Genomic DNA, 288,358 nt, shown 5'->3' with positions numbered 1-288,358 from the left:
AATACATATTTATATTATATTTATTGTATATACATGAATATATATTTATAATACTATATGTATTTTATACATAATAAAGATATGTATTAATATATTTAATATATTTATTATAATAGTAAATATATTATATTTCATTTTTATATATTATATGTATATTATACATATATTTATAATATATTTATTTATATATATACATATATATTCTTAAATATTTATTTATATATTTGTAAATATATATAATATATATTTATGTATGTATATATATTTACAGATGATCATTTGATGATGTATTAATTCCAAACAAATTTTAATATTCCTGCATTTTTACTCCCTCCACCACAATTACTGTTCTCCCATTATATAACAATGTATATACATATATGCATATATATCATAGTGTATAATATGATACATATATAATTATTTATTTTATTATATATTATATATAATATATTTTATATTGTATGTCATAATATAATTGTATAGTATATTATAATAATATATGATTATTTTATAATATTATCATAGTATAAAATTATTATATATTATATATTATTATATTATTACATCATCTTATAATATATATTATTATATAAGTAATAATATTATATTAATACTAACAATATTGTATATAATATTATATATAGTTATATATAATTTTATATATTATACTATTTAATTTATAAATATATAATTATAAATATTAAAGTATTATATTTATAAATGTATGATTTATAAATATACCAATATAATATATTATATGTATATGATATGTGTTATAAGATATATAACAATATATATTGTAATATTATATAGTATATTATTTTATTAATAATTATATAATATGTTATAATAAATAGTAGAATATATTATATTAATATTCATAATATTATAGAATTACACTGTTATATAACATATCATATATTGTAAGTGATATATGGTACATAATTTTTATTTATTAAACTATCATTATTACTACATATTTATTATGTAATAATAAATTATATATTTTTATTATCATTAGTATATATGTATGATGTTATATTTATTACATTTTTATTCACATATATTTATTATATTATTATAAATATATATTATCTATATATTATCTATACATATATAATACATATCATTATATATTTGTTTATATGTTATACATATATATTTATATTTACATATGATATATATGATATACATATCATATGTATATGATAATTTGCTGATATCTTTATTTCAAACAATTTTTTAACAATCTTGCATTTGTACTTCTACCACCACCACAATTACTGTTTTTGATGTCATGTTTTACAGCTTTTTGTTTTGTGCATCCCTTAACTACTTATTCTGGAAATAAATGATTTTACTATTTTGTCATTTACTTTCCTACTGCTAGCTTTGTACATTGTTAATTTACTATGATTACTATGTATTTATCTTTACCAACGAGCCTTTTCCTTTTGTAATTTTATGTTTCTAGTTGTGGCCTTTTCTTTTTTGCTTAGAGATTTTCCTTTTACATTTCTGGTAAATCTGGTTTGTGTGCTAAACTCTTTAACTTTTGTCTGTCTGTTAAACGTTAGATTTTTCCATCAAATCTGTAAAAAGTCCTTACCCGGTGAAGTATTCTTGGTTGTTTTTCCCTATTATCACCTTAGATATATTATGTAACCTCCTCTGGTCTGGGGTTTCCACTGAAAAGTCAGCTGGTAGTCTTATGTGGGTGTCCTTGTATATAGCTTTTCCCTTGCTGCTTTTAATATTCTCTCTTTATCTTTAATTTTTGCTATGTAAACTACAATGTGTCTTGGGTTGGTCCTCTTTGATCAATCCTGTTTAGGACTCTCTGTGCTTCCTAGACCTAGATATCTTTTCCTTTCCCAAGAAACTTAGGGAAGTTTTCAGCTTTTATATCTTTAAATATGTGCCCCTTTCTCTCTTTTTTCTCCTTCTGGTATCCCTATAATGCAGATATTACTATGCTTGATGTTGTCACAGAGGTCTCTTAAACCGTCCTCATTTACTTTTATTTTTCTCATCAGCTTCAGTGATTTCCATTACTCTATTTTCCAACTCACCTTTCAGTTCTGCTGTATCTTCTAATCAACTGCTAATTCCTTCTACTGTATTTTTTATTTCAGTTATTATTTTCTTCAGCTCTGTTGGCTTCTCCTGACCCTTTCTTAAATTAGTCACTTTGTTCATTCTTCTCTGAGTTTTTAGATCATCTTTAAATTGTTATCTTGAACTCTTTCTCAGGTAGATTGCCTATCTCCTCTTCACTTAATTCTGGGGTCTTATCTTGTTCCTTCATTTGGACCATGTTTCTCTGTCACCAAAAATTTTCCTAATTTGCTTTTTTTTTTATTCCTGTGTGTCTGGTAAGTTGGTTATATTTCTCAACTTTGAAGAAGTGGCCTTTTGTAGGAGAAATTCTATGAGTCCTAGCAGTCCACTCCCCTCTGGTCACCAGAGCTATGTGCTCCAGGGGTACCCTCTGTGTGAACTGTGTGTGACCCTCTATTGTGGCAGGCTGACTACTGTAGGTGTGGTCGGCCACTGGACTTGTTGTTCGGCAGTCCTTGCCTTGTGCAGAGGCTGCTGGCCCTTGGTTGTGGGAGCTAGGTGACAAAGTGGCTGGCTGAGGAATCCTGGTCGGTTACAGGGCTAGTGCTGGCTCACTTATGGTCAGAGCAGGGTCCTGGGGTGGTTTTAGTACCGACGTTCTCAGATATCCTGTCAGCCTGCTTGTCAAGCGGTCGTTTCCTGACATGGATGGCTGCAGGTCCCAAGGTTTCCCAAAGCTGGTGCTGGCTTGCCGGTGGGGGGGCCTGGGGCCAGGGCTAAGGGGTTCTGGGGCTGATGTCAGCCTGCTGGTGGGCAAAGTTGTGCACTGGGGTCTCTGACTGCAGGGTTCTGGGGGTCCCAGGGCTAGTGCTCATACACTGGTGTGTGGGCTTGGGTCCCGGTTCCTCTGGTTTATACAGCCATGTCCCGGTGTGGCTGTGGGATCAGGATGTCTTACAGCAGCCTGCCTTCAGGTGGCTGACACTGTGTCCTCTCCTGGCTAGTTGCTTGAGCTAAAGTGTTCCAGTACTTGTGGCTAAAGGCCGGTGGGGCTGGGTCCCAGTGCTAGTAAACTAGAGGAAGGATTCCAAAATGACATTTGCCAGCACCAGCGTCCATGTGGTAGAATGAGCCCCCCAAAATGGCTGCCACCTGTGTCTTTGTCCCCAGCGTGAGCTCCAGTTGCCTCCTGATTCTCTGGGAGACTCTCCAAGTTCAGCAGGTGGGTCTGAACCTCCTTTCAAATTACTGCTTCTGCCCTGGGTCCTGGAGCATCTAAAACTTTGTGTGTGCCCTTTAAGAGGGAGTCTCTATTTTCCACAACCATCTGGATCTCCCAAAAGTAAGCCCCACTGGCCTTCAAAGCTAAATGTTCTGGGAGCTCATCTTCCTAGTACAGGACCCCTAGGCTGGGAAGCCAAAGTGGGGCTCAGACCCATTGCTCCTTGGGGAGAACCTTTGCAATTGTAATTAACCTCCTGTTTGTGGGTCACCCACCCAGGGTTATGGGTCTTAAATATACTGTGACTCTGCCCCTCCTACCCATCTCATTGTGGTTTCTTCTTCATATCTTTAGTTGTAGAAGATATTTTATGCTAGATTCCTGTCTTTTTCATCAATACTTGCTCCGTTAATGGTTGCAATTTTGGTGTGCCTGTGAGAGGAGGTGAGCTCAGGGTCTTCATACTCCACCATCTTGGCCTGAAATCTGAGGAGCTGGAAGAGTTTTGAGGTGCTTGCTACAAAAAGCGTACATTGCTTTGAGTGGGCCTTTAAAGGCAGTTCTGGTGAAAGCTCAGAAAGAAAAGAGAAGAGCCATAGAGAAAGCCTTAGTCTTTTTAAAGAATGCATAAGAAATCCTTAACAGAATGCGGTAGAAATATGGACGGTAAAAGTCACTTTAATGAGATCTCAGACATAAATGAGGAATGTATTATTGGAAACTGGAGGAAAGGTGAAGTGGCAAAGAACTTGGCTGGTTGTGTGTGTGTCCTAGTTTTTTGTGGAAAGAAGAGCTTGCAAGTGATAAAATTGGATATTAACCTGAAGAGATTTCTAAGCAAAGTGTTGAAGCAGCTTGGCTTCTGACTGCTTATAGTAAAATGCAAGAAGAGAGAAATGACTTAAAGATGGAATTTTTTAGCAAAGTGAAATAATAGCTAAAAGATTTGGAAACTTCTTAGTATCCATATCATGAAAAATGAGAAAGCATGTTCAGAAGAAAACAGTAAAGGTGTGGCCAGCATCTGGTTGACAAGATTAGTATGTATCTGAACCATAGACTCAATCTGCCAACCCAGCAGGAAACTGCCAGTTTGAACTGAAGAGGAAGGAGACAAGGAAGAGTGAAGGAAGGCTGTTGGACTTCTTGGATTTTATAGGACAGGATCATAGAGCTATTCAGCTCTGAACTTGCACTATTCTTCAGGACAGGGAAGAATGACCCTGAAGGTGATTCAGAGATCATCAGGCTGTGCCCTTTGTTTCAAAAAGGAGACTGACCATCATCTTGCTTTCAACAGGCCAGTTGGCCTCTGCCCAAAGCCCTGGGGGCTGGGCCACCTGTCTGAGTTCTGGTGCGTGCAGAACTACCATTGCAGGACTACCACCTCAGTGGGCCTGGAAAGCAGAGCATCAAGCCAAAGAGGTTTATCCTCAAGCCTTAAGGTCTAATGTATTTTGCTCTGCTAGGTTTTGAACTTGCTTGGGACCTGTCACCCATTCCTTCTTTCCTGTTTCTCCTTTTTGGAATGAGAATATCTATTCTATGTCTGTCTTACCATTGTATTTTGGAAGTATAACTTATTTGGTTTCACAGGTTCTCAGCTGGAGAGGAATTCTGTCTCAGGATGAATAGTGTCTCCAGTCTCACCTAACTCTGATGTAAATAATATTTATATGAAACTTTGGACTTTAGAGTTAATGTTAGAATGAGTTAAGAGTTTTGGGGTCATTGGGATAGAATGTATACTTACATGTGAGAAGGACATGAATTTTGAGGGGCCAGGGACAGAATGTTATGCACTAAATATTTGTGTCCCCCCAAAATTCATATGTTGAAATCCTACTCCTTAATGTGATGATATTATGAGGTGAGGCCTTTGGGAAGTAATTAACATTAGATTAGGCCATGAGGGTGTAACCCTCATGAGTCATATTAGTGCCCTTATAACATCATGAGAGTGCTTGCTTCCTCTCTCTGCTCTTGCTACGTAAGGATACAATGAAAAGTTGCAGTCTGCAACCATAGAGAGGGCTCCCACCAGAATGTGACCATGCAGGCACCATGATTATGGACTTCCATCTTCCAGAACTGTGAGAAATAAATTTCTGTTGTTTATAATCCTACCAGTCTATGACAGTTTGTCATAGGAGCCTGAACTAGGATGGGGTAACCATCATTTTGACACAGACCATGATATTTTGGTTTCTGATCTCTCTTCTTTTGCCCATACCCCACTAACTCTGAAATAATAGGTGAGAATAGTAAGACAATCCCCTTAATCTTATCTTTATCAGCAGTCTCATGAAGTTTTGTAGATACTAGTCTCTAAGGATGGCTTCAGTTTGGGTATAGATATTATTGGCTATTTCATGCACTAAGATTTCCAATTCCTGGATTCTCAGTAAATTTAGACTATAGGCCAGGGGCAGTATCTTCCTTAACAAAGCTTTATTTCCCTTTTTCTCTGCTTGCAGACTAGTTCACTCTAATGTGAACTCATTGTAGAAATTTTTTGATTAATTCGTTTACTGGAAGTATCAATTGGCAGTCATTACATAAGGCCATTCTGCTTTTTTCACTAGTTATTTACCTAATGCTACAGCCTTGACTGGCACTTGATCTGCCTTCCAAAGTACTGCAGATGATATTTTGAACAAATGCTTTGCCATTTCTTAACAAGAGTTACCATGTTTCCAACCTCCAATATCTATCTCCTCTCTGCCTTCACTAAGTTGATGCTAACTTTTAGGTTGGTTATTTCTTATATTCTACTCCTAGTTACCAAATGTTGCAGCTGATAAAACTAATAAACAAATATATGGAAAATTTTCAATTTTGTTAATTTTCAGATATCTTTTTTTAAAATAATGGAACACATCATCTTTCAAATTAGAAAAATAATTTTTAATTATGTTATAAGTGATAAAAACATGCAGCAAAACTGGTACTTTCATACATGCATATTGGGAAGACCATGCTTTAGTTTAATTAGGCAATATAAATTGACTATAATTTATATTTTAATAAAGTAGTAACATTTGTGAAAACCATCTTAAGAAACAATTAATAAAATGAAAATGATGTGCATGATTTGTTTCCTATTGCTGCCAAAATAGGAACAACTTGAATATTAAAATGAAGAAAAATGGATGAGAAAATTATGATACATCTATTAAATGGAATAGTATGTAACTGTTAAAATAATTAGGAAAACTATGTTGCTATATGACCAAGCAAGTGTAAATGCTACAGTGTAAAAATCAGGATATAAAATTACATGTGTGCAAGGATTGCAAGCAAATGAAGTAATATATGGAGAACTATTAGATTGGATTATAACAAAATTATTGTAGTTAGATGTTCTGTTGGGTGGTGAGATCATGTTGCTCTCCTACAATTTCCAATTTTCTCTCCGGGAAAAAAACCTAAAGATTTATGACCTATAAACTGACATGACTTACCTTTAAAACATAAAAAAGTGAACCTATATTATTAAATAATAATTTAATAAAATTAAAATTAAAGATTAAAAGAGGCACATCATTAAAATCTGGTGGGTAAAGTTAGATGCAACATACTATCGTTTGTGTTGGACATTTTGCTATTCACAGGACAGCTGTCTTCATAATTCTATCCTTTAATTAGTCTTTACAATGTATTTATTTAAATTCTTAAACAAACTGCCAGTAATTAATTATCTGAATTAATTCTTATCAGATCTCCTTTAAAAGTGTTCAGAATACAGTTAAAATTATGTTTATTTAAAGATACAAAAATTCCACAATATTTCTGTAACTTTTTATGAAATTACTTTCCATTTCCTATTCTTATTATTTATTTTTCTTACATTGGGCTGCTTCCATTTCCATAATTCTGCCAAACTATGTCTATGGTATTTAAAACACTTAACATGTTCACAAAATGATTTTTTATAGGTAATGGGAGAGAATGTTAATATAAATTTTATAATTAGAAGATTAAAAAAAGTCATGTTTGATGCACACATATTAGTAAATTCCCCCCATTCGGGATCCTGTTACCCAAGTTTAGTTAGGTCCTCATTCTTTTTGTTTTCTCCATGGACCTCTGGTATTCACTACATGAGTCTGTTCTCCATTTTAATGCTTTACTAAAAATAATTGTTGTAATGTTTTATGGTGAAGCTTGTGTGCCACACATATTTTCCCTTCCAACCATGTATCTCAAGATAATTTTTTTCCTTTGAACAAATTATATTATCTTCCTTGAAAGAAGATTGCTTTTAGAAATTTTGCAGGTTGGATATTGGATTATGTTCTAATAGTTGTGGTAGCTTCCTCAGGAATAGCTATAATACTTGAGTTAACTCACCATTATCTCTCCTTTACATTATATCTTACTACTTTTAATGGTCTTTTCCATCTCCAACATGGGGGAGTTTCTAAAGTCTGTCTTCAAGCTATTGATTTTCATTATTACTTCATTTTTTAGTTAATTAAAAAAATTTTTCCTCCACCCCATTTATGTCTATCATATCTATATTCTCTTATCTGTGAACTTTGAATCTATACCTGCTTTTATAATTCTTTCTGCTCCTGAGTCTGGGTCTTTTTTTCTTAATTTAGGATGTCAATTTCCTAAAATTTCCATCTGGTTTAGTAATCATTGGTATTCCTCTGAATCTTTATGCTGCTGGACCTTTTCACTTGTTCTGCAATAATTTTGCATGGTCATTATGTATGGCTTTTTAAAAACTCATCCTTGGCTTCACAGAGATCATTACAGAACATGACACAGGTAGAAAACTGAAGTTGGTGATTTGCTCTGTTCATTTGATTGATATGGACTCTTATCACTTAAGTGATGATCACAACTAGTCAGATATATTGCTTCTGGATGTCTACAGCTCCAAACCACGAAATCAATGTCTAATTTATATCTGAGAGGCAGATATGGAACATCTTAGAATTTCTTAGCCTGTTACTTTGACATAAAACAAAAATATATTAAAAAATTACCCCCTCACTGTTAATATTTCCACATTTTTCCAGTGTCTACTCTACCTATATAATTTTCTTGTGGGGACTCTGTTTCCAGAGTTGCAACATGACATCACTAATATCATTCCTTCCTACCTACCTATCTCCCTTCAATAACATTGCCTTTTTCCACCAAACTCTCAGTCCCCACCACACCACCTGCTTTATATCAAATACTCTTGGAATTTTAAGCCCCTGACTAGATATAGCAGGAAAAGAAAAAATGTTTAAGGAGAGAGAGAAATATGGCATTGAAGAATTAGTACCCAAGAAATTGAGGGTCAATGGTTCATTTTTTCTAGTTTATCACCCCATCAATTAAGCTTCTCTATATGCCAGGGACTGAGCTAGGTGGTAGAAATACAGCCCTAGCAAAGTAATAATAATAATAATAAACCAAAAAACTATGATCTCTGTGTTCGTGAACCTCACATTCTAGTAGGAAGTAAACATGAATAATTAAGATCTATTTTTCTATTTCTCAGGTTTCCTTTTATTTTTTACTATAAAGTGTGGTAAATATAACAAAGGGAAAGTATAGAATGCCATTAGAGAACAGAGTGTTAAATAGATTAGTGGTTCAGAGAATGATTCTCTGGGTAAATGGCATCTGAGCTGAGGACTAAAGTATGAAAAAGGGTTAGTCATGCGATGAGTACATATGTGCTTGTTAGGAGAGAGCTGGGATGGTGAGCAGGCAGAAGGAACACAGCCTGCTAAATGTCCTGAGGTAGAAGAGAACTTGGCACAAATCTCATGTCTGTGAAGCAGAAACCATGCAGTGAAGGGGATAAGAAGCATGACATTCCCTGAAAGTGAACCTGATACACATAGGCCACCATCCTTTCACTATTGCTTTATTTTGTTGCTTCTATTTCAACAGGTAAATTATAAATTCTGTTTTACTGATATCATGGATTTTCTATCTTTAACAGAAGAATATTTATAAGTATTTTTGTTGGCAGTTGGCAGAATTTGCAGCAAAACTTGCTAACCAGATGGCATTTTAAGAAGACTCTATCAAGTGGTCAAACATTCCAAAAGCAGCATCATGGTGGTAACAGGCCACAGGTTGCCTTGTTACCCTACCATCGATATGGCCAGTACAGAGTCAATGGCCCCAAATAGATTTAGACAGTTTATTACTTATGTCAAAGCAAAGTGAGATCAGCATGGTCTCAGCTCCCCAAATTCTCAGTTTCACATTATGAATCTAAACCAGAAACGTCAGATGACACACAACACAGGTGATTGGTCACTCTGCCATTGGGATCAGTTTCTAAACCACAGCAAGCAGTTTTGTAAATTTACACAGAAGCCTGCAGCTGTATTGCAGAGGATGAGGTGCAGTGGAAAGTCCTGTGCTCAACTGAAACTAGGGAGATGACCAGGAATTAGCTCTGCGTCTTTCACAAGATCAGCATGAAAAAATGCCTGTGGCAGTTTCTCACAAGGCTTACCTCTGGTTGCTCCAAAAGGAGTCACAGGACTCTGGATCAAAACTTGGGTTAGACTATGGTCACAGTTGGCCACATGGATTATGTGGAGGCAAAATCACTAGGGCACCATGGCAGAGCCATTTCCTTATAGAATCCCCAGTCTATTTTTAATGCTGCTTTGTGTCCTTGTGTCTTTATAATCATCATAAAAATTATATAGAAGTGACTTACAGAAAAATAGTGTAAACTAATATGATACCAGACTAAAATGCCAACTCTCTATCTCTAAATATCTGTTTGTGTATTTATCTATTTATATTTCTAAAGTATAAGAATTTGCCCTAAGTATTTGTTGTTCAAGATGATTATATTGGATCTCTGTCCTCTTATTAGGGAGATTTGAATAATGCCTAAATAATTTTAAGGCTACAGAGTAATATACAGGCAGTAAGCATAGAGGTTTGTACAATTATCTATAACCAAAGAAGAGAAAACTTAGCCTTGTTTGAGGCACTCAGGAAAGCCTTCTGGAAAAACATGACAACTAAGCTAATACCTAAAGGAAGAGGATGAATCTAGCATGTAGTTCCCAAGCTTTATTCTTGGCATATGTTGTGGCTGGAAATGAAGTAAAAAATAAGTCAGTATATGGTCTTGCATAATAGTCTAACAATCTAAGTATTATAGATTTTATCTAGAGGGAGTGTAACTTTAGGAATTAAAATTGAAAGGGTGCTATATTTGTGTGTCAGGTAGCCCTGGCATCAGGGACTATAGATTTAATACTGCACCCCTCCCTCCCCAAACTAAATCAAACCAAAATAGAACAAATAAAGCAAATAGATTCACAGTTTTTAAAAATGGAAATTGACAACCTTATTCTAAAATTTATTTAGAAATACAAAAAACCAAGAATAATTGAGATAATCTTGAAGGTGAAGAAAGGGTAGAAAGGCTTGCTTTAATGGATATCGATGTTTGTTATAAAGGTAATACAGAGAGTGTGACTGAAGAATAGACAAGTTAGCCAGCACAATGGATTAAATAACCCAGAAAGAAATCCACATTAGATATAGACATTTGATGTATGCAAAAGTTAGCACTTCCAAGAAATGGGAGAAAAATTGTTTATTTGATAAAGTGTTGAGTCAATTGGATAGCTATGTGGGGAGAAAAAATTACCTCTTCTTCATGCCTTACTGAAAAAATTATTTCCAGTTAGATTTTAGATTTTAAAGATGTGAAAGGAAAAACAAAGATAAAGATAACATAGGAAAAGGACTTCCCTTGCAGTCCAATGGTTAAGATATTGCACTTCCATTGCAGGGTCATGGGTTTGATCCCTGGTTGGGGCACTAAGATCCCACATGGCACATGGTGTGGCCAAAAATTAAAAATAAAACAAACAAAAAAATAGGAGAATATCTTCATGACTATTGGTAGGAAATCGTTTTTTAAAATAAAACAAAAAAGCATCATTCATGTGTTTCTTAAACTGACTACTTCAAAATTAAGTAAATCTTATCAAAATATATCTTTTGAGAGTGAAAAAGCAGATTATAGAGTGGGAGAAGTATTTACATCACCTATAACTGAACCCCAAAGTAACATAAAATATTCTTACCAGTCAATAAGAAAAAGACAACTCAGCATGGAAAAAAGGCAGGAGGCTTGAACAAGACCTTCACAAAAAACTCTCAAGGGCCAATACATATGAGAAAGGGTATTGATACCATCAGAGCTCTGGATAAGAAAACAAAAGCTACATTATGTATTTGGGGTATGAAGGGTTTTATTATCGCAAATTAGAAGCTTAAATAGATATTTAAAGGGTCTGAGGAGTAAAGCTCAGGGAAGCTCCCATGTCTCTTCCTCTGCATCAGTAATCTGAGCTGTGCTCAAGAGCTCATCAGAAGCTGCTGAGATCTCATGTCTGTCTGTCAGTCTGACTACAACCTTCTCTGGAAAATATGACCTTTCCTTCCCTTCTTAAAATTCTCTCAACGTCAGACTTTAATCCAGAATCAAACAGACAGGAAGTTCTTGGAAATGCAATCTCTGGCTTCTCCTCTGTAGCAAAGAGAACATCTTGGTAGTGATGCCAAGTTGAGAACAGATAAATCAGAACAATGTACAACCTCACTGGTAATTGGAGATATAGGAGTAAGCTTGCAAATAGGTTTACTACACACCCACCAGGTGGCTAGAAATAAAAAGACTGGCAATTGGAATTTTTGACAAATATGTGGAGTGAGAGCAATTCTCCTACATCATGGGTGAAAGCATAAATTCGTAAAACCACACTGAAAAACCATTTGGCATTGTCAATGAAGTTGAGCATAGACATATCATATGACTCATTCTATTCCTAAGTATGTATCCAACAAAAACATGTGAAATGTGTAGCAAGGACCATGTTCAATAGTGTCCACAGCTACCTGGCATATTTGAGGAAGCCAGTGTGGCTGGAGTGAGGTTGTAGGAGATGAAGTGAAATGAGGAACAGGGTGAGATTGTGCAGGGCCATGCTGGCCATTGTTAAGACTTTAAAGGATTTCCCTCAAAGGGTTGACATAACTGTATTGTTTTTATAAAAGGGTCATTCTGGCTCTGTGTTGAGAAGTGACTGAGGGGGCACAAGGGCAAAGCAGGGAAACCAGGTAGGAGGCTGTTGCAAAGACCCAGGTGAGATAGATGGTGTCTTGTACCTGGGTGGTGGGGGTGAAAGTGCTGAGAAGATGGGCAGATTTTGAATATACTTAGAAGGTAGAGCCAGGCAGGATTTATTTATGGTCTGGATGTGGGGTGAGATAGAAGGAGAGGCTCAAGAACGACCCCAGGTTTCATGTACTGAGCAACCAAAAGACTAGAGCTGCCGATAACCAAGATGGACAAGACTGTGGAAGAATAGGTTTTACGCTCCTGGTGAGCTGGGTGTTGAGCATAATAAAGTTTGAAAGGCTTATTAGGAGGCCGAATAGTCACAGAATAGGGTGTAAGTGATATAAAACCTTCACAATGTAATAAAAAACAAAATACTATCTAAACAAACAAGAAACATAGACAGTATAACAAATATTTAGCTATGTGGAAGAACAGGAGGTAGGTGGTAGCAGGATGAATTTGAATGTTCATTTCTTCACCTTCATAATAGGCAGTCAGTTACTACTCCCTGAACCTGAGATATTTAGTTCAAAAAATGATATAACATCTTTAGGTTTTCATGAACATTTAAAATTGAATTTTGAAAGATATTTTAGGATATGCTACCTTTTTTGGTGAAGAAACAATTACAAAATCTTCAATAATTCATTTAGTTTCAATTCAGCTTTTTTTAAAAATTAAAATAAAATGACATTAATAATTTTTAAAACAAAAGAAGCACATACACTTCCATTTTAATAGCATTATTTTGGTCTCTCAATCTAGATATCTGTATCTCTATGTTTATGTAGGAATAGACAAATGTCTGGATTAAGGTCACTTAAATTTAACAATGATTATATCTAGGTGATGGGATAGTTGGTTGTTTTTTTAAACTATTTTTTTTTTAAACACTGAATGGTTTGGATATTTTTTAAACATGCAAATTTTATCTTCAAATAAACATACAGGAGTTTCTATATTTAAGGGTAATAACAAAGTACAGATTATACAAGTGTTTTTTTTTTATTTCATATTTTTAAAATTTGCAAAATATTAAGCAAAATGTCTGACAGTACTTCTGGGAAACCCATCTCCAAGCCAGACTCATGCCTAGGTGTGTCTATATTTACCACGTTGATGGTGGTAAACTTATAAACAAACACCTCTGTTATCTAAGGTGATTAATGTATTATTTTGTTTGAGAAAGTAAGTGAATATAATCACTTTTGTGGACCAGTAGTTTATCACATTAAATAATGAGTCCTGATTATTCACTAGCAGAATGTTTGACACCAAACAACATCCAGAGGTAAGAGTAAAGCAATCAATTGGTTTATCCATTTTGGGATGACTTAATCCACTGTCTATCCTTTCCTACCCAGAGGAGCTGAATTGCTTCAATTAGTTTCACTGTTTCTCTTTTCTTATAATTAAAAATAATTATCATTCCTTTGGTTGGGTAGGTAGTCTACAGCCTATAGCTGCAATGTCCAACATAGTAGTCACTACTTATGAAGCTATTTAAATTTGTTAAAATTAAATAAAACCTAAAATTCAGTTTCTTCTTATATTGGCACATTCCAAGTGGTCAATGGCTAGTGGGTACCTTTTTGAACCTTGAAGATACAGAAAATTTTCATTATCTCAGAATGTTCTAAAGGACAGTGCTTTGTTCCATGAAGAAAGCTTTTTGAAATGCTTCTCTAAAATGTGTTATCTCTCTTTTATTTCTCTAGATCACTTCTTTTTAATTGCCTTTGCAAAAAAATCAAGGTATGTTATGCATTATCCAGTGATTTAACTACTGTAAGAATTTGGAACAAAATATGAAAAATAACTTCTTGTGAGTAGATGTTAAAGTTGACTTTCAAATGTCACTGTAGAAAGAGCTCTGATCCCAGAGCTAACAAGGATCTGAAAAAATCTTCAAATCTGGGGCTTCCCTGGTGGCGCAGTGGTTGAGAGTCTGCCTGCTGATGCAGGGGACACGGGTTTGTGCCCCGGTCCGGGAAGATCCCACATGCCGCAGAGCGGCTAGGCCCGTGAGCCATGGCCGCTGAGCCTGCACATCCCGAGCCTGTGCTCCACAACGGGAGAGTCAACAGCGGTGAGAGGCCCACGTACCGCAAAACAAAACAAAACAAAAAAAACTTCAAATCTGAATATAAAAATATTGGCCATAGAGTTGCATATAGGGTTAATCTAACAACAAATGATCATAAAAGTTATAATTCAGAATAAATGCAAAAAAATTTTCATTACTTCAGGTTTGTTTTTGAGGCATTTTATAAAGCTTATAAAAATATTTATTGAATACATCAAAAGTTCATTCTTAGATGTATTGGCATAATTTTTCTATTTCTGGGAATTTAAATAGTGCCTGCATCAAGTACATTACTTTGGAAGATGACTTTGTTCTTTAATAACTCAGGATCTGAGCTAATAATGGCAGTCAGCCACCCAATTTCATAGATTAGTTTAAAATATCTCTTGCTTACTAAGCAAAATGTCAAGGCCTTAGATATTAGCATTTACTTAATTTCCTCTGCCTAAGAGTAATCAACACCTCTCCCCATAACTTGGGAAAAGCATTTATATTAATGCGTTATTCTGTTGACACCCATTTAATACCAATAATTTATATTAATTGCTTTTCAAAAATAATAGTGTTTGTAGTTTCTAGTACTACACACATATCATTATTCATCAGCATTTAAAACACATTTTTCTGTGAACTTGGAATTGCTTTCTGTAAATGTTCCAAGAACTTGTTATGAGATTGATGTTGCAAACAGCTATGCTTTGTGCATTTTAGTACAGAATGATTCTCCCTTCTGCATTATTTCAGGTATTTGGTTTCACATTTTCCAAGTTTTAAAATATGTGCTGGCAAACAAATTCCCATCTTATTGCAAGAAAGTTGAAGACACAATTTAATTTATATGTTGTATAATTGAAAATATAGTCTTCTTAGTTATATTTCAGGAGTTAAGAATTTTCTTATCTCTCTTAGTATTTTTAATAGAGTAAAACAAACAAACCCATTATAAAACACAAAAAATAAAATCAAGGTGTATTAAAAAATCTACTCAAAATATTTGGTTGATTGATTATTGGTCTTATTTTCTAAACTGCAAAATTCTATATACACATTTTCCATCTTGAGCATTTTTGAGTACTCAATAAATACTATTTGGGGTAAATACTACATTTACATAATTATCACTTTACTGCTGAAGTAGAAGTTTAACCCAGACAGAAAAAAAGTCTTCATGTCTTAAAGGCTAAAGTTCCACATGCTTGTGATCTTCTCTATCCAAAGATGTCATGGGAATAGTGGAATAAAGTCAGTGTTGGACAAGGGTGTTTGGGAGTGCACATGGATTCTTTAACCTAATACAAGAGGCTTGGTAGGATTCACACATTCCTGGAAGCTGGGGATCCTCAAGGATCAAGACTGACCCAGTGAAAGATGTCTTCTGTGTATTGCTATTTACAACATGGCAGAAGGGAAGAAGGTGCTGAAGACCAGTGACTTATGTGGGGCCTACCTCTCTGTTGAAGCTCTGAGTGAAGTCCCTGACCCTTAGCTATTTTGGATTGCCCAGTTATTTATCTCCTCAGCATATTGGAGACTCTGCCTCCATTCTCTGGCTGCACTGAACCCAGTTATACTAACTGATTTCTGCTGAGCTTAACTGTCTTTGCTCTGTGAGTTAGGAGATCTATATGTCTGACAATATCAAAATAACAATTATCTGTATGAAAAAGCACCATGTAAACAAAGTTAAAAGTAAAATCATTGACTGAAAAAAGTATGCAACAACGTATAACAGAAATAAATAGCCAGAATATTGCATAATGTCTGTAAGAAAAGACAAAAACACAGGAGAAAAATAGGCAAAATTTTGAACAAACCATTTGCAAAAGAGGAAATACAAATGAGTAAATACATATAACAGATGTTTGCCTTAAATAGGAAGCAAGGAAATGCAAATTAACGTAACTGTGAAATATCTTATTCTCCCATCAGATTGAGAAAAAAAGTGGTAATATCAAGTGTTGATGAAGATTCTGGGATATTAATATTCTCGTATCTGTTGATTAATTTAAATTGCTTTAGTTTTTTTTTGTTTGTTTGTTTTTGTTTTTTTTTTTTGCTGTATGCGGGCCTCTCACTGTGGTGGCCTCTCCCGTTGCAGAACACAGGCTCCGAACGTGCAGGCTCAGCAGCCACGGCTCATGGGCCTAGCCACTCCATGGCATGTGGGATCCTCCCGGACCGGGGCATGAACCCATGTGCCCTGCATCGTCAGGTGGACTCTCAACCACTGCACCACCAGGGAAGCCCCTAAATTGCTTTAGTTTTTTTTAAATCCTAGGAATATCCTAGATATAGTAATAAAAATGGACATTTTTTTTACCCAATTGTCTTGATTATTAAATATCCATGCACATTTTTTTTTTGTAATAACATTCTGATATTCCTTTGGGAATCCAATTCATCTTCATTGGATTAAATCTTGTTGGAATTACCAATCACCCTTCCCAAGGACAAGGGATTATAATATGGTTTAAGTAAGGTTCCTCAGTGCCCTCTTTGGAATCTGGATCTCAATCAAAATTACAAGGACCTAAAAATATAGGATTGCTAAAGACATTTCAGATTTTCAGATTTCATCAGTTTAGGATGCCATACATGCGAGATGCACCATTATTGCATGTATCACCTAAACAGGAGCACCAGTTACACAGATAATGCTTTCCTTTACTTAGAATTTTTTATATTTAGTAAACAAGCTCCTTTAGATAGACTTACAAATTCATTTTTGTCATATTTCACTATTGAACATAAAAAATAAATGTATAAGTGAAATAAATTGACTAAGGAATACCTAAATCCTTTGTGAATCACTTTTTTTCTCAGACTTATCAGTATTCTTGATTCTCTGGGGTAACTGAGAGAGGGTAATTGATGGAGTATGTTTTAGTCTCAGATATACTTTTCCAAGCCACTGATACCCATTCATCACATTTTGGTGCCTGTAGTCATTTCTTCAGTGGTGAATATTAAATTCACTAATAGAACATTTATGCACTGCTGTTGCTTTTATGTGTTTTTGCATACACAATCATTTAAAAATAAATATGAATTAATAGTATAATCAAGATATTTTAAATGTAATTAAACCAAATGTGTAGGGTGTTAATCAAACTCATTAATTAACTGTAGTGAGAACAATATTGACAAAATGACCAAGTTCTCACATGCTCAGACAAGGTCATCTACTTTAAAGTGCCTCTGTCCAACCAGAATTGTGATACTTCATTTAAAATATATTAAATTATAAAAAATTACAAAGCTTGGAAATGATTAAATATGACGATTTATTCAGAGATATCTGTATGCTGCCTAAGAGAGACTTTAGATTTAAAGACTCACACAGACTGAAAGTAATAGGATGGAAAAAGTTATTCCATGCAATTGAAAATGAAAAGAAAGTGGGGGTTGCAGTACTTGTATCAGGCAATATATTCACCCAGCTTAGGAATACCTAAATACATAGAGCAAATATTAACAAATATAAAGGGAGAAATTGATAGTAACACAATAATAGTAGGTATTGTTAACACCCCGGTTACATCAATGGACAGACCATCCAGATTAAGAACAGAACAAAACAGAAACAAAACAAATAAAGAAAGAAACAAACAAAAAAACCATTAAGAAAACACTGGCCTTAAATAACACACAAGATCATTTGGACTAAACAGGTATATATAGAACATTTCATCCAAAAGAAACAGAATACACATTCTTTTCAAAAGCACATGGAACATTCTCCAGATTAGAACACATGCTAGACCACAAAACAAGTCTCAATAAATTTGAGAAGATTGAAATAACAGCACTATGAGACTAGAAATCAACTGCAAGACAAAAACTACAATAAAACTACAAACAAATGGAGGTTAAACAGTATGCTACTAAACAACAAATGGGTCATTGAGTAGCAAAGAGAAAAAAAAATACCTGGACACAAATGAAAATGAAAACAATGATCAAAAATCTATGGGGCTGACCTATTGACGCAGTGGTTGAGAGTCCGCCTGCCGATGCAGGGGACATGGGTTCGTGCCCTGGTCCGGGAGGATCCCACATATCGTGGAGTGGCAAGGCCTGTGAGGCATGGCTGCTGGGCCTGCACATCCGGAGCCTGTGATCTGCAATGGGAGAGGCCACAACAGAGAGATGCCCACGTAATGCAAAAAAAAAATCTAAGGGGGAGGAGAGGGGGAAGATGGCAGAAGAGTAAGACGCAGAGATCACCTTCCTCCCCACAGACACAGCAGAAATTCATCTACACGTGGAACAACTCCTACAGAACACCTACTGAATGCTGACAGAAGACCTCAGACCTCCCAAAAGGCAAGAAACTCCCCACGTACCTGGGTAGGGCAAAAGAAATAAGAATAAACAGAGACAAAAGAATAGGGATGGGACCTGCACCAGTGGGAGGGAGCCATGAAGGAGGAAAGGTTTCCACACACTAGGAAGTCCATTCGTGGGCGGAGACTGTGGGTGGCAGAGGGGGGAAGCTTCGGAGCCACGGAGGAGAGCACAGCAACAGGGGTGCGGAGGGCAAAGCAGAGAGATTCCTGCACAGAGGATCGATGCCGACCTGCACTCACCAGTCCGAGAGGCTTGTCTTCTCACCCGCTGGGGAGGGTGGGGCTGGGAGCTGAGGCTCCGGCTTCGGTCGGGGTCGGAGCGCAGGGAGAGGACTGGGATTGGTGGCGTGAACTCAGCCTGCAGGGGGTTAGTGAACCACGGCTAGCCGGGAGGGAGTCCGGGTAAAAGTCTGGACCTGCCGAAGAGGCAAGAGACTTTTTCTTCCCTCTTTGTTTCCTGGTGCGCAAGGAGAGGGGATTAAGGACGCTGCTTAAAGGAATTCCAGAGACAGGCATGAGCCGTGGCTAACAGAGCTGACCCCAGAGACGGGCATGAGACGCTAAGGCTGCTGCTGCAGCCAGGAAGAAGACTGTGTGTGATCACAGGTCACTATCCACACCTCCCTTCCGAGGAGACTGTGCAGCCTGCCACTGCTAGGGTCCCGGGATACAGAGACAACTTCCCCGGGAGAACACACGGTGCGCCTCAGGCTGATGCAATGTCCCGCTGGCCTCTGCCGCCGCAGGCTCACCCCGCATATGCACTTCTCCCTCCCCCCGGACAGAGTGAGCCAGAGCCCCTGAGTCAGCTGGTCCTTTAACCCCGTCCTGTCTGAGCAAAGAACAGACGACCTCCGGCGACCTACACGCCGATGCAGGGCCAAATCCAAAGCTGAGCCTCAGGAGCTGTGCGAACAAAGAAGAGAAAAGGAAATCTCTCCCAGCAGCCTCAGAGACAGCAGATTAAAAAGCTCCACAATCAACTTGATGTACCCTGCATCTGTGGAATACATGAATAGACAATGAATCATCCCAAATTGAGGAGGTGGACTTTGAGAGCAAGATTTATTATTTTTACCCCTTTTCCACTTTTTGTGAATGTGTATGCTTCTGTGTGAGATTTTGTCTGTATAGATTTGTTTTCACCATTTGTCCTAGGGTTCTACCGGTCCTTTTTTTTTTTTGGTTTTGTTTTGTTTTTCTTAAAAATTTTTTCTTAATAATTATTTTTTATTTTAATAACTTGGTTTATTTTATCTTACTTTATTTTATTTTATTTTATCCTCTTTCTTTCTCTCTTTCTTTCTTTCTACTTTTTCTCCCCTTTATTCTGAGCTGTGTGGATGAAAGTCTCTTGGTGCTGCAGCCAGGAGTCAGTACTGTGCCTCTGAGATGGGAGAGCCAACTTCAGGACACTGGTCCACAAGAGACCTGCCAGCTCCACATAATATCAAACAGTGAAAATCTCCCAGAGATCTCCATCTCAACAACAGCACCCAGCTTCACTCAACGACCAGCAAGCTACAGTGCTGGACACCCTATGCCAAACAACTAGCAAGAAAGGAACACAACCCCACCCATTAACACAGAGGCTGCCGAAAATCATAAGTCCACAGACACTCCAAAACACACCACCAGACGTGGACCTGCCCACCAGAAAAACAAAATCCAGCCTAAACCACCAGAACACAAGCACTAGTCCCCTCAAACAGGAAGCCTACACAACCCACTGAACCAACTTTAGGCACTGGGGACAGACAACAAAAACAACGGGAACTACGAACCTGCAGCCTGCAAAAAGGAGACCCCAAACACAGTAACATAAGCAAAATGAGAAGACAGAAAAACACACAGCAGATGAAGGAGCAAGATAAAAACCCACCAAACCTAACAAATGAAGAGGAAATAGGCAGTCTACCTGAAAAAGATTTCAAAATACTGATAGTAAAGATGATCCAAAATCTTGGAAAGAGAACAGAGAAAATGCAAGAAACATTTAACAAGGACCTAGAAGAACTAAAGCTGAAACAAGCAATGATGAACAACACAATAAATGCAATTAAAAATACTCTAGACAGGATCAAGAGTAGAATAACTGAGGCAGAAGAACGGATAAGTGACCTGGAAGATAAAATAGTGGAAATAACTACTGCAGAGCAGAATAAAGGAAAAGGAATGAAAAGAACTGAGGACAGTCTCAGAGACCTCTGGGACAACATTAAATGCACCAACATTTGAATTATAGGTGTTCCAGAAGAAGAAGAGAAAAAGAAAGGGACTGAGAAAATATTTGAAGAGATTATAGTTGAAAACTTCTCTAATATGGGAAAGGAAATAGTTAATCAAGTCCAGAGAGCACAGAGAGTCTCATACAGGATAAATCCAAGGAGAAACATGCCAAGACACATATTAATCAAGCTGTCAAAAATTAAATACAAAGAAAACATATTAAAAGCAGCAAGGGGGCTTCCCTGGTGGCGCAGTGGTTGGGAGTCTGCCTGCCAATGCAGGGTGCATGGGTTCGAGCCCTGGTTTGAGGGAATCCCATGTGCCGCAGAACAACTGGGCCAGTGAGCCACAGCTACTGAGCCTGCGTGTCTGAAGCCTGTGCTCTGCAACGAGAGGCTGTGACGGTGAAATGCCCATGCACCACGATGAAGAGTGACCCCCGCTTGCCGCAGCTAGAGAGGGCCCTCGCGCAGAGATGAAGAGCCAACACAGCCAAAAATAAATAAATAAATTTACAAAAAAAAAAAAAAAGCAGCAAGGGAAAATCAACAAATAACACACAAATGAATCCCCATAAGGTTAACAGCTGATCTTTCAGCAAAACATTGCAAGCCAGAAGGGACTGGCAGGACATAGTTAAAGTGATAATTACCAACATTAATCTAAGGAGCAAGGATCTAATTCAGATTTGATGGAGAAATTAAAACCTTTACAGGCAAGCAAAAGCTGAGAGAGTTCAGCACCACCAAATCAGCTTTACAACAAATGCTAAAGGAACTTCTCTAGGTAAGCAACACAAGAGAAGGAAAAGACCTAAAATAACGAACCCAAATCAATTAAGAGAAAGGGAATAGGAACATACATATGGATAATTACCCTAAATGTTAATGGATTAAATGCTCCCATCAAAAGATGCAGACTGGCTGAATGGATACAAAAACAAGACCCATATATATGCTGTCTACAAGAGACCCACTTCAGACCTAGAGATACATACAGACTGAAAGTAAGTGGATGGAAAAAGATATTCCATGAAAATTGAAACCAAAAGAAAGCTGGAGTAGCAATTATCATATCAGACAAAATAGACTTTAAAATAAAGACTACTAGAAGAGACAAAGAAGGACACTACATAATGATCAAGGTATCGATCCAAGAAGAAGATATAACAATTGTAAATATTTATGCACCCAACATAGGAGCACCTCAATACATAAGGCAAATACTAACTGCCATAAAAGGGGAAATCGACAGTAACACATTCATAGTAGGGGAATTTAACACCCCACTTTCACCAATGGACAGATCATTCAAAATGAAAATAAATAAGGAAACACAAGCTTTAAATGATATATTAAACAAGATGGACTTAATTGATATTTATAGGACATTCCATCCAAAAACAACAGAATACACATTTTTCTCAAGTGCTCATGGAACATTCTCCAGGATAGACCATATCTTGGGTCACAAATCAAGCCTTGGTAAATTTAAGAAAATTGAAATTGTATTAAGTATCTTTTCTGACCACAATGTTATGTGACTAGATATCAATTACAGGAAAAGAGCTGTAAAAAATACAAACACATGGAGGCTAAACAATACACTACTTAATAATGAAGTGATCACTGAAGAATTCAAAGAGGAAATCAAAAAATACCTAGAAACAAATGACAATGGAGACACGTAGACCCAAAACCTACGGGATGCAGCAAAAGCAGTTCTAAGAGGGAAGCTTATAGCAATACAATCTTACCTTAAGAAACAGGAAACTTCTTTAATAACCAACGTAAACTTGCACCTAAAGCAATTAGAGAGAGAAGAACAAAAAAAACCCCAAAGTTAGCAGAAGGAAAGAAATCATAAAGATCACATCAGAAATAAATGAAAAAGAAATGAAGGAAACAATAGCAAAGATGAATAAAACTAAAACCTGGTTCCTTGAGAAGATAAACAAAATTGATAAGCCATTAGCCAGACTCATCAAGAAAAAAAGGGAGAAGATACAAATCAATCAAATTAGAAATGAAAAAGGTGAAGTAACAACTAACACTGCAGAAATACAAAAGATCATGAGAGATTACTACAAGCAACTCTATGACAATAAAATGGACAACCTGGAAGAAATGGACAGTTTCTTAGAAATGCACAACCTGCCAAGACTGAACCAGGAAGAAATAGAAAATATGAGCAGAGCAATCACAAGCACTGAAATTGAAACTGATTAAAAATCTTCCAACAAACAAAGCCCAGGTGCAGATGGCTTCACAGGCGAATTCTATCAAATATTTAGAGAAGAGCTAACACCTATCCTTCTCAAACTCTTCCAAAACATAGCAGAGGAGGAACACTCCCAAACTCATTCTACGAGGCCACCATCACCTTGATACCAAAACCAGACAAGGATGTTACAAAGAAAGAAAACTACAGGCCAATATCACTGATGAACATAGATGCAAATATCCTCAACAAAATACTAGCAAACAGAATCCAACAGCACATTAAAAGGATCATACACCATGATCAAGTGGGGTTTATTCCAGGAATGCAAGGATTCTTCAATATACACAAATCAATCAGCATCATACACCATATTAACAAATTGAAGGAGAAAAACCATATGATCATCTCAATAGATGCAGAGAAAGCTTTCGACAAAATTCAACAGCGATTTATGATAAAAACCCTGGAGAAAGTAGACATAGAGGGAACTTTCCTCAACACAATAAAGGTCATATATGACAAACCCACAGCCAACATCATCCTCAATGTTGAAAAACTGAAAGCATTTTCACTAAGATCAGGAACAAGACAAGGTTGCCCACTCTCACCACTTTTATTTGACATAGTTTTGGAAGTTTTAGCCTCAGTAATCAGAGAAGAAAAGGAAATAAAAGGAATCCAAATCGGAAAAGAAGAAGTAAAGCTGCCACTGTTTGCAGATGACATGATAATACACATAGAGAATCCTAAAGGTGTTACCAGAAAAATACTGGAGCTAATCAATGAATTTGGTAAAGTAGCAGGATACAAAATTAATGCACAGAAATCTCTGGCATTCCTATACACTAATGATGAAAAATCTGAAAGTGAAATCAAGAGAACACTCCTATTTACCATTGCAAACAAAGAATAAAATATCTAGGAATAAACCTACCTAAGGAGACAAAAGACCTGTATTCAGAAAATTATAAGACACTGATGAAAGAAATTAAAGATGATACAAATAGATGGAGAGATGTACCATGTTCTTGGATTAGAAGAATCAACATTGTGAAAATGACTCTACTACCCAAAGCAATCTACACATTGAATGCAATCCCTATCAAACTACCACTGGCATTTTTCACAGAACTAGAACGAAAAATTACACAATTTTTGTTGAAACGCAAAAGACCCTGAATGGCCAAAGCAATCTTGAGAATGAAAAACGGAGCTAGAGGAATCAGGCTCCCTGACTTCAGACTATACTACAAAGCTACAGTAATCAAGACAGTATGGTACTGGCACAAAAACAGAAAGATAGATCAATGGAACAGGATAGAAAGCCCAGAGATAAACCCACGTATATATGGTCATCTTATCTTTGATGAAGGGGGCAGGAATATACTGTGGAGAAAGGACAGCCTCTTCAATAAGTGGTGCTGGGAAAACTGGACAGGTACCTGTAAAAGTATGAGATCAGAACACTCCCTAACACCATACACAAAAATAAGCTCAAATTGGATTAAAGACCTAAATGTAAGGCCAGACACTATCAAACTCTTAGAGGAAAACATAGGCAGAACACTGTATGACATAAACCACAGCAAGATCCTTTTTGACCCACCTCCTAGAGAAATGGAAATAAAAACAAAAATAAACAAATGGGACCCAATGAAACTTAAAAGCTTTTGCACAGCAAAGGAAACCATAAACAAGACCCAAAGACAACCCTCATAATGCGAGAAGATATTTGCAGATGAAGCAACTGACAGAGGATTAATCTCCAATATTTATAAGCAGCTCATGCAGCTCAATAACAGAAAAACAAAAAACCCAATCCAGAAATGGGTAGAAGACCTAAATAGACATTTCCCCAAAGAAGATATACAGATTACCATCAAACACATGAAAGAATGCTCAACATCATTAATCATTAGAGAAATGCAAATCAAAACTACAATGAGGTATCATCTCACACCAGTCAGAATGGCCATCAACAAAAAATCTAGAAACAATAAATGCTGAAGAGGGTGTGGAAAAAAGGGAACACTCTTGCACTGCTGGTGGGAATGTGAATTGGTACAGCCACTATGGAGAACAGTATGGAGTTTTGTTAAAAAACTACAAATAGAACTACCATATGACCCAGCAATCCCACTACTTGGCATATACCCTGAGAACACCATAATTCAAAAAGAGTCATGTACCAAAATGTTCATTGCAGCTCTTTTTACAATAGCCTGGAGATGGAAACAACCTAAGTGTCCATCATCGGATGAATGGATAAAGAAGATGTGACACATATATACAATGGAATATTACTCAGCAAGAAAGAGAAATGAAATTGAGTTATTTGTATTGAGGTGGATAGGCCTAGAGTCTGTCATGCAGAGTGAAGTAAGTCAGAAAGAGAAAGACAAATACCGTATGCTAACACATATATATGGAATCTAAGAAAAAAAAATGTCATGAAGAACCTAGGGGTAAGATGGGAATAAAGACACAGACCTACTAGAGAATGGACTTGAGGATACGGGGAGTCTCACTATGACAAAGTGAGAGAGTGGCATAGACATATATACACTACCAAATGTAAAATAGATAGCTAGTGGGAAGCAGCGGCATAGCACAGGGAGATCAGCTCGGTGCTTTGTGACCACCTGGATGGGTGGGATAGGGAGAGTGTGAGGGAAGGAGATGCAAGAGGGAGGAGATATGGCAACATATGTATATGTATAACTGTTTCACTTTGTTATAAAGCAGAAACTAACACACTATTTTAAATCAATTACACTCCAATAAAGATGTAGAAAAAAAAATCTATGGGACACAGCAAGACCAGTTCTAAGAGGGAAATTTATAGCAATACAAGCCTACCTCAGGAAACAAGAAAAATTTGAAATAAACAACTTAACCTTATACCCAAAGGAAATAGAATAAGAACAATCAAAACCCAAAGTTAGTAGAAGGAAATAAATCATGAATATCAGAGCAGACATTAATGAAATAGAGCCAAAAAAAAAAAAAAAAATAGAAAAGATTAACAAAGCTGAGAGCTGCTTCCTTGAGATGATAAACAAAATTAATAAACCTTTAGGGAGACTCTCAAGAAAAAAGAGAGAGGGTTAAATAAATAGAATCAGAAATGAAAAAGGAGAAATTACCACTAACACAAGAGAAATACAGTGAATCATAAGAAGTTACTATGAATAGTTATACACAAATAAAATGGACAACCTATAAAAAACTGGACAATTTCTATAGACATACAATCTCCCAAAACTGAATCAGGAAGAATATAAAATATGAAAAGACTGATTACCTGTAATGAAATTGAATCAGTAATGAAAAAAAAATCCCAGCAAACAAAAATCCAGGACCAGATGGCTTCAGAGGTGAATTTTACCAAACATCTATAGAACAGTTAATGGCTATTCTTCTCAAAGTGTTCTAAAATCCTGAAGTTGAAAGAACACTTTTGAAATCATGCTATAAGGCCAGCATCACCCTGGCCAAAACCAGATAAAGACACCACACAAAAAGAAAATTACATGTCAATATCACTGATGAATAGGAACGTAAAAATCCTCAACAAATATGAGAAAACCAAATGCAAGAATACGTTAAACTGATCATACACCATTATCAAGTGGGATGAATTCCAGGGATGCAAAGATGGTTTAATATCAGCAAATCAATCAATGTGTTATACCACATTAACAAACTGAAAAATAAAAATCATATGATCATCTCTATAGATGCTGAAAAATATTTTGACAAAATTCAACACCAATTTATGGACAAAAAACTCTCCAGAATGTGGATATAGAGGGAACATACCTCAACATAATAAAGGCCATATATGACAAACCCATAGGTAACCTCATACTCAGTGGTGAAAAGCTGAAAGCATTTCCTATAAGATCAGGAACAAGACAAGGTTGCCCACTTTCACCACTTTTATTTCACATAGTATCAGAAGTCCTAGCCATAGCAGTCAGACAAGAAAAAGAAATAAAAGGATTCCAAACTGGAGAGGAAGATGTAAAACTGTCACTGTTTGCAGATGACATGATACTATTGATATATATAGAAAATCCTAAAGATGACACCAAAAATGAGAACTAGAGTGAAATTAGTAAAATGGTGGAATACAAAAATAATATAAAGAAATCTGCTGCATTTCTATATACAATAATGAACTACTTGAAAGAGAAATTAAGGAAGAAATTCTACTAACCATTGCATTCAAAATAAACAAAAAATACCTAGGAATAAATCTAACCAAGATGGTAAAACATGTGCACTCAGAAACGTATAAGATTCTGTTGAAAAAAAGGGTAAGACTACACAAGCAGATGGAAAGAAGTACCATGCTCATGGACTGGAAGAATTAATATTGTTAAAATGACAATACTATCCAAGGCAATCTACAGATTCAATGCAATCCCTATCAAAAACACCAATGGAATTTTTCAGAGAACTAGAACAAATTGTTCTAAAATCTGTATGGAAACACAAAAGACCTCGAACGGCCAAAATTATACTGAGAAAAAAAGAGCAAATATGGAGCTATCTTGCTCTGATTTCAAACTATATTACAAAGTTACAGTAATCAAAGTGATATGATACTGGCACAAAAGCACACATGTAGAATAGAGAGCCCAGAAATGAACTCACATTTATATGGTCAATTAATCTATGACAAAGGAGGGAAGAGTATACAGTGGGAAAAAGACAGCCTCCTCAATAATTGGTGTTGGAAAAACTGGACATGCAAAAAAATCAAACTGGAACTCTTTGTCATACAATATGCAAAAATAAACTCAAAATGGATTAAAGACTTAAACATAAGACTTGAAATGATAAAACTGCTAGGAAAAATAAAACAAGGCAATATGCTCTTTGATGTTGGTCTTAGCAATATTTTTTCCTTTTCAGGCAAAGGAAACCAAAGCACAAATAAATAGTTGAGATCACATCAAACTAAAAAGCTTTTGCACAGCCAAGGAAACTTATCAACAAATGAAAAGACTGCCTACTGAATGGGAGAAGATATTTGTAAACAATGTATCTGAAAAAGGGTTAATTTCCAGAATTTACAAAGAACTCATACAACTCAATATCAAAAACCAAACAACTTGATTAAAAAATGGACAGAGGACCTGAAGAGACATTTTTCCAAAGAAGACATACAGATGGCCAACAGGCACATGAAAAGATGCTCAGCATTGCCAATCATCAGGGAAATGCAAATCAAAACCACAATGAGATATCACCTCACACTTATCAGAATGACTATTATCAAAACAAAAACAAATAACAAGTGTTGGAAAGGATATGGTGCAAAGAACATTTGTACATTGTTAGTGGGAATGTAAATAGGCAAAGCCACTATGGAAAACAGATGGAGATTCCTCAAAAAAGTAAAATAGAACTACCATACGATCCAGCTATTCCACTTCTGGTTATTTTCCAAAGAAAACAAAAACACTAGAAAAGATATATACATCGCTATGTTCATTGCAGCATTATTTGCAATAACCAATACATGGAAGCAACTAATGTGTCCATCAATAAATGAATTAATAAAGAAGATATATATATATATATATATATATATATATATATATATATATATACACACACACAATGGAAAATTAATCAGTTACAAAAAGAATGAAATTTTGTAATTTGCAAAAGGATGTATGGACCTCTAGGGTATTATTGTAAGTGAAATAAATCAGACAGAGGAAGACAAATACATACAATTTCATTTATATGTAGAATCTAAAGAATAAAACAAATGGATAAACAAAACAAAATAGAAACAGACTCAGATACAGAAAAGAAACAGATGGTTGCTACAGGTGCAGGGGGTGGGGGAATGAGTGAAATAGGTGAGGGAGATTAAGAGGTACAAACTTCCAGTTGCAAAATAAATGAGTTATGGGGATGAAATATACAGCATGGGGAATATTGTTAATAATATTGTCATAATTTTTATGGTGACACATGGTAACGAGACATTTTTATGATTATTTTGTAATGTATAGAAATTTTGAATCACTACGATTTGCAGCTGGAACTAACACAGTGTTCTAGGTCAGTTATACTTCAATTTTAAAAAAACAAAAACGTGTAATCACAGTGTTCTAATAGGTTCTGCAGTGGACAACATTTACATCATCATAATGATGCAAATGCTAATTATTGATGTAATTAAAAGTATGATAAAATGGTTAGAGAATGAAGAAGGACAGGTGGACATATTAAACCTTCATCTCATACATTTATAAATTTAAAAATAGCTTTTTTCTTTCTATTGTATCTATTTGCAATGATAGATGTTAACTAAACCTATTATGGTAATCATTTTACAATATGTGTTATCCAAACCATCATGCTGTACATTTTAAACTTATACAGTCACATATGTCAATTATTTCTCAATAAAAATGGACAAAATAGCAATATATAAAAATTATAATACATCACACCCAACTGGTATCATCCCAAGAATACAAGATTGGTTTAACTTTTACAAATCAATCAATATGATTTACAATATTAGTAGAATAAAGAAAAAACATGACAATTTACTAGTCAGCCCCTCTCATTTTATTGTACACAAGAGCCCTTATTTCTTCTTTCATTTCTCCTTCCTTCCTCCCCCATTCCTCTCTCCTTCCCTCCCTCCTTCCCTCCTTTCCCTTCTTCCTTCCTTCCTTCCTTCCTTCCTCTTTCCCTCCCTTCCCCCTTCCTCCTTTCCTCCCTTCCTTTGTCCCTTTCTTCCTCCCTTCCTTTGTCCCTTTCTTCCTCCCTTCCTTCTCTCCTTTACCACCCTCTCTCCTTCTCTCTCTCTCTCACTCTGTTCTCTCTCTCTCTCTCTCCTCATTATGGGCTCATGGATACACATTTTTTAAGGATTTGTAATTCATTTAACTGTTCTTAATTGTCTTGTTTTTCAAATTGTCCTGGATTTGACTACTAGTGTTGCCAAAAATCTTGGCTCCCTGTGCACTGATGTTGGATAGAAATATGGAGACAGAGATTTGGAGGATGAGAAATAGAGGCTTTTTATTTTCTTTGCCAGGCAAAGGGAAGACACAGCAGGCCAGCACCTCAAGAACTGTGTCCCCCCTCTCCTGGGGAATTACAGGGATTCTTATAGGGGGAGTTTGCAGTCCGAAGTGAGTGATAAGGATCAAAATGGCGAAGGTCTTGTATTCTTCTTCTTTATGCATTGTTTCAAAACAGTCACTGCTGGCGTCAGGCAAGTCAGTGATTGGGTCTGGCAGCCTGGTAAATGGGTCCTTTAGTTTCTGGACTATCTGCCAGTGACCTCCTTCCTGAAATGTAAAGAGCTACAAGGGGTGATTTGCTACAAGATATTATAGGGAGAGTAAATGCCAGGTGCAGGATGTAAATTACACAGAATTAGGGGTGACAGGTTAGCTTTGTGAAGGACTAATCTAGTTAGAGAAACTACAGATTAGTAACAGTTAAAATAAAACTAGGATTGATTAACCCTTTCAGGCCAGTTTATGTTTCTTCTCTAGCCTGTTCACTGTCCCCTTTACTTCCCTTGATTTCAGGAGAGAAAAAACTTCATTCCTATTTTTGTTGCAACAAATTCCACACTGCTAGTTCAGTTCCTCCATATCAATGGAGGAAGGGAAAGGCTCATCGTTCTTGTCTGGTTGAGGACAAAATTTCAGTAGTGTAAGCATCTGCATTATCTATAGTTTGGACTTGGTTCTTTAAATCATTCAGAAACAAAGATATATTTTCTGATCCATCTGGTATGAAAGTGTAACACTCAGTATATATGATAGCACATGTTCCCCCTTGGGCTGCAGTTAGGATATCTAAAGCCATCCGGTTTTGTAAGACAGCTTTTCACATTAATGTAACCTCAGTATTCAGTAAAGACAGACCTTTCTGAGTACCATTGAGGGCCTGCTTGGTAAATTTAGCTAATGTTTCTATATGCAATGGCACACTTTCTAGGCTGATATTTGGGACAAAGAAATTTAGGTGATCATACCATTTAAAAATGGATCTGGCCCATCTAGAGTGGATATACTGTAAATTAGCAATCTTGGTTTTTGGTAAGGACTCTTGTCGGCGTCCTTGGGCCCATGGAAATCCTAACGTACATTTGCCTATCCACCCTAGAGGGAGCCATGGCCACAGGTTGGCTTCACAAAGCCAGCAGGTCCCACTGGGGGCTCTCCAATAAATACCAGGTCTTAGACCCCAACGTGTGGCAAACCAGTTACTATTCCTTAATAGCATGATGTTTTGACAATGTTCTAGAGGCATCCAACCCAGATGTCTAGTGGAATTTATCCAGTGCTGGTATGAATGGTTTCTCTGTTCCCAGCACAACGGTGTCTGTCACTCAGGCAGCCATATTCAGGGGTTAGCCAAAATAGTCCATACCAAATTTGGGTGTGCCCTTCTATTATATGCTATAGGTTTTGTACTGACGCAGGCTTTTTTTTTTTTCTCTAGTGTTTCTGCGGTTGCCACATCTAAGTATATTGTGGCACCACGAGAGAAGGTGAAATTATGGCCTGGCTGATTGATTGTGTCTTTAATTGGCCATTCAGTGAGGAGGAAATTGGTGACTTCAGAAGTGACATCCCCAGCTTCCATTACTTCAAGAATGAATTCTGCCAAATGTTTCCAATCAGAGTCTTTAGGGGGAAAACCCACCAGGGCAATCTGGAGGATGCAGACACAGGTAGTTGGCAACATATCCAGCAATTAGAGTGCTTAAAAGAGTCAGCAAATGAATAAGCCCATTGCAAAAAGATATTTCTTAAACTAGGAGAGAACATAGTTACCAATATAATACAAAGCTCTAGCCATCATTTCTTTTGCTTAAAGTGACACTTAAGGTCTCCAGTGGGATGTAAAGTCCACTCTTGAGGCTTCCTGTCAGTGGTTGCGTCAGCTCTGAAGTCCTGGGGTGTGGGCCCATCTCTGGAGGTCTTTTCATCTGGGGTGTGGTGGATCCACGGCTTCACCCCTTCAAGCTTGAGAGACATATGAGTGGTTAGAAGAATGTCATATGGTCTCTTCCACTTTTCTTCAAGTTGATGATCAGTCCCTTGTTCTTTTCACACTTTTAATAGCACTGGATCTCCAGCCTTGAAGGGATGTAGAGGAATTTCCAGGCACAGAGGAGACCTGTAAAATATAAACTCATTCATAGAAGTTATAACATCATTGAGCTGTTGGACATAGTGTTTTACTTTGGATTCATGTAAGAGAGTAACATTTCCTAATTCTGTATGATGAGCAAAGAATGGTCTCCCATAAAGAATTTCATAGGGACTTAAACCTAGCCTGCTTCTAGGAGCCATCCGTATGCGGAGGAGAGCAAAAGGCAACACTTTGTCCCATTTTAGCTGAGTCTCTTGGCATAGCTTGGCAAGATTTTCTTTAATGTGTGGTTCATCTTTTTTGTTTTTCCTATTTATTGGGGTCTCCAGGCTGAGTGAAGCTTCCACTTTATTCCTAGAATTCTACTTATGGTTTCAGTTATTTCTGCTATAAAGGCCAATCCATTATCAGTTCGTATGGATGAAGGAAGGCCATACCTGGGTATAATTTCTTTAAGTAAGACTTTTGTCACTTCTTGAGATTTCTCAGTCCTGGTTGGGAAGGCCTCAACCCAACCTGAAAAGGTATCAATAAACACAAGTATTTTATGCAGCTCCTAGTCTTTGGCATTTGGGTGAAATCTACCTGACAGTCAGCACCTGGGTGTTCTCCAACACGTTGGGTTCCTTCAGGTAATCCTAGCTTACCTGGTTTAGGATTGCTTTTTATACAAATGGGGCGGCTTTCACTTACCCTTTGTATAGTTTGGTGTAAGTTTGGTCCACGTATATGAGGTATAATCCATTAGTGCCTCTTGGCTGTAGTGAGTGTTGTCATGTAGATGTTTTATTATTGGCCACGCTAGGGCAGCAGGCAGCAAGATAAGACCATGTGGGTTAATTTTTCATTGTCCACTCAGGTTTGTGGAATCAAAACCTCACTCTTCTGTTCTCTGATTATCTTCTACAGTATACTGGGGATGGTACTGTGACCAGTCTATTTGGGGAAGCAAGGGTCCCACCATTACCCGTTTTAATGCAGCTTGTTTTGCTGTGGCATCTGCATTTTGGTTCCCTCTGGCTATGAATGATGTAGGTTTTTGATGTCCTGGGCAGTGCGTTATAGCTATAGCCTTTAGCTCAGTCGCTGCTCTCAAGAGGGCTAGAATTTCTGGAGCATGTTTGATGTCCTTAGTGTTTGAATTCAGTAGCCCTCGTTCCTTCCATATGGCTCCGTGGGCATGCAAAACCATAAAGGCATATTTAGAGTTTGTATAGATGTTGGTCCTTTTCCCTTTTGTTAAGGTTAGGGCTCAGGTTAGAGCCATCAGCTCTGCTTTCTGTGCAGAGGTGTGGGGAGGACAGGGGCAGGGCTAACACCTCAATTACCTGTTGTTCGGTAGCCACCATATATCCTGCATATCTTTGTCCCTCCTTCACAAAACTACTGCCATCAGTAAACAGGTCCCAATCAGCCTTGCTCAGAGGTTTATCAGATAAATCCAGTGAGCTAGAATAAACAGTCTCTAGTACCTTCAAACAGTCATGGAGGATGTCCTTTTCAGGGAGTGAGGGAAGCAGGGTAGCAGGATTTAAAGAACTGCTCACTGGAACAGTGACATTGGGGTCATCAAGGAGAACTGCCTGATATTTTCACAGCCTCCCTGATGTCAACCAGGATCCACCCTTTTGTTCCAAGAGCGCTAAGACTTGATGTGGGACATATACTGCTGTTGGCTGACCCAAAGTGAAGTTTTCTGCCTATTTTAGCAGATCACAGGTGGTGGCTACTGAGCGTAAGCAAGGGCGTCAGGCGGCGACTGTGGTATCCAGTTGTTTTGAAAGATAAGCCACTGGTCTGGGGATGTCTCCCACCGGTTGTATGAGTGCACCCACGGCCAGCCCCTGTCTCTCATGTACATACAGTTTAAATTCTTTCTGAAGGTCGGGCAGGCCAAGGGCTGGTGCAGTCATGAATTTAAGTTTTAAAGTCTCGTAAGCCTTTTGGCAGTCTCCTGTCCAAACCAAGGGTTCAGAATCTGCGCCTTTCAAATCATGATATAAAGGCTTTGCAATTAACCCGAGGTTGGGTGTCCATGTGCGACAAAATCCAGCCATCCCTAGGAAACCCTGGAGTTGTCGGTGGCTTTTTGGAATGTCTGAGTTACAGATAGTCTGTTTTCTGTTGGCTATCAAGCTCCGAGTTCCTTCTTGTAATTGGAATCCTAAGTAAGTGACCTGTTGTTGACAGATTTGAGCTTTCTTTTGCAAGACTTTGCAGCCACACCAGGCCAAGTGATTTAATACTGTGACAGTGTTAGATAAGCAGTGCTCTCTATCTGAGCTTGCTATTAACAAATCATCCACATATTGTAGGAGGACTACTTGGTTTAAATGTAGTCCCTGTAAATCTTTGGCCAGAATTTCATTGAAAATAGTTCTTAAATCCTTGGGGCAGTATTGTCCAGCAGTACTGACTGATTGCTTTTGTTCTCTGGTCTTACCATTCAAATGCAAATAGCAACTGTGATTCCTCCTCTACTGGTATGCAAAAGAAGGCATCCTTCAAGTCAGGTACTGTAAGGTGGAGTACTCATAGTCTCCTAGAATGTTAGTGAAAAATGTATATGGGTTGGGGACCCTGGGATGAATATCCTGCAAGATCTCATTAATGGCTTAGGTCCTGAACAAACTGGTATTCATTTGTGTGGGGTTTCTTTACCGGCAATATTGGGATATTGCATGGGGATCTGCAGGGTCTGATGAGATCATGTTCCAAAAATCGTGTCAGCACCGGTTGGATTCCTTGAGTTGCTTCCCTTTTTAATGGATAATGTTTCTTTCTGGGGCATTTTACTCCATCCTGTAGGGTGATGGAAACTGGAGTGGCAAATCTGGCACACCCGGGCACCCCATTGGCCCAGACAGCTGTATTCACTTTTTCTTTGATTTGCTCCAGAATCGGTTCTGTTTTATCTTCTTCCTCTTCCAGTGACTGGTGAAATCTCAGGGCACTTTCCGGCGTTATCTCTAGGCACAAAAGCCACTTTTCCGGTGAGAAAGTTATTTGAGCATTCAGTTTGCACAGCATATCCCTCCCTAATAGAGGAATGGGACAATCAGGCATGTAGAGGCTTTTTGTCCCCAATCTGACATTCCAGTGGTTTCAGGAACAGATGGTTTCGCCCATTCCTGCCCTGAGACCCCTGCTACTGATATTGCATTTTTGCTCAGGGAAGTCAGCTTGCAATTGAGAACTGAGTGGGTGGCCCCAGCATCCACTAAAAAGTCCATGATTTTGCTCCCCACTGCTAGTTGTACCCAAGGCTCCTCTTTTGCTATGTTAATGGATCTGTTAACATAGCTAGGAAACTGAGCTCCTTCATTCACAGTCACCATACTCTTCCTCAGAGCTTTCTTTACTCCAGACCCCAATTGTTTTGTTTTCCCCAAGCTTCTGGGTTTCTCTGTATTGTCTATTCAGCTTCAGGCATTCCTTTTTCCAATACCCTTTTTCTTTACAATATGCACATTGACCTCGGTCTAATTTGTCCCTATCCTCTTTATTTTCTTGCCTAGGCTCCCGTTTTTGTTTTTCGCCAGGAGTCTTTTCCCTTGTATTTAGAATTGTTTGATTTGTAAGGGCTTACTTTTTTTTTAAGCCAATTAAATAGAGCTCATTTACAAATTAACCTCGACGATATTACCCAAAGACAAAGACACATACTGAGACATACACATATATCCAGACATAGACCTCATAGTTTCCACTTGAGATTTAAAATGTCTCTTTGCCTCTTTTTTTTTTTTTTCCTCTTGCCTTGAAGTTCTACTAATTAACCCAAGGCTGAAGTCTCAGACAAAGCGGGCTGTGTTTGTAGCTCAGGGACATGATAAGAATTAACTTCAAGCTTTGTCCTAGGCATATTTTTGTTTTCTCAGGGTCAGAATTTTGAACAGTATTTTAACAAGCTAGCTTTTACTAATCGCACATGCAAAAAGAACTGGTTTTGCAATTTTTAAAAAAAGTTTTATTTTAACCAATTTTCTCTGGAGTTTAAAGAATATTGTGGCCAAACTGTCAAAAATTACTTTTCTCTTTCTGTGGTCATGGTTTCATAGCTAAAATTTAAATCAGATAGTGCTCAAATTGACTCTGATAACAGGGGCAGACTGGCTGATAAAATGTTGTCCCAGCAGGAATTTTCCCTCTTGGGAGGTGGGGTGTTAGTTTGATCTGAAGGAGTAAGGGAACTTGCAGAAGTGGGGGAAGCTTCGTTCCCCGGCCCGGAAAGTTGGGAGAAGTTAGAAGGGGATCATTTAGAATGTGAGGAGAGTTTTTCTGATTGCTCAGGCTTTTGATTATAGGAGAAAGTCCTAGACATAAGGGAGCCTCAGTCCATTTTTCCAATCCTGTGGCAATAAAGATCTAATTGTAGGAGACCTATTTTCAGGCCATTTTTCTTTGTCGTTGGATCATAGCTATAGGACGACCAGTCATTTAAAATTTTCCCCAAGGGTTCCCAGGTAGCGGTGCAACCTTAGAGGAAGTGCTTCCCATTTTAGCTGGAGTTAGTACCAGATGTCTGCGCGCTGAAACCAAAGTAACCAAACCAAACCAAAATCTCGCCAGCAGGAAGTCACAAAGTAAAACAAACAGCAAAGAAAAGCCCAGAAATCAAAAGCCAAACGGCAGAAATGCCCCAAACGTGACTTCCAAGTCCTGCTAAACCTGTGACGTTTGTCCAAAGCGGTGTCTTGCAAATGGAATTTCCTTTCATAGGGAGAGTTCCCCAGATTGGAACCGAAGTTACCATAACGGACAAAGTCAAAAGATCTCGGGGTGCACCCCCGGGGACTTACCAAAATGCTGGCGGGTGAGTCGCGATGTACCAAATGCCCTCTTTCTGGTCCTCCAAGAGTTAATGCCTTCTTGGAGTAGAAGTCCGGGCCGATGTGGGGGAGGGGAAAAGAAGGTGTCCTCCAAGCAAAGAAAGCTTCAGCAGCTGATAGGGCAACCTCTCCACCGTTCCCCGCCGCAGACTCGGAGTTCCGCAGCCGAGTAGGCAGATTGGGTGTGATCGAGGCATGGTCCTGCCGCAGGGAGGCCCTGGCTATCTGGCTTCAGAGAAATCCCTCAACCCTCTGCTCTCCCAAAGGAGGCTGGTGTGGAGAGAAATCTCCAAGCATCTATTCAAGCTGAGGGGCCCTGCGGGGCCATCTGCCCGTGATCAGATCCCAGACGAGCCCCCAAATTTTGTTGCCAAAAATCTTGGCTCCCTGTGCACTGATGTTGGATAGAAATATGGAGACAGAGATTTGGGGGATGAGAAATAGAGAGGCTTTTTATTTTCTTTGCCAGGCAAAGGGAAGACACAGCAGGCCAGCACCTCAAGAACTGTGCCCCCTCTCCTGGAGAATTACAGGGATTCTTATAGGGGGAGTTCGCAGTCCGAAGTGACTGATAAGGATCAAAATGGTGAAGGCCTAACCTTCTTCTTCTTGCATTGTTTCAAAACAGTCACCGCTGGCATCAGGCAACCCAGTGATTGGGTCTGGCAGCCTGGTAATTGGGTCCCTTAGTTTCTGGATTATCTGCCTGTGACCTCTTTCCTGAAATGTAAAGAGCTATAAGGGGTGATTTGCTACAAGAGATTAAAGGGAGAGTAAATGCCAGGTGCAGGATGTAAATTACACAGAATTAGGGGTGACAGGTTAGCTTTGTGAAGGACTAATCTAGTTAGAGAAACTACAGATTAGTAACAGTTAAAATAAAACTAGGATTGATTAACCCTTTCAGGCCAGTTTATGTTTCTTCTCTAGCCTGTTCACATTCCCCTTTACTTTCTTTGTTTTCAGGAGAGGAAAAACTTCATTTCTATTTTTGTTGTAACACTGACAGTCTTAAAGCCAGTTCCTGTTTCATTGAGAAATACATCATATCATTTATTGGGTATCTTCTTACTTTCTGGCATAACAAGTGTTCCAGGTTCATCTTTATCTACCCTGCCTTAGCCCTGGAATTAGCCATCAGTCGGAAGAGCTCTGGCCACTTTTAAGCTTGAATGGTAGTAGAGACTAAAATCTGAGAGCTGAATATGCTGCTTGCAGTCATTGCTATTAAGATGTCTTTGTCCTTTCAGTAGAGAGGGCTAAAAATATGTGCATGCATATTCACATGCATACACACTCACATACATCATGTATATGTTCATGTAGATAATCATACATGTAAAGACATATTCATATACACACATACACAGGTAGATAAACACATATACACATTCATACATATGTATATATGTATTTATACACACACACATATATATACATTATACACGTATTTTGGAAATCATGAATTTACACTATTATCTGCAATTCCAATCCATCCCCATGGGGTTCTTTCTTGCCTTGCCCCATATCATATTTATATGTCCATTCTTCTAGGTGGGAGGGCATTTTTGTGTTTTGGTTTCATTTTTGGTTTCTAGCTGTATTCATTAAGATCAAAGAGTGTTTCTGAATAGTTCTAATTCATGGAATTTACTGTTTTTGAATGTGCGTGTCTCCTAATAACAGTCAACTTTTGTGACTATTCAAGTGTGGTTGAGAAAAAGATATATTATCTTTTATTGAGGTATAGTATTTGATATATATCCCAGAAATCTATAGTACTACGTTGTGTATAACTTTTATGTCTTTATTTATTTTTTGGCCACTTGATCTGTCTTGTACTGAGGAGAATATGTTAAAGTCTCCTATAATTAGTATGTTTCTATTTACTTCTCATTGCATCTCTTGTAGTTTCTGTTATATATAGGTAATTCCTGTGTTACTTCGTGCAAAACATTCATAACTCATATCTTCATTGTAGAATATCCATTGTTTTAATACTAAAATGGCTCCTTTTAGTCATTTGGCTAATGTTGCATCATTTGACTAATGTTTTTCCTTGAATTCTACATTTTATAATTTCAAGATCTCCACTCCTGGAGGACCTTCAAGATGGTGGAGGAGTAAGATGTGGAGATCACCTTCCTCCCCATAAATACATCAAAAATACATCTACATGTGGAACAACTCCTACAGAACACCTACTGAACACTGGCAGAAGACCTCAGGCTTCCAAAAAGCCATGTGGCTGACACAGTCTTGGTGCTCTGGCTGGGTGTCAGGCCTGGACCTCTGAGGTGGGAGATCCAAATTCAGGACATTGGACCACAGGAGACATCCTGGCCTCACATGTCAATCAGCAAGAGCTCTCCCAGAGATCTCCGTCTCAATGCTAAGACCCAGCTCCACTCAATGACCAGAAAGCTACAGTGCTGGACACCACATGCCAAACAACTAGCAAGACAGGAACACAACCCCACCCATTAGCAGAGAGGCTAAAATAATAATAAGTTCACAGACACCCCAAAACACACCACCGGAAGTGGCCTGCCCATCAGAAAGACAAGATCCAGCCTCATCCACCAGAACACAGGCACCAGTACCCTCCACCAGGAAGCCTACACAACCCACTGAACCAACCTTGCCCACTGGGGGCAAACACCAAAATCAATGAGAACTATGAACCAGCAGCCTGTGAAAAGGAGACCTCAAGCACACTAAGTTAAGCACAATGAGAAGACAGAGAAATGAAAGAACAAAGTAAAAACCCACCAGACCAAACAAATGAAGAGGAAATAGTCAGTCTACCTGAAAAAGAATTCAGAGTAATGGTGGTAAGATGATCCAAAATCTTGGAAATAGAGTGGAAAAAAATACAAGAAATGATTAACAAGGAACTAGAAGAACTAAAGAGCAAACAAACAATGATGAACAGCACAATAAATGAAAATAAAAATTCTCTAGAAGGAATCAATAGCAGAATAACTGAGGCAGAAGAACAGATAAGTGACCTGGAAGATAAAATAGTGGAAATAACTACTGCAGAGCAGAATAAAGAAAAAAGAATGAAAAGAACTGAGGACAGTCTCAGAGACTTCTGGGACAACATTAAATGCACCAACATTCAAATTATAGGGGTCCAAGAAGAAGAAGAGAAGAAGAAAGGGACTGAAAAAATATTTGAAGAGATTATAGTTGAAAACTTCTCTAATATGGGAAAGGAAATAGTCAAGTCCAGGAAGTGCAGAGAGTCCCATACAGGATAAATCCAAGGAGCAACATGCCAAGACACATGTTAATGAAACTATCAAAAATTAAATACAAAGAAAAAATATAAAGGCAATAAGGGAAAATCAACAAATAACATACAAGGGAATCCCCATAAGGTTAACAACTGACCTTTCAGCAGAAACTCTGCAAGCCAGAAGGGAGTGGCAGGATATATTTAAAGTGATGATGGAGAAAAACCTACAGCTAAGATTACTCTACCCAACAAGGATGTCATTCAGATTTGATGGAGAAATTAAAACCTTTACAGATGATCAAAAGATAAGAGAATTCAGCACCAACAAACCAGCTTTACAACAAATGCTAAAGGAACTTCCCTAGGCAGGAAACACAAGAGAAGGAAAAGACCTACAATAACAAACCCAAAACAATTAAGAAAATCGTAATAAAAACATACATATCGATAATTACCTTAAATATAAATGGATTAAATGCTCCAACCAAAAGACACAGACTGGCTGAATGGATGCAAAAACAAGACCTGTATATATGTTGTCTACAAGAGACCCACTTCAGACCTAGGAACACATACAGACTGAAAGTGAGGGGATGGAAAAAGATATTCCATGCAAATGGAAATCAGAAGAAAGCTGGGGTAGGAATACTCATATCAGACAAAATAGACTTTAAAGTAAAGACAATTACAAGAGACAAAGAAGGACACTACATAATGATAAAAGCCTCAGTCAAGGAAAAATATATAACAATTGTAAATATTTATGCACTCAACATAGGAGCACCTCAATACATAAGGAAAATGCTAGCAGCCATAAAGGAGTTAATTGGTAACATAATAATACTAGGGGACTTTAACACTTCACTTTCACCAATGGACAGATCATCCAAAATGAAAATAAATAAGGAAACATAAGTTTTAAATGATACACTGAACAAGATGGACTTAGTTGATATTTATAGGACATTCCATCCAAAAACAACAGAATAAACTTTCTTCTCAAGTGTTCATGGAACATTCTCCAGGATAGATCATGTCTTGGGTCAAAAATCAAGCCTTTGTAAATTTAAGAAAATTGAAACATATCAAGTATTTTTTCTAACCACAAGGCTATGAGACTAGATATCAATTACAGGAAAAAATCTGTAAAAATTACAAACACATGGAAGCTAAAGAATACACAGTTAATAACCAAGTGATCACAGAAGAAATCAAAGAGGAAATCAAAAAATACCAAGAAAAAAATGACAATGAAAGCATGATGACCCAAAACCTATGGGATGCAGCAAAAGCCGTTCTAAGAGGAAAGTTTATAGCAATAAAATCCTAAGTTAAGAAACATCTCAAATAAACCATCTAACCTTACTCCTAAAACAAGTAGAGAAAGAAGAACAAAAAACCCCAAAGTTAGCAAAAGGAAAGAAATCATAAAGATCAGGTCAGATATAAAAAAGAAATGAAGGAAATGATAGCAAAGATCAATAAAACTAAAAGCTGGTTCTTTGAGAAGATAAACAAAATTGATAAACCATTAGCCAGACTCATCAAGAAAAAAGAGAGAAGACTCAAATCAATAGAATTAGAAATGAAAAAGGAGAAGTAACAACTGACACTGCAGAAATACAAAGGATCATGAGAGATTATTATAAGCAAATATATGCCAATAAAATGGACAACCTGGAGGAAATGGACATATTCTTAGAAAAGCACAACCTTCTGTGACTGAACAAGGAAGAAATAGAAAATATAAACAGACCAGTCACAAGCACTGAAATTGAAACTGTGATTAACTTCTTCCAACAAACAAAAGCCCAGGATCAGATGGCTTCACCGGCAAATTCTATTGAACATTTAGGGAAGAGTTAACACCTATCCTTTGCAGACTCTTCTAAAATATAGCAGAGAGAGGAACACTCCTAAACTCATTCTACAAGGACACGATCACCCTGATACCAAAACAAGACAAAGATGTCACAAAGAAAGAAAACTACAGACCAATATCACTGATGAACATAGATGCAAAAATCCTCAACAAAATACTAGGAAACGGAATCCAACAGCACATTAAACGGATAATATACCATGATCAAGTGGGATTTATCCCAGGAAGGCAAGACTTCTTAAATATATGCAAATCAATCAATGTGATACACCAAATTAACAAACTGAAGGACAAAAACCATATGATAATCTCAATAGATGCAAAAAAGCTTTGGACAAAATTCAACACTCATTTATGATAAAAAACCTCCAGAAAGCAGGCAAAGAGGGAACTTACGTCAGCATAATAAAGGCCATATATGACAAATCCACAGCCAACATAGTTCTCAATGGTAAAAGACTGAAACCATTTCCACTAAGATCAGGAACAAAAAAAGGTTGCCCACTCTCACCACTATCATTTAATATAGTTTTGGAATTTTTAGTCAGAGCAATCAGAGAAGAAAAGGAAATAAAAGGAATCCAAATCAGAAAAGAAGTAAAAATGTCACTGTTTGCATATCACATGATACTATACGTAGAGAATCCTAAAGATGCAACCAGAAAGCTACTCAAGCTAATCAATGAATTTAGTAAACTAGCAGGATACAAAATTAATGCACAGAACTCTCTTGCATTCCTATACACTAATGATGAAAAATCTGAAAGAGAAGTTAAGGAAACACTCCGATTTACCATTGCAACAAAAGAATAAAATACCTAGGAATAAACCTACTTAAGGAGACAAAAGACCTGTATGTAGAAAACTATGACAATGATGAAAGAGATAAAAGATGATACAAACAGATGGAGTGATATACCATGTCCTTGGATTGGAAGAATCAACATTGTGAAAATTACTATACTACCCAAAGCAATCTACAGATTCAATGTAATCCCTATCAAATTACCAATGGCATTTTTCACAGAACTGGAACAAAAAATTGCACAATTTGTATGGAAACACAAAAGGCCCCAAATAGCCAAAGCAATCTTAAGAAAGAAAAACAGAGCTGGAGGAATCAGGCATCCAGACTTCAGACTATACTACAAAGCTACAGTAATCAAGACACTATGGTACTGGCACAAAAACAGGAATATAGACCAATGGAACAGGATAGAAAGCTCAGAGATAAACCCATGCACATATGGTCACCTTATCTTTGAGAAAGGAGGCAAGAATATAGAATGGAGAAAAGACAGCCTCTTCAATAAGTGACGCTGGGAAAACTGGTCAGCTAATGTAAAAGAATGAAATTAGAACATTCCCTAACACCATACACAAAAATAAACTCAAAATGGATTAAAGGCCAAAATGTAAGGCCAGACACTATCAAACTTTTAGAGGAAAACATAAGCAGAACACTCTATGGCATAAATCACAGCAAGATCCTTTTTGACCCACCTCCTAGAGAAGTGGAAATAAAAACAAAAGTAAACATATGGGACCTCATGAAACTTAAAAGCTTTTGCACAGCAAAGAAAACCATAAACAAGACCAAAAGACAACCCTCAGAATGGGAGAAAATATTTGCAAATGAAGCAACTGACAAAGGATTAATCTCCATAACATAAAAGCAGCTCATGCAGCTCAATATCAAAAAAACAAACAACCCAATCCAAAAATGGGCAGAAGACCTAAATAGACATTTCTCCAAAGAAGATACACAGATTGCCAACAAACACATGAAAGGGTGCTGAACATCACTAATCATTAGAGAAATGAAAATCAAAACTACAATGAGGGCTTCCCTGGTGGCGCAGTGGTTGCGAGTCCGCCTGCCGATGCAGGGGACGCGGGTTCGTGCCCTGGTCTGGGAAGATCCCACATGCCGCGGAGCGGCTAGGCCCGTGAGCCATGGCCGCTGAGCCTGCGCGTCCGGAGCCTGTGCTCCACAACGGGAGAGGCCACAGCAGTGAGAAGCCCGCGTACCGCAAAAAAAAAAAACAAAAACAAAAACAAAAAAACAAAAAACTACAATGAGGTATCACCTCATACCAGTCAGAATGGCCATCATCAAAAAACCTACAAACAATAAATGCTGGAGAGGGTTTGGAGAACATGAACTTTCTTGCATGTTAGTGGGAATGTAAATTGATATAGCCACTATGGAGAACAGTATGGAGGTTCCTTAAAAAACTAAAAATTGAACTACCATATGACCCAGCATTCCCACTACTTGGCATATACCCTGAGAAAACCATAATTCAAAAAGAGTCATGCACCACAATGTTCAATGCAGCTCTATTTATAATAGCCAGGACATGGAATCAACATAAGTGTCCATCAACAGTTGAATAGATAAAGAAGATGTGGCACATATGTACAATGGAATATTACTCAGCCATAAAAGGAAATGAAACTGAGTTATTTGTAGTGAGGTGGATGGACCTAGAGTCTGTCATACAGAGTGAAGTAAGTCAGAAAGAGAAAAACAAATACTGTATGCTGACACATATATATGGAATGTAAGAAAAAAAAAAGTGGTTCTGAAGAACCTAGGGCAGGAGAGGAATAAAGACATAGATGTAGAGAAAGGACATGAAGACACGGGGAAGGGGATGGATAAGATGGGACCATGTGAGAGAGTAGCATTGACATATAAACTACCAAATGTAGAACAGATAGCTAGTAGGAAGCAGTTGCTTTGCACAAGGTGATTAGCTCGGTGCTTTGTGACCACCTAGAGGGGTGGGATAGGGAGGGTGGGAGAGAGATGCAAGAGGGAGGGTATATGGAGATATATGTTTATATATAACTGATTCACTTTGTTATACATCAGAAACTAACACCCCATTGTAAAGCAGTTATACTCCAATAAAGATGTTTAAAAAATTAACATAAATCATTAACTGCATAACGTTCAAATTGCTTATGGGAATCTATATATTGAAATTGTCACTTTTAGAAAAGAAGTATAAATCGAAAGAACAGATGACTTTTCTTGTAGGCTGGATAATGGCCCCCAAAGATGTTAGATCCTTATCCCAGTAATCCAAATTTATACTTGTAAATGCTAATTTATACAGCAAAGACTTTGCAGATGTGATCAAGGATATTGAGATGGGAAGACTCTCCTGGATAATCAGAGTGGCCCTACATGCAATCCCTTACGAGAGGGAGGTAGAAGGGCATTTGACTACCTATAGAAGAGGACAATTTGATGTGACTTTGGAGGCGGAGATTGGAATGATGTAGCTACAGGCCAAGAAATGCCAACAGCTACCCAAAACTGGGTAAGGAACATACAGCAAGGAACGTACTCTCCGCTAGGGCCTCCAGAGGGAGTATAGCCCTGACAACACCTTGATTTTAGTTCAGTGATATTGATTTAGGACCACCGGCCTTGATAACTGTGAGAGAATAAATTTATATTATTTTAAACCACCAAGCTTGTGGTAATTTGTTATAGCAGCCACAAGAATCTAATACAGTTATCAAAGGAGATGGCAATTATTTTCTAAAGAAATATCAATTTTGCCACCTAAGAGATTATACATTGGAAGTTATCTAATGAGCTATTATTATATGTGATCTACAATTGTAAAATTCTTGGATGCCACTGGTTGTGGGAGAAAATAACAGAAATTCACTGTGAAAGTTTAAATAAGTCTATATTTACCTTTGCACACCTTTTGGATCAGCTTCCCAGAGATAATAACCAAAAATCTAACCAAATCCTAACAAATCTTGTAGACTCTTTAAATAAATAAGGAAAAAATATATTTAATTGCTTTAAAATAGTCTGCATTCAAGTGTGTCATGAGGTGCCCTTCAGCTCATGAGAAGCAAATGTTGTCTATTACTCACCTCTCCACCCTCCCTTGATTTTATGGGTCTGCTTCTTTAAAGCCAGAACAGCCCAACCTCCAATCTTTTAAAATTTCTTTTCCAAATAGCAATTGCCAGATTTTCTGTGGTTTAGTTTTTTTAAGTGGCTACATATTTAAATAAAATATTGACATCATATAAGCCCCATAAGAACTTTCTAGAACACTAGGTTCTTTAGAAGTATTATCAAATGACTCAGGTAAATGAAAGAATGAATGTTAAGATCTCCTTTTTGATAGCAGATTCTAAAGAATGCACAGAAAACAAAAGCTGCTCAGGCACCCAATCTTAAGGTGAGCCTGTTTCAGTAGGTAGAGGCAGAGGGGACAAGCTGGAGATCAAAGAGCTTCATGTGACTATTCCAGGACACTGAAATCTGAGGCAACTCTTTGATTTTGGTGTTGCCTACCCACGTGGCATTTTATACTTCTCTAGAATGGCTACACAAACTAAGCTTTTCTGAGTGCCAGACAACAGATTATGTCATGGAAAAAAAAACCGAGATCTAACCATCTTGGTTTTATTTGCCTTGAAGAGACTTCAATAGGAAAAACATTGTTACATTAATTAGAAGTTTAAAAAAAAGGAGTTAGGGGGGAGAAAAGAAAGAAAAAGAAACCAAAATAAAAAGCCAAAACAGATTCTTAGCAAAGAACTATTTTAGGGAGTTGGAAAGGTCACATTCTTTATTTGATCATTAATGAACGAAGATTTTGTATAGTTCTGTAGTGACCTTGAGGCAGCATTCCTCTGGTGAAAGAGAAATGATTATGCTAAATAAACAGGAAAATAAATTCATTGTAGAGTCCTTGGGATAGGTTCTATACCTGGGGGTGGCAATATAAAAGACCAAAATGATTTATTTTCAAAGATTGAGACAATAAAAACAGCATTATAAAAATATAGTGTATTTCTGCAATTGAAGCACAGAAGTAGCTTGTTTGTCAGTAGTTAGGATTTAGCACACAGGCTCTTAGGAGCAAGCACATTTTTAGGGTGTGATGGAAATACTCTTTATATAATACGTGTGAGATCCAATGGAATAATTATAGAGAGAAATAACTTATTTCTCTTTTTGTTTAATATTAATTTTGGAGAGGTTTACTATGCAGATTAAAGGAAATTTCTTTAGCTGTAGGTTTAATGATCAGAGGAGTTGAGCCCGTGATTATTTTTGCCAACTTCCTCCTGCTATAGGGAACAAAACTTAAACCCATAGGAATCGTGAAGCTAGCTCAATATCACTAGATCTGGGACTCAGATTTGTGGTTTAAGACTCCGGTAAATTATTTGTGTCAAAGAACTGTTGTATTTCCTAAGATTTTTCAAATAGTAAAATCCTTCCCAAACTGGACTGCTTGGAATATTCTATTTCATACAAAATTAACAATTTCTAAAGTATATAATCTGTCAGTTCTTAATAGAATTATTTAAAAAATAAACATTTCTGTTCAATCAAAGATAATCATGAACATGCAGGATCAATGGCGTTTCATATGCCAAAAATGCCAATCATTAAATCTTTTCTGAAAGCTTGTTTGCCTCAGTTAGCAACATAAGAAAATCTCTCTGAGGATTGAAACTGTTTATTTTAGAAGTCTACCTCTTTGCTTTTTTGAGTACTTTAATTCTATATCAGCATGGCTGAATTGAATAGAATAATATACTGCATCTATAATATTTACTAATGTCACAAATTTTTTTATGTATCCACATTACGCTTTACATTCTTCCTCAGATCCTTTTTAATCATCTTCTTCTCTCTCCTGTATTATGGTCACTTTGGTCCCTGTTACCTAGTGCCTTCTAGTATCTTCCAAAAGTTTCATATCATCATTATAAATGCTTTACTTACAAATACTTTATTCCCTAACCCCTTAACTCCAGCCAAAGAGGATTGTCTTTCCTTTTCTTGAAGGTCTTTCCCTTCTCTACTTTAACTGTTTAAGTTAGAGTGTGAAAAGATCTGGTGTGCTATTCTTTACAAATATTGAATAATATTTGCATTTTAGCTCTTGCCTATCAAGACTTAATCCAGTGTTCCTCAAGCTGGGTCTAGTCAGAGAAATTGCTTTCCACAAATTCTGAGAGTTCTCAAGGAGAATGTAAAAGTTTTGATCATCTTTGGATGATAGCTTTAAAAATAATGTAAGCATGTTCTGGATCCTCTGAATGACTGCTGGATAGCTTAATATTTCCTATAATTTTAGCCCTGGAATTTGTATTTACAAGTCCATTGGTGCCAAGTGGTACTATTTTATTGTCTCTGGATAATAAGAAATAAAGAGATATGCACTTAATGGTAATTGATGAGCTTGCACTAAGTGATGCCCAAATGTCAGCACTGATTGTCAGAAATCTTTATTGTAATTAGCATTGAGAAATGGCCGAAGAAGTCAGTCATCTGGTACAGGGCTGCAAGCAGCAAATTAACTTTGGCAAAACAACATCAATTATCATATTAAATTAATTATTAATTTCAATATTGCTTGCCTTGTATCTTTGTTTATTTATTTATTTATTTATTTATTTATGGCTGTGCTGGGTCTTCGTTGTTGCATGCAGGCTTTCTCTAGTTGCGGCGAGCTGGGGCTACTCTTCGTTGTGGTGCGTGGGTTTCTCACCACAGTGGCTTCTATTGTTGCAGAGCACTGGCTCTAGGTGCACATGCTTCAGTAGTTGTAGCATGCAGGCTCAGTAGCTGTGGCTCGCGGGCTCTAGAGCACAGGCTCAATAGTTGTGGCACACAGGCTTAGTTGCTTCACAGCATGTGGGATCTTCCCAGACCAGGGATTGAACCTATGTCCCCTGCATTGGCAGGCAGATTCTTAACCACTGTGCCACCAGGGCAGTCCATTGTATAATTTTTAAATGTACTTTGGGGTGAGTTATAAGTACAAGAAATTTATAACTAATTTTATGCTGTATATATTTAGGTAACATTTTAATAATCATAATTTTAGTTAACATGGATGGCTGTGGTTGTTTGATTTTAGCTGTGCTTTTCTCAAGTTTAAGGGCCACAAAGCCAAAAGAATAGATAATACAGAAGTCTAAAATTCATTAGACAGATGTCCTTCTGGCAATTCTCAAATCATACAGTACTAGAAGCTGCCTTCCAATATTTGGCTTTGGAAATGGCCAACATGTAAGCAGTCGATGAATATTTCTAAGGACAGCAGGTTAAATGAGGAAGGGAATGTTAACTTACTCTGTTTTAAAGTATTTGTATGACCATGTTCTCAAGAGAGATCGGAAAGCTCATCATTGATAAACCACAAAAAAATTAGAGAAACTTTGGAACAATCTGATTTATCTCTGCTCATGTAGGCAAGTCTTTTCAGTCTTATGAAGATTTTTCAGACTTTTACTTTACTTCACCAGATTATCATGCATTAAGCTGTCGTCCTCCAGATATTGTATTATTTTTTTCTAGTCATGGCCATGAACAGTATGAGCATAATATAAATGCTGTAATTATAAAGATTCAGTGCAAATATTTAAAAGTACTCAAAATCATTTCTGAAGTCATTTGAAAGCATTGGTTATTTTTTAGGAAAAATAGCTAAACCTGAAACAAGTAAATAATTCTCAACATTTTTCATTTCTTCTACTTACCATATCCAATCAAATGATGAGTTCTCTTAATTTGGCTTATTAGACATCTCTAAAGTCTGTCTACTTTCTTTATTTTCCTCCACGACAAAAGGATTTCAGGCCACCATCCTTTCTAGCTGGATTATTGCTACTACTGGCCTCTAACTGGTTTCCCTCACTCCAATACTGCTCATTTCCAAGCCACTGTCTACACTGTAGTCTGAACTAGGCTTAAAAGGCAAACATTATTATTTCCCCTCCAATGTGGTAAATTAAAGCACAGTTTCATTACCAGGACTCACAGGGCCCTCATGATTCACTAAGGTATCACTCCAGCCTTGATGCTCATACTCCAGCCATACAGTCCTTTCAACTTCTAAATCTCACTTAGCCACTCTCAACTTGGTCCCTTCACAGTGACTTTCCCTTGCCAGGCACATTCTTCTCATGTCGGTGTTAACACTCTCTCCCAGCCTCCCTTCGCCGCCACCCCACACACACCAGGTAGTACCTTAAACATTATCCTCTCTGAGAAGTTTTTCTTGATTCCTGGACTGCATTGCCAAGCTCACTCTACTCTGATAGTTTCTTGAATTCTCCCTATCATAGGACTTATCATACTTGATTATAATTTCTTCTTCAGTCATCTTTCTTGTTGATTAAGAATAATGTTTTATGGGCTTCCCTGGTGGCACAGTGGTTGAGAGTCCACCTGCCGATGCAGGGGACAATGGTTCGTGCCCCGGTCCGGGAAGATCCCACATGCCACAGAGCGGCTGGGCCCGTGAGCCATGGCCGCTGAGCCTGCGTGTCCAGAGCCTGTGCTCCGCAACAGGAGAGGTCACAACAGTGAGAGGCCCGCGTACCGCAAAAAAAAAAAAAAAAAAAAAATTATAACTCCTTTGTGGGAGATACACGTGAAGTCACATTTCCTAATAATGTTAAGACATAATTAGAAATGCAGACTTATGCACAATTAGGTTTATTGAATTTTTAACCAAATCTATTTTTTGAAACATACTATGCATATTGAAAAATGCCTGAGTCCTAAGTGTAGAGATTAATGAATTTTCACACAGTGCAATTACCACCAAATCAGGAAAAGCCATCACCCCAGAAGTCTCTTCATATTCCCTGCCAGTCACTACCTTTACCCATCTTCTCAAAGGTAACCAAATATCCTGCCTTTTAATAAAACAGATCAGTTTTGAACACTTTAACCTTGAACTTTTAAAACAGTACAGCATGTACTCTTTTGTGTCTAGCTTGAAAAACATGTGCATGTAAAATTCACTCTTATTGTGTGTAGCAGTAGAATATTCTTATTATTTACTGTATGATATTCCATTATATTAAAAATACCATAGTGAATTTATCTAAGCCACAATTGATGGGCATTTGGGTTGATTGCAAGTTTGAGTTATATGAACAATGCTAACATTGGTACTTGCTAACTTGCTACACCTATGCACACATGTTTCTATCATATATACCCATGAGTGAAATTGCTTATTCACAGGATATGCATATCTTCATCTTCAAGGTTTCTATAGACTGTTAAGATTTTTTTATAGGCAATTCATAGGAGAAGAATATACGTATAGTAATCATGCAAAGAGATGCTCAGGATATTTAGTAGTCAGAGAAATATAAATTAAAACTCTTCACACCTGGTTAGATAGGCTAAACTTTGTATCTATATAACTTTAAGTTCAGATGGGAAAATGGAAGCCATCAGGTGCTGGAAGAAGAAAAATTGGAGCCACCATTTTAAACTGGTGTCACTTTCTTTTGTTTATTGCTATACCTTCAACCACAGGTATAAGACAATATGAGTTATACATATATACTATAACTTAATAAACTCCCACACTGAATATATACCCCAGGAAAGTTCTCCCAGAGGTGCATAAAAAGGCATGTAAAAAGCTGTTTGTTTTCAAATTGCTTTTAGTGAGGAGATTTTAAGAGAGAATGGCAATGAAGGAATGAAATATAATAAAAGCAGCTAGAGGAATAAACTAAACCTACATAGAACAACATGGACAGATTAGAACAAATAATATTAATTGAAAGAACTGAGAAACATAATAAAATATGCAGTGAAGTATAATTTATGTAAATAAAACCAAATATAACAATACTATTTATTGTTCATACAACAACATGTGTAAATAAAACAAAGAAGATGAACTGAAGTGACAGTGAAGGCATGGCAGGATATGGAATTGGAGTTAAATGGAAAAAACATAATACAATATGTAAATAAATACATAAATAAATGGTAAGTATGAGAGACATTGTGCTCAGACAGTACTTAGTGTGTGCCACAAATTGCAGAATATTATTGATCATATCAACCTGATCCTGTGCTCCTGAGGTGTGAACATTTAGAAATAAAGTGTTACAGAAATAATACTCAGAGAAGGAGGTATTGGCTATTCCCTGAAAGTACAAGTGTAGATGAATTTCTTTCTCTTTGGTGATGGCCTGTTCCCCACCCAGATGTTTTCAAAAACTCAGACTTGTAAACACAACATTGTCAAAAGCTTATTATTCTTTTGTAATATTAGAATATTCAAATATTGCAATATTAGAATATATGTAATTATCATTATATCAATCAAGTAATATGAAAATTATTTATAGAAACATGTATTAAAACACTGAAAACTTAAAAATTTGTTTTTCATTCTATATATATATATATATATATATATATACTGAGTTCTTATTACATACAAGGTCTTATGCTGCTCTATGAAGATGAAAAGAAACACACTTCAGCCTGGTGGAACACTCTGAGCTGTAATCTTTATGGTAGATGTAAATGTAGAGAGGCTATTTCCCTTGGCAGCCGTGCTCATCTCGCCTCACCACTGCGATTCCAGCCACCTAAGCTGGTGTCTTGCTTCCTCAGTAAACTAAACAAAAAAAAAATCAGCAACCTAACCTAAACATAACTCTCATCTTCTTTAAGTCAAATTTGGTCCAGAAGCTGTAAGTATTCATAAGGGTTGTTAAATACCATATTTTATCATTTCTAGTACACCCAGTGATTTTTACATGTTAATATCTCTGAAAATGGAATGCATCTTACAATTTATGGCATCTCTTAATTGTTGTCAGTGAGAAGACAATAATGACTTAGTTGTCACTGCCTGCACATATGTGACTTTGGTCATAGCTGTTTATATTGGCATTACTTCAGTTGAGTTAGGAGTATTTTGGGGATAACACATGTTGAGTTTAATTGCTTTTTAAATGTCTTATGATTCATCAATAAAACCAAAAATTTTTTATGTACAGAAATTTATGGAAATAGACTATCTGGACACATAGGGATAACATTTTTTATTCCTGTTGGCCAGATCAGACAATTTCATTTGCTTAAAATTCTTGTCAGCAAGAGTCTTTATTTTATTCTATGTATAACATACTACCCCCAAAACTTAGTGGCCTGAAACATCAAATATTTGTTATCTCATGCAGTTTCTGAGGGTCATGAACCTGGGAGCATTTTTGTTAGGTAGCTCTTGCTCAGTGTCTTTCAAAAACTGCAATTATGCTTTTAGCCAAGGCTGTAGTCATGTGAAAGCTTGACTGGGACTGGAATGTGCCTGCAAGATGGCTTACTCACATGGCTGTTGGTAGGGGCCTCAGTTTCTCACTATGTGGGCATCTTCATAGGGCTGCCTGAATGCTTCCACAACATGGCAGTTAGCATTTCCCAGAACAACTGACCTGAGAGAGAGACAGACAGACAGACAGACAGACCAAAATGGAAACCATGGAAACCACATTGGCTTTTTATGACCTAGTTTTCAAAGTCCTGCACTGTCACTTCTGCTTTATTCTATTCACTAGAAATGAGTCATTAAATCCAGCACAACCTCAAGAGGAGGAGAATTAGTTTCTACCTCCTGACGGGAGAACTATCAAGGAATTTATGGACATATATTTTAAATGGCCCTAATAACTGTCTATTAATGTCTGATAAGATTGAGAAAGTACTGGCAGAATGAGCATCAGAAGCTTAGAATAAATACTGGAGCATTCTTTTAAGAAATGATGCATATACCAATACCACCAAAGAATAGTATTTTGTGGCAAAACACAAATATCATTTACCCAGAGTTTAAGATTGATTTAGAAGAGTCATATTCTGAATGTGGAAAAATTTAGGACTATATTACACAATTTATTTTGTACATAGTTTCCTCCTTGTCTATGCATAAGAATCACAAGTCCTAAAAATTTTTGTGTAAATAACTATTTCCATAAATATAAAATAAAATTCTACATGATAAACAAACATTGTGTTATGATTTAATTAGGAGTATTTTTTCTTTCTTAATGGTAAAATTAATGGCCTTTTAGATCCAATGGGATCTGGTAAATGTCTGTGGTAGACTGCATCGTTTGGCTCCAATTCGTCAGTATTTCCTATAACAACACCCTTTGCTTGTAACTATAAGGTGCCGACCCATATACGTGAATGACCTGCCCTGCTCCTTGGCTCTGGGTTTTATAATATGACTTGATTTGGTTAATAAGATATCAGCAGTCATGAGGTAACCGAAGGCTTGAAAGTGTACATGCACATTTCCATTTGCTTCTTTGCACCTCTGCCACTGTCATGACAACATGCCAGAATTAGCCTGTTGGAAGATGAGAGAAAATTGGAGCAGATCCAAGTTGCCCTAAAGGCCCCAACTAAAGGCAGCCTCTAACATTTGACAGTCAGCCTGCTCTCAAGCGAGTGAGAAAGCCCAGTTCACACTAGCAAAACCACATTTCTGATCTACTGCTGACCCTGATGTGTGAGCAATTAATGTTTATTGTTACATGTCACTGAGGTTTGGTGGTTGTGTTTCTGCAGCATTATTGTGGTGATAAATAACTAATATAGTTCACTTAAAATGGTGTATGTTTTCACCACTTTAATACGGTATGTCCCTTCCCATTGATTAATTGGCATGATAATCTAGGTGGATAAGATTTTCCACTGAAGTTCTGAAGTCCCTTGAAAACTTGTACTATGTTTGGATATACACATCATTCTTTCTTAGAAATAATGAAAAAAGTGAAGACAAGACTGCTTGACAGTTTCCCCTCACCCCTCATCACTGAAAATGTTATACGTTTAAATGTAGTAGAAGGAAGATTTCAGAGCCAACAGACCCTTTTCCTTATTCTTTTACATTCTGCTATTGAGTTCAGTTCAACTAAATCAGCTCTACCTGACCAAGGATAGGTGACTTTGAGTTGACTGTGAATGCTAAGCTCTGTTCTAGATATAAACAGACAGCTATGCAATCACCTGAATTAAGAGTTTTAGAAGCCCTAAATGCTAATTTGCATATATCTGGTGAAAAGTCATGGTGGGAGAGGAAATTTAAGATTTTGGGGGAATATATTAATACTATATGCCAGGCATTTTAACTCTAGCATCTTTTTAACTCATAGAATTTTAGGAAGAATAAATGGAGTGGAGAATGTTTTTGTCTGTCCAATACCCTCCTTCTGTTAATAGCACCTGATATTTCTTTTAGGGAAATCATCCCTTTCCACTCCATGTGGCCCTGGTGGAATTTCTATTACAGTTCTCTTGCCACCTTCCAATTATTCAGAAGGACAGGCAGGAGGCCAATGATGGCCCCTGATGGCCAACCTCCTGGGCATAATATGAGTCTTTAATGAGATTTGGTATCTGTATTAGGTCAGAAAAAGAGTCCCTATTTCTTTGGGGCCACCAGCCAGCAGGATGTAGGCTTGGAACGGTCAGCACCCGTGATTCCTGTCACAAGGAGATAGCCTGCTTAAAAATGAAACGTGCACAGAGAGAACTAGAATCAGTGGATGGAGAGACGGTCTGCTGAGAACATTATTTAAGCCTTTAAATCCTGCCCTTATATCTTGCAGATACCATTATTTGAGCCAATAAATTCCTTGTTTTTCTTAAGCTTATTTGAGTTGAGTATCTGTCATTTGCAACTGAAAGGATTCTGAATGATTGAAAAGTGTTATCCTCACTTTATGGGAAAGGAAACTATCTTCCAAATGTCACATTACTTGCCCAAGGTCTCACAAGGTATCTCACAAGGTAGTAACAGAGTTAGAACATGAAAACATGATCACAGGTTTGTCCAATGCCCATGATCTTCACATAACTGCATTTTAAAAGTTTTTAAAATGTACATGCAGTAAAACTCACCCTTTTGTTGTACAGTTGTATGAGTTTTGACAAATAGATTTGCATCACTGTCACCAGTTTTGCATCCCCAGGACTTCCCTCATGCTGTCCCTTTGTAGTCAAACCCTCCTCCTATTCTTTTTTTTTTTGCGGTACGCGGGCCTCTCACTGTTGTGACCTCTCTCGTTGCGGAGCACAGGCTACGGACGCGCAGGCTCAGCGGCCATGGCCCACGGGCCCAGCGGCTCTGCGGCATGTGGGATCTTCCCGGAACGGGGCACGAACCCATGTCCCCTGCATCGGCAGGCGGACTCTCAACCACTGTGCCACCGGGGAAGCTCTCTCCTCCTACTCTTAATGCTTGATAACCACTGACTTGTTCTCTGTCCCTAGAGTTTTGTCTTTTCCAGAATGTCATATAAATGGAATCACACAGCCTTTTGAATCTGGCTTTTCATTTAGCGTAATGCATTTGAAATCCATCCATACTGTTGTATGTTATCAACATAAATGTTTTATGAAAGTATGCTTAGAGCAGCTTTTCAATCATATTCTCATTAGTGTGAGTAGGGCATATACAGGTTTTAAAAAGATGAAAAGAATGTATACTGGGTTGAATATTCTACCAAGATTTATATCCAGCTGGAATCTATGATATTCATCAAGATTTATATCCAGCTGGAATCTATTTGGAAATAAGGTCTTTGCAGATGAAATCAAATTAAGATGATGTCAGACTGGATTAGGGTGGGCCCTAATCCAATGACTGGTGTTCTTATGAGAAGAGAGAAATTTAGACACAAAGATACAAAGGGAGAATGTCACATGACAATAGAAGCAGAGATTGGAGACATGCAGCTGCAAACCAAGAAACACCAAGAATTGCCTGCAACCACAAGAAGCTACAAGAGAGTCATGGAACAGATAGACTGTCCCTCAGAGAACCAACCTTGCTGACACCTTGATTTCTGACTTCCAGCTTCCAGAACTGTAAGAGATAGATTTCTGTTATTGGAAGCACTCAGTTTGTGGTTATTTGTTGTGGCAGCCCTATGAAACTAATACAAGAAGGTATGAAGGTATAGGGGATTGCTTTTAGGGCAGCTTCCATCAAGCAAAAGAGCCCGACTGAGGAGATAGGATAGATGAAGACCAAGTTCTTTCACTTTACAGTTTTGCCTTAGGATGAGCCTGACTGAATTCTAGAGCCAAACTGTAATAGCATCATGGGTACTGGTATATTTCCCCAAGCATCAAATCTATTACTAGTAACTGAAAAGTGAAACTTGTTTTTAAAATATGATAAACAATGTAGAAACTTAATTTTGGCCTCCCCATCAACTAATTTTGAAGTCAACTCATTCAAAACCGCCATGTTTCCATTGTGAAGAAAAAAAAAATGTTCAAGTTGGAGAGGGGGCACCTTTCATCAGTCTTTTTATTAAGCATCTCCAGAAGATTAGAGACTCAGTAAATTAGGTATTAAAATTTAATTAACTTTCCAAGTTACTTGAAAAAAGAAAGAAAAAAGTAAAATCCACATTCCTCTAGAGAAAAAAATCTTCTGAAGTGCATTTCAGTCTGCTGCTTGGATTTTAGACATAAACAAATTAGGGGATATTTTCAATAGACAGAAAGTATATAACCTTTTGATACTTAAGACATAGAAGCAAAAGAGAGCAAATGAACAAACTAGCATTTTAGACAAACCAAGAGAATGGATTTTTTTCTAAGAGTATTTAAATTATGTATACATGATGTTAATATTGTTGATTAAGTTTAAAACATCAGTTAATCTACCTGTAATAATGATGAAAATCTGTGATTTTCACACCTGGCTCCTTTTCAGACACTCCTGTACAACTTAGAAAGATCCCTATGCCTCACTGCCCAGATTCTGAGTTGGTAAGTCTGAACTAACACCTAAGGAATCTATTTATTTTTTCAAGTTCTCCAGGTCATCCTGATGGATGACCAGATTTGAGAACAGCTAACATGGAAAATGCTCTCACAGAAAGAAGCTTTGATCTCCCAAAGCCTGGGGAATTAGAGATGGGGTCAATCCAAGGTCAAATACCAAAAGCAAAATATTAGAATGGAAGTAATATAATCCTTAAGGTCAAGACACAGAGGCAGGGTCTAAAAGGGAAACCAGGATGCAGGGTGGAAGCAAGCTTCATGAAACAGGAAAGGAGGTCACAATGCCAATGAGAAATCACAATCAGAACACAGGGGAGGATTGTAAGCCAGAAACACAGGAAGCTCTGGCATTAGAATTTGGGGCTCAGTCTGGCTCAGGACTCAGGGAAAGCTCTACCTGAACCAGATTCCTGTCTGTAGAGTTATGCTTTTATGTAAATTCCTCTATTAAGAGTATCAGTTCATTCAGGGTTTTTCTAGTCTCTTATTTTTTCAGCATCTAGCAGCTTGCTTTAGTGTCCAGCATTAGACTGAGTGATATGCACTGACCTCTCCATAAACTGAAGTTATCTCCCAGGAGAGAGTATTTCACTGTAATAGTGCCTGTGTGTGTGTATGTGTGTAGCTCTATGTTTGTGTGTATATTTTTGTAGAATGCTTCAAACATTGAACTGTTGTTTAGCATGTAATATTTTTTTCCCATGCTATTAAACTTTTAATGAAAACCCTCTAAAAACGAATTTTCAACTTCAGGTAAATTGAAAGGACAATTGTTATTTCTTGGGTAACAGTAAGACATTTATTTCTTTATAATTTGTTTTCATTCATAAAAAGGACAAATCACAGTCCTATACTACTCCATTGAAAAAATGATAAAAAATAACTAAAAAAATCAATTCAATATTTATCAGTATCAAATAAAACTACTATCACCTTTCCTTGAAATACAAAGAAACAACAGATGTATCTATATCTATATAAAGTTTAATTAAGAATCTTGCGTCTTAAAGCAGATGGTACATTAGTTAGTTTGACAACAGTTTAAAACTGATGATCCCAGTCAAATTTGTACACTTGTATGAGGAAATGAAAAGCTTGACTTATCAGCGTATGAGAGATTTTAATCTACCTTATCTCTGCCACAAATTTAAAATTAAACAAACAACCTCCAAAGTCTGTTTTCTTCTTACCTTTCAGAACCATTTCATGCAAAACCAGTTTTGCTCTTTATTATCATACATTAGAAAATAAAAGGCAAGCATGCATTTGGCAAAAGATTTAGTTGTTGACTATATAAAAATGCCCAACATGGGTCACATTGCAAAAGGAAAACCCCAAAGTGTAACAATGAAAACACAAACATTTGTACAGAAGGCTCACAGAGTATTCGTTTCCCTAAAGTATGAAGAGATTTTGTGTTTTTTTTCAAATAATTAAATATTTTATGAAATCTGGTAACAATCTCAAGACTGTTGACATACTTCCACTGGAGAGTCATCCCTGTCACTTATTTTTAAAAAGTTTCATTTTATAACAAAGAGTTAAATGTAAACTAATGAAATATTTATTGGTATTTTCATAATGAAAACTCTAAACATTTATACATAGGTATATAGTACAAAAATTATACAAATTAAAGAAAGGGGGGTAAAATAGTAATAGATCTATTCTGCTTCCTGTAAATATTTTTTTTTATGAACCTATAAGTTATCCTTTCTAAAAAGATAAACTCTATCTCTAATTAGCTAGCAAGGTTGTGCTAATAAAATAGGATTATGCCTCTTGAAGCATCAGACATTGCACTATTTCATAAGCCAGCTAATCCTTTATTACTTGATTTCTTTCACAACCACACTCAAACACATTTCCGTTCACACCATGGAGAATGAAGGAATGTGCATCTTCCTTTTCACAACTTATAAAAACCTAAAGCACCAACACTTGGGAGACCACTGGACAGACACATTATTTGTCTCCTCCCGGCCTTCCAGTTTTGCATACTCTTCAAAGTACCATTAGCAACATCTTGATTTGGTATTCATAGCCAGTTTTCGGTATTGCATTGAAGCAGGAAATGAGTTTAAAACTAAATTAAAAAAATAGGAAATACTGTAGTTTTTCCAAGTTACAGGTGATTTCTTGATTCCATACCTTTAATAAAGAGAGGTTTAATTAGAATGAAGCACAAAAACAAAGTCACTAGAATATTAGATAATTCTGATAGTCACTTGTCATTTATTCCTAGCTGTGTAAAGATGGTCACATCTCAATTAAAAAATGGAAGCATTCTACTTCTCAAAATTCATCATTTCACATATGAATAAATACAGCAACATGATGGTACTCTAACACAAGAGCTGTGATTTTTTGAGGTTTGAAATTGATGATAAGAAAAACATAAAATAATGTCAGAGTAGAATACAAAAGTAAAAAAAAAAGCTTCATGTAGTATATTAATTTTATTATTAAAAAAACTAACTTAAAAGAATTACTGATTCTGAAAACCAAATATTTAGAAAATTACTTACTTCCAAAATAAGAATACTGAAAATAAGTTCTAGAATTTGTTTTTCAATATTCAAAATCATCCAACTCATTCAGTAGAATGTGTTGGTATTGGAAATTATGTTAAATGCTTTAGTTATACTTTTTTTTTTAAGATAACTCAAAATGCCATGAATGATAGGGGCCATTCAAAAATATGCAGGACCCAAAACAGAGAGGCTAGTACAAGAGACTGTATTACTCTTACATTTACCACATACGATCAACGTTTCAACCTCTATTATATTTCACAACTTGTTATTAAATTTAAAGCACCTGTGTATGGTGATTTTTACTTTCACTCTACAGCCTATGGTATTGAATTGAACACTGTAAATTGTCCCATTGGATTAAATCATGCAACTGTCACAGAATTAGGTTAAGTGGTTTATAAGGCATTTTGGAACAAGTTAAAAATCATTTTATATCCATTTAAAAGTTTATTCTTTTGGATGAAGGGGTTCCTGAATGCCTCAGTCATAACATATGCTGTAAATCAGTTGGATAGTTTGTTAAAGTATAATTTATTTGGCTTAGGATGGAGTTGAAGGAATTGGAAGGAATTGTAGTCATCACAGAGATGGAGGGTGTCCTCTGAGCTGGGCTGGGAGCAGCAGTTGTCATGCCACATTCAGAATTCCAAGTACACAAGGATGCCAAGGGCAGGCAGCAGGAAGCCAAGAAGACATGGTGATAGGATGGATGCACCTATAATGTAAACCAAAAAAGTGCATATTATTTCATTGATAACAGTCACTGTAGCTCTCATTTACCCTGCTATGGGTATTATGTAACCCTGAAACCCAAGTGGTTCCTTTAAAAAAATACTAGCTTCACTTAGTCTTAAGTGACTTAAGAAAAACAAAAATGTTTGATCAAGGACTGTGTGTGTGAGACTGTGTGGACTGTTTATACCAAAAGTTCATATAAATCATTTAAGATAATAAGATCACAAATGTTTCTGTTTTTCCTGTGATCCAGCAGTCCCAAACTCCTACCAGAAGGCACTAGGTCAGGAAACATGTATAAACAAGTGAAAAATCATAAGTAAGCTGTGAAAAAATAAGATAAAGAGATGCAGCAAAAATGCTAATAATGTTACATGGGGCAATGAAATCATAGTTATACTGGAAGTTCCTACATGATTTCATATCCTAATGGTTTTAAAATATTTAGGGGCTTATATGCAATGATTTTAGAAATGTATTTTTGATAATAATAAATAATCTATTCAAATTTTTATCTAAAGAACAATTGTTCTGAGAGATGTTATGTAAATGAAGAATAAAAATGATGTAATATTCTACAGACTTAAATTACGTCTTGAATGCCACCTAGAAGGACTCTTCCTGTGGTCAGGTAAGTTTATGGGTCCAAGTCCAGCTTCACTGGAATTCTTGAGAAAGGGCTGAAAAGTGGGACCAAGAAGGTACACTCTTCCTTTCAACTCTCCACAATTATTAGGTGCTCTCTTCAACGAGCAAAAAATAGAGTCAACAGCTTGTAAATATAATAGATTTGTGTCCATTTTTGGAAGTTTATTCTCTAAATTTGAAACTTTAAATCATTGTTATCTACTATATCAACAGTTGCCTAAATAGACCTTTCTTTGGAATATTCCTCTTACGTTTAGGAAGATTCAAGGCCATTTCTCTCGAATTTGGTCATTGAAAGCACAGTCATACTCCCTGTAAGGTGGAAGATGATTGTGTCTACATGCATTCCGCTATTGCCCTGTTAGCAGCATTCAGTGCTGCATGGAAAATATAAGAGAGGAAACATTATCAGTCACTGATAAAGGGGTTCTTAGAAATGAGCAGGACAGTGAAGGTAAAAGTGAGGTCAGAACAGCAAGCACTATATAAACAGCCCTCAAGTAGCTGCTTATAGCCTCTTTATGATAATGCATAACAGCATTATCGGTAGCAATGATGACACAAATAATGACCATGATAGCTGCTATTCACTGTTCTACAGCCACAGGACAGACACCACACTGGCCATTTATATGTATTATGACATTTATACAATAGATTATGATGGCAGATCTTATTTTCCTGACTTTATAGATTATGTGACTCAGATTCAGGTAAAATGACTTGTTCAAGGCCAGTGGCCAGTAGAAGTCAGAGCCAGGATTAGATCTCAGATTGGCCTGGCTCCAAAGTCCGTGCTCTTTCTACCTCTCTGCCACTTACTACAGATAGCTTTGGAAAGGTACCAGTTCTGGAAAAGCATTAGGACACTACATCTTGCACTTAAAGTGTCAAGGCAAGGGCACAAGAGGAAAATAAATGACATACAGGAAAGCAGAGAACTTAAGCTGTTTCAAAGTGTCTTTATTCTTGTAGCATTTTTCCTTCTATTTTTCTACACAGATATTTTTAAACTATGCCACAGCCCACATATTATTTTATTCAATAAGATGACCAATAATAAATCTTAATCACCAGAAAAACATTAGCTTTCAATGTTTGACCTAATTTAAATGATCTTTCCTGAAGACCTTTGTCTGAGAATGACTGCAGGGTCTCTACAATGCTCTGTCTTTGACCACGAATTACATCAGTGATGGGTACACATTCATGTATTTGCCTGAATATGTGGGTTGGCTAAGTACAAACTGTGGCCACGGAAAGAAGTTTCGTCAATTGTGGATGCCATTTTGAAGTTTTGGTGTTAGTATGAAAACCAAACACAATTTCATAATTTGTGGCTTCAGCATCAGGATATTTGATTTATTTAAAATAAACTCTTCATGTTTATGTGTGTTATATTTAATTTCTCTAATGGCTCAAGCTTATGTAATTGTGGTCTTCATCTTCAATTCTCTTCCACATTGCAAACAAAAATTAGAGACCTGACTGAATTACTATTTTAAAGTCATTTAAAATGTGGGATCCCTATATTCTTGAGGGGTTTTAAACATATATTGGTTTTCCATCTAACAAAATGTATATCAAGCATAATTTCAGTACTTAACATGGTATGTAGTAAACGTATATTTTTCTTTTCACATAGCTACTGAATATCAAACATGAAAAAGTCATCAGTCTGATTAATTACTTTTGCCTATAAGAACAAATGTAAGGCCAATTTAGAATACTATGTCTCTTCCATTGGATTTCTTGATTTTTTTAAACCTAAACTGCCCAGATTTATTTTTCCCTCAGGAAGGATTCCTGCTAGAGGGAGTTATATATTGAGAAGAGAAATTTAATTAAAAGTTAAGCAGTACTTAACAATCTCTCCAGGTTGACTCTAGTCAGTTTTTAATACAAATCTCTTTTCTGATGCTTAAGTTTAGATACCATGGTCCAATCCAAATTGCTAATGTTTACTATTAATACTTGGAATTTTCTCCTTGTGGTGTCATGTTTATGATCGCACCTGTTAATAGCTCTAGATTGTGAACAACTTCAGGACAGGGAATATACCCAAATCATATTTTCAACTGTGTTGTCTAATACCAAGCCCAGCATATAGTGAGTTCTTGAACCCTAAAGTTATAATATGAATAACTCTTCCAGTTAAAAGCCCTGAACCTTTTCTGATTGCAGAGCACAAGGTGTGAAAGTGAAGGGGTAGGACACGGGGGTTTAAAGAAGACAAAGGCAACCACTGTGACCTGCATCTCTTATCAGAGAGATGATATTAAAAATCTGCAGTATCAGAAAGGCCTTATATTACTGCTCAGCCCAAGGGGTTCTCCAACTTATCTTGATAGAATGTTACTTTGGATTCCTTCAAAGCCTTATAATCCTGGGCTGAGGGAAGAAAGCGTTTTGATAAGATGATTGATCCCCATGCCTAGGGGTATGTTTCATATATATTGGGTGTGTTAGGAACACGTCAGTGGGTGTTTACTGTTGAAATTTGTTGAATTCAATAAAACTCCTGCTGGGATAGCAGCAAGTTTAGAGAAATATAAGAGTAGAAATCTGTTTGGGATTGAGAGTAAAAATCAGATCAGAAGGAAAAAGAACAAAGTCACCTGCCTTTATTCAGGTTAGTAGTATGACAGACACAGATAATGCCCACTTGAACTTAAATGGAGACACTGCCAAGGTCATGCAGCAGCTGGCAAATGCACAAATGACCCCTTCATTGAGTGGCTAGTGCTGTGTTACCAATGCTACTCCATACCTGCTTTACTCTTCCCATCTTTTACTAGGAATACCCAATTGCTAAACTACTCTCCCCTTGAGATGGCTCCCAACCCTAGTTAATTCCTGATACTCCTGCCCTCATGTTAGAAACAGCAACTGATCCAGAACTGATTGCTTCTTCCCTTAGACCTTCCTCTGGATTCTTCAGTAAGAACTCAAACCTTACATAAGATGTTTCTCCTTCCCACTTGAGTGGTGTTCCACTACTGCTCTGGGGTACGTTTCCTTGTTACATCCAGTGAATTACAGGTAGTCCGACTATCTATCAGACTACAGCTGTGTAATTGGTCCTTGGTTGTTTAGATTTTGAGAACAAACAGGCAAATATGAGGGTCTGTAAGCAGGTCGCTGTCTTATCAGGAGATGTAAGGGGATACTGGGAATAGTGTAATGGGGCTCTAGAGCCAGGCAAAGAAAGCAAGAGTCCAAATACTGCCTCTGCCTTTTATTGGTTAAGTCATCTTGAGCATGTTCTTTAATATTTTTATGCCTTAGTTCCTTCAAGTATAAAACAGGGGTAATATATCTCCTAGCTTTATTGTGAGTATGAAGAAGATGTATATCAATGGTTCTTATATTTTAGCAGCATAACCTTTCTTCAGAAACAATCATATGTGGAAGCCCATTTACTGAACAAGCAGGGAGAGGGGATGCTTTATTTAAAGATGGGCTTGGGGAAGGAGACCACAGATTTGTTGCCTCCTTTATGTTCATGCTTGTACCTGTGCTCCCCCAAGCCCATCACTCCAAGCAATGTGTAGGGCTCTGCTTATCACAGTTTGAAAACAGCTGCTTTATGTAGAGCACTTCAAAAAGTGCATAGCTGGTAGAAAACTTCTGTAAATGATAGTGATTCATACTACATTTGATGTTGTTCATCTCTGTATACAGTCCTACACTGTATTTTTTGAAAAGTAGTTAGATAAAAACAAAGCAAAACAATAGATAAAGCAGGTGTCCCCTGCAGACAACTTACATTTGAGACCTGTATGTCTACTTACTGATCCCCAGTTACACATTGTGTCCTTTTAGATCACAAACGTTCCTGAACTGTCCTTTCACCTATCAACACGGGGCATATTGGACTTTTCTGTAGTAGTCTAGCTCAAGTTGATCTCCTCTGTGACATGGTAGTCTGGGATCTTTTGTTTTAAATAACTGGAGCTCAACTGGAGAAAAAGCTGATTTTGCACTGCATTGGGACAACTAGAGCTAATTAACTGAATACCTGTGTCTGCCACATTTCTGACTTTCATGTCTTCTTCCTTTGCAGATTGCCTCACATTCTCAGACTGACTTCTCAAGATAGACAAGAGAGTCAAGTTCACAATCATACATTCTCAAGATCAAAGAGATGATATTTTTTTTTACCCCAATTCCAGTGAGAAAACTCTCAAGGAAAGATTCTTATTTGCAAAGTCTGAGTCATATATGTACTTTCAGACCAATACTGTGGCTGAATTAGTACATTTGTGTGACTGAACTAGCTTGGAACAGGTTCCCATCCCTCAACCAATCACTGTGGCCAAGGAGGAGGGTCACTTAAGAAGACATCAACACTTTCTGATCTCAGGTATTGATTACAAGCTTTGTTTTTGGAGTTAGCCTGACCCGTTGGCAATTCTGGGTCTATCATTTACTGGCTGTGTACCCTTTGGAAAATTCTTTGTGTCCGTTTACCTATTAGATTGTTGTGAGGTTTAAGTGAGAAAATGGCACTTATTTTCTTAAATTTTGTGGCAGAAATGGGTGAAAACAAAAGTTAAAGGAGGAAGAGCTGTTTTTTACTTTCAGATACTGACACATAATTTAATGTATGAATGAATTTTCTGACCAAGAAAATTTTTTTTTTTTTTTTTTTTTTATGGTATGCGGGCCTCCCACTGTCGCGGCCTCTCCCGTTGTGGAGCACAGGCTCCGGACGCGCAGGCTCAGCGGCCATGGCTCACGGGCCCAGCCGCTCCGCGGCATGTGGGATCCTCCCAGACCGGGGCACGAACCCGCGTCCCCTGCATCGGCAGGCGGACTCTCAACCATTGCGCCACCAGGGAAGCCCCCAAGAAAATTTTTTAAAAATTCATGTACTCTAATTTTCTTGCAGGACTTAACACTTGAAGGATGTGAAGCCATTGAGGCAAAAACAAATACTTCAAAATTTGTCTTGACTACTGGGATTTTACAGAATGTCTGAGACAAAACAATTATAGGTTCGTTATTGGTTAATTCATTTCTGGAATTTCTATCTTATATGTCTCTTCTCCCTTTCATATTTTCTTTTTCATGATTCCCCCCACCCTTTTCCTGATTCCCACCTGATTTTTTACCCTTGACTAGAAACTGGTATAGAATTTGGAATAAAACTCCTGTAACTCAGTGAGGTGTTTTGTTAAAATTTTCTTTGGGCCATATATATCAGAATTTTTATTTTTATAAATTGTCTAATGCTTATTAAGAATTAAAAGATGTATCTTTTAAAAAAGTTAGTTGGCTCTGCTTCAAATAGGTCTCTTGGGGAAAATGTTGTTACAGTTTTCAATTTTAAGTCCATTATTATAAGCATAACTACCTGCCTTTGACAAAATGGAGTTATGGATATTTACCCCAATCGGTTTTAAGAGTTTCTGGAAAAGAAAACAAAAGAGAAAGCAGAAAATAAAATTGATTTTTTCTTTGAGATACAGCAGACTTTTTATATTTGATGATTTTTTTGGCCTTTGATATCTATTATATTATAATGTCTATGTGTATCAGCTTGCTTATTCTGTGTTTGAGAATTTTATCTCTTTATGCTTCTTTGAGATAGCAAAACACTAAGCTATGTGAAGAAAAAAAAAAGATAATTTAAGACCCATTTGCAGTTCTGTCAATAGCTAGTTGTGTAACTTTGGGCAAAAGAGAATATTTGGACTCAAAATATGGCTCTGAGGCTGGTGTGATCTTTGGCCATTTTACTTGTCAAGGCTGTGGATTTTTCCTTCTGTAAAATGATAGGGTTCAATGTTATAACTCCTTAGGTTCCTAGCATTGCCATTAGTGTATGATTCTATGCAAACCATAATGTGTTTAAGAATATCAAGCATTGAGCCTAAAATTTGCAAAGATATTTGTTATATTTCCCCTTATTTATGATAAAGTTGATATTTGTTTATATATATATACATTAAAAGCTTGATCATATAAGTGATAGTGGCTATGCTGGTTTTTTTCAAACTAGTGAAACCCACTAATCTTGCTGCTCCTACTTATTTGGCTATTATAAACACATATGTCAAACAAAATAGTTTTTTGTTCTTTTTCTGGCAAGGGTGTATGGTTTTCTGAGAGCTAATCCTGGCAGTTATATATTTTCCTTACTCTAGTCATTTCCCTATCAGGAAATGTTAGATTGAAAGGATGCATTTCTTCTCTGAGAAAGGATCAAGCATCTCCAATAGAGTGATGACCAATTATTTGCTGGGAAATATAAAAGTAACTTCTAACAGTCCATTCGCTAACAAACACATTCTAAATAACCTAATTTTGATATAATTCTGGGGCAAGATGAGACTACAATTCTGAGGACTTTTAAAACTGGTTTACCTACTTTTTTAGAAATGCAAGGTAAGATTTTCACAAAAGCTTGAGACTTGGCATTAGAAAGAACTCTACTTGAATACTGTTGCCCTCACTTGAGTGTGTGACCTCCACAAGGTACTTAATCTCTCAGAGCCTCCATTTCCTTATCTGTAAAATGGGGAGTACAATATTTCCACAGCAGGGTATTTGTGATAATTAAATGAAAAAAGTTAAAAATACATAGTAAACGCCATCTGATAATTGTGAATTTGAAATATGAAATTTAGTGTGTTCATTTAAAAATTATTATCTAGTGAATATGAGAATACACTAAGCATGGGATGAGACATAAGAGACTCAGAACTCTCTCCTATTCTATAAAATGTTCAACATACATATAATGGATTTCATGGGTTTAATTTTTTTCCTCAACTTATACAAAATCTTTAACAAATAACACTCAAGTTCTTTATTCACAAACAACCAGAGCCAGCTTATTAGATCATCTTTGCATTTGGTATTGGAAATAGCTGTTTGGCAGAATATTCTTACATGGGTAGCCCTGGTTTTGTGGAATGCATCAAACTAGGAGTGAGATCAGTTTTTCTCAACATCAATAAAATTTAGAGAGCCTGGGGACTTTCAGATGCTCATTCTATTTTGCAATATTCATAAAAACAAATATTAAATTATTCCCTCCACTGCCCCAGCCTTGCCGTTCCCCAATCAGTTTTTGAGGCAAAGCTTTAACAAGTAGAGCCAGAAAAAAGTTTAAAAATTAGTGTGTGCTCCATGCCAAGGCTAATGGCTCCTCTTTAGTGCTAGGCTTGAGGACCCAGTTGAACACATCTATGACTAAGACTTCCTAGACAACTTCAGGAGCTACAGACACATTCCCTACCAGGTTTACTTAAGAAGAAGTACTGCTCCCTGCACCTCTCTTACATCCCCCACAGACATACTTGCTTCTTCTATAGTTTTGCTACTTTACATTTTTAGGAGAACAACTGGTGTTTTGAGGTACTGACAATGAAGAGTAGGAGTAAAACTAGTTGGTCATGACAGTCAATTTTCCTTAAACTTATCAGTGTATGTAATCAAAAGAAAGCTAAACAAAGGGAAGCAGGCAGGTATGTTTTCTCACAAAGCCCACTGAAGTTTTCTTAGCTGTTCTTTTACATAAATTTGAGTAAAGGATCTTTTGCTGATTTTAATACTCATGCTCAAGGTCATGATGGGCACAATGTTTGCTTGTAGGTGAGACCATGGAACTAAAAAGGCTTAGTCTATCATGCTCCTGGACGTCATGACTATTTATTCATAGAGGGTCTATTTTGTTTAGGCATCCCTAAAATTATAGGAGAGATGACATATTTTTAGCAGACACATATTTGCATGCCTATTTCTAGTACCAGTATTTGTGGGACAAATCATTCCCCAGTTCTAGGAAAGGATAGGTATTTTGCCTTTTAACTTTGCATAGAACAGCAGGGTTTTCAAGAGATGAGGGGATGGGATGACACAGAAAAGCCCCTGTTAAGCTTTGGCATTGTGAGCCCCAAAGTGGCAACTATATCCAGTTTCATGTGACTCTTTTGTGGGACGGAACCAGCAGCCATCATTCACCCAGCTGGCCTTCCTGGGGGTGGTTTCCAATTCACATGTCAGGGTTTATCAAAGTATAGATGAAGATTAATTTCAATTTAAGTATTACCTCTGCTTTTCTTTTAAATCAAATACTCATCTGTGAGGAAAACTCCAAAAATTTAAATGTACAGATAGCTATGATATAAGAAAAATAAGAAGATTTCTTTAAATCATTTATTCATAAGTTTTCTGGACAGTCTGGTCTACAGCATGTCCTCAACAAATATTTGTTCAATGGATTATTATTATTTTTTAACTTATTAAGTGCCTATTCTGTCCAGGGAACTTTTGCAACATGTTATTTTGTTTAATTATTATAATACAGTTGAAGTATGTCTCATTATTCTCATTTGCAGATTAAAGGTCTAAGAGTCAGATTTGCCGACCTAGCAGAAGGCAAAATTGGTTATTGAACTAAAACCTGGTTCTAAGCCCAGTGTTATTTTCTCTACCCCAAAGATGCTTCATGAATCCTTCTTAATATGGCCAGACAATGCAGTGGTCCAACTTTCCTTAATGTAATGAGTTGAGAGTTGGATTTTATTACCAGTATATAAACACCCCCATGTCACAACAGCCAAGGATCTTAGTCCCCCACTGGTTTCATGTGGTGGTTCAGAGTCACAAATACCTGGGAAGCTTTCCGAGTGCAAACCAGAGCAAAAGCCCCATTTGATTTTTCTTGATTCATCTTTGCTTTGGGGCTATGACAAATGAATGACTCACCGGTTTGAGGTGGTATTTTGTTATTTAAGATTTTCTTCCCTAATATAATCCTGAACTCATTTGTTTGTCAGACCTCGGGGCCTTACTGTAGGCCCCCTACTTACTGTAGGATTCAGTGTCATCCATCTATCAGCAAGGATTAATTGGTGCTTCTCTGTTTTTCCACATGCACATGAAGTTCTTATAAGAAACAGTCTGAATTCATTGAATCTTCACAACTATTAAGAGGATCAAAATCAACTGAATCTTCTTTTTGTACTTTCACAGAAGAAACAATTTCTCAGATATTTTCACAATAGTCTGAAACATGTAAGGAGGTACTGGCTGAAATCAACACTAATTACTCCAAAGGATTTCTAAGAGTTTGTGCTTATTCAGTAGAAGGTATAAAATAATTTCAATCACGTTGGATGGAATCTACATGGAATTTTTGTTCTTTTTATATCTTTTTCAGAGTTCTTTTTTTTTTTTTTTTCAGAAGGCTCACTCTTAGTCATGTTTTCATGCTGCTAAACCCTGAAATTTTAAGTTCTTTCCAAATTCTTTTTAGGTTAAAAAAAGTGGAAAAAAAGAAGGTTGACTTTCATTACGTCTGTAAGGAGTTTATTTTAAAAAATCAACAGAGTAGTTACTCCTTGCTAACCAACAGGAATTCTGGGGAATGCTTTAAGAAACCATTTTGTCTATACTGAACAAATCAAATTCTCTCACTGTGAGTGGAAATTGGAATTCTTTTGTCAACATCTATATTTCTAACCAGTAATACCAGTCTTCTCCCAGTCATTTCATTATAAAATTTTGGGAGTCATTATTGACTACCTCTCCATAAGACTTGTGCCTTGTGTCTCTATGACTCGTGAGAGTGTGTTTTATACAGAGGGACTTTTGGATGTTGATTGATGATGATATACTAATATGCTTAAAATAACATAATTAATTTTCAAGATATTGAAAGAAATATAAAATCTAGAAAGAAGTTTGAGACCAATGATTTGCTTTGACATTTATTTCACCTGGCCTGTCCTACCTCTTATTTCCCTTCCCTGGCTTTTCCATATTAGGTTCTTCAGAGTTTGTCAGAGCACCACTTCTCTTGTCCTCTACACCATCTGTTCCATCCTTATTCTTATAGCATTTTCCCATCCTTCTAAATTACTTAGCTCAGTTAATGATTGCCACGCAATCAGAATGTTAAACATAGAGTCATTTTCAAAGTGCTTTTCCCTCTCACTTGCAATACACTGTCTTGGTCACCAAGTACAACTGATTCCGTCTCCAACATCGCTCTAGAATCTCTCTGCTCCACTTTCTCTCCTGTCTCTGCCATAGTGATCCAGGACCTCATCACCTCTTACTTAAACACAAGAAAAGTAAAAAGATGAAAAAAACAAAACCCACAAATCCAATCTTCCCCCTTTTCACAGTCTGTATATAACCTATACTCCAATTATATTACGTGCCTCTCCTTTTTGAATCCTGCATTAGAGACTCACTGAATGTGATGCCATTTTTACATATTCTCAGAGTCAACACTTGTTTTCTCAAACTCATATTCCCTATTACCCCCTTTTATGCCTGGAAAATGCTCATTGATCTTAAAAGAGTCATCAAACTATCATTCTTTTAGGTAACTATGCATGAATTTAATGACTTCCTCCTCAGTGCTTCCTTGTACAACACTTAAGACATTGGGCTGCCAATTATTTTTTCACCTGTCTTATTTATCTGTGACTTTATGGTTCCTTAAGGACAGAGACCATGTTCTTATTCATCTTCCAACTTCCAGGGACCAAGTCCTACCTAAGACACGTGGTGCTCAGTACATTTTTGTTGAATGAGTTGAACTAATGGTCCTGCTTCAGAACCCCTTCTGCTGTCATTCTACCCATGATCTCTCTTTCTCTAGGCATGTGTGAGAAGGACTATTCCTGAGAAAATGTGGTGCAATGAATTTTTTTCCCTGTCAAATCTCCACTTCTGGGTAGACTCAAAATCAAGCAATCATCCCATTTAACCAACATCCAGTAGAGTGCTCAAGATGTAAATATAAACAGACAAGGCTCTTCACTGATAGTCCATATTCTGAGGATGACTGTTAGCCAGAGGTTATTTTATAATTTGGATCAAAAAGGAAATATAATTCACTGAGAGAAATTAGCTGCACGCCAAAACTTTGCTATTTTTTCCTCTTGTGAGAGTTTTGCTAATAAACTTGTGAGGTTTTACGTGTTATTTAACATCTTTCTTGCTTTCTGTAATGTCTTGGCCAATTTTAAGTTGCAACTGTGTTCAGAATATAATCTTGGACCAGGAAAACAAGGCTGTTCCTTTAAAGGGACATATTTAGATAATATTTTAATTTGAACACATAATTTGTGCTTTAAGAATTTTAACTTTAAATCAGATGAATTTTCCACTTGTACAGATAGAGTCTAAATAATTAAAAGAAAGTAATCTGAGTTTATTTAACTTCTTCAATGACCATTTGGATGCTGCCTCATTAGATAATGGTAGAGGCTGTGACAGGTCCTGTCTACAATAGTTAACAAAATGTGGTTTAGGTTTGGCTGCTGGAAATCTCACTTCTTCCTATCTGGCATTTACTACTCATTCTGCAATAATGAATTACTTATAGAAAGACCTTGGTATTTCTGGGTGTTTTCATTTATCCTCCATTGTGCCATGTCATTTCCCAGTATCAGGTTTTTGTTAAAAATTGCCGCACAAAATTAATCTTCTCTGGACATAGTATAGAGATTAAGAGTACATGTATTAGAATTATAAATCATTTGAATCCTGGCGTCTAACTTTAACAGCAATGTGATTCTGAGCAAGTTATTTAAACTCTGATGCTCAGTTACTTCATCAGTCAAATGAGGATAGTTTTACCTAATTGTGTCTTATAACAATAAAAGGTACAGAAAGTGCATTGCTATTATATAAAAATACGTCAAAGTTGGCAGCTCTTCCTATTGAAATGACTGGGAAATTGTTTTTCCGATCTGTTCCATTTGTCAAGGAATAGATTGCCACTTATCTGTGGTAGCTGCAGGCCACATTCCAAAGAATTCTTTACTGGACTCAGGAAGGAAAAGGTACTGGGCCAAGCCCAAACTGAAGGGCATTTGAAGGTAACAACTAAGATCTAGAAAACCATTCAAGACTAGCCATGAGGCATCACACTGTACTGACTACAATTTAACCACTCTGGATTTCAAAGGTTGTACAAATTTGAAAACGGACCTTAGGTACTGAAGTGAGGCCTCTGCTTCTTTTAAAGTAAGAGTAGACCCTAGGCTATAATGCCCCAGCTAGAAGCTGAGAAGACAGAGAAAGAAGTCACTGCTGAGAAACGTGCACAGACATGATCTACCTTGTAGTTAGAGTTACTGGATGTCTTAGCTAAGTAGGCAGTAACCATCTGGATGTGATTGAAATTTAATTCTGATCAACTCTGCTTCGATTTTTTTTCTTTTAAAGATAGCTTCTCTAAGTTTTCATAGAAGAGAAAGAGCTTAACTGCCTAATATTTGTTCATGAATTCAATTTACACATAATGAGAGCTTACTACTATTCTGCCCAGTGCTAGGGTAGAAACAGCCTTTCTTCCCCCTGGAGATCACAGCTGAATCACAAGTCAACTACACTGCAGTGTTTTTTGTACTCAGAATGCCCAATACACCATGGAAGCAAAACTGAAATGAGGGGCAGCTGCAGGTGGTGGCACAAAAGGAGTTTTCTGGAGGAAAAGGGACCTGAGCTAAGAAAGAAGAGATGGGACAAAATATATGTATGTGCTTCACAAATGCCCTTCTATTGTGATAATAAAATATTTACCAAGAAATGCATACTAAAAACAGAGAATCTAATGAAAATAATTCTTGATATTCAAAAGGAAATAAACTCTTATTCTAAGCCACTGCTTTATAATAATCTAATTTAACTTAGTTATAGTTAATCCCCTCAGAGATATTAATTTCCATTTTATTAATCCATAGAACACTCCAAAATTATAAAAACATGAAAATACTTTAAAATTTAAGAAGATATTTCATCATGATCCTCTTGAACATGAATTTAATAGAAGATGAATATACATTTTGTTAGACTGTATTTCAAATATAGTTGCTCAATGTAAGAGAAGTTATTAACCTGGGAAAATAGCCACAACAGAAACATCTGCTATTTGGAAAAATACGTAATCTTTCATTTAAAACTGGCAATGTTGCATTCCATCTACTTCTTAAAAGCCTGAGGATAAACCACAGAGGATATAGTCTTCAATGACCATATAGCATATCGGTATAGAAAATATGTTAAACATTAGAGACGTGGCATTTTAAAATTAACACAAATAAATAGGAATTTATCAAATTTGCACAAATGCATCCTATGACTTGACAATCTCTAAATCTAAATCTAAATGTATATAAATACATTTAGTTCATCTTGTCACTAAAAAAATAATTCTCTAAATATGACATGGCAATTGATAATGTGATATGAAGACATTATTCTGTGTAAAGTACATTATTCATGTGCTGCCTTGTACTGTTCACTGTAACTGCTGAAGATTAAATAAAATTATTGAGTAATTGCTATGCACTGTGATAAGCGTTCTTGCCTATGCTATCAATAGGTTAATTTTAAAGACAAGAAATTTGCTCAAGTTTAAAGTAAGGAGAGAATACCATTTCATTTCTTGCTAAACTAAAAACTGTCTGATCATATTCTCACTGTGATTTTCCATCTTTTATATAGTTAACGTTGCCTCATACATCTGACATGACAGCAAAACATATAATCTAGGATACTAGGCATTGACAGCAACCATTAATTTATAGAGAAATGATTACAATCAAATGTGCTCTAGGAAATACTTATAATACTGAATTTAATATTGCCTGTAGAATATATGCCTTATTTTTCTTCCCAATATCAATGCTGGAACTCCTAGCATAATTTATTACTAATTTTATTAATCTCAAATTTTAGTAAAATAAATATTCATCCAGAAAGAATAACAAAGATATTTTAAAATATGATATAATTTCAGGGCTTCCCTGGTGGCGCAGTGGTTGAGAGTCCACCTGCCAATGTAGGGGACATGGGTTCGTGCCCCAGTCCGGGAAGATCCCACATGCCGAGGAATGGCTGGGCCCGTGAGCCATGGCCGCTGAGCCTGTGCGTCCGGAGCCTGTGCTCCACAAGGGGAGAGGCCACAACAGTGAGAAGCCCGTGTACCGTAAAAAAAAAAAAAAAAAAAAAAAAAGATAAAATTTCAAATAATCAATAATAATAAAAAGCGTCCCTATTTTCACTTTAATTTCTTTTAGAACAATGTAAATTTCCCCCTCTCTGAATTAAGGAACTAGTTTATAAAATTTAGGTATAGAATATTTGTATACTTCTTTTATCTGACCTAAAATATTGATTATTTAAATAAAATAACTCTGAATATAATTAATAGTTACAACTATATCTAATAGAAACTACTCCTTGAAGAATTAGAGAATAAGAAGACAATAGAGTAATTGGGGCTCTTGATTTAGTGATAAATTATATTCAATTGATAAACAGGCAAAAAAGAATTTAAAAAATCAGAGCAAGAAAACTCTATGTTAAATAATTTTCTTATGTTTTAACTGAACCTAAAGTTCTACAAAAGTGTAATAACTGAATAAATATGAGATATCTTTTTTGTAATGTAATTTAAATATACCTTAGTTTAAATATATTAATAATCATTTAAAAATTTTTGATAAAGGCAGTTTTTTAATCCTAAGAAAAACACAAAATAATATGTGGCTTTAGAGATCTGCACAAAGATGCGTTCAACTATCAAAATCATCCATATAAAGGGCAAAGTTATTAACAAAACCATAAAATAACCAGGGTTCCCAGAAATGAGCAATCTTCTAAAGGACCAACTCTATGTTATCAGCAGAAAAATATATTCAGTGAAAACGTAAGAGACAGAAGCTAAATAACTTATCTGTGTAGTACTTTATTCTCTACATCAAATTCACTTTGGATATCAGGTACCCATGACAATATAGTTATATGTTCGGAGGGTTAGGCAGCCACTTATGGTGACAGTATAAAAAGAAAGAACATGTTTTCATTTATAAAAACCAAAGATTTCTCAAAAACCTTAGAATACATGAAGTTACTAAATTACTTGACGTACTTGGAAGAATATAAGAATTATGATGGCTATATATTTCAAACGTGATGGCATCATTTTTTTATGCTTCCAATCTTTTTTCTTTTAAATTTGTTTGCTTTATGTTTTGGGTTGCTCCTTGGATTACAATCTCTTTGTAATTTTAGAATCACATTTGTCAGTTCTCCATTTGTCATGAAAATTATTATACTAAAAATATAAGCACTTTTAAATTGTGTCAATTTTTCATTTTTAGCATTTTTTCTTTAGATTTTATTGGCTCTTACATTTTACAATACATTCTTTATGACTTTATGTTTTAAGAGTTCTTTTTAACTTACATTTTAATCATAAAGCATATATTGCAAATCAAATACATGTGTCTTATAGTTCTAGGGGGTCAACACATGTTCTTAAGGCATTTATGATCTAAGTCTTTGAAGCATTTTAGTACATCAGTATTAATTTAGATCACTTATTTTTGCTAGTTTAATTGAAAAAATAAATATTGAGTCAAAATTCTTTGCCAGGTTCTTTGGAGAATAAAACATAAATATTTACCTATGAGTTATATGCTACCTCATTTTAAAAAGGCTTTAAGATAGTTTACAGATACATAAATTATGATAAAGAAAAAATATTAATTGAGGGGAAAGGATGTAAGTTTAGGAAAAATGAGACAAAGCTGAGATAATGGTACATAAATAGCAACAACATCCACTAATGCTACTATTGAAAAACACTTAACCTATATTCACCTATATTCAGTTAAAATATACAATGCTCTATGTACTGATATTTTGCTGAAGGTATGTTGGAAATATGGCATTGAGTTTTGGCCAGGCAATTCAAATAGAAAAATAAATCAATCATAAAGTTGATTATCTGAAAGATAAAAACAAGTATTGTGCTCAAGAAAAGTGTTCTACTTCTGGTCCTCAGACCAGAGAAAGGATGGAGGTTAAGGGACAGTCTATCCCAGGGCAGTACCTGGGATAAAGGATGCTACACAATACTAGAAATGCATCTTCTCCCCCCTCCCATCACCCCTAGATCTTCTAAAGGAGAGTACTCTATTGAAGGAAGATATTGATAACCTATTTAGAGTGTGTATGTGTGGAGAATAAGGTTCCTATTAAATATGGTCCAGTAAGTAGTATCTAAGGTGCTTACAGAGGATAATGGATTTATTTAGCTGTATGAATTTTTCTTGTGTGTGTGTATGAAGCATGGGGTGGTGTTGAGGAGATAAATTTTTCTAGTATTTAGACAGAAGCGGTCTTTATTCATATACTTCCTCTAATAAGATCTCACCTTCTCCATTAAATTGTGTACAGGAATTTGAAAAATACTGATTTAATATTAAATATCAGACATTTTATTTAAATATTTATTTATTAGCCTGGCCCAGTGTGTTCACTTCTCTAAGTTCAGCCTCACCTGAGAAAATTTTCAATTATGTTTCCATAAAAGGAGGACACTGTAGTACAGCAAAACATGTCCTCAACTATCAAGGAATAATATGGTAGCAGATTTCATGTAATTGTTTTTTGCTTTTGTTTTTTTTCTATAATGTTCCTCAATATAAGCCAATAGCACAATACCAAAGTACAATTCAATAAAAATCAATCCTATGAAGATGGAAAACACTGTCTTCTAAAGACACAGCTCACTGAAGTTTTAGATTGATCAGTTTATAAAATTGATTGGATCTCCTGGGAACGGATGGAAGTGGGTATCTCCATAGCCCATGTATTTTCTACAGGGACTATATGGTTTCCACGGAGGTGAAAATTGGTTCTTGTGCGGTGAAGAATATCTGGGTTATTACAATCGTTTTTGCATCTCCAAAGGGCTACAGTACATAAACAGATATGCAGTATTTCTGTGGTATTAAAATTTCATGGGTGGCAACAGCTGCTAAGAAAAAACATGTAAAAAGGCTTATGAGGGAGAAAAATAATGAAAAAAGATTAAGGAACTCTGGTACAGAGTATTATCTCTCCCAATCATTCTTCTGTTTGGAATTGGGTGGCAAAATTGTAAGGTACAGGAAAATGGATTTTAATTAATTAATTTATTATTATTTATTACTCACATAAAATATGGACACTATTGTCCCCATTCTACATGTAAAATATAGAATATACCTATGCTAAATAATCAAGCCATATAAATAATAAAAATATATACAAATATATAAGAATATTGTAGGCCTCTTGATTAGAGGAGTTAAATTTGCAAATTTGCAAGATATTGGAAAACCAATTTAAAATCTCACAGAAACGGATTTATGATTTATGAGCTAGAGAGTTAATGGCAATGACAAAGGTTGACAAAAATCAGACAGAATATAAGTATGAATATGATCTAGTCCCATTCTGAGAAGATGAAAGTCATTGGAGGTTTTTGCACAGATAAGACCTGACATATTTTAAAATGATCATTGTGGTCATTCTGCTGAGAATGAATTGTAGGGTTGTAGCTAAGTGCAAAGCAGAGAAAACAGTTGGATGGCTAATCAATAATCCTGGAGACAAAGCATGATGGCTGGATCATGATGGTGGCAGCAGAGGTGGAGGTTTCTAGATATATTTTAGTAGTAAAACGAATAGGATTTCTTGATGAAATGAAACTAGTATATAAGAGGAAAAAAGAAGTCAAAGAGAACTTCCAGGAAGACTGGAGATGCATTGTTGAGACAGGTGAAAGTGTAGGAAAAGTATATATATAAGAAAAAAAGTTTAATTTAGATATCCAAGTGGAGATAGTGATTAGACAGTTGGATAAATCAGAGATTTATGTTTGAGAGTTTTTAGCATTTATAGCCTCGAAACAATAAGATTGCTTATGGACTAAGAAGGATAGAGTTATTGGAAGGATGATCAAGAACCAGCAAAAGAGACGTAGAACAGCATCCTATTAGGGAGGAGGAAAATCACAAGAGACTGGTGCCCAGAAAGCCAAGAAGGAGAAAGTGATCAACTGTATTCAAACTAGTAAGAAATGGAGTAGGAGAAAACTAACTTCTGCATTAAAAACATGAAGTTCATTGGTGATCTTGACAAGGGCTATTTTGATAGAGTTTTGGGAGGATGCAAATTCAAAACAGGATTTGAGAAGGGGAATTAGAAACACTGAAGAGGGACAAATTATTTTTTGCATTTTGCTCTATAGAAAATCATAGAGCAATGCATTAGTTACAAGGGGAGATTTTCCTTTTTTCTTGTTGTTGTTTGTTTGTTTTTGTTTTCCCTTAACAATGGGCAAAATTGCAGAATGCTTGCATAGTGATGAGGTAAATCAAAAAGAGAAATGATGCAGAAGAGAAAAGAAAGAATGGCTGAAGTAATATTCATGAATTAACAAGAGGTGATGCCATCTTGCTCACATGTGGACGGCTGCCCTTAGATAAGAATATAGAGCTCAGCCAGGGCATTAGGAAGGAAGGCAGAGCACATGGACACATATTTATGTGTTGGTTGCTTCCAGTTCCTTCTATTTTCTCAGGGAAACAGGAAACAAGTTATTGACTAAAAAGGGAAGATAGGAAAGATACTTTGGAAATTTAAGGAAGGAGAAAGAGGTATGTAATTGTTGTCTAAGGGAGAGAAGAATGAAGGTACTAGGAAAACCTAGTGGAATGGCCCAGCAGCACTGTGGGCCCACTTGACATGGTCATGAGTTCAAGGTGTAACCAGTCTTAATTTGGGGTATTTTTCTCTAGCTACCATTAAATGTGAGAGTGTAGGTTTTGCGTAAGTGGACAGTTAGATTTAATCCACAATTTTTCCAAGTGAGTATGATGAAGTGAAAGAAGTAAAAGGGTACCGGTATGTATGCCAAGAAGTAATGATAATTTATGGCTGTGGGATTTCAGCTAGATATGGAGAGATTGAGAAAGGTAGGGGACATAGGAAAAGTGGTGAGATAAAGTGTTTGTGGTTCCTGGTGGGTCAAAAATTTTCAGGAACCTGAGTACTAAAAAAAGTGAGAAGAAAGATAGGTTTCTTTCAGAGATGAGAATATTTGAGATTATGAAGACAGCAATGATAAGGGTAAAAGTGGAGCCATGGCAAGGACAACACAAATTGGAGTAAGTGTTTCAAAGAACTGAGAGGACAGTGTGATGTAAGGATCATCAACATGTATATGGAAATCAGCAAAAGGTAGGAGAGAAGTGGTGTTGGAGAGAGTGCCAGTGATCTGTGCACCAAAATCTTCAAGGAATGAGTAGGAATGATCTCAGGGGCTCATAGAAAACTTCAGGAAGGGGAAATAAGTGAGAAAAGCAGATGATATGAGGTTCTAAGCAGGGAACTTGGGGCAAGAAAGATGGAGGATACAATGGAAGCATCATCAGGAAGGAAGGAGAGCACCTATCTTGTCACGAGGCCCAGTGTTCAAGGCATATGAATAGATTGCAGGGGGAGCAACATCATTGGGAGTGGTGGTCGGGGGGTGGGGGAGTAAGGTTTCTGGTAAATTAAGAAGGTGAAGGAAACATTCAGTGAAGAGATGAATATTATAGGAGGCTACTGATGAGTGATAATGAATTCCAGAGGCAGAGTAGGCAGGTTTTAAGAATTAAGTTTGGACAGAAATGATGCCAGAAAATGGGACACAGAGTAGTATTAATCTGTTAGACTTGAGGGTCTCCAGGCAGTAGTGCTGGGGAAGTGGTGAATGTTGGGGATGGGGATTGAAGAGGAGATTTTGGTGGGAGCACATGGAGTTCTGCTTGTATGCAGGCATAAAATATGAGGAAAGTTGTGTTTAATCAAAATTTGGATTCAACCATGTGAGGAGCATAAAGAGAGAATGAGGCAAGGTACAGTGGTTTTAATTATGAACTATGGAATCTAAGCTCTTTAAGGCCGCAACTGAGGACATCAAGGAGAACGAGGGAAAGGAAAACAAGTGATAGGGTCAATGGCAGGTCTGGGTGGGGGAAGGTGAAAGAACTGTTGGAGATAGAAGGAGATTTGAAGGAATAAACTGGAAAGATAACAGTTAGTGGTCAGAGAATAAAAGCTTAAACTTAAGTTTTTAATATTTTGTAGCTATTGGTAAAGCCAAGATTTGCAAGGATTTTTGTGTCATAGACACCTTGGCATCCTGTGAATCTCTGAGAACACTGAAAATAATGCTTTTACATACATAAAATACAATACATAGAGTTAGAAGGAAACACATTAGATTAAAATGCATTTTTAAAATATCAAGAAAACAAATATATGTTTGTTAACACATAAAATAGTGTGCTTATTAGAACATTACATAATAAGAAATAGGATAAGTCTAATAAATATGTTTTTTGAAGAAGCGATATTGCAACAGGTGAACTATCATATGAGAATATCTGGGATTGTTACTGGTGACAGTGATTTGTAGCTTAAATTCATATTTGAAGAAATCATACATTTTAGTTAGAAATTAATAAAAATTTTTATTAATTTTTTCTCAGTCAAGTTTCAGGGACCACTCAAGTTCTAATTCACATTCAAGTCTGTGAAGCCCTGTCTAGACTGTAATCATGGGTGGGTGGCTGAGGCAGGGAGAGGGCAAGATCATCAAGAAGCAGGAATTAAGAGGCCAGGACATCGGAAGGATCATCTCCACACATGTTGATATCCAAAGATTTCAGAACTTCCAGGTATATCTAGACTTTGGAGCAATGACTTTGGGCCAGGTGTCTTGTTGCACTAGTCCTTTGTAATCTACAGTATCCTTGACTCTTCCTGAGTCCTCTGTAACCTACAACAAACACCCTTCCCTCTTTCTACTTCTCACGGCCACGTGAGGAAGGCTGGCAATTTGCTTTAGAGATGAGAGGCAATTATTCAGGGTCTGCCTGGAATGATAGGTTGTAGAAGAAAGACTACTGGATGGAGAAATTCATACTTTTGGATTATGTTCCAAATGATTTATTTTCTCTTTATCTGGCTCATTTTGCATAGAAAGTGCCGTTGGAATGTCATTTGCTTCATTACATTGTTTTTATACTGTGAATAACCTACCAAAGAATCTGGCTTTTAGCCATACTCAACTGTGAGAAGTACTTTGAGACCTAAACATTCCTTCATCAATCATTAAAGCTGGTCCCTAATGTAGTATCAAATGGACCATTTTAATACGTTGATATATCACTTTCCAGTTTAAGAGTTATATTCCCTTTTATTGGAGCATTAAAGGTTTCCTGTTTTATTTGTGAGAATTTTGCAGGATTATATTTTTAAAAATAACAAGCTCATTTTCTTTTCTAAATGGTTTTCAGATTTATGCTACAGTGAGTAAGTGTCAAACCTCAGGAGAGAAAATTTAAAACCCAGCTCTCTTTCTTAGCACAGACAATTGCCTCTATATTTTCCTAAGAAGGTTACAAATTTCAACAGAGCCTATAATTTTTCATAGGAAAATTAATTTTGAAATGGTATTTTAATGGTTGATGTATATATCATTTTAAGATAATATAATTATTTTAATTCACTTATTTGTTGCTCTTCTTTCAGGAGAGAATATAAAGTAATATCTTATAATTTGAGGGGAGGTACATTTATCCTAATATTCCTTCCTCAGGATCATAGAATATTTCCAACCCATTTGAGTGTACAGAACAGATATCTTAATGTACTATTTTAAGCCACCAATATATAAACATTCATAAAATGCTAAATTGAGTTTACTAATAATTAAAACTATACATTTAAGATATACCATTGCACAAGATTACCCATCTTATGACTAATTTATTGATGCATAATATTATGACCCATTATAATATTTGTTGAAACTCTATATTCCACAAATCTTGGTATTATGCAAACAAGGTAAAATAAACAGATTACTATTTAGTAAGACTGTAATTTTGCTGATACCCAAAATTCAGAAAAAGAAAGCCCATTTTGAATGTACCATTGGTTCATTTTCTGAAACTTCTTCAATGTACTTACATTCTTCAAAAATGTTAAATTCCTTAATTTACGACTCTGTTTTGGAAAGCACTTACTACATATGGAAATCCCTTCTTAAGCTAGGTTCCAATTTTAGTTACATCAACAGTATTCTTTCCAGATTCCATCCTCCTAGTATAATTTCCTAAATGTAGAAAATAACACCAAATGCAGCTCTTGAGGGGAAGGGATTGTCTCACAGATTTAAGTATTGTGGAGCATATAATCTAAAATGCAAAACAAAGCAAAGACATGTAGAATTCTCCTGTGACAGTAATAACTTAAACTGTTCCTATGCCTATTTACCTGCTTACATGTTCTTTAACAGTGGTTGTGACATATATACAATTTTAAATATAAACTTGTGTTTACTGACTTTGGATTAGAGTTCTCTCAACTTAGTTTATTGACATACTCTTTGGTTACTTGTTTGACATCATAAATCTTTGTTTTAGTCTCAGGATCCATGTTGGTGATCACCGCTTATTACCTAAATAAAAAATAATCCTGCCTAAATTTTCTGCTTTTGAAGCTAACTTTCTATCCTTCTTATAACTTTCCTCTCTCTTCTTCTGCATTTTTATGAAGTTGCTCTTTGACCTAGTTTCTTCTTCTTCCTTTTCATATATCCACGTTTATTTACCTCGCTTTTTAACTTTTAATATTACGCAGAAATCTTTTTCTCTTTGCTTCCTTGTGAATATTGTCTCCATTTTTTGTTCAGATGTTCATTCCTCAAGGAAGATTTTTCCATCCTCAGTTTGGGGTAAATTTTATCATATTGAGCAATCATGGAAATGCCATATTATTTATTTAAGGGTAGACTTGTGACTCAGTTCTAGACAATATGGGAAAGATTTTCTGAGGGCGTTCTGGGAAAGGTCCTTCATTTTAAGAATAGAGTTTCAAAAGAGAGAGACCCCTTCTTTCTTGGACATCATCAGGCCTCTTTGTAATAATTCCTAGCACTGCGGCAGCCATCTTGCAACCACAGAGAGCCTTAGATGAGCCTTAGAATGAACCTGATTCTGAGACCTCCCAAGTAGAGAAAGCTGGGGAGGGGGGAGGGGAAACTGGTCCTTGATTATATGTTTGAGACACTGATTTCATGAAAGACATAAGGCCTACCTATCTCTCAAGCAATTTTGAGTTGAGAGTTTGTTACTGACAGCTGAAAATATTCTAATAGATACAAACTCTCTGTCAAGCTATTTAAATTTTCTTTAACTAAAAGTAATGAATCCTTTTTTCCCTTGATCTCCTATTATATTAACAATAACTTTGGGCAACACCAGCAACAATCTGCTATCTCTATTTCTGTATCAGGCTGGTATGGGTTGTAGATACTTATACAACTATGCCAAGTGGTTCTCTGACAAATTTATTATCTGATCTCAGCTGGATTCTCAGTTTTGCTAGATAATATTTTTTTAAATCTATATACACATGGATGTCTAATAGATGTAGCATGAGATAGCATGCCAAAATTTGAACTCCTAATTATTTTCTCCAGTGATCTATTTTCAGTAGATGATTCTGTTAAGTAGATATTCTGTTGGCCATTTAAGTAGATGATTCCATTGGTTAATCTAAATTCCTAAGAGGTATGCCAATTCCTTTTTCACACCCCTTATCATTAGAAAATATTTTTAGGTCTTCTTCCAAATAAATCCTGACTATAACTATTTCTCACTTCTTCTACTGTGACCACACTAGTCAAAGCTGACTTCATCTCTTACTTGGACTATCACCTTTTGGCTGCTATTTCCTGCCCTACTTATTTTCTGATATTTACAGAGATTTTCCCCACAATTCACAGGATTTCTACTTTCTTCCAAAGAATAACAAACATACAACTTGTATAATAGAAATCTGATCATATCAGTCCACATTTTAAAATACTTCAATAGTTTCTTGTAACATTTAGAGTAAATTCCAAAGTCCTTAACCTTGTTATGATTCAGGTCCTATCTACCTCTCCAGACTTGTTGTGCCCACTCTCCTCATGGCTTGCTCGGCCCCAGTCACACTGATCTCCTTGCTGGAACATTGAACATTCAAACCTACTCCTTGCTTGGGGATTTTTTTTTTTTTTTTTTTTTGCTGTACGCAGGCCTCTCACTGTTGTGGCCTCTCCCGTTGTGGAGCACATGCTCCAGACGCGCAGGCCCAGCGGCCATGGCTCACGGGCCCAGCTGCTCCTCGGCATGTGGGATCTTCCCGGACTGGGGCACGAACCCGTGTCCCCTGCATTGGCAGGCTGACTCTCAACCACTGCGCCACCAGGGAAGCCCTATATAGTGCTTTTTATCCCTGGGGCTTGGGGCTTTTTAATGTTCTTATAGAAATACTTTTCTTTCCAGATAACTGCATGGACAATTTCCTCACTTCATTTGATTTTCTTTTCCACTGTTACCCTGTCAGAGCAGGCTTTTCCTGCCACTCTTATTGAAAAACATGTTTTGAAAGGATACATGTACCCCAATGTCCACTGCAGCACTGTTTACAATAGCCAAGACATGGAAGCAAACTAAACGTCCATCAACAGATGAATGGGTAAAGAAGATGTGGTACATATATACCATGGAATATTACTCAACCATTAAAAAGAATGAAATAATGCCATTTGCAGTAACCTGGATGGACCTGGAGATTATCAGACTAAATGAAGTAAGTCAGACAGAGAAAGACAAATATCATATGATATCACTTATATGCAGAATCTAAAAAAAATATGATACAAATGAGCTTATTCACAAAACAGAAACAGACTCACAAACTTAAGAGAATGAATTTATGATTACCAGGGGGAAGGGTGGAGGGGAGAGATAGACTGGGAGTTTGGGATTGACATGTACACACTGCTATGTTTAAAATGAAATGCCTTTCCATGGGACAAAAAAGAAAAAGAAAACATAGGCTCTAGCCATCTTCCATTCCTCCTTACCCACCTGACTCTGCTTTATTTTCTTCATACATTATCTCTATCTGACAAAATGTTATATATCAATAGATTGATTTTACCTCCTCCCTATAGTATGTAAGTTCTGTGTAGTTTGCTTAGAGAAATAAGACTTTCACCCGCACTATTTTATGGAAGTTTTTCTCTTGAAATTACCAATGATTTTATTATGGGCTGAATTTTACCCCTGAAAATTCATATGTTAAAGCCCTAATCCTTAGTACCTCATAATGAGACTGTATTGGGAGACAGAGTCTTTAAAGAGGTAATTTAGTTAAAATAGGTTATTGGGGTGGGCTCTAGTCCAATATGATTGGTGTTCTTATAAGAAGGGGAAATTAGGACACAGACCTACACAGAGGGAAGACCATGTGAGGACAGAGGGAGAAAATGGCCATCTACAAGCCAAAAAGAGAGGCCTCCAAAGAAGCCAAACCTGCCAACACCTTCATCTCAGACTTCTAGTCTTCAGAATTGAAAGAAAATACATTTCTGTTGTTTAAACCAGTCTGTGATACTTTGTTATGGCAGGCCTAGCCAACTAATACAGACCTATAAAATACCAAATTCAATAGTCTTTCTCCACTCTTCAGTTTCGTCAAACCCCTTTTTAGTCTTACAACTTTGAAATAAATTATGTAAATTAGCATTTTTAAAAATACTATTTAAAAACAACAGAAAACACCTGTATATTTATCAGCAGGCAAACAAATATTGATAACATTTTTACCATCCTATAAGCTTCTTCCTGATTGCCCCTCACAACACTATGCTGAATTTTGCGTTAATCATTCTCTTTTGGGGGAAGTTTTACAGGTCATATATGTACCTCTTTAAAGCTTGCTTTATTATATTATTTTTGAACTTCATATAAATAAAATTACATTGTATCTATCATTCTATTACTTATTGTTTATGTGCATTAAATATTTGAGAATTTTTATAACTTCATTATTTTGCTTAAAAATAAAACATATCAATCTAGTGTCAATAACATTTAAATACAAGTTTGAAAAATATTTGCTACAAATATGGCATTAAAATGTTAAAAATCTTGCTTTATAAATTGGTCATAAAATTTAAAGAAAGTTATTAATAGTAAACAAAAAAAGAATATAAACAACTTCATAGAACTGAAACTAAGTAGCTATTAAACATATTAATATATTCACCTCAATAGTAATTAAATAATAAAAATTATGAGATAATATCTTTGCTTAATTAATGAAAAAATTTTGAATAGAAAAATGCTAGTAAAAAAAGACTTGTTTAATGATAAAATGTGGGCATCGTTATTTGGATAGCGATTTGGCAACTGTCAAGGGTTTGCCAAGTCTTTGAAAGGTCCTGCCCTTTAATCCTGTATTTCCACTTCTAGGAACCTTTTCTAAGAAAAACTTGGAAATTCAGAAAAATGGTCTGTATACAATAATATCCATTATGATATTATCATAATACTGAAAAAGGAAATATGGGGAGTGACTAAATATAGTAGCCACATTGTTATCTGTGAGTCCTGGTGATCAGGTGATATTAATCATTATTTTCCATATCTTGGGCAAATCTCCCTTTTAGATATTTTCATGATATAGCTTTAATATCTGCAGCTTCTCTTATCCTATAATTTTAATGGTGCTTCTAATAATATGAATTTCTATATCATGAAGTCAGTTTAGAGGTTAAAACATATTTATTTTCTCTCTTTTATTTAACTTTCCCTAAAAATCCATATTTAGCTTGGTTCTTCTTGTTAGTTTTGATGTAAACCTACTTATTTTTGGAGAAGGACATATTTTTCTTGGAATTTCAGCACCATTGCTCTTGCTTCCTATGACCTCCTGACTATCTCTGGGGTAAAAATGTGAAAACAATATTTCCTAGATTCTATTGTCACTGAGAGGCAGTAGGGGGGTGAACTGGGAGGTCATAGAAAAACAGAAGCCACTGCTGCTCTGGCTGTGGTGGGCAGGACTATGGGCCTCAACTGATATCAAAGGAAGGCGGTGCCACTCCCTTTGGGATTCATCTGTGGATCCCCTACTTTGGGACTGCAAGCAGATGGAACACCAGTGGGGGTTCCTTTCAACTACTTTGCTTTTCTTAAAGCCAACAGCATTCATTCTCACAGTTCTTATAAAAGATTTTCTTTTTTAAGACTCTAATACTTGATTAAATTATCCAGAGAGGTTTCATTTTTCCTGAAAGCTGCACCATCTTTCACTGACAGAAGAGAGAGAGAGGAAAGAATTTTATAGTATATGTGGGTCGATCCTGATTTTATTGGAAACTAGTTCAATCATTATAGAATTGATCAGAGATCTGTAATCTGTTGATTAAAGTTATTGATAGTCTAAGGGCTGCTTGTAAAATGGGTGAATTCCCTCCTCATCACCAACAGTGTTTAAGCTGATGTTGAGAGAGCATAAGTCATCAATGTCCTGCAGAGAATTCCAGCCCTTGTGAAGGAGTTGAACAAGATGGTCTAGACATTTTCCTCCAGCAAGCCTATGAATACTTTTATAATATTTTTATCTCTAACTTTTATATTCCACCTGAAAATTTTTACAAGAAACATTCTAAAATGTACATTTTTACCCTCTGAATAGTATATAATATCTTCTTTAGTCATTTATCCTCAAAAAGGTCTTGTAATTTGCTTTGCTTTGCAGAGCAAGAAAAAATTAAACTATCCTATATATCGATTCTTTCTGAAGAAGAATCTGCTTGTGCTGATTGGGTTTCAGACTTTCTCTTTTCTCACCAGCCCCACCAATTCCCCTTTTGTTGCACTCCAATTTATTTTCTGCACTATAGCAAAAATGATCTTACATCAGATTGCATCACTCATCTCCTAAAGGCTCCTCAAAGTTTTCCCATTGAACATAGACTAAGGTACAAAATTCTGACAAAAACCTTTAAGGACGGGATAAGGGAGACAGTTAAAATGAGAGGAGAAGGGTATGAGATGAGTCTGAGATGGAATCAAGGCCGTTCATGGCTTTGCCCCTCTCATCTCTCCAACTCATCCCACACCTCTACGTAATGGTCACACTGGTCTCCTTGAACATGTCAGGTTCCTTCCTTGTACCTGGGACTCTTAGCCCCACTTGAGTGGTCTGGCTAGTTACTTTTCTTTAGGCTTCAGCCCAAACATTTCCTACTTAAGGGAGGCTTGAACTGATCATCTCATTTAAATCAGTTTTACCTCTTTTATTCTCTATATTAGCCACTTATATTTTCCTTATAATCCTTAATAAAGCTAAATATAAATAAACTTTATTATTTGGTGTTAGTTCTTTATTTTCCTGATATCTATTAGTTTTCTTATTTTTTTAAATTGATTTACAATGCTGTGTTAGCTGCTGGTGTATGGCAAAGTAATTCAGTTTTATATTTTTTTCCATTATAGTTTATTACAAGAGACTGAATATAGTTCCCTGTGTTATACAGTAGTTACTTGTTGTTTATCTATTTTATATAGAGTACTGTGTATCTGTTAATCCAAAACTCCTAATTTATCCCTCCCCCACCCCCTTTCCCCTTTGGTAACCATAAGTTTGTTTTCTATGTCTGTGAGTCTTTTTCTGTTTTGTAAATAAGTTCATTTGTATAATATTTTAGATTCCACATATAAGTGATATCATATGATATTTGTCTTTCTCTGTCTGACTTAGTTCACTTAGTATGGATAATTTCTAGGTCTATCCATGTTGCTGCATGTAAGCTTCAGAAGGGCTTGCCAATTATTGTAACCAGTAACCTAGCAGAATGCCTGACATATTGTAGGTGTTCAGTAGATGTTTAATGAATGAATCAGTTTCCTGAAGAGCAAAAGTATTATACAAACATGGAATATTTTAAGAGCAAGGTTTATTTATCAGAGGAAAAAACTATTTGCACATTGCACATACTAAAGTATAGCTTCAAAGACTAAGCCCAAATTTTATAAACCAAAATTATTTTGGTAGTAAGTAAATCTTGGAGTATTATTTCTAATTTTCCCTTCTATTTTTATAATGTATTCCACTGATTAATTTTCCTATCAAATTATATCTGAATCTAAGTAAATGAACAAATTATGTTGGGACTGTTGTGTGAATTTACTAGTAGCTAAAAAAAAAATTGGGGAAGATTCAGGAGACCCCGAGTTAATTTAGATGCAGAGATGCCATCCATGGCCTGACAAAGTGGCAAAATCCGCTTCTAGAACTACTGCTCAAAGCTTCAGAAGGGTAAGTAAACCTCTGAGAACTCCCTTTGCTGGGAGTTCCTAGCCCTGCCCGTCAACGGCTGAAACAACCCTGAGTCATTCATAGAGCTACATTAACAATAATCAAGGCAGTGAGTCACTGTTCTAAGTCAAATTCAGAAATGTGAAAAAGTATTAGTTTGTTCAGATAACTTCTTGTCCTTTTTCATGTTTTTTTTTTGTAAAACGAGGAATGCCAAGTACTGCTTTACAGTTGGAAAGGTTTTAAGTGTGTAGTCAGGACTGAATGGTAATAAAAGGAATTTATATTTTAGAGGTAATTTTAAGTGTAAGCTACTTGTCAGCCTAGAAATACATAGGTTGAATTTACCCCCTTAAACTCTTGAATCCCACACAACATGTAGCAAAGTAAAACAAAATATTTGGTAATTTCAAAATAGTTAGGGTGATAGCATTTCCTGAATGATATCTGATTGTGTCATAATCACAAGTACAAGACTTTAAAGTTATGATGAGGGACCTATAAGAATGGCATGCAACTGTAACATTATTGTCATATAATATGCCATTCCAAAATTTTAGGTTAGTAGTTAATTTATTTATGGAAATATTTTTCCAAATGATACAGGACATTTACAAAGTTACAGATTTGGGGATCACTTATATAGCATCTTGTCATTAAAGAAGGCAGGATAAAGTAAACCCAAGACCACCATGCATATTACCCTCTCCTTCTATATACAGGCTATTGTACAAAATTAGATGTTCAAACTATTTTTGGTTTTTGAAAATGCTTACCAAAGATATTTTGCAAAATTGCTGACATTAATTCTTTATGAATTTTAATTTCATAAAGCATGAATTAAATCTAAACATTCTGACTATCCTCTTGTTCCTTTTCTACTACACTACTTACATGGGTAATGGAAAAGGAGCATGTGAGTAATGGAATCAAACATCTAAATGTTCCACCTAAAGACTGGTTTTCTAGCAGTTTGTTTTCTGCTACTGGGAAGGAAGGGCAAAGTGGAAAAAAATGTGTTTTTCATCAGTGTTGAAGTCAGTGGCTTTGGTTATATATATAGTTTAACTTAATAGATTGGAGTTACCAGAAATAGTAGGCTAAATGTTTAGATTACATCATCTATGGTGACATCAGGATAAATTACAGATTTATTCAAAGACATGAAGTCAACAAAATAAATATATAGTACCTTTAAATCAAGTGGAAAAGATGCCTTGTTCTTTTAGAACCTACCCTAGACTTTACCACTACCCTCTTTCCAGTCCAGACCATCATCATCTTAATCCTTCTATGACAATAACCTTGTAATTCATCTCCTTATATCTTACTCCCCTACTATATATATTTTCCATAATCACGAAAGTGATTTTTCAAGTGCAAATATTTGATCATATTACTCCCACCTTAAAGATTTCAAATGACTACTTTTTGCCCTCAGGAAGAAGTCCAGACTCTAGAATGTCCTTGAAAGTCTTCATCTGACTAAGATAGCTATAGTGTGTTTAAACCAAAAGAAAAATAAAAGCTCAAAATATGCACATTCACACATTAGTAATGAAATACACGCTTCTCTGTGGACATTTATTTATGACAAAAGATCCTTGTTAATCTATATTCTAACATTTGTAAGTGAATATGTCATAAGCTAAATTAATTATTAAAATTTATATTTAGAATATTGTAGCTATCTTCACCAGATTCTTAATTTAACTCACAATGATCTATAAAAACAAAAGATTCTTAAAAGACAATATAGAATGTATTAGACATAGTATGTTTGTAATGAAATATTTACGGTATTATGTTTGCCTCACTGTGAACTATAAACATCTGATAGGGAGCAATTTATTAAGACAGCAGCTGACAGTGTTTAGGTCAGAGATAAGTGGAGTTACAGATTACCATGTCTAATAAATTTTCTAGAATATTTCTAATACTAATTCTTAATCTTTGTAAGAATCAAACCTGTGGATGAGTATGTCATAATGTAAATCACGTACCCAGTTGGAAAGCATATCAACATTCTAGACATCTAAATTATAGTTTAAGTTGCCAAATTATTTTTACTCTATACAGAAATCATGAATTCATTCACGAATTATTTGTTAAAACCCTGTTATGTGCCAGATATGTCCTCTGAGTGCTGGGGATTCAAGGGTTGAACAAGGCAGACAAGAACTTGCTCCCTCAGAGCTTACCTTCAAGTAAAGATAAAGATAGACAATGAACAGTATAAATTAATAAGATAATTCAAAATAGCTATAAATATTATGAATAAATTTAAAAAGTGACATGATAGGACAAAACACTGGAGTAGAGGGCTATCTTAAATTGTTGGCTGTATAATAATTCTTCATTGAGAAGGTGACATCTGAGCAGAAACAAAAATGACAAGAATGACCTGCTGTGCCAAGATCCAGAGAATCCCAGGCAGCAGCAAGAAAAAGTACAGGTGGTTAAAGGTAATATGAATAATGTTGGTATGTTCAAGAAGCAAAAAGAGGTCAATGGACCAAGGGTGAAATCAATTAACTGAGGGGAGAGAGTTTGGCAAGGCCAGATTATAAAGGAATTTAGATTTCATTTTATAGGATATCTTTCTAAGAGGAGAGTTATATGATTTGACATGTTTGAAAGGATCAGTCTGGCTGCTGCATAAGGAATGGACTATAGGAAGTCAAAACTGGAAGCCTAAAAAATTTTTAGAATTGTAATAGAGCCAGTGAGGAATGATTGTGATGAGGACTTGCAGGCATGTGGAAACATACAAACGGTAGCACATTTTAAGTATGTAAACTATGCCTTACATATTTTAGGCATTTAATGTATATTTGTTGAATGAATGGACAGCATAATGCATAAAAATATGAAAATGTAGCAGTGTATTTTATTCATGGCTACTTATTTTAGGCATGAAAACTGAAACAAAGGAAAGTACTGGGAGTCTTTTAAACTTATGAGAAAGCCTAACATTTTCATTTGTATTTAAATGCTTTTCTCACTACAAATAATGTAAACAATTTGAAAATAAATCCAAACTTAAATGAGAAAATTCTAAAATGGTGCTATTCACCAAACATCTGACATTTCCTAATGTTAATTCTACAGTTGTTGTTGTTGTTGTTGTTTTGGTACTGTTATGGTCAGACTGAGATAAATAATAGAAATTCTGCATTAATAAGAATATTTTCCATTATTTAGCAAAAAAGAGGAAACTATGTTTGAGGTTTCTAAAAAATCATACTCTGTGTCTTCTGCACATGGGCTGATTACATTGGGCAATCAGACTATAAACTTGGTGTGCTGCAGCTGGTCCATACTACCTTCCAAAAGGCAACCATTACTTTTTTTTTTTTTTTTTTTTTTTTTTTTTTGCGGTACGCGGGCCTCTCACTGTTGTGGCCTCTCCCGTTGCGGAGCACAGGCTCCGGACACGCAGGCTCAGCGGCCATGGCTCACGGGCCCAGCCGCTCCGCGGCATGTGGGATCTTCCCGGACCGGGGCACGAACCCGTGTCCCCTGCATCGGCAGGCGGACTCTCAACCACCACGCCACCAGGAAAGCCCCAACCATTACATTTTAAGGAAGTTTATGAGTGAGTTATTGAAAACACAGTTATTAAAATTGAAATTATGTAAACTTATTAGTTAAATGAAAAAGTTTAAAACAAAGGTAGTAAATATTCAGTCTCTTCACTTCCTAATTATTTACTACATTTTAATTGTCATCAATGCTCTTGAGGTTATGCCTATTGCATCTGTATGGTGACAATCCTACCACAGTGTGCTCCTAACCACCTCTTTCCAACTCCACATTTAGTGACATCATGTGGGAAGCTTGAAGTCAGACATGATGAAATATTTACATCACAAAAATTGGCAAACACGATAAACCAGGTCTTCCTCCTACCCAGGAGAGTCAATTGTTTAACATTTACCAGCACACCACTAGTTATAACTGTACTAATGCTACTGTCACTGCTACAGCATCTGTCCCTGCTACGAACTTCTATAGTCTAAATTCCAGAAACTACATTCTGCTTTGCATTAGAGATGAATCAAGGGTAAAAATGAAGAGAGCAACAGTGTGCCACAGCTGGCTTTTAGACAGGGAAGGTCAGTGTTCAAAAGTACTTTACTTAGTTTGTTTGCATTTTACCACCCTCAAAATAATGTCCACATTTGCCTCTCATTTCCTTTTGTGAAACAGCCCTGCTGAGTGTGAAACTATTGAAGCTGTGTGTTATCAAAGTTCAAAATTTAGAAAAAGTTTCAAAAAAAAAGATGCTATTTTCTCCTATTAAAATAGTGATGACTTAAAAGAAAGAGACTAATGTTGGAGTGGTGCAACATTAGTACTCATACACAATGATAATAGGAATATAAGTTGATAAATATTTTAAAATAAATTTTGAAATATAGAAGTAAAACTCTTTAACTTATTGTTTAAATTTAACCTGCAGAAAGATTATTTAAATTTAACTTGCAGAAATATTTATAAAAATGCATTCAAAATAGTGTTATTTATGATAGGAAAAACTGAAATGGGTAGAAAACATTTGTACATTTGTTTGAGAGAATATTATGTATAATTTTAAATAAAATGCATAAAGTTTTCAATGACATGGGGGATGTTCATAAAACATAATTGATAAAATTTGGATATGACATGATGTATTCAATAGAAGCCAACACATGAAATTGTATATGTATATAGGGTAACTAAAAGTAAATTCCACTGAACATTAATTAAGCAGTTAGAGTGTTTGGAATATGACTATTTTCTTTTCCTTTCATATTTTCACAATTTTCTAAAAAGACATAATAATAATGTCTAAACTAAAAGTGTTTTCAATGTAAATTATCTGAATTTATAAGAAAACCTAAAATTTCCATTTGTATTTACATGCTTTCTCACTACAAATAATTTAAATAATTTGCAAATAAATCCAAACATATTTTTAAAAAGTCTAGAATGGTACTATTCACCTAACATCTGACATTTCCTAATGGTAATTCAACAGTTTCTTTGCATAGCCATGATTGGACAAAAAACACTGGAATTGTTTTAAAGGATTTTTATTTTAGGTTCATATGCAACATATTCATCTATTTAGCTATAAATCACCAAATTTTCTTCTAAATCAATTATTGCCATCTTTGCTTTAGCACCTTCTGGCACTTCATAGTCTCATAAAATTCTCAAAATGACCTCAGTTTTAATTCAGTATAATTAAACTATACCATGCATACAGGGTGAGAGAAAATATCAAAATTTTTAAAATTAGTAGAGTTCTACAGGAAGAAATAACTGCCTTAAATATTTATTTCAAATTAACCAATGCTGTGAGAAATAATTAGAGTCTGCAGAAAAGGAATAGCAATACTGAGACAAATAGACCTACTGGTAAAGGAAGGAACTATCATCTACTGTCTTTCTATCTTATTATATTAATGTGTGTAAGATAAAGAAAAGGGGGTGAGAAGAATACTGATAGTTGTCCAGTGAATTTCCTTTTGATATAAGAGAAGTTTGGATATTATTATCTAATGATCTAGTATTATGTACCATTTAAATGCATTATGGTATTTTAATTGTGCTTTGCTGTCCAGATAGTAACCAATAGGTATCTGATAGGTTGCAAATGTACTTTTGTGACTCATAAAGGGAGAAGTTTCAAGTTTCAGGGCATCCTTACCATTTCAAATCTACTTACAAATGATACTGATATTAGTGTGAATATCAGTCCCACATTTACCCTTGAGAAGATATATGGGCCTAGAACTTATGAGTACTTAATAAAAACATGTCTTAAATGATTGGCTTACCTGAAATTTTGACTTGAGACACCACTCCATCTCCTCCATCACTGTGTGCACGAACCTCTACAACATATTCTCCATCCCTGGGGATTGGGACTTCTATGGAGTGTTTATGAGTTGAATACAGCTTGCCATCATGCTGGCCATCAGGTCTATAGAGTACCTTTAAAAGTTTCAAAATATGTATATTTAATAAATTGGCAATAAGGAGTCAATGCCCTAACATTAAACTGGAATAAAAACGCTTATACTTTTTATTAATTAAAAAAAAAATCTTAGGGAGCTGTGTGTAATACTAGCTGGAAAATTCATGTTATTTTTAATTCACAGAAATTGATTTCATCTATTTTTAGGGGGATCCAAGAAGATGCATCTTAGGCATCTAAATTTTATTTTTTGAAATTACCAAAATAGAGAGAAAGAATGTGTCTTTTTATGAAAAAGGTAAAAAATGAGGGCTCTTTCAATATATTAAATTAGTCTAAAAATTGCCTAGTAATTAAAATTTTTTCACACTGTTTCTAAAAGTTAGTGTTGACTGAAAAATGTGATATTGTGATATAGAGAATATATAGAAATAACCTTTTTTTTCATTTTTGTTCACTTACAGAGGGTACCTCATACATCAAAGAATTCACTGTGTGCTTGGCGACATTATCTTAATCATTGTCAAACAAAAATGGATTCTTTCTTTCTCTCTTTTTTAAACACTAATTATTCTAACTATTCTTTAAAGCAGTTATTCTATCTTGCTCATTTGACATAGTATTTTTCTAGAATTCACTGAAGATCTTTTCTCATTTCAAAATTTATCATGTCATCTGATTCTTCCTCACAGCTAGAATAAGAGAGAGCTGTATGGGTTTTGGCAAAACAAAAAACCAAACATCAGTCACTCTTTGTAAGAATGAAACTTGTGTGGGAAATAATCTAGTAATCTTTTATATACCTTATATCCTGTCACTGTGGATTCATTTGATAGTGCAACCACATGATCCCAGGTGATTATGTAGCGTGAACCAGACCTTATGGAACTGATGATCCTTGGAGGCTGGCTTGGAGCTGTGAAAGTAATAACATGCAACTGATAGTCACCATATCCAATTTCAATTCTGCAAGCTGTATCACATCGGGAATTATAATACTGATAATGATGTGACAACAACAATGGCTAATTCTGATGTTTGTACTGTTTGCCTGGCACTATGGTATGCACTTTACATCCATGGGTTCATTTAATGCACTGGGACCCTGGGAGATAGGTAATAAAATAAAATGATCTCTTATTCTCTTCTCATCAACCTTCATTTGGATGTCTCTCTCCACTAGTCTTTTTTTTTTTTTTTTTTTTTTTTTTTTTTTTTTGCGGTACACGGGCCTCTCACTGTTGTGGCCTCTCCCGTTGTGGAGCACAGGCTCCGGACGCGCAGGCTCAGTGGCCATGGCTCACGGGCCCAGCTGCTCCGCGGCATGTGGGATCTTGTCGGACCGGGGCATGAACCCGCATCCCCTGCATCAGCAGGCTGACTCTCAACCACTGCGCCACCAGGGAAGCTCCTCCACCAGTCTTTTAAAACTTCTGTTTTCAAGGTCATCAATCATCTCCACGTGGCCAAATCTAATGTCACTTTTTTATTCTTTTAAAACTTAACATCTTCGCAGTATTTCACAGAGTTGACCTTCCAATTCTTTCTTGAATATCTTTTCTTAAATTTCACAATCTCTTATAATCTTTCCTCCTATCTCTCAGGTTGTTCATTCTCATTAATCATCCTTTGCTAGCTCCATGTCCTCTGCCCAGTTTCCAAATGGTGGAATGACTTAGGACTTGATCCTGAGCACGCTTCTCTCCTCTATATATGAATCTTCCCTAAACCTTACATCTGGGCCCATGGTTTTAAGTACACACAATTATATCTCAAGCTCATCTCTCTCTCGACCTCTAGACATATATGTGCAACTTCCTATTGCCTCTTAAATGTCTAAAAGATTTCTCAAATGCAATATAATCAAGACAGAACATTTACTATGTACCCCCAAATCTGCCTTTCTGTGAGACTTTCCCATATTTACTAAATGGTACAACCAAACCCCCAATTTCTCAAGCCAAAATCGATTCAGTCTTCCATTCCATTTATTGCCAACAACCAAATTAGCTGCAAATTGTCAACTCTGCCTGCCAAAAATTTTCCACTTCTTTCTATCTCTATTATCACCCAATGCTGGCCACCAACGTTTCTTCCTCAATTACTAAAAAAGGTCTCCTAATTTGCTATTCTGACTCAAATACTAAAAGAGGTCTCCTAATTTGCTATTCTGCTTTCACTTTTATTCCACCAGTATCCATTGTCTACTCAGAACAATTAAAAAAAAACATAAATTAGATATCACTTTCTGCCTTACTATCTTCCAATGATTTCTTATCACACTTAGAAAGAATTTTAACTCCTTACTACGATCTATGAGACCCTTCTTATTATGACTCCAGCACACTATTTCTTCCTCAACCCAGAGCCTATGCTCTGGAACTATTGGCCTATCTACAAGTAAAGCATACTGCACTCTTTTCATATAAAGTCTTTGTGCTAGTTGTTTTATCTGCCTGATAGAATCTCCTCTGCAAAGACCTCCTTCTTATTACTCATATCCTAGGTCAAATGGCATCTTCTCTAAGAGGATATTCCCAACCATCAGATTCGAATTTGGCTCCTACCCAGGCAGTTTTAAATTGTATTATCTGTTTATTTATTGTATTTTATTTATTATTTAATTCTAATTGAAGTGTAGTTGATTTACTATATTATATTAGTTTCAGGTGTACAACAGTGATTCAATATTTTTATTGATTCTACCCCTTTAGAAGTTATAAAACATTGGCTATATTCCCTAGGCTGTACAATATAGCCTTGTAGTTTATTTATTTTATATATAGCAGTCTGTATCTCCTAATCCTACCCCTATTTTACTCCACCCCCTTTCCCTCTCTGCACTGGCAACCACTGGTTTGTTCTCTATATCTGTGAGTCTGCTTCTATATTGTTATGTTCATTTATGGGTTTTATATTTTATTCCACATATAAATGGTAACATTAAGTATTTGACTTTGTCTGACTTACTTCACTAAGCACAATACCCTCCAGGTCCATCCACATTGTTGCAAATGGCAAAATTTCACTCCTTCTTCAATGGCTGATTAATACTCCATTGTATATATATACCACAACTACTTTGTCCCTTCATCTATTGATGGACATTTAGGTTGCTTCCATATGTTGGTTGTAATAAATAATGCTATGAATGCTGGAGTGCATGCATCTTTTCAAATTACTGTTTTTATTTTCTTGAGATATATATCTAGGAGTGGAATTGCTGGATTTAAGGTTTTTGAGGACCTCCATATTGCTTACCATAGTGGCTGCATCAATTTACATTCCAACCAATGATACACTAGGGTTTCCTTTTCTTCACATCCTTGCCGACATTTGATATTTGCAGTATTTTTGATGACAGCCATTCTGACAACTGTGAGGTGATATCTCTTGTGGTTTTGATTTGATTTTGTCAGTGATTAGTGATGTTGAGCATCTTTTCATGTGCTTATTGGCCATCTGTATGTCTTTTTGGAAAAATGCTTATTCAGATCTTCTGCCCATTTTTTTACTAGGTTGTTTGTTGTTTTGATATTGAGTTGAATGAACTGTTTACATATTTTTGATATTAATTGCTTATCTGTCATATAATTTGCACATATTTTCTCCCACCCAGTAGGTTATCTTTTCATTTTTTCAATGATTTCCTTTGCTGTGCAAAAGCTTTTAGGTTTAATTTGGCTCCATTTTTTAATTTTTGGTTTTGTTTCCTCTGCCTGAGGAAACAGACCCAAAAAAATGGCAAATAGTGTTCAGCCTATCTTTTCTTATAGGAATTTTATGGTTTCTGGTCTTACATTTAGCTCTTTAATACATTTTGAGCTTATTTTTGTATATGGTATTAAGAAAATCTTCTAATTTCATTCTTTTGCATGTATCTATCCAGTTTTCCCAGTACCACTTATTGAAGAGACTGTCTTTTCCCCTTTGTATACTCTTTTTTTTTTTTTTCTTTTTTTTTTTTTTGTGGTACGCGGGCCTCTCACTGTTGTGGCCTCTCCCGTTGCGGAGCACAGGCTCCGGATGCACAGGCTCAGCGGCCATGGCTCACGGCCCAGCCGCTCCGTGGCATGTGGGATCTTCTCGGACCGGGGCACAAACCTGTGTCCCCTGCATCGGCAGGCGGACTCCCAACCACTGCGCCACCAGGGAAGCCCTTCCCCTTTGTATGCTCTTGTTTCCTTTATAATATATTAATTGACTATAAGAACATGAGTTTATTTCTGGGCTCTCTATTCTCTTCTATTGACCTATGTGTCTGTATTGTGCCACTACCACACTGTTTTGATTACTGTAGCTTTGTAGTATAGTCTGAAGTCTGCAAGCATGATACCTCCAGCTCTGGTTCTTCATTCTCAAAATTATTTTGGCCATTCAGGGTATTTGTGGTTCCATAAAATTTTAGAATTATTTCTTCTACTTGTGTGAAAAATGTCATGGGTATTTTGATACGAATTGCATTAAGTCTTCTCTATTGATTTGTTTTGGTCAAATTTTATTTATTTCCTCTCGTCTCTTTATTATTTCCTTCTTTCTGTTGATTTTAGGCTCTGTATCCTCTTCTTTCTCTAATTCCTTTAGATGGTAGGTTAGGTTGTTTATTCAGATATTTCTTCTTTCTTCAGGTAGCCCTGTATGGCTATAAACTTCCCTCTTAGAACTACTTTTGCTGTGTCCCATAGATTTTGGGAAGCTGTGTTTTTATTTTCATTTGTCTCTAGGTATTTTCTGATTTTCTCTTTGATTTCCTTCATTGACCCATTGTTTTTTTAGTAGTATGTTTTTTAGTTCCCTAGGTTTATGTTTTTCACATTTTTCTTCCTGTAATTGATTTCTAGTTTCATACTATTTTCACTATAAAAGATGATTGATATAATTTTTATCCTCTTAAGTTTTTTGAGATTTGTTTTGTGGCCTAGCATCTGATCTATCCTGGGAAGCATGCCATTTGAACTCGAAAGAAATGTGTACTCTGCTGTTTTTGGATGGAATGTTCTATAGATATCTATTAAGTCCGACTGGTCTAATGTGTCATTTAAGGCCACTGTTTCTTTTTTTTTTTTTAACATTGTTATTGGAGTATAATTGCTTTAAAATGTATTAGTTTCTGCTGTATAACAAAGTGAAATAGCTATATATGTATATATATATATATATATACACATATATCCCCATATCGACTCCCTCTTGCATCTCCCTCCCACACTCCCTACTCCACCCCTCTAGGTGGTCACAAAGCACTGAGCTGATCTCCCTGTGCTATGCAGTTGCTTCCCATTAGCTATCTATTTTACATTTGGTAGTGTGTATATGTCAATGCCACTCTCGCACTTCATCCCAGCTTATGCTTGCCCCTCCCTGTGTCCTCAAGTCCATTCTCTATGTCTCCATCTTTATTCCTGTCCTGCCCCTAGGTTCTTCAGAATCATGTTTTTTTTGTTGTTTTTTTCTGTTTTTTGTTTTTTTTTAGATTCCATATATATGTGTTAGCATACAGTATTTGTTTTTCTCTTTCTGACTTACCTCACTCTGCATGACAGAACTTCACTCTGCATGACAGACTCTAGGTCCATCCACCTCACTACAAATAACTCAATTCCGTTTCTTTTTATGGCTGAGTAATATTCCATTGTATATATGTGCTACATCTTCTTTATCCATTCATCTGTTGATGGACACTTAGGTTGATTCCATGTTCTGGCTATTGTAAATAGTGCTGCAATGAACACTGGGGTGCATGTGTCTTTTTGAATTATGGTTTTCTTAGGGTATATGCCCAGTACTGGGATTTCTGGGTCATATGGTAGCTCTACTTTTAGTTTTTAAGGAACCTCCATACTCTTCTCCATAGTGGCTGTATCAATTTACATTCCCACCAACAGTGCAAGAAGGTTCCCTTTTCTCCACACCCTCTCCAGCATTTATTGTTTGTAGATTTTTTGATGATGAAGGCCACTGTTTCTTTATTGATAATCTGTCTGGATAATCTACCAATTGATGTAACTGGGATGTTAAATTTCCCTACTGTTATTGTATTAGTGTCAATTTCTCCCTTTTTCTCTATTAATATTTGATTTATATGTTTAGGTGCATACATGATAACAAATGTTATACCCTCTTCTTGTATCACTTCCTTTACTATTTTATTATATTATGCACTTCTCTATCTTTTGTTATAGACTGTATCTGTTATGAGTATTGCTACCTCAGCTTTCTTTTAGTTTCCATTTGCATGAATCTCTTTCCATCTCCTCACTTTCAGTCTCTGTGTCTCTTTAGCTCTGAAGTGAGTCTCTTGTAAGTAACAGATAGATGGGACTTTTCCCCTATTTAATCAACTACTCTGTGTCTTTTAATTGGAGAATTTAGTGTATTGACATTTGAAGTGATTATTGATAGATATGTACATATTACCATTCTGTTACTTGCTTTCTGGTCATTTTGTAGTTGTCTTTTAGTTTCTTCCCTTGTGATTTGATGATTTTCTTTATTGGCGTGCTCATGTTCCTTTCTCTCTAGTTTTTGTGGATCTATAATTGTGGGTTTTGACTTGTAGTTACCATGGAGTCCATATATGTTGACCTACAACTCTATCTACTTGTTTTAAACTGATAATCATTTAAATTCAAACACATTCTAAAAGATCTACTCTTTAAACTCCCCTCCACACATTTTATGTTTTGATGTCATATTTTGCTTCTTCATGTTTATCCTTTAACACTCTATTGTGGTTATAGTTGATTTTACAATTTTCGTTTTTTAATCTTCATAGTTGCTTATTTAAGTGGTGATCCACAGCTTTTACTATATATTTGCTTTTACTAGTAGGGTTTTTTCTTTCATATCAACTCTTACTACTTGTTGTAGCCTTTTCTTTTCCACTTAGAGAAGACCCTCTAAAATTTTTTGTAAGGTTGGCTTTGTATTGATAAACTCTTTTAGTTTTTGCTTCTCCTATCTCTCCTTCAATTCTGAATGATAACCTTGCTCAGATAAAACAGTCCTGGCAAGCCAGTCAGAGCTTGAGACAGCTCCCAATTTGGAGCCTCTGTGAGCACAAGTAATGGCTGCCCTTGCCCCATTCAGATGCAGTGCTGGTTCTTTTCCAGTTCCTTCCCCCACAACTGCACACTCTCCTTGGCAATGTAGCCTGTGTCCTATCTGGGAACTTTTCTGAAGAAGGCAACTGGTGCAGGTTGGGACACATGCTGGGAAAGTCCAAGGAAAACCATCAGAGGATTTTCAATCTGATTCCTCTGTCTTGTTACCAGGAGTAAGCAACTGTGTGTGCACACTCTTCGTGAGTGGAGTCTTGTTTTCTACAGCCCTCTCGTAAGTCCCACTGGTGGTTTAATCTGCTATGGGGACTCATTTTCCTGGTGTTGGACCCCAGGGTTGGGGTGTCTGTTATGTGGTTCAAACCCCTCACTCCCCAGGAGATCTCTGAGTCTGTGATATCCCCCTCATCTTTTATGTCCTGTACTACGGTCATGAGTCCCAATCTGATTACTTCTTCTCTCTTCCTACTTGACTCCATGTGGATATTACTTTACAGCCTTGGTTGTAGAAGAGTATTTCTGCCAATCTTCAGTTTGTTTTCAGGGAGAATTGCTCCATGTCTAGATGTATTTTTAATGTGTTCATGGGGGGAGGTGAGCTCAGGTCCTCTACTCTGCCATCTTGGTCTCCTCCTCCCATATTATCTGTTTATTCACTTTATTGTTCTGTCATCTGATGTTATACTTATTTATTTGTCATATTTCTCTCCCTCTCTCTCTCTTCCTCTCTTTCCATTAGTTTGTTAAACCCTGTGAGAAGAGGATCTGGGTCTTGCTTCATCCTTTCTGTATTGTCAACACTTAGACCTGTTCTGGGCACGTAACATATTTTTGATGAATGAATAAATTGAAAAAAAAACAAAGGAATGAATGCTCTTTTTACAAATTAGGAAGCTGAGGTTTAAAGATTTGATGTAATAAGTCCACTGTCACACATTGAGTAAGTGATAGAGACAGATTTGAAACCCCTGTCTGATACCAAAGCCTGGATCTTACCACCATGTTCTATTATTTCATTAGAACTTTCTTTTCCCCCAAGTGAATTTCATAAATTTTCAAACTCTAATGGTAATCATGTCTTCAAATTCTTGTGAAGTTTCCCTAAATTCTGAATATAAGTTCTCCTCTTCCATCTGTTCAACTTGGGTTCAAAAAAGAGCTATCATAGTGAAGCCAGGGAGATGGGTATGATCAAAAAATGTGAGCAGGGCAGGTGGTCTTGCTATATTAACAATGAGAGCATACAGTAATAAGAGAGTGAACATAATGTTACAACATTTAACTTGTATTTGCATTGTGCAGTGACAAAGGTTTATAAATAAAAGCATAGAAAAATTATAGAATTTTCTTTTTCTCATGTTGTTGATGCATTCCTATAAAACCAAGTTTAAAACAATAACAAATTAATTGTCTAATGATACAAAATTTTGTGGGCAGTCTTTACAAAGGGAGGTTCTGTAATGGAACATTAAATGTGTGAAGGTATTCTCCACATTTTTTCATCATCTACAATAACAATCAATGCTTTTGTTTGTTTTTGTTTTTTTAAATCTTGTGTGATTTTAAAGGTTAAAATTGAAAACCAAAAGTGCTCAGACTGCTAGGTAGTAATTTTCTCTCAAATATACCTACATCATCACTGAATCAATTGGGAGTTTTTGACAAGTATAAAATGAAAATATTGAGACTCACGTGCTTTCTTGGTGAAGGTCTCAATCATATCACTGGGAGGTCCACACCCTGCGCTATTGCAGGCCCTGACTTCCATAAAGTACTGGGTGTCAGGCAGAAGGTTCTCCAGCCTGGCAGAGTATTCTTGGCTAGTGACTTGCACTCTGTGTGCAGCTGCTTCTTTATCATGGACGGCCCAGTACCGAATCTGCAAACATACAAGTTGAGTAATATTTTTTCATAATTCAGACACTTCAGTTGCAAAAAATTCTTTTCAAGTTGTTCTGACACTTGATGTTGGCTGAGCATCATATTCACAAATGTTACTTAATGTTACTTACATTTCTATCAGTCTTAGAAAATGGCAAGGCACACAATGCAGATCTGATTAGAAGTGTCAAAAGCAAATTAAAGGCTCACCACATTGCCTGAAATAGTCACACACAGATGAAAAAAGAGAAAAAGCCAAAAAAATGTGCATAAGATTTGCTCTCAAACTATAAAACTGGTTTCTGTTTGGAAGTATTTGCCATAATAATTTATATCATTTATTTCCAACTTTATTTGTGTTTACATGATTGCAAATTTGTTAAGGCCCATTGATAAACAAAAATAGTCATGTGGCCTAAAACATGCTAGCTTAATTACTTTCTGCCAGCTTATTTCAGAAGTATGTATATAAAATTATTTCCTTTGAACTTATATAGAGGCCAGAAATCAAAGAAATATTATACCTAATAACTTGATTAGTTGTAGAAATTATCTTTAAAATAAGTTTTAAAAAATTTCATTCATGTTGTGATTAGAAATGATTACTTTTACCAACGAGCATATCAATGACAGCCTTCCTTGTCTCTTAAAGTTTAAGTAAAAGCTATGAATTATAATATTCATTCTTCTAATAAGGCTGTTTTATTGGTTAAAAATCTATAATTACATCTCAGTTATAAATAAAAAGGAGAGGATTGTTTATAAGTATACTGCAATTTTATATTTTAGATGCCCTAAAACAATGGGATTTTAATTTCACAATTAACCAACATACTAGAAGATAATATCTAATATTTATATAATCCTGAAATTTTTATTTATGTAAACACATAAAAAAACATTATAAAATGGAACTGGATGGCTCAAATTCCCTTAGTAACAAAGTGAGGTTTATATGAAGAATGAGCACATTTCAGAACAAAGGCTAGTTACTACTTGCTTATTGGTTTCCTTTGTAATATTTTTATTTTGTTTACTATGGCTCATTTTTTCTGTTGCCAATAATATATTTCCTAATAGTTTTGCTGTAATCTCTTTGGCTTTTCTGTCCTCTGACCAGAAGGATGGCTTCAGAACCGAGGAAGTGGAATATTACAAGTGGCTCCAAAGGCAGATCTCAGTTGGCAGAGAAAATACTTTATGAGGATGGGACCCTCCTTGTGAAGGCATGAGTTTCCTGGTGTTGGAAACATCCAGGCAGTGCCTACATTCATCTGAGAAGGAGGAAGACGGCCTATATTTTAGTGGAAATTTGAACTGTGTGACATGTAAGGCCTCTTCCACTGCTTGACTGAAGAGAAATAAAATGAACATTTATATTCTAGTGAAATGCCAAGTACTAAAGTAGGATCATCTACATGTATTAGTTTCTCAACAAACCAATAATGGTAGTATTTAGCCTGTTTTATAGCAATCAAAACTGATGCCCCCGAGGCTCAGACATTTTTATGTGGATACTTGTTGACTGAGAGCACATTTTAAAATCTTCATTCATTATAACAACTTTTCTATCCCGTTTAAAGAGGAGAAGAGTTTTAACTAGACCATTTCTAAAAGACACTAAGTATTAAAATGAGGACTTAAAGTGACAAAATTTTTTGACATTTTACCCAAATTCCATGAGGCATTTTGGCAATACAAAAGGAAAGAACAAAATTTTCTTTAATTTACTCTTTGCACCTATATCTTACATGGCCAATTATTTTATTCATCTGATTTTGACAGGGATCTATATTACACAGTCTCCATAGAAATTCACAATAAATTTAAGCAGTGACTTAGTTATGCCCTGGTAACTAGGGAACAGAGAGAGTTATTGAGTGTATCAAATAATCTCCGACTTTCTTATTTTAGAATATGAGACTTTTTACAGACACTTTTAGAGTATTTTAAACCTCTACTAATGAAAGCATCTGATACAAAATTATTTTGGTTGAATAATCTGTCTCTCCCTAATTTAAAGCATACCTTTATATTTAACTTGCAATGTTTTCAAAGAATTCTAAAATAAACAGTGGATAAGGGCTTCCCTGGTGGCGCAGTGGTTGAGAGTCCGCCTGCCAATGCAGGGGACACAGGTTCGTACCCCGGTTCGGGAAGATCCCACATGCCACGGAGTGGCTGGGCCCGTGAGCCATGGCCACTGAGCCTGCGCGTCTGGAGCCTGTGCTCCGCAACAGGAGAGGCCGCAACAGTGAGAGGCCCACGTACCGCAAAAAAACAAAAACAAAAAAATTAAAATTTGGGGGCTTCCCTGGTGGCGCAGTTGTTGGGAGTCTGCCTGCCGATGCAGGGGACACGGGTTCGTGCCCTGGTCCGGGAGGATCCCACGTGCCGTGGAGCGGCTGGGCCTGTGAGCCATGGCCGCTGAGCCTGCGCTCCGCAATGGGAGAGGCCACAAGGGTGAGAGGCCCGCGTACCGCAAAAAACAAAAAACAAAACAAAAAAAACAGCAAGAAGGGGGCTTCTCTGGTGGCGCAGTGGTTGAGAGTCTGCCTGCCAATGCAGGGGACACGGGTTCGTGCCCCGGTCCGGGAGGATCCCACATGCTGCGGAGTGGCTGGGCCCGTGAGCCATGGCCGCTGAGCCTGCGCGTCTGGAGCCTGTGCTCTGCAACGGGAGAGGCCACAGCAGTGAGAGGCCCGCGTACCGCAAAAAAAAAAAAAAAAAAAAAAAAATAGTGGATATATGTAAAATGTAGCATTATTATTATTTTCATCTGAACTAGGCACTGGCCATGCACTTAGAAATAATTTCCACATAGATAATTTGGACCACAGTGTTTGATCCCTGCAGTGAGTTGCCCGTTGTGGTGAAGAACCAATATTAATCTGTGAGAAAATTGTTTGGATTGAAGCGTTGAACCTGTAGTCATGGAGCAGAACAAATGCACTCCTTTTGATTAATCACTAGGGAGACCAAAAGGCAGGCTGGATGAACTAGTGGAAAAAAATAAATAAATGAAGCAGGTCCTGCTTTATGGACAGTAGACCATAAATTCATTTTCACATGCTAGAGCAACATATAGTATATTTATTTCTATATAATGCTGTGGCATTATATAAATTTAACTCTTTATTTGCATGTTCCTAAAATCTCCACAACACCCCATATCTAGTGTTAACTTATCTTAGTGCTTATTAAACAATTATGGAATTACCTCATTACTGGTCTCTACTATTGCTAGGTTATAAACTCCTTGAGTACAGGTATTCATTATTTCTAATGTTGTGTACATAGGACTGCACTTGATGTATGACACTCATTCATTCATTGAACAAATATTTTCTGGGTACCTACTTTGTACCAGCTATGTGCTAGATGCTAGGAATATAGTAGTGAACCAAGCAAACATGTTTCAAAATGTTTAAGTTTACATAAAATTACTAATATATTTGATGGAATGACCTAAGTGTATAATTTTGTCCCAAGAAAATTTACTCTTTATAACAGTATTGGGAAGCTGAAAAGAAAAGCCTCAGAAAAAGGGCTAAATCATATAACAAAGAATAATTATAATTTCAATACATTTATGAACTATAATAACACCACTTTTGTACAAAGATAATACTTATATCCCTTCCGAGGAAAATTTAAGAAATTTGTAGGAAAAGCAGCTCTTTAATCTCATTTTCTCCAAAGAGGCTTAGAATAAAACCTGGATGTTACAATTATGGAAGTATTTAAAGATATTTAGTACTTTTGAAAATTAGGCTTGCTCCATTTTATTATTTTCTACTTCAGTAAACTTTTGTATCAGATTTCCAAACTTTCTTCTTCAAATTCTGAATTTTCTGAAAAAAATATCTTCTGACAGCTGAATATTCTTTTGTTGTGGATTTAATACAGTTTTTAGGGAAAAAAATCTAAATACGGTTATTTAAGTGAAAAATATCTAAAAAGATATTATATGATAACTTTACATTATCCAGATCCCGGACTAATTCAAGTATTAGTACATTCTATGGGTTAGGAATAGTAATAATATATATCACTCAAAATCTGTATTCTCACACTTCTTGGAACTTATTCAAAGTTCTTTTTTATTCTAGCCATTGGTGCAGGAACCAAACAATTGTATGTAGGCTTCAACCAGCTTCCCATAAGTACTACCAGTTAGCATTTTTCCTCTGCTATTGCTGCTAACTTCTCACTCCCTGTCTTGGGTCATCCTTGATGCTGCAGTGTGAACCTTGAACTGCAATCAATGCAGGGAGGGGAGGTGATGCCCCTGGGGACACTCTTAACCAATGGGGAATAGCAGTGCATGAACGCTTCCCCTTTCATTCTATGTGGGGTAATTCTCAACCACATTTATGAAGCTCCTTAAAGATCACAAGGGATGGAGTACCAGTGCCCACAGTGGTTGCCAACAAGATAAAGCATTTTTCTAACCCTCTCCTGTTCATTCTGCTTTTTCCTCATATCTGCTCCCTGGGATCATATTTAAAACAAACAACAATAACAACAAAAACACTAACTTCTTCTATACCTGTGTGTCAGACTTTGCTTTGGGGAGATCCGGATGAAGATAGATCCCTTCTCCAAAATAAGAAAATACAGCACTTCCTAAATATGAGCTTATACTCACCATAATAATTTAACTTTTAAAGACATCTGTGTAAACTACTCAGGATGGGTAATCTTTTAAGATAATTGTGAAATCAATCATCTGCATTAATCTCCAATTCAGCTGCTAAGAGGTTTTGTATTTATTATTCCCGATAGAATATTTTGCTTGTTTTCATTAAGTGAATTCTTTACCTGCTGGGTCAGTAAACTAAGTCTTTTGTGGATTCCTGGGCAGGAGCCCAAATTTCTAATAAGACTTTGATAAGAAATACTTCACGCATTCTTCTAGTTCACCTACACTGCAGGAAATTAAGATTAAAAGTGGGGAGCTCTTTAACTAGGCCAGGGGGGGAAAAGAATAAAACAAACTTTCTACAAGATACACTTTCAAACTAGAAGGGATTTTTTTAAACCCAATAGCCTGCAGTTCTCACTTGAAATGTCAGGAAATTAACCATGAGATGGGGTCAATCACACAGGACTTGGGCTTTTCCAACTTTTTTTTAATCTTTCTTTATTAATGTCCTGCTTTTTTTCTCTGTTTCTTTATAACTTAGACCCATAGTACATTTTCATGGGAAGTGCAGTAGGATATTAGTTTTCTTGATCGTCTATCTTGTTAAACCATTGGCTTATTCCTTCATATTTAAAAATAGTAACAATAAACACATTATAGTGAGTCAAGCTTTTCCCCCATAAAGGGGCATTTTCTTACAGGAGAATAAATGTTACAGATTTTCTCTTTTAAGCTTTCATGCTTGTCTCTTTGATATTTAAGTATCTGTGTGAAAGACTTAAAGGCTTTTTAAAGAAAGAATAAATGGAAACAATAATTCTATGATTTATTTCCAACTTTTTTTTGCGGTACACGGGCCTCTCGCTGTTGTGGCCTCTCCCGTTGCGGAGCACAGGCTCCGGAAGCGCAGGCTCAGTGGCCATGGTTCACGGGCCCAGCTGCTCCGCGGCATGTGGGATCCTCCCGGACCGGGGCACGAACCCGTGTCCCCCGCATCGGCAGGCGGACTCTCAACCACTGAGCCACCAGGGAAGCCCTTCCAACATTTTTAATTAACCATTCTCTGGAGAGGCAAAACCTAGGTTCAAGTCAGTTTATACCAATTATTACTCAGATAAATGTTTTTAACTTCAAGTTCTTCACCTTTAAAATGGAGAAATAATAGTGTTTATCTCCTGGGATTGTGCGGATTCAATACAATGAGCTTAATTAAATGTTTAACATCATAGGGCTCAACAAATATTATCATTCTTATCATTATTAACATTATCGTCATTGGCTTCATCATCATCATCATCATTGTCTTCAAATGTCCAGTGATATAAAACAGGGAAAAGCATTAAACACAGGTTATTTCATTTATTCCACACAACAGGATATGAGGCATTGATTACTCTCAGCTTTAAAAGTGAGGAAACTAGGGCCCAGAAAGTTTGTATAAATTTTCCACAAAGTTTCTAAGTGACAGAGCTGAGAGATAAACCCATGTCTGTTCAGCAGCAGAGCTCATAATTTTCTAGTATGGAGTTGCGAAACGTCAGAAATCTGTGAAACTAAACTTCTCCATGGCATACGGTTTTTGATCATTTGAGAAAATCTTAGCTATTAAGATTATTTTTTGCTATTTAATTGAGAATCCTCTACTTAGCTTATTCCGCATCAAGAACGTATATTCTGATTATTGTCTAAATTCACTGGTACCAGTGCATTGTTTCACATCTCATATTTCCTTTTTACTCTGCATGTCAGAAGTTATAAAATAGTCAACATATAATTCTCAGACAAAGAAAATATCTATTTCTGTGGCATGTTTTTAGCAAATAATAATATATCTTTAGCACTTTGAGTTAATGCATGGGTTATGTATTAAATAATCATTTTTTCTATTTTTTATTGCTTACAAATGAATAATATTAAAAAAGAAGAAATCCTATGTCCAAAATATGGCTTGAAAGCTCTAAATATTGATGTGTTCTCCTAAGATACCTCAGACTTATTTATTACAGGGCTTTCTAACATCTAGTGAATTTCTCTCTCTTTTCCATTTCCATTTCTTTTCTACCAGCTGCAAATGTAAGTTTAATAAGTTATGAATATTGGAACTTCACAGTCCACTCCTATAATTCCACTCTCTTGGTGACAACTTAAGCTGATCATTTGCAAAGATGATCTGAAAACACTTTGACGTCTACCCAAATCATAACCTATGATACCAAGAAAAAAAGCTTCCTGTTAGCTTGTGAGTTTAAAACTTAAAACCTTGGGCTGATTTTGTGGTTCTACCTCAGAAACATGGTCTTGAGAAAGCCAGGTTGCAGCACTTTATTTGAGCATACTTCATTATTTCTATCAGCACTCGGTGAATATTTCCTTAGTGACCACTCTTCTTGGCACTGAGAGCAAAACAGACAAAATCCTGCCCTCATGAAATGAATATTCCATGGACAGATGATGAAGCACAAGGACTGAGAGGGCAGCTCACCAGCCATGGCTCCAGAAGGCCACTCACTGTCCACTCACTGAATAAAAAAAAGGGAGTCTGTGATCTGGCAAAAAGCACTGAACTTTGAATCAGGACACCTGACGCTTTTCCTTGGCGCTAACTAAGGCCAGTTGTTGAATCCCTTTGGCATCCATTTTCTCATCTGCAAAGGTAGGATGATGTCAGTTCCTCTTAATTTTCACTCTTTGTGCTTAAAAATATGAGATGACTTCACTTTTCCTACAAAATCAAGTCTAAATTTCGTATTAAAGATCCCAGCAGAACTAACTTCAATTCCCCAGGTCTTATTTCCGTTGACTAAGACATGTCCTCCCCTATCCTTCTGGCTAAATCCTACTACACTTTTAAGACTTATTTTGAAGGAAATTTCCTTTGAGACATTTTGCATGTTGTCAATTTCCTGCATTCATAGATAACATAATGGGATACATATTTAGTATATTTAGAAGTGCTTCCTTTGGAGGGCTTTTTGGATGTGGAAATAATGAGTCAAATAGGGTAAAAAAAATTAAATTACCAAACTACCAATATGATTTCCCAAAAACTTGAGATTCGCCAGCATTTTATGAGAATATTTGTTTCAAAAGATTGTGCTTAAGCCCGAGTGTTATTACCTTAGTTTTTATTTTGGCCAATTGTTTACCTACACACAGGACTCTACATCTTTTATAGATAAGTCAGTTGGGAACCCCTGCTTTACTCATAAGTTAGTTAATAAATTTCCAACATATTAAACACAGAGGATATAGTGTTAGTTGCCACATAAATCAGAAGGACACAGAACTTTGAGAGATACAACATATTTGAAAAGGTATGCTGATAATTATGAGCAAGTGTATTTAGTTTGGTAAAAATTGAACTCACCTGATAGCTTTCCACTATTTTTTCCACAACATGCTCCCAATGAACAGATATCTCAGAAGATGATAAGACTTTTACGCCTACTGCTGTTGGGGCTTCACTGGGAGCTGAAATTTGATGAGAACATTAAATTCTTACAGAAGATGCTTATTTTGTGGTCATAAGTAATACATACACACACATATTCATATACATGAATGTTAATACAGACAGATACATATACATACACATGTACACACACATTTTTTACAAAATATGGAAATCCATAAGGATTTCTCTGATATCTGTGAGCAAGAACCATACTAATATTTTTGTATTTCTTTTAACTAACCTGTTTATGAAAGCCTGTGGATGCAAATTAAAATTTATTATGTTTAGCTTATCAACTCTATACTGTCAAAGAGGAAATTTTGTATTTATTACAGAAAATTAGTCATTACAATTAATTTTCAACTCTCTCACACTTCCTATTTAATATAAGCTAAAGATATAGAGCAATATTTCCCTCTTTCTCTTTTATGTTTAAGCTAAGATCTTTTTTTTTTTTTTGAGATCCTTTGAAACAAGTTGTGACATCCACCACTTATTGTGCTCAGTAAAGAAGTCTAATCGTCCAACTGGGCATCTAGTCAAATATGTATCAAAAGGCTCTGTTCAGTGAAAAAAAAAAGTAATTTACATCCCTTACAAAATTTACACAAAGCAACTAAAGAAATCTTAGGCAGGAGTGATCAATTCTTATTGTCTTTTATTAACAAGCCATAATCCTCTTTTATGCTAAAATGTTCTGCACATGAACACTGTCGTCATTCCAAATCAAGGTAAATGTGTGGCACTGTGACTGATTTCTTAGTAGTAGCAGTGAAGATGAACACTTAAGTTTTGTCACATGCACGTTTTATGAGACTCATGAAACATTTAGGAAAGAAATGTAATTAAATACAGATGGCCATAACCAAAGAGATGACAAGCATGGCTTTTGCCTGATTACTTTAGCATCGAGTAAAACAGTAAAAAAAAATATCATATTGGGTGTGAAGGTAACTTGTAAAATGCTTTACACTTTCATTTTCTCTGTGAGATGTACTTAAGTTGTTCAAACTATTGAGTCAAGTTATCGTACTTCTGCCAAATCAGAATGAGTGTAGATTAAATAGACCTGAATTGATTATTAACTTAGAAATTTCTACTTGTTATTCTTTCTATGTATTTAATTGAGCTAACTTTAGAAAAGTATGCACGTGTTTGTGTGTGTGTGTGTAAACATATATATGATTGCCTTTCATGTTTGTATTGAAAGTAAAGATCATGGGATGATTTGAATAGATATTAAATTTTTAACAAATATGAAAGCTAATAACTCTATGACTGAAGAGCATAAATTCTAAGGGATAGCTAAATGTTTATTGTGGACTAAAATTAGTGTAAATTGGGTAAATTAATAGATATTGTTTTTCCTCTAAGAGATCAGAAGAGTATTTCACATAGTTTTAAGTTTTAAAACCCTTCCATTTTTGCTTATCACACATGTGCAAAGGGAAACTTGTCCAAGCACAAATGTGTTAGGTCAGAAGGCAACGAAAATCTCTACTTGCCTTTCTAGCCATTAATTATTTACATAATGCACGTTGAGTACAAAGGTATAATAAGGAAGTCTTACCTTTTTAAATAGGAAAATAAATAATAAAAAAGTGTAGCAGCTTAAATGGGAAATCATAGAAATCAATGTAATTAAGTTTAATATTAAAATATGTATCATTTAGCAGAGATATATAAAGTCCTCCAGAAGCATGCTCAGTTCAGTTAAAGTTTCTAGAAAAACAAAGAGCCAGTATCTGTATTTTTTTTCCCCGAATAGCCTTTCAGATATCTTTTTTTCTTTCCAAGAAAAAATTTCAACTGGCTTTCTGACTCCTTTTTCATAGAATTATGCCTAAGTTCCCTTTAATGAAATTCTAGCATGCTACTGTAATGACAAAAGAAGTTACATAAATGATACAATACACAATTTTGAGTTAAAAGGAGAAATTTTATCCAAAAAAAAAGTGTATGTTAAGATTCCATCAAGTCTGGAGAATTTCTGACTGCAAAATTATAATCAAGAGTCCAGGAACAGGGGTCTAAGCCGAGGATTTTAGTGGAGATTTCCTAACTACCATAAACATGATCTAAAGGATGAAAGAGATTTTGGCAATTTTCCTGTCATTTAAATAGGGAGATTGACATTTTAATTTGGCACAAAATTTACTAACTCATTTACTAAATGTGTGGTATCTTAAAAAGATCTTAATAAGTAGGCCCGAAAGACAGCAAACAAAATGCCTACTGGAGAAACAGAATCCTTCATCAGGTCAGTGGGGTCTTTCTTTCACCTACCGTCTTGCGCGGAGTGGATGACAGCTGTGAGGCTGTATGGTCCATCTCCTTTGTTGTTGAAAGCTTTGACTTTGACTTGAAATGCAGTGGAAGGGCGCATAGTCTCATCTTTATGAACGTAGCGGCCAGTATCTGGGTTAGTAACTGTCACTTTTTTCCATTCTTCCCCATCAAATGGCTTAAATGCCACTATGTAACCAAAATTGTTGCCGTAGTGGTATTCTCTTGACAACGGCTGAATAGAAATTGAAGTATTTAATAGGTTTAAGTAATACGGTTAACATGGGGAAAATCCTATGCAAACAATAAATATGCTACATATGGAAGCATGCTTTCTGTAAAAACATTCTTAGTTCATAAGTGAGAGCTGCCTGAAAAAGCCAGGGCACAAATGTGCTCCAACATGTGGTGACTTCATTTACCAAATTCGTTATTTCTGGAACACTCCACGGCGGCTCCCACTCTGGGCTTTTTTACCTTCAGTTCCTTCCTTCTAGGATGCTTTCCCATTTGTCAGAAGGTCCCTCTCTCACTTTCTTGAGGTTAAAAAGCCACTTGATGTTTTCCCTGACCACAGGTTCTGCCATTTCAAGACTCTTTCTGGAATAATCCATATAGAATCGCCCCCACTTTATTTTTTTCTCTTTAATACAATAATAATGATCTACACTACATATTTTACTTATTGTCTACTTTACTGTCTCTCTCCACTAGTATAACATAAGTTTCATGAGGGCAGGGTTATTGTCAGTTTCATTTACCTAGACTCTAGAACAAAGCCTCAAGTAGTATTTATTCAATTGACAAGTAAATGAATTTCTTTAGAGTTGAAAGGCTATGGTAAGATAGTTAACAATGCTCTGGAATATCTGTATTGTAACCAAGCAATAGAAACTGGTCAGAGGAAAAAGAATGCTAAAGGAGGAAGGGATAACATTGCACTCATCTGTAGGAGGCTGGCTATGGGTCCCTTCTGACTCCAGTGCTGAAGTAAGAGCCCTGTTTTGCATTATTTTCTCAGAGTTATTATTACATAACAATTGCTCAATAAAGAAGTCTGTGTCAGCCCTAACAATCCATTATTTATAAATACTGACTCAAAGCAAGTTCTACTGAGTATCCATCATTTAGTCTTTTTTAGCCAATAAAGTAAATGTGCCCATTGTATATTGACTTTTTTCACCAGAATATCAAAGTTACGTTGTCTTGAGGAAAAACCTTGAACTAAATATAACACAGTAGCTTGAATATCCATAGGTTAAACAGGAATGTCTGTAAATGTACAAAGTTCAAAGGGAAAATAAGTTGTTCTTGGTTGCACGATATAGAAATCCTGACGCATGATCACAAGGATGTACAAAATATGATTTTACATTATTAATAGAATATCCTAACATTCCCACCATAATTTAAACATTTTTTCTTATTGATAGTTCTATACTTAATTTTTGCATTTTAGTAGATCAGAATTAGCTACGGTGTTTTCAAAAATTAGTGATGATCAGGCCCTCGTCTCAGAGAATTGATTTCAAATTTTTGAAATAGGAATTTCCAATTCTGAATTTTTTGACAAGCTCCTCATCTTATTGTGATGCATATACCTACCTACACAGTTTAAGAAAATCAAGCCTAAAGAAAGGAGTAAGATGTTAAAATTTTTCCAATATCTTCAGTTTTGTGTGATACACTGGCACTAAAACTGACAAATCATTTGAGATTTGAATAAAGAAAAGGCAATTTTTTTCTAAATCTTACTTAAAAAATGTGATTTAAATGCCAAGTATAAAATATGACTACAGAGCACAGAGTGAAGTCAATTTCTGCTAAATATCCATTTATTATATAAATCAATTTAACTCATGTAAAGAATAAAACCTGTCATTTTTCCTGTAGTTCTCAGAATCCTTTGGAGCCTTAGTTGTGTTCTTTGACTTTCTGCAGTGATTAAATACTAAAAATACGGATGCATAGAGCTATACAAAACATGTTACCTAGATAAATGTCAGATGTCTAATTCAGGCAAATCTATGTTACCAAAGCCTTTCCCACCCCCAGTATCTCTCTCACTTCAAAAATTCAGCTAAGATGCATTGTTTTCCGGACATTATAGTCTCTGAATAAAAGCTCCCCTTTGGGTCATAAAAATTTAATACAATGTTTTGGACACCTCAATAATAAGTCATTTGTGGGGACTTCTAAGACTGACTAATGATAGATTACACATGGTGATGAAAGTAAGTCTCAAGTGAGAAAGCAAGCTCCAATTTGAAAACAGATGCTGATACAAAAGATTTTTTAACTGAATCTTTGGAGTTTTGAAAGTCCAGAGCAAATGTTATGAATTGCAGTTGGGTTACCAGGCCACAGTGAGTACAAAATATCTCTCTCTTGAATGAGACAGTTGAATGTTTGTTTAATCTTTAAACCTATGGATACTTTAGCATCAATAATCTGTTTTGGTATAAGAATTGCACTAAGCCATAATAAGCCAGGTAAAATCTGGCATGCATTTAAGAAAAAAATAATAATTTTAGTAATTTATTCTTGTTTGGGTTTGGGGCATTGTCTTTTATTTCAATTTATTTCAGGAAGCAAAATGGGTTTGAGATTAAGTATAGATAAAGCAGCCTATTAACATATGCAACTTCTTAGCACTTACCGCCCATGTTATGGTCAGTTCTCTGTTGCTTCCACCCCCACCTCCTACATCTGAAGGAGCCACATTAGGTGCTGAAACAAATAAACAAGTAAACAAAGCTACAAATGAGAGGCCCTGTAATTATTTTCTTATGTTAGAGTTCCTATTCACTTAGAAACTGTACATTTTTTCTTTCACCAGGAAAGACAAGCTGCACACATGATCCACTCAGATACACTAACAATGCCGCATAGTTGCTGTAATAATGTTTTACTGCCAAGAAAAGAATTGGTTCAGTGCCACAGGAAATGTACTAGTTTCCTTCAACAAAGTAGTGAAGCAAATTTGCCTTCCCATCTTTTTTTTTCTGTGTTCTTTTATTTAATATGGTTTTGAAAGATTAGATGTCCTTTATTGGGAAAATATTTCACAGCTCGCTTTGAACTCTATGACCTAACAACTCACTGTTGTGTTAGTTTTATGCCTCAATCTACAAATAACTGTTAAGAAACAGTGCATGTGCATTAACATAGGATTATGCTTCCCTGAGATATTTGGAAACAGAAATCTAATGCTGTTCTTATGCTCTTATTTTCAATCCCTAAATCTCTTCTGGAACCCTGTCCCATCAGTGACTCCAGTTCTCACTTACTTCCATCTTTTTATATCATCCTTCTATTTTTCAGTCTCTACTGTAATGACTATCCTTTTCAGTCTCTCCAGCCTTAAAAATCATCCTGTAATACTGTTTTCCTCTTAATCTCACCCTTTCCTGTCACTGAACTGCAAAGAATGATATATGACTATTTTTATACTTCACTCCATAATCACTTTTTAACAACCCATAATCTGTTTCCACTTCTTCATATTACTGAAATCACTCTCTCAAAAATCACAAAATTTCTTTTAACTACCAAGTGCAATGGCCTCTTTGCTTTTCTTTGAGTTATTCTCTCTCCTTGGAAGTCCTTCAAGGTGGGTGCTGTATCTTATCAGATTTGTATACTCTATCTTATTGTAGGATTTACCTTATTGGAATTGCATCTAATTGGAGTTGTACAGATAATGCTAAAGCATAGTTTGTTCCTGCACTCCAGACAGTTGGAGACCAGCTACCCAGCTACACAGGTGAAGACCATGTTTTTACTGAGGACATACATTTTCCCACACAACCGCTGGGGCTCAGTCTGAAATATCATTCCCGGCTCTTTTAGCATTTTAAAGAACAGATGAAATGTCAGTTCTTCCATGATTCCCCAGATAGTCCTTCCCTAAAGGAAACAGTCACACCTTCTACAGAGTACTCATTTACTGAATTACAGATCCTAGCAAGTAATTGTGATTCACAGATAAATACTTCAAAACTTCCTCTATGTTAGCCACGTAAATTCTTTGTTGAACTACATACATTAATTGCACAGAAACAAACAAAATACAGGCTTTTCTTTATATCTATAAAACTATATGGTTTCCTTTCCTGATTAAGAAATTAATGTGAAGTTTGAGAGATATTATTTTATTATTCTATTTTGTTATTTTATTATTTATTATTAACTGTCACTACTTGAATGTTAGAAATTAAACTGAGTGCATGGGAATGTTAAAAGGTAATTTACTTGTAGCAGTTTAGATGAAATACATATTGAAGGCTGGGATATTAAAATATTGCTGGAAACCCTTTAAGCCCCATAACTCATATTCTGAGGTTAAAATTTTACATGCTATACAGAAACAAAGAACATGTCTTATAATCAATGAATAAATCAAATTTTGTGTTTAAGTACAAATATTGTGGTCACAGGCAAATAATTTCAAAAATAACTCTAGAATAATTTAATTTATTATATTGCAATTTGTTGAATCAAATATTGCCTTCATCAGGACAAGTATTATTTGTCCAAGCATTTCACTATAATCTTTTTAATTATAATCAATATTAACCTTTGTTATTTAGAGCAGAGCTAAAAATAGAGTTTGTTTATATTAGAGTGAATATTTTCCCCATTTCATCACTTTTAGTTTCAGGTCTAACACACTTCAAATAAGTAATTCAAGATTATTTTGCTCTTCAAAGATCATCCATTGAGCTCACGATGCTAAAAATAAGACAAAACAAAAGCACAGAAATAAAGGTAGCTATTGTTATTTTTATTCTTTTTTGCGGTATGCGGGCCTCTCACTGTTGTGGCCTCTCCCATTGCGGAGCACAGGCTCCGGATGCGCAGGTTCAGCGGCCATGGCCCACGGGCCCAGCCGCTCCGCGGCATGTGGGATCTTCTCGGACTGGGGCACGAACCCGTGTCCCCTGCATCGGCAGGCAGACTCTCAACCACTGCACCACCAGGGAAGCCCTAGCTATATCTCTTAATAGAGTGTTTTATATCTTACTTGGAATAATAGAGTGTTTTATATTTTAATTTCCTTCTTTAAGCTTTGAATGTTCATTTGTAGCTTTAGGAGCTAAGGGATATTTTTTCACAAGTGGAATTGGCATATAACCTACATATTTGACATGAATCTGAGTACGTAACTACTCTGTATTTGTATTCAGCCCTGCAGAAACAGGAGGACTTGGCCAAATACTGATTCCTTTCAGGGAAGTAAATCACCCTGAGCACAAGGAGTTTACTTAACTTTAGGCTCCAGGGCATCTGATGTGAGCAAAATAGATTTTCTGTTAACAATAAATTATTAAAAAGAATTTAAACAAATATTTAGGAAAAATACAAAATTCTTGAATTAACAATGAATAAACAATTAAAGATAGTGAGGCTTTTAAACTTGTCTTTTTGCCATGATTTCAGTCTAATAATGATTCCTTAATGATGTTTATAGGAAGGTTTTCGTATTTCAGTTGTAGATATAAAAAAATATTTAAAAAGAAAATCAAGCCAATGTCATGATTATTCTTTCCTATGAAAAGAAACGGTTGCCAATTTTACTTGTAAATTTGAATGCTTAAATAATTTGCATATAAGTAACATTTGGGGCTTTGGCGTTTTATTTAACAATAAAACTGGCGTTTTATTTAACAGTGTACAAACTGCCTTGTGACAAATCCTAAATTATAAAAATCATGGAGTATAAGAAGAAAGGCCCTTGATTTAAAATATATGGACTAGGGCTTCTCTGGTGGCGCAGTGGTTTGAGAGTCCGCCTGCCGATGCAAGGGACACGGGTTCATGCCCCGGTCCGGGAAGATCCCACATCCCGCGGAGCGGCTGGGCCCGTGAGCCATGGCCGCTGAGCCTGCGCGTCTGGAGCCTGTGCTCCACAACGGGAGAGTCCACAACAGTGAGAGGCCCGCGTACTGCAAAAATAAATAAATAAATAAACAAAATAAAATATATGGACTACTCAGTTTTTGTTAATTTTTGCTTTCCATTTTCACAGAAATAAAGTTACCATGAATGTAGCTTCTCAATTCAATTTACATCAGAATTTCACTGTGATTCAAAACAAATTTTTTAGTAAGAGATTCAAAATGGTATGTAAATAATGCTCTAGGGTCTAGATAAACAAAGGGATTAAAGCCTTACATCTGCTTTTATTCTATCTATAAATATATTTTCTTTCTGAAGTCATTAATAAAATCAAATGAACTGTATAATATTTGGATATTCAAATGAGTTCTTCATAATTCTTATGATCTCCTGCTCTGATGGTGGACCAGATTGCTAACATTCTTTATGCATCTACCATGTTAAATTGATGCTCTTCCCAGGTAAAAATTATATAGAGTCTGAAATAGTTCACAAAAACATTAATGTCTTTAGATCTTATCAGGCAAAAATTGTAGTTTGCTTATTAATCTAGACTTTGTTCTCAAACAGGAAAGTTAAATGGGTGTAGCAGAGTAAATCCGTTAACTGTTCAATAGAATGATAGTCTAAAGGCAAGTCATCTGGGGGAATGTTTAGATGGGCAGAAAAGAATGCTACAAACTGAAATAAGCATGATGCATAGTAAATTTATTATAAAGAACCCAAATCGATTATGGATTTTTCACTTAAGTGAAAGAATGAACACTTCCTAGTTTATCTCAGTGCATTAAAAACAAAAGCATCTAATGCATATGTTAACATTGTTTCAAACAAAACAAATTATATTTGGTAATATATTTTTCTAAATTTTAATATGCAAATATCACAGTAGCTTTGATCACTACTTTTCATTATCCTCTATTAACTTACAATTGCAAGAACCATCCTCTTTCCCTTCCTGTTCCTCTCTTTTCCTTCTATAAATAATTTTAAGTACCAATTATAGACACTGTGTTGTGTTAAGCACTAAAGTTAACAATGTGAATAAAATCTGATTACGGTCCTGAAGATGCTAGTGTAGTAAAATTAAATATGTACAACTGGTTTTAATTCAATGTGTTAAATACCCCCAATGTGTTAAAAATCCCTAGTAGAAGTTGGCTGGATGAATGGATGAATGAATGAATGAATAAAAGTCCCAGCTTATTAAAAGACTCATCTAGAACTTAGAAATGATTTTTACATATCATACCTAATTGGATACTCAGGTCAGCACTTTAAAATAAATATACAGAAAATTAGCATTATTCTCTTTTTACAAAAAAGGTGAATGAGTCCCAAAAGTAGTTAGTTAACTAGCCCAGGTCACACTACTCACATGTAGAGAAGCTGCAACTTTACCTCAGGCCTCCTGATGGCTTAAAAATCTACACTCTTTGCTTCTTAAAAAAAAAAAAAAGATTTTTCTATTACATAACTAGTGACATCTACTAACTTTAACATAGCACCTTACTAGCTATAAGACATGTTCTTAGCACCATCCTCCTCCTTTATCAAACATATCTAAAAAATAAAAAAATAAAAATAAATGGCACAGCCGAATAGCTTCATTAGACATGAAATTAAAGCTCTCTACATAGTATGAAAGTGCTGATTACAGTGTTATGTTACTTTTTCTCTTTTTCCTTCTTAGTTTGATCTGGCAAATAAATAGCAAAGTTGTCAAAACAAACCTGAATGTATCATTTTAGGATATCGACTTACAAACTGCACCTGCAGAGCTATTAGCTATGGGGGTATATCTTACAATGACACATCACTTTGAAGGATGCTTCTGTTATCTCTTATTTACAGTCAAAATTAAATGGGTTACAATGATTACAAACACATCTTCTAATTCTTCATTTGGGGCCATCCATTTTATAATGCACCTGTCTGAAACCAAAGAATATACCCAACTGTGCCTGGCAATCTTAAAATTAAGTAATTAGACAGATAAGGGCATATGCCACACTAGATAATGTCCTGTCTTTCAATCAGTATAATGAGGCACAGGAGCAACCTTTCCATCAAATGGGAACCAGCCTTTATCCCACATAACATATGCTGGCATCTCTTAGAGAGTTGTTATAATGGTACATGACAGGACAAACATCTCCCTGTTTCAGAAAGTATTTTTATTTTTTTGTAAGGATAAAAAATATAAATGTCCAATTTTATGAATATTCAATTTTTCAAAAACAGGATGAAATGAAAAACAGAAATTAAAGAGAAAGTCTGTTGGATTGGACTGTATTAAATATATAATTTATTCCTTAAGATGACTAAAATTACATGAAATTATATGATCCTCTTTTATGTTAATAACAATGGAAATATATTGTCAAAAGAGGTGATCTATTAGAGTAGACAGTATTTTCTTATAAGCATATTAAAGCTTAAAATGAACATTAATAGCATAATAAAAATTTTATTCAGCAAATATTTTGCACTAGACAGCACTAACTTTGCTTTATTTACATGTTTTAATCATAAAAAATTCATAAGATAAATAATTTCCACTTAGAGATGAGAAACCTGAGGCTCAGAGAGGTTAAGTAACATGCCTCTAATCACAGAGTTTTAAATGATGGAACCAGTATTCTTCTAAAGGATCAGTGTCCCAGAGCTTTAATACTGCATATTGCCCTCCTAGAAAATTATTTAGGAATGAAGCTTTTAGAATTGCAAAGCCCTGAATTTGAATCCTAGCTCTGCTTCACATTAACCAAGTGTAATCTTGACTTCTTTGTCTGTAAAATTAGGAAAAATAATACCAGTTCCATAAAGTTATTGTGGGAATTAAGTGGAGCAATGCAAGTAGATTTTAGCACTCTGTGATAACATACAGCAAGTGCATAAATGATAGTAGCCATAAACCTTGATTAATAAAGGATCCAAAAATATTTTCTTATGAAAGATTAACAAATGCATTAGAGGTTATAGGATACATTTTTTCACAATTGAAAGGAAGGCATCATCTTATTATATCACGATTGGGCCACATCTTGCATTGTGAATAAGACCATTATCACTTCATATGTTTGTTTTGTGTCTGAAGGCTTTTAAGAGAAATTATTTTCCAAGTACACTAGAGAGAGAATTAATTCCTTAACAAAATACCATTTGAGCAAACATGTTAGAGGTCATGCTTAATGAAGGTGATGCCAAAAGTTGTTAGTTGAAAGTAACAACCTTACCAAAATTTTAGGTTTGATATCACTAAAACAAATTTTTCCCAGCATTTCTAAAGATAAGAAGACATTAAGGTTGGAAAGTCATCAGAGTTACATACAAACTACAGGTAGCAAGAATACATCAAAAAGTATTCTTATCTCCTAAATATGATACTAAATATAAATTATATTTATAGATTCACAGATGAAAGAATCAGATTGAATCTTTCTTTCGGAAACATGTTTTGCTGTTGTTGTTCTTAAAAACATATTTAATTTAATCAAATATACACTGAGATTAAAAAAAAAATCCAAGTTCTTATAATTCTGTCCAGACGATCAACCAAAGTATACTAAAGCAATCGTTTTTGAAATAAATAATACATAATTTTTTGGTAACAGAGTTCCTACAATTTTTTGATAACAGAGTTCCTACAATTTTTTGGTAACAGAGGGGAGGGTCGACTCCTATCATCAATGCCAGAGAAAGTATCTTCCCTCCCCATGAACAATGTTGTTTTTGGATCAGAAATAATTCATATTGTAATAGTCAACAGATCACAGAAAATTAATCAAGCTCATTGAGATAAAAAAGGCCTATATCTGAGATAAGCATGTTATAATTTTTAACTGAAATAAGTTTGCTTAGGCCAACTTAATCATTTGATATTTTTGCAATTTTATTTTGAAAATGAATACTTGTTATATCAAAGCAAGTGCATGATCTCTCAGCATGAATTATGTGGTTGAAACCACCAGTCAGATAATGTGCCAGTTCCTTTTTATTTTTGTTTTTCAAGAAAGGGCAACTGTGTTCAGTCCATCACACAGAAACTTCTATTACAAACATAGGAGGCTCTAGGGAATAATCAAAACCAAACAAACACAAGGATCCTGGGTATGTGGTATCTGTGTTCTCTAAAGCTGCAACATATATTACCTCCGTATCCTAATGAGATTTCTGTGAGGCAGAGAAAAAGGAACAATTGTGTTCATTTCACAGGTGGATATATAAAAACAAAAAACGGTGTTTAAGTCATATCCAGCTCTGTAACTGAAAATGAAATATGAGCTTCTACTAGAATGCAAAAATAAAGGTTCATATAAATGGCTGTGTGTTTAGGAGTCCTGCTTGAGAAAACACCTTTAAGAGAGAAAGTTGAATGTATCAGGTCTGTGTTTAATTCTGAATCTTGCAAGTAGTTATATTAACCTAGGTAAACTGTTTAGTGTTTCTGAGTCTACTGCCTATTAATGAGCATTGGATTGTAATACCTACCTCAAAATATTATTGTGAAGATTAACTGAAAAATATCTGAAAATGCTCAGCACAAATCAGTATTTTAGTGTTTCTGTTCTTCCTTTATTACAGAATCATCAGTTTTATCTGATAAATTACATGAAATTACATGAAACTTTAAGAGATCGTTTATTGATGGCAGTCTCTGTGAATAACTTGGCTTTAAAAACTAAAGACGTACAATTCATAATTCTATTTAGAAGTTAGACCAAGGAATTGACGTAGCCAGAAATGTGGATAAGTGATATTAAGATATCACAGCAGAATTTTAATGGCATTCTGTCATCCATTTAAAATATTTTCCCCCAAATAAAGCACTGAAGTTTGGCAAGGCGCAGTAAAAGTAAACAAACTCAGAGAGTCTACAAAACATTTTCTTTTTCATAGACAGGGAATAATAAAGAAGAGTTATTATTAGAATAAGAACAATGTTTTTGCCTAGAAATTCAAGGGAGAAGGAAAACAGAGTGGGGTATTTCTTGTATAAAAGGCTATTAAAATGGAGTTGGTATTCAGCATAAAAATGTGAACTTAAATTGGAAGAATAGCCATGGTTGAGCTGTGATAAAAGAGCACATTTAGAGTGACACCTAATATTAAAAGAACACATTATAGCTATTTCTGAGATGTTCTGACTCCCCAGGTGGTATAGATCCATCACATTCCCTCCTTGCCAGGCTCACCCTACTCTCCGGCCCATACTCTCCATCCATGTGGCTGTTCGGTTATCCATGTCTTTGAGAGATAAGACAAATTGTGAGTTTTCTAAATCATGGAATCTGCTTAACCATGACTCTGCCCGGTTAAGATTCAAAATTTACATTAAAGTTTATATTCTAAACACCAACTTCATTTAAGTGGTGTTCAGTGGATCATATAGTTGCCTCTATTTACCTATTTTCCATTAATTATGTAAGAATATTCTAAAGCTTTATATTTTCTCTTTTGTTTTTTGACTGTCTTGACACAGAATGCACACACCTGTGTGAGATATATATACACACATTTTTTAGATAAATTACTTACCTCAGAGCATTATTTCCAAATACATTCAATTATATGCTAAAGTGTCACTGAAATTATAAACCTTTTAAATTTTAAAAAGTTTCTTCTACATACCAGCACCATCTGTTTTAATTTTGCTTGATGGTATACTGGGCTCTCCTATACCCAATGTATTGGTTGCTAGCACACGAAATTCATATTCCATCCACGGGATTAAATCCACTGCTCTTGCTGCCTCCATATTTCCTTCAATAATCGGGGGATCTAAATAAAATAAATATTAAATAGAGAATATTAGTTGAAAAACATAATTCTTATAATTCTCTGTTTTTATTTTACTGTTTTGAGAAAATGGCACATGTTCCATTAAGTTGAAATAAAAATAAAAAGTAGGAATGACAAAATGTTAAGTTCAAGGGAGTGAGAGGAGAGGTCCTTACTAGATAACACGTTAGAAAGAGAGATAGGCACATGGATCATTTATTTATTAAGTACAGGGTGGGAGCACTGAGATTCTGCATTTTTAACCGGCTCCCACCTCTTGCTTCTGCTGCTCATCCACTGGCTACAACCCAAACAGCGAGAGGCTATATTCTGAAGACAGAATCCAGAAAGATTTCTTGAGGCAAAGGTACAACTTGTGCAGTTAAAATTTTTATGGACTGCCACTGATGTAGTGTATGGGTAGTGAATGATTTATTACTAGGGTACCTGTATGTTTATACTTTTTTGTAATTAGCTTTTTAGATTTATACCCAAATCATTTGGGGCACTGATAATAAAGGTTATAATAATTCATTCAGATTTATTAAGTATTTCTCAGAATTGATGCTACTAGATACTAACAGGAAAATTATAACTTAGGGGTAAGATACATTCAAGATTGCTTATTTAATTGAGGTATGATAAAACATACAACCAAGGCAGGACTATACATTATTTTAAGCTCTCCTAAAATATTCTCACATGTGTTTTAAATAATTAACCTACACATACATATGCATGTAAATACCTGTACATCACTTATTGGAAAATGTGTTCCCTTAGGCTTATATATGACTCATTATCGTATTGCTTAAGGAATTTTTATCTGGCACTGCAGACCATGAATAAATAGCTTTTTAAGATGTTGTACCCATTGTCACAATAAATGTTAAGCATCCCAGTGCCCAGTTTCTACTTTTAGACAAAGTCCTAATGGCTCAGACTCTCCCATGCCTCAGACTGTCATGTGTGGCATAACTCTCCTAGACACTAATTTTTGCCATCCAGTCTCTTATTTTGTTAAGAATTTGTTTTATATATTTGACATATTTTTGACTTTCTGATTAAAAGTTTGGCTTTCCTTCTCTTCTGTTTTAATTCTGCCTCTTTATCTCCTGTTTTCTCTACGCCTTCCTCACACCAAATTGGGATTTGTTTGTCTTACTTCATGTGCATAGGAAGTTATTTTAGGTAATTGGAAGAGGGAAGATGAAGTTTTGATTTGCAAAGGACTCTTCATGGAGAAAAGGAAAACACAGAGCTGGTTGTTATGACACTGGGTAGAGTGGCCCCCTTCTTCACTAGATACCTTTTTATGATTTTGAGCCTCCTATAGAAGGAGCCATTGTAGTGGGTTGAATGGTGACTCCCCCTACACAAGAGATATATCTATGTTCAAATCACCAGAACCTATGAATGTGACATTATTTGGAAAAAGGGTCTTATAAACCATTTTAATTTTAAGACAAATTAAGTTAAGAATCTTTGGATAAGATATCCTGGATTAACTAGATGGGCCCTAAATCCAATGACAAGTGTCCTTATAAAAGAAACACAGCAAAGAGACATATAGGAGAGTGAAATATGACCACAATGGCAGAAATTAAAGTGACGCAGCCACAAGCCAAGGAGTATTTGTAGCCTCTGGAAGCTAGAAGAGGCAAGGAATGGGTTGTTCCCTGGGATCCTTGGAGAAGGTGCAGCCCTGTCAACACCTTAGTTTTGTACTTCTGTTGTTTCAAATCATCAGATCTGTGGTAATGTGTTATGACAGACATAAGGAATTAATACAGAGGTTTAGAGGCTGAAGCTGATGGAAATATTTGTGAGTTTGTGAGTCCGGGGTGTCCAAGTAAAAAAGTATAATAGAAGGGTCAAGGAGGCAGTCTGATCTTCTCTCCTGCTTCTTATGCTGCAAAACCCCAGCACCATTTAAATGCTTGAAGAATGGAAATGCGGGAACCATTCTAAAGGGTCCCTCTTGGCAAGGGCATGGTGTCTCACGATGGTAAAGGCTACCCTGGGGCTTTTCCAAGCAGCTGGGCAGTCAACATGTAGGGGCAGGTGAAGGCTGGGTCAGACAGGAAGAGGCAGATGGATGTGCAGTGAAAACTGCAGCTGATAGACTGATTCTGAGCATGTATGAGGATCCAGTATGAAAATATCTCCAAACAAATGGAAGATCAGGAATATGTTCAAAGAGTAGAAATTCATACTTTACTACAGAAAACATTTGGAAGAATGGGGAGAGATAAAGAAAGAAAAGTCAACTGGAGTCATTTTAGGGTAGGTTTTAGATCCCAGATGAGGAGTAAGTCCTGTGACTAAATGAAGTCTGAGATGAAGAAAGGAAGAAGAATAGGCAGAAAGCCTTGGAGTTACAACCATGAGAAGACAGACCTCAGTGGGAAACCCTTGACCCAGTGATGCAAACAACTTTCAAAAGGGGAAGCTGGAAGTGGATGTTAGGAAGATGGGCTTCCAAAATGTACCTTCCGAATGATTAAGGAAGGAATTTGATATCTATAAGTTAATAATATAGTCTACAAGATAGTTAACAGTTGTGAACACCTCTCTTCTTAGAACAAAACCAATTATGATCATTCTTGTTAATACACATTAATATCAGTACTTATGAGAAGATAAGTATCTAAAAAAATGTTTTTGGCATATCTTTATAATACCCCCTCTATAAAACCATTTATATAGGGCTTCCCTGGTGGCGCAGTGGTTGGGAGTCCGCCTGCCGATGCAGGGGACACGGGTTCGTGCCCCGGTGCGGGAAGATCCCACATGCCGCGGAGTGGCTGGCCCGTGAGCCATGGCCGCTGAGCCTGCGCGTCTGGAGTCTGTGCTCCGCAACGGGAGAGGCCACAACAGTGAGAGGCCCGCGTATTGCAAAAACAAACAAACAAACAAACAAAATTTATATAAATAATAGGGCTAACTTAGCAAAAAATGACTAATGCCAATCATTATAGAAAAATGTATTTAGAATTAAAAATGGCTCTGTATCTGGCCTGCTTTCCTTCTGAAGAGGGGGACAGGACTTTGGATGCATACCACATCATAAGAACAGGGTTTAAAAGTTTGCTTTCTAACTTTTTTCCAGTCCAATCTTGAGCTCGGTAGCCCATATCACCACTTTACAACTTGAACTTCAAGACCGGCTATGTCCATACCAGGCCACACTTATAATCTGTCTCTATGTCCACCCTTGTTTCTTCCTGGTTATTATTTATGGACATACATACGTTTCTTTTACTTCTTATTCATGTTTGGGAACCACTCATTGCCAGGTACACCTAGAATGATGTAGAAGTACTAGAAGTACTTAATAAATATTTGTAAAAATTATAAGTAAACTACAAATACAAAAGTTGTGCTTATTTAGAGTCGACAATGTCTTAATGCAAGAAGCACAACCGTGTGTATAACTTTATTGTCTCCTTCAACCCTGAATCAGGCAGGCAACTGGTAGAAGAAAAGAGGGCATTCTGTTACCTTGTCCCACCACAAAATAGCCACGCTCTATGGCTCTTATGTCTGTATTTAGCTTATAAATCATCCTGCTTTGTCCAAAGCAGAGGGTAGACCTCATCTCCATCCTCTTAAGCTCTCTCCCACCCTCTTTAACTCTGAGTTGATCCTTTTCAATTTCTCTCCTCCACTGCTACTGTGTTTTACCTCTAGTACCCATTTTTATTTATTTTATTCTGAGCCCTAAATGTCCCATAAAAGGATTTGTACCTTCTCCAACCCCTTCAGCCCTGGTAGGAACTATTGGATGGATTTTATTTTTCCAAAACCACCCACATAGATAGGTTGGAAGCAAAGGTCATCTTTGCTTTGGAAAGAGATTCTTGCTCCAAGCCAAATGCACAATAATCAGGAGCAGAGGGACTTCATGTTCCCTCTCTTCAGCCAAGTTCCTTGCAACCTGTTTGCTATTCCTGGAGTCAGAAAGAGAGGAGAGTACTTGGCAAAATAAAGGCAAGTACCAGGAATCAGGACTGTGGTCTCAAGTTCCTGAGTTTTAACTGGGTCATTTCTGAGTCAGCCCACTTGTTACAGACAATCTCAGTTTTGGAAATCAGATTTTAACTGTATAAAGGCTGTCAGAGGCTTCTTTCTATAAAAAAAACTAAAATGTTGTATATTAACCTGGTAGGTATTTAAATCTTGGTTTTACTTCTAAGTGTAAATTTCAAGCAAAGGGATACAGAATAAGAGACATACTCCTTACTTTAATATTCAGGTCAAAAGACCCCTTTAGAAGGTTTTATTTTGATAACCAGCCATGAGCACTAATCTACAGATCTATTTTCAAATAGCTTTAGTCCATAAGGTTCAGAATAAAAAAAAAAATCTGACTATTCTTTGCAGGAAAAGAGAAGCAAGCCTCATGGGTATCCCAAGGCCAATAGTCACAATTGCCTGGCAACCATGATTTGTGGTGCTCTGCCTTCAGACGACAACAACTAGTTCCCTGAGCAGCTTCAGAACTAGGCAGAATGACCTCCAGATTAAAAAGCAGATGTTTCAAAATTAACTCCAGGTTATATAATCACACCTGTTCTAGATTCTTGGAAGTTGCCATAGTGAGTTCTTCTATTTCCTCGGGGTTTAAATACAGTTTGAACCCTTAAGATCCTCCATCTCAATCTAAAACCCAAGTATTTGAAACTACCCAGAAAGAATTACCCACTTGGGGATCTAGCTGAAAAAGCTGGTCCATTGTTTCAGAATGAAAATGGACAATTAAAGGCCTCTCTCTGGCTCTGACACAACTACTCAGTGTGATGTTAGAGGCTCTAGACCCAACCTGTAGATATCTGGCAGGATTCACAGAAGAACCAGAGGTGTGACTATGTTCCTTGCAGAGAAAGAGAATCGGATTGTTCTCTGAATTTCCAGAAAGTGTGATTCATTGATTATTCTCTATGGAAAGTTTGCATGCTGCCTCATAAAAACCCAGAAGTTTATCTTTGAAATAAGAGCAACAAAAGTGAAGCTATGGAAAGGCAAAAAATAAAACAGTAAATTCTAAAATGTAAATCTCCTACAAGGAGCCTAATGTTTTTTCATTTTTTTTAACCTATCAATTTGACAAAGATTTAAAAAGAAAATACTAAATCCTAAGTAAAGGTATGGTGGAAGAGACGCTTATATACTGTTGATTGGAATAAAACTTATTCCACCTTTCTACAGTATAATTTTGTAGAAAGCTCATGGGCTTAAGCATGCGTACACTCAATAATTTAACTCACAAATGTCTATTCTGAGGAAATAATCTAAAATTCAGAGGAACATTTATGTGCCACGATGATAATTGCAGAGGATTGGTAACAATTAATTCTAGTCTTCCACAAGACAGAATTTAAATATAAAGGCACTTTTCTGCCCCTTTTTCAAGAACATATCTGAGGTTCTCTCAATTACTCCTCATAGCACAGTTTCCAGGCCATTTTATGTTCTGGCCAACATTCCTTTTCCACACAAAGACACACACACACACCCCATCACCAACAATATTCTATAATTTTTCCTCTGAAAGTAGCAGCATAGAATCCAACACACATTCTAAATGTGACCTGAGCATCTTGTAGAAGCCTAAGAATGGTATCAGGTTTCTGTTGTCCATCCCCAAAAATATTCCAGAGAAGTAATGCTTACAGTTGATTGTTTTAAAGATCTACAGTCTATTATTTCATCTCATTATTCTAAGTTTAATCATTGGAATGCTGAAAGTTGGTATCTTTGAAAAATATTTATTGGACACCCTTAACTAATTACCTGCATGAAACTGAATTTAATCTTATACCTTCTTTTCTCAGTGGACACCACTGTAAATAAGAACCATGTGATTTTTATTTCTGCATTGGTTGTAAATTTTTTTTTCCACTTCCACTTAGAACACAGTCACAATAACTTTACTGACCAACTAACAGGAAGAACATGCAAGATAATCTACAAAATAATAGTTTTTTAGAGCCCATTGGAGAGCTGAACTTGTGAAGAAATCCAATGAACTAAAATCATCATCAGTAGAGTCATGGGGAGAGGAGAATTTAGTCATAGACGTTCATAAGAAAAAGGCAGTTTAACTTTTCATAGATATTTAAAGATAAAGTGCAGGTTGGCATGGCTATTTTGAAGCCCTGGGAGTCCCAAATCAAGGAGAGTCCTTACATGTTGACTAACTCTTTCTCTGTAGGCTTTACCAGACGCATTCAAGAAAGTTCAGAAGCCAGACAAGAGTGCTGAGAGACCACCCTTAAAGGCATAGACACCTCAGATCTGCTCAAATCTAAGAGCAGAGCAGGAAAATTGAGACCCTGCATGCACTCTGAGTCTTACATTAGATATAAGTGAGTGCCCACGTGTGGCTGGGTGAGTGGTAAGAGGGTAACAGAGATTTGCCTCCCATCTGAGGAACAGGTGCTTTGGATCTGTGAAGTCTGAGGGAAGGATAGGAGAACTGAGAAAATTCTCCCCCACCATCCCAGCACTCTGTGCTTTAGACTGTTTAGCAGACAACAGCTGTCTGGGACAGGAGCAGGGGAGGAGCAAGAGCCCTCTCTGATGTGCAAGCTGGAGAAGAAAGCTGAAGTCTGATAGGAAGACTGGAAAACCTCCAGACATGCAATATGGGGGAAAGGTTGTGATCCTGTACTCAAAACACTTAAAGCCTGTATAGAACTGAATTTAATAGCAAAGCTCAGATCATCTCAATGACAGATTAGATTGACTCAACCCCTGAAAGAATGACATGAATTTTCCTGGGAAAAAAAATTTACTCAGCTTCTACTGTTCTTTTACACACAATGTTTGAAAATCAATCAACACACACACACACACACACACATTGTCCACAATCTGTGGAACACATCAAACACTCTAACATATATTTCACTAGAGACCAAGAAGAGCGAGAGTGGGACAGAGGAATATCTAAAGTGATAATGTCTGAGAATTTCCAAAGCTGAAGGAAGATATCACCTCAAAGGTCTAATATGCCAGTAAACTGCATCTGGATAAATATATTCTCATCAAGCTGAAAAGCAAATACAAAGGGAAATCTTGAAAGCAGCTAGAGAATATGGACACATTAAATACAGAAATATAAGGTAAAAGGAATAGTTGACTTCTTGTCAGAAACAATGAAGGCAAAAAGACAAAGACACTTTATTAAGTGCTCAAAAAAAGCAGCTTAGAACATATATCCAAAAAATCACTTAAATATTAAAAGAAAACTATTTGTTAGTGTAAAAAAAAGCTGAAGGTCTTTGACTCCAGCAACCTGAAGAGTTAGACATGTTAAAAGAAGTTCTTTACTTAGAAAAGTTATAACAGATAGAAATCCAGTTCTACAGAAAGCAATGGGAAACCCAGAAATAGAAAATATATTGGTAAGTATGAAGGACTTAGAAACAACTTTCAGCAACTGAGAATAGAAAAGAACTTCCATCCAAGATGCCCTTTATCACCAGGGGCATAAAGGGGGGAAAAGAGCTGTCAACCAAGAAAATAAAACTACCTTTTAAAAATGAAAGCAAAATAAAGACATTCTCAGATAAACAAAAGCATATAATTTGTTGGGAGCAGACCTGACTTACCAGAAATATTCCAGAAAGTTCTTCAGGCTGAAAGCAGTTGACCATTGACAGTAATTTGAAAAAAAAATCCAAAAAAAAAATAAGGAGCACTGGTAAAGGTAATTATGTAATTAGAAAAGTATAAATACATATTTCTTCTTTCTTCTCTTATCTGATTTAAAGGCCATTGTAAGAATATCTATCTATCTATTTATCTTTATCTATCTACTTATGCATCTACCCATACACATATACATATGTATAAATGTATATATACGGTGTGTGTATGTAATAAAATTGTGTTGTTGGGCTTACAGCATGTAGAAATGTAATATATTTGACATAACTTAAAGGGACAGGTAGAAGCGAAGTTGTATTACAGTAAGAAAATAACATCAGATGATAATTCAAATTGACAGAAACAAATGAGGAGGATCAGAAATGTTAAATATTTAATATGTTACTTAATATAACAAACTATAAATATATACTTGTTTTCCTTCTCTTAACTTCTTTAAAAGACATTAAAATTATAGAAAGCAATAATTTCAGCAGAAGTTTATTGAATTTGCAACATACATAGGTGTATAATATATACAATATAGATGTATGAATAATAATCCATAGCACAAAAAAGGGGCAGAATGGAATAGTGCTAAGAGTTATGTTTCTGTATCTCACTGATATTGTTGGTAAAAATATGAAGTTTATTGTGATAAATTCCATTATACCAGGTAAGCTCTAGAGTAATCATTAAGTTTTTATATTTAGAGAATTTCATTAAATTAGTTGAATTTTTATGCTAGAAAATATTCATTTAATGCAAAAGAAAGCAATAAAGAAGAAATAAAGGACATAAACAAATGAAACATTTAGAAAGCAAAGATACAGTGGCAGATATAAATTCAGCTATGTCAATGACAATATTAAATGTCAATGGATTAAATAATCTAATCAAAAGGCAGAGATTGTCAGACTGGATAATAAAAAAGATCCAACTATATGCTGTCAACAGAAAATATACTTTAGATTCAAATATACAAATAGGTTGGCAATTGTAAAAGATATAACATGCAAGCAGGTGCCATAACAAATTGGAGTGGCTATGCTAATATTAGAAGCATCCTATTTAAATGCAACTTTTGCCTCCCCATCTCCCTTCTCTGTTGTTTTTCTTTATGACTAATCACCACGTGACTTATTATATATTTTAATTAGTTGTTTATTACCATCTTTCCTACTAGAATGTAAGCTCTTTGAAGGTAGGGTTGTGGCTTTTCTTTTGATTTTTTTTCTCTATGTTTTATTCACTGCTGGTCAACTATGTATCTAGGACAGGTTCAGGCACACAGTGGGAGCTCAATAAATATGTATTTAATGAATGAGCACTATGGGCTCTGATCTAGTTGCTAGGGATAGCACAGTGAATCAAACAAAAGTCTTCCCCCTCATGGAACTTAATTTATAGTGGAAAAAAATTTTTTAATGGGAAGCATATTTTAATTGAGCCATATGTTAAGCATAATGTGGTAAGCATGGTAAGCACTAATGGAAATGATTGCAATCATTATTCCTTTTTCAAAGCCAAACCAAATTTTAACCATATGTTTATTTATTTCATTTGCTCTCTAGTATCTATAATTAATGTATATTTGGCTAGATATCAATTATTATCTATGGTTTTATCATTATCATCCATTTTCACTCTATTTAGAGAAGTAGAAACTGCTCATGCTTTATGTTTATCAAATATCTAAATGGTTTTTAAAATTGTTTTTCAAAAGGTCTGATTTTGCCAAGTATATTTATAGATAATTCTTACACTCACAAGCATAATGTAATAGAAATGTTTCACTTGTTTCTAATTCATCTGAACTTCATACACTTATGTGGAGAATTACTTAATGCTAAAATATATCCTAAACACTTGTAACAGATTTCAAGTTTACATTTCATTTATTTCCCATGATAGGAAGAAATTATCAAAAAAAAAAAGCTGAATCTAAATTAAAACTTCTCAGGGAGCAATACAAATAAATTCTGTTATGTTAAGATTAAAGTGAGCAGGTTTAAGATAGGCTGGGATTAATTCTTTTTCATTTTTTAAAAAAGAGGAACATTCTATTCACTTTTGTCTTTTTTTCTCCCCTCTGGTGACAACTGAGAACATATTTCTATGCCTCTTCTTTATGCATGTAAAAGAAATTCTGACAACTGCAAGTTTGGTTAAAAATATTGTCAACAATGACAAAGATAAATGGGTTATTTTATCAAAACGATCCTCTATCTTCTTTCATGTTCTATGAGAAAATACGCTGATGTGTGATATTTGAAGACTAGTGATGACAAATGGCAATGGTAATAACTTATACACAAGGAAAAGTACCCAACTGCTCTTAGTTGATTTTTGTCTGTTAGAAAATCTTAATATGAGAGAAAAAAAAAAAAAGGTTGAGGTACTAAACTTCTTTAAAAACCTGTTTTGAGGAAATTCAAGCCAGATAAGAACATATTCAGAAAGTAAAAAGTTATAGTAGTAAGATTTAGGTGCTTAATCTTTATGATTAATTGTGTCTTTTTTTAGAATGCAGAACTATAGTGCCTATATAATTGGACAAAAAGGGTCATAAATAATAAGTTATAGATGTCATTTGCCAAATCCACCTTCCTTATATTTTTCTCCTAGTACATCTTAGACTTAACACGTAGCTCAAATAAGAAACCCAGGAGACCTCTTTGCTTCACCATTATAGATTTAGACATGCTGCTTCTTCTCCTATAGCTTTAAAACATTTAGTTTGCTGTGGTTTTCTTTACTACTAAAACATCGGGATTGTTTGTTTTAAGAAAGTTTTCAGGGTCGATGATAAAATTCCTAAAACATCCAGGTTTTTTTTGTTTGTTTATTTTTGATGAAAGAATTCATCTCAAGGGCTTCCCTGGTGGCACAGTGGTTGAGAGTCAGCCTGCCGATGCAGGGGACACGGGTTCGTGCCCCGGTCCGGGAAGATCCCACATGCCGCGGAGCGGCTGGGCCCGTGAGCCATGGCCGCTGGCTGAGCCTGTGTGTCTGGAGCCTGTGCTCCGCAACGGGAGAGGCCACAGCAGTGAGAGGCCTGCGTACCGCAAAAAAAAAAAAAAAAAAAGAATTCATCTCAAAATATGAACAGATTAATCAAACAAATAAAACTCACCTGTCTTTGCATCTTTCCAGTCATCTGAAAGAATAGTCTTGGTCTGGATGGTATATTTAGATATAGGACTATGATTGTCTGAACCACGGCTCCAAGTAAGTCCCACAGAAGTGGCCCTAATGTCTTCTATTCGCAGACCACCTGGAGGGCCTGGAGGGCCTGTAATGAAAATTTGGGTAATGAATCAATGAATCCCAGCTAGTGAATTAAGTGGACATTAGAATACAAAAATGCCCTCTTTGCAATTAATCAAAAGAACATTTACACGATGAAATCAGTGGTGTCACATTCCATTTAAACATAAACTATAAGAAGCAGTAATAATGGTGTTTATGTTTTTTACTAAATGCTTTCATGATGTCTCTTTTTATGAAAGGAGATAAATTCTGTCCTTTAAAAATGGCATTATTATTATATCATACATATGATACTCCTTGACTCATAAAATGCATTTGGCATCAAATGAACCTGACATAACAGATTGTAGCATAGCGATAGTTAATGAATGTTTGCTGAATACATGGATCAGAGCTGACAGCACAGTCCAGATATGAGAGTAGTCAGTCATATGTTTCATTCTGTCTACCCAAAAGGAGGCAGTACATATAACTCTAAATGTTATAGATAATTTATGTTACTTGGAGTAGAAATTTCTGAGAATGCTTGTATGTATCATTTTGGATAATACATTTCATGTTAGTTAAACTAATAGAAATAAATAATATTAAAAGAAATATTTCTATTTATATAAAATGTAGAAAACAACTGTCAATTCAGATATACGAGGAATGATCTGAAAACATCAAATAATATACTGAAGAGTCTTAGGCCAGAAGAATTTTTACTGCAGAACATAAAACAATGTTAAAAACAGGCTTTCAGAGATGCTTTGTAATTCAGTACTAATATTATTCTCTAAACTGAGAACACTGTTCTGGGTGGTAGAGATGACAAGATAAATGATACATAACTTTTAGGTTTTGAACAGCACTTTTTCTTGAAAAGGGTGAATTGGCCCAGTAAATAAATAACAGTAATAGACAGTAGTGAATGCTAGGATTATGACATACATGGTATACATTACTTCTTTGTAAAAATGTAAAAAAAAAAAGTCCTTTAGGTGGTAATGTGGCATCTATCAGTTACAATGCTAAAGAAGGCTCTCAATTGCCAGAGAACTCCTAGAATAGACATTTCAGACAGTGACATCACTTGTTTTCTTTGCACCAGAAAGGACGCCATCCCCAACTGAATTAGGCATAGTGAATATAATAATCAACAACTTTGTTAAGTGGCAACTTTTTTTGTTGAAAAAGTATTAAATAAAACAAAGCTTTAATCTTTTAGCTGAAAATAAGTGCCTTCCTATTTAAATGTCAGATCAGATGCTTTGTCTACTTGACCTTTTTCTCCACATGGACTTTGGTCTTTGCAAAGGTATAGACAACACCACAAACCTTCACCAATTTCCTTGCGGTTGGTCCCAAGGAGGAAAACGTGTGTGTAGATCAACACAACTGCATTACTACTAATATTAAAATAACACAGGACACAGCCTATTTGATGGTAGTAAATTTTATTTGGAATTATATAACAAATTAATAAAGGTAAATAAATTTTTGTAAATGTATCATCTGTAATAGTATTCTTATACTTCCTGATGTTAATTAAAAGTAATAATAATACACCATCCACAATTAATGAAAATAGCCACATAAATTATATAAAACACATTTGATATTCAGAAAGAACACATTGTATTTTTCATATGTAAAAACCACATTGAAATACAATGCACATTCTTGATCAGAACCACGAAATTCCTTATCTCACATGAAGTATCATCCCAAGTCAATTACTGACTGGAATATTTCAGAGTATTAAAATTAAAAATTAGAAATGAAAAATAAAAAATATAAATTTTAAAAGGAAGAGAAAGTCTTATAGTGAAGGCATTCAGACACTTTTTCTGAGCATAAAGTTATGGCATTCAGAAAATGTTAAAGGGAATTTAAGGCAAAATTGCCATTGGTTAGTCTTTTACCATTAAAGTGAAAATAATTTCCCTGCTATTATTCTGTGAAGTTCTTTGATGGCAAATGAATGACCTTCACAAAGTCAGATTAAAGTCACATACTATTAGTGTATCTGTTGGGACATTATATGCATGATAATTTATCCAGTCACCCATTCACTGAGGAACAATATTGTTGAGCAAAAGACTGTAATTATACTTATGCATTTTTTTCTCTGATATATGCCTGGCCTATAGTGAGTTCTTAGAAAATACTTGGTGAAGACATAAATAAATTTATCACATTGGGCTTCAGACAGTTCTGTAAACATAACAGTCATTCACAATACAATCTGTATTGAAATACTGTATCATCATAAGAAGGTGAAATTGAGAAAACAAATGGAAAGGAGTTGGTTGATATTCCCAAAAGCACTGTGTGGCAATATTATTTGGTAATGGCTCACTTTGATATAAAGTAGATTTTTTCATCTAGTAATTAAATACAAATATCCCCCAGAAAATACCTGAGAGAAAATATACTATTAAAGAGCAGAGATTTTAGAGTTAAAAAAGACTTGACTTTAAATCCAGTGCCTTGATTTATCTTGGGCAAGTTTCTCAAATTTACTAAACTTTCATGTTCTCATCTATAAAACAGGAGTAATAAAAATTGACCAGATAAAATTGTTGTTAGGATTGAAATAAAATCTTTAAAGAATGTAGTGTTAGGCCTGGTCCACAGGAAGTCCTTAGTAAATTTTAGCTATTAATGTTATTATTGTTACAACTGTAAGAGCTTTCTGGGCATCTGAGCTATAGGACAGGAGTAATACTTGTTAACAATTAACAGGGATTTGTTTACCAGATTGTTCATTTATCACTTGTTTCCACTCAAAAGTAAGGTGTTTCTAGTAAATTTGATGGAGGTAAGGAATGGCTGGGGATGTGAAGGCCCTCTAATGTGTACTAAGGAATCAAGATGCAGCAAAAATAGAGTGGTTCTATGGAGACAAACTGAGCCAGCCCTGCACTGTCTCCCAGAAGGAAGGTTTTCTAAGCAGTGTAGCTGATGTTACTTGTTCAGATTTTCTGTTCAGAATGGAGAAAAAAGTGTTGTGGTAGAAAATGAAATAATGCAGCCACTAGTTCCTCAGCACAAAGGCAGGCATTTAGGAACTGGCAGTCCTGATTCTTTCTTCAGTGACAAAAAAACAATACATAATTCTGACTCAGAGTTTGTTTGTTTCTTTTTTAAGCTCTCATCACTGTGCAAACACTTCCAAGAAATCTTTAAGGAAATAATTGAAGCTAGCGAAAATGTAAGTGAATGGACAGCTAGATGCAGGTTATTTCACTATTACTCTATCCGTATACCTTTCCAGTTTCTTAGGTGTCCTCAGGCAGATAGCTAATGATTGCTAAGAACACTAAATATACCAAATTTAAATTATCATGAAACAGAGAAATTGGTCAGAGGGAAAGGACCTTTGGAATTTGACCTGTATTTTAAATGCCTAAGTATATTAGATGACACATTATTTTATTCTTCCATTTTTTCTGTCTTTTGTTTTTATCATTAATGACCCATAGTGGGAATAAAAAAAGAAGGAACTGGAATATTTCTCTGATTAGCCCTGCAAAGGCTTTTCATCAGTTCTTCTCACTATTAGTAAATACTTAAGGGAGTTGGAAAGAGAAGAAAATGAGAAACAGAGAAAAAGAGATAGGAAGGAGGGGATAAAAAGTTATTCCAAGTATGTTTTTGTTTTTAGTTTTTATGAATATGGTTTTATCTATACTACTTGCTTGTCACTACATACCCTCCATGCCCTGGAGTTCTGAAATTCATTTTATTAAGCTTATATATCATGTCTGTAAAACAGTGTTGCTATTTTTGTTTTCCGATTCTTCCAAATGCTGATAGATGTCGTTAAGTGTGGACATCACTAACTGTGTTAGGCCCGTCCAGCTGACTAAATTCCTCCTTTATAAATTAACAGTACAGACTTCAGTGTTGATTATTTGCATCTTCTTTTCCTTTTCAATATCAGAGTGTTCAACCACTACCTTTCTGTACTTCTTCAGGTAGAGGCTGCCACTATGGACTGTTCTTCCTTTTTTATTTGCATTACCCTCTATCTTTCAATTCTTGTGTTTCACCCATTATAACCTTTCTCTCTGGCTTTAAATATCTCTCTCAGAGATTACTGACTGAGAAAGCTCCAAAAAATCTCACCTATGGGGCATAATTAGTAGTCTATCAAGATCCTTGTTAGTGTTATGTTTCTACATTGTGAGTTCTTCAAAATCAGGCAAAAGGAGTCTATAATTACTGAGGCTTTTTTCTGTCACTTTTTTTTACATAGTGGAGGCTTTGGAAATAGCCAGAATAGTCCTTTATCATCTGTGGTTCAATGCAGTTTCACTGGCCACAACCATATTCTCTTTTCCTAAATTTTTCTAGGTTCTCAATTTTTTACTATTAAATCACTGACTACAGGCAAATACTGAAAACATTTGGTTATGTAATGTAGATCACACACACTTTAGAGATCACTGAAGCCAATACCTGTACATTTTACAAAAGGATGCTGAAGGTCAGAAAGGTTATTGCCAGAATCAAACAGCTGATCTATGACAGAGTACAGAAAAAGACAAGAGACTGAGTTTCCTGGTACAACCCAGGCAAAGCGAGAAGAAGCTCGCTTGAAATTCAAATCATGCAGCCCAAACGTGTCTGTCCACAAAAAGCCTGCAGAGAACTACCTGATAACTGACACATTTATACTGTGCTTCTCTTGGATTTGTCTGCATGTTTAAAAAAGTATGAACTCATAAGAGCATAAAATGTTAGTGAATCCAAAAAAGGAAATTTATATTGTCTATTTTAATAAAAGTAATATATTTTACTAAGTCCTTATTATATCTGAGTCATTGCTAAATCTTTTATAATTCTTACAAATAACGCTATGATGTAGGCACTATTATTTCCACTATTTTACAAATGAGGAAACCCAGACATGGACAGATTAAATAAAATAACCACAGTCATCCAACAAGCAAATGGCAAAGCTAAGACTTGAATTCAACTGATTTGCCATGCGACTTTTCATTAACTATAGTAAAAACAATCATTTAAAAACAGCATTATCAGCTTCAAATTCAAAAGTGGTATTTACTGCTTTCCTTTAGAGACCTTTTTTGTTGGGGAGAATATGAATTACTTGGGCACTAGTGTATATTGTGGGAAAAATGACAAAAACCGCGATATATTGACTACAGCTTTTTAAATCTTTTTGTGATCTGTTAATTCAGATAAGTGAAGTTAAAGATATCACCCATTTATAAATTCCTACTACATGCTCAGTTTTTTTTTTTATTATCATAAAGGGATTTGTTAAACTTTCCTGAATTTTACTAGTGTTTTTAGAAAAAAAATACCTATGTGTGAACAAAATACAGATGTTATTTCCACTCAGTTTTCTTTCATATGTAAAGTAATTAGAAGGAAAAATGAACATAAATACAATTATTTCTCAATTCTGCCATTTCTTCTTTAGGAATGTAGTAACACTCAGTGAAGTAGTTTTTAGACATTTGAGGAAAAATAGCAGGAAAACATTTTTCAAAATGATTATTCACACATTATAAGCTGACTATATTTTCTCAATCAATAACAGACTAATTTTCCCATAAGTCAAGTGGGATAGAAGATTTGAAACTGGGATCCTTCAGGATTAAACACGATGGATGCATAGTAGCCATGACTATACCCCAGGCATCACTTGAGTCAGCGTCAATACTTAGGCAGTAACCCTAACACACTTTCTCCCTCCAAAAGGCTGACCGGCTCTCTGAATAACTGTAGCTGGAACTGGACCCAGAAAAACTGCTGGTCCTTCTGGGACTTCACTCCACATAGCACACATTTAATGCAAGCCTTGGCGCTAAGCAGGAAAGACATCTCAGTGTCATCCTATTTCCATTTGTAATTGCTCCGTAAGTAATTAAAAGCAAAGCACCACATACGAATATCCTGTGGTTCACTGTTTATTTTTACCAAAAGAGCAAATTTTAATGAAAAGTTTAAATGTTAAGAAAACAAAAAACTTTCAGTACAAATTATCATCCCTTTTAAAATAAAATAATCTGAAAATAACAATGCTGAAACAACATCAGTTATTATTAAGGCACATGGCTTCTTCTTTACCAAAACATGTCAGTTAGAGTCTCTTTATTACTACATGCCCGTTCTTGTTCTGAAAATTAGTTAAGACAACAGCTTTATTATAAGGTAATAAAACACAAATTTGTGTGCTCTTGTTAAAGCGTTAAGACTGTACTAAGATGAAGCTGAATATTAAACATCTCTACCATTTAATAGGAATATAGTAGTTTTTTAACCTCTAAAATTGGTATTTTAACCTCTTACATTGTCAAAAATGAACGTAGATCCCTATTAGAAATTAGAATGAGGATAAAGGAGCTAAATGAAACTATGTAATTCTAGTTGATATTGATGCAGTTTATCTAAACAAAAATATTCTCCTTTTCCTGCCACTTGTCACACTTGTCATGTGGTTTCCTTTCTAATTTTTATTCTGTCTTTCCCAAACTATATTCCTATCTGATCTTGGTGGTATACTTTCAGTGATGGACTATGGACCACAAAGCTGGTTCATGCACATCTCCATGGCAACATTTATGGATACATGACAATCTCGAATTATTTTAAAATATCTTATTAAAATGACAGTGGCCCTAGATCTCCAGTCTAAATCCTAAGATGCTTCCTTCTGTGAGAATAATTAACACTAGAAAATGAAAAATTGTGGAAATAAGTAACATTTTGAGCCAGAGACATGTATTCCTTTATGATGACTAATCAATTATTTTTTAACTACATACATATTTAGGGGTCATTACATATCTCTCAAAGCTTTCCTAAGAGTTCTTCCAACCACAGACGGGAATTCTAGAGTTACTAAATGAGAAGTTCATATAATATCCCGCACTTAACCATAAACCTGTTTAAGAAGAGCAAATTATTTCTTGTGAAGAAATAAGAATTTTAAGCTTGTCTCTTTGACCAAAGGGCAGAAACGAAAATATTTTCAAATAATGAAATTTAAGCAGTTCCAGAAAGAATTATATACACTTCAATTTTAATCTGCCATTTCTGTTCATGTCCTTGCCAAAAGTCTTGACCTTCCTCTCAAAACAAAAGATCCAAGAAGGCTGATGCTAGGAGTTAACAGAATTAAATATGCATACGTGCTGTTAATGGCTTAGTCATCTTCACTTAAATCTTGCTACTGAGATGACAGTTTTCTCCACATGCTGACCAATTTCACTTCCCAGTCCCAGGAATTGTTCCAAAAACCTTACAGAGCCATGGGCAGTCTTCAGTTGTTTATTGGTGCTTTTCATCTTTTCTTGCCAAAAAATATATATGGCACCAGGATACAAAAGGCCACTGGAATAATGCCCCTTAGCTTACATCCTAATTAAGATGACTCATCAGTGAATTTGACAACAACAGTGTTCATTACCTGCTTGGGTAAATCAAACAGTCCATTCAGTGGCAACACTCCTGTATTAAAATTCACCAGTTCTTCATTTTTTTTTCAGATAATGAGCTAATTTCTGAGATATGTAAGTTCAAAGAAAAACAGGACATGAAAACACGAAAATTTTACTTGGCCATTATATGATGTACTGGGTTAGTTCAGTAGGCATTTTTCAGATATTAATAAAGCTATACAATTATATTTTTAAATACCATTCTGCTTTAGATGTTCAAAAGGGAAAAAAATCCTCTAAGAACTAGATTTTGGCAGGGGGAACTGCAGAAGCTACAAGATTGGGTTAATTAGTAAAATCTAGTATAATATGTTAAAAAAAAAAAAAGGTTTTCCCACAAAGAGTGAGTGTCAACGATCACCAGGTTGGAGGCAGGCTTGCACAGACAGGGAGAAAAGGATCCGCCATGTTTTTCTCTCCATCTTTTCTGTTTTTACCTGCAAGAGGAAAGATCAAGGCTGAAGGGCAAGTGTGGATGCCCATTTAGGAGCAGGAAGCCATATACTTCAGGAATTTGCCTAGTATCCTTAATGGGTAAGTTGAAATAATGAACAAAGAAAAACATCTTCTAAACACTGTAGATGGGAATCCAAAAAGGAGAAGGCTGAAGTGACAAGCTTTGGCCCAATCAAATCTGTTTCCCTCAGAAATAGTTGACTGACTTTGTAAGGAACAAGAGTTGTAACTGGATCCCTTCCTCCCATTTAAAAAAACCTCAAATTCCTAGAACCTTTGTAATTCCACTCCACATAGTACAAGTCTACCTACCCAAACATATGCTCATGCCTTCAAGGCTTCTAAGTAAGAAAAAAATCCTGAGGATAAATTTAAGCAGCGATTTGTGAAATTTAATCAGAGGTTGGGGCTGGAAGTCATGGGAACCTGTGTCTTGATTAATGTTATATTTATTGTTTATGTCTATATAGATGTTAATAGCAAAAGGGAGGGAAGTAAAAGAAAATGTTTATAGAAAGTCATCATGGGCAACGTGTGAACTGGAGTTGTTATTATTCTTTCATAAATATGGACTCTGAGGCTTATGATGATTAACTGACTGGCCTAAGACCACAGGTTATTCAGCAGGTGAAGTGCGTTTCTAATCTATGTTTGCCTAATGCCAAAAGCCATACATTTTCCATTGTGCCATGCGGATCTTTTTTTTTTTTTTTTTTTTTTTCCGGTACGCAGGCCTCTCACTGTTGTGGCCTCTCCCGTTGCAGAGCACAGGCTCCGGATTCGCAGGCTCAGCGGCCATTACTCACGGGCCCAGCCGCTCCGCGGTATGTGGGATCCTCCCGGACCGGGGCATGAACCCGTGTCCCCTGCATCGGCAGGCGGACTCCCAACCACTGCGCCACCAGGGAAGCCCCATGCGGATCTTTTAATGACTATAAGCATATATTAGTATAACTATATTATTATAAAAATATGGTATTAACAAGATGATCATCCTCCCTATGGTTATGGTTCCCTAACCATAACTAGGGATAGTTTGATTATTATAATTAGACCACTTTATAACTACTAGTGTCCCCCTGGTTACAGTTATTTAAGTAGGAGAAATAGTATCTAGGAAAACTGCTGACTGCTTATTGTAAATTTAGTCCTATGATAAATGGTAACAAAGGTCACAAAACGCATTTGTCTCTTACATTTGTCTTTCAAACGTAAGAGATTTCCAAGTCTTTTGATGAGAACTGAAATTGCTAATTTTAAATATATTCTTTTTTTTTCTCCCTTTTAAATGAAGTTTTGGTAGTTTTGTGGAGAGAGGGGGCTGTGAACAGTCACACAGGGAGCCTCCCCAAACTGTTGAACATTGGAGTGCCATTTCTTGAATTAGTAACGGAGGCTTCCAACCTCTGCAGGAACATATCAAGCAGTGGTCCTCCAACTTGTTTAAACCACAAACATCAGAAGTACCTGGTGTGTTCCAAACAGGGACAGTCCCTTGCCCCAGAGAAATTCTCAGGGATGTGCAGCGGGGGGCTCAAGCACTAGCTGTTGAGAGCCACTAAGACTGTAGTGAGATAATGCTCAGAAGTATATTCCTCAGTGTGACAGAGCCCAGACTGTTCAGTGACACACAAGGGATCACTACCTTCTAGTGGGTCACAAGTTATTTGCTACTATGAATATTGAAAATTCATAAGCTTGTACATTATTTTTTTGTGTAACAATGAAGTGGATTCAGGGTTATCCTTTTAATTATGCTAGCTCTTTTTCACTGTTCACTTTCATCCCAATGCACTTTCAGATAAGGGAGTTGGTATTCCAGCAGTGCCCTGGGAAATGCATGTGGGCCACAACCAAGTCCCTCCCCTCATCCCATGTCAACAGAGTGACCATGCCAAGCATTGGGCAATTAGAAATTAAAATGGTGTTTTAAGTGTTTGGAAAAAAAAAAGGGATTTATTTATTTTTTTTTAATTCCACAATCTGCATTCACTCATGAGTGTACTGGGCAGTTAAACATTATAATGGAAAGGTGCTGTGGCAGAGAGAAGATTGGGAGCTCCCCGCTGTGTTGATCTAATGAGATGTCCTAAGCCAAATTTAGAAAACGGATGGGAGACGGGGTTCTGTCACACAAGGACCGGATCCTGTAGTCACCTCTGAAGAGGAAATAGGGAAGGTGCAAACTATGAAATAGCTGGATTTGTAGGATACCAATGGAGATTCCATAGTTGCTTGTAGTACCCTTTTACATTTCTCCCTTTCCCTTTGAGTATGTCTCTATTTATCCCAGTGATGATGGTAGTTTGAGGACCTATGTGATAGGAATTTAAAAGGACTAAAATCTCCTCTCTACATCTTGTTAAACTGACTACAGGTTTAGAGGGTAAAAGTTTTCTGAGTTTCCTTCATTTTCATTTACTTAGGTGTAAGAAATTCTGTGACCCAATCAAATTCCCAGGGCCTGGGCTGGTGAGGTTGGGTGGTGGGAAGGAGACAGATGGTGGTGGCAGGAAGCCAGTCTGCAAAAAGCACCATGAGGAAATAATTGAACATTCCTGAGACTTGAAATGGCAGACTTTACAAAAATCACACCAAAAAAATAGTTATGCTTAAAAAGGATTTTATACCATTGAGTCTTCTGTTGGTTATTTTTTCAATAATTAAGCTAAAGCATTTTCTCTTCTTTTTTAAATAAAATGAACCAAAAAGAGAAGACATTATGAAATTCTAATTTCAAATAACTTAAAATTTTACTTTCTGAATTAACTTTGAATTATCAATGCTTCAGAGTATTTGGGTGGAAAATTTAACAAACAAACCATATACCAATGTGAAATGGATGTACAATGTGATTGTACATGTACAATGATCTGATTTTTGTATTTGGGAAGTTAAACACTAAAGAGAAGTGAGAAAAAGTAAGTTATGTAGTGAATTCGAAACACTGATAACCGGCCAAGTTCTGGTTTGATCATGTGAACTCTGAGGAATATTTTCATTTCCTTTTTCTTCTTCTGTTTTCAACTTCCTTTGCCTATGAATGGATTACCAGTCCTTGCATGACTACCACACAGCAGTTTTGTTAGGATGACATGATAAAATTTATATGAAAGTCCTGTAGACACATACATTCTAATCTAAAACACTTAAAAATTTTGAATGTACTATTTTTAAGGCCAAAGAATACATTATAAAATCAAGCTTAAAACTATCTACCATGATTTATTGTTTTTGCTGTTGTAATTATAATTGTATGACATTGACTACATGAAAAAGAATTTTAATTATTATAGCTTTCCCTTTTTATTAGACCAGTCATAGATATATTATGGGCAAAAATAAAATTGCAAAATCTGCATCAGTAAATTTTCTATAGAATAAACATTTTTTACCAAAAAAGTAAAAGGCCTACATTTTAATTTTTCCACATTGATTATTTTATCTCATTGAATATATCTGAATTAGTGTTTGATTATATTATGTTACAGCAATGAACTGGGTGTTATATGTGAAGCCAGACTGCTTATTTTCAAATCTTGTCCTTTCATTTAGTAGCTAAATGATCTTGGGCAAGTAACGTAGCCTCACTGGTACTCAATTTCCTTATGTGTAAAATGGGGATAATGGTCATATCCATCTCTTAAAATAGTGCTGTTAAAATTAGCCTTTAGGGACTTCCCTGGTGGTGCAGTGGATAAGAATCTGCCCACAAATGCAGGGGACATGGGTTGGATCCCTGATCTGGGAGGATCCCACATGCTGCAGAGCAACTAAGTCTGTGTGCCACAACTGAGCCTGTGCTCTAGAGCCCACGAGCCACAACTACTGAGCCCGTATGCCACAACTACTGAAGCCTATGTGCCTAGAGCCCATGCTCTGCAACAAGAGAAACCACCGCAATGGGAAGCCTGAGCACCATGCAAAGAGTAGCCCCTGCTCGTCACAACTAGAGAAAGCCCATGCACAGCAACAAAGACCCAAGCAGCCAAAAAATAAATAAAATAAAATAAATAAATAAAAATAAGACTTTAATAAATATTACGTATCCTAACATAATATAATAAATATATGCTATGTAATTTGTATTTTGTTATAAAATATACTATATAATTATGTCATATATTATACATTAACTTATATAATTACATATCTTTATTTTTAATTTTATATTCATAATATATGTCTTTTCACAGGATAAAGATTAGAGTTGGAAACATATAATATTTTGCCAGCATAATTTAAAATTATTTTTTAAAATATGAACTAATTGCCATTTATTCATGTCCATAAAGACTTTTGGATATCACTGGTTATCTGTAGTGCTTGTAATTTGATGTAATTGTCAGCTTAATTTGACATTACTGTCTGGTAAGTAGACACTGATGTATAAAGCCCATGATGGGCCAGTGAGGTGGAGTGTCTAAAAGCCTGCCAGACTATTAAGTTCTGTAAATCTTTCCTGCTTTCTCTCCTGGAATCAGAGTGAGGAGAAGCAAGTTTGCTGATTATTTTTTAAGGGAATCATGGATACAGGCTGACTGTGTAGCAAAGAATAAATTCCAATTTGCCAAAAGCTGACCAGTTTGATTATGAGACAAAGAGAGTCAGGAGCAATTAATTGAAGAAGAGAAGAAATCCTACAAGGAAACTTCTCTCACTGTACTCCAGTGAGGAAAAAGAAAAGTAATCTAAATTTATATCAGTGCATCCTTCACAGTGTCGTCTACCAGTTTAAAACCCTCACACAGTTATGTTTCAATTTTTGAATTTGTAAAATGAAGGGTTAAACTAAATCACTTTCAAGATCCATCTTAAAGCTTAAAATATCATGACTCATTCTGAATGAACTACATAGTTTGTTGATATATTTGAACACTTCCTTGAATTTATGTCAATTTACATTGAACTGACTTTGAAAAATACAATTTCAAATTATTGATGTACTTCATAACTTTAGTAGTAATTGGGAAAGATGCTACTTTTACTAGAGCTTTTATCAAATAGAACTACTTGTAAGTTCTAGCTTTGAAACAATCAGGCTACCTGGTAAATTCTGTATTTATTATAAACAGATACACCTTTCAGCTCATTATTTCAGCTTTAGCTTACAACAGTTATGGAGAACTGGCCCTTAGCAGCTTTTGAATTTGTTGATTCTCAATGGAAATGAGAAAGCTTAATTTCTGGGCAGGCTTCACTATTAATAGATGTATGGCTGTGGTTTAGTGCCAAGTGGGGTCAGGATGCCTCCGAATGGCGCCCTGTCAGTCGTTGCTCCAGCCAATATGGGCAGTGAGGGCCATTTTCCTGTCTCAGTCCTGTAAGGACTGACGAGATGGAATCTTTAGTCTGTCTCTGTGGCAAACTTTCTTGGCCAAAGCAAGTGGAAAGCAGAGGCAATTATCCAAGTATCTGAGGTAAATGTGTGTTTTTCTGACCGAAATACTTGAAAAGCTACCTAAACTATTCTCTTTGATTTGACTCTGATGATCTGGACACATCTTTCTGCCTGTATAAGTGAATCTCTTTTCTGGATGTCTTCACATATGCATGTGTGTGTGAGGCGGGTGGAGGTGGTAAGCTGTGTGTGTACTTGTGCGTCTGTCTGGCTTTGTGTGCACACCACGTGCAACTTTTTAATTTGTTCTTCTTAATTTTATAGTGATTAAACTAATTAATTTAAAAGTCCTTTTGAATTAATTTAGGCATGCCATGCTTAAATAATAATTTTGAACATAAATCCACATTTGGTTATTAATAATAACTTGAATATAGGAATTCTTTTTTTTTTTTTTTTTTTTTTTTGCGGTATGCGGGCCTCTCACTGTTGTGGCCTCTCCCGTTGCGGAGCACAGGCTCCAGATGTGCAGGCTCAATGGCCATGGCTCACGGGGCCCAGCCGCTCCACGGCATGTGGGATCTTCCCAGACCGGGGTACAAACCTGTGTCCCCTGCATCGGCAGGCGGACTCTCAACCACTGTGCCAACAGGGAAGCCCAGAATATAGGAATTCTTGAACACTGGGTAAATATTTATGCCAGATACCGCAGAAATCTAAATCCTGATTTAGCACCAAGAGTTCCACTAACTTTTAACATGACGGCAGACTCACCGTCCTTTTGCTTTCACAAATAGCCAGGGTCCCTGAGTTAGCCATACAAATAGAATGCTAAATAATCCAACTGGTGGTAATTTAACCTTTTTAAATAAATGTCTTTGACTTTATTTTTCCCACAATGTTTTAAAAACTCAACTACTATTTATTAGCATGTGCTGGACAATGGATGGGAAAGCAAGAAGAGCAGAACTGCAGTCAGTAACTTTCACCATTTAGTAGCAGCAGTTCTAGAACAGACTTGGTAATTGTTTGGGTACTATCCAAATTAACTATTGAAAGTTTTAGAATATTAAAGTATTAAAATTTTAAAGCACTAACTACAGAAGTTTTAGAAATTAACTATAGATTTTATTTATTCCTACTGTCTGGAAGAAGCCTAGGTTCCAAAATGATTGTCATGAAATAGATGGGTAATACAAGACAAGTCTCTTTCCCTTGAAGTCTAAATTTTGTAGTATAAAGGGATGGAAATTTTCTAGATGACCTCCAGGGTTAATTCTAGATTTAAAATTGTATATTCCAATTTTAACAGAAATGCAGATATTTCATGTAGCTACTCTGAAGAAGTTGGAAGGAAAAAAGATGTAACTGGTTCATGATTTTCCAATAATAAGACCATTAGAACCCTTTTATCTGAGACAAAGAAAATGTTTACTTCATATTTTTTAAGAAAGAGTACTAATTAATCTGGAACAACATCTCCAAGTAAATGGTTCAAAATTGTTTGCCTGGATAGCGAAGAGAGGTGTGCTCTGGATATGAACTCTGCTAACATAGAATATCTGGGAGTAACAAATACTCAAGAGCATTTTCTGTAGAAAAGACCATTGGCCAACCATTATGATTGTTTAAAATACAGCAGTATTATTCAGACTAAAAAGTATATTGACAGCTTCCAGCAGGTTATTTATTTGGCTATATTACCTTAACTTAGCCAACACAGGATTTAAAAGTGGGTTAGTCATCAACCAAAATGACCTCCTTAAGAAAGAATCTGGTAACCATGTTATTAGGCCAAGTAATAAAAACTTCAGGGGATTACATCAAATAAAGATGACATCTAACATATCCATTTCCATTCTGCAACTGTATTTTGACATTAGAATCACACACACACATTTTGGCATTCTTACGTACACACATGCACACACACAATATTCTAATCTAAATGAAAATCTACATAAAACTATGAATATAAGCTTCTAATATAAAAATATAAACAATACAAACAATTTGGGGATGCAATGATTTACACAGCTTTGTATTATCAACTGGACCTTTAGTTACACTTTTTCCTAAATGTTTCCAAATTTCACATAGCACAGGTTAGTGAGAATCAGACTAAAAGTTTCAGAGAGTGAAAGTCTTTTTCTTTTGTTTGTTCTTAAATCTCAGCCTTGTATTAAGAAATTTTGTTTAATATGGTATATAACATGTAAAAGAGGGGGCAGATGTGAAAAGTATAATCATGATTGCATTTTCTGTTTTGGCAATTTTAGTGACAAACATTATGTTCAGCCAGGTGTCAGGAAGGTCCTCCTAACAGTTGGTAGCATTGCCAAGGATATTTATAATACAGCAGAAATGCCACGGAAAGTAGTAAAAAACAGACCTCAAAGCCTCATTTCTTGCTTTTGTGGCCTAATTTTATGGTCCATTTTTGAATGTTGTCCAAAAGTGCACTCATAAAAGAGAATTTAGATTTGGCAAGCTACATAAATGTTCCCACAAGTGCTGTCAGATAAATCCTGAAACACCTTTCCTTCTAAATGACACTTTTTTTTAAACTGAAAAGCACTAAGTCCTCCAGAAACATCTTTTGCTAAAAACATTCATAAAGGGCTGTTGATATGCACCAAAACTTACTTGATGAAACAACCCAAAATACACTTTTGTGGGACCTATTAAGTACAACCTTTATTACAATAACAACAACAAAAAGGAAATTTGTATCGATCCTCTTGATTTGGATTTTTATATAAGAAGCCTAAAAACATTTGAAGTCTAATAGCTGGTTCTTTTTTTTTTAACTAAAAATAGTTTTAAACTGTAAAGGTCTTTTAGATATTAAGCAATTTGTAGCTGTTTGAGTTCTAAATCCCTTTGGCTATATTATACGCGCATCTGTTTTAAAGTTTTATTCCGAAATTACCTCTTTCACTAATACAATAATAATTTAAATTGATGTCAATATATGCTCTGATATAAAAAAAATTTAGAAAAATCTTCTATAAATTACTTGAAATGCCATAATACCAAGAAATGGCATTACAATCTCTTGTAAAGTTATCTTCATTTTTATATCAGTGCCCTAGCTGGGAAATATTTCATCATATATATTTTTTTTTTAACTTACTGTTGATACATAGATTGAGTGGTTCTTTATTAACTTTAGAGTTTTTGAAGCTATCTTATTTGGTGTGACTTAGGGCTTAAGTGTAGCTGTGCTAGAATGATATGAGGATAAGGGAAAAAAGAGTTAACTCTTTTTCTCACCACGTGGACTGCCTTCCTCCGCTTCCATGCCACTCCTGTCCTTAAGTCAGAGCTCCCTTCCCTGACTTTTAGCCAAATATTCATAACAGTTGTTCAGTTGTCTGTTGATTGACTTCCATTTGGTTTGAACAGGACGAACTGGAGGAAAAGGGGACCTTACCATCTTTTTGAAACACATTTCTAATGTAATTTACCCATTCCATAAACAAAATAATAGGACTTTCAAACTATTTTCCAAGAATTCCCTAGAACAATAATTTCCAAAAACCATTTAAAGACCACTTCATCACAAGCTTCATGGGGCATTATTAAAAATACAGATTTGCCAGCCCAGGCCAGGTTTAAACACTTGGTCACTCTGGAATGCTGTAATTTGATGCCCTCCGTAATGACATTCTTTAAAAATATATCCAGTATTTATTTAAAGGGGAGACAGAAATTCATAGGGAAAAAGGACTGAAGGAGGATTCTGGGGAAAGAAGTAGAACACACACTCTCTTCTACTGCCTTCGGCAATTCAACCCTGGTCCCAAAGCTGCAACCCCACTAGGTCCTTCCCAGGCCTGGATCCACTTCCTTAGAAGGCAGTTTGGTGGCCACCACTTGTTCAAACATTACCTCTTGGTGTGCCATACTCTTTGCCTTCTAGTAATATTATACTATTTTTGAAAAAAGAGCCCATATGTACATATTTTCTTTATATTTTCAGTGTATTTTATGTCCAGTGATTTTTTTCTTAAACTTTTTTTTTGGAGATAATTATAGATTCACATGCAACTCTGAAAATTAATACAGGAAGGTCCTGCATATCCTTCACTCATTTACTCACCATAACTTTCTGTATAACTAAATACATAACAGAACCAGAAATTTACAATCGACATAATCCATCAACCTTATAGTACAGATTTTGCTAGTTTTACATTCATTCATTTGTGTGTTTATGTGTTTGTTTAGTTCTAAGAAACTTTTAGTTTTATCACATGTGTAGACTTCTGGGACAATGACCACAGTTAAAATACAGAACAATTTCATCATGAGGATCCCCTGTTGTACCCTTTCATGGCTACAGCTACTCCTCTTCCTCTAGCCTCCCTAAGCCACTATTAATCTACTCTCCATCTCTATAATTTTGTCATTTCAAGAATGCTAAATAAATAGAATCATACAGTATGTAACCTTTTGAGGTTGGCTTTCTTTCACTCAGCATTAATTCCCTTGAGATATATCCAAATTGCACACATCAATAGATCATTCTTCTCTTATCGCTAAGTAATAGTCCATGGTACTAATATACCACATTTTGTTTAACCACTCACCTGTATAAGGGCATTTGTTTCCAGTGTTGGGCTATCATGAATAAAACAGCTATGAACATTTGTGTATATATATTTTATGTGGACATAAGTTTTAATGTCTTTGAGATAAATGTCCAAGAGTGCAACTACTGGGTCCTGTAGTAAGCACATGTTTAGAAACAGCCATACTCTTTTCCAGGGTGACTGTACAATTCTACATTTTCACCAGCAATATGTGAGTGAGTGACTCTGTTTTTTTGCATCACTATTTCCTTTTTATTTTAGCCATTCTTATAGGTATGTAGTGATATATCACTGTGGCTTTAAATGTGCATTTCCCTAATGGTTAATGACATTGAACATCTTTTATGTGTTTATCTACCATTTGTATATCATCTTCAATGAAATGTCTGTTCACATCTTTTATCTTTTTTCATATTAGGTTATTTTAATTTTGAGTTTTGAGAGTTTTTTATATGTTTTACATACAAACTTTTCTTGGATACGTGGTTTGCAAATATTTTCTCCCAGTCTGTTGTTTGTCTTTTCATCATCTTCACAGGGACTTTCACAAAGCAGAAGTTTTTAATTTTGATGAAGTTAAGTTTATCACTTTTTCATTTTATGCATTATGCTTTTGGTGTCAAGTCTAAGAACTCTTCATCTAGTCCTAAGAGCTGAAGATTTTCACCTATACTTTTTTTTTTCCAAAAGTTTCATAGTTTAAAATTTACAAGTAAGTCCATGATCCATTTCAAGTTAATTATGTATAAGGTCTGAGGTTTAGATCAAGGTCCTTTTTTTTTTTTTTTTTGGACTATGAATCCTCATTTGTTCTAGCACCATTTATTGCAAAGTTTAATCTTCCTCCACTGAATTAATTTGCATATGTGTTAAAAATCAGTTGAGCATATGTGTATGGGTCAATTTCTGTGTCCATTGTTGATGCACCATGGTTCACCAGGCCAGTCTTTAATCTAGCTTTGCTAAACCCATCCCAGAGCTATTAATTTAGGAACTTCCAAAAGGGGCTTAGAATTGCGTATTTAAAATTAATTGTAGTAGTATATCTGATGTACAGCCAAGTCTGGCACCTGCGCCCAGAGGTTACACAAAGATTTTTCATGAATCTTTGCTGAGAAGGTTGGTGGAGAGGAAGTAGGCGATAGCAGGTCACCTGTTTAATTAAATATATTGAGAAATATTTAACATTTAGGTAAAGCTGTATAAAATAAGAAATGACCACCTACAAACTCACCATTCAGCTTAAGAAATAAAACATTACTTATTCAGATGTAGCCTTTTGTGAGTTCCCTCCCTCCTTAACCACATTCACCTCCTCTCCTATCTCCAACCCAGAGGTAACCACTCCCTTATATTTTGTGATTATCATTTTCATGCATTCTCTATATTTGATCATATAAAATATGCACACATATTCCTAAACATACATACATATATATATATATATATATATATATATGTCAGATTTGTTGTTTTAATAGAAACTTGAAGTAAAAGCAACTATCAACTTGATCAGTGTGCAACTTATTCTTGCCAGTTCTCAAACCCAGACCACAGCATATTCTGAAGTCTAGTTTAGCTCTGTTTGCTTAGATTTGGATATGTTTACTGTTTTCTTTATTCATCGTGCTATTTGATGTCTCAGAACTTTACTCTGGCATTATTTTCCTTCTTCCTGAAATTTATCCATTAAATATTCCTTTAGACATAAGAGTCTCTTGGGAAATAAACTCTGTTTCTGTTGGTCTAAATATAACTATTTTTCCTCATTATGAAACGATAACTTGTCTGTATATATACTTCTTGGTGGAGAGTTATTTTTCTTTTAGCACATTCCATGGTTGTATTAGTTATCTACTGCTGCATAACAAATTACCCCAGGCCTGAGTGGCTTAAAACAATAGTAAACAGTTATCTCTCTTTTTTTTTTAACATCTTTATTGGAGTATAATTGCTTTACAATTGTATGTTAGTTTCTGCTTTATAACAAAGTGAATCAGCTATACATATAAACAGTTATCTCTTACAGTTTCTGTGGATTAAGAATTCTTGAGTGGCTTAGCTGAATAGTTCTTGATCAGGGTCTGCCATGAAAGTTATAATCAAACTGTTGGCCAAGGCTACAGTCATCTGAAAGCTTGACTGGAAGATCTGCTCTCTGGATGACTCACTCAAATGACTGGGAAGTTGGTGTTGGTTATTAATAGGAGGTCGCATTTCCTCTTCATGTGGGCTTCTCTACAAGATTGCTGAAATACCCACATGACATGGCAGCTGGTTTCCTCCAAAATGAGAATTCCAAAAACCAAAGCAGAAGCAGCAATGTGATTTATGACAATGTTCAGCGCTGTCACTTCTGCTGGCACATACACCAACCCTAAGTGTTAGAGGGATTACACAGGGGCTGGTTTATGAGAAAGCAAGGATCACTGAGGGTCACCTTGAAGTCTGGATCCCCCAATTACCTTGTGACTTTTATTACTGCTGCTGGGTAGTTGGCCATCAGAATTGTTATGTCTTTGCAAAAAATAATTTTTACTCTTGCTGTTCTTATAATAATCTTCTATTTGTCTTGAATGTTCTGCAGTTTTATTTATTTTTATTAATTTTCTTGTGTTTTATTGTGACCCTTGAAAATGAGAAGTCATAATTGTCACTAATCCTCCCAAATCTATAGTCATTATCTTTTTGAAAATTATTCTTTCTTACTTTCTCTATTATTTCTTCTGGTAATCCAATGGGACTAGCATTGCTTTCTCATTGTGTCATTAATGTCATAATCTTTTTTTTTTCCCATACTTAGTCTTTGTTTTTCTGTGATGAAATATGATGATTTCCTCATATCTGTCATTCAGGTCCCTAATTTTTTCCTAATTGGTCTCTAATTGTTGTTTAACCCATCCATTGATTTTTTTTTATTTTCAATGATTGTTTATTTTTTATAGTTCTTCCTTTTCCCCCCACACTGCCTCTTTTTATAGTATTTTATTTCCAACTCATTTTTATCATTTCCTCTCTTATTTATCTAAATATTTAGGCATGATTATTTTTATTCTTATTCTGTTGATGAGAGTATCTGATGTACTCTAGACTCTAACTATATTGTTTTGTTTTTAACCCTTCCTGATTCTCTGTTGTTATGGTTTGTCATTTTTTGCATAATTCCATATTTGATTTATCTAAATTTGTTAGAATCCTAAAGGGGCTATGTTGAATGTTCACTATTTCAGAGAGTGTAATCCTTTAGTTTTTCAGGGCTGTGATGAAGAATGTTTGTTGATTTATCTAAAATCTTTGGTGCTTTTAGAGCAGTGGAGTTTTTAGAACAGTGAATGAACATTTTGCCATAAAAAACAGTTTTCACTTCTTTCAATCAGTGCAGTTTGAATTCTATATATTAGGCTTCCAGGGCAACTTTGTTTAAATAAAGGTTACTTTTACAAAAATAATGTCTATACTATAGAAATACTAGGAGAAATATTTCCAAACTGAAAGGATAGAACTAGTATAAAAGGCAGTTTTGGACATCAAAAGTGAAAATTACATGACCAGTACTACCTCATGACTTGAAACTGTTTACATAACTGGAGAAATAGGCAATGTATGTCAATTTTATGGTCTCTTTTCCTTGAGCACCTATGAACTCAATTAGTAGGTAAATAAATTGAAGTACTATAGGTTTTTACAAGTAAACACTTATGACTACTACAAAAAGACAATGGCTTATATTTGATTATTGGGCCAGTTTTCTATAAATTGTTTTTAGTTGACAACAATTGCTATTGTCTTCCTTGGTTCTCTGTTCTACCAAACATTATACAGATAAGTGGGGGAGTGAGTTTTCTCTGGGTAAGAAGCTTCATGAAATCAGATGCAATGTTACAGAAGCACTCATATCTAACTAATTCACTGCCTCCATTCTAAACTCAATTCTGTTCAATTTCAGGAGATCCATAGACCCCTTGAAATCTGTCCATGGACTCCAGGTTATGATTTCCTAGACTAAATAAAAAAACATAATTAAGAGGATAAATGGACCAATAATATTACGTTAGGCATACTATGTCATTTTATTATAAGAAATAAAAACATTTTTATATTCCATGATTTAAATATACAAATCATATTTGAAGTTCTACTTCATATACATTTTTGACACAAGCTATGCAGACATGTATTTGACTATTTGAACTGCAAATTTCTCTTGATATAAAATGAATACCTTTTATATTATTAGAAATAACGTTTGGAGAATGATTACAACTTTCAGACTTTTATCAGTGTTAAGCAATACTTGTTATTTACCTATATAGTTTTTTCAACATCCTGCTATAGTGCAGGGACTTAAAATTCTATATTGTATTTCTACTAAGTGCACTTACCAGATTGCTTTGCTTTAAGTTATATTTCCTATGACTAAAGGGCTTTAGAAAAAAAAAAAACTTTATATTTTCACATAATACCTGCTATAACTTTTTAATATTTGTTTTTCTGTAAAAAATACAGAGTATGATGATTATTAATTACCTAAGTATGAGTGGATAAGATTATTAATATTCTTTGACTACTTCTGTAAAACTTCATCTTCCCTGTGAACACTGAGAGTTTACTGCGATGTAATTATAAGAAGACACTGATGCACAGGCATTGTAACATAACCCCTATTGTAACACTAATGATAATCTTTTAATATGCAAATAATTTCAATTAAATACAAGCATAGACTATTGCTGGAAGTGGCTTAACAGCTAGTGGTCTGACTAGAAAGAACAGTGAATAGTCCCTCTCCCTGATAACTCTCACAGACAGTAGACGTCCCAGATAACAAAATATTCCTAATGGAAATACTGAACATAAATGAACTTCCTTTAATTTAGCATTTTGTAGCCTTGGAGTTTTATTAATTTTCAATAAGGGTTGTGTGTAATAAATGCCTAAGTTCATTTGGATAAAGAAATTTCAGCTAGACTTCCATTACTCTACTGAAGAATATATTCAACTGGAATAAGAGGGTTTTCAATATTTTCCAATGTGACTGAGGGACTCCATATTACCATTGTTCTAGAGAAAAATGCAGGAGGTGTATGAGATTAAGTGAAATTATATTGATCTGGATCCAGAATGGGTATTAAGATAAACCATGAATATCATCTCATTTACTAATTGTTTATCTGATTGTGCAAAAGCTGACTGAAAAAAAAAGTGCAATAAATAATGGTCAATAAATATTTCTAGTAGGTAACGTGTGAAAAAAACAAATTTTAACATGTCACTGAGACAAAGGGAAAAAGAGAACAATGAAACTATGAGATAGAATTCTGCAACTCACTAAATATTAATAAAAATGCATATGTGAATTTCACAACTTAATAGAGAAGGTAACTCATATGTACAGATTGCTATAAAACACATTAGTGAAAGTAGTAATTGTTATGAGAGTTTAGAAGAGAGGGCTCATATTTGGGACATCAAAAAAATGACTCATGGGTTTGTTACTTCTTGAGCCAAGTCTTGAAGGATGGATAAGATTTGGGCAACAATCAATGAAAACAGCATATAGAAGGAATGCTGTGAACCAAGGAACAGAGGTAGAAATCCTAGGATATTTCCGTGGACTAGTTGGTCAGGAGGAATGGTGAGAGATTAAAGCTAAACAGGCCGAGGTCACCACACCTCATGGAACTTCTTGGGCACTTAGCTAAAAGGAATGATCTTCATTCTGTAGGCAAGGAGTGAAGAACCGATGAATGATTTTAAATAAAGTAAGGCATGTTCTGAGCTGGCCTCCCACCTATATAGCAGAGGCCAGTAGCAAAGGCATTGTATTTTCAATAAGCACGTATCCAAACACATTCTCAATCATTTATAAGAACAAAAGCACTAGTCTGAAAATCAGCAACAAATAGAAACACGATACATGTACAAATCATTTTTTATTCGAAGATGACACTGGTAAATGTATAACACTTGAGGTTATAATAAACAGCACCAGTATATTTTTTCCATAAAAAATAAAAAAGGAAACAAAACTCTACTCAACACATGAAAACTAGCAGGGACTGAGGACTTCTGGTGAGTACTAAGTTTAAAAGCACAAACAGTAGGAGGTATGTGGTGTAAGTTGCTAAAAAATACGTAGTTAGTAAAACAAACAAAATCAGTTCTGTTTACTACTTGGCTGGCATAAATCAGTCTTAGACATGGGTGAAGAACTGTTCTCAAAGATCGAGACTCTAAATATATAAGAATTCGTACCAGAGTTACCAGAAGATTATACATATTTATGTAAGTCAAATAGCTTTGGTTTTGTGATTCCAAAATGTTGAAACTCTTACCTCGAACAACAAGGTCAGCTGAGGCTGAAGAATTGTCCACAATTGTCTGAGCTGTGCACGTGTACCTCCCAGCGTGTTTTAGCTGGGCATTTCGGATGAGCAGCTCCCCATTGGAATCCAGCTGTCAGCAAAAACAGCAGTCATTCAAATCAGTACATTTTTTTCACCAACTAAATGGTATTTAGGATATGAGAGGTCCATTTTCCCCTAACAAAATGAACACCTGTTTTAGATGTGCTAACTGTCTGTGTGTTCTTAGGTTACTCAAACTCTGGGCTTTGGTATCTCAAGTGAAAAATAGAGTGAATTGCCTAAGGTCCTTTTTAGCTTTAATGTCTTTAGTATTCTATTATTTATATAACCAGAGGGCATTTTGAGAGAAAACACAGGATGAAACTATTTCATTGGTGTCTTTTAAAAAGAAATGTGAAGGTCCAAAAATCTTGATGCTGAATATCAATGAAGATACATAAATGCTGTATGTCTAGGGAGAATTATTAATTTGGTTATGTAAAACCAATCTAAACAACTAATTTCAAGACGTGCCACAGTTCATTTTACAAAGATACTAAAAGTGTGCAGAAACTGTCAAAATGGACAATTCTACTAACATGTTCTGTTTTGGCCAAATATAACCTTATGGGCAAGGATTTTTATCTTGTTCACTGCTCTATTCCCAGTGCTTAGAATAGTGTTTAACGTATGTTTTTTTTTAAGGAGGCTTGAGGGAATTTTGCTGTGAATGATAAGGCACCATCCCAATGCAATTTCTAAAAATAGCTAATATTTATCAAATGCCTCCTCTATACAGATCCTGGGATTCTCTTCTGAAAACAGTCCTATGAGATAGGTCCTATTTTGTCCATTTTACTAAAGACAAAAGTGAGACTTAGAGTAGCCAAGTAAATTAACTATGGTTACTCGGTTTGCTTGGTTGGAGGAGCATAACATAATCCATGCTCATTATCTCCAAAGTACTCTCTTAAGAGAAAATTTGGAAAACTCGATTTTTTTTTTTTTTTTTTTTTGTGGTACGCGGGCCTCTCACTGTTGTGGCCTCTCCCGTTGCGGAGCACAGGCTCCGGACGCGCAGGCTCAGCGGCCATGGCTCACGGGCCCAGCCGCTCCGCGGCATATGGGATCCTCCCAGACCGGGGCACGAACCCGTATCCCCTGCATCGGCAGGCGGACTCCCAACCACTGCGCCACCAGGGAGGCCCGGAAAACTCGATTTTTAAATAGACATTTGGTTTTCCTGAGAAACAAAAATATTGATTTACTATTGCAATTACAGATATCCAGATAGATTAAAGGATGAAAAACTAATTATTAGGTTAATATTTCACATAATAGTTGAAGGTATTGTTTCTGTTATATGACAGACCTGCAAATTTTAAAATTTTGATTATTTAATGACTATATGTGGAATAAATGCTCTGCTTCACCGTTGGTTCTGCTGGTGGTCCCTTCACATATTAAGTTCCCTGCCAGTCTTGGAAAGTATTTGGGTTGCAATACTTGCTTGATTAATAAGATTAATTAAAAATAATAGCTAGTTATCATCTGAGCAGATTGATTCAGTTGGTTGTAATAGGATACTACTATCTCCATATTAAGAACTGGTCAGTGGCCACACACCTTGTTCCTTGGTTCCAGTAATTAAAATCTCTGTAAAAATGAAACTAGCGGTCATACAATTTAATGTTAGTTGGGGTCTTCCTGTCCCTTGAGGTCTAAGATTGGGTAAAAATCCAGTTTCCAAGATTTCTTCAAATTCCTAAGGTAGGGAAATTCTTTCCTTCTGTTCTCTTGACCAAGGAGCTCCAGACCAACCCTTTCTCTATTTTGCCATGAAACCTACTAGCATGAAATATTCCCTAGTAAAATAGGTGTACTGAAGAGTTAAAGGTCATGGAATTGGTTGTATCCCACAAAGTAGGGCAATTATCATCCACTGTACATTTCTATTTTTAAAAATCCTGTTGGTCATACTTTTACTAAGGATTTCTCAGTGACCTTCACCTCTCTCTGTTCCCTATCATCTTGTTGGCACTCACTCCCACTCCCATATCTTACCTCTCTCTGCTCTTCTCTTCTTTCCCTTGGAAACAAACAACTATTCTTCTTTCCTCATGTTAAGCTGCTTAATTATTGGATGGTTGCTTGGATTCTGCCAATACTTCTTCCTCAAACCCTTATTTTCTGTTTTTAGCTTTTGTCATGTCTTTACCTCTTACCCCTCAGTCCATTTTAATTTGGTTCCCAACTCTCAACTCATTTTACTTGACTTTTAATAGCATTTGACCTTCCTTCCCCAAACACCCAACTTGTCTAGTCATCTGTGACAGCACATTTTCCAGAAAGTTTGAGAAAATTCTTAACCTCTCATCTTCTTCAACTTCCTTATAATTCCATCATAAGTTATTGAATTTATCCCTTCCTTTTCTTCAACACTTCCTCTGTCTTTGTCCAAGCTACCAACATCTCTCACTGAACTATTATGTCTTATTTGGTCATGACCCTCACCCCTGTCCCATCTATTCTTTTCTCTACTTAGCACTCAGGGTGACTTTTAAAAAATGCAAATTATGATCAAATCATCCCTTTCTATAAAAACAAACTAAAACCTTTAAAAATGTTCCACTTCTTGGAATAAAAGCCGTAAGTGTTATGATAGTCAACATGGCTCCATTCTCTAAATTCTGTTCAATATTCCAGCTCAACTAGTGCCACCATTTCACTTACACTCTGCTCTCCAGAAGAACATTCCCTTTTTAAGACCTTAAATGTATCTTGTTATCTCCTATCTCTGGTTCTCCAAGGTGTTTCCTTTCCTGGAATTTGATCTCTTCATAACCCACCCTCTTACCACCTTCATCTAAATAACATTTACCCTCCCCCACCAATATCAGCTCAAATCATTTCCTTAAACAAGTCTTTCTGTTTTGTGTTGTTACATTTTGCCATAGCACATTTTACTTAATGTGATATTATATATCTCATTTACAGTAAAATATTTTTGCAATTATATGATTAAAATTGGTTTCCCTGGAGGACTGTAAGTTTTATGAGAGGAGGAAACATGCCTGATTTCTTCAGCATTGTACCCCTGTGTTACATGTGTACAGCTGTATGTGCTGTATCCCTAAGACCAGCACAGTCCCAGGGATATAATAACACCAAATATACATTGTTTGAATGAATTATTCAGCATGCTTATTAAGACTTCTGGCATCTGCTCTTAAAGTAATACGTTTACTTCTTTTCAGGTACAAGCAGAGTTAGGATAGCAAGTTCATATAGCCCAACACAATGGCAGAATTTTGTAAGCACATAATGAGACATTTTGATGTCAGGATGAAGTACACACTCTTGCTACCTTTATTCCCACTTCCTGTGCCCCAGAAACTTATATTTTACCATGTGTTCTCTTTCCTGCAGACCTTTGTACATATTACTTGCATTGCCTGGATTCTCACATCTCCCACTTCTATCACTTGGCTAAATTCAAGTCGTGGTTTAGATGCCCCTTTCTTCTCTAGAATCCAAAGTCCTGGTTAGGGGCTTGCCCCTTGCATATTTTCATTTTAACTATCCTTTTCTATTCTAATTATTTAGTTGTTCATTTCTTCTACTAGACTGTAATTCTTTGAGGAGGGGACTAGGTCTTATTTATTATTACATACAAATTATGTATTGTGATATCTGACATACAGGAGGAATTCAACAAATAAGTATTGCATAAATGAATTAAAATACCTATTAACTAAAATGTTTTTATTAAATTCTTTTAGTAATTTCATATGATTTTTCAGGTAAGATAATGATATTATAAGATAAAATAGCTGAATTGAGAACAACTATTGCTATCCATATACCTGAGATCAGCTATCAATTAATAATATATTTCAAATTATTTGTAAACTAATTTCATGAGTAAATATAAATGTTTTAGGAATAATGTGTAAATTTATAGAGAAAAGAATGCAGTAGACATATAAGAAAATGGACACCTCTAAGTTTTTCAATCACCCATATTTGTTGTAAAGAACTAGGCCTTTACAAATTCAAAATTTGTAATACAAATCACGAATTTACAGAGAGATCTGCCCTTTCCCTCAGCTTCTGGAAGGTAACCTGTAGTATTCTTCCTTTGCCTGGGTGTCTTGGGTCATACTGAATAGTTCTAACCATGTGATTTAGGGTGGCAGTTAGTCACACCTGTATAGTTTTAGAATAGAGGCTGACCATGACAGAAAGACTAACATTGTGACTTAGGGTAGGGGCTTTGGGTCATGTGTTATCAGTCAACCTAGACATTGAGATTAACCATTTAGGCAATCAATCAATGCCTACATGATTAAGCCCTGGTTTAATCTCTAGATATCAAAGCTCAGGAAAGCATCCCTGGTTGGCAATACTCTATGCCTACTGCCACAGACAAAAGCTGATAGAGTAATGCATCCTGACTCCATGGGGAGAGAACAATGGAAGCTCTATGTTTGGTACGTCTTCTGGACTCTGCCCCATGCATTTCTTCCCTTCATTGATTTTAATCTGCATGCTATTTGGGTAATAAATTGTAACCATGAGCATAATAGCTTTCAGGGAATTCTGTGAGTTCCCTCTAGCACAAGGAAACTGAGGTTGGTTTTGGCAACTCCTGGAACTTGCAGTTGGTTTCAGAACTGAAGATGGTCTTGAGGACTCTGCCTGACTTTGTAGTTGGCCAATTCCACATATCATACTAAAGAGAATTCACCTAAGGGGGGGTAAAGAAATATTATTTTATTACCTATAGCTCTCTTTTTAAAAATATTTAAAGTAGGGGCTTCCCTGGTGGCGCAGTGGTTGGGAGTCTGCCTGCCAATGCAGGGGACACGGGTTCGTGCCCCGGTCCAGGAGGATCCCACATGCCGCGGAGTGGCTGGGCCTGTGAGCCATGGCCGCTGGGCCTGTGCGTCTGGAGCGGTGAGAGGCCTGCGTACCACAAAAAAAAATATAAAAAAATAAAATAAAATATTTAAAGTAAGAAGAGAGTAAAGTTGTGTATATGGGGAAGGTAATAATAAAAGAGTTTTTCTTGAGCCATTGTACATGCTAACACATATTTCTGAGAAAATTTCTAGTGAGAAAAAATAAAATAATATAAAATAATTATAGTAAAATAAAATAATTTAAACACTATATATTAATAAAACAGGCTGCTTTAATGTGCTTTAACATCCTTAAAGTTCAATACACCACAGTACTGAACTTTGACATTAAATATTCATTAATGGAATGATATTAAAAATATTTTTAAACTATTATGACACAAGATAATAGCTATATTTGAGAAAAAATAATGTTTTCATAAAATGAAAAGCACTTAGCTCTACTGCATGCTTTTATTATGTGAACTCACTACTTGGGTTGCTTCATGTATCCAAATGAAAGATAATCCTGTTGCTAAACTTCCACTATTTCAATGAACCATGGGATTAGATTGGAATTTAAAAAATAAAATACTTCAGAAATTAAAATTTAAAAAAATTCAACCTTATAATAAAAAAATGAAAGCAGAAAAATAATATAAAAATAAACAATTTGTGACACCATAATTACCCTTTGTAAAATATTTGAATGCTGTACACCTAATAATCTTCTTTAATGAAATTGCTATGATTTTCCCCACTTTGAAACACTGTGCTGTTTTTATATTCACTTATTTAATCCTGAGAGGAATAATGTGGTCATGCTTTTCATACTTTTCACATGTAATGAAAAACACAAACTATTTTGTCTTAAAATATCATATTAAAGTTATACTTACTGAATCTTCAGAATAATCTCCTTAAAAACTTTTAATTAAACTATTCTAAAAGTTTAATGCTAAACTCATTTTAAAAGTTAGCCTTAGGTAGGACTTAGGTAGGTAATGATAGGCTGATTTGCATAAAGCAGTAATAAGTGACTTTAACATTTATTCTCATTCGATCTATATTTGGTGAAGGTGTGGCACTGAAACACCTCAAAAGGAAAGTAAAGAAAAAATATTCTATATAATTTCCAATAGAGTTGTGTAGGTATAAAAGCTTTGCTGAAGTTTTTATAAATGGCACTAGCAGTTTCCATACCTCAGGAGAAGTTGAGGTTCTCAGTGGTCGACAGAACGCTTACAAAGCAAGTAAAGATCATGGCTCTCAGCACATTCTAGCCACAAATTAGATACGAATGCTCTCTATATTTTCACTAAAAACCACAGCTTGGCTGAATTACAAAATGCTTCCCTTCATATGAGGAGAGTTGAATCACATACTGGAAATTGTGATAGCACCGCTCAGGGATGTTCCAAAGTGTATATGTGGTTTACCACTTAGAAATTTCCCAAGTTTAAATCAAAAGACTTCCAAAATATAAATGCCTATTCCTTCCTTTCCACTCCCCCATGAACTAACTTTGAAAAATCAGTCCTGCAGTATAAATGAGTCTGAATTACTAAGTTGTATTAACAAATTCAGTTAATCATAATGAACAAAGAAATATGCCATAAGGTATATACAAGGTCTATATAAAGCTTAGAGATCATAATGGCTCTATAAAAACATCTTTTTTTGTTCCATTGAAGTTCAGAATGAAGAGACAAATGTGGAAGACTGGAGGAAAGCATAGCCTTTAAAGAGAATACTCTAGAAACCTAATAATTATTAAGTATGTATGATACATGCTATATCCATGAAAAATAAACATTTTTCTTTTTTATTTTTGGCTTGCTAGGTTAAAGAAGGAATAACTGTAGCAAATGCATTGGATGCGACTGCAAACTTTAACACCACCATCACCAACACATGAGCAAAAAAAAAAAAAGAAAAAAGTAAGGATTTTATAGGTGCCAGGGACTATTATAAATAATTTACATGTGCAAATTCACTTATAACAACAACCCTGGGAAAGGGGTATTATTCTTAACTGTATTTTAGAGATGAGGACACAATAATACTGTAACTACAACCACTACTACTGCTATCACTGTTGCGTTAATAGGATACTATTACTGCTGCTACTAATATCAATATTAAGATTGCTACTACAACTTCTGCTATTGCTACTGCCATTGCTGTAGCTATTATGAACTCCTACTAATACCTGATCTAGCTTATTAAATGCCCTTAAGATGCCTTGCAATGTGCTAGCTACTTTACATATATATTTCCTATTTAATTTTTATAAGACTCAGGGAGATATGTTTAATCTTTCCATTTTACAGATAAGGAATTTTAGATTTTAAGTTAAGCTACTGGTTGAAGGCTCAATAGTTAACCTGTTTTCCCCCAGTTAAGCTGTTGCCAAAGTAGTGTTTCATGGATCAAACAATTGAATTTAGATTCATAGTTTGGTAGGTAAAAGTGGATATTTTCTCATAACAGGAAAAATACAATATGTTATATCTTCTTTCTTTCTTTCTTTAATTTTTAACCTATTTAAATGCTCAAACATAAGAAAATAGAAAGAATAGTACAATGGCCACCCATATACTAACAAGTTAGATTCAACAGTTGTAAACTTCTTGCCATATTCACTTTATCTAATTATCTAGCTGTCTATCTATTGTTGAAACCTTAAAAAACAAATTACTGATACCATCATAATTCATTCGTCAAAATATTAAATTGAATCTCTAAAAAGGTAAGACCATTCTCTTAAATAATCACAGAACCATTTTCACACACAACATAATTAACATTAATTTCCTAATATGATCTAATATTCAAGTTAGTGTTATTTTAAGTAATGCATCAGCATTAAGTTTGCCTGAATGTAAAAAAATTTAAAAAGATATAACTTACAAAATCTTATGAAAATGAGTATTATCATTACAAATATACACACTTAAATATATTAGGGAAATAGTTTAGGATAATTACTGAAAGGTCACCACGTACTTACACGATCAATGGAGATGTTGAATATCCCTAAATTTGGCTATTTTGATGGCTGAAGAGCTCAATTTTGATCAATCTGACCATTTTAAATTAAAACTCACAAGGAAGGAAATTTTCTTTTCGATGTCTACTAAGCATTTTAAATGATGGACAAAACCATCAAAGCCTTGGGTTTAGAACCCATATTTTTGAGTTGAAAGAAAACTTGAACACTGTTTAATTTATATGGTTTTTAAAATGGTTTCCATTAGCCTTAGGGTTCTGAAGACCTTCATGGATCACTTGGTAGAAAGAAGGGATCAGAATGGGATGTGTTTTGGGATAGGAAGATGTGAGAGGCCCTATAGTTAAGGTTTTGGTCTCCTACACATGCTCACAAACATGGGTACAATTTCTTCAGTCAGACCAACCTTACCTTCATCTCTGATATTTATTGGGGTTCTAATTTAAATTTTCTTTGCAAAAAGAATTCTGCTGCTAAAAACTTTCTGTTGCTGTTTTTCAAAACTTCTGCTGTGGCCCAGCTTCCTCATATGACAGATGAGAAGCCTGAGGCACAGATTGACTGTTTTGCCCAAGATCATATAACTTGTCAAGGGCAAAACAACAACAAAATTCCAGATCTTTAGATAATGTTCTGTTTTAAAAACTAGCTTTTCAAAAAATTAGTTAGTTTTTTTGGAATATGAGAGCTAATGACAAAATAGTATATTTCTAGTGTGATATAGTAAATAAAACGTCAAAATTGACAATGTAAAATTATAAAATAAAATTCCTAAGACACCAAAAGTTTATATGTTTATTTCCCCTTCTTTTTATTTTATATAGACACTGTATTTTGTAAGCATAAAGAGCCAGAATAATTATTCCAGTGATGATTAAGTATGAAAGGAGTCCTATGTAAAACAAATGGGACTTTAATTTTGAATGAATTTTTGGAAATTTCTCCAAACCAGTACATTTCTGAAGAAAAAAGACTTGCTGCTATATGTGCTTAATTTCAATTATTTAATATTATCTTTGACAAATGCTTCCTAAAGGCTAAACTCTGGGAGTCTCTGCTAGAGAATAACTTTAGCTGGCGTGATCTCTGCCCTGGAAGTGTGATGATGTAGAAGAAGCCAACCCAAGTATAGATACCTGTAGCGAGCAGAGGTGCCTACCTTCCTCCATGTTTACTGGTGGAAAATAGCAAAATAAAATAGAATAGTTAGGTGTAAGTCAAGTTTTATTAGGGTAATGAAAGTGAGGTAGAGAAAGTTCAGACAGAATGAGGGATGATAGAATTCTCTCTTTTCCAGTTAATTACTCTTAGTAGAGAAACAATTTGGGCACAGGTAGCTTGCCTTTGTGGGTTTTGTGTGGACCACAGAACTATGTCAGGGGACATTTCACATATTTCTTTCTTTCTCCCAAAATTTAAGAGTCTTGAATTTGCAAAACACATGCAATCTATCCTCTACTACTGATACTATTTTGAAAAATGCTTTATCTATCCTCTTATAATTTCTTTTTTTGTCTTCAGTGCTCTCATTTGCTCAAAATAATATAACTTCTCTTTGCTTCCAACATACTATGCTTAAAACTTTTCAGTCCCTTTATTCTTAAGTCTTTTTTTTTTTTTTTTTAATCTCCCTTGAGAACATCATTTCTCAGTCTTGACCCTATGGATAATTTGGACTAGTTAATTCTCTGTTGTGGAAGACTGTCCTCGGCATTATGGGATATTTAGCAGCACCCGTGCTAGACAGGTGCCCATAATACACCACTTGCCTGCAGTTGTGATAACCAAAAATGCCTCCAAATATAACCAAATTTCCCTAGGGAGAAAAATTGTTCCTGGTTTAGAACAACCATTTTAGGACTTACATCATCTCACTGTGCCCTCTTGGTTTTCTGTTGTTTCTTCAGCTCTAATTTGATTCTTGTCTTAGTCTGGATTATGGCCTAATACTCCTTTTCTGCTGTAACCTGTTGCCCCATAACTCTGGACAATCTTTACCTTCTTGTTCAATGACAGAGAGCCAATGAAATTGAAAAAAAAAAAAAAAGACTTCTGTTTATTACTGCTTCTCTTTCTCTCTTTTTGCATGCACAGAAGAAAAACATCTGTTCAAATTCTGTTCTTCTAGAATGAGATACATGTTTCAGATTTAAACACATTTTTGTGACATGTTCAGTAGAATTAATATTTTCTTTCAGCCTTAGGGTAAGAAATCTGTCTACTTTGGTTTTGAATGCTGTCTATACAGTCAGAACAAATGCCTGTCCACACACCTGCAAACACACACACATAACCTATCTCTCTAAAGGAGAGCACTAAGAACTGCCTAGAATTTTATAGTTAGACAATCTGAAACTCTGTAGACTTGACTTACAATGTAATGTAAAGGTTACTAATCGTGTAGGGAGAATAAAGTAATTTGGATAACTTTGAACATAAAAAGTTCATTAAACAAGATTATAGAATAAGTTAGGAGTTGAACTGCTGTTCAACTGCTGTCTTATAGTGTTTCAAATAATGGGAGGGAGGTTATTTAAACAGATATAGACATGAGTACTAGTCAATGGATTAGAAACAAGTGGTGAAGACCACAGGGTCTACAATCAAACCACCTTGGTTTCAAATCCTCTCTCTGCCACCAGCAAGTTGTATGACTTTAGACAAGTTACTTAACGTTTGAAATTTTGTTTCCCCACCTCAGAAATTGAGAAAAAAGTCACAGTAATATGTGCTCCATAGAGGACTGCTATGAAGATCACTTAAGAAATACATGAAAAACATTTAATCCAATGCTGGCTAAACAGCAAGCACTCAGTAAAATGTTGACTATTATTACCTCTCCATTGCCCTCAGCAAGGAAATACCTAGGATCTTTTGTCTCAAACTAAGTATCCAGTAGAGCAAGCAGTGCAAAATATAAATCATGAAAAATGAGATCTATAACCAGAAAAAAACTATCTGGCAAAAGCTTCTGAAATTTTCGATGTAGAATGATTGCTCTATTATAAAAAGTATTAGTAATAACCACTTACAATCTGCCAGATCTTGTGCCAAGAACTTTATAGGCATTCTCTCATTGAATTCTCACAAAAATATTATGAAGTAAACAGTATTGCAAACCCAATGAAGTAACCTGAATGAAATAAGTGAATTACTAATAAAATTTTACAGAGGGGGATATCTGAAACTTAGAGAGGCTAAATCACTGACTCTAGATTAATCCTAATGGAGCCTAGAGCTCTGGTTGTGGCAAAGCCTCTGAACAATTCATATGACAGTTATGAATTCAAAGCAGGTATGTAAAATCTTCTAACTGAACTATAATTTTATCATTTATTTGTAAATAGAAAAAAAGCTATTATAGCAGCAATTAACTAAAATAATGGCTCTGACAGGGAGAACTGTCAAATAGTTGAAGGAAAATGACTCAAAGTGGGTGTCAAAAGTTAGGTAGCTCCTGAAAAAAAATTTCTGCTGATCAGGTACCACCATGAGAGAGGCATAAAATGATATATTACAAATACATATTTTTTGGTAGATAGTCTTACATCCTTTATAGAACAAAAGGGATTATAAATTAAATTGTTAAGTAAAATGACTCCACTTTTGTATTTACTCTAAACGAGTAAGTAGCTATTGAACTGGAAAATCAAAATAGAAATCATTTTATATTTGGACTTGAAAAATATGAGTGTCTGCCATATAAATTTGACAGAATAAAATAATGCCAGATAAATTACTTATAAGCTTATTGTATCAAAGCTCCAAAGTTATGGAATTTGTAATTCATATATATATGTATATATACATATGTATACTTAACATCAATGCATAAATTCAAGTTCAAATGAAACATTTACTGACCCTAATTACATAACGATGTTGAACTCAGTGAACATTTATTGAATAGTGAAAGAATAAATAACATGACAGGCAAATTAGATATTTAACTTCTTAATATTTTTCTATAATCGGTATTGTTTACTTACAACTTTAAAATTAATAGCTACATTTTAAAACTAATTAATTCAAAAGTGTTTTACATAAAGCAGGATCATAAATGTAATAGAAATGTTATTTATATATTTAAATTTATAGGTCACTATAAATTCTTAAAAGAAATGCACATCTTCAAAAATATATAGTTACTTTTTTCCTGATAATTATATTAATATAATTGGAAAAAGTATAAAGAAAAAAATTTAAATCACACGTCTTAGATATAATTAATTTGATATAGATATATTAGATATATATTAGATATATTATAATTATATATATAATAGATATATTATAATTTGTTTAATTTCATAAAGCTTCAAGTTCCAAGTAAGTCAGGCTGTGAAATTTGAAACCCTATGCATGGTTGCCACATGGTGGTCAAGATCAAGAATAGCAAGCTAAACTCACAGCATGCTTGATTATTGAATATAACGTATTATTGAAGCCAAACTTGAAAATAAAAGCTTAGGATCTTAAAATTAAAAATTTAAATTTTTATGTCTATATTCTTCATGAATTAGAGTTTCTGATATTAATTTTTAGCAATTAAAATTATTAAAACATGATGGAGATAATGACATCAGTTTTGTTAACTGTGATAGCTACCAAGTCATTTATATTTAAAATTTAAACTCATAGGGTAGCTCTAATTTATTTTGGATCAGAGCCTGTGCTTGTCTTTTTTTCCTACAAAAAGTGTAAAGTTTTTTTTTTTATGTGTAACGCAGGCAAAGTTATTTAAGTCAATAAATTTTTAAGGAATTTCACATGTTCTGATTCCTTCCACTGCCAATCACCTTGGTTTCTCCAATGTTTGATCCATAATTTTCAAGATAACCCTTTCAAAAAGAATTTTGTCTCAATCCACAGTTGTCATGACGTCAGTCCACAATTCTTTTAGTTGGGCTTCTTTGATCTCCAGTGGAATATGGACACACTTCAAAATTCCCCACGTGTAATCTTTGGGATCCAATTTCCTCAAGCAATTTACTTTAGGACCATGTTTAGGGTCAAAGGAGATGGATCTGCCTGGCACTGAATTTTAGACACCCTCTAAACATGCATTAAGTTCAAACCATATTCAGTCTTAAGCTATCACACCTTAGAACAATACAGATCATTGGGATATGCCAATACCCAAGATAAAAAGTTTGACTGTTAGGTTTTTCATAGTTTATTAGCAGCTATCTTGAAGTTCTTTCCCACAGATCTAACATGTATTTCTCTCAGTAAAGGAAACCACACAGTTACTCTATGAGGCATTTCCAACAATGTAGGTCTGCAGAAAAAGTCCCTTCGGGATAGACCTCAAAAGTGCCTGTGTTTGTCTTATTCACTGTTTTATACACCCTAGTGCCTATCACTGTTCCTGCTGTGGTATGGGTTCAGTACTATATTTTTAAACGAACAAGTGACATTCAATAATTAAAATGTTGCCAGAATTAAATAAAATATAGAAACATGATTTAAAAAACCAAAAAATTATATACTGACATATTTGCTAGTGCAATTTGAATAACAGACAAATGCAGGCAGCAGTGTTCCTTCCTTCGATTTTGCTTTCCCCAATACCTGCCACCCCTGTTATGTTTTCATTCACTGAGCTTTAGGTTGGAAGAGCCCCTCCTTCTGACTGCTCTATTAGTGACCCCAGAAGCAATTACTAGCCATTAGGACTGTCTTCCGATAGGTGGATCAGACACATAAGGTGTTTTACTCAAATTTGTGTGGTACATTTAGCAGTGAAGTGTGACTTTGAAGTTTGCTTTAAAAGAGGAGGATGCAAGGGAAAACTTCATAAATCTTTCTTAGGTTCAAAAGGCAGAATTAAGTTTAATAATTTAAAATACATTTCTTATCTGGGTTTTTTAATTATTTACAGAGTTAAATCGACTTGTCCATCTACAAAGTGCTAAAAATGTGTCTTTGATACTTTTACTCACTGAAGTTGCATACTTAACCAGTGAGTATGTTTTTTGCCGCTGATTGTTATTATGCTGCTTATTTGGTGGAATGAAGCTGAAACTGAGCCCCTGAAGCCAGAGTATGGGCTCAGAGTCAGGGTCTGCTCTGGCTTCCCTGAGGGGCAACAACCTGAACCCCTGTGGCAAACATCCACAAAAGGAAGGAGTACAGTTAGTGATGACCAAAGTCTCTTACATTGTTATGACCTAATTTAATATTTATTTCTTAATTAGTCTTTCAGTGGTTTACTTTTCTCTTTTTTCAAGCCATGGGTCTCTTTTATCTTATTTCTCTTTTTTTTTGTCTTTTTCTCTCGCCTCCTCCTCCCCCCCCCCGCACCTCTCTCTTTCTTTCTCCTCTTTCCATCCCTCCCTCCCTTCCTCCCTTCATTTCTTTTTTTGAAATGTTTATTTACATCAATCAACATAAAGTAACTTATTTTAAAGAACATAAAGAGGCTCCACATATGAAGTTTCAGCTTAACTCAGGGTAAGTTATATCTTCAAATCTATTTTCAGAGACTCCACTGCAGCTATAAGTAACTACTTGTATAAACTATACTTGTTGCATTTTGGAAAATATTCAATATATAACATCAAGCAAATTGAAAAGTCTAGTTTTTTAAAATAAAATCTCTGTTTAGCTCACTTTTTTTCTTCAAATGAGTGAAAACTGGTATTTGCTTTTCTTGCAAAACAAAACACAATTTGAAGAAATTATTAAAGACGGTGGTGCCAAATTTATTAATGTTGGGCATTCTTATAATTAAGCACATCAAAATAGACATATAAGGAAAAAATATCACATGGTATAATGTTAAAATCATTCTCTACAAATTCCCAGTTGTTTATTTTTAAAGTATAAATTTGTTTCAGAAACCGAAAGACAGTAGATTCACTGTAGATGTACAGTTTTAGCTAGATCTGTTAGATTAAAAAGAAAGAAACTGGAATTACAGTTAACATATAGAAGGCACAAACATTGACACTGTATTGATAATTGTTCTATGAATCTATCTAATAAAAATTTAAGAATAAATGTTTCCATCCAGTTGAAACCAATCTTAACCTGACTGAAAACTTGTTTTGGCTTTTTAAAGTGGAAAGTTCTAGAAGAATTTTTTTTAAAGAGTTAGACAATTTGAAAACATAATATTATAACAGATACATATCAAACTTCAGAGTTCATAGGACTTGAAAATCTTAAATATTCTACTGAGTTAATTCAAACTTTTATTAATAATTGACTTCTAAAATTAGAATTAAAGTTTTCTTAACTAAGCATATGTTCTAAATAGGTCTTTAGGTTCCTAAACGATTGCCTTTCTAAAGAACAGACTGGCAGAAGAAGTGATCAATTTGCCCTGTAAATACACTGTAATTTAGGCAGCCCTATCAGTGCAACAATTGTGCTCCTATGAAAGTTGTTATACTTGCGTTACTTCCCAGTCTTTTTCCTCTATTTTCATTTCTATACAACAATACCACTATGCTTAATTATAGGACTTGTATCATGTAAGCTTTCTTATTCTTAAGATACAACCATTTAACCCTCTTAAAAATTGCATGGACTAGTTCTCCAAACCGTCCCACATATATAGCTTGTTTATTTCTTACCCTCAAAGAATAAAATAAATGCCATAAAGTCATCACTATAACAAAGGATAAGTTCTGTGCTCTTATTTCGTTTAAAATGAATGTGAAGGCACTTAGAACCTATAGTACAGATATAATGAGGCCGAGTACACATTAATATAAAAACTGTATTATAATAAAGAGGGCGTGGACCTAAAGCACAATGAATATTTATTGATTAATATCGCTACCAAAATCCTCAGGGCTAGCCATTTTTAGAAAGGTTCAGGAATACTACAATTAATATAAGGAGACCCATGAAAAAGTTTTGCCTGTTTTCCAGTCTCACGTACATGATTATGGTAACAGCAGTTGCAATGCAGACACATGGGGGGCATTGGGATGTTAATAAGATGAAAAATAAAACACATACCATAAAATTCCGCTGGTAATGTATGTTCTCTTTGTTAAAGTCGATCACATAGCCATTGAAGGACCAAACAAATGTGAGATCCAGTGCAGGATCGAAGGAAGCGGCACACTGCATGGTTGCATTTTCTCCAACAGTGATATCGGCATTAATTGGAGCCAATATAATTCGTGTGGGATCTATATATTTTTAAATAAAGGAGTAAACCACAATTCAAAAAAAAATATGCGACACCATATTATCTGGTACATTAAAAAATAAAAATCAATATAGTTGAAATCTCTGTGCAAAACAATAAGATGTTTACATATTCAAATTCCAAGAACAGTTTCATCAAACAAGAGATTTGCACAGAAGCCTTTTGAAATGGAAACATCAAAATGTGGATTGTCTTATAAGCTTAGTGCTGAATCATGTCTTATAGTACATTAGAAATTAAGCACTGTCAAACTTAAAAAAAAATAAAGTTAATCAAATGGTTTCTTACCTGTGATAACAAGAGTCCCAGTGCTATTAGCCTTCCCTTTATTATTTTCTACAAAGCATGTATAGACACCTCCATCATTCCTTGTAATGTTATTGATTTCCAAGCTGCCATCTTCCCAAATGAGTATTCTATTGAAATGAAAGAAATACATATTTCACAAAATTAATTTAATGAAATATGTTACTATTCTATGTCTTAGATTAGAAACACTAACATCTTAGTATCGTTAAAGTTTTACATAAATTGCTTGACAAAGACTTTTTTCAAGATGAAACATTCTAGCCTTTGTTTAGAATATTCTTTCTCAGCATCAAGTTTTTTAGGAAAACCACCTTCATCATTTTCTTGGACTTATCACAGTAATCTCGAACTGTCCTCCTGCTGCCAACCTTGCCTCTACACAGTTTCTTTTCCCACGTGTCAGCCAGACATGAAGACATACATTGCATAAGTAATACAATGTCACTCTTTGGCTCAGTGATGTCACTCTACAGCTCAGAAGCCTCCAGTGAGTTTCCCATCTCATGCATAGTAAAAGCCACAGCCTGTGGTTTGCCCTTTTAGGCCCTGGTCATTTTCACAATCTGTTTCTCACAACCTTCAGGGTTTTGCACAGTGGTATCTTCAGTAAAGCTTTGTCTGATAAATTCTAGTTAGTATGGCATGCACGCATCCACCCATGGCACTGCTGCTGTCCTGGCATTCCCCATGCTATCCCTCTTCCCAGATTTTTCTTCCTAACACATATTTCATCAGACATACTTCAGCTTTACTTGTTAATCTATCCCTGCATTAGATGGTAACATCCTGATGTCAGGAATTTGTATCTGCTTTGTTTGTGGCCCCATCTCAAGGTAACATATTCATTAATGTATACAATCATTAGGAAAAAACAAAAAACAAAAAACTATGTTCCAGGATTTCCTTAAGGAGTGAGACACGAAACAATGCGTAGGCACTCGATCAACCTGTTTTTGAATTTATGAACTACATAGAGTTTAACTGAAGCAGTGGCTCTCTACATGCCACCATAAAATGACTTTTAAACCACTGCGAGACAGACTTAGACCAGTCATAGGCCTGAAAGAAATGAGCCCAGATCTTCCAGGAACATGACCCCAGGACTTCAGACTTGGTAGTTAGAACAGACTGTCATTTCCACAACCACAGAGGAATACAAACATATTTTAATTTTAGGAAATTTCAAAGAATGATACTGTAAAACCTACCTTAGCAAAAGCTTCTGTAACAGATTACTTTTAGGAAATTCTTCTATGAACAGAAACTAAATCTTTCATACTAATAGAACTTAAATGTATTCCCTCTGCCTGTCTGCCTCTTCCTTGGAGTCAGGAGACCCAAAAATCATTATTTGTAACCTTATTATACCTAACTCTTACATATAATTTATATTATATTAATATTACATATATTATGATATTACATATAATTTATATATTTATTATATAACTTTATTATATAATGCCTTGCACTTACATTCAATATTGGATTGCCTGTCATTGGATTTTACTTTATTTTTAAATTTTTGATATTCTTTTCCATTATGGTTTATTACAGGATATTGACTATCCCGTGCTTTACAGGAGGACCTTATTGTGTATCCATCCTATATATAATACTTTGCATCCGCTGATCCCAAACTCCCAATCCATTCCCCCCACATCTCCCTCCCCCTTGGCAACCACAAGTCTCTTTTCTATGTCTGCAAATGTGTTTCTGTTCTGTAAATAAGTTCATTTGTGCCATATTTTCGATTTCACATACAAGTGACATTATATAGTATCTTTCTCTTTTTCACTTACTTCATTTAGTATGATAATCTCTAGGCCCATCCATATTACTGTAAATGGCATTATTTCATTCTTCTGTATGGCTGAGTAATATTCCATGGTATATATATATATATATATATATATATATATATATATATATATATATATATACACTACATCTTTATCCATTTATCTGTCGATGGACATTTAGGTTGCTTCCATGTCTTGGCTATTGTAAATAATGCTGTATGAACATTGAGGTGCATGTCTGGATATATGCTCAGGATTGGGATTGCTGCATCATACAGAAACTCTATTTTTATTTTTTTGAGGAACTTCCACACTGTCTTCCAGAGTGGCTGCACCAATTTACCGTCCCACCAACAGTGTAGGAGGGTTGCCTTTTCTCCACACCCTCTCCAGCATTTACTATTTGTAGAGTTTTTAATGATGGCCATTCTGATCAGTGTAAGTGGTACCTCATTGTAGTTTTGATTTGCATTTCTCTAATAATTAGCAATGCTGAACATCTTTTCATTTGCCTGTTGGCCATCTGTATGTCTGCTTTGGAGAAATGTCTATTTAGATCTGATTTTTACTTTCCTTAAATATATAATTTCCAAAACCTTAATTTATCTCTGAAGCTTTGTACAAACACAGGCCAACAATTCTCCATATATTCCATTTTAAGAGCAGAGCTTGATAAAGGACAATTACTACATACATACCTTATTAATAAAAATCTCCATATAAGAAAACACCAAAAATTTCACTAATAATATATTCCATAATTTCCTCGCTAGTCTTTAACTCTCCAGTTTCAACTTAAGCTCATTTCAGAATACTTTTTACTTATTGAAGAAATAATGTAGTATCATAATATAAACATAAACGTAAAAGTAATTATTTGATATTGTGGAAGCTATGCCAATGTCCCTCTATGTTCTCCAACTGTGAGGAGTGTAACTGATCCTCAGCTCCAGCTGCTACATTCAGAAATCCATCACTGTGTTCGAGCCAAGACAACACTTTCCACAGGTTGCTCTCAGCCAATGACCGAGTCCAGGAGGAATTTAAAGGCTGCATATTCCAGGTAGACATCAGGCTCTTCTGATGGGCATTTTTAGCTGGAACGCTTTCCAGTGGTCTTACCACACTCTCTTAGATCTGCACTGCAGTCCATTTCTACCCAGCCTTTCTTCCTTCCTTCCCTTTCCCATTCATTTGGAAGCAGACCTGAATCTCAGATGGCTGTCTCAGCCTTCACCAAGAATCTTCTCTGTTTTCCTTCCTAGGCATTGCCATTAATAAATCTCTTGCATGGTTAATCCCACATTGTCATCTGCTTCTCATAGAACTCATATTAACACAGTACTAACATTAATGTGTCTCATTTTTTCTCACTAAGCTCTAGTGTAAGTCCTTAGACAATTTTCCACCCCCGCCCATTTAATTATTTTGTAGGTAAAGCAAGGAAAATTGTCATCAAGTTGCAATGGAAACAACAATAGCAACAATTAATCTTTCTAAAACTCACATTATATTCTTAGTTTTCTCACATATATTAGCTCTCAATTGATCATTGTCATCTTTAAAGGGTATACTTCCTTGTGTTGTTCAGCTCACCTACACTTTCAGGTACTTTGTCCATGACATGAAAATTAATTTCAGTAAGAGTATTTAGGGAACTTGATGTTTTTGAATAATGATCCATATTCTAAAGTCAATGTAGTTAAATTATCAGAATCTTATCCTTATTTTCAGATTAGATCATACAGATAAACAGTCAAACAAGCCAGGAACCATTTGGTCTTTAATAAAGTAGTCACTTATTGTTGCCAAATTTATTCCAGTATAACCTCCATCTTACTTGTTAATATTTAAAGCACACCAACTCTGGGGTAGAAAAGAATCTTGGAGAGACTCTCATATAAATGGCTCAGATAAAGACCATTTTAGAGTTGATAGCAGTCCATTGGATATAAATGAACAACTACAAAGAAATTCTGTTGGAGAATGCATATCATTTTAACCTTAAATAAAATCATACAATTGAAAACTTAATTACAACTTATCAAGATTTATGTTTCCTCTTTCCTGATTGCAAATACTGCAAATGCTATTTTACAAACCATTTACCAGGCACAGAGATAACTTAGTAATGTGGAACGGTTTTTAGGTAATTATATTAATCAGAATGAGATTATAGTTATGCTCAAAGACAGTTATTCAGTTACTCCTTGAATATTATTTTCAACAGAAATATTTCTCTAAAAGTAATTATTAGTTTAACTTTTCTTAATACATACTATTTTATAACATTCAAACTTATTTTTACATGAAGTACCAAATTTTTAATAAAGAGATACTTAAATAATCTGAGATACTAATGGGTTAACATAGTGAGCAAAAAGTAGATTTATAGACTCTTTCATCAAAAGGTCACACAATTTGATTCAAATACTTTAAAAATATTAAGACAGGACTAAAATAATAAGATTTTAGGAGCTAGACTTTTCTTTTTTTTGAACACATGTTGGTATTTAGGAAAAACAAATCCATGAAGCATGGTTCTGAGAAATTTGTGGTTGCAGAGGCCCATGGCATGAGTCCTCATCAGAATCAGAGCAAGATTATTTTCATTAAGGAGAGAGAGCTAATACTGCAGCCAACAGGGAATGCTATGCTCAAGGCTGTTGCAGTAGTGAATACCTAAAATTGGAAGTAACTTATGATCATGGTCTGCATCACTCATTATCTGACTGCTAAAGCTTCAACCCCGTATTGCACAGATTGACTTTTCCTTTAACATTGATTCTTCTAGTATCGTTTTGTTAAAGTGTTAATAAACCTTAGTCAGACATATTACCTTGTAGAATTTAATGTATTCAGGGAAGCAGCCACTGTCCTTGCACACCCCTCCCCAACCACAGCTTTGTCTCATGCACAACCATACTTGTGATTATCCTAATAAGAGAACTGTGTTGCCATGTGTTCATTCCATATCAGCATGGCACAAGTTCAAGTTCTGGCTTGGAGATTACTGATACATTTTCAGAAGGTCACTTTAAACTTTCTAGGCTTTAGATACATCAAAACAGAGATAACACCCACCTTACATTCTTTATTGGATTACTGTAAAGATTTATCTTTTATACTTTTGCTAGAATATTTTTTTAAAGGCAAAAACTACTTTCTTCCTCCCTTATTTAAGCCTTTAGACAGATTTCTATTGCTCTTAGATGAAGCCACAGAAAACGTTGTTACTAATGACCTGGCTTACTATGTGTCATCCCTTAAAACTGTTCTCCATTTTATTCTAAAGACAACCATGTTGGTTTTAGTTCTTACATTCCTTATACATCCTCTGCTCTCTGCCTTAGGGCCTTTGCACATGCTGTGCTCCCTGCTTGAAATATTTGCTGCTCCCCAACCTTCACATCCCAATCCTATTTCCCAACATTCCTTCTCTCCATAGATAGTTAGGAAGATTAGAAGTTCCTGTTCACTTCAGAACAGGGAAGAGGTGATTTGTACTTTAAAATCACCTTTTATTTCCCTACTGAAATATTTAATAGGCTAATTGCACAAAATTAAATCAAATATGAATGGCTATAGAAGCCCTTGTTAGGGGAAAAATTATAAAGACCCTATTTTATTTCCCATTGTTAATTAGTTTTGTGGCCTTGGGCAATTTGTCACAAACCTCTGAGCCTCAATTTTTAAAATTCCTTATAAACTCTAGAAGTCTAAAAATTTAATTCTGTTTATAATAGATACTGACAGTGATGGGTACTTCTGTTTACCTTAGAACTGTGATATCTTCTGGGGAGAAAAGTTAGAACAAAAAATATTTACATTATGAATATGAAAACAAGTTCTCTACAAAGTAAACTTTCCCAAGTACTGAGTTGCAATTGGATTTCTAGTTTCTGGACTGACCTGCTGCTATTGACAAGCCATTCTGTACCTTTACTCCATAAAAATTTTGGTTTGGGTGCAGCTTTAGGTTTGCATTCAATTATAACTCTTCCTCCTTTAGCAGCCAGGATCTTCTTCTTCATAGGATTCATTTCAAAAGTTGGAGCCAAAGCTAAAAGAAAGTAAACCATTATTTGTCTCTTTTGCTAAAAAAGACACAAAAGTTTCTTCTATACTATAGCATCTTTCATTCCTTTTTGATTAATAATCAATAGAAAAGATTAATCTCACCAAATGTTATCAGCAATGACCAACAGACGTTCCATGCCTAATAATAATAATTGTTTTCTTTTATTTAAAACTTTATTGAGGTATATTTTACTTATCAAAAATTTACCCATTTTAAATGTACAATTCTTGGTGATAACTGAATTAATTATTACACATTTAAGTTGTAATCAAATGCTGTATGCATATTTACCTTGAAGGTAATACCTAATTCAAGTGTCTTGACTAAGTTGCACAAGGGAAGTTAAATGAAAGGATAGAGGAAATTGAGCAATTATTAATATTGACAGATATTCATAATCAGTAATCGCAGTCACACTTTGAATGAACTGTCCCTAGCTTACGGATGAAAGAACTGATATCTACTAAGATTATATAATTTGCCAAAGGTGCCACAGGCAGTAAGATATCAGATGGGATTTACATTTGAATCTAGATCTGTCTGATTTGCAAGCATGCTCTTTTCAGTAAACAATGTGAGTCCTCCTTCATTATACAAACATTTATTGAGCACCAACTGCATGCAGACACTATGAGATGCCTTAATAAACAGAGAGACCACTGCCTTCAGGACCAACCTATGAACAGTTATGGGAATGATGTTTTCAATTAATTGAGAAGTACGTGATGCACCTGTAACTCATCCTTACCTCAAAGTACAGATCAATAATTATGAAAACAGGCTATAGAGTCTCAAAAATGGTACTCTCTTGATGATATGCTCTAATTTTCTTTAGTGTCTGCACATCTAACTCATTCCTCAATCTCTTTGTCATTTTGCAGACTCCAGGGGGATTCCATCTTTTTATTTCCACACAACACAATCATCTATAAAACTGTCCTTTCTGGGGGCTTTTCTAGGCCTAAGTATATCTTTATGCAGGTCTTGACCCTTCATCATCTAGTCCCATGATTCTAAAATTTTATTTGTGCATCATAATCGTCTGAGGATCTTGGTAAAAATGCTATTTAATAGATCTGGGGTGGACCTGAGATTCAGCACTTCTAACAAGCTCTGAGGAACACACTTTTTATAAAAATGATTTAGGTTATCCCATTGTTCTTTTAGTCTGAGTTTTTATAATTGGAAATAAATAAGTGAACAACCAACCTGTGTTGCACACCTAACACAGCATGTGGTATTTTGTATAGGCTCAATAAATATTGTGGGTGACATATTGCTTATAAAATATGAGAGAAATTTTAATCGGATTATATTTAGAAAGTCTAAATTTATCTAGAAAATAAGACTTTTTTCTGAATCTGTTCAGTCTTAATAAAATCATTGATTTGGTGCAGTCATTTAAATGACCCATGCTTACCTAATATTTGAATTTCTAGTGACAGAATCTAGACCATGTTCATGTATACATATGTATACATATATATGTGTATATATATATATATTTTTCTTTTGTTCTTTATTGAACCTATTACAGACTAGTATCTGGTGCAGAGTAAGCACTCAATAATCATTTAGTGGATGAATAAATGAATTAACTAAATAACTCAGGAAAGAAGAGAGAGAAACACTGTTCCTAAAGGTAATAAACAAAAATAGATTGAAACAAATATAAAGATGGTCAGGAATTAGTCTCAGTCTCAAAATGATCAATTTGCTTAATTACTACCTTAATAGATTAATGATTGCAAGATTTAGGTTTGAAGACAGAAGGATCTTTCAGTCTGAGTGGTTGAATTTTCATTTTCTCTTGTAATATATAACAATTAACAAGAAATTTTAACAGAAAACAAAAGCATTTACATTTGGAAGGAATTGAAATTCACCTCATATCTTCTCTAAGAGTCAAAATAATTTTATTGCACTTCATACCAAAGCGATAGGGTATGAAGCCTAAGCCTAAACGTTTCCTTGATACCCAAAGAAACTAGGTTAAATATATTAGCAAGGAATTTTGACTTTAGGGGGAAGAAATGGAATATGATACTCAGCATTATAAGAAGAGGCAGGAAAAGTTAAAATCAAGAAGGCCTCAAATCTTTTTAAAGATAGCTTTCTTTAATACTTTCTTATAACTGTCTCACAGTCTTTCATGTTCTTTTAGTGTCACTCAATTTGTAGTGATACCAATGTTTTAAAAAATTTCCCTTTGGTGTCTCAAGAATAAAAGAGGCTGCGCTGAGTCATTGTTCTATCTTTTCAGTAATCATTTCTAGCAGAGAATTCCTGCCCACCTGATTCACTACTTACAATATGATTAAACTTGGTGACAGCCACTTCAAATAGTATGAAAAGGACATGATAGTATGAAAAGGACATGATTTTTTTTTTTTTTTTTTTTTTTTTACGGTACGCAGGCCTCTCACTGCTGTGGCCTCTCCCGTTGCAGAGCACAGGCTCTGGACGCGCAGGCTTAGCGGCCATGGCTCACGGGCCTAGCCGCTCCGCGGCATGTGGGATCTTCCCGGACTGGGGCATGAACCCGTGTCCCCTGCATCGGCAGGCGGACTCTCAACCACTGCGCCACCAGGGAAGCCCGAGGACATGATACTTTTAATTAAAGTAGTTGTAATGAAAATAAGAAGAAAGTAAAAAATCTCAGAGATTTATGGGATAAAAATGAGAAATTTAATAGATGTAATGGGGGGAAAGTATGTAGTGGATTGTGTCATTCTTTAGAACATTAAATATTTCAGGAGGAGATGATGTGAATGAGTGAGAAATAATGAATTTGGTTTCAGAGATGCTGAGTTTGGGATATCTGTGAAGTTACCCAGATGACCATTTCTACCAAGAAGCTTTTATAGTGAGCTTGAAGCTGAGGATAAAATTCTGGGCCAGAGGTATAAATTAAGGGGTCATTGATAGCTAATGGACAAAGAAGAAGATATTATCCAGGTTTTTTAAAAAAAAATTAAAAATAATAATAATTGAGGAATAATATTATAAAATACGTGAAAGAATGAGTAAGAAAATGGAGTGCAAGCAGAGGAATGGAACTCTAGAAGAGAGCAAGATTTCCAGTTGAGCAGGGAAGGGGTAAAAAGGAAAATGAAGGCTATCAAGACAAAATAATCTGGGAGGTATCAGAGCATGGCATCACCAAGGACAAAAGGGAGGAGAATTCAAGAAGAAAGCATGACCAGAAAGAGAGGCAGCTTGAGAGTTATGCACACACACTCACACACACACACACACACGAAGAAGGGATGTCTGTTGAGGGCAGATATAAAGGGATTATTTTGGGACAAGGTACATCGTCCTCTGGATAAAGAGTATCAAAAGGACAAGTGTAGTAAAGATTCAGATAGTCTTGAAGAGGGATGGGAAGTTGAAATATTTTATTTCAATGGTTTTCAATTTTCATGGAGAAGTAAGAAAGTAATATGAAAGTAGGAGTGAGGGTGGGGTAAGGGGCTTGAGGAATGTCTTGAAGGTTTTCAATAGCAATTTTAACCCAGGGACCCAGGGACTGATAAAGCTACCAAGTGCTAAACACTCAACTGAGGCTGGCTCACAGGCATTGCGGAAGCAATCTTCACTATGTGACGTCCTGGCAGTGTTTAGCTGCCCAAACATAGGAGAGAACAAGACATAAAAATTGGCACGTGTAAAGTTTGCTTTACCATTAAAAAAATCTTAAAAACCTTTATACTCCATGTTGCCCCCAATTTATTTACAGTTCTTTAATGAAAGGAAAATAATAATATCATTCTATTCCAAACCACATTTTAGAAATGTTTAACTTCTAATTCAAGAAAGTAATGTGAAATTAAATATAATCTGTATATAATGCAGGATCATTTTAAAGTGTTGCTTTCTTGCTGATTGTTAACAGAAACCAGAAATAATACTGACCCAAGATCTTCAACTCCGCGTTTGCATAAATGGCTCCATGTGTATTTTCAGCTATGCACTGATACATGCCAGCATTTTCAAAGGTCACGTCATACAGTCTCAACTCCCCTCTATGATACTGGAAAGAACACAAAGTGAAACACATTTTCTTGATAGACTTTAATAGAAATGGTTTCATCTGGGTTTGGGCTTGGTTGTCTTTCCATTTAGGTACATTATTTTTGCCCCCACTGTTAACTAAGTCTAGTGGAGTGGGGTTTTCATGGTATGGGGAAGTAAAACCCACTTACCATGCCCAGTGGCTCTTGTTCTATTCATTCTACAGAGCAGAGAGTCCACCTTTTTCCCTCTTGGCCCAGCTGGGAGATTACAGTGGGAAGGTAGAGAAGGATCCCACTGCTGCTACTTGTCCCCAGGGCTAAAGGTAGGACCTTCATTCTTACCTCTGTTTCTGTGGGGTCAGGGAAACAGTGGCAAGAAAAAGAGGACAATATCAGGTAGTAGAGATGGATGCATAGGAAGAGGGTGAAAAGTGGAACAAAGGAAACAATAAGGAGAGAGAGAGAGAAGGTAGACATAAGATTACAGAAAATTGTTTAAGCTGGAAAAAGACATTTTATGTTCACTTTCTGTTTTTTTCTTTTAAAGGAGACTTTTATATTTCAGGGGCTAGATGCCCTTAATCTATTGACATTCCTGCTAACTTTATCCCAGGATCACCCAGAAATGTTACCTGAACATAGGCTCAAGAAATGCAAAGCACTTGAACATACATACCGAATATCCATTCTTCAGCCATCGGATGGTAGGGATGGGCTTCCCTGTGGCCACACAAGGCCAGTAGAGATCACTGCCTATATCCACCTCTGTGTCATTGATGTGTTCTACCCACTCAGGAAATGCTAAAAAGTAAAGAACATTGAAAATTGTCAAATGCAAGTCAACATTCATCATCATCTCAAGAGGACAAATATTACACTTAGTTGATCTTCCTCTGGAAGATATATCAAATACTCTGTGTGTCTTAAAATCAATAATAGAGTCAGTGAAATTGTATTTCTACAGGTCAGCAGGTAAACTTTATCCTACATTATTACAGCACTAGGTAACTGTAATTCAATTCATAATTGTTTTTCCATTTGTGAACCATGTTTTGCTGGAAAGCTAATTCACGAATAGCACTAAAATAATTTATCTTTTTCTTATAATGTAAATCTTTCAAAATGACATATATGGTTTTAAAGAATTATGTGTTAATTTATTATGTAAGAGGGGTAGAGTCTAGGGTACAAGTGGAGATGTTGACCTCAGAGAGCAGCTGAATCTAGAGTATAAAGAGATAAGGGTAGAGAAGTAGGTGTCAGTAGATGTGGAGTGGGAGTTTGTGAAAGCTCCAATTTAATTACTACCATTTTCTCTGTGAAAAAGGAAGCCAAGTTATTAGCTGAGAGGAAGGTTAAAGGAGGAGGTACTGTGGGTTTGAAGGAAATCACGAAGGCATGAAATGGTCATCTAAGAGAGTGAGAGAGTAAGTGAATCTGGAGAAATGTAGTCTAGTTGCCAGGCAACAGTAAGGGTCCATTTAAAGTTAATGATGCTTCCTTCAAAATGGGCTAATCAGCTTGGTAGTGCTCATCTCAAGTCATATTCAAGTTCCTTGGTTCTGGCACTAAGGCAGAGAGCTAGATTTTTCCAGGATTAGCCTTTGCCAAGGTAGTAAGGCAAAGTGAAGAGAGGAAAGTGAGCTGAGCAGGTGGGCAGGGGAACGATAATAATTGAACCCAGATTTAAGAAAGAGATGGGTAGGGTTAGGGGAGGTCAGAGTAAGTTAAAACAGAGTAAGATTAACTGATTATAGTTGCTGGTAGATTCAAAGGATTGTAGGAATCTGGGTATTGGAGTTTGAAGATGGTGATCAGAGTGAAATGCTTGAACTTGAGATCGTAAAGGGATTGTAACTTGGTAACAATAAGGTCTGAAGCATGGCAGTGGGAATGAGTTGCTGAGGAAGGTTGTAGGACAAGATCATTGGAGGAAAGGAGTTCAAAGGAACTGAGAGGGCAAACTATTGGAAAAGTTATTATAGTCTACATGAATTTTTTTTTAATTAATTAATTTATTTATTTTTGGCTGTGTTGGGTCTTCGTTTCTGTGCGAGGGCTTTCTCTAGTTGTGGTGTGCGGGCCTCTCACTGTCATGGCCTCTCTTGTTGCAGAGCACAGGCTCCAGATGCACAGGCTCAGTAGTTGTGGCTCAAGGGCCCAGATGCTCCACGGCGTGTGGGATCCTCCCAGACCAGGGCTCGAACCCGTGTCCCCCGCATTGGCAGGCAGACTCTCAACCACTGTGTCACCAGGGAAGCCCCTAGTCTACAAGATTTTATGTCACCAAGAATGAAGTCAGGAGTAGAGTTGTAGTTGGTGAGAGTTGTCAATAGTGAATCTTAGGGCAATGGGGGGGGGGGGCGGTGACCTGACATAAGATTGTAAACTGGATGATTAAAGGAAAAGAAAGATAGTCTAACAATGGCAGTGAAGAGCAGGGAGGGCAGGTACTGGCAGTACTGCCAGTCACTCCTGGGGATGAGGCTGTGAAAGAAAAATCAGCCACTGCTTGAGTGGTCTACAGGGGAAAGTGTCTTTAAGGGAGAGCCAAGTTTCAATTAGAGCAAGAGAATAAAGGGAACGTTCAAAGAAGAAGTTGAGATTATAGGGGATTCTGATAATGGACTATGTGCTCTAGAAGCATAGTATAAAGACTTCAGAAGTTGGGAATGTGGGGGAAATAGAGACTGAGTAGGACATGTGCAAAGCTCTGTGGGTATTAAAGTGCAGGCCATAAGGAGGCCCTGGGGTCCAAGGGCTTCTTAAGGCAAATGAAATGCACAGGGTGAAGGTAAAATGATCCTAATCTTAGTGGACTTTATGAGATGGTGGTGGTGAGGCTGCATATCCTGGGTCATCAGAGACACTTACTTTATTCCGATATAGACAGAGGCCTGGGGTCTGAGGGATGGGTGTAGGGGTTGGTCTTGATCCTGTCACAGTACCCTTTCAGCCTTCTGGTATTCCAGTTCAGCTGAGGCATCATCTCCAGTTTTTCCTATCATGCATCTTTTTGATGAGGCTAAGGTACCCCTTTGCCATATGCTTTATCAATATCTTATGTAATTTTCCATATTGCACTCTCGCTATTTTCTTTATAATTACATATATTGGGGGTATATATTTATTTGACTGTATATGCTTGTATAAATTTGGGGGTTTTGTATGATATGACTAGAGTATGAACTCCTCAAGGACAGAATATTTCCTTTAAGTCTCCTTGCTCCTATCATAGTGTCTGCCTCTGAGGACACACTCAGTATACACTTGTTGAAGCCTTAGCTGTTTATTTAGATGTGACCTGCAAACTTCACATTGTGGATTTGTGAATGGATTTGTAGGGATGATTTCAGCATGAAAAGTTTCAAGCATTGACTGAGAAACAACATTCTCTCCTCCCAAACATAAGCTTATTTTAATGTGTGAGAATCAAACACTTGTGCCAAGAAAATTGTATTAAAGAAAAATTTCCCTTAGACCAGTCGTTCTCTAAGTGTGGCTCCTGAACCAGTAACATCAACATCTCCCAAGAATTTGTCAGGAATACAAATTCTTGGGTCCCAAATAGACCTTCTAACTCAGAAACTCTGAAGGTGGGAACCAGCAATTTGTGTTTTAATAAGCCCCCCAGATGATTTTAAAACATGCTAAAGTTTGTGAACCACTGGATTAAACTAAGTCATAATGCATAGTTTCTTGTACAAATAAAAAAGAGAGCTTGAAGAAAGTCTACAAACTATATGAATTATATTTTCTGAAAATTATCAATAACACTACTATTGATCCATTGGTGTTCCTATGATACCAGTGGCTTAAATTCTTAACTTATATACTCATATTTGTGACTTAGACATAAAGACGAATATTTTATCCTTTTGCATAATGTAATGCACATCACTATTTTTAAACTAATCATTTTATGTTAGTTTTTCAAGTACGAAAGTGGCTTTCAATAAGGTATTGATTATATGTATGGAAAATTAAAAAAATATCTCTACCTTGAACATAAATTCTTGCCTGGTGTTTATCCTTTCCTCTAATGTTCTCAGCCTCACATTCATATGTGCCTTCATCTTCTAGCTGAATATTGAAGATCTTCAGGACAGCTCCAGAGGTGCTGATCTCAGCCGTGCTTGGCATTGGTTCTAGGACCTTCCGCCAACGGATGTCAGGAACAGGACTTAAATAGGAGAAAGTAAGAGCTAATGGTCCACAATGCTTAAAAGACAATTTACTCTATGTTTATAGCTAAACATTTACAACATTTATTTCCTAACAATACAAAATTTAATGTATTTCTATATATGTTAATAAAAACTGTGAGTATACTTACTTGCCAAGTGCAAAACACTCTAAAGTCACATTTTGGCCCATCAATGCATATATGTCCTTGAACTGAACTACAATATCAGCAGGATATGGTTTTGTTGTTCCTAATTTAAGAAAAACAAAAATATCAACTAATTAGTAAGCAGAGTAGCGTTTGTTTAACATTGTGGTTTTTATAGGATTAGAATTGCTTCAGTATGGAAGACTTTACTCTGTACTACTGGAAAATATCTGATCATGTCACAATGTATAGATTTGTTTATTTATGCATAGTATGCATACAGTATGAATTTTATTAAGCATTTTCAATCATATTGGCTCATTCTGACAACAATGTAACCAATTTGACTCAAATCACTAAAAAATTCAACAATTCTTTAGGAAGCATCAAATAGGTATAAAACAAGCATAAAAGAGGTAACAAATGAGCATCCCAGGTGATTCTGATGAATTGGATTTTTGATCTGTACCTTGAGCAAACATTGATCCAAGGGGCATTCCTTTTGATTCTGCCTCTAAAATACAACTTGGATCTGCCAGGTACTCTATGGGACTCAGGAAAAAAGAGGAAAAGAAAGGAAATGAGGGATAAGGGAAGAAAGAAGAGAGAAGAGTGCAAAAGAAAGAGGCAAGGCAAGAAAGAGGAAGAAAAGAATAAAGGGGTTTCCATGGAGATGAAGGCAAAGAGAAACAATTTTAAAAGAGGGAAGGAGAGAAGGAAAGAAGAAAATTGTTTATTTAAACATCACCGTGTTCACCAATGACAACATTTATTTAGCATGTCGGTATTGAAGGATGTAATTCCCTCTATCTTACCGTGGAAGAAATAGGCTCAGAAAGGCTAAATACACTGTTTAGGATCACAACATGAGTGTGTATTTTACACTGTATAACACTAGAAAGACAAATAGATACACAAAGACCTGAAATACAAGCCAAAACAAAAGTAAATGCTCTGAAAGAGTGGCAGCCAAGGAGGATTGTTGGAAGTATATAGGGGGCAACGGAATTTCAAGCAAAGAGGGCATTTGAACCAGACCAGTTCAAGTTGAGGAAATAGCATACTATGACACAACTTCAGGAGTGTGCAGGGAATTATAAAAGGTCTAGGAATCAAAATGATACTGAAGCATATGTAGTTGAAGATGAGCTTGAACCTACAACAGAAGACTTGAAACTGTGATATTAAAGAGTTTGAAGCTAATTTCCTCAATGGGTAACTACTAATAGGTTTTGATAAAAGAAGTAATATGAATCTTAATTTTGGTTTAAGTAGAAGACCTTGTTGTCAGTTTTAAAGGAAGGAATATGGAGAAGAAAAATAGCAGAGAGTCAGAGGTCTAAGGAAGTGTGTTGCATAAATTCAGAAAAATAGATGAGGGACTAAACGAGGGCACAGTTGCAGTGGGAACAGAGAGGAAAGGGCAGATCCAATTTGTATTTTACAGGCAGAATCAAAAGGACTGCCCCTTGGATCAATGTTTTCTCAAGGTACAGATCAAAAATCCAATTCATCAGAATCACCTGGGATGCTCGTTGAACCTACAGATCACATCCTAGGGGTCTAGGATGGGTCACATCCTAGGTCTGCTGAATTACTGTCTTTGGGTTCCACATTTTCCTCAAACTTCCCAAGTGCTTATGTCCTAAATGGGAACCGCTGTTCTCACTGTCCTGAGGATGGCAGTGGAGAGGAGTTGATGATTAAAAATGCTCCCCCGAGTTATTGCTAAATGAGAAATGACAGTATTGTTAAATGAGGTGAAGAACACCAGAAGAGGAGGTTTAGAGAGGAGATAAAAGATGTACTTGGAATATTTCAAACTTAACATCCTTGGGAACTTTCTGTGTGTCAAGCCCAGGATGTAGGTAGAATTCAGGATTAAATATAGGGAAAAGTTTTGGAGATGCAAATTTGGAGTCATCACATAGGGCTACTAGCGAAAAAGGTGTAAATGAGTGAGAATATTTGGAAAAAGATTAGAAAGAAATATTAGAAGGAGGAAGATCTGATGAAGGATACTGCATAGAATTTGTCAGCGAGGCAGGTGGGAGATGAACGGAGGCAGAAGTAGTCAGAAAAAATAGGACAAGAAGGGGGGGTTCAAGAGAGGCAGAGAGATCAACAAGTGTCAAAATTCATACAGTATCAGGCCTGAAAATGTCCTTTGGATTTAGCAAATAAGAAGTGGTTTCACTTACTCATTGAATACAAAATAATACGCAGAGGGAAAGGAATGGAGGAGAGTTTGAAGATTCAGAAAAGAAAGGAAAGAGTGATGTAGTGATGTCCTTAAATGAATCAAATGGACTGTGAACTAGGGCAACTTGAGGAAGCAGCCTGAGCAGCAGGAGAAAACTTCTTCCACTGAGAAAGAAAGAAGCACTGAATTTCGAGGGAAGCATAGGGAAGCAAATTAGGGAAATTTTTACATGATGGCTTCTTTTCACTCTGTGAAGTAGTGGTGAGAGTATCTCCTAAGATTTGGGAGTGGATAAAAAGCCAGAAAATCAGAAGATATTTATTGAATTCTAACCATATGACTGCTATCTTGAGAAGAATAATAAAAATAGAATCTTTGTGGTATGATGGACTTTTCCCCGTTGTTATATACAACTTAGGGGTAGTGGTAGGAACCAAACCTAAGTCTGCCAACAACAGTACCAGTATTTCCTCAGAATATTGAACTCAGTGATATGAGTGTAGCAGCAGGACTGAGATAAAGATAATGTGAAGTAAGAAAACATATTGTGATCTGATTTTCTCAGGAAGTGGTACATTAAAAAATGGAATGCAGTTCATTCAATTGAAGCCTGAGAAAAGGCCAGTCAAGAATGTTAGTGGTCATCAAATATGTTGTCACGGTAGTCATATCCTACACTACTTACAGTAGAAAGGCAATTTATACACTTATTTACTTCATGTAAATAGTTCCTTAAAAATATCAAAATAATCCAATTGCCTTCTTCCCCCCACCCCCCAATTCTGTAATCACTATAGTTTGTTTTGATCTAATCATTCATTCTCTTTCATGAATTTACTAAGAAGTAGGATTGGACATGAAACAAAAAGCAGTTGTTGGTGATTCCCATTGTAAATGATATACTGGTATTTTGCTAATGAATTGATTGGTTCTCTATGCATTCCCTGAGCTAGAGGCAACCAGTCCAAACTCAACCACCTTAGGACACTTTTATGATGTAAATCTTCTCTATGGGAAAAACTAAGGAAGGGCAAGGCTTACAAAGTACATGTCCTCTGTTTGCTCCGACAGAGCAGTCAGCTGTTCTCCCCACTGGATATCTCTTTTCATTATTGTAAGTATGCCATAAGCAGACAAACTTGCAAAAACAGAGGAACAAATATGATACTTACGTTCAGGTAGTGGAATGAGTGGGATAAATTTGCTGAACACACTCTTTGTAATAGAGGGACTGGATACAAAGCAGGAATAATTCCCTTTGTCTGATGCCTCAACATTAGCAATGTAGAGATTGCCATTTGTCTGAGACACAAATCTTCGTTTATCCATTGTGATAAATACAGGAAATTCATTTAGAAGCCAGCGGTAGCTAAGATCATCTAGAAGAAAGTATTGTTGACTAAGTATTAAGCTCTTCTCCAAAAGCAAAGATTTTGCTTCCTAGTAATAAGTACATAATCTAATCTAGGCTTTTGTAGAGCCAAGAAGTTGGAAATAGGCCAAGATAAACTGAAAATTTTCTAAAAGCTACTGTAGTTTGAGTGAGTATAAAGTGATGCTAAGCAATTATATCTATCTCTCTCTCTCAATTATTTATGGATTACTAATATTTTTTTTTTTATTTCATTGATGGGCAAAATGAAACTCAGAGAGGTTAAATGACTTGCTTAGAATTTCATGGCTAAGAAGAATTAGGATTCTGAATCCAGGTCTAATAATTCCAAATTCCATCTTCCCTACTACATTTAAAAGATAAAATCGGACTTCCCTGGTGGCGTAGTGGTTGAGAGTCCGCCTGCCGATGCAGGGGACACGGGTTTGTGCCCCAGTCCAGGAAGATCCCACATGCAGCGGAGCAGCTGGGCCTGTGAGCCATGGCCGCTGAGCCTGTGCGTCCAGAGGCTGTGCTCCGCAACGGGAAGGGTCACAACAAAGAGAGGCCCGCGTACCGCAAAAAATAAATAAATTAATTAAAATAAAATAAAATCAATATACCGTGGCTCTATATCTTTTTATTTTTATACTCCTATTTTAAATGATTGATTTAAGAATGAGCTTACATAGCCTATTCTGGCCACATTAAAAAGTGAAAACTACAGAAACAGAGGAAGGCATCCTACTTGTTTTCTTAAATATTAGGAAGCAGATCATATGGTAACTTTTAACTGTAGGAAATTCCTTTGGCTAAACATACTGACTGGCTAGGCCAAAAGTTGAATTTCCTCATTAAATTGCTGCTTTTCATGCAGTTTTCTATTCCTATCTCCCCTTCCAGCTTTGAGGAATGACCCCCCCCCCCCCCCCCGGTAGTCATGTGCAGCAGTAATGTGCAAGAGGGAACTCTGGGCAATGCATATTTCTCAGTCACAAAATGCTGATTCCCTTTAAAACATCATAACCATGTGAAGACAACTGCCACCAGGAATATCACCTCAGAAAAAGAGGGGATCTCTTAGTTCAAGTTAGAAAGGATTTTAGATGTAAGATGGTGGAAAGTCATGATCTTTTAAAAATGAAATAATTGTGACATAATACCCTTTTGCTTTAGGGAACTCAAGGTGATTGGTGAAGCTACTAATGGGAGTGTGAAAGAGAGCTGGATAGGAAAAACTGTAAGAATTGCACACTATATACATCCAGCATGCTTGAGAATAATAATCCAGGGGATTCCATTTAGATTAGCTATGTAATTTTCTCCAGCAATATACAATATTATAAAAGTGATGAAGATGATTATTTTTTTTCATCTGAACTTTTTAATTATAGAAGTTTATTTTTATTAAAAAAATAGGAAATACAGATAAAGTTAAAAAGAGAAAGAAAATTAAACCACCATAATTCTCCAACTCAGAGTTATCATTGTTAGTATACATCTTTCTAGGCATTTATATCTGTGAATGATTTTATTATCTTAACTGTTATTCTTATGCTCATTTAAGGTCAGGTAAAAATCACAGGAGAAACAAAATAAGAAGAAACTTTGGGGGCTGCTTAAATTGCTGAAATCAGGTTCTTGGAATTGGGCAACAAATAATTCCATGTAATCTTTGATCCAAAATAATATTTATAGAATATTTTAACAACTGTAAACCTGTCTAATTTTGAAATAAATTTTTGTATTCTCACTTAAAAAGAAAATTAATAGTTTTGTAATGATTTCTGCACAAAATTAAATTCCAAAAAGCCAGAAAGAGTCAGGAAAGTATAGATTTCCTTACAGAAGAAGGATTTCCTTAGCTATACAATGATTTCAAGATACCACACACAAAATGCATTCAGAATAGTCTGAGTACTCCATAGTTATGTGAATATGGAGAACTGTGTTTTAATTCTAGACTAAATATGACTTTGGTCAGTCTATTTTAGTTACTGTATTATTCAGTTTCTGTAAATTTTAAGAACGTTTTCTCTTTACCACTCATTAGAAAAGAGGAATGGGATAATGTTTTACTATTTGACTCTTCAAGGGAAAAATGCTAGGTCAGAGAAGTTATTTCCATGATGTTGATAGAAACATAAGTCTTGGACTACAGAGCAACTGGTCTGACTGATTTAATGCCCAATGTGGATTCCCAGGTTTACTGAGTTATCTTCTATATGCCACTAAACAAGACAGATTTGGTCTTTGCCCTTATTGGACTTGTAATATTAACAGTTAATCTAAATTTATTTAACGAATTTTTGCCTACTGGTAAGCCATCTATTTGGACTAAAGAATAATTGCAATATGTTGGAAGCTATCATTTCTCATTAAAATAAAGGTAGGAATTGCTATTGCCATTTTAAAACAGGGACACAGAGCTTTAGCTGGTTGACTTCCCCAGGGATATAGAGCAGTAGGGAGGCAGAACAGATCTTCCAACTTCCCTTTCCACCCCAGAACTACCAAAACGGTTCCACGACTGGTGTGGTAGCTGCCCTGCTGCTCGGACTTAAGAATGAGACTGAATTTAGGCAATCAAGAGCCAAACTCTGATCAAGTTCTCACAGGGACTCAATCGATTATCTATCTGTCTTCCCCTGCCCCATGCAGATGGTAAAATTAACCATCTCTGAAGAAGCCAACACCTGCTTTCTTCATAGCCCTGCTATCTGGATTAAAAACTAAATTATTATAAAATAACCTTTTTAAAAAAAGTAATAAGTACAAGCACCTGTTTCAGAAACATTACTTTTATTGATAGATGTCTGGGATGTGTTTTCCTTTGCCTCAAGAGAGTCTGGACCATATTACAAGGGGATTTGTTTTGGCCAATTATAGTGCATTTGACTAGTTTCATTGTATTACTTTGAAATACATCACTTATCTAACCTTGATAAATAATCTATATTTCTCCTTGAAATAGATTTAAAGTACTTAAGTGTTTCCTGGATGAATAATTCACAAACTTTTTAGAAGATGTTTGTACTTTTTTTGTTAATTAACCTCAATAGAACAGAATATACTTATAACAATAAAATCGCTATAGCTTCTAATTTTTCTTTGATACTCACAGTAAACTATACATTAAACTCTTTTAGAAAGAAATTTATACCAACTTATACCGCGGGCTCATATATTCTGTACCATGCTCTGGCTTTCGTGTCTATTTTTGTGCTTACCTTTTTAGTCTATTGAGATTCATTCAATATCATATTCAACATTTCATGAGTTATTTCTCTTAGAAGTATTCCCACTTTCTTATTCATTTAAAAATTCACACCATGTCTATTACTAGGTATTCCATATTTTGTCAATAGTATCCACCCTTTGAATGATGGATTTCATCTTTATTCTCTTGCTTAATATACACATATATGATTTCTATTTCGTGAGATGTATAACTCAATTTCTGATGGTTCTGAAAATTGGCCAGAAACAAAGCATCATGTTTTCATTTTCTGAGGGTCTAAGGGTTTAGGAAGTCTTACACATTCATGAATTATTGATTGCTATTTAATGAAACAAAATCTTAACAGGAAAATTTATCTTTTCATGAAATTGTAATCACTACATATCCACCAATTTAATGAACACATTTATTTACTCTTTCACTCTCTCAGTCCTCAAATATTTTTTGGACACTTATTCTGTGCTAGGAATTAGGCAATCCATTATATATCAAATGTTGTTATAAAATTGAATCAACATCTGTACTGATATAGTTATGTGTAAGTATTTTTGATAAATAAGTAAACTGGTTCAAATCAGAGTTCTCCCCTTTGCAAGAAACTGTAGAACACACAAATCCATAGAAAAATGTAATGGATTGTAAACAATGAGACTTCCCTCCTAGATCTTTTTCCTGTGCATAAATGAGAAAGACAACATTGCTATAATCGTGAATAAAAAATTCTTAGTAGAGTAAGAAGTACTTTATTTGCTTTAATAATAAGATTCAAAACACTAAATGTATTTTATTTACTTGAGTAATAATCCATTTTAATTATATATCCATTTTATCATTTAAAAATATATTATTAAATTTGAATCTCATAACAAGGTCTATGAAGTAGGTGGCACAGGAATTATTATTCCCAAATTTTAAACAAGGAAATTGAGATGTAGATATGTCTAAGTTGACTTGACTTAGTAAGGACTAAATCCTAGGTTATCAGATCACCAAGTAGAGCAACAGGGTTTGACAACTATAAATAGTTGCATATATAACATTCTTTGAGCCTCAGAATCCAAAGGTAGGTTCCTTTACACCTTCAACGCCATTAAGTTTTAAACTTCAAACACAAAACCTTAACTGCATATAGGAGGAAGATAGATTTATGGCATGGAGATGGTAAAATAGTACACATATAGACACACATTATCGTTTTGAAGCATATGTCCATTCTTATGTTTGAAGATGGCACGTCTAATATTCAAAGAGGTCATAATCCGCTAAGAACACAAACGGACAAAAGGAGATGAAGAGCTGCTCAGATTCTATTCTATGATTAATGATGTTTCTCTGGCTTATTTAAAAGACCTACTTAGTTCCCTGCCCTGCCCCTGCCCATATAAACATATGTATCTTTATCAGGATAAAGAGGTAACTAGTCATGTGGCTTAATGATTTGAAGCTTCTATCAACCTTGTTTTGGTCCATGAAATTCTTCATTCGGCACAGTAGTAAAGATGTCACAGAGACTTGAAAACAAGACTTATCTCAGAAAAATCTCAAAGCCTGTTCCCTGGACATTTTCCCCCTTTCTATTTGTACTAATTCCCTAAGTTATCACATGCATTCCTATGGCTTTTAAAACTATATAATGATGTATCACAAACTGATATTCCTAGCTCAGATGTTGCCCCTGGGTTCACATTCACAGAACTGCCAATCTGACAGATCCTTTTGAAAGTTTAAATCAGGCACCTCACTCTTGTGTTCATAGCTATTCTTCCAGGCAATCGCAGCTTCACCCTCTCAAGAGCTCATGACAAAAGCTTTGATGTCATCCTTGACCCCTCTTTTTCTCTTATATCTCACAGAAAGTCTACCAGCCAGTCCTCTTGGCTTTTCCTTCAAAATATATCTTGAATTTAACCATTTCTTCCCACCTCCAGTGCCACTGCTCTGGTCCACCATTCATTGCCTAGATGATTGCAATACCATTTAACTGATCACCTGGTTTCACCTTTACCCTCCCCTGAGTCTTTTCTTACAACAGTAGTCAGATTTAACTTTCTATAAATTAAGGGATGTCATATGACTCTTCTGCTTAAAGCCCTTCAATGTAACTCTCACTCAAAGTAAAAACCAATGTAATTGCTATGGATTACAAGGTTCCACCCAATATATCTCTTGTATCCCTTTGATTTCATTCCTTGTTACCCTGTATCTCATTCACCATTTCAGCAACCTGGCTCACTTTGTCTTCCTCCATACTCCCATTTCAGACCTTTGTTCTTGCTGTGGCATATATCTGGCATGTCCTTCCTTCAAATATCTGCATTTTAGCTTCTTCATTTCCTTCAGGCTTTATTTCAAAGTTACCATCTCAGTGGTGCCCTTTATAAAAGTTTAGCCATCCCTTCAACACTTCCTCTCTCCATTTTCCTGGATTATTTTTTCTCCCTTTCACTTATCTATTAATATCTAACATGCTATGTCTATTAACTATTTATCTTGTCTATTGTCTCTCTCCCTGTAGAAGGTCTCTGAGGGAGAGTAGCTTTTTCTATTTTGCTCACCAAGGTATTTCTGTGGTGTAAACAGTGCCTGATACATAACAAGTGCTCGCAAGAGATTTGTTGAGTGAATGAGTGATTGAATGAAGTCCATCCAGTGTTGAATATGGTCAAATGTAGACACTGGTGACTTATGATCATTCAGTTTGTGGGAAATACTATGAATATGATAGAATTTTTTTTTCATAGTTTTGTCAGTTCTTCAAAAAAAAGACTACTCCCTCTTTGAAAATTTTTTTACAACATTTTAGATTCATAAATTCCTCCTATGTTTATCAATTAATTATCTTTCTCCCATAGCTATTAGAAAGAAAATGATCAATAAGCAATCTGAATTTGTATATATATAATTGGAATAGTATATATATACATATGTATATATATGCCATATTAATATATTCCATAGAAAATGATTTATACTAGCCTGTTATGAATCATTCTCTACGGAGATATTTAAAGACAATTTTATGACATAATATTAAAACTATAAGAACCCAAAACATTTTTTTTCTGTGAGAAAATTGGTGTTAGTATATTGTTTGAAGAGGATATTCGATAAATAAAACAAATGAAATGTATGCAGTGTTCATCTTTTAATTAACACTTTGGTGGCTTTTCTTTTAGCCATATCAAATTACTGAAAACATGTATTCAAAAGTTGAATCTTGTAATAGATGACACTTGATTTAGCCCCTTTCTTGTGGATTGGTACTCCTACAGAGATTAATAATTTATTATGTCTTTATTCCTTTCTAGTGTTTAATTACAGTTCACAGAATACTGTAGATGCTAAACTGTTAATAAAATGATTGATTATATATTCTTCCTTGGTACTATTCTATTTCAGGAGTCATTTGTAGAAAAGCTACAGTGTTTTCTCCTGTGTAACAGGAAATTTAATAGGGACATAATCCAACATATATATTGTTTATAAACTGAAATGACCATAGAATTTTGGAATTAAGGCCCAGTTATTAAGGAATTAAAAAAGCAAGCATCTATAAGCACTAGTAAGTCAAGCATTATAAGGTTACACAAATATTGTCTTATTTAATTATAAATGTTCCATTATTATATATATATATATTTTTTTGTGTGTGTGTGTGGTACGCAGGCCTCTCACCGCTGTTGCCTCTCCCGTTACGGAGCACAGACTCTGGATGCGCAGGCTCAGCGGCCATGGCTCACAGGCCCAGCCGCTCCACAGCGGGATCCTTCCGGACCGGGGCATGAACCCATGTCCCCTGCATCGGCAGGCAGACTCTCAACCACTGCGCCACCAGGGAAGCCCTAAATGTTCCATTATTATTAGGAAAAAAAAAAGAAAAGAAAACAGAAACTTCCCCATTTCATTTCCTAGGTGCTTATAATCACAGAAGAGCTAAGTTTACCTGGGAAATGGTATGGAGGGTCACAGAGCAACACCATTCCTTTCCCTTCTTTCACTCTGACCTCAGGACGTTCCTCAGGTGGGAAAGGATCAAGATCTAATCATGAAAACAGAAAGGAAAACATTCACTCTCTGGGCAATAGAAAGATTGATACTCATTGAAGTTTATTTTTCAGCTACTAACTCACTTTTAGATACAATAATTCTCTGTTGGTTTGGTGAAACCTATCAAAGTCAATTAATTCCCTTTTACACACACTGGAATATGCACACACTACAGTAGAGTATGGACATTGGTAGCACCTGATAACTATTTGGACAACCCTGAAGACTGAGCATTTCCTAAACTTTGTTTCAGATTTAGGAAGAATCTCCATAAGAGTATCTGGAAATCGTGTGTTCAGACAAACCCAGGGCTCTACCAGAGAAAGTCTTAGGGAGGCCTCCAATGGGGAGAAGGAATAAAGATGAAGGGCAGGATCCTAGATGAGGAATGTTAAGGTCAACAATCTCTTGCTCTTTTCCAAATTCTGGGTTTTCCTGTTTTTATTTCCTCTACTCTCTCCTGTGTATTTGGAACTCACATTTTGCTTGGTTTTTTGATAGCCTACTATTTGATTCTTCATTTGTTTTACTGGTTCTCATTCTGTTTCAGTCTTGCCTCATCTCCTATTCCTTACATGTGATCAGTACTCGAATTATAAAATCTAGTTTTTACTTCTCTCAGTATACTTATGTCCCTGAAAATTTATCATTCCAATAACTACCTTTTTGCAAAGAACGCTTCAAATCTACTTTTCTTGTCCTGATGCCTCACTGGAATGCCATCCCTGTCCTCAAAATTTAGCTGACATCTATCTCACTGTGGATAACTTAATGTCACCTCTGCATGTGAAGCGACAATTTAAATGCTTCCTCCCATCCTTGAAATTGGTTTTACTTGCGCCCATCCCATTTTAAAGAGAGCAGAATGTTCCTGCCTTTTGACTAGACTTTCCTTAAGAAAATATTGAAGGTCCTTTCATTTCAATGCAATGCAATCTGTTGTGTATTTCTTCAAGGGCTGAGTTTATTATTTACATTCCCACTGTCACCACACCAATTTAATCTGACTGCACTTCCTGACCCTGCCTCACTCCCTCCTGGTAATCACTACCACTTGGGTCCTTTTAAAATGTCACTTTCATCCTATAATTCATTTTGCAGAATATTTAAACGCTGACATAAAATCACTCACGGAGAACACCTAGTCCAGCTCCTCTCCCAACACATATTTTTCTTTCAGAATAACCTCTAACTTTTAGTTTAGCGCAATGTTTCTCAAAATATTTTTCATTATTATTGTCCCCAAAATGAGAAATTTTATTTAATTTATTCATAACAAGAAAAATTAAATACTAAAGAATAAGATTTTGTTGGGTGGAGCTGAGCATTGGAGAGCCATAGGCCATTATGTTGTAATATCTAAGATGGTTCCCCCCACCTCAAAAGTCAATTTTCACTACCTTGGGGGTGATATTACCCCCACTGAGAATGAATAACTTAGCATTTCCATTGATAGTAATCTTTAGAAACTTATTCAAGATCTTTTTGAACATGGCCTTAGTTTATTTTCCAGTGTTATCTTTCACTACTTCAAGTACATTCATAATACCCCTCGTGAGATTTTGCTCTCCTGAAATTTTTTCTTCTCCACACAATTAAGGCCCACTAATCTGGTAAGACCCACCTCATCTATGGAGTCCTTCACTTTCTTTTTTCTGGATTTCTCCTTTTGTTAAACTCTTATGATAACATCTAAGTTTTACTTCGCCTAAATGCATTTGCCCTTTTTAAAGTTACAATTACTTACATCCAAAGCTCAAGGTTGCTTCAGTGCTTCTGACCATTCCGTAGTTATTTGATGCTAAACAGTAATATACTCCAGCATCTTTCTGTTTGTCAGGATTGTTGATAACAAGGTTTCCTCCTACCATACTGTACCGATCACTTGTCAGATCAATATCCCCATTATTCATTCTCCATCTATGACAAAAAGAAATAAATGTCATATCAAAGGCCAAGAGGACTGCAAACAGAGTACTGGGCTAACATTGTTCTAAAATAATATGAGTATAGCTCCATGTGAAGTCAGATGATTAAGTAGTTGACTCAGAGTGGTATTTCTTCACATCCTATAATTCTGTGCCTCTAGGCTCATGATTTATAATTCAGCTCAGGCACAGAAAGGTAAATGTGCAAGTGTATGAATAATTTCCTTTTTTTTCATGAGGCATCCCAAAGGACAAATATTTCATTGAATTTTGCTACATAAACTGGTTTCTTAGCAGATATACATGGATTATAAATGATAACCATTTATGTACTAGTTTAGAGTCATGCATATAGATACATTGTATAAAATATTAAAAACATTCATATAGCAGAAATAAAATATAAAATATCAATATCTGATTCTAAATATGAGTCATTTTTGAAGAAAACATGCTAATTGAAATCAGGATTCTTCTCAGTAAATGTCATATTCTGATCACTAGAGGTCGATCACACTATTTGAACATGATTAAAGTCAACAGGGTCTTCGTTTCCAAGCCACAAATACACTTTTGCAGGTATATTTATATGGAGATGATGTTATGAATAAACCAACTAGAAACAGGAATCTAACTTTCTTGGTGAGATGATGAGAAGATTGCGTATATAAAATAGTTGTCAATTAAGTTGACCACCTGCATAATTTTATAATCATGTTCTCTCAGGGTTAAGATTCCATGTCTTCTGCAATGTTATAAGACAAGAGCCATGGTCAACCAGTGGGCTGTGGTCCCATCATTCATTGCCTGGATGCACAATTCTGATTAGGGTCAGAATCTTGCCGAAGAGGTCTAATGATTTTATAAGATTTTTTAATAAGTCAAATCACTGGAACATTTTTAGTTTTAATTTTTACTGTGTAGGAAGTAATTCAAAAGCGAACATCAGAAAACTGTGCTTTGCTTCTGAAAACCTACCAAATACCAACCCAATTAATAAATCATCCCCCTCACCCCAGCTGATGGCAATATTGTCCCTGACTGAACCATCCAACGTCAAGTCACTTAGTACTTGCCAAGGCAATGGGTTTCTTTGTTAGGCAGCTCCAATTGTTATGTTTTACGTCCCCTCATTATATTTACTTTAAATTTCTATTTATTGCTTTAACTTCTTCCCAGTCGGTCTGATTCTGCCCTTGATGTCATATAATGGTTAAGTTTTGCTGTGATAGGGTAAGTTCACAGGTCTATTTTATTTTTAGGAAGATTCACCTTTGTTGTAATTCCTTTTACACAGCTTTAAACACAAATTTTATTGGAGTTCTTGTTATTGTGGGAGACAGGGCAAGATAATGAAAACCTCAAGGCTGATGAGTGAAAGGTAAAGTTCCCTGTTGTAACTTTCATGATATTGCCACGAATAACAAATTATCACAGAACATGCCATAAATATAGAAGTACTATATGAATGACAAATTGCATGATTACCAAGGTAAGTATGGCTTGCCCTGAATATTATGTAAATGTTCATAACTGCAAGTGTTCTTCTGTCAGACAAGCTGCATCATGAGCTGAATACTTTTTATTTTGCTGTCAAATGAAGATCACCTTCCTAACAATTAAACGTCTACTTCTCCCCTTCAGCTCTCTACATTAACGTGTAGATAATCAGGCCGTACTTGCCCTGGGGACTTACGTGCCGATGCAACCTTTGGGAGGGAGTTGGTGATGTATTTGCCAAGCAAAGTTTTGCTTTTCGTTGTTCTTTTTTATATTTTAATGAGAAGACTAAGTGGGACTAGCAGGAGGGAGCTAGAGAGAGGTGCTAATCAATATGTACAAAATTTTATTGATGTAAAACTTTGCTTCTTACTGTCTCTGCTGGATGGTGGTAGTGGCAGCAGCAAAGAGAAGTACACATTTGTAGAACACTATCTGAGAACAACCTCTGCTGTTCTTTTCTCTTCCATTGGAGCCTGGAGGCTGATTTGCTTAGGTTCCATGTATGAATGTCAAGGAAAGACTGTCACAGAATAACTCACAGAATAACCGTCACTGAAATAGTTTTTGAAATGCTATTGACCCGTCTAGATAGATAAATACTGAAAATAATTATACGTTTCTTTGAAAGTCATAAAACCTGTATTTCAGTCCTGGATCTGTGATTTACTAGCTCTGGAGTGGAGCAAGTCAACTTACTTATTCAGGACTCAGCTTCCTCTCCTATAAAATTTTGTACATGGATTAAATCTTCTCTAGAGCCCCCATTAGTTATATTATGCCACGTCCACAGTTATGTAAATAAACTCCCATTATATATGACTTAAGGGTAGAAATAAATCTAGCCCATCAAATATTTTCAGAACAAATGTGTTATTTATAATTTATAAAATATCTACTTCTACTTTTATAAAATTATAAAAATAATTTTAAAGAGATGGTGATTTTATATATAAATTTATATTTAAGAAAATTTTTGTAATTATAACCAGAGGCAAGAGAAAATGAGTTCAAGTGTAATTAAATGGGGGGAAGGGGTATTCTCCATGATAACAACTTTTTAATAACAATAGAAAGTTGTTTTTCTATCCATGAGAAGAAAAATCTAGTACTAAAATCAACTTTGTTGAATGACAACCTTCAATTAACTCAGGTGACATTAACACACTAGAGCCCCAATTTCCCCATCAATCACTTGCTTTGTTTTCCTGGAACCAAAATCCAGTGGCATTTGCTTAAGTTTTAAATTTTATCCTTTGCATCAGGCTAGAAACTGTTAGTATACTTTTCTGAACACTCTGAAGCAAGAGAACCAAATGTTACTTTTTATAAAGTTATTTTTGATAGCATAAATATGTACCCCAGAAAAACATAAAGAGGTATGTTATATAGATTGTCCGATATGTAGACATTTAAGGAATTTGCTTTGTTGTCTGGAATATAGATTTGAGACTACTGAAAAAATAGTGCTTTCTAGAGTTATTTATGTAAGAAGCTTTTTAAATGTAGTTAATATAGAAATACTATCCATCATCTGTAGGTATGAGTTATCCAGGCCAATACATACAAAACCAGGTTATCCTCAAATTCATATATTTAAATTGTGTATATTATTCATATAACCATTTTCTTACTTAATACCATGATCTCCATTAGCAAGTTTTTAAGTGGATAATGTCAAATGACACTGGCATTATCTGTGTAGGAAATAGGAAGTGAATTATTTGCATATATTTGCAAAAGCTATCTATTTGGGTATTAACAACTTTTTAAAAATAACCTGTATGACAATATTTTTGTTAATGTTCCTGGACTTCATAGAAAGCTTTATGCCATAGCTTTCTGTATAGATACAGGGTCATAGATGCTGATCTGTAATCTTTACTCCAATACTTCATTCTGAAAAGAGCAATGAGGTACATTACTTGTAAACTGGAAAAGGGCTGGCTCGTGCTCTACAGTTTAGTGAAACTTTTCCTTCCGGTGACTCCTCTGGATAAATGGTATTGATTGGTTGTTCTTCAAAAATTGGTCCAAATCCTTTGTCTTCCTCAGAAACTATAAGAAAAATACAATTATTTTACATTGTTCTATTTTATAAATCAAAGATAATTTGGGTACATTAAAAAGTTTTTTGAAAAAAAGGTCAGAAACATGGAATCTCCATTTTCATTCAAACCAAAGATATTTGCCATTATAATCCTGAGGAAAACGTTCAGGTTCTTTATTCAGAATTCTTTTCTGCTCATCTCTCATCATTTCTCCAAAAGCACTCTGCGTTGCCATGCTTCACTATTTATGGCTCCTCATACAAGTTATGCTTTCTATGCCCCTGACACTTTGCACATACTTTTCCTCTTTCTGGAATCACCATCTGACTTTTCTCCTCTTATCAAAATTTGTACAGTCCAGGGCTTCCCTGGTGGCGCAGTGGTTGAGAATCTGCCTGTCAATGCAGGGGACATGGGTTCGAGCCCTGGTCTGGGAAGATCCCACATGCTGCAGAGCAACTAGGCCCGTGCGCCACAACTACTGAGCCTGCGCGTCTGGAGCCCGTGAGCCACAACTACTGAGCCCACGTGCCACAACTACTGAAGCCCATGTGCCTAGAGCCGGTGCTCCAGAACAAGAGAAGCCACCTCAATGAGAAGCCCACGCACCACAACAAAGAGTAGCCCCTGTTCACCGCAACTAGAGAAAGCCCGCGCATGGCAACGAAGACCCAATGTAGCCAAAAATAAATAAATAAATAAATTAGAAAAAAGTTTAAATCTAAAAAAAAAAAATTGTACACTCCTTTATGATTTAGTCATAGAGTTAGTTCCTTCACGAAGCCACCTCTCCAAACCCTCCTAGCTTTAGTTGGTCCTCATTTATGTTCTCATAACTCCCTATCAGGCTTATGACACTTAACACACCTGCTGTGATTCTTGATACAACCTTCTGTTTCACTAGATTGCAGATGCCCGGGGACAGGTCTGGAACATACTAGGTGCTTAAAAACTTTTGAACAACATAACGAATGAATTTCTAGATGCTGTGGGGAAATGAGTCATTTTGGGGGGTCAGTTCTTGTTTAGTTTTTGTTTTTGTCTTTAAACATGTAACCAGCACTAGTACTTAGCAACATCTAGAGCAATCAGTAAAGTAATTATATAATATAGGATCTGGCCAACTTGTTTAAAATCTACCACAAAATCTACCACAAAAATAAAAAATCTACCACAAAAATAGTGTTGAGAAGCAGTTGTTCCTGACTGTGTATCCTCTCTGGAGGGCAGGTGTGACACCTCATAGCAGGATGAGGAGAAGAGAATCACTCCCATGTCATCAGTGTGGCACAATTTACAGAGCACAGCTAAGAGCCATATACCCCAAATGAATTAATACTGATGTATATGACTAGAAATGAAGAATAGTCTTACATGGGATCATTGTAATGTCTCTGCTTGATCAAAGGTATGGTTCACTCCTCCAATTTATTTTTTTAAGAGAGAGTGTAAGGCAAATGCTACACTGAAATTTTGGTTGTTCTAACATTAAACTTAAGGATAAAAGCTTTCTCCCAGTTTCTCTTAACAAGCAGTTTAATTATGTCTTTTAAATCTTGCTTTAGTACTGTTTAGCAGTGCTTTTGGAAAAAATTATTTAATGCCTCCAAGACTCAATATCATGCTTTATAAAATGTGGATAATAATAAAATCTATCTCATTGGACCTTTGTGAGAATTACATTGAGACAACCCATGTAATCAATAATCAATAACTACTGATTTTACCAACATTCTCATGAATTTGCCAATCCTTTCAAAATTTAATTTAAATATCTTATGTATATCAGCTCTTAGACTAATTCCAAAAACTTCAGGGGCCTAATTTTATTCATTCTTGTAGCTATGGTGCCATAAGCCTTATGTCAATACATATTTCTGTGTACATAGATGACTAACAAAAACCTTCAGTTAGTTTCTCCCAGTATGAAGCATTAATTTTTCTAAACTGACCTGAAATATTTCAAAGGGAGAAGCCTCATTTTTAGTTGGAATTTGCTGAAATTGCCATTCAAGAATTTATAGACCTTAGTTACATTCCAAAACCACCATTCTATTTCAGACCACAGATAAATTGCTGGATCAGAATTGGAGGAACCAGAGAAACTGGGATTTAGCTCCAGCTGTGCAGTGTTCTAGCTGTTGTTTTATACAAGTTGTTTGTTCTACATGGTATCTACAGTTTAAAAAAAAGAAAGGAATAGGGGCACGTGCCCTAAGGACTTCACAGGCCTACTGCAACCATAAGTGAGGCAATGAGTGAAAGGTGTTCACAGAAGTCCTCTGCTAATGCTTTTGAAGCCCTGCTCTGAGCTGTGTCTAGTTCCATATCCCTGAAGTTATAAAAACTAGAAATGCATATAATGTTTTCTGCTTTGCTTCTATAATTTTCCTGATGGTGTCCAATGTTTTCTGGCCTTTCAGGATGTAATAGCACACCAGGGAAAAATGAGGAATGAAACCCAAATCCCTGATAATTAGACCTTCGTTTGGATGTAGGGTCTAGATTTTCTAATCTCTGAAAGAAATGACCTTGTGCTAACCTATGATAAAAATCATATGCAATTTTTTCTTCCCATTTGGACAATCTCATAAGCTCTTCCTTGAGTCTCTCCCAGTTGCACAGCTTTTCTGACTGGAGCAATTTAGTAACACTGCTGCCCTGGATAGACTGTTGTTTTTTCCCAACTCCCCCCCACCCCCCCCAACAAAAACTTACAAAGACAAGCAGAGGAGTTCAATTTTATTAATATATTTTGATTCTCTTCTGGAAGGTAAGATGACTTCTCTTCTCACTTTACCCCCTGATGAATTATGAGTTTAGTATGAAATTTTTTGAACAATTAAAAAAAAAATACCTAGACTTCCGGGTAAGATGGCGGAAGAGTAAGACGTGGAGATCACCTTCCTCCCCACGGATACACCAGAAATACAGCTACACGTGGAACAACTCCTACAGAACACCTACTGAACGCTGGCAGAAGACCCCAGACCTCCCAAAAGGCAAGAAACTCCACACATACCTGGGTAGGGCAAAGCGGAGAGATTCCCGCACAGAGGATCGGTGCTGAGCGGCACTCACCAGCCCGAGAGGCTTGTCTGCTCGCCCGCCGGGGCGGGCGGCACTGGAAGCTGAGGCTCGGGCTTCGGTCAGAAAGCAGGGAGAGGACTGGGGCTGGCGGCGAGAACTCAGCCTGAAGGGGCTAATGTGCCACAGCTAGCCAGAAGAGAGTCCGGGAAAACTCTGGAGCTGCCGAAGAGGCAAGAGACTTTTTCTTCCCTCTTGGTTTCCTGGTACGCGAGGAGAGGGGATTAAGAGCGCTGCTTAAAGGGGCTCCACAGACGGGCGCGAGTCGCGACTGAAAGCGAGGAGCCCAGTGACGGGCGTGGGACGCTGGGGCTGCTGCTGCCGCAGCCAAGAAGCCTGTGTGCGAGCGCAGGTCACTGTCCACACCGCCCTTCCGGGAGCCTGTGCAGCCCGCCACTGCCAGGGTCCCGGGATTCAGGGGCGGCTTCCCTGGGAGAACGCACGGCGCACCTCGGGCTGGTGCAACGTCACGCCGACCTCTGCCACTGCAGGCTCGCCCCGCACTCCGTGCCCCTCCCACCCGCCCGGCCTGAGTGAGCCAGAGTCCCCGAAGAGGCTGCTCCTTTAACCCTGTCCTGTCTGAGCGAAGAACAGACGCCCTCCGGCGACCTGCAAGCAGAGGCGGGGCCAAATCAAAAGATGAGACCCAGGAGCAGTGAGAACAAAGAAGAGAAAGGGAAACCTATCCCAGCAGCCTCAGAAGCAGCGGATTAAAGCTCCACAATCAACTTGATGTACCCTGCATCTGTGGAATACATGAATAGACAACAACTCATCCCAAATTGAGGAGCCAGGAGTCAGTGCTGTGCCTCTGAGGTGGGAGAGCCAACTTCAGGACACTGGTCCACAAGAGACCTCCCAGCTCCACATAATATCAAACAGCGAAAATCTTCCAGAGATCTCCATCTCAACACCAGCACCCAGCTTCACTCAACGACCAGCAAGCTACAGTGCTGGACACCCTATGCCAAACAACTAGCAAGACAGGAACACAACGCCACCCATTAGCAGAGAGGTGGCCTAAAATCATAAAAAGTCCGCAGACACCCCAAAACACACCACCAGACATGGACCTGACCACCAGAAAGACAAGATCCAGCCTCATCCACCAGAACACAGGCACTAGCCCCCTCCACCAGGAAGCCTACACAACCCACTAAACCAACCTTAGCCCCTGGGGACAGACACCAAAAACAACGGGAACTACGAACCGGCAGCCTGCAAAAAGGAGACCCCAAAAACAGTAACATAAGCAAAATGAGAAGACAGAAAAACACACAGCAGGAGAAGGAGCAAGATAAAAACCCACCAGACCTAACAAATGAAGAGGTAATAGGCAGTCTACCTGAAAAAGAATTCAGAATAATGATGGTAAAGATGATCCAAGATTCTATTTCCCAGATCCAAAATCTTGGAAATAGAATAGACAAAATGCAAGAAACAGTTAACAAGGACCTAGAAGAACTAAAGATGAATCAAGCATCGATTAAAAACACAATAAATGAAATAAAAAATACTCTAGATGGGATCAATAGCAGAATAACTGAGGCAGAAGAACGGATAAGTGAGGTGGAAGATAAAATAGTGGAAATAACTGCTGCAGAGCAAAATAAAGAAAAAAGAATGAAAAGAACAGAGGACAGTCTCAGAGACCTCTGGGACAACATTAAACGCACCAACATTCGAATTATAGGGGTTCCAGAAGAAGAAGAGAAAAAGAAAGGGACTGAGAAAATATTTGAAGAGATTATAGTTGAAAACTTCCCTAATATGGGAAAGGAAATAGTTAATCAAGTCCAGGAGGCACAGAGAGTCCCATACAGAATAAATCCAAGGAGAAATACGCCAAGATACATATTAATCAAACTGTCAAAAATTAAACACAAAGAAATCATATTAAAAGCAGCAAGGCAAAAACAACAAATAACACACAAGGGAATCCCCATCAGGATAACAGCTGATCTCTCAGCAGAAACTCTACAAGCCAGAAGGGAGTGGCAGGACATAATTAAAGTGATGAAGGAGAGAAACCTGCAACCAAGATTACTCTACCAAGCAAGGGTCTCATTCAGATTTTATGGAGAAATTAAAATGTTTACAGACAAGCAAAAGCTGAGAGAGTTCAGCACCACCAAACCAGCTTTACAACAAATGCTAAAGGAACTTCTCTAGGCAAGAAACACAACAGAAGGAAAAGACCTACAATAACGAACCCAAAACAGTTAAGAAAATGGGAATAGGAACATTCATATCGATAATTACCTTAAATGTAAATGGACTAAATGCTCCCACCAAAAGACACAGAGTGGCTGAATGGATACAAAAACAAGACCCATATATATGCTGTCTACAAGAGACCCACTTCAGACCTAGAGACACATACAGATTGAAAGTAAGGGGATGGAAAAAGATATTCCATGCAAATGGAAACCAAAAGAAAGCTGGAGTAGCAATTCTCATATCAGACAAAATAGACTTTAAAATAAAGACTACTAGAAGAGACAAAGAAGGACACTACATAACGATAAAGGGATCTATCCAAGAAGAAGATATAACAATTGTAAATATTTATGCACCCAACATAGGAGCACCTCAATACATAAGGCAAATACTAACAGCCATAAAAGGAGAAATCGACAGTAACACACTCATAGTAGGGGACTTTAACACCCCACTTTCACCAATGGACAGATCATCCAAAATGAAAATAAATAAGGAAACACAAGCTTTAAATGATACATTAAACAAGATGGACTTAATTGATATTTATAGGACATTCCATCCAAAAACAACAGAATACACATTTTTCTCAAGTGCTCATGGAACATTCTCCAGGATAGATCATATCTTGGGTCACAAATCAAGCCTTGGTAAATTTAAGAAAATTGAAATTGTATCAAGTATCTTTTCCGACCACAATGCTATGAGACTAGATATCAATTACAGGAAAAGAGCTGTAAAAAATACAAACACATGGAGGCTAAACAATACACTACTTAATAACGAAGTGATCACTGAAGAAATCAAAGAGGAAATTAAAAAATACCTAGAAACAAATGACAATGGAGACACGACGAACCAAAACCTATGGGATGCAGCAAAAGCAGTTTTAAGGGGGATGTTTATAGCAATACAATCCACCTTAAGAAACAGGAAACATCTCGAATAAACAACCAAACCGTGCACCTAAAGCAATTAGAGAAAGAAGAACAAAAACATCCCAAAGTTAGCAGAAGGAAAGAAATCATAAAAATCATATCAGAAATAAATGAAAAAGAAATGAAGGAACCGATAGCAAAGATCAATAAAACTAAAAGCTGGTTCTTTGAGAAGGTAAACAAAATTGATAAACCATTAGCCAGACTCATCAGGAAAAAAAGGGAGAAGACTCAAGTCAATAGAATTAGAAATGAAAAAGGAGAAGTAACAACTGACACTGCAGAAATACAAAAGATCATGAGAGATTACTATAAGCAACTCTATGCCAATAAAATGGACAACCTGGAAGAAATGGACAAATTCTTAGAAATGCACAACCTGCCAAGACTGAATCAGGAAGAAATAGAAAATATGAACAGACCAATCACAAGCACTGAAATTGAAACTGTGATAAAAAATCTTCCAACAAACAAAAGCCCAGGACCAGATGGCTTCACAGGCGAATTTTATCAAGCATTTAGAGAAGAGCTAACACCTATCCTTCTCAAACTCTTCCAAAATATAGCAGAGGGAGGAACACTCCCAAACTCATTCTACGAGGCCACCATCACCTTGATACCAAAACCAGACAAGGATGTCACCAAGAAAGAAAACTACAGTCCAATATCACTGATGAACATAGATGCAAAAATCCTCAACAAAATACTAGCAAACAGAATCCAACAGCACATTAAAAGGATCATACACCATGATCAAGTGGGGTTTATTCCAGGAATGCAAGGATTCTTCAATATACGCAAATCAATCAACGTGATACACCATATTAACAAATTGAAGGAGAAAAACCATATGATCATCTCAATAGATGCAGAGAAAGCTTTCGACAAAATTCAACACCCATTTATGATAAAAACCCTGCAGAAAGTAGGCATAGAGGGAACTTTCCTCAACATAATAAAGGCCATATATGACAAACCCACAGCCAGCATCGTCCTCAATGGTGAAAAACTGAAACCATTTCCACTAAGATCAGGAACAAGACAAGGCTGCCCACTCTCACCACTCTTATTCAACTTAGTTTTGGAAGTTTTAGCCACAGCAATCAGAGAAGAAAAGGAAATAAAAGGAATCCAAATTGGAAAAGAAGAAGTAAAGCTGTCACTGTTTGCAGATGACATGATACTATACATAGAGAATCCTAAAGATGCTACCAGAAAACTACTAGAGCTAATCAATGAATTTGGTAAAGTAGCAGGATACAAAATTAATGCACAGAAATCTCTGGCATTCCTGTACACTAATGATGAAAAATCTGAAAATGAAATCAAGAAAACACTCCCATTTACCATTGCAACAAAAAGAATAAAATATCTAGGAATAAACCTACCTAAGGAGACAAAAGACCTGTATGCAGAAAATTATAAGACACTGATGAAAGAAATTAAAGATGATACAAATAGATGGAGAGATGTACCATGTTATTGGATTGGAAGAATCAACATTGTGAAAATGACTCTACTACCCAAAGCAATCTACAGATTCAATGCAATCCCTATCAAACAACCACTGGCATTTTTCACAGAACTAGAACAAAAAATTTCACAATTTGTATGGAAATACAAAAGACCCCAAATAGCCAAAGCAATCTTGAGAACGAAAAATGGAGCTGGAGGAATCAGGCTCCCTGACTTCAGACTATACTACAAAGCTACAGTAATCAAGACAGTATGGCACTGGCACTAAAACAGAAAGATAGATCAATGGAACAGGATAGAAAGCCCAGAGATAAACCCACGGACATATGGTCACCTTATCTTTGATAAAGGAGGCAGGAATGTACAGTGGAGAAAGGACAGTCTCTTCAATAAGTGGTGCTGGGAAAACTGGATAGGGACATGTAAAAGTATGAGATTAGATCATTCCCTAACACCATACACAAAAATAAGCTCAAAATGGATTAAAGACCTAAATGTAAGGCCAGACACTATCAAACTCTTAGAGGAAAACATAGGCAGAACACTCTATGACATAAATCACAGCAAGATCCTTTCTGACCCACCTCCTAGAGAAATGGAAATAAAGACAAAAATAAACACATGGGACCTAATGAAACTTAAAAGCTTTTGAACAGCAAAGGAAACCATAAACAAGACCAAAAGACAACCCTCAGAATGGGAGAAAATATTTGCAAATGAAGCAACTGACAAAGGATTAATCTCCAAAATTTATAAGCAGCTCATGCAGCTCAATAACAAAAAAACAAACAACCCAATCCAAAAATGGGCAGAAGACCTAAATAGACATTTCTCCACAGAAGATATACAGACTGCCAACAAACACATGAAAGGATGCTCAACATCTTTACTCATTAGAGAAATGCAAATCAAAACTACAATGAGATATCATCTCACAGCAGTCAGAATGGTCATCATCAAAAAATCTAGAAACAATAAATGCTGGAGAGGGTGTGGAAAAAAGGGAACACTCTTGCACTGCTGGTGGGAATGTGAATTGGTACAGCCACTATGGGGAACGGTATGGAGGTTCCTTAAAAAACTACAAATAGAACTACCATATGACCCAGCAATCCCACTACTGGGCATATACCCTGAGAAAACCATAATTCAAAAAGAGACATGTTCCAAAATGTTCATAGCAGCCCTATTTACAATAGCCCAGAGATGGAAACAACCTAAGTGTCCATCATCGGATGAATGGGTAAAGAAGATGTGGCACATATATACAATGGAATATTACTCAGCCATAAAAAGAAATGAAATTGAGCTATTTGTAATGAGGTGGATGGACCTAGAGTCTGTCATACAGAGTGAAGCAAGTCAGAAAGAGAAAGACAAATACTGTATGCTGACACATATATATGGAATTTAAGGAAAAAAATGTCATGAAGAACATAGGGGTAAGACAGAAATAAAGACACAGACCTACTAGAGAATGGACTTGAGGATATGGGGAGGAGGAAGTGTAAGGTGTGACAAAGTGACAGAGCGGCATGGACATATACACACTACCAAAGGTAAGGTAGATAGCTAGTGGGAAGCAGCCGCATAGCACAGGGAGATCAGCTCGGTGCTTTGTGACTGCCTGGAGTGGTGGGATAGGGAGGGTGGGAGGGAGACGCAAAAGGGAGGGGATATGGGAATATATGTATATGTATAACTGATTAAATTTGTTATAAAGCAAAAAAAAATACCTAAATAGACTAAATATTTAGAATACTAAAAATAAATAGTGTTTAGGGGAGTTTAAAGCTCATGAATATCTTCTAAGTACATTGTAGTTATATACAAGCCTGATGATTATGGTATTACTATCATTACCAATAGAAAAGATCATCAAATTTAAAGAGGAATGGATGTTTGGTGCAATTATGCATATAATTTAAGCAGAAGCCCCCTGATCTGCACTGGATTAGATCTTGAGTTTCCATTTGTTATATCAGTGGCAGCATAAGAATTTTAGATGGTCATCTGTGAGGCTACAGTTTGGTGAACTAGAGGTATTGGTTGTCCTTAATTCAGTCAATGACTTGATTCTGACTTTGCATATGGTGATGTTTTGAGATATAATGCCAAAAACATGATCCATGAAAGAAAAAACTTTGATAATTTGGACTTTATGAAAATTTAAAAGTTATGCTCTGTGTAAGACACTGTTTTAAAAAATTTATTTTTTAAATTAATTAATTCATTCATTTTTGGCTGCCTTGGCTCTTCGTTGCTGTGTGTGGGCTTTCTCTAGCTTCAGTGAGCGGGGGCTATTCTTTGTTGCGGTGTGCAGGCTTCTCATTGCAGTGGCTTCTCTTGTTGCGGAGCATGCACTCTAGGTGCACGGGCTTCAGTAGTTGTGGCCTGTGGGCTCAGCAGTTGTGGCTCGCAGGCTCTAGAGTGCGGGCTCAGTAGTTGTGGCACGTGTTAGTTGCCCCATGGCATGTGTGATCCTCCAGGACCAGGGCTCGAACCTCTGTCCCTTGCATTGGCAGGCGGATTCTTAACCACTGTGCCACCAGGGAAGTCCCCTATGAAAGACACTTTTAAGAGAATTTCAGGTCTTTAAGGTTAGGGGTTTTTCTTTAGGTCGACTCCACCTTGCATCGGAGAATATTGCATTAAGCAGCAAACTGAAAAGACTGTCAACTAATTAAGTATCTACTTCATTTAATAATGGTGATTACACACTATTTCACAAAATTTGAACTCATCTCAATAGGTGCAGGGTTTCATTACCTAAAGATTCTTCAACAGTATTGTATTTCCAATGTAGAAATAGTTAATCCTGGCCTGATAGCACCTGCTTCTAGAGTGCTCTCTGGTAGTGCTAGTATAGGGTTTGTAATAATCCTGAATTCCCAATTTAATTTATAATTTTATTAGCCTTCTCAAAATAACTACTTTTATCACTTTGAAATAAAGTGAGTTTTGTTCATTCCAAGTTGCCTTGATTATTTAAAGTACTGTACAGTGCTTTGAAATACAACAAAGACAGCTGCACATAAACATACATCAATATGGAGGTAGAGATTAGTAGATTTGCATATTTTCATAAAATGCATGGTTTTTATTTTTTTTGATAGTGTATCTTTTTCTCATTTTTACTTTATTTTATTTCTTATTTTTTTTAATTGTGGTAAGTCACATAGTATAAAACATACTATTTTAACCATATTTAACTGTATACAGTTCAGTGGCACTAAGTACATTCACACTGTTGTGCAACTCTCACAATCATCCGTCTTCTGAATTTTTCACCTTCCTAAGCTGAAACTTTGTCCCCATTAAACACTAACAACTCCCCATTCGCCCTCCCCACCCCCCCACCTCCCGGCCCCTGGCATTTACCAACGTACTTTCTGACTTTATGATTTTAAGGTATATGCCTTTCAGATAAAAATTGGTCATCTTTTAGTAAACTGAAAATATGTTTATAGTTTCTTCATCATGATCATAATGCTTAGTCTTTTTTTCTGAAAAAGATAACAGCAATGAATATTTCCATTGAAAATAGTGGAATGCCACATGTTAATAATGATGGGACTATATCTATTGATAGGCAATCCCTCAAAGGATAGATGTAAAAATAAAACACTTTTGGGATGAGCTGGGTTGAAGTTTATAGGCCAAACTGGATATTATCAGTGCCCCATGCTATTTTTTATCAATAACAAGTGCTTTTCCAAAATTATATGTAGAAATTTTCTAGTACTCCACTTCCATCTGCCCTTTATAGGAAGAGACAACAAAACATTTAAGGGATAAAAATATGAAGCTAATTTTTGATAAAATCTTTAATTTATTTTTCACTTTGAGAAAATATTACATTTAAGATACTTCCCTTTGCCCACTTTCTAGATCAAGAAGCAGAATATGACACACCACATGTTTCTACTCAGTATATTTTATAAATGTGCATTTCTAGCTTTTGTAAAATTTTCGAGCCTGATTAAAATAATGCTTAATATTCCATTAGGTGGTTTACCAATTACTCTATACATTTTACTGTGAGAACATATTTGGGCTCTGGGAAGATAAATTAATCAACACAAGGTTTTAAATTGTTGTGGCATGCTCAGTGTGAACTTCTGAATGTGAACTTCATAACCCCCTTGAATACTATCTGAGCTCATTGCTCTGTTAGCTCAGCTAGGGAGCCCAGATCAAGGAAAAAGAACTTTCAGGGGGAATACAACACAAGTTTCAGCAAAGGATCCATTAATATAAGCATTATAATCTCCATCAACAAAAATTAAGCCACCCATTGCTTTTCTTCTAGGGCCATGGAAATAATTAGATGACAAATTATCATGCTTTGGAAGTATTATGGGGTTAAAGGGTACAAGAAACACATGGATAATATGTTAAAAAAATAAGATTATTTTTAAAACACATGCTCTTTTTTGTACTGGATATATTCTAAAAAGGAGCACACAATTATATAGATGACTTCTCAAGCTAATTGAAGACAGCACTTCACTCTGTTTTTCATCTACTCAATGCAAATTTGTGTATTTTCTACCATATAGTGGTAATATATTGCAGAAGTAAGTTCATTTCTTAAATCTGATCAAGAAGATTAACAGAAAAAAAGAAATCATGTATGAATATTTGCTGTCAAATTCACAGATGTGAGCAACAGGCAAAAACTGCTGCTTTTTTCAGTAGCATTCTCAGTTTCATGGTTAATGTAATCAGTTAGTTGTATGATCTTAAATGTTATTACTTCACTTCTCACTATATAGAGATGGTTCAGTGTAACCCTGTTATCCTATTTTATCTCTGGAAATTGAAAGTAAAATTACTATCTGTGCTTGAGAGTTATTTTTTATTCTTTTTTTTTTTTTTTCAGTACGCTGGCCTCTCACTGTTGTGGCCTCTCCCATTGCGGAGCACAGGCTTTGGACGCGCAGGCCCAGTGGCCATGGCTCACAGGCCCAGCCGCTTCACAGCATGTGGGATCTTCCAGGACCGGGGCACGAACCCATGTCCCCTGCATCGGTTGGCGGACTCTCAACCACTGTGACACCAGGGAAGCCTATATTTTTTATTCAGTTTATATTCATTATGAATCAAATCCTATCTCTTACTCTGTAATATGTCATCTCAATCTGTTAGTTTTCAAACATAATTTTATATAAGTATGCTGTAAAGATTCTCAGGAAAAAATCCATTAGGAAAAAGTGATGTAAACAAAATTTTAACACAGTCTAATATTAGAATTTTTACAATATTTACAATGCTACTGTGGTTATGGGATAGGGAGTGTTGTAGGATCTGTTGAAATATAATAAACTCTCCAAATGAAACAATATTTAAACTGGCTCAAAGCATGCTTCTTGTCTTCATTGTCAATCGTTCCCCACTGATAAGAGAACAAGGACATTTCGGGCTTAGGCTTTGAATACTCTGGTGCCCTAATTCTTTAGTCTCATGGGTAATAGGTAACATTGCAGTAATTTATCATAACTAAAATATAAGGAGTTGGCCTTGAGAATGTGCAGAAATCCAATAATTAGAAGGAAGGTTAGGATCTGGTTAGCAGAATGGTTAAGTTGACTAAATTTTCCTTAGCATGGCATTACCTGCCTAAGAAGAGCTTATCACATTTCTTGATGGCAACAATTTCCTTGACCTATGGTCCAACCCTGAAGCTCTAGACACTGTTTTGCATAACTATCTGGGCATCTGTCCACACCTACCTTATGTCTACCTATGTATGCTGCCACAAGCCAAGGAATGATGGGGGTACCAGAAGCTAAAAGAGGCAAGGAAGGAGGTTTCCCCTACAGGTTTTAGCAGAAGCATGACCCCGATATCTCCTTGGTTTGGGACTTTTAGAACTCTGAGACAATACATTTCTGTTGTTCTAAGCCACCCAGTTGGTGGCACTTTATTATAGCTGTAGCTGTCCTAGGAAACTAATACATGTATTACACTTAATAATAAACTGTTGAACTTTAATGAACTAGCCTTTCTCAAATTTATTTGACAATGAAGTCCTACTAACATCCTGCAGAACGAGAGTTCTTTGAATTTGTGATCTAACACAGCCCATATTTGCCCACATCTGCACTTTATTTGTGCCACTGCCTCTAAGAATTAGCTCCATTTCTAATAATTGAAATACTTCAAGTTTCCCTTACCTACTAGCTTCATCATTAAATACTCATTTATTCCTCAAAGTAATTGTTTTAAAATGCTTATTTCTCTTATAAATCTGTTAATCTACTTACTTTTATTATTCCCTATGACATGTAAGGTTCTTGAAGTCAAGAAACATATCTCACTGATCTTTATATAGCCTAAATGTAGTCATTCCTAACTCACAAGGAGGAAACAGAAATAGTTTGATGTGCTTCATGCTAGGACTATCCTTTTTCTTAATCCCCTACAGATGGAAATTCAGACCCAGTCTGGCATGAATATCTTGCTTTGGCATGGAAATTGTTGCATTGGTTGCTCAGTGATTCTTCCTAATTATTCATTCTCCTACCACTATGCTGTGGCTTTTATCAGTTACCAGTTTTACTATGTTTACTGAGCACCTACTATGTAGGTCAATGTGCTGGAAGCTATTGTCACATTATTATTATTATTTTGCGGTATGCGGGCCTCTCATTGTTGTGGCCTCTCCCGTTGCGGAGCACAGGCTCTGGACGCGCAGGCTCAGCGGCCATGGCTCACGGGCCCAGCCGCTCCACGGCATGTGGGATCCTCCTGGACCGGGGCACGAACCCGTATCACCTGCATCGGCAGGCGGACTCCCAACCACTGCACCACCAGGGAAGCCCTGTCACATTATTTTTTTAGTTCTCACAAGAAACCTGTGATTTTTACATATTGGAAACTTGAGTCTCATAGAAGTTGAATAATTTGCACAAGATCACATAACTAGTGAATACCAGGTTGACTATGTAAATCCAGTCTGGCCTTACTCTAGATCCTTTTTTTTTTTGCAGTCTACTATATTGCCTATATTTCTGGCAAGAACTGTTCAGTGGTTGAAATAGAATCTAAACAAGCAGTATTGCTAATTATATTCAATAAAAAATAAACAATAAATTTTGCAAGGTCTTTAGATTTCTAATTAAAGTGAATCTTAAGGTTCCAAGTTCATTAACTTTAGTTAAGAGATGTGTGCAGCAAAGCAGGAGGCTTTCAAAATAAGCTAGATTTTTATAATATTGAAAACATTGCTTCAAAATTTAGTAGCATAGGATTGTTACAAAGCATGCAGGAAAAAATACAGGTTGCATTGAATATATTCCATCTGCTACAATCTTCTAGTTGGATATTTGTTTGTGGTGTATCCATTCATTCATTCTGGCAATCAAACAAGTTGCCTGAAGACCCTAGATAAATCATCTTACAAAATTTCCAAGTGCTCTAACATTAATCACTTGCTTGAAGTTTGGAGAATTAATAGCTTAAAGCAGGATGAAATATGATTTATTTGAGAAAAGCTGTTTAAAAATTAACACTTTCATCAACTTACCTCCATGACCATACCTTCTGTGCCATGTAAACTCTAAAACGAAAAAAAAGAAAAAGAAAAAAAATTAATCCCCAAAGCAGCTCTTCAGGTTGTGGTCTCAAACATTACTCAGATAACTGAGATATTACTTAAGGAAATAAGATTACTGGCCTTTCACTATTAAGGCTGAAGTATCATCATATCTTTGCAAATATTTATTCCTTATCTTTGCAATTTTATATTTGTAGCACTAAAACTTATGGTCAACAGAATTAGTATAGATTTTCAGTACTAATAAGATTATTTTTGTTTTATTTTATTCATAAAGGTAATACAGCAATAATAACCTCACCACAAAATTTTTCTTTCTTATATTTATATAATATATAAGCATATAGTTATATATGTGTGTGTATGTGTGTATAATTATTTGGTTATATCAATGTCATTAAAATTTTTAAGTACTGATAAAATTATTATATTTTTCTTGATTTTGAAATCATAATAAAAATTACTCCCTAAATTAAAATAGCTTTTTATTTCCTTAATAATAAATAAGAAATACAATAAGATGCCTATCAAGTTCATCATTAAAGCAATCAAGGGGGGCTGATAAATTATAAGATGATATTCAACTAAGTCTTGAACTTAATAGCAACTCAACAAACACTGACCTAAGGTAATTGAGACAAAGGTATCAGAAAAAACTGATTGTTAGAAAACATGCTGCTTCAGATAAAAATACAACGTACCTCTCCTTGTAGAAAATATTTCTGAATCTTTCACACTTGTCTTTGAAAGATAGAAATATAGTATTTGTTTGTCCTAAAACTACAACATTCTTAAAACTGTTTTGTTATTCTTAAGTCCCTGAATACACTGTAGATTATTTCTGAATTGTTTTTCATAAGATTGACCAGCCAATAATAAAAATTAAATTATATTAACTTATAAATAAAAAAGAACAAAGGTAACAAAAGCTTAAAATCCATTATTTTCTAATTATTTTACTGTATTTTACTTTTATGTATGCTAACGAGGTTAAGTCTATTATAACTATATAGTGAACATACTGTATAATGGTGAGCTGTTACATATCTTTTCTGCCACCACATTAAATGATTTCAAGATGAAATTGAGAATAATAGGGCGATTTGCTCTCTAGGAATTGGCAAATGCTACACAGCAGGGATTTTTCTTTTCCTCCCAGAGATCCAGATTTTAAACATTTACCAGCACATCACTATATAAGACTGATTAACTAAATCTTGTGAAAAAAAAAAGAAAAGAAGGGCCAACCTTAATATATATGAATTTACTTGTCTGACCCAGGTGTCAAAAGAAAATATTAATTCTAACTTTATACACCAAATTCAATGAAGTGAACAGCATGTTGTTTACATTGACATAATTTATGGAGATTGTACAAAGGATATTTCTTACCTGATAGACAGGTTGTAAAAGATACAATCACAAGGTGATTGACCAGCAACCACATTTTCATCTTGTGTTCAGTAGAGGTTAGGTTCAATTTTCAAAAAAAGCTTTAACTTTATGGCAGTTGGAGAATATTAAACACCTGCATAAAAAGAAGAGAAGAGAAGAGAAAGAAGAGAAGGAAAAGGGAAGAAAAGGAAGGGAAAATGTTAATCATTTGGGGTCAACAACATTACCAATTCTATCTTATTTTATATTTCTTATTTGTAGAATGTTTTAGTTTATTTATGTACATTTGTAAACCCCATGTTGTAACGAAAAGAGTAGATTCTGAATCAGGGCTTCAGCTGCCTCCCAGTATTGACATGGTAAGAAACATGAGCAAGTCACTCAATTGATATGTTTTAGTTTTTAACTTTTTAATAATTGATCATAGTAATATCTTTTTTAACAAATAGCACAATTGTGAACATTTCAATGTCAATTATTTTAATTGAAGATTAAATTTACTTGAAAGGCTGGTATAAAGATTTAGTAAAAGATATATTTGTAAGGGCTTTGTAAATGCATAGACACTGTACAAGAGTTATACGTTAGCATTGCCTGTTGATGGCTTATGGAAAATTGCCTGTTGGTGGCTTATGGAAAATTTTTGCCAGAAATGCTAATTTTTAGACATTAAAATATATTGATTAATAATATATTCATTCCCTTTCCCCTTCCTCATTTCTTTCTTTTATTCATTTAACAGAAAGTAAATAATTACTCCTTATAAGGAAGAATCTAGGTTTTGTGTGGCCAAATCTTTAAAATTTGGAGAACCATCTTTAAAGATAGGAAGACAAAATTACTAATATAAACTAAGCTATGAAACTATTCAGCAGTCTAAATAAAATATCTTGCTTTTATAAATTCTGTAAAAACTTATGACCACGTGATTATACTGGTGAGGTTTCAGGGCACTGAAATAGCCCCATGTAAGTGAGGGGTCCCATGACTTAAGCTTCATCATCTTCTTTGTAAATCCATCTGTGACCAAGCATACAGATAAAGGAATCTATAAGAAAGACAGTCTGCTTACCCTTAAGAAGTTCACAGATCAATAGGAACACTTATGTGTACACAAGTCAGTGCAGTGAAACTTTTTTGGATCTACATGCTATTAAACTTGAAAGCATGTTAATCATTTTAATTAAAAGCATTGCAAAATACATCACAGTGGGAATGGGCCTGGTAGTGACAGGCAGGGCATTATGGTGGAGATATAACAAATTTTTTAATGTCCCAGGGCATTAGAAAGAGACTTCTTCAATTGGGACACAGTAGGCCCTTCAATTTGAAAGGATATTAAATCAAGTTTTCAAAGAATACATAAGAAATAAGATAGAAAAACCTCATGATATAAAATTGAATGTAAAATATTAAGATAGAGCATAAAAGCAATTCTGAAAAAAAAATACGTAATGTTATCATGATCAATATATAAATATATTTAAATATTATCCAAAACAGCAAAAATAAAATGGTACTGATTTGTTGCATCATAATGACATATAAAGGTACTACTTATTTTTTTTTAATATGATGGATTTAAAGACTATATTTACCACCACCCCCTACTGCCAGAATCCTAACATTTGCAGAGACTGGTAAAAATATTTAGTTGGTACTACCTGGACCAGGAAGAACATATTTGTCCCTTTTGGTGTATAGGTTATTTTACAGTGAAAAATCATTTATTTCTAGAAAAAAAAATGAGTTGAATTCTTAGAGAAAACATAGCAGAAATGGGTCAACTTAACAACAGGAGATATTTAAAATATCTTTGCAAGAGGAAACATATTCAATAGATAATTTTTAAATGCCAGGATTGATTTATGACCAATTTATTTCCCTTGGACATATGTAAGACAGTGAGAACTACACATCTGTATAAACTGTATTAAGTCTACACTTCTAAATTTAAATTTTATTTTATTTCTTTTACTAAGCAGAACTGGTCAGAGAGAAAAAGAAACAGGTAAATAAAGGTGAAGAATGAAAAAAAAATTCTTTCAGGAGGCAGGGAAATCAATGAAATGATCTATGGAAGGATATTAGCTTTTTATTTTGTTATCATTAATATTTAAATATAACCTAAATTAAAATTATTGAAACATGTGCACATTGTTTATGTCTCCTGAAGTTTGTCTCAAAAAATGTACATTTCAGCATTTTCTTGGCCTATTGGTTTCTAATTACTTTCATTGAGTTATGCACACTAAATAGGACAAGTTCCTTTAATGAGGAGGAAGGTAGAAAGGCAAACATAAACTGTGCCAAAACTGCTGTGTCAATCAAACAGTTCTTTTTGTAAAGATTAATTTAGATAATATATTTGCAAACTTTTTGCAAATTACAAAGCATGTTCAGTTTAATGTGACAGTAATTATTGGGTTTTAAATAGTTCAAATTTATCAATTAATAAACTGTTATAAATTGATAATTCTAAAGTAATTCTAAACAGTAACTCTACATACTAATAATATTTAACGTAAGAGCAAGGGATGCTGCTGCAGTTTTTGTATTGTGTGTAGAGGAAGCAGTACTGACCAGAAAGAAAAAGAATAGGTAAAAATGAAGGACAATTACAGTGAGAGTATCCTTCAGATTATTAATTTTGATGAATTGTGTGAGTGAGATTTTGGTTTGTTTACCTCATTGAGTCTACAGGGAATCTGGGAAAGAAAGAGGGCAGGTCTAAAGGAAGGTTAGCTGTGTCTACACAGAGCAAGTGATTTCAGGAAATTGTAAATAAGGTACAGAAGGAGTTTCTAGGTCAAGGATATTATTTTACATTTCCTTCTTAGACAACACCCACAGTATATGGGAAAGTGAGGTAAGGCATAGTAAAAAGAGATCGGGGGAAGTCAGCCAGATCTTGTCTGAAGTTTGGCTCAACCATTATTTAGCTTGTAACTTTGGGCAAATCACTCAAGCTCTGACTCTAATTTTCCTCACGCACAAAGTATGAAAAAAATGTCTATTTCATAGGAATATTACAAGCATTGTATAAGATTGTGCAATGTGAAATGTTTACTGTGAAAATATTCGATAAATATTAACTATTGTTCTACGAGATCTTAGGCCCATTAGGCTACAGGAGAAAACAACATGTCATTTTTTATTGTTATGCCTCTAATGCCTGGCACATAGAAGCCATTTGATATATATTTATTGAATAAATGAAGAAATGACTGGATCACTCCATAACTGTATTCCAAAACACTTGCCACAAACAAAATTAAACTTTAGTTCCTTAGAATAAGGATAGGATGCTGACAATAGGTAATAAGGAGTATCTCTTACTGGGGCTCTGGTCTTTGATAGGGATTATTGCTGGACATAAATATACTCTAGAAGAGGAATATTCTAAGTAGCAATATTTTAAAGCATTTTTAATGTGCACTTCATTGAGTGTTGTTGGAAGTCTCTGTCTTCTGATTTGAATATGCTCACTCTAGTCAGAAGTAAAGGTTTTTCATTATTTTGAGCCACACTATCTTTTCCTTCACTACAAAATATTGCCTATTTCAATAGGATAGTGAGTCCTCATTCTGGCAGCATATATTTTATTTTATTTAATGGATTTCTTGCTGTTTCAGTATAAAAGCATCTCTTGCATGTTGTGCACCCATTTGTTTTCTGCTGCTGATTTGTTTTCTTGTGTCACTAGTTATCCCATCACTGTGACTCCTGATCCTATCCTCTCAGCAGTGCAGTAGAGGAGAGAGGCAGCAAGGCTGTGCCCATGCTTGCTAGTGTGGAAGAAATGGCTCTTCTTAATAATGGCTCTTCTCAGTAATCCACAGACAGATCCCAGTCCCCATGGGCCTGAAAGTGTTGCAGCAAGTGAAGTGGTATAGGAAGAAAACAAGTCAGACAAAGATATGCCAGTTAAAGGAGTAAACATTTTCCTTCTCAATAACCAGAAGAACAGAATGACCAGCTCCTGGATCCCGGGGATGCATTCCTGTCCCCAGGCCATACTGTGCTGTCTAGCTCCCGGGTTTCTCTTAACTCTCAGCCTAGGCCTTACACCAGGCAGTGCAGATGCTTCCCCCCAAAACCCATCACAGCTCTATAGGTGTCCAGTGACTGGTGTTTTTCTAACATGTATTGCAACTATAGTAATTTCCAAAGAACTTAACTTCTTTTCTCCAACATCGTTTACTAAATCTCTTCTTACTCATGTATTTAAACAACTACAACAACAAAAATATAATAAGGTAACACAGGGTGACAATCTCTATTCCCTTCCTTCATTCTCCCTTCTGTTTTTCCATGCTTTTCTTTCTCCGACCTTTCTCTCTTTACTTTAGATGATGCTATGGTTCTCCTTTGAGAAATTTGGTCCATATCTATGTATGCATTTTTTAGTCAAAAAAGCTTCAACAGTTCCTTAGCAAACATTTAGCCACTAACAATTATTCACAAAGTATTTAGTGCTGCTGTATAATCAAAGTTTGTTCCATCAATATCAATAAATCTAATATTTCATTGAACTGATGCTTATACAAGCATTTACATTGAGAGAGAACAAAATTTTAAAAATAGTGAGAAAATACTAACATGTATTAGCAAATTGTCACATTTCTTTCAGAAAGAAAAAAGATTTGGGGGGATATCAGGAACCTATTCTGATTTATCCCCAGCACAGCTCATGAAAGGCCATGTTAAAAAATATTTAACCTAAAATTTTACTTATGATACTCATCACTCTGCTCTGGTTCTAGAGAATATTTGTATAAAGTTCAGTTTCCAGAAAATAGAGGAAGCTTGTTGGTGTTGAGCACAGATGATCCTAGGTGAAAAGACATCAATAGCTCTTACTCTACAAAACCAGGGGATATTTTATCCTCGACTCAATCTGAAATTCTGTCTTTGCTGCACACATCACTTCATCTTCCTGAAGTGTCAGTCACCCAGTCTGTAGAATGGAAATCTAAGTCCATTCTTCAGAAGATTGCTGTGAGGAGTGAATTATTTATGCATATGGATACATGTGTGTAAGTAAAAGCCCTTTTACATCTGTAGATAACAGAAGTCAAAACATTAAAGTGAAATTAACTAAAATTTTCCAGAAATAAAATTAGTTTTTTGTTTTGTTTTGTTTTGTTTTTTGGCTGCACCACGCAGCATACAAGATATCTTAGTTCCCTGACCAGGGATTGAACCCATGGCCCTTGCAGTGGAAGCACAGAGTCTTAACCACTGGACCACCAGGGAACTCCCAAAATCAGTTTTGAATTTAAAAAATGGGAATCTTTTAAAAAGAAATATTATATATTTAAAAATTATTATCCTTTAGAAAGGAGATACTGTATATACTATACATTAAGCATTTGTATATCAATATTTTACAGCTCCAGTTAATTTTCAGATTATTAAAAACAATTTAAACATAGGAGACACAACTCCCTCTACCTATATAATTGCATACTTTAGATGGTCTTCTCCAGCCTCATTCTGACTTCTTTAAACTCTATTATCAAATTATTATTGTCTCAGTCTAATAGTTTTTAACACTGTTTTAGCAGCTTACAGATGTAAAAAATCTTGAAGAACATGCTGTTCTAAGCCAAGGAAAAACAGTACACAGCCAAGAAAAACACCACATTTTCTGAAAATGATTATAAACATTATCCTTCTTTTCCAGAATAGAGTCATACACTGCTCAACTAATAGGTAGAATGTGATGGTTTTCAGATTGCAACTGCCTTAGCTGCTGAAGCAGCCTGCAACTTGATTATGTGTGAAGTATATGTAAAAAGAAAAGCAATATAATAAATACATTTCAAAACATTTCAATAAATATAAAATTATCAGACTGTGAAATTAATGACTTGGAGGCTGCTGAGGGAAAAATATCTGAAGGCTTTCTGAAGATATGGGTATTTATTGCATACTGACAGCACACCTTGCATTTTACAGAAAACTGAATTCTCATATTTTTAGATAATTGAATTTATGATTAAATAAATTACTTGCTTATTTCTAAAATGATGTAATGCCTGCAGAAGGACTTAAGAATAATGGAACCCTGTTTGTGATATTTATAGCACATATTTCTTACCAGCCCATGATGTCATGCAAGATTTTAACTGATGTAGTCATGCTTTTTGTTGGGATAGTTTCAGGAAACCATCATTTTTATATGATAAATAAACTGAGAGTCCTACAGACATTTTGTCCCACATTTCAGGAATATGTGTATGTGTGGTTAGATATCTCTTGAAATTCAAGAAAATGCAGAAAGTTCCTGCTGATTCTAAACTATCTCCCCAATGGAACTGACATGGTACCAATACTACATAATTATTTTGCTTGAAATTACAAAACTGAGATGCTAATGGAAAATAGATATAGTAATAAGCAAATAACGCAATATGATTTCTTCATTATTTGCAATTCGAAAAATCAATGATTCAGTAAATGAATAAGGGAGGGGCTGCTTTGTCAAGCAAGATTTAAAACTCAAACATATACACGTGGGATTCCACTCAAACCTCTTTCTCATCAGTGTACTAATAAGAATAACTTTATGAGGGAGATCAAGATGACAGGGCAGGAGGATGCTGGGCTGAACTTCCACCATAAACACATCAAAATACATTTACACATGGAGCAACTCTTGTTGAAAACAACCTGGAGACTGGCAAGAAACGCTCTTCTACAACCAAAACTTTAAAGAAAGATCCACATGCAATCAGGTAGGAAGGGAAAAGAAGTGATTCGGTCAGGGTCCAAGCCCCTAGCATGGGACACAGAAGAGGAATGAGGATATCACAGGCTTGAGGATCCTCCCTGGGGATCAAATCACACATGAGGCATCCCAGCCCTGGAGTCGACCCTGGTTAGATGAGTCCCCTTAGCTGGTTTGAAAACATGTGAGACTTACCGGAGGGCTATGAGAAACCAAGACTTTTCTTGTGAAGAATGCATGCAGATGTTTGCTTACTCCCAAGAGTGATGCAGAGGCTGTAGATTGAAAATTGCCTGGAATTCTGACCAGTTTCCTGTGATCATCCCAGCACGCACCTCAGTCCATACCAGGCACTGGATCCAGCCTCTCTTGCACTGGTGCTGCTCTCCATTAGGGTGAAAGCTGCCATTGCCAAGGAGACTTTACACAATTAGAACAAAACCAGCTCAGATACAAACTTTAGGGCTTCTGCTCCAGCACCTTGGGCACCAACCCTGCCCTTGATAAGGGGCTGATTGCCACTGAGCACAGGAGAAGCCCTGGCTTAAACCTGGCTCTGGTCCTAGCCACTCCATCTTCAGCCCTCCCTCCCTCCGAGGTGGTAGTTGCCAGCACACTCCAAGGGAAGACATGACCCATGTTCACTTCAGATCCAGCTCTCCCACCAAAGCCACTGGATACATGCAGACTGCATAGGAATGCTCCCACACTAGGATAACCCTTCAAGATTGGGGTAGGTAACTGTTACACCTAATATTGTAGAGACAAAGAAAGTTAAACAAAATGAGAAGACTGTTTCAAATGAAAGAACCAAAAAAAGAAAAAGAAAACCTAATGAAATAGAAATAAATAACTTACCAGACACAGAGTTCAAACAAGAAGTAATAAGAATGCTAACTGAACTTGGGGAAAGGATAGATGAACACAGTGAGAATTTTAATAAGAACTAGAAAATATAAAAACCAATTAGATCAGAAAAATATAACAGAACTGAAAAATACACTAGAAGGAACTAACAGCAGAATAAGTGATACAGAAGAATGCATAAGTGATCTGAAAAATAGAATAATGGAAATCACCTAATCATAAGAGCAAATGAAAAACAAACTTTAAAAAAATGAGGATAGCTTAAAGGACCTTAGGGACAACATCAAGTGCACTAACATCTGTGTTATACGGATACCAGGAGGAGAAAAGAGAAAGGGGTAGAAAATGTATTTGATAAAATTATGGCTGAAAATTTCCTGAAGCTGAAGAAAAAAACAGATGCAGCTAGGTGCAGGAATCACAGAGAGTCCCAAACAAGATGAACCCAAAAAGACTCATAGTTAAAATGGCAAAAGTTAAAATGGCATAGTTAAAATGGTAAAAGTTAAAGATAAAGAGAGAATTTAAAAGGCAGCAAGAGAAAAACAAAGAGTCACTTACAAGTGAATTCCCGTATAGCTTCAGCTGATTTTTTCTGCAGAAATTTTGCAAGCCAGAAGGGAGTGTCATGATATATTGAAAGTGCTGAAATGAAAAACCTAAAACCTAGGAGTCTCTAACCAGTAAGGTTATCATTCAGAATGGAAGGTGAGAAAGATAACTTCTCAGACAAGCAAAAACTAAAAGAGTTCATCAACACTAAACTGATCTTACAAGAAGTGATAAAGGGACAACTTTAGTTGGAAAAGAAAAGGCTACAACAAGGAGAATTTATAGGAAAGGGAAAATACCACTAGTAAAGGCAAATATATAATAAAGACTGTGGATCAACAATTTAAATAAATTAGTATGAAGATTAAAAGACAATAAATGTAAAATCAATATAACCACAAAAAACACTTAAGGGATAGACATGATAATGCAAAATATAACATCAAAAACATAAAGCATGGGGGAGGAGAGTAAAAACTGTACCTCTTTCAGAATGTGTTTGAGCTTAAATGACTACCAGTTTAAAACAAGTAGATATAGTTACAGGTCAACATATGTGAACTCCATGGTAACTGAAAATCAAAAACATACAATAGATAAGCAAAAAACAGAGGGAAAGGAACAAAAGCATAACACTAAAGATAGTCATCAAACCACAGAGGAAGAGACTAAGAAAAGAACAGAGAATAACTACAGGACAAACTGAAACCAAATAAGCAAAGGCAATAAGTACATACTCAATGATAATCACACTGAATGTCAACAAACTAAATGCTCCACTCAAAAGGCATAGGGTGGCTGATTGGATAAAAAAACCAAACAATGTCCTTCCTGCTGCCTGCTGTACACTCTGGGGTGTTGCTCCAGAACCCTTTGTTTTAGGCTTGTAAGATCCCGCTCTCCAAAAAATCACTGATGTCTCTGTCAAAACAAAAATCAAAACAAAACAAAAAATGCTCCCTACAAAAGATTTACTTCAGACACACACGGACTGAAAGTAAGGGGATGGAAAAAGATATTCTATGAAAATGGAAATGAAAAAAAGTTGGGATAGCAGTACTCATATCAAACAAAGTAGACTTTAAACCAAAGTTACAAAACACAAAAGACAAAGAAGGGCATTATGTAATGATAAAGGGATCATACAAGTACAGGATATAACATTTATTAACATATATGTACCTAATACAGGAGCACTTAAATATATGAATCAAATATTAATAAAGGGAGAAATTGAGAATAATACAAAAATAATAGTGTACTCTAATACCTCACTTACATCAAAGGGCATATTATCCAGACAGAAAAACAATAAGGAAACAGTTGTTTTAAAAGACACATCAGACCAGTTGGAATTAATAGATATCTATAGGACATTCCATCCAAAACCAGCAGAATACACATTCTTTTCAACTGCAGATGAAATGCTCTCCAGGATAGATCACATTCTAGACCACAACACAAGTCTCAAGAAATTTAGGAGGATAGGAATTATATCAAGCATCTTTTCCAACCACAGTGGAATGAAACTAGAAATCAATTACAGGAGGAAAAATGTGAAAAACACAAATGTGTGAAGCCTAAACAACATGTTACTAAAAATCTAATGGTTCAATGAAGAAATCAAAGAAGAAATCAGAAAATACCTTGAGCCAAATAAAAACAAAAACACAACTTTCCAAAATGTATGTGATGCAGCAAAAGCAGTTCTAAGAGGGAAGTTTGTAGCAATTCAGACCTACCTCAAGAAACAAGAAAAATCTCCATTAAACAACCTAAACTATCATCTAAAGGAATTAGAAAAAGAACAAGCAGAGCCCAAAGTTGGCAGAAGGAAGGAAATAATAAACATCAGAAAGGAGATAAATAAAATTTAGACCAAAAAAAAACAGAAACGATCAAAGAAACTAAGAGCTAGTTTTTGAAAAGATAATAAAATTGATAAACATTTAGCCAGGCTTATTATGAAAAAAAAGAAAGAGGACACAAATAAGCAGAATAAGAAATGAAAGATGAAATATTACAACTGTTATCACAGAGATACCAAAAATAATAAGGAATACTGTGGCAAAAAATGGACATCCTAGGAAAAAGGATAAATTCCTAGAAACATACAATCTTCCAAGACCGAATCAGGAAGAAATAGGTAATCTGAGCAGATCAATCACAATAGTGAAATTGAATCAGTATACAAAAATCTCCCAGCAAACAAAAGTCCAGGACTAAATGGCTTCATAGAGGAATTCTACAAAATGTACAGTGAAGACTTAATACCTATCCTTCTCAAATTATTCCAAATAACGGAAGAGTAGGGAACACCCCAAATTCAATCTATGAAGCCACAATTATTCTGATACCAAAACCAGACACAGGCACTTCAAAAAAACCCTGAAAATTATAGGCCAATATCTCTGATGAATATAGATGCAAAACTCCTCAACAAAATATTAGCAAATCAAATTCAACAAAATATAAAAAGGATCATACATCATGATCAAGTGGAATTAATTCCAGGGATGTAAGGATGGTTCAATATCCACAAAACAGTCAATATGACATACCATATTAACAAAACAATGGATAAAAATCACATGATCCTCTTGATAATGCTGAAAAAGCATTTGACAAAATTCAACATCCATTTGTGATAAAAGCTTTCATCAAGGTTGGTGTAGAGGGAACATATCTCAACATAATAAAGGCCATTTATGACAAAGCCACAACTAACATCATACTCAATGGTGAAAAACTAAAGGTTTTCCTCTAAAATCAGGAAGAAGACAGGGATTTTCACTTTCACCATTTCTATTTAACATAGTTTTGGAAGTCCTATCCAGAGCAATCGGACAAGAAAAATAAAAGGCATCCAAATTGGAAAGGAAGAGTAATACTGTCACTATTAGCAGATGACCTGATACCTTATATAGAAAATCCTAAAGTCTCCACCAAAAAACTATTAGAACTAATAAATGAATTCAGTAAAATTGAAGGATACAAAATTAATATACAAAAATCTGTTGCTTTTCTATACACCAATAATGAAATTTCAGAAAGAGAAAGCAGGAAAACAGTCTTGTTTAAAATCACATCAGAAAGAATAAAATACCTTGGAATATACTTAACCAAGGAGGTGAAAGACCTATACTCTGAAAACTATAAAAAATTGTTGAAGGAAATTGAAGATGATACAAAGAAATGGAAATATATCCCATGTTTATGGTTTGGAAGAATTAACATTGTTAAAATGTCCACACTACCAAAGCAATCAACAGATTTAATGCAATCCTATCTAAATACCCAGGACATTTTTCACAGCTTTAGAACAAATAATCCTAAAATTGATATGGAAACACAAAAGACTGTGAAGGCAATCTTGATTAATAAAAAAAGAACAAAGCTAGAGGTTTCACATTCCCTGTATACAGACTATATGGCAATGCTGCAATAATCAAAACTGTGTGGTATTGGCACAAAAACAGACACATAGATTAATGGAACAGAATAGAGAGCCCAGAAATAAGGCCACATATTTATGTTCAATTAATCTACTACAAAGGAGGCAAGAATAAACAATGGAGAAAAGACAGTCTCTTCAACAAGTGGTGCTGGGAAAATGGAACAGTCACATTTAAAACAATGAAATTAGAACATTCCCTCACACTATATGCAGAAATAAACTCAAAATGGTTTAAAGACCTAAAGTAGGACCTGAAACCATAAAATTCCTAGAAGATCAGAGGTGAAATAATCTTTGACATAAATTGTAGCAGTGTTTTCTTGGATAAGACTCTCAAGGCAAAAGAAATAAAAGCAAAAATAAACAAATTGGGCCTAATTAAACTTAAAAGCTTTTTCACTGCAAAGGAAACCTTCAACAAAAGAAAAGATTTCCTACAAAATGGGAGAAAATATTTGCAAATGATATGATATTATATGCATATAATATACATGTATAATATAATATAATATAATTATATATAATATAATATATATAGTATATAATATATAGTACTCAGCCATTAAAAAACTTTGCCATTTGGAAAAACACTAATGGACCTGTAGGATATTATGCTTAGTGAAATAAGTCAGAGAAAAATAACTACTATATGTTATCATTTACATGTAGAACCTAAAAGATAAACAAGTGAATATAACCATACAGAAATAGACTCACAAATATAGAGGACAAACCAGTGTTACCACTGAGAAGACAGATGGGGTAGGGGATCAGAGGTACACACTGTTATGTATAAAATAAGATACAAGAGTATTGTACAGCACAGGGAATATAGCCAATACTTTATAATAATTTTAAGTGGAGTGTAATCTATAAAAATATTGAATCACTACGTTGTACACCTGAAACTAACATAATATTTTAAATCAACAATACTAAATAAAAAAAGAATCAGTTTATTATTCAACTCCATAATTTTTTCTACTTTCAATCCTCAGAATCTAGTGCTAGCTGTGGCAAAGAATTGCTGTGCAAAATATCAGATAAATATTAAATGAAAAGTAAAACATAGCCAGTGAGTTTTAGTAAGACTTAGAGAAGAACAGTGGGGAGTGGAACTAATAATCCCTCTGTTGTCAATGATGTACATTATGGTTCATGTTGGAAGGAACTGAACAGAGCCAGGTGGATGAATAAGAAAACTGAAGGTAACAAGGTAACTTCAGACACATGGGAACAATTAAGGAGCAATAACATAAACGTGCTAAAAACTTTACAAGTTCCCAATCTACCTGTTATCTCATTAGATCTTGCCAAATAGAACGAGTTCTGAGGATCATGGCAATTGCCCAAAGACACATAGCTGGTAACAGAGCCGGGTTTGAATTCTATTCCAGGCAGATTTAAATCTTTTATTTTCTACTGTTTAATTTTTTTTAAAGATACTTAGAATCTGTTCTTGCTCTAAATCATAAGAAATGATATTTTGTACACTCAATGATTAACATATCTTTCAAAACAATGTCAGTGTTTCCCAAAATATGGTCTAGGGGCCACCTACATTAACAGTATTTGGTGTGCTTGTTAATAAAGCAGATTTCTGACAACTCCCAAGAATAATTAGAGTCTCTAAGGGAATAGTCCAGATGTCTGCATTTTAATCAAGCTTCCTATGTAATTTGTAGGCATACTAAAGTTCAAGAACTATTGCAGTTAATGTGTTAAGTGAAGGTTGGAATATTTCCACTACTTGCAGAGAACATGCAAATGTGTTCTGAATTCATTAGGCCACATCTTTAGCCAGTTCACTCTCCAAATCAAAAGATATGCAACACTTAATAACCTACCTCTTAAAATTATGTCTGCACTGTACCTTGTTGTGGCATTTGGTCTGGGTGAGAATTGAATATCCTCTGTCTACATCTGATTTACTTTACTTCTGATTTATCATAATGAACAAGGCATTTTGATATATTGCTTTGACAAATACCTGGAAGTTTTCCTACTTTTAAATGAGACTCTCTTGTTGGACTATAATGACATGACTGAACATTCTATTAACCTCTCTTGTTGCCTAACTGAGGTTCAAACTGATCTGAGATAGCTGGACTACTACAAAGAAACGTGCTCTGTGATACCTTCCCTGTGAATCATATCTAAAAATCCAAAGTAGGATTTAATAAGTCTTTGACAGCAGAAAAATTTCCCATGCCAGCAAGATAGAACTTTTGCTTTCCCACACATGCACAAAAGGACAAGACCTGTGAAGAAAAGGTGGCAGGTTGAAACCACTCACTCAACTTACACTGGGAGTTTTAAAGACTTCCTGGACCCTAATCTCCCCTTTGTATGGCTTTATTCCTCTGTGGAAATGGCCATATCTAATAACAAGGCTTCATTGCTGCTGCCACTCTGCTATTGAGGCTCCACTCTAAGTCCTTCTCCCTAAAGCAACTGCAAAGGCCCATGATGTGAGTGACTCCTCCTCACTGCACAGATCTTTCTGTATGTCCTGCATATAAAAGAACAGACCTTTGTTCTACCTCACCAATCTAAAGGTACATAGAATTTCATACTGTTTTCTGACAAGTGACCCATCCATGATTACAGAATGAGGCTGATGATCTTGCAACTCCTATTAGCTGCTGTTCAGGTTAAGAGATATACCACACAGAAGGCACAGACCTTCAGAAAGAACAAGATGTAACCGTTGACATTTTATTTTAAATAACAGGGAAGAGTCACAGACTCTTGTCATTGTTTCAGTACTTAAACTCATGACTGATTTCTACCCAGATAATTTAGGTCCTTATTTCTAGAAACAGCATAAGAGAATCATTTTTTAATGTGCTTCAATTCAAACAATTCAATAAGTATTTTTGAAACACATGTAAGAAGATGTCTTTGAATGTTCGTGCAATTTAATAGACCTTGTTTTTTATTGAATGCTGTTCAAAGACCAAGAAGTTTGTTTCATCTTCTTTTGAAGAGTATAAAATAAAATAATCACATAAAGGTAGCTGGATGGTAATTTTTAATTATTCATTCATTAATTCCATACATATTTGTGAAGTAGCTACCAAATGGAGACATTTTGCAACAGCAACATAAGTATTGTTAAATCAAAGACGTATATTCAGTGAGGGAATTTCTAGGTTATAAATACCTCAATAGAAGACTGTATTTTTCAATGTTCCATATTACCTGATGTGATGTCTTACACATTGAAGATGCTCAATTTAACATCTGTTGAATAAATTTATTGAGCTATTACTAAAAGTATATCACTGGTGTACATTTGGCTCACAGAGCCAAGCAAGCAGGAGGACATAGCAATAGTAAAAGCATAAAGTGGGAAAGTATACGTCAAAGTCAGAGAACTCAGGTATTTAATATGGCCAGGGCCTATGCTCATGGAAGCATTTAAGAAAAATAAGCGGGGAGAAAATATCATCAAATTATAGGACCTTAAATGTCGTGTGTTGAACTTCCGGTTTCTTCCACAGGCAGTGAGTAAGTTTCCATTGCTGAATTGTTCTGAAAGAAAATGTCATCATAATGTTTAATCCTAAGTGATTTGGTTGAAGAACACTGTTCTTCAGGCTCCTTTTCAGCGTTCCATGACCAGAACAGATATTGGTGAAACTCCCTAACTCCTGCATCCTTATGTCCTCACAGCATCAAGATTTCAGATTTATAGTGGCAACAAGGTCTTGGGCTGTACCCTTTTTATTCAAATTTGTATCAAAGATTAATTAAATTGCCAGTAAGTCAAGAGTGGATATCCCTCCATTTATATGCAATTACAGAACAAAGATGTAGATTATTAAAAAACTGAAATATAAAAGAGGGATCTATAACTTCTGAAAATAATTTTATGCTCTCTTAATGCAAGTAATGATTTCTTTCTATCAAATCCAAGTCTTATCAATCAGCAAATACTGACTGGGTACCTAATATGGGAAAGTCCCTATACAAGCCCCAGATGCAAATAGAAGTAGAGGCAAGTTTTCAAACTTCAGAAGCTTTGAGTCTAGTTAAGCAAAAGAATCAGTGCAATCTCAATGGATCTGCCTTTGATCCCTGCTACCAAGAGGAACTCTTGCCTATGTGCTTGTTATTTTAATGAACATGTATCCAAATATCTGAAACCTAGTGAATAATGTAAAATTAAATTTATCTTTAGAAAATTTCACTTGCTTGTACTCTCTGCTTCAAAATTTATCAGTGATACACCATCACTTCAACAAATATCTATTGAGTATCTATTGTATGTGGTACACATTATACTATGTTACAGAAATAAAAAAAAAACTCAATTATAAGTTTTAGCTTAGTAGTTAAGATATCCACACTCTATTACCTCTCATTTTGTAAGCCAGGCTTTGTTCTAGAAGCTTAAACATTAACTCAAGTAATCTTCACATGAACCAATAATGTAGCTACTACTATTAACCCCAGTTTATGGATGAGAATACAAAAACCTCTCCTATTATCAAGACCTAGATCAAGATCATCTTTGTAAGAAAAACTGTCCTCTGACAACATCCTTCTGTGAGGTCCTATCCCTTGTCTAAAGTCTTGGAGCAGCTGTTGGACTCACTGATACCTTATTATTATGTGCTTGCTTGTCTTCCAAATGCAAGGCCACTTCCAAATGAATATAGGGACATTTGATTATTAAACATTTGAAGACAATTTCAAAGGTTGAGAAAAAAAAGTATTTTGGAGAAGTGGTTTCTTTGCCAAAACCTGCTATTTTTTTCTTTCTTTCTTTCTTTCTTTCTTTCTTTCTTTCTTTCTTTCTTTCTTTCTTTCTTCTCTCTTTCTTTCTTTCTCTCTCTCTCTTTCTCCCTTTCTTTCTTTCTTTTTGGCTACGTTGGGTTTTCATTGCTGTGCACGGGCTCTCTCTAGTTGCGGCGAGCAAGGGCTACTCTTCATTGCAGTGCGTGGGCTTCTCATTGTGGTGGCTTCTCTTGTTGTGGAGCATGGGCTCTAGGCACACAGGCTTCAGTAGTTGTGACACACGGGCTCAGTAGTTGTGGCTCATGGGCTCTAGAGCACAGGCTCAGTTGTTGTGGTGCACGGGCTTAGTTGCTCCGTGGCATGTGGGATCTTCCCAGACCAGGGGTCAAACCCGTGTCCCCTGTATTGGCAGGCAGATTCTTAACCACTGTGCCACCAGGGAAGCCCCAAATCTGCTATTTCTGATAGATCTTGATGGTTTATGAAGATAATAAGTAGAGCAAAATATCTGACTATGAAACTGTCCTGGGAAATCTATACATATGGTCACAGTATTTTAGATTTTTGTATTATCAAAAGGCAATGAGATTGAGAGACAAGAATGTGGATAAAGTCAGAACTCACTCATATAGCTAGTCCATTTTGGGCAAGTTATTCCTGTATATGTCAATTGTGAGAATTATTTGAAAAATGTACACAAAACATCTGTGTTAATTTCTCATTACCATTAACTAGATTAGAAGTTAGGGAACAGAACATACCTTATACATATATTTATATTCTTATTAAGGATTAAATATTTTGCATGGAAGGTGTGATTAATAAATATATGTGTGTGCACTTGTGTGTGAGTATGTGTGTGTGTGTTTAATGCCACAGAAGCTTTAGATGTCACAGAAGAAAGCTGATAACTAAAGAAAAATCACCACAGTTGTGAATGGCTATGAAGCTGCCATCATTTAGAACACTTAAAGCACAAGAATCACTGTTAAACAGTTAACCCTGACTTGAGGATAATTCCACGCATTTATCCAATTGGGAGGAACAAAATGATACCATTTCTCTTCCAAGATCTAATGACTTCTCTAATGCAGTGCAGCTGCCAATACAATTTGCAATATAGGTAGGTAAAATCAGCAATTTACTTAGCAGTAGCAGTAGTAGAAGCAGTTACATAGGCGACTTTGTTTTAAAATATTTGTGCCATGTACCCTGGGCTAGATCCTAGAGATTGAATAGAGCCAAAATATGTGGGCCTTGGCTTCAAGTATGGATCAGTGAGAAATTAACACTGATTGGAAGTAGGAGGTGAGCAAAAGGAAAGAGTTCAGAGATGAGTCCTTATCTCTTGGCTTGCCCATGGGAGTGGAAGATGCTTCCATTTGGCAAAGGGGAGGTAGTGTTTAGGTGGGAAAGTGAGTTGATGAAGAATTTACTCTTGAATGTGCTAGGTTTGAGTTTCCCATTAGACATCAGAATGGTGATACCTAGTGAACACTTGAGTAAATGAGACCAGAATTTGGAGACAAGCTGGGGGAGGGAACAGGTATTTGGAAGGGATCTGCATAGAGATAATATTTTTGAAGTTCAGTAATAGGTAGAACCTCCTAATCAATTTGTTTTATACAGTGGAGAAATAAAAAGAAGATAAATTAAACAGCAGAAATATAAACCTGAGATTAATTTTTCACCCATCTTGGCCTGCTCACTGGCTTAAAAATAAGATAAAAGAACAAAGCATCTACAGCTGTATATTGGCAGGAATCTTGCAGCTCTTTGCACTCTTGCCAGAATTATTTACTTTCTTTATGATGTTAAAAGAAATATTTTGGCTTTTGTTCAAAATTTCTTGCTGAAAGCTCTATTTACGATAGCCAGGACATGGAAGCAACCTAAGTGTCCATCACCAAATGAATGGATAAAGAAGATGTGGCACATATGTACAATGGAATATTACTGAGCCATAAAAAGAAATGAAATTGAGTTATTTTTTAGTGAGGACATAGAGTCTGTCATACAGAGTGAAGGAAGTCAGAAAGAGGAAAACAAATACCGTATGCTAACACATATATATGGAATCTAAAAAAAAAAAAAAAAAAAAGGCCATGAAGAACCTAAGTGCAAGACAAGAATAAAGACACAGACCTACTAGAGCATGGACTTGATGATACAGGGAGGGGCAAGGGTAAGCTGGGACAAAGTGAGAGAGTAGCATGGACATATATACACTACCAAACGTAAAATAGATAGCTAGTGGGAAGCAGCCGCATAGCACAGGGAGATCAGCTTGGGGCTTTGTGACCACCTAGAGGAGTGGGATAGGGAGGGTGGGAGGGAGGGAGACACAAGAGGGAAGAGATATGGGGACATATGTATATGTATAACTGATTCACTTTGTTATAAAGCAGAAACTAACACACCATTGTAAAGCAATTATACTCCAATAAAGATGTTTAAAAAAATTTTTCTTGCTGAAGATTTTTTAAAAAGATTTACAAAACAGTTTCTTAGGTGTTCTGAAGATTTAATAAATAACACTAGTGTAGTTTCAGTTTCTTAGAATAAAGATCTCACAAGTTTTAGAATGCAGAAATATATCTGCTCTTTTGTGAACTAATTTTGAATGCATAATATAAGGTTTATCAGGGCTAGTCAAGGACTTTTAGTCTTAAATAACTATTAGTGTTGAATTCAATATGTCCATATTTCTGTCCAAAATCTTGAATTATCATTGACATTTATGGGCTTTTTGATTTCACTTGAAAATTAAATTCCTTACATGACTATCATATAACGATCTCTACAGTTAAGGTGAAAAGGAAGGTTTTGTAATTAATCAGGAAACTTCAGGCAAAAGGCAATACTTTTACTTGAATTATCTAAGTGACAATTCATTCTTTATTTGTATTTGAACAATGTCTGAAATCTTTAATAATAATAACCAGAATCTTCATGCTTAATTTTGTGCATCTTAATAAGTATTTTTTTCCAATCAATAAATGCATTATGTTTTCAACTCCATCATATTTTTCTTTATTCACTCTCCAGTTGTTTTCATTTTTGTTACATTTGTTTTGATTGATGTCTTGAATTTCTGGGAAAGGGTATTTGTAATGATTTGTATTCTGCTGAACCAAAACTCTCAGCCTTCTAGTAGAAACAAAAAGTACCATATAAAGTACCTTTATATTTCTTTTAAAATACATTATATAATGAGATGTTGGCAAGTTGCCTCACGGACAGCTCAGCTAAAAAGTTACAAAATATCAGATTGCAAATCTCTTGCCCTTGGAGAAGTGAACTTCCATTTAAGAAACTATAAGTATGCAGTTGTTGAATAAGTTATGTCACAAAAATGATTAGCATTTCCATCAAATGACAGTCAATATCTCAACTAAATCAGGTGTTATTCCTCACATACACAAGAAGGTTGGTCAGTTATTATAGGCATTCATCCTCAGGGCTTCCTTAAAAATGCCAATAGTAATGATTATTTCGTTATGGTTCTATTATCTCTTCTGTTGGTCTGTTTCCTTTTATGGGAGGATACCATTTTGTTTTCTGTAATTAATATTTTTATATGAGTAGGAGTCAATAATATAATCTTTCACAGTAAAAATTCTTAGGTGGTAAACAATGTTTTGTTGAGAATGAGAAGCTCCCCTGACTCTTCTGGAGTGTTTGTAATCATATAGATTTTGAACCTGAGGTAAGTTCAGCTGCACTGTAATTATGTTCTTTCTCTCACCTTCTGCTAAATACTTTTAATCTATACATCCTTCACCCTCAGACAGACCTGAGGCAAAGATACAACCTCTCAGTGGTAGAACTTTGTTTAACCTCATTAGCCAGCTGATTATTTGGCCAGTGTTAAGCTGTGGAAGGAAGATAAAATTTTGAGATAGGGCTGTGGTATGGAGGAGTTCAATTTATTCTTTTATTGAACAAATATTTTAGTAAATTTTCATGCAAAGATGAAAAGATAGGAAAGAAGATTCAGTAGTGTCAAGATGTCATTTCTTCCCAACTTGATCTATAGATTCAATATAATCCCAATCCCAATCCCAGCAAGTTAGTTTATGTTATTTTGTATATTGACAAACTGGTTCTGAAGTTTATATGGAGAAGCAAAAGACCCAGAATAACCAACACAATACTGAAGAAGAAAAACAAAGTCAGAGGACTGACACTACCCGACTTCAAGACTTAGTATATATCTGTAGTAACCAAGACACTGATATTGGTGAAAAAAGAGACAGATGAATGGAACAGAATAGAGAGCCCAGAAATAGACCAATATAAATATAGGCAACTTTGACCAAGGAGCAAAGGCATTACAGTGCAGCAGTGATAATCTTTTCAACAAATGGTACTAGAACAATGATGTATCCACATGCAAAAAAATGAATCTAGACACAGACTTTACATTCTTCACAAAAAATAAGCTCAAAATGGATCACAGACCTAAATATAAAATGCAAACTATAAAACTCCTGGAAGCTACAATAATGCCTAATTACACAAGAAGTGCTTAATAAACATTAAAAAAAATCTCTGAATGTATAAATTAACAAACGCCTTGAAAGTCAAAATTAATCTATTGACCTAAAAACAAGCATAATTAGCTAATATTTGCACAATACCTGAAGGGATAAATTGAAGACTGAAAAGTAATGACATACCAAGTGCCCTTTTCCTTTCTTCAATCACATTCTAACTGTACCACCATGTTAAACTGTCTTAGTAATTTTGTTTTGTTTTAAACCACTCATAATATCCAAATTTTTTGTCTTTTCTGCTTCACATTATGGTCTAAAATTCAGTTAATGAGGCCAGTGATTCTTATTGTAGGCCTAGCTACTTCTCACCAACCTTTTAATGAATCTCTCACCTACATTAAGTGGATAGATAAGAAGTGAATTTCCTAAGACAAGTTTGAACCCTTACAGAAAATAACCTGAGAAGGAATTTTTAAATGCTTTAATTTTTTACAGCTCTAGTCAGAATACTTTAAAGAAATTTCAAATGACCTGCCCCATGAAGCGAATATCTGCAGGCCCAAACCTGTGCCCTCACTGGCATATTGTGGAGTGAACTGAGAGGCAGTCAGGGAAGGGAGACTTGTTTTTTGTCCTGATGCATTCCCCTCCCATGAAGGTTTTCTCCTAGCTGCTAAATCAAGAAAGGTGATCTCTTCCCTCTGATGTGTCTCTCACAGGGCTCGATCTTGTTTTTTGAGAGCTACTCGGCTTATTCATCTCTTACTCTGATAAAGTGGTCCCATAGTCTCTCCACAAAAACCTGAGAAATACCCCTGCCTTCCCTATGAATCAGGCAATTTTATTAGAGAAAATACTTTCTATCTTTTCTCTGTTTCAGCAACAGAAATGTGAAAAAGAACAAACACACACAAGACTATTTGTTTGCTTTTTATTTTATCAAATACATTTCTTTACAATTCTATTGTCTAGAACCACAAGTTATGATTGAAAATCACACCCCAACTTATTCCTATGTTTCTTAGGAAGCTTAAGTGATCAATTGGTGATTATGCACTTGAATTATGTTTTCAGTATTGTCTTTTAACATTCAAATATTATTTTTTTACATTTAAACTAATGTATCTATAAAAAGTCCCTTTTAGGTTATTTTGGAGTTCTGCGTAGGTTACTTTACCATATTTCTATGGAAAATCAGTAACTGATTTTTGAGGATGTGGATTATTTTTAATATATATACCTATAAGGAAACTAGTAGCACTATACAGGTTCTTTCACATTTAAAAAGTCTATAATAGAGAATAAGAACATTTAAATCATCATGAAGTAAAATTAATCAGTATATAACTAAGGTTACAACTTATTGCTATACATTAAGGTTAATGGTTCTTAACTTCTTATGGACATTAACTCTTTTGATTATCTAATGGAAGCTATGTAACATCTTCTCTAAATAATGTAAACCCACATAAAACATTTGATAGATTGATACCATGTTAAGACCACAGGATTAGATTTAAAGTTTTATGAGGACAAGCTCTTTGGCTTTTCTGTCTGTTGGTTTATCCCAAGTGCTATCCACCATATCTGAAACATGGAAAACACCCATTGAATATTTGTTCAATGAATTTAGCACTATTCCGGAAGCTTAAGCAAATACAGTTTAAAATGAAGTAAAAATCAGATTTCAACAATTAGAAAAGAAATAGGCAAAACTATTATTTGCATACAGTATGATTATATACCAGAATAGTAAAGAAAATGGATTTAAATGAAATACTAGAATTAAGAGAGTTCAGCAAAATGGTTAAGCAGAAGGTAAATATAAACCAAACAATGGTTTTCTTGTGTACCAACAATTAACTACTTAGAAGTAAGAAACATAGATACTATTTACAATATTAAGAACACATAATTAATTACCTAGTAATGCTCTTAATAAATAGTGTGAAGAATAACAAGCTATAAATATCTATTAATAGATCTAAATGAATCACTGAAAAATTCAAGAAATATACCAATTCCCCTGATAAGAAGACTCAGTATTATTAAAATTTTCCAGAATACTGTACATTTCAAACAACAACAAAAAAAAAGGATCTCTCTGAACTTGACAGAATATCTCAATTTCATTAGAGAATAAAAATGGATGAAAAGGTCATTAAGAACATCTTGAAACAAATAATAGCTAATGCTACCATCATACTTACCACTAACAACTTTAAACATATTTAATTCTCATTTAATCCCCACAGTAAATCTCTGAAATAAATGCCATAGATATCTCAGTTTTACAAATAGATAAATTAAAACACAAAGATGTGAAGTAATTTACCTAGGGTCATACAGTTAATTCGTTTGGATATTAAGATTCACACCAGGGTAGTCTAGCTCTAGAATCCATGTGCTTAAATGCTGTGCAAAATTGTTTCCCAAGGTGAATAAAATGAGAAAAATATCAACAGATAGAAAATTATAATAAAGCTCCATTAATAAAAGTGTGATGATATTCTAATATAAACAGATTCAATAACAGATAGCATTTTTCTGAGCATTTACTATGTACCAACACTTTAGATAGATTACATCACTGACCCCTCATAATATCCCTGTGATTTATATTTTTTCTTTGTGTTTATTTTCAGGATGACACAACTGAGACACATAGATTAAGCAAATTGCCCCAAATGGTGGTGTTAACAAGTAGTGAGGTGAGTTTGAAACCATGCTTACATTTCATTTTTTTTTGGGGGGGGTACACAGGCCTCTCACTGTTGTGGCCTCTCCCCTTGTGGAGCACAGGCTCTGGACAGGCAGGCTCAGTGGCTATGGATCACGGGAACAGCCACTCTGTGGCGTGTGGGATCTTCCCGGACTGGGGCATGAACCCGCGTCCCCTGCATCAGCAGGCGGACTCTCAACCACTGCGCCACCAGGGAAGCCCCATGCTTACATTTCATACTGCTATATTCTCCATTTGTAAAAGCACTAACAGATAAAGATATGAAATATGATTTAATAAAAGGCACTAGGTAATCAAATAGCTAGCTGAAAAAATCAGTAAATGTTCTAATCTTGCTTCATGCATCAACATGAACTCAGATGAATTAAACATTGAAATATGAAAATCAAACCCACTTTGAAAAGCTAATAGAAAAAGGAAATAAATGTAGCCATCCCTGACTAGAAGAAAACACGAAGAAGAATTTTTAAATTGCATATACAAAAAAGGATGAAGAAATTTAAAAGTGAAAATACAAACGGGAAAGGCTTCAAGAAGATTACAGGCTCAGCTATAAGGCACCCACAGTAACAGACCTAAAAATATATTAATGTCACAATAGATAAATTGATAAAGCACATGTTTACAAACTTATATGAAAGACTAAATATGAATGACTAATAAATTAATCAAAAATACAAATTCTTAAAAATGCTATGTATATTTTATTTGATCAAATTTTCACACCATTAAAAATAATAGTACTCAGTGTTGGAATAGATACAATGATTGATATTTTTCTGTATTGCTACAAGAAGTAGTAACTAAGAAAATCTTTTGAGAAAATAATTTTGTACTATACATTAAAGGTTTTAAAATAGTTCAGATATTTTTATACAGTGATTCTCTACAGAGAAATCTATTATAATTAAATAATTTGAGTTATTTACATTATGATAAGGTAATATGATGAAATATTAGGGAGGCCTTAAAATTATGCTTGCAAGTGCTTTATAATAATAAGAATCAGAATCAGAGAAAGTTTACTCTATTATATTATGTAAAATAGCAGAAATAAATATTACAGAGTATGACCTCAAAAACACAAGGTATAAAAAGACTTTAAATCAAATAGAAGGCAGGAAAGGAGAAAAAAGAGAAAAGAAACAGTATGGGCAGTAAATAAATAAATAAATAAATAAATGAATAAGAATGTAGAAATACATCAAGGTACATAACAAATTACAGTAAAAGTAAATGGATTAAATTATCTGCTAAAAGGCAGGGGACATACTTTATTTTTTTGTTATTTTTGAATTTTTGAATTTTATTTTATTTATTTTTTTATACAGCAGGCTCTTATTAGTTATCTATTTTATATGTAGTAATGTATATATGTCAATCCCAATCTCCCAATTCATCTCACCACCACCACCACCCCTCCACTTCACCCCCTTGGTGTCCATATATTTGTTCTCTACATCTGTGTCTCTATTTCTGCCCTGCAAACTGGTTCATCTGTACCATTTTTCTAGGTTCAACATATATGCATTAATATACAATATTTGTTTTTCTCTTGGGAACATACTTTAAAAAAAAAAAAAAACTTTAAAAACCCTAGCTAACATGTACTGAGTATTTAGAGGAAATAAAGTATGAAGCAGTAACCCCAAAATATGGTTATTTCTGTGTGGTAGCATTATGAATGAGCTTTATCTTCTTTATATTTTCCATATATCCAAATTTTCCTGTGATAAAGGATATATTATTTTAATTGTCAGAAAATTATTATTAAGGCAAAAATTAAGATGAGTTTATTTTTCATTTATGTGTGTGGCGCAGTGGTTAAAAATCCGCCTGCCTATGTAGGAGACACGGGTTCGAGCCCTGGTCCGGGAAGATCCCACATGCCGCAGAGCAACTAAAAGTGATTATTTTGACAAAGTATTATTATATGCTTACATTTTTATCCTTACATACACACACACACAACAGAATATCTGGAAGTTTCAGTGTAACATAAATAAACCAAAACTATTTCCAAAATGAAACTATTTAGATGAAACTATAACAGATTCCCTTTGGTTACACTTTAACAGATTATTTTTCTACTTTTTAAATCAGGACATGCTACCACTTTACTTTCTTGTTATGGGATGATAGACAGCTCTGTAGGACATTTCATCTGCAAACTGTGTTTCTTAGCAACACTCTTTAAGCCAGAGTGTCTTTTTCATATCTATCACAACCTTCTGTGGAGAATGCCTAAAAACATTTCTTTCATCCTGTGAATAAACAATGTGAATTAGGCTAGTAGGCAGCTGCAAAGGGAGAAAAGGAATACCAATTCTGTAATCACTAGCATTCTCTTATTCACTTTGGTATACTATAATGCTTTAAGTTTGGGGGAATATATTTGAATTTTTCATTCACAGTTATATAATTTCAGTAACACTTTTCTTTGTCAAGGGTTTGGACTGAAAAAGAACAGAAACCATAACTATGTTATTGTTTTTCTCTCCAGACCTGAAATAGCCACTGATCCTAAAAAATCAGCCTTCTCATTAGATCACTCGCTCTCTACCTTAAATGCAAGGTAGAATCACCTAGAAATCTTTTAAAACATACCAATGCCCTGGTTCAAAACCCAACTTATTACTTCTGGAGTGAGGCTTGACTAAAATCTCCCCAGGTGATAGTAATGTAGTAGAGCCTGGATTGAAAACCACTGCATTATTACAGTGTTCACAGTATCAGTGTTTGTTTCCCTAACAATGTGCAAGGCATTTAGTAAGTGATGAATAAAGTTTCTTAAAAAACGAGTGAAAGATGATACCTGGACATATCTCAAGTATATTAATTTAAACACAGATTTGCTACAATTACTCAAATGTTAAGTTCAAATAATAAAACAAAGAACCCCAAATAAAAAAATTAATGCCTCATATGTTAAAAACAAGTAAGAAATGAAGAAATAGTTTTAAAGTGTCTTCATTTTACTATAAACTATTTTACTTATACTAAATATGGAGTATGTTAAATTCAAAGCATTTTAAAAGGAGATTATGTGTGCAATTGTGTGTTAATATTTATATTGGCTATAGAAAGATGTTCATACCACATGGGTTTATTGAAGATGGAATATTATTTTGAGATCTAACATACAATTAAATGTGACACAGATCCTAAGGGGTGAGCAACAGGAGAAAGAGGTCCAGTTGCCATTGTTTCCTCTGATAGGATTAGATCCAGTGGTCTTAGAAGAGAGAAGATCTAGAATAGTGTTCATATTACTCAGTTTTCTGGGTTGCACATTCCAGCCAGTCTGTTAGAGAACTCTTTAGGAAAGTGAATTGAAAACAAAAATCGTCTGGGACACTACACCATTTATTTTCATTCTACAATGCTTTAGAGTTGTCTACTTTTATTGTTGTTAATGGCATTTCTTCTCATATGTAATAGTCTTTGAATCAAATTAAGAAGGGACACAAATAAACTGATGAGGTTTATTTAGCTCATGTGTTTAAATAATCAAAAGGAATCACTAAGAGAGTTTAAAGGATTTTAAAATGCTTGTTAATTCAACTTGTTCTCTATATATCATTCTGTATACTTATTTTCCTGTAACTTACTTGGCTCTTCTCTTGCCTTATCCAATCATAATCAAGGTTAACTCTTAGAAAACTAAGTGACCCAGGCTACTCATAAGTTATTCTTGCTCTACTTCTGTGTATCTTTCCTGTCCCTGTTCCCCTTTATCTCACCACCTGTTGCCCATTGTAATGAGGCTTCACCCTCCTATCCTTTCTCTATTCCCAACAAAAAACTGTTCTCTGATAATTTACAGTAAGTTATAAATGGCATAAAAATAACTTCACATGTCCAAAAACAAATCACACTTTGCAAAGGGGGGCAAAATGGTCTATACTAACTATATAGAAAGGAAATCAATTTCTTCTCCAACTACAAATGCCTTATTTGTAAAATTAGTTTTATCAATTTTTACTTTCTAATCAGACTTCATTAATCAGAACTTAAACTGGGAAAAAATTGGACAAAATGATATATACCAATTACCTACTTAAGAACTGAGTAAGTGAGTTTGATACTCTTTTATACACAATGTTACTGAACTAGTATCTGTGAAACTCTTGTACTATCTAATTTTGATTTCCTTATTACTCTTAAGAAGTAATGAAACACTTTTGTAAGTCAATAACTATAGCTATGGTTCAAAAAAATGGGACCCATGGGGCATTTAAAATTTTTGGAGTGAAACACAACCATATTATTTCTCAGACCTAAATACTTATTAAACAGATCTCTTAGGTATTTATTTTGGTGTAGGGATAACATACAAAAATGGCTCAGATACTAAGGCTGCTGTAATTTGAAAAGGTTTGGGAACCTCTGGGCCATAGTATAACTCTAAATCATGTATAACTATGAAAATACCAACTATTGGAACAGCTAATGGATCAACAAGCTAACCATCATCATCATCATCATCATCACCATCATCACCATCACCATCACCACCTTCATCACCATCGGTAGCTAATCAATTAACAAGTTATACCAAGTCATCCTTGAAAAATTTTGCATATTGATATTATCCTTTCCATTCCAATTTATATAGATTGGATTCATATAATTTATGTCAATGGTATTTGGTCTTCCTGTTTTGGGGCTTTCTTTCTTCCAATCCACTCTACAACAACATCCTGGAGTGGTATTTTGGCACCAAAATTCACATTCCATTCTCTCCCTCTCCCTCAAGAAGAAATTTGCTCTGAGAAACAAGCCTTCCTTGATTCTGATTCATGTGAAAGTGGGGATGGTACACAGGCTCTATGCCCAATCACTCATAATAATGAATTATCGAGTTATTTTATTCACAGAAGGTATGGTTCAAGAATAGGTCTGTGACCCACACCTGGTAAATCTATATAATTCTGTCCTTTTAGCCATGATGATTGGCTCAGAGATAAGTTTGTGACTCTAGAAGTTTCAAGCATAAAATACAGTAACATTATTCAGGAGTTAGATATTTCTCTCTCTTTTCTACTGGACTTAATCCTGGGAGGATGTGAGCCTAAAACTGAAGGAAATTACGATATGGAGCCTGAGAATGAAAACAATGTCAAGACAAGGATAAAAACTAATTCTTAACTAAATCACTCCCAGAATATTCCTGAAGCCCTGTTTACCTCTGAATTTTTCAGTGATATGTTCCAAACAAACCCCTTCTTCAGTCAACTGTAGTTGGGTTTTCTGTTCTAAGTGATGCACACTCTTTCACAATGCCATTTACTTGCTTAAGAGTAGATTCATTTTTGCCCATAACACCAATTGCAAATATCATGGCTAGTGATTAAAATCTGTCTTTTCTAGAACTTTCACTTCTATATTATTTTAACACAAATCTATTTGTACACTGCATTCTAGCTAAAGTAATTTACTGCTACTAAACCCTGAGAACGCAATGAATTTGCTTTACTTAGTAAATGTACACATACTCAGAAAGAATGCTCTCCCACTTCTTCTTCTAACCAACCTACCCATAAGAACTCAGCAAAAGAGAATCTTTCTCCTAAAAGACTTCCTAAATCCTATAACTCAAAATGATCTTTCAACCTCTAATATCTAGTTGACTCTGAATTTTTTGATACTCCACAACAAATAGTTGTTGAATTAATGAATATACTCAGTATGTATTAGCTAAATAATTTGCCTTTTCTTTATTGCTATTCTGTCTTATCTCTTTATTGCATAAATTTTACTTTATCTCTGAATATTTATCACCCCAAGTAAATTTGCTCCTAAGAAGAATACTCTGTATTACACTGTGTTCCTTACATATAATAGCTCCCCAGGTCACAGGTATAATTACAGGTATTTTTACAATCTGTATTCAGTTTATTTGATGATAATCCTATTTATTTTCATATAGCATACAATTATCACTAAGAATTTCTTGCTTCTACAGAGTTAACTGTTTTTTTTTCTTCTTCTTGTTACAAAATTGAAAATTCCCAACAGATGAACAAACCATGAAGTAAAGTTGTATTCAAGGTAAAAGTCACAATATATGTAGAATTATTTTTAACAAAAAATTATGTATCTCTATGACCCTCTTATTCTCTCTTATTATAGGAGACTGTACTTTCCTCCTATACATGGGAAATCAAGAACAAGACTGAGAGGATTCTCTTATTCCATCCTTCAGCTAGTTTCTCTATATCCCTTCCTGCCTCCTGGAACATATGTCTTGTTATTTTGGGGTGGTAACACTAGCCGCTTCCTCAATTCTAAACTTCTCACTCATTTCTTGATTTTCTCCTCTTGTTCCTAATCTCCAACCCTTGGATTTATTTTGCATAAATGTAAAGAAAGGAGAGAGGAGAAGAGAACCACTCTGGGGGTGACATAAAATATTTCTCTTCTTGGGAATCCCATATCTGTTATTTCTTCTAGCAGCAGGATCTTTGTTGTTTTCTCAGAATTTTTTAATAAGCTAAGAGATTCCAAAGAACATATACCAGAGAAATGGAACTTTCTTTATTGTGGGGGAATATAAGAAAATCTTTTAGAGAAAGAGTATATAAAATACTAATTAGGTGAAGAAAAGGGCAAAATGTGCTGTGTATAATATTTGATAAATAATTTAATACATGTAATTAAGCTCATCTTGGTACTTTAAAATCTCAAATTGAAAAACTGTTACATTGATTTAATTCCTGCACATGAGCCAACTCCAAGGCACAGTTAGTTATTATTCAATCTCTGAATAAACCAAGGCTGAGAGTTCTGACCTTAGCAACCTTCAGAGTCCCCAGTCATGTTGATTTTTTTCATAATATTATTAATTTTAGATGGAGTACAAAAAAATTAACCTAAGAAATCTCATAGGAAGCTAAATAATGTGAACAAATCTCATTAACTGATAGAAAGTGCATTAACCATGTCAACCTCATAAAGATTAAGATGATTTCTTCCTTTGAATGGAAAGATTTAAAAACATATTTAGGTTTCTCACCTTCATTCTTTCACAAAAAGAAATTCTAGGGTGAAAAACCAGTGTTTGATTAAAATTAAAATTTTAAAGAATTATAGCAAGATGGTGTGGTTGTATTTGCTAGTCATTCAAAAGTCTATTTAATTGAACACATCATTTAACCTATTAACCTGGAATAGTTACTAAAGGCACAGTACTTTCAAGGATACTCAAGGTATAAAATTTCAACTTTCACATGGAAAATTCTGATTAAATATCCCTGACCTTCACAGATCCCAAAGCAGGAGAATTAAACTTAAATGTTAGGCTAGCTATCATGGCACATTGGCAGATGATGAGGGCTGATGAAAGGGAAAGAAGCGAAGTTGTCATGATAATAAGGTCACAAAACAAGAGAATTCACATTCACAACTATATTGGTGAAATTCAGTTCTTAGAGCAACTCAAAATCAGGTGATTAAATTTCAATAGAAAATCAAGATACACTTGAGGGCTTCCCTCGTGGCGCAGTGGTTGAGAGTCCACCTGCCGATGCAGGGGACATGGATTCGTGCCCCGGTCTGAGAGGATCCTGTATGCCGTGGAGCGGCTGGGCCCATGGGCCATGGCCGCTGAGCCTGCGCGTCTGGAGCCTGTGCTCTGCACAGGACAGGCCACAACAGTGAGAGGCCCGTGTACCGCAAAAAAAAAAAAAAAAAAGAAAAAGGTACACTTGAAACTTTAGGCTTCAAAACATTATATATAGGTAAATAGTTCATAATTATCTAGGCTAACTTTTCAAGAAAAATAATGCACAGAGGCAAACACATTGGATTTATCAGTTCCTTTATAAATATACTAAACTCATGAAAATGATAGCATCACAAAGCTCTTCTATTAAAGTTTTGTTAAAAGTGGAAAATAATATGTTTCCTATAGAGGAAGATAATACAATTATGTTTCTGTCTTGACTAAGCAGAGAAATCTCTGTTTGCAGCAGGTAGGAAAAGAAAAGCTAACAACTAATATATGTTCAGTTCATATATTTAGTAGGAAATGTTTTAGTATAGGAATAGACATATTAAAATATTTAAATAACTGTAATAAATTTTAAAAATTTGTGATAATTTAATTATATTCCCCATACTATGGAATTATGCTTTATTTTTGTTGGCTCTAGTGTCATTTAAAAAAAAACAAAACTTTGAGAATAAAGGTGGCTATATTGATGGATTAGTCAAATTTAGCAGAAGAAACTACATGTTTCTAGGATGTGAATATCATTCAATATTATTCAAGTTTTCCATGAGATTCTACTAAGCTTAAATGTCATTTTATATCCAGTTTACTCTAAAAAGTGTTTTTTTTTCTTCAAAGCATCCCTATTATTTTGATTTCAAGTCAATGAACATATTATTAGAAAAATACACTTCCTTTAATTTGGTTGTAGGGAGTGAACACTGCTTAAGCATTTAGATTGTTTTTTCTCTCATCTGCTGTATCTAGAAAACAAAGGTAGGAAAATGAATGAATAACGATATTAATTTCCTAGTAAACTAGTAGTATGCATCATAGATTAGAAAACCTTAAACAATAAGTTCTGTTTTTTCACTAACTAATGCTAGCAGTATTTTTTAAAACATTTTTAAAATTTATTTTATTTTATGTATTTTTATTTTTGGCTGTGTTGGGCCTTCATTGCTGCATGCAGGCCACTCTTCTTTGTGGTGCATGAGCTTCTCACTGTGGTGGCCTCTCCTGCTGTGCAGCACAGGGTCTAGGTGTGCAGACTTCAGCAGTTGTGGCTCACAGGCTCTAGAGAGCAGGCTCACCAGTTGTGGTGCATGGGCTCAGCTGCTCCGCGGCATGTGGGATCTTCCCGGACCAGGGCTCGAACCTGTGTCCCCTGCATTGGCAGGCGGACTCCCAACCATTGCACCACCAGGGAAGCCCATGCTAGCAGTATTTAACCTGTGGCTATTTCATGTTTTCCAGGATATTAGAAATAACATTTATCCTCAAAATTAAAAATAAAAGGTTGGTGATAAAAAAAACATCCTCAGAGTAAAAAAACTTAATTTTACCTTGAGATAGACACTGTATTTTACCTTCAAGTGTGATCAAAGAAAGAGGTTGGTGAGTTAACATATTTTTTTTAATGTCAAGAATAAGTCAGGATGTCTGCTTCTACTCCTTCTATATAACTTTATATTTGAGACTTGAGCCATTAGGTCAGAAAAAAATAAAAGACAGAACTAGAAAGGAGGAAAGAGTGCCATCATTATTCAAGGAATATGACTGTCTACAAAAAAAATCTAAAACAAAAATTACTAACTATAGCTTATAATAGTACAGCAATTTTTCTATAAGATATAAATTAGTTGCAATCCTATAGACAAGCAGCAAGTAGTTAAAATGTCATAAAAATAATATTTACATTAACAAAACAACTATTATACATCTAGAATAATATTTTACAAAAGTAGTGTGAAACCTTTCTGGAGAAAATTGCAAACTTTGCTAAAAGAGTTTGGAGAAGAGCTAATTTAAATTTAGAGTTAGTATTAAATGTCCTTGGATAGGAAAACTCAATATATTAAAGATTTCAATTTTCTCCCATATTAGTCTGTAAATGCAGTACAATTCCAGTCAAAATATCAACACTATTTAGTAGAGAATGTAGTAAGATGATTTTAAAACTTATGTTAAAAATCAAACAACTAAGAATAGTCAAGACAATTTTGAAAAAGAAATTAGTATTGTAAATAGTGCTGCAGTGAACATTGGGGTACATGTGCCTTTTTGAATTATGGTTTTCTCAGGGTATATGCCCAGTAGTGGGATTGCTGGGTCATATGGTAGTTCTATTTTTAGTTTTTTAAGGAACCTCCATAAATGTCCATCAACAGATGAATGGATAAAGAAGATGTGGTACATATATATAATGGAATATTACTCATCCATAAAAAGAAATGAAATTGGGGGCTTCCCTGGTGGCGCAGTGGTTGAGAGTTCGCCTGCCGATGCAGGGGACACGGGTTCATGCCCCGGTCCGGGAAGATCCCACATGCCGCGGAGCAGCTAGGCCCATGAACCATGGCCGCTGGGCCTGCATGTCCAAAGTCTGTGCTCCGCAACGGGAAAGCCCACAACAGTGAGAGGCCCACGTACCACAAAAAAAAAAAAAAAAAGAAGAAGAAATGAAATTGGGTCAGTTGTAGAGATGTGGATGGACCTAGAGTCTGTCATACAGAGTGAAGTAAGCCAGAAAGAGAAAAGCAAATATCATATATTAACGCATATATGTAGAATCTAGAAAATGGTATAGATGTACCTATTTGCAGGGCAGGAATAGAAAGGCAGGTGTAGAGAACGGACATGTGGACACGGTGGGGGAAGGGGAGGGTGGGATGAGCTGGGAGATTAGGTTTGACATAAATACACTATTATGTGTAAAATAGATAGCTAGTTGGAACCTGCTGTATAGCACAGGGAGCTCAGCTCGATGCTGAGGGGAGGGAGCTCCAAGAGGGAGGGGATGTGTGTATGCATATGGCTGATTCACTTTGCTGTGCAGCAGATACTAACACCACATTGTAGAACAATTATACTCCAGTAAAAAAAAAAAAAGAAAGAAGTGGGGTCCTTACTTCAGCAGATCCATGATTTATTATAATATTATAAGAATTAAGTCAACATAGTAACAGTGCCAGGGTGGAATAATAAGCCAACAGAACCAAACAGAAAGTCCATAAAGGGACCCACCATACAAGGAGACCTGATCAATGATAGAAATATTCCTGCAACTAGTAGGGAAAAGAAGGATCATTTAATAATTGGGATCTGGGACAACTGATGATCCAAGCAATGGATGATTACCCTAACCTCACATTAATTCCAAGTTTAATTTTCTTTTAATTTTTCTTTAAAAACATTTGAAGCATAAAACTTCTAGAAAAATATAGAAACATACTTATGACCTCATAAGGGGAAATACTTTTTTTTAAGAAATAAAACCACAAATCACAATGAAAAGAGATTATAAATTTGGCTATGTTAAAAACACACACACACACACACAAACTTCTATTCATCAAGACACCATGAACAAAATAGAAAAATAAAAACAAGCCACAGCTCAGAGGAAACTATTTGAAATTCATATAACTAATTAAAGTTTCATGTCCAGAATATGTTTTAAAAAGTCACACTAATTAGTATAGAAAAAGAAAAAAGAGAAAAGAATAGACAATTGGGCAGGACTTTGACCAGGAAGCTTAAAAAAAGCTGCAAAGTTGATAAATGTATAGGAAGATGTTTAATCTCACTAGTAAATTGATGCAAAACAAAACCATAGTAAAATGTCATTAAGCACTCATCAATCTGCAAACATTTTAAGATTTTGAAAATACCAGGTGATGGTGAGGAGTGAGCAACAGACTCACACACAGGAATATAAATGGTCACTTTCAGTTTGGAAGCCAATTTGTCAAATCCTAGTAAGGTTGAAAATGTATATGCCCTATGCCCTAGAAATGTCACTCCTAGGTATAAACCCTAGCACAATGATACCTAATTATGAGAAACTATGAAAATACTCACATCAGGGCTATTTAGCAGTTAAAAAATTAAACACATAACTACTATATGACCCAGCAATTGTATTCCTGGGAATTTATCCCTGAGAAATGCAAATATATGCTCAAGCAAAACTTATAAATGAATATTCATAACAGTTTTGTATGTAACAGCCAAAAAACTAGAAATGATGGAGATGTCCTTCAACAGGTGAATGGTTAAACAAAACAAACCTCACCACTTCCATACCATGAAAAACCACTAGCAATAAAGAAGAACAAGCTATTTTGATACATGCAACAACCTGGATGAATTTTCATACAATTATGCTAAGTGAAAAAAACTCAATTCCAAGTAGTTATATATTATATAATTCATTTACATAATATTCTTGAAATGACCGAATTATAGAAATGGAGAACAGAGTTGCCCAAGGCTTAAAAGGGGAGTCAGTGGGAGGTAAATGTGTGTGGCTATAGGTGAGCAATAAGAGGGATCTTCATTGTGATGGAAATGTTTTGTGTCTTGACACTATTAATGTCAATCCTGGTTGTTATATTGTACTATAGTTTTGCAAGATTTTATCATTGGGGGAAACTGGGTAAATGGTCCATGGGATTGCTCTGTATTATTTTTTTACAACTGCATGTAAATTTACAATTACCTCAAAATAAAAATTTAATTTAAAATAAGACTAAAAAATATTTATCTACAGATCCTATCCCGAGAGATTTTGAGTTAACTGATCCAGAGAGAGGATTGGGCACATGTCCTTTTTAATTAAGCATCTACATGATTCTAACTTGCAGACAGGACTGAGAGCCAGTCTTAGACCTGCTCTCACTTGTGTGCCTAAAGAGATATATGGTTAAGAGAACTGACTCTTGAGCCAAATTTTCTCATTTGATTTCTAGCAACATCATATACTAGTTCTGTGATGTTGACTCAGTTTCCTCATATGTATGTGGTATAAAATATTAATACTTATAAAACTGCTGTGGAACTAAATGATTTAACATATGTAAATTACTTAGAACAGTGCCTAAAACATAGTAAGTATGAGAAAAGGGATTAAATTACTTTCATCATTTTATTATTTCTGTAGCAGTTTATGAAAGAGTTAAATTGTGAAAACAAATATAAATATACATCAGTAAGAGAATAGATGAAGAAATTTGTTTCATTCATGAAATAGAATACTAGATAGTAGTGAAATTAAAGGAGCTAGAACTTCATATAATAAGTCTGATGACTTACACAAATGTAATATTTATCATTAAAAGCTGGGGTACTGAATATAGTTGGTCTTAGTCATTATAAAATTTGAAACCATTTCCATATATTGTTTAATAATTTATACCCCTGTAGTAAATGAATACAAGCATGCATGAGAAGGATAAATATTGAAATTTTAAAAATAGCTATATCTGCAGAAGATAAGAGGTGAATGTAGTTAGGGGTGAATATATTTATGTTTCAAATGATTTATAATGCTCTGTCTTTTCAGTTTCACTGTGAATACTTTGATATGTATTATATTCTCTTTATAGCTTTTGTATATCTGAAGTATTTCACATAATTAACTTGTTTAATCCTTACAGCAAATGAACAAGAAAGTAGGTATCCTTTAGTGATATTAATGCTGAAGATGGATGGAGTAACAAACAAACAAATAATACAAACCAGAGAAAAATCTAAAATTCTTACCAGTAAAAATACATGAAATATTTATCATTTCATTGACATTTCTGAATTTGATAGATTAAAAAAAATCCTGCGTAAAATAACTACACATCCCTTGTAGTTGGTTACACAATCCTCAGATTCTCTAGTTTTCACTTACACAGCATTCACATTCTCTCTGAATTATACCCTGACTTATTTTAGAAATTAGGTTTAAACTACCATTTTTATTTTTTTTGCAGTGCGCAGGCATCTCACCGCTGTGGCCTCCGCCACTGCGGAGCACAGGCTCAGGCCTGGACACGCAGGCCCAGCGGCCATGACTCACGGGTCTAGCAGCTCCGCAGCATGCGGGATCCTCCCGGACCAGGGCACGAACCCGTATCCCCTGCTTCAGCAGGAGAACTCTCAACTACTGCACCACCAAGGAAGCCCATTAAACTACCATTTTTTTAATATAAATCTTTTAATTGAAGTATAGTTGATTTATAATGTTGTGTCAATCTCTGCTGTACAGTACAGTGACTCAGTTATACACATATAGACAGTCATATATATATATATATATATATATATATATATATATATATGTATGTATATATATATATATTCTTTTCCATTATGGTTTATCACATGATACTGAATATAGTTCCCTGTGCTACACAGTAGGACCTTGTTGTTTCCAATTTTTATTTTAATGCAGACCAATCTTTGGTTACTTGAACACTCTCTGGTCTATTAACTGGATGAATTAAAATGATAGATTTCTCTATATTGATTTACCCTTCCTAATTTAAAAAATGAATTTGAGTTAGATGTGGTTAGAAATGTTCCACATATTTTGTCTTGATTGACTGATTTGTGGAAATATCTCTATGTGTATTGCCATATTTAAATAAGGCAAGCATAGAAAATATTGGAATCTTTGAATTATTTGAAGATATTTGGAGATGAATGATGTCTTAGTCCATTTGGACTACTATAACATAGACTGGGTGGCTTATAAACAACATAAATTTATTTCTCACAATTCTGGAGGCTAGGAAGTCCAAGATCAAGGCACTGGCAGATTTGGTGTCTGATAAATCTCACTTCCTGGCTCATAGATGGTGGTCTTTTTGTTGAGTCCTCACATGGTGGAAAGTGAAAGAGAGCTTCCTAGTGCCTCTTCTATAAGGGCACTAATCACATTTGTGAGGGCTTTTTGATCATTGACCTAATCACTTCTCAAAGGCCCTATTTAAAAAAAAAGTCCTAAATTCTCCATATATAACTTACACACCTTACACAAAGGAAATACAGTTTTCCAATTGATCTCTTCACAGTTCAGCATGTCAATGATAGCTGCTGAAGCCTGTGACCTCACGATAACAGGGTTTAAAAATATTTACATCACTAAGTACCTTGGCATAATCAGCAAGCTCTATGTAAGATATTACTTTGAAAGGAAGGTGGGGTAGATAACTTTCAAAGTTCCTTCAAATGGCAAAAACAATAGAAATAGATACACTCTGTAATCCTGTTTAACAAATTAGATCATAAGCTTCGCTTTGAAATTTTACTTACGAATTACAAATATCTGTCCCAATTAAAATCTTAATGCAAGAGGGAGGAGATATGGGGATATATGTATATGTATAGCTGATTCACTTTGTTATAAAGCAGAAACTAACACACCATTGTAAAGTGATTATACTCCAATAAAGATGTTAAAAAAAAACATAAAATCTTAATGGCTTCTGTATAAAGAAAAGTTAGCATTCAAAAGACCACCTACTAATTAATATAAAATTTCAATGGGGACAATTATTTTGGTTTATGGAGATAAAGATCTTATCTACTGGAAGAAAGGAATTACATTATAAATAAAAACTAACAAAGGAAACAGGAGCCATCATCTCAAGAAAGAATGGAATGTAGAAAACCTTAATAAGTTGTGACTTTTGCTCAATAAACTTTTAATTCCTCAAAGTGGGTAATTTTTCCAGTAGTTATTAATAAAGGCAAAGCCATAAATTACAAGTCCCATAATGTTTGAAGTTAAGAAATAATCCAAAGTTGTTTCTATTCATACTAAAGCGAACATAAAAGTACCACCAATGATATCACCAAGAAAAATTAATTATAATAAATAAATAAATAAATCCAGAAAGGCCACCTCTATTCTTCTCTCCCTTTACATAAAGAAGTCAGCATTGATCCTTTATATATTATTAAATATTTAACAAAAAGCAAAATACAAATTAGAAGAAAATAAATTTTGAGTATATTGATCTTCAGTACTAGGCTTCTACAAAAGACTAATCTTTTTAAAACACTCCCATATTTCTATATGCTCTAATCAAGGTGACTAGGGAAATTCATTTAAGGTTTATAGGATAATTATAATTAGATGCATGGAACTACTATTAAGTATATACAAGTGGTTCATAACTGCACAATCAAGAACATGATCCATTCAGGAGCAACTAAAATTTAACTTGATTTATTGTTTTAAAATCTGACTAGGCCACACTTATTTTCAGCCTGGAAGGCCATTATCCTTTGTCTATCCAGAAAGACAGGATTCATGTGTCACTTCCTTTGACTCTGAGAATTAAAACCTGAACTTCTCCAATAGCCCAAGGCAAAGTTAAACACTGTCTCTTCTTGTATCCCTCTAGCATTTTGGATAATGATGTACATATTGCATTACCTTCTGATTATTTATATGTCTGTCCCCAGTACTCCTTATCTTTGTTTTCTAAGAGCTTCTATTGTTCTAAGCATATTGTATGTGCTAAATAAATATATTTTTAATAAAGCATTAATTAATGAATAGATTAGAAAGTCAGTACTGTGCTTGACAGTACTGTGCTTGAAAGAAGGCTGTGGTAAAATAGTAGGTTCATATTGATTTTATGATGATAAAATGTTTTAATAATTGGCAGAGACTACAAACACTATCTTTTTGCTCTTCTCTTCTGCATTTATAAGTTTAGAGCCTTATGACTGCTTTTGGTCAATGAAATGTAGATAGCAATGGCATAAGGCCTTTTTCTAAGCCTGGCCCTTAAAATTCTCTAGCCATCTCTCTCCCTAACACAGTGGCCTTTGAGGCCACATATTCCAAATGGCAAAGTAACAGATGTGATGTGAGTAAATAAGCCTTTTAGGTTGAAACAGATATTTAGATTGTTTATAGCTACAGCATAGTTTAACATGTCTGACTAATAAAGAAATTGGTACCTTAAAGAGGGATGCTGCTGCAAATTCAAAACTCATCCTAAAGTGTGAGACAAGAGCATAATGGTCAGATTGTGAGCAGTGGGGAAGCTAATATTGGATGCTAGAAAGACCTTGATTCATATTAAGCAAGGGCAAATTTTGGTAAAGATGTTTCTTGCAGAATCCTGGGAAGCAGATCACATGAGTACTGGCTTAGCATATAAAGTCTTGTAGTGAGTGTTGATTATTGCTGGTTGTGTTTGGCTAAGTATTATCAAAAATAAATTAGCTCAGGAAACAACTGGCCAATTTGCAAGACAAATATAAAGGAATAGAGTAAGTCCAGAAATGAATAGTCTTTCAGGGTTGAAAAAGACAAATGCTTGTAGATACCAAATGATAAGATAAAATAATAAAACAGGTTTTAAATGACAAAGGCCCAGGAAAACTCATTTAAATAGAGTAGAGAAAAGCTTGATTAAGGGTGTGGCCTTCCCATCAATTGTTCCAGATACCCTTGGTAGCTGTCATAGAGTTGATAGGCAGATGAAGGAAGTGTCATGATAAAGGGAAAAAAATTAATCAGATTTCAGAACAATGTTTAGAAAATATTTTGAGGTGTCTTTACTAGAACATGGTCAAAGCAGAAGTAAAACATCAGGTCTTACTAAAATTGTGGAGAGAATTTTATTCCAAAGATTCTAAGAACTCATGCCAAAAAAGTTTCTGAATTTGAAAACCTAAACCAAACTCTCCATAAACTATGAAAATTTTGTAGATTCCCCAATGGTATGACTCCAAAATGTGCACTCAATGAAGAAGAGGAAGAGGACAGAGCAAGGGTCCGGAAAGGAAAACACAAGAAATTTTCTTCTGGACAGCAGAGCATGAGTCTTATCAGGGGACTCTCCCCACTTCCAGGGCAGAGAGACTGCACAAATTGTCCAGTCACCACAGTTCTGTAGGCTAGTCATCTTTGTATGTTATCCAGGCTTCCATTTTCTGAATGGTACATGTGGTTATACTTTTTCTGCCCCCACCCCACTGTTTATGCTAGGTGCATTTATGAATGCAGAGGAGGGGAGAAAGGCCTTGTCTTTTTATTTTTCAGATCAGTAGACCAAGCAGATGCATATGCTGACCTGAGAGTTCCTGGATTTTGAACTGGATGAAGTAATTTTTGGTGGAATCCCCCTAGAGAAGAGGGTGATGGGCACACGTGTGTGGAAAAGGATGACTGGAAGATTGGACTGTGGCAGAGATTGTTGGCATTCACCAAATAACACTAATTCTCTACCTTTCCCAGCCCCTCTGGCAGTTAGGTTTGAGTCACCTGTGTGAATTCTGGCATTTGGGATTGGGGCAGATGTGTACCTTTTAAGTTTGGCCTTTTAAACAGTTCTGCACAGAAGTAGATTTCACAGAATATTCCAACCAAGTCATTAAAAAAATAAGTAAATGTCCCCCAAAATCCAAACAACAACAGTAACAACCTCCTGATAGGTGGGATTGGTATCCAGAGTTGTTATAATATTATTACCTAAATTGTCCAGTTACCAACAAAAATTTATGAGATGTGAAAAGAAACAATGTGACCCTTAAATGTAAAAACTATCAACAAAATACTAACAAAATGAATCCAGCAATATATAGAAAGGATTATACATCATAACTAAGTGGGATTTTTCCCAGGAATGCAGGTTGGTTTAAAATATCAATAGATACAATACACCCTATTAATATACTAAAGAACAAAACCACATGATCAATTCAAAAGGCACAGAAAAAAACACTTGAGAAAACCCAACACCTTTTACAATAATAATGTTCAATTAACTGGGAATAGCCAGGAACTTTTCGATTTCTAAAGGACAGCTATGAATCATACTACTGCTTATATATTACTGTAATGATTAATATTACATTTTAACACTGCTAACATCATATTAATGATGAAGGATTGAAATGCTTTCCCTTTGAGATTAGGAACAAGACAAGGATGTCTGCTCTTGTCACTTCTGTTGAATATTTTGGTCAAGGTTCTAGCCAGGGCAATTAGACCAAAAAAATTAAAAAAGAGTGTAAAGGAAGAAGTAAAACTAGCGGTATTGCTCTGTTTGCAAATGACTGATCTTATACACAGAAAATCTCAAAGAATCCAACTAAAAAAAAGCTATAGAATTAATAGATGTGTTCAGCAAGGGTGCAGAATATGAGATCAACATACAAAAATCAATCACCACTGAAAATGAAATTTGAACAGTTACATTTATAATAACATCAAGAAGAATAATATACTTAGGTATAAATTAACAAAAGTGTAAACATTTTACATTGAAAATTACAAAACATTGTTTAAGAAACTAAAGAAGACCTAAAATAATGGACACCCATCTTGTTTTTGTGGATCAGAAGTCTTAACATCTTTAAGACGTCGATATTCCCCAAAGTGTTCTACAGATTGAATGTGATACCTTTCAAGATCCCATCTGGCTTTTTTGCAGAATTCGACAAGTTAATCCTAAAATTAATATGGAAATCCAAAGGACCCAGAATAATCAAAGGAACAGTGAAAATAAGCACAAAGTTGGTGAATTCATAGTTCCAAATTTCAAATTTACTATAAAGCAACAGTAATCAAGACAGTGTAGTCTGGTATAGTGATAGACATATAAATCAATAGAATAGAATTCAGAGTATGGGAGTAAATCTTTACCTTTCTGTTCACTTGATTTTGAAAATAGTGTTATGGAATTGTGATTTGTAAGAAATATACATGTGGTCATTCAGATGGCCAAAATATATTTTTCATTTATATTTGGTCTTTGTCCACGGTTCCTGGCTCATAGCTCCCCAAACAACTGATATTTCCAAAGTGTTGAAAGTGATACAGGTGTCTTTTGCTACATTAATAAGGTGACTTTTGGAAAGCACCTGAGAATGGGGGCTGGTTGCCAAAGGAGCCAACAATGTGATTAAAGGGTTAGAATTTGATGTTATCTCCAGGGTGATAGTGTCAAAATTGAGTTGAATTCTTGGATACCCAGCTAGTGTCTGGAGAATTGCTTGTTTTACAAGAGCTATTTCAAATATTTTTAACTGGATAATGATGAGCATGGACTCTCAATAGTCTTCAGACTCTTAAAGGATATATTTAGGAGTGAAACAACAGATTTATTTTAAAATGTCAAAATTTACAATATGCTGAAAATTACATCTTTGCAACTATTTAAACTTATGATGAGTTTGTAAGTCAGTTCATAAGTATATGAGAGAATATTTAACTTTAAAAAATTCTTTAGGGTGTGTTTAAGGAAAAAGGTTTGAAAACCACTAGTCTAAGCCATTATTATCTCTCACCAAGGTTACTGCAATATCTTCTAGTATTCTTCCTGCTTGGCAGCCATTCCCCACTCAAAAATGTCTTCAAAACTGCAGCAAGAGTGATCATGCTTAAATGCAAAAATTCAATCAAGTCACTACTTAATACAATACAATGGTTTCTCAGTGTCCTTCCTTGTGTACCTTTCCAGTTACTGTTGCCACTGCTGCCCTTTACCACCATCCCATGAAAACTGAACTGCAAGAAATCCCAGCTTCCTGTCTCTGGGCCCTTTCTCAAGTTCTTCTCCCTCCCTGATTCATTCTCACTCCCTTCCTCCTCTTCCCATGCTTCCACCATCTGCCCTTCTCCTAATTCACTCCTAATCATCACTCTGGTCTCAATTCTGAAATAACTTGTTTTAGAAAATATTCCTTGACCCTCCAATTATGAGTTAGATATCCCCTTAATTTGTTGGCATAGCACATGGCTTCAGATTAAGAAACAAATTATAATGGAAGCATAACACTTTCACTTGCTCATCTTGCTTTGGCTCCTTGAATCCTCATATTTTAAATGGTTAGATGTTTACACGGTGGTAGTTTTTGTTTCCTTATTTCTCCAGATGATTTACATAGACATGTAAACTTAAGTTAATTCATATCTTCATAAAACAAGACCAAATTTGTAAATCTAGAAGTATGAGAAGATGGACTGAGGCTAACTTCTAATTATTCCCCCATGCTCTGTCTTGGAAAAAAATCCTTACCCTTCCGTATTCAAAATAATTGAATTCACACTTCCACCAAGACTCTTTCTACCTTCATCTAAATTAGGTGACAGTCTATAGGAAAAAAAAGGACAGTATATCTTTTGCTTAGCACTGAGGTTCCAATGCCTAGCATAAAATCTCACACATAGTGGGTGTTCAATAAATAGATTCTGAATGAATCAATGAAATCATACCAAGACAATAAACACATGAATGATTTCTGTTTTGTTAATTGTTGAAAATAGTTTTGACTTCATATGTGCCTTGGACTGAGCCCTCAGTTTAGTTTTTCACTAACATTTACCATGTGGGTAGGTCCATTCAACAAGGACTCATCTTCAGTTTCCTATGCTTTGCTTTAATTTGCCAACCAAAATAGAGCCATTCTTTGAGTTTGAATGAGTGCAATCACTTGGAATCTTATCTACCTCTGCTTTTCCCCTAACTCTTAGGGTCATTCGTTTGGACAATTTTTTTTTCAACTCTGACTTTCACTCTGCTCAGGTCCTGTTATCCCTGCTAACAAAACCTACACAGGTTACAGCAAAGATAGAAAAGTTCAGCAAGAAATTCTAAGACTCAGTTTTTTTACATATATTTTCCCCATTAATTTGAAAATGTACTGGGGAGATATCATGAAATACAGGTAAGTTTCAAGATAGGTAATGTTTACAATAACACAATGGAGGAGATTGTTTCAAGATGGTGGAGTAGAAGGAGGTGCTCTCACTCCCTGTTGTGAGAGCACCGGAATCACAACTAACTGTTGAACAATCATCAACAGGAAGACACTGGAACTCACCAAAAAATATACCACACATCCAAAGACAAAGGAGAAGCCACAATGAGATGGTACGAGGGGCACAAACACAATAAAATCAAATCCCATAACTGCTGGGTGTGTGACTCAAACTGGAGAACACTTATACCAAAAAAGCCCACCCACTGGAGTGAAGGTTCTGAGCCCCATGTCAGGCTTCCCAACCTGGGGGTCCAACAACGGGGGGAGGAATTCCTAGAGAATCAGGCTTTGAAGCCTAGTGAGATTGATTGCAGGACTTCGACAGGACTGGGGGAAACAGAGACTCCACTCTTGGAGGACACACACAAAGTAGTGTGCACATAGGGACACAGGGGAAGGAGCAGTGACCACATGGGAGACTGAACCAGACCTACCTGATAGAGTTGGAGGGTCTCTGGTGCAGGCAAGGGGTGGCTGTGTCTCACTGTGAGGACAAGAACACTGGCAGCAGAAGTTTTGGGAAGTACTCCTTGGTGAGAGCCCACCCAGAGTCCGCCAATAGCCCCATTAAAGAGCCCAGGTAGGCTCCAGTGTTGGGTCACCTCAGGCCAAAAAACCAACAGGGAGGGAACCCAGCCCCAACCATCAGCAGACAAGCAGATTAAAGTTTTACTGGGCTCTGCCCACCATAGCAACAGTCAGCTCTATCAACCGCCAGTCCCTCCCATCAGGAAACTTGCACAAGCCTCTTAGATAACCTCATCCACCAGAGGGCAGACAGCAGAAGTTAGAAAGACTACAATCCTGCAGCCTGTGGAACAAAAACCACATTCACAGAAAGATAGACAAGATGAAAAGGCAGAGGGCTATGTACCAGATGAAGGAACAAGATAAAACCACAGAAAAACAACTAAATGAAGTGGAGATAAGCAACTTTCCAGAAAAGGAATTCAGAAAAATGATAGTGAAGATGATCCAGGACCTCGGAAAAAGAATGGAGGCAAAGATGGAGAAGATGGAAGACATGTTTAACAAAGACGTAGAAAAATTAAAGAACAAACACCTAGAAGAATTAAAGAACAAACAAACAGGGATGAACAATACAATAACTGAAATGAAAAATACACTAGAAGGAATCAATAGCACAATAACTGAGGCAGAAGAACGGATAAGTGACCTGGAAGACAAAATGGTGGAATTCACTGCTGTGGAACAGAATAAAGAAAAAAGAATGAAAAGAAATTAAGACAACTTAAGAGACCTCTGGGACAACATTAAACATGGCAAGCATTTGAATTATAGGGGTCCCAGAAGGAGAAGAGAGAAAGGACGGACCAGAGGAAATATTTGAAGAGATTATAGTCGAAAACTTTCCTAACATGGGAAAGGAAATAGTTACCCAAGTCCAGGAAGGGCAGAGGCCCAGGCAGGATAAACCCAAGGAGAAACATGTCAAGACACATAGTAATCAAACTGGCAAAAATTAAAGACAAAGAAAAATAATTGAAAGCAGCAAGGGAACAATGACAAATAACATACAAGGGAACTCCCAAAAGGTTAACAGCTGATTTCTTAGCAGAAACTCTACAAGCCAGAAGGGAGTGGCATGATATATTTAAAGTGATGAAACTGAAGAACCTACAACCAAGATTATGCTACTCAGCAAGGATCACCTTCAGATTCGATGGAGAAATCAAAAGCTTTACAGACAAGCAAAAGCTAAATGAATTCAGCACCACCAAACCAGATGTACAACAAATGCTAAAGGAAGTTCTCTACGTGGGAGACATGAGAGAAGAAAAGGACCTACAAAAACAAACCCAAAACAATTAAGAAAATGTTAATAGGAACATACATATCAATAATTACCTTAAACATGAATGGATTAAATGCTCCAACCAAAAGAAACAGGCTTGCTGAATGGATACAAAAACAAGACCCATATATATGCTGTCTACAGAGACCCACGTCAGACCTAAGGACACATACAGATTGAAAGTAAGGGGATGGAAAAAGATATTCCATGCAAATGGAAATAGAAAGAAAGCGGAGTAGCAACACTCCTATAAGATATAATAAACTTTAAAATAAAGATTGTTACAAGAGACAAGGAAAGACACTACATAATGATCAAGGGATAAATACAAAAAGAAGAAATAACAATTATAAATATATATGCCCCCAACGTAGGAGCACCTCAATACATAAGATAACTGCTAACAGCTATAAGAGAGGAAATCGACAGTAGCACAATAATAGTGGGGGACTTTAACACCTCACTTGCACCAATGGACAGATATCCAAATGACAGATCACTTGGATGATTAACAATCATCCAAACTAATAATCAGATCAGAAAATTAATAAGGAAACAGAAGTTTTAAATGACACAATAGACCAGATAGATTTCACTGATATTCATAGGACATTCCATCCAAAAACAGCAGATTACACTTTCTTCTCAAGTGCACATGGAACATTCTCCAGGATAGATCACGTCTTGAGTCACAAATCAAGCCTCAGTAAATTTAAGAAAATTGAAATCATATCAAGTATCTTTTCTGACCACAACGTTATGAGATTAGAAATCAGTTACAGGGGGAAAAAATGTAAAAACACAAACACATGGAGGTTAACCAATACCTCACTAAATAACCAAGAGATCACTGAAGAAATCAAAGAGGAAAATAAAAAATACCCGCAGACAAATTACAATGAAAACACAATGATCCAAAACCTATGGGATGCAGCAAAAGCAGTTCTAAGAGGGAAGTTTATAGCAAAACAATCCTACCTCAAGAAACAACAAACATCTCAAATAAACAATCTAGCTTTACAGCTAAAGGAAGTAGAGGAAGAAGAACAAACAAAAGCCAAAGTTAGTAGAAAGAAAGAAATCATAAAGATTAGAGCACAAATAAATGAAATAGCAACAAAGAAAACAATAGCAAAGATCAATAAAACTGAAAGCTGTTTCTTTGTGAAGATAAACAAAATTGATAGACCATTAGCCAGACTCATCAAGAAAAAGAGGGAGAGGACTCAAATCAGTAAAATTAGAAATGAAAAAGGAGAAGTTACAACAGACACCGCAGAAATACAAAGCATCCTAAGAGACTACTACAAGCAACTCTATGCCAATATAATGGACAACCTGGAAGAAATGGACAAATTCTTAGAAAAATATAACCTGCCAAGACTGAGCCAGGAAGAAATAGAAAGTATGAACAGACCAATCACAAGTAATGAAATTGAAACTGTGATTAAAAATCTTCCAACAAACAAAAGTCCAGGACCGAATGGTTTCACAGGTGAATTCTATTAAACATTTAGAGAAGAGCTAATACCCATCCTTCTCAAACTCTTCCAAAAATTTGTAGAGGAAGGAACACTGCCAAACTCATTCTATGAGGCCATCATCACCCTGATACCAAAACCAGGTAAAGATACCACAAAAGAAAAAAATTACAGACCAATATCACTGATGAATATAGATGCAAAAATCCTCAACAAAATACTAGCAAACAGAATCCAACAGCACATTAAAAGGATCATACACCATAATCAAATGGGATATATCCCAGGGATGCAAGGATTCTTCAATATATGAAAATCAATCAATGTGATACACCATATTAACAAATTGAAGAAGAAAAACCTTTGATCATCTCAATAGATGCAGAAAAAGGTTTTGACAAAATTCAACACTGATTTATGATAAAACTCTCCAGAGAGTGAGCATAGAGGGAACTAACCTCAACATAATAAAGGCCATATATGACAAACACACAGCAAACATCATTCTCAATGGTGAAACAGTGAAAGCATTTCCTTTAAGGTCAGGAACAAGACCAGGCTGTCCACTCTCACCACCAGTATTCAACATAGTTTAGGAAGTCTTAGCCATGGCAATCAGAGAAAAAAAAAGGAATAAAAGGAATACAAATTGGAAAAGAACTAAAACTGTCACTCTTTGTAGATGGCATGATAGTACACATAGAGAATCCTAAAGATGCCATCAGAAAACTACTAGGGTTAATCAATGAATTTGGTAAAGTTGCAGGATACAAAATTGATGCACAGAAGTCTCTTGCATTCTTTTACACCAATGATTAAAAATCTGAAAGAGAAATTAAGGAAACAATCCCACCTACCATTGCAACAAAAAGAATAAAATACCTAGGAATAAACCTACCTAAGGAGACAAAAGACCTGTATGCAGAAAACTATAAGACACTGATGAAAGAAATTAAAGATGATACAAACAGATGGAGAGATATACCATGTTCTTGGATTGGAAGAATCAATATTGTGAAAACGACTATACTACCCAGAGCAATCTACAGATTCAGTGCAATCTTTATCAAATTACCAATGGCATTTTTTACAGAACTAAAACCAAAAATCTTAAAATTTGTATGGAGACACAAAAGACCCTGAATAGCCAAAGCGGTCTTGAGGGAAAAAAAACAGAGCTGCAGGAATCAGACTGACTTCAGACTATACTATAAAGCTACAGTAATCAAGACAATACGGTACTGGCACAAAAGCAGAAATATAGATCAATGGAAGAGGATAGAAAGCCCAGAGATAAACCCACCCACCTATGGTCAACTAATCTATGACAAAGGAGGCAAGAATATACAATGGAGAAAAGACAGTGTCTTCAATAAGTGGTGCTGGGAAAACTGGACAGCTACATGTAAAAGAATGAAATTAGAACACTCCTTAACACCATACACAAAAATAAACTCAAAATGGATTAGAGACCTAAATGTAAGACCGGACACTATAAAATTCTTAGAACAAAACATAGGAAGAACACCCTTTGACATGAATCACAGCAAGATCTTTTTTGATCCAACTCCTAGAGTAATGGAAACAAAAATAAAAATAAACAAATGGGACCTAATGAAACTTAAAAGTTTTTGCACAGCAAAGGAAACTACAAACAAGGCAAAAGACAACCCTCAGAATGGTAGAAAATATTTGTAAATGAATCATTGGACAAAGGATTAATCTCCAAAGTATATAAACAGCTCATGCAGCTCAATATTAAAAAAATCAAGCAACCCAATCCAAAAATGGGAAGAAGACCTACATAGACATTTCTCCAAAGAAGACATCCAGATGACCAAGAGGCACATGAAAAGCCTCTCAACATCACTAATTAATAGACAAATTCAAATCAAAACTACAATGAGGTATCACGTCACACCAGTTAGAATGTGCATCATCAGAAAATCTACAAACATTAAATGCTGGAGAGGGTGTGGAGAAAAGAGTACCCTCTTGCCCTATTAGTGGGAATGTAAATTGATACAGCCACTATGGAGAACAGTATGGAGGTTCCTTAAAAAACTAAAAATATAATTACCATATGACCCCTACCCCTACAGCAATCCCACTACTGGGCATATATCCTTTGAAAACCATAATTCAAAAAGACACATGCACCCCAATGTTCATTGCAGGACTATTTACAATAGCCAGGACATGGAAGCAACCTAAATGCCCATCAACAGACAAATGGATAAAGAAGATGCAGTACATGTATACAATTGATTATTACTCAGCCATAAAAAGGAACAAAACTGGGTCATTTGTAGAGACATGGATGGATCTAGAGACTGTCATACAGAGTGAATTAAGTCAGAAAGAGAAAAACAAATATCATATATTAACACATATATGTGGAACCTGGAAAAATGGTTCAGATGAACCAGATTTGCAGGGCAGAAATTGAGAAACAGATGTAGAGAACAAATGTATGGACACCAATGGGGGAAAGTGTGTGTGTGGGGGGTGATGGTGTGATGAGTTGGGAGATTGGGATTGACATATATACACTAATATTTATAAAATGGATAACTAATAAGAACCTGTTGTATAAAAAAATAAAATAAAATTCAAAAATAAAACAAAACAAAACAAAAATAACACAATGGAGAAGAAACTCCAATAAATCAAGCTGTTATTGAAAAACTTCAGTAACTATTCAGTGAAATCACTGAAAAACTGATAGATATTAGATCAAATTCTCTCAGAAAAGATAACTATACAATGAGAATTATCTTCTCAGGAGGAAATCAAGTTACTTAGAAAAACAAGTTTAGAAGATTATGAAAATGAATAAAGTAAGATTTGACAGTGGTTTATGGGAATTATAAGAACAGAAATAAGGAAATAGTATTTGAATCTTCATATAAAGATTTTATGCAAAAACAGGGAGAAGAGAATCAAAGACATATTATGTATGTTCCTAAGCATAGGGACAGAAAAAACTGCCTTCTCAGATCTTTCACATCATTTGTTTTAACAATTTAATTTCAGATTCTGTAAAAATGGCATTGTGACATTAATTTTTGTGACATCTTAATTTTAATAGCATTAAAGTGGGAGAAACATGCCATTAAGAATTGAAGAAAACATCATGCTAAAAAACCCACATGTGGTTCATAAATATTAATAAACATTTTTGGATAAATAAAATGAGATCTAATAAATCTGATAAAAAGCTTGGAAGCCAAGCCACAATCATACCATGTACAGAAAGAGCAGTGATCCCAGGCCGAGCTGGCTTAGATTAAAAATAATTATTGCTGCTCAGTCTCATGACGTTTATGAAGCCAACTTCTCTGAGTCTGTTTCCTCATCTATGAAATGGTAATAAAAATATCTTTCACACCAATCTTAGGAATAGCTGAGAAAGAGGAATTATTATGAGAGGATAAGACATATATATAACAACTCTACAAATTAAAGCTTGATTTAACGAAAATGAGCATGTAGCTCTGAAGCAAGACTAAGGCCTGAGAGCCTAAGATGTGAAAGTTTAAAAGTCAGATGTCCCAGAGGGCTCCCAAAATGTTGATGGAACTTCCTTTTTGACAGGTTATTTCACATTAGTATCTACTCTTTTGTGAAATATGATTTAAAGCATATACACATGCATGAAAATGCAGGCACTGCACGTGTGCGTGTCTCTGTGTGTGTATATATATATATATATATATATATATATATATATATATATATATATATATATATATATATATATATGATGTTTTTAGTTAGGGCTTTCATCCCTAATGCACTGGAAAAGCAAAGAGCATATGAAGGAAAGAGAAAAGTGAAAAGAATACATGCAAATTAAAAACCGAGTCATCTCTGTTTCTAAGCCTTGTTTTTGCATAAGTATTCACTGATACTCCAAGTACATGGGAGCTCTGTCAGTACCTTTCACTAAGAGCTTGATCTGAAGAGCTCCAGTTTCCACCAGTACTAGAAGACTATTTTTTTATTGAAGTATAGTTGAGTTTCAATATTATATTATTTTCAGGTGTTACAGCACAGTGATTCAGAATTTTTACAGATTACACTCCACTGAATATTATTACAAAATAATGGCTATGATTCCCTGTGCTTATATACATATATCCTTCTTGCTTATCTATTTTATACATAATAGTTTGTATCTCTTAATCCCATACCCATATCTTGCTCCTCCCACCTTTGCTCTCTCCACTAGTAAAAACTACTTTGATTTTTATAGCTGTGAGTGTTCTGCTATATACATTCATTTAGTTTATTTTTTAGATTCCACATATGAGTGATATCATACAGTATTTGTCTTTCTCTGACTTATTTCACTAAGCATAATATTCTCTAGGTTCATCCACATTGCTGCAAATGGCAGAATTTCATTCTTTTTTAAGGCTGAGTAATATTCCATTTTATGTATATATATGTGTGTGTGTGTGTGTGTGTGTGTGTGTGTGTGTATATATCTCACATCTTTATCCATCCATCTGTTGATGGACACTTGGGTTGCTTCTGTATCTTGGCTGTTGTAAATAGTACTGCTATGAACATTAGCATATCATTTCATTATGATATGCATTATCATTTCAATGCAGTGCATTATCATTTCAAATTAGTGTTTTTTGTTTTTTCTAGATATATACACAGGAGTGTAATGCTGGACAACATAGTAGTTCTGTTTTTAGTTTTTTGAGGAGCAGTCTATGCAAAGCCTTTGGAAATGACTTTGTAGAAAATCAAAATTTCACTGTATGATAAATACAATCCCAAACAGAATACCAATTGGAATATTTCCCTTTTATGTCCTACAGTCTGAAAGTGATCTAGATGAATGATGTCTAGATGAATGGTCTAGATGTCCTTGTTGAAGGCAACTTAATGGACATAACCATTAACACTGAGTTCGATTTATCATCCTTATGCCAAAAAGGGGGGTATTTTAAAGCTAAAAATGAAAAAATAATAAAATAGGAGACTGGATAATTTGTAATCAGTTTTAGTTTAGTGCAGTAATAATGCAAAGATAAATAGCCTCATCCACAACTCCCATTAACAAATACTTTACTCCCATAAAAAAATACTTTCAAGTCAATTGGTGTATATCTGAACCAAGTATAATCTCATAGACAGCTGAAGAATACAAAAACTGTCTATCTTATTTATCTAGACAAGGAACTTACTCCAGACAAGCTCATATTTTGATATCATCACTTTGGATAACTTTGAATATGTCAGCTGAAATAGGAACAATAATAGATTCAGACTGTGTGTCTGCATTTGTGAAAGCTTCTTCTAAAATACAAAGCATAATCAAGGGATAGATTGGAGGCTTTAACAATTCCATTCTGTTTTATGACACATAAAGAAGCAGAGCTTTTAGTTACTATTCACTCCTTTTACCACACTCCTTCTGGGGAGCCCTGCAGGACTTTGGATTGCAGCTAATGCAACATTTGAAAAGTACTGAATCAATTCAGACTCTTATCTGAAAAATCAAGAGAAAAAAATAATTCTGGCCAAGTTCTCAAAAACTTTAAGCTGACAGTCTTTTAAAAATATGAAATGAACAATTAGATTTGTTGTGAGTTGATTTCATAATGAACAGTATAGTAACCATAGTAAGGAATATCCATAGTAAGAATGTTAAGAAAAAATGTGCAAATTGTTAGGTACCTTTGTATAAAATTTAATTTAAATAGAAATCCACAAGCAGCACTTATAATGCTAAAGTTGTAAGCATCAACAAATAGACAACTTTAATATCCTCTAAAGAGTTGATTGGTTGATTGATTGATTCTTTACTAATTCATCTATATATTTCCCATTAAGATAGTACTCTATGTCTCACAGCAGAAAAAATAGAGACGCTTTTCCTAATTTGAGTTTGTTTTGCTTTGGTTGTACCTGACATGGCTGAGAAATTGTTTGAAAATCTTTACTTTAATAATACAAATCACTATTAGGTATTAATAATTATTACAAAAATATTTACAAAGGTGTTATCTCTGTTTCCCCTTGTAAATCCCACCTAAGCGCTCTCATTAGTATTTGTGAGGATAAGGAGGACAAGAGGATAGATGGATAGACTGGATTGGAGCATAACTGTGAGTCAGTTTTGCAGGAAATGGTTCAAAAATTAACTATGATTTCCAACCTACAATACACTTGTTTTGGGGGTCAATTATTAATGTAAATTTTGCATTTGTTCATTTTTTACTTTCCCTGAATGAGATTATATATATATATATATATATATATATATATATATATATATGAGACTATATATATATATATATTATATAAACATATAAATATATGTAATTATGATATTAAATTAACCTTCTTTACCAAGAATATAAGTTTTATTGCTGCTATTAATGTTGTTTACTTTTTTCGTTTTTATACCTTTTCTTTTACAGGTGTAAAAATTATTAACAATTCCATGAAATTTTTATGTGTACTCCACAAGCAGTCTGAGAATTGGTGAGGCCAATATTACTAACTCCCATTTTAAGATTAGTAACATGAAGCTTAGAGGGGTTAAGTTATTTGTCTAAAATTTCAAAGGAAATACATTCAGGTTTTCTGGTTCTTAATCAGTCCAGTAGTTTGATGATACTACCACATTCATATTTATTGATACTTTTAACCTCACAGAGATGTTTTCTTTTGATACTTCATTATCTACTGCTTAGTTATATGGATCTATTACAAATATTATCATATTATAGTCTTATATTACATTTGATTATTTTGTCTGAGAGGTCAATTCATAGAGAAAGAAATGATTTTTGTCCTTTCTAACCAGTCCCTACTGCCTTTTTTCTTTTTCAGATGCTCTAGATTCTGTCTGTACTACAAAGCCATGATATATAATTCAGTACTGTACAACTTAAGTAGGAGTTTCATCTTTGAGAAGCCCTAAAGGCTATACTGGCTGCCAGACATATGAAACACATCCAGCAAAAGCCCTGAAAAAAAATATAATTAATCAGAAAAGCATCTTTGAAATATTCTTTCTTCATTTCATTACATTTTATCTCTTTTAAAGAGAACTATATGTGGTCAGATTAGTGTTGTTCATAAATTCCAAAATAGCACTTTAATCTCTTGACTCAATCAAAACCAGTGAGTTCTAGATGCTAACTCTCACAAATTGTTCACCTATTTATTTGTTCATTATATATTCACTAATGCTTCCAAAAGGAATCTGTTATAGCTTACATAGTCAACGAACTTTTAACACAGTGATAGAAGAATGAGATCCCAGTATGAAGGAAACCATGTAACCTAGCTTAGGGCACATTACTTATTAATTGAATGGAATATTTAGCTAAAATCTGCCTAGCTGACAATGCAAAAAAAAAAAAATCCTAAAATTGAGCACTAAGAAAAATTTTGATTTTATAGAAATGTCATTGGGAAAAAAAATAATTTAAAAGAAAAAATCAGGGGGGCCGGAGGAAGATGGCGGAAGAGTAAGACGCGGAGATCACCTTCCTCCCCACAGATACATCAGAAATTCATCTACACGTGGAACAACTCCAACAGAACACCTACTGAACGCTGACAGAAGACCTCAGACCCCCCAAAAGGCAAGAAACTCCCCACATACCTGGGTAGGTCAAAAGAAAAAAAGAATAAACAGAGACAATAGGATATGGACGGGACCTGCACCAGTGGGAGGGAGCCGTGAAGGAGGGAAGGTTTCTACACACTACAAGCCCCTTCGAGGGCGGAGACTGCAGGTGGCGGAGGGGGAAAGCTTCGGAGTAGCGGAGGAGAGCACAGCAACAGGGGTGTGGAGGGCAAAGCAGAGAGATTTTGGCACAGAGGATCGGTGCCCTCAGGCACACACCAGCCCGAGAGACTTGTCTGCTCGGCCGCCAGGGCGGGCGGGGCTGGGAGCTGAGGCTCAGGTATCGGCTTTCAGTCGGAGCGCAGGGAGAGGTCTGGGGCTGGCGGCAGGAAGAGACCCTGAAGGGGTTAGTGCTAGCCCGGAGGGAGTCCGGGGAAAGGGTCTGGAGCTACCGGAGAGGCAAGAGACATTTTTCCCTTGTTGCCTGGTGCGCGAGGAGAGGGCATTCCCCTCCCTCCCCTCTGCCTGAGTGAGCCAGAGCCCCCGAATCAGCGGCTCCTTTAAACCCGTCCTGTCTGAGCGAAGAACGGACGCCCTCCGGCGACCTACGCGCAGAGGCGGGGCCAGGTCCAAGGCTGAGACCCGGGAGCTGTGAGAGCAGAGACAGGGAAATCTCTCTGTGCAGCCTCCGAGGCAGCGGATTAAAGCTCCACGGTCCATTTGATGTGCCCTGCGTCTGTGGAGTGCATGAATGGACAGCGAATCATCCCAAATTGAGGAAGTGGACCTTGAGGACAAGATTTAAGACTTTCCCCCCCTTTTTTTTTCCTCTTTTTACAACGAATTATCTCAAATTAAGGAGGTGGACTTAGCAAGATTTCAGACTTTTCGCCCTTTTCCTCTTTTTACAACGAATTATCCCAAATCGAGGAGGTGGACTTGGAGAGCAAGATTTTTGATTTTTCCCCCTGCTCTCTTTTTGTGAATGTGTATGTGTAATCTTCTGTGTAAGATTCTCTCTGTATAGCTTTGCTTCCACCATATGTCCCAGGGTTCTTTCGGTCCGTGTTTTTTTTCAATAATTACTTTTTAATTTTAATAACGCTATTATATTTCATACTTTATTCTATTTTACTTTACCTGCTCTTTCTTTTTTTCCTCCCTTCCCTTCCTCCCTCCCTCCCTCCGCTCCTCCTTTCCTTCTTTCTTTTTCTTTCCTCCATCCCTCCCTCCCTCCCACCCTTCTTCTTTCCACTTTCTTTTTCTTTCCTTCCTCCCTCCCTCCCTCCCTCCTGTCTTTCTTTCTTTCTTTCCTTCCTCCCTCCCTCCCTCTCTTCTTCCATTCACTCTTCCTTTTGCTTTCATTCCTCCCTCCCTCCCTCCTTTCTTTCCTTTCTTTCCATCCTTCCTCCCTCCCTCCTTTCTTTCTTCCTTCCTTCCTTCCTTCCTTACTTCCCTTCTTCCTTTCTTTCAATCTCTCTTTCTTTCTTCTACTAATTATTTCTTTCTACTTTTTCTCACTGTTATTCTGAGCCGGGTGGATGAAAGGCTCTTGGTGTTGCAGCCAGGAGTTAGTGCTGTGCCTCTGAAGTGGGAGAGCCAACTTCAGGACACGGGTCCACAAGAGACCTCCCAGCTCCACATAATATCAAGCAGCGAAAATCTCCCAGGGATCTCCATCTCAACACCAGCACCCAGCTTCAGTCAAAGACCAGCAAGCTACAGTGCTGGTCACCCTATGCCAAGCAACTAGCAAGGCAGGAACACAACCCCACCCATTAGCAGAGAGGATACCTAAAAACATAATAAGGCCACAGGCACCCCAAAACACACCACCAGACGTGGACCTGTCCACCAGAAAGACAAGATCGAGCTTCAACCACCAGAACACAGGCATTAGTCCCCCCCACCAGGAAGCCTACACAACCTACTGAAACAACCTTAGCCACGGGGGACAGACACCAAAAACAACGGGAACTACGAATCTGCAGCCTGCAAAAAGGAGACCCCAAACACAGTAACATAAGCAAAATGAGAAAGCAGAAAAACACACAGCAGGTGAAGGAGCAAGATAAAAACCTACCAGACCTAACAAATGAAAAGGTAATAGGCAGTCTACCTGAAAAAGAATTCAGAATAATGATAGTAAAGCTGATCCAAGATTCTATTTCCCAGATCCAAAATCTTGGAAATAGAACAGACAATATGCAAGAAACAGTTAACAAGGACCTAGAAGAACTAAAGATGAATCAAGCATCGATTAAAAACACAATAAATGAAATGAAAAATACTCTAGATGGGATCAATAGCAGAATAACTGAGGCAGAAGAACGGATAAGTGAGGTGGAAGATAAAATAGTGGAAATAACTGATGCAGAGAAAAATAAAGAAAAAAGAATGAAAAGAACAGAGGACAGTCTCAGAGACCTCTGGGACAACATTAAACGCACCAACATTCGAATTATAGGGGTTCCAGAAGAAGAAGAGAAAAAGAAAGGGACTGAGAAAATATTTGAAGAGATTATAGTTGAAAACTTCCCTAATATGGGAAAGGAAATAGTTAATCAAGTCCAGGAGGCACAGAGAGTCCCATACAGAATAAATCCAAGAAGAAATATGCCAAGACACATATTAATCAAACTGTCAAAAATTAAACACAAAGAAATCATATTAAAAGCAGCAAGGGAAAAACAACAAATAACACACAAGGGAATCCCCATCAGGTTAACAGCTGATCTCTCAGCAGAAACTCTACAAGCCAGAAGGGAGTGGCAGGACATAATTAAAGTGATGAAGGAGAGAAACCTGCAACCAAGATTACTCTACCCAGCAAGGATCTCATTCAGATTTGATGGAGAAATTAAAACCTTTACAGACAAGCAAAAGCTGAGAGAGTTCAGCACCACCAAACCAGCTTTACAACAAATGCTAAAGGAACTTCTCTAGGCAAGAAACACAACAGAAGGACTATACCTACAATAACGAACCCAAAGCCATTAAGGAAATGGGAATAGGAACATACATATCAATAATTACCTTAAATGTAAATGGACTAAATGCTCCCACCAAAAGACACAGAGTGGCAGAATGGATACAAAAACAAGACCCATATATATGCTGTCTACAAGAGACCCACTTCAGACCTAGAGACACATACAGATTGAAAGTAAGGGGATGGAAAAAGATATTCCATGCAAATGGAAATCAAAAGAAAGCTGGAGTAGCAATTCTTATATCAGACAAAATAGACTTTAAAATAAAGACTATTAGAAGAGACAAAGAAGGACACTACATAACGATAAAGGGATCGATCCAAGAAGAAGATATAACAATTGTAAATATTTATGCACCCAACATAGGAGCACCTCAATACATAAGGCAAATACTAACAGCCATAAAAGGGGAAATCGACAGTAACACAATCATAGTAGGGGACTTTAACACCCCACTTTCACCAATGGACAGATCATCCAAAATGAAAATAAATAAGGAAACACAAGCTTTAAATGATACATTAAACAAGATGGACTTAATTGATATTTATAGGACATTCCACCCAAAAACAACAGAATACACATTTTTCTCAAGTGCTCATGGAACATTCTCCAGGATAGATCATATCTTGGGTCACAAATCAAGCCTTGGTAAATTTAAGAAAATTGAAATTGTATCAAGTATCTTTTCCGACCACAATGCTATGAGACTAGACATCAATTACAGGAAAAGATCTGTAAAAAATACAAACACATGGAGGCTAAACAATACACTACTCTGTAACGAAGTGATCACTGAAGAAATCAAAGAGGAAATTAAGAAATACTTAGAAACAAATGACAATGGAGACACGACGACCCAAAACCTATGGGACGCAGCAAAAGCAGTTCTAAGGGGGAAGTTTATAGCAATACAATCCCACCTTAAGAAACAGGAAACATTTCGAGTAAACAACCTGACCCTGCACCTAAAGCAATTAGAGAAAGAAGAACAAAAAACCCCCAAAGTTAGCAGAAGGAAAGAAATCATAAAGATCAGATCAGAAATAAATGAAAAAGAAATGAAGGAAACGATAGCAAAGATCAACCAAACTAAAAGCTGGTTCTTTGAGAAGATAAACAAAATTGACAAACCATTAGCCAGACTCATCAAGAAAAGAAGGGAGAAGACTCAAATCAGTAGAATTAGAAATGAAAAAGGAGAAGTAACAACTGACACTGCAGAAATACAAAAGATCATGAGAGATTACTATAAGCAACTCTATGCCAATAAAATGGACAACCTGGAAGAAATGGACAAATTCTTAGAAATGCACAACCTGCCAAGACTGAATCAGGAAGAAATAGAAAATATGAATAGACCAATCACAAGCACTGAAATTGAAACTGTGATTAAAAATCTTCCATCAAACAAAAGCCCAGGACCAGATGGCTTCACAGGCGAATTCTATCAAACATTTAGAGAAGAGCTAACACCCATCCTTCTCAAACTCTTCCAAACAATATCAGAGGAAGGAACACTCCCAAACTCATTCTACGAGGCCACCATCACCTTGATACCAAAACCAGGCAAGGATGTCACAAAGAAAGAAAACTACAGGCCAATATCACTGATGAACATAGATGCAAAAATCCTCAACAAAATACTAGCAAACAGAATCCAACAGCACATTAAAAGGATCATACACCATGATCAAGTGGGGTTTATTCCAGGAATGCAAGGATTCTTCAATATACGCAAATCAATCAATGTGATACACCATATTAACACGTTGAAGGAGAAAAACCATATGATCATCTCAATAGATGCAGAGAAAGCTTTTGACAAAATTCAACACCCATTTATGATAAAAACCCTGCAGAAAGTAGGCATAGAGGGAACTTTCCTCAACATAATAAAGGCCATATATGACAAACCCACAGCCAACATTGTCCTCAATGGTGAAAAACTGAAACCATTTCCACTAAGATCAGGAACAAGACAAGGCTGCCCACTCTCACCACTCTTATTCAACATAGTTTTGGAAGTTTTAGCCACAGCAATCAGAGAAGAAAAGGAAATAAAAGGAATCCAAATTGGAAAAGAAGAAGTAAAGCTGTCACTGTTTGCAGATGACATGATACTATACATAGAGAATCCTAAAGATGCTACCGAAAAACTACTAGAGCTAATCAATGAATTTGGTAAAGTAGCAGGATACAAAATTAATGCACAGAAATCTCTGGCATTCCTGTACACTAATGATGAAAAATCTGAAAATGAAATCAAGAAAACACTCCCATTTACCATTGCAACAAAAAGAATAAAATATCTAGGAATAAACCTACCTAAGGAGACAAAAGACCTGTATGCAGAAAATTATAAGACACTGATGAAAGAAATTAAAGATGATACAAATAGATGGAGAGATATACCATGCTCCTGGATTGGAAGAATCAATATTGTGAAAATGACTCTACTACCCAAAGCAATCTACAGATTCAATGCAATCCCTATCAAACTACCACTGGCATTTTTCACAGAACTAGAACAAAAAATTTCAAAATTTGTTTAGAAAAACAAAAGACCCCGAATAGCCAAAGCAATCTTGAGAACGAAAAATGGAGCTGGAGGAATCAGGCTCCCTGACTTCAGACTATACTACAAAGCTACAGTAATTAAGACAGTGTGGTACTGGCATAAAAACAGAAAGATAGATCAGTGGATCAGGATAGAAAGCCCAGAGATAAACCCACGCACATATGGCCAACTTATCTTTGATAAAGGAGGCAGGAATGTACAGTGGAGAAAGGACAGCCTC

The 288,358-nt window shown here is 35.5% G+C and overlaps 1 protein-coding gene across 3 annotated transcripts; it reads right to left on the bottom strand.

Moving 5' to 3' along the window:
• Window positions 1-61,232: 61,232 nt before the first annotated feature.
• On the bottom strand, window positions 61,233-226,839 carry CNTN1 (contactin 1; the record flags this gene model as incomplete). 3 transcript variants are annotated; one of them, XM_079715653.1, is made up of 23 exons in its annotated part: window positions 61,233-61,309; window positions 96,843-96,999; window positions 97,786-97,898; window positions 105,736-105,922; window positions 113,940-114,043; window positions 116,313-116,547; window positions 118,972-119,042; window positions 127,848-127,997; window positions 138,790-138,948; window positions 163,120-163,240; window positions 179,023-179,198; window positions 179,507-179,634; window positions 185,242-185,392; window positions 189,329-189,446; window positions 190,106-190,230; window positions 193,431-193,612; window positions 193,766-193,865; window positions 197,138-197,344; window positions 204,522-204,617; window positions 206,373-206,545; window positions 209,979-210,111; window positions 225,357-225,389; window positions 226,779-226,839. In XM_079715653.1, the coding sequence occupies 23 exons, from the start codon at window positions 226,837-226,839 to the stop codon at window positions 61,233-61,235; spliced, it is 3,057 nt and encodes a 1,018-aa protein (XP_079571779.1). The 3 variants fall into 3 exon arrangements, with proteins under 3 accessions (XP_079571779.1, XP_079571780.1, XP_079571781.1); XM_079715654.1 differs by lacking the exon at window positions 225,357-225,389; XM_079715655.1 differs by lacking the exons at window positions 61,233-61,309; window positions 96,843-96,999; window positions 97,786-97,898; ... (4 more) ...; window positions 127,848-127,997; window positions 138,790-138,948 and adding an exon at window positions 146,747-146,826.
• Between the last annotated feature and the right edge of the window lie 61,519 nt (window positions 226,840-288,358).

Source organism: Hyperoodon ampullatus, assembly GCF_949752795.1.
Source record: "Hyperoodon ampullatus genome assembly, chromosome: 11".
NCBI classification, from domain to species: domain Eukaryota; kingdom Metazoa; phylum Chordata; class Mammalia; order Artiodactyla; family Ziphiidae; genus Hyperoodon; species Hyperoodon ampullatus.
This window is presented reverse-complemented; position numbering and strand designations above follow the sequence as displayed.